Source organism: Mixophyes fleayi, chromosome 4 (genome assembly GCF_038048845.1).
Source record: "Mixophyes fleayi isolate aMixFle1 chromosome 4, aMixFle1.hap1, whole genome shotgun sequence".
Taxonomy (NCBI): Eukaryota; Metazoa; Chordata; class Amphibia; order Anura; family Limnodynastidae; genus Mixophyes; species Mixophyes fleayi.
In genome coordinates this window covers 163,894,483-164,168,788 of record NC_134405.1, presented here as the reverse complement: position 1 = coordinate 164,168,788, position 274,306 = coordinate 163,894,483, and the positions used below count along the sequence as shown (strand labels likewise).

The window sequence follows — 274,306 nt, the reverse complement described above, 5'->3', positions numbered from 1 at the left end:
ATTTAAATGGTTATGTGCAGCATGCCATTTATGTTATGGAAGTGATGTAATAAAATATCTAATTTATCCTTCTGCAGGAAACATACTAAGAACAACTGCTAGTTAAATGTTTGATGTAAAAATAATGTTTTATTGTGGTTTATGATACTAAATCTCACTTTGCTGTGTTACCGTAGGGAAGCACGTATGAAGGGAGTCTTGTTGCGCTGGTGGCAGCCACGCCATAGTGGAACAGGTCATGATCAGTGGGCTTTGGACCATGTAGAAGTTGTACTGTGAGTATCTGCTACACTCATATTTGCTTAATAGAAACATATCGACTCCATCACTAGAATTAAAACCCATTCATCTATCTCTGTGTGGATATGTAAGTATCCACCTTTCACACACCTTCTTTTTACTACTGTATCTTCTAGAGACATATATAAGCATGTTTGATTAAAGGTTGCATTAACTTTTGAATGTTATTGTGCAAATGTTTATAGTTGTCTAACCAGTACCACTGTCGTGTGGAAATGGCTTAAAATGCATTGGATTCCTGTGTTATACCTGCTGTGTCATCTGAAAAATATAACCAAATATAATTTATTAGACTTGATGACTAAAATAATGTTTACTTTAAAAAATGTTTACAGAATACCAATAGTTGCGATCTCCACAGGAATAGTCTTAAAGTACTCATTAAAACAAGATTGCATGGATTAGCCATTCATCGCTGATCAACCCTTTTCCATATTGCTTCTGGGACAGTCGTGTTTTCGGATGTTCTTTTTGATTTTCATAATTTTATTTGGATTTGAGTGATTTTGGACACTTCAAAGCAATGCAATACTGAATTAGAGTGATGTAATTGCCTGTATCTGCATATATGAAAACTGATCAAGGGATAAAAAGATCAATAAAGAACATTGTTAACAAAAGCTTGAGAGGGAAAAAGATGTAGTGTTAAGTATTCAAGTATTGGCAGGGATGTAACTAGACATTTATGGGCCCAATAGCAACATTTTATATGAACAACCCTAAGGGTGAAAAAAAAAAAAAGCCTGCAGAGGGGAATCTGACAGGACAGAATAGCCCCATCTAGCTGCAGCCCAGTTGTAGCTGCACCTCCTGCTACTATGCTAGTTGCACCTTGTAAATGAGATAAACCTCTAGGATGGAATACCGAATACACACACGTCAACTAGATATGTGACATAGTATTGAGAGGCACAGAAGTCAAAATATATTAGTTTTCACACTTTAGTCATCGCTCAATGACAGTATCTTGTATTAGAAGTGTAAAAGGCAGCATCTCGATGTTTGGGAGAATCTCGGACCTAGTGTTGCAGCCCTCTTGCTTGACTATAATTAAGCTAATGAATTCATCTAATGTGTTCGTTTTACAGAAGAGTTTAAATTGGAAAATAGTGATACAATGGTGGCACTATATAAATAAATAGTGGTTATGATGAATCTTCAGATATCTATGATTATATTATGTCTAGGAGAACAACGAGGGCTGGATTTACTGGAGGGCAATTTGATGAAACTGACTGTTTGGTGCATTTTTACCGGCAGTTTTCAAAACCAGCGAATTTACTAAAGGCCAGTCTACTTTAATACCACAGTTTAACAAAGCACCACATTGCATATTGCCATCCTGATTTTTAACATGATGATAAAAATACAAATTGTAATATTTTCTAAGCTACGTCTTGCCAAACTGACAGAAAAAAACAAACTAGCTCTGAGAGGCGAGACTGCTGGTTGATCTGTCTTGCTGTTCAGAACATAAGACCAGGCACCATTGACTTATGACTTACTGGGGGAATCATTATTTATTGATTATGGGAACAAAATTAATGTATAACTAACCTATGGGGGAAAATTAGATTTTTATTTACATTAAGGGGCAGTACTATTGTATTATTATTATTATTATTATTATTATTATTATTATTGGGGCAAGATGAATATTTAATTATAATAAGGGATCAACACTTATTATTTTATATGGGGGACATCATTTATACTGCACACATATGACACTACAAGGGATGCACATGGGTGCAAATGGCCACACATTTTTATATAATAAAAAAAAGCATTTCTCACAGAGATACATCTTGAGAGAATGACATACTTCATAGGAAAATTATTAATACTGACTCACAGTCTGGCTCCTGGATCAAGATGGTTAATAGCCTCAGGTTTACATGCTACTACTCCACCATTGTAATTTACTGCCTGTCACCTTCCTTATGTCTATTCAGCTCTTTCCTACTTACTTTCACCCAAACCTTTATACACGCTATATAGACACTTGTCTATATAGCGCCAACATACTACATAGAGCTTCACAGAGAATGTTAAACCATTCACATGAGACCAGTGGCAGAACTACAGGGGTACGGACGCAGGGGGCCTGACAATGCTGGGCCACTTTGAGAGCAGACCATGTGTCTTGGGGGGGCTAGAGTGGCATGGACCCATACCCAACTTCCTAGTTTGTTTTGGGCTGTGGGTGGAAACAGGAGCACCCAGAAGAAACCCATGCAAACACCTAGAGAACACACAAACTTCACACTTAAATCCTAATGTCTACACATCCCTTTCCTACCTCCTTCACCCAACTCCTTTATATTCTCTTTTCATGAATCCTTCAAATAACTTCCCTCTACTGCACTAGAAATCTTACGAGCTATCATTTTCCCTTTGCCACAATCAAATGACAACTCAGCCGCAATGTGATACTAAATTACTGAAGAAAACAGATAATAAAGTAAGCAAGATGGAAAGTTGCAAGTCAGCACTAATTCACCTGTGAATGATTTCATTCTCTCCAGATGTATACCACTCTATGAGAATTTTCTTCTTTAATAAATAGGCCACTTGCTTCCTTGTTAAGGTAGCAGAAGGTAATGATTTAGAAAAATTAAAAGACAGATAGACAGTCAGAAGTAACACATTGCACACTAATATCTATTATATACTATTCATTTAAAAAAATAGCATCTCAAGGGAAAACATTGCTTATAAAAAGAGAGGAAATGCAGAACAATAACACAATAGCCATCTTTGCGGAAAATGCTGACATACCGATTGGATTTTGACAGCATCATTTGAATGGTAACAAAATTGGGTATGTGAGGTGTAAGAAGCACACCAAATGCACACTCCTAGGCAGGGGCGAAACAGTGCATTATCAGGACCCATAGCAAAATTGGGTAGGGGCCAGAGCATCCCTAGCTCCTGGACTGCCTACGCACCAGGCCAGCACTTGCTCAGAATAGACCTCGGAGAGGGGGAAAGGGGCTTCGGGAGTGAGTTGGCAACTTTGCATTGGGGCACCATAGCGGCCATACTCCATGCACCCACTGCAGTTCTTTCACTACTCATAGGAACACGTACAGGGATATTAGTAGTGTTACTCTTTGAAATGTTTATTTTTGCTGTGTTTAGCTGTCATTTTATTAACATTTAATAAAATAGTAATTTCTTTATGTGAATATTTATACATGCAAAGTTGATGTAAGTGGAAATAAAAGCTAGATGGTATTGCATCTTTGTACAGCATATATACTAATGCTATTTCATTTCAGCATTCAGGAAAACATGATTCACTGATATTCTACTAAATCTTGTAAATTTTATTCTATGTATTCCATTTTTGTCCTGTAAGTATTAGCATACAAACACATATTTCAGTTTCAAAGTAAATATTACATAGCTTGGTATTCAGCATGATTTAGCACCAATAGACACATATAATATTATAGTGACATTTAGTTCACACTACTAGCAGGAGGTCTAGAACAAAAGCTAAGGTTAGTTTTTACAGATGTGCCTATATCATAGTAAGGGTATCTCACACTGTATTCCATGTTCCTGTGGATATATCATATATCACTAGGACGTGTCAGAATCTATTTGCCAATGGAGATTAGAGTAGCAGAATAAAAGGGTTTTTCCCCTTTTTGACATTATCCCCATAATATCCCTCCTGTCCCCCAGTGTGGCTCACATTGCTGGAGAACTTGGTCCTCTTCAATAGATTTCCCTAGAACTCAACTGAGAACTGGATGGATTGCAATACTTGTGAGCTGCAGCATCAATTCATTGCAACATGTTGATGCTCTGATGCTTTCAGCCACACACGTTATCTTTAGTATAGTTCATATGTTAGCAAAACACCTACATATGGTGCTGTTTTCAAAAATGGTTGGATGGAAGACTGGATGATCCCTGTTGATTTACCGCCATATATAACGTAGCTATCATTTTATAAATAGCAGACCCCGCTGATTAGCAGATTCTAATAGTATTAGAATCCTTCCAATGACTGAATCTCATTTGTCAGACGCAAACAATGCTTTGGTGCAACAAAACAATATAATTATAATTACTCCCTCTTTATATTAATTATCATCATGCACAGGGCAAAGACTAGAAATAGGCCAAGTTAGGAATATTTTTGTATTTACAGTTATATTTCGTCCACCCAAGCAAAGCTTTTTTTTTGGGACAGATAGTGCTTTCTTTCATATTGTTTATTGAATATTATTTCATATTGGAATAAATATATTTATACTTCAGTTATATCATATACGGGAAACAGGCACTTAACCAAGATTCTGCCCTTTGTTATTTTCATGCAATTAGTGGTAACCAAAAATATTTATATACATAGAGCAAAAACAATCTTTGTCCCAGGGCGCAAATAAATTACACGTAACAACTAAAATCAAACTTAATGTATGGTATCAACCTTATATAGGTCTGAAAAACTCACTATTTATTGTTTCCAAAGCAAATCCCTTTAATGTAAAGCATTCAGTTGAGCAGTCATATGAAATGATAATCTGTATATCAATGAACGAGGTTATCAAACGTAGATTATTTAGAGCATAATCTCATCAGAATGGTGCCTGTTATTAGGTTAATATAAGTTAATAGTTTGGTACCAATAGATCTGTATCCAATAGTCCAAGTTAGACTTCTAGGATTAATTCACACTCCCACTCGTCAGTGATGTGTGGAAATGTCAAATACAAATTATAGTACAAATATAAATTGTCCAATGCATGCATGCACAAACATCAAAAGTACTCACATAGGTAATGGTGCTCCTAATATAGTCTCTAGTTGTGGTTTCTGTAGCATAGGATCACTCCAAACATCCAGGGACCCCGTGTAATGAGTTCTGTCCCTGGCTGATGTGGTGCACTGCCGGTTCCAAAAGCCGAACTTTCGGTTTTTTAGGCTCCAATGTGTGGAATACATTCTGTCTCTTGCATTCCACAGTAAAAAGATGAAATTGAAAAAATCTATTTCCTTGTTAGTGATTGCAATAAAACCAGCAAATTCAGTGTATAATCGCCTTCACTTCAACGCGTTTCATCCCTCAATGGGAAGTTCCTCAGGATAGAAGGCAAAGAGAAAGTCAATCTGAATTAGGCGGTATTTATGCAAATAGGGAGCGACCCCCTTACTTCATCCTATTGGTTCATAGACCCCGGTATATTCCATGAACCTATCAATGTAGTTTGTCTGCATAACCTATGTAGAAGTATATAAATATGTTAAGTCACAAAAAAAATGGCTTGAATGACTAGTATAATGGAATTGCTGATAATGTAATGAAGTAAATTAATTAATTATACCTATCCATTTTTGCTATTGATGCCTGAATATAATATACTTCTATATCTGTATAAACAATTTATAGATGATGTTAGGGTTGGATATGTGACGTGAAAATATTTAATATTAATTTTCTGAAGTGGAAAACATGAGGAGGCCACTAACGGATGGATAAATACTAAAATAGTCTAGATCTCCAAAAAAGAGCTTAGATCAAAATTGATGTTAATACCCCTAGGTGCTAAAGTATCAAGATTAAAAATCCATTTTGCTTCTTCCTTCGAGATAGATGCTGTAAAATCACCTCCTCTCCACCTTAGTAGGGTTGGGTCATGACTGTGCACTTTGGAAAAGTGAGCGGATACACTCTGTGCCTCAAATTTGTTCTTAATATTGCGCAGATCTTACTCTTAAATTTCTTACAGTCCTGCCCACATACTGCAGGCCACATGGGCACTCCAATAGGTATGCCACACCCAAAGTGTCACAAGATACGCATTCCCTTATTTCATGTTGTGTACCATTCACTCTTCTTGAAGAAAAGGTGGTTGTTAGTTTTGTGGTGTTTGTTTTAGTAATCTAACACGCCTAACACTGGTTACAATGAAAGAAGCTTTTCCTTTGTTCATTTAACCATGTTTCCTTTGGATCCCTTCTATCCATATTTAAATATTTATTATAAGACGTGATGAATATGGACACCTAATATATATATTTTAACAAAAGTTTGGATTATGAAAATAGGAATAATAAAGTGGGTGTTTGTGTTTTTTGTGAGTTTTTTTTTTACTCACCTTAGTTTTCATTAATTTAGTTTTATTTTAAGTTACTTTTTCCTCCTCATTAGGGGAGCAAAGATATAATTTTCATTTTACTTTTTTCCTATAACAGTATGCGTTAACATGTACAAACATAAGCTTAGATGTCAAGTGATACCATGGGGAGAGCTGATCTGGGACCCAGTGGCTCTCTAACTATAAGGAAACACTAGCGATGATGTCACTGGGCATTCCATTTGCTGAGGAAATGTGGCAGCAGCCCCAGGATTCTATTCAGAATTTCGTGTATTTGTGACGTTACAGCTTTTGATGGTTGGCGGCTGATGCATCGGAAGTGAAGGTGTCACTTACAGCCTGGTTCATGTGCACAGCATAGTGAGCAGTGTGAAAGCCGCCAAGAAATAAAGTACTTGTATAGACAATCCAGCTTGCAAATAAGGAGCACAGCAGGATGTATATACTCAGTGAATGGGCAGCAACAAGTTAAAGCATCTATCAGATATGAAAATTCAACAATTATAGTGTTAACATCCTGCTGAATACCAGTTTATCTTTGTTCAAAAAATTAGCCAAATCTATAGAAACATGAAGTTGTTGGGGTCAAACAGGACAGAATATGAAACAAGCTCCAAAATTGTTTCTGAACATAAGCATCCTGGTAAGAAAAATGCAAACAAAATCAGGATTGAGTTCATTTTGTACGAATATTCTCTTAGTATTCAAGATGAGTGATCTTAAGGATGATATTTATAATTATGTCCCAAATAGTATTACTGATATAGGTATGAACATCACTACATAATAAGATATCGATCACTGTCACCTAGAACAGAAACTGACTAATGCCTGTCAATGCATTGTGAGCAAATGGGTCTAAAATTGTGCAGGCATCTGGATAATTGTTTCTGCTGCCTGCACACCTCTGTGGTCCAGACAAGCAGTGGTGTAATCAGCGTTTGCACGATTTTCCAGCAATTAGCCGTGACTTGCAGGTTCTACTCCTGCAGAATGAGCAGGATAGGCATGCAGCTGATCCCAACATATGCTTGATTTTGGTCAGCCATTTGGAATGTGTAGTGACCAAATTATCTGAATATACTCATCTAAATGAGTCCTAACTTTCAGGATTTACAGGTGTGACTCGAGGGTTTTTACACACATCTCAGGGTCTTATTACTTACATATCAGGATCAGCCAGAAAACCTTACTCCATGGTTTTCTTTTGTTTTGTTTTCTTTTGTTATTTGCTATAAATTGTGAAACATAAATAACACTATTAGAACCTTGGTGGTTATCACACTCGGTGGTAAAAAGAAATACCCATTTAATTCACCTGTGTGACAATTTTATAAATCAAATTTTATCAACATTCTGATTTTATAATCATAAATTCAAACTAATATGTGCCAGTATCAGCTAGTTTAGAAAGTTCCCAACTATATAAGTAACTCATTACTATATTTATGTAGGATGCGGCATATTACAATTTAGAACATGATATATTTCATGTGGCTTGAGCTTTTTCAACGGGGCCGCGCATTAAATGTGCTTATAACCATGGAGTACAACATGTCCATATACAGCTACATTACTTACAACATTATGTTGTCAGAATGGCAGAAATGTCAACCTAGGAGGTTCAAAATCAAGGATACTTTTGAATCGCTCTCTGTGCTCCAAGTAGGGGTGTGGCACCAAAACCGTGGGCTTTGTTTATCTGCTTTTACCCAGCCAATGAAATTTACAAAACACTGTTATTTGAGAGAGTTATACATTTTGCAATACACAACCCCATCCCATCCAATGACTAATATTGCACAATCAGGTCATTCTAGTGAATAAAATATAGAGAGCATTCTAGTGATCAATATACAATGCAATACCCATCCTGTTCAACATTATACAATGATGACCCTACTCTGGGGACCTCTCTACAATGCAGAGAAAATTCCAATGACCACTATACAATGCATTTCCCAATCTGGTAGTTACCATTTAATGCAGATCTCAGTGTGATGGTTACTATATAACACAGACCCCAATCTGGGGATTGGCTACAGGCTAACACAGACCCCACTCCCTCACTATGTACTTACCATGATCTCAGTCTGCCCTCTTATTTCTAGGGGAAGAAAAAGTTCCCTAAGTCAAGCTCCTCCCAATCTCCACAATTCACACAGACTGTCTATAAATTCCCCTTTTTCTTCATTTAGAGACCATTGTTATTTTGAACAGTTAACTCTAGTTTGCTCCTCCTTTTATATATTCCTGCACAATCTTCTGGGCAAAGGGCAGACGCTTGATGTGATGCGCATTCCAGGTCCTTTTAGATGCTACCACTATTTATGTATATGCACTTGTAAATTTCTGGAACTGCCTGTATGTATCATTTGCACATCATCTTTTATTTAGCTGCTCCTAGAAACTATCCCTTGACTGCTGCACCAAAAATATAAATCACACAATGTTTGCATGTGCATCTGGAAACCATTGCAATATGTTGGGGTTATAAATAAAGGACAATATTTATGCCTTAAAGTGTAACACTTTCACACTTATATGTACAGTATGGGCCTCATTTAGAGTTGGGTGTCAATTTTTGTGGTGTAAACTCATGCATTATCGCACTGCTCATGAGTATCAAAATATGTCCATATCTAAATTTATGCATATCTTAGACTTGGTGACCATTACATCTGACGAGGTGGAACTGGGCGGGCAAGCGTAAGTTCAGTACAGTAAGGGCATGTTCACTTAAATGTAGCATGCCCCCTGTAGATGTGACCTAATGAGGCTTTGACGCATTTCCAGATCTGCTTCTTTGAATGCACATCTTCTGTGGCTACTGCAGGCCTTGTGCAAAGATACGTTATGATGCGGATAATGATGAAACCTGCAACTCTATCCAGCTGCTTCTGATTGGCTGTTTGCTTATTGACCCCTCCAGCTAATAGTATTACAATTATTAGCGCCAAAGCTATAGTATGTCAAGTTTCTGCTGTCCATTAGGATTTCTTATTTGTCATTTCCATTTGGACTACTGCAGGAAAGAAGATTCTCATTCGATTTTTCTAGTGGTAAATGGCAGATATAGTTTGTATTTCATTACATTTTATATGGAACACATGGCTTTCACATTTACACTATGCACTGTTATGTTATGCCACTACATTACTTTATATGCGTGTATGAATAGAGTAATGCAACGTTTGGATTTATTGCTGACACTATCAAGTCTCTAGCTGTGACTATACACATTTGTACAACTGACACAGAAATATTGTTTTTGAGTAGGATATATCTTGAGTGCGCTTTTTTGTGACTTAATTTTTAAATGTATTTTTAAAGCGCAAAATGCTTCCAAATCTAAATGAGGCCTTATGTGTGTAAATCTTGTTCTCAACTAGAATAGTGAATGGTTTCTCTATGATGTGATATTGCTTAGAATCCAGACAGTTCTAATAATTTACAGCTTCAATCTGTTTGAGAACCTTACGTTTATACCTGGCTGTTTGCATAATGTGCGTTGAAAGTACTTCTTGTGTAAGATGTTACTGTACACAGAATTGCTAGAAATGTAAAATAAACACTCACTGTCACCTCAGACATCTGTCATTACTTCATGAATGTTCAGTACATCTCTGTATTGTGAGCAAATACTGCATGGCATATGTAGCAAGTATTATCAGTGTCTTCAACTATAATAGTAATGTCTCCAATTTCTCTTTTCATAAGAGATGAAAAATCGTTTATTGCCTCTAAACCTCATCCGTCTTTTATGAGTAATCACAGTGCTGCATGCATAGAAAGGCATTTTCTAACATATGTTATATTTCATTATTTGCTTACATTGGGTCTACAATAGAGTAAGGTAAGTGTTCTGTTTTCCAAGTTTTTCTGTCATAAAAAAATGTACATGTAGTAGTGAAAAAAAATTGATGGTTGTCGGGTATACTTAAAACACTCTTGCAGTAATTATGTGAAAGCAAGTCCTACATACTATAAACTATGTAGTGACTGTGAAAGGTTACCAGAGGTTGAAATAGTGTGTGTGTGTGTGTGTGTGTGTGTGTGTGTGTGTTTATATAGATAGATAGATAATGCATTAGTATGATAAGTTCAACCTTTTACCTTCCTAGATGTGTTGGTCCAGGAAAAGGTAAGGTGTCTGCAGATTTAACCTCACATGGGAGATTGCTGGGGATAAAATATTTCACATGGGAAATAAAATATTTCCTGACCCTGGACATAGCAATCAAACTATTATTATTATTATCATCATAGATTTGTAAGGCGCCACGGTGCTCCACAAGAAAGGAGGGACATACAAGGTAGATAAAATAAATGCAGACATGAAAACAAAGGGCATGGAGTGCCCCACTCATTGAAGAGCTTGCATACTAATTGGAAAGGGTCAGAGCTAAAACAAGAGGAGCGAGTGGAGATCAGAGTGGAGATTGGGTCAGTTGTGATGGTGCATTAGTGTGGGTAGTATTGGTAGGAGTAGGGATTTTCAGAGAGCGTTGAATGATTTGATGGCTGTAGTAGAGTCTGATCAGGCGTGGTAGGGAATTCCAAGAGTGGATAGCAGCACGGGAAAAGCCTTTTAGGCAGGATTGAGAGGTGATTACAAAAGATGAGGAGAGGAGCAGGTCAGAGGTAGATCTAAGAAGAGTATTTTGATATGAAATCTGAGATGTATGAATGGGTGGTGAGAGCTTTGTAGGTAAGGGGGAATAATTTGAATTGGATTCTGGTGGACATGGGGAGACAGTGTAGGGATTTTCAAAATGGTGGAGAATGGTGGAGCAGAGAGAGAGGAAGATCAGTCTGGCTGCAGCATTCAGGATGGATTGAAGTGGGGAAAAATGGGTGAGAGGAATGCCAGATAATAGGAGGTTTCAGTAGTCAAGGCAGGGGATGAGGAGAGAATGGATAAGAGTTTTGGTAGCATCTTGGTTAAGAAAATAGCATATCCTGGCAATATTACTAAGGTGGGGGCAATAGGATTGGGAGAGAGACTGAATATGAGGAATAAAGCAGAGTGTGGAGTCAAGTGGGCCAACAAAGCAGCAAGCGTGGGAAACTAAAGAAATTGTGAAATTGTGGTGTTATTGATTATGAGGGAGATTTGAGGGTAAAAGGCAACATAATAAGCTCTGTTTTGGACATTTTAGGCTTTAGGGAGTGTTGGGACATTCGTGTGGAGATAGCAGAGAGACAGTTTGTTACACAAGATAGTACAGAAGGGAGAGATCATGGGAGGAGAGGTAGATTTGGGTTTTGCCGAATGAGCAAATTAGTTCCCCAAGTAAAGAATTGCAGAGTGAGAAAAGCAGAGGACTGAGAACAGAGCCTTGTTGGACCCCAACAGATAGTGGGAGTTGAGGGGAGAAGTGTGCCAGAGATATACTAAAGGAGTGGTTCGATAGATAGGAAGGTAACCAGGAAAGAACTGTTGTAGAAGGATGTGCAGGAGAAGAGGGTGGTCAACAGTGTCGAAAGCAGCAGAGAGATCCAGGAGAATGAGTATGGAGAAATGATCCTTAGACTTTGCTGTAAGTAGTTCATTGATCACCTTTGTGACTGCAGTCTTAGCAGAATGTTTGGGTGCAGAAGCCTCTTTCCAAAATATATATTTTTAAATCCATCCAGAGATACTGCCATTGCTGCCTTGCTCAGTAGTGAATTGCACAGTCTAACTATTCTTACAGTGAAAGTTGCAATCGATGCTCCCGTGTCATCTCCACAGTCCTGAGTGAAATAATTTACCTTGAATATATTTGTAAACTTTAAATAAGTAACCTCTAGGGAGCTTTTCTCTAAAGAAAGCAATACTTGTTTTTAAGTTTCTCATTGTAGTTTAATATATTAATTTTATTAATATGGTTGCCCAGGTTGATTATTAAGTAATATTTCAAAAGCATTTCAATGCCAGCTGACCTGGCTAATGCTTCACAAGCACTTTCTGAGGTGCCAATACTAACAAACACCTGACATGGGTCCAGTAGACTCATACCCCAGTATCATGATGCCAAGCCATTCAAAGTTCAAGGCCAAACAGAGCAGTAACTGCATATTTGTTGATTGCATAATAGGCACACATCACTTGTCATTAAATGATGTCCTCAGGCTTCCCAACTCTGTAAACCCCTTGTTTTGAATGTTATAGTGTCATTTTACCATCTTGCTTTCACTTTAAATGTAAAGTGAATTATATCAAAGGCACCCTGCAGTATCCCTACACTTTATCCATGTGGGGTGTAAGTATACACACTTATTACTCCTGACATAGACCTGGCACATATGCTAGTGAGGTACATCTTGAGATGCGGGTGTCTGAACATATGGACGTAAAAGCTCTTTTTCTTGTGTGAGACTTTTCTTGCTTTGGGGTTCAAACGTGTCCAACTCTATATAAGCTGCAAAATGTGCAGAGGAACTTATGCTAAGTGTTGTGAACAGATTGTAGAGATATGATGTGAATAGAGAGCATGGTTGGCAATATATTAACTTTGTTTTTACTGTAAGACATGATGCTATTTAGTAAAACTGAATTAAATAGGCAAATGAAAATTGTTTTCCCCTAGTCATTTTATTTTAAATGCTGTCAAGAATTGTAAATTGTTACAATTAGATCTGTGAATATTTCAGAATGCCCACTAATGCTTGATCAATGTTTATTTAATGTTGACCTTTCTTAGTTTTCTTTTACTTGAATTACACTGATTCAGAGGATACAACTAGTTAATGCAAATTGTGCATTTATAGAACTAATTGTGTAGTAAAATGTTTGTATCAAGCTTGGTCATATATCCTCCAGGATGATTATATTTTTTTTTTTTCCTCTCCCCAATCCCTTTTGCAGCACTCGCAAACAAAATTACATGATGAATTTTTCACGGCAACATGGGCTCAGGCATTTCTACAACAGGAGACGGAGGGCTCTGAGACACTACCCATGAAGAAGTGAAATACGTGTAATTCCTGCCATCATGTGAAGTGTTGCTTTTCATTGTTTCCAATCAAAACACTACGTCCAGATACAAGACTTTCCTGCAATTGGCTTAAATAACCAAGAACCTCCTTTAAGACTGACCATACTCCACTTTTCACACTGTGAACTAATGAGAAGTAACTTATTTTCTCATCAGTAAATGTTATAATGTTGATGTGCCTGTGAAAGTATGTGATCTGTTGTAATATCAGTTTAATCTGCAGTATTTCTGTTAAGCAATGTATTCTGTTTAACATGAAATCATCATTAAGCACAAGGACTTGTTGGAGCATTTGAAAAGCGCAGTATATACCGTATTTAACAAAATGTTGACACTGATATTTAAGTGCACTGTATTTCATCTATGTATCATATTTTATAAGATTAAATTATCATGTTTTTTTGTCTTTTATGTACTCCTCATAAATGATGTGCCGGCATCTGTCACATTGATACAATACAATTTCCTGCGTGATTTTTGGCCCAATGAATGTACACGCTGATATCAAGTCTGAAAATATAACTATAGCTACATACTGTAACATATCTTTGAGAATACCTTTTTAAGACAACAAATATCTTGAATTCAGTTGACATACTTATTGGAGAATAATGGCAAAAGTGTTGATAACAATGTGTGATCGTGACAGTTTCCCTGATGAACAATTGTGAATCGATTCTTAAAAGATGCCCAGCATTCTGTACACTAACAGTGTTCTAGTTTTAAAAGGCCAATAAACCCAACAGTACCTGTATTGTGGTGTCTGTGGCATTAGAGTGGCTTGTAGCCTGTGGACGTGTGCTTTGTGTTCCATTTGTAGATTGTTTCTTCCTATTTCGGGTCTATATATCTTCTGCTAATATATCTACCACCAGCAACAGTAACATGGCCGCATACCCTGTATATCAGACATTATAACATAACATTTTACAGTTTTTTTAGATCAAAATATAGATGGAGTCATTTCTGAATACACTTCTGATATGTACTGGTATGCCATACTAGTAATAATATATTTATAGCATTTCTAACTGTATGCCATCCTGATTTTATACATTGCCACAATGAGCACTGGATAAACACCCAATTGAAAGGTTACAATAATTTAGCATTTTTTGAATGCAGTTGCAATGTTACGAGTAATATGTGCCCTCCTGTTTCACGGACCATAATTTGTATACTCCATGACCCTCTTAGCATAATGATTGGAACTGTCAGCATTCTCTTTGTTCTGTTCAAGTTAATACAGAAATAAACTGTTCTGAATGTTTGTCCTTTTTATTATCATTTGCTTGTTATTCCAAGTCATCCTGTATATCTCTGGGAGGTAAATATTGTTGCCCGGCAGTTACAGAAATACATGGTTTGTGATGTATCCAGATACTTTACAGGATTTTCCCTGCCACCTCCAGTCTGCACATGTTCCTGGAGTTGACACTGAAATAAAGATGAAGTGCGCACTTATTTTCCAATGAAACCAATTATATCAGTTCCTGATGCACTTCCAGGAAAGTTGCTCTTGTAAATTATTTGGGATGAGTGAAAACATTTCAATCAGAATATTTGACTCTTTCTGTATTAGGCCATACAAATTTTTCACATTTTGGTGGTGGAATTTGGCCTTAAGTGGTCCTAGTCCTCCCAAACACATTGCACAGCATAATTAATTGTCCAGCATCATCCCAGCTCTATTCATAGACAATACATTTTTCACAATGCTAATTTACATATACAGCATGGAATGGCGGACAAAAGTAGAACTCAAAGACTATATATCTGAAACTTCGCATCTCTGTGAAACAGCTAGTTCTACTGTAAAATTCCATTCATGCAACATTTCACAATGAATTAGCGGATCTCTATATAGGAATTACAGGTTACTACTCTCTTGGAGCTTTAAAAAAAATAGCATTTTATTTTGTAAAGTAAATATCAGACACAAATTGTGACCAATAGCTGCAATTTAATTAGTTTTGTAAGATGGTTTAAAAAAAATTGGTTTCTAGCATTAGCAGAACCAGGAATATAAATACTCTCTGTAAATGGAAGGGCACATCACAAGAGAGAAGCTTGGGAATGGGATGGTCCTGAAATGGTAGTAAGTAGGACTTTGTAGTAAAATTTGTACTGATTCCATAATGCGGTTTTTCATGTTCAGCTCCAATCCTGTAAAGTTGGCGCATGTCCATTTTCCAGATGTAAACAATGGGGGTGCACCAATGTATGCGCTAGACCAGGGGTCGGCAACCGTTTTCTGTCAGTGTGCCGATGGCAAAAAAGGGCAGATATTTTGTGTTAAATAGGCTTCCCTGTGCAAAAGCCTCCTGTAGGGGTTATCTCCAACGATAGCAGTATTATACCCAGACGTAGCCCTCTGAAGAAAAAGCCCATACGATTTATTAAAAGAAAGTTTTGCTTACCCACCAGCCTCAGATTCCAGTTTTCAGGTTGTTATGTGGCGCTGGATGCGGTTTTGTCTTTGTGCCTTTACGTCGCTTCAGATCGGCAGCTATCAATGCTGCCTACCACATTCAGGAGAGCAGAAAAAAGGGTGAGAAAAGAGGAGATGTGGAAGACAAGGGGGTAGAAGGTGTGGTGCAATAGGACTATGGGTTGTGGGGGCACATAGGAGAAAAGGGGAAACATGGGATGGGGGGGCAAGGGAGACATGCACACAAAGAGGGAGAGAGAAAGGAACAGGCAGCTACAATGTAAGACAGATACACACAAACAGTTTGGGCACACATGGGCTGGTGAGACAGAGGCACATATGGGCTGGGGAGGCAGAGGCACACATTGCACAGGGAGGGGACAGGCACACATGACACAGGGAGGGGAAAGGCACACATGGCACAGGGAGGGGACAGGCACACATGGGGCAAAGGGGGGACAGGCATACATGGGCAAAGGGGATAGAGGCACATATTGGCAGGAGAGACAGAGACACATATTGGCTGGGGAGACAGAGACACACATGGGTCAGGGGGGACAGAGGCACACATGGGGCAGGGGGGGCAGAGGCACACATTGGGAGGGAAAACTGGAGGCAAGAAAAGGTAGGGTTGTAATGCAGATGGGAGATCTAACTTACTTTAGGTGCCTCTTTACAGTGCACCACGAGAGAGGCACTCAATAATAATGAGTCAGAAGGGAGGCGAAAAGGGGAAAAAGGTAGCAGCAAGCTGTAGGTAGATGATGTAGCGCTCCGGTACCTGTATAAATGACCACATGTGCGCTACAGTTCAAACGGAAACTACCTGTTCCCCCAGAGAGACCAGTGGCGGAAGCTCTGAGCTCCCGAAAACAGCGTTCCCCCGTGATGTCGGGACATGACCTGAGGGCTGGCATGCCAGTGAAAACTGGTCCGCGTGCCATGTCTGGCACGGGTGATGGGGGTTGCCGACCCCTGTGCTAGACAGTCTACTATGTTTCTTTCTGCATAACAAAAAGTATTTTGTTTGCTTTAAAATGATAGAGGGAAAAAGTAATAATTTGGTATAATGGAGACCTTTTCAAGGACCAAGTCTATTACAGGTAAGCAAACCATTCAAGAGAGCAGTATAAAAAGATCATATAAAAATTGTAATGCTTAATGCCTTATAGGTCACAACTGTATATAATGTATGGTGGACATACTGGAAAAGGAGAGGCAACTCTACATTTTTTCGTGTTAAAATACTTTATAAATAATATGTATAAATTGTGACAAAAGGAGGTGTTTGCCACACGCCACAATCTACAGAGAGAGGCTGCAAACAGTTACACATTTGTACAGTAGATCACCTAAGTTAAAGAGATATAGGCGGAGGACATAATTGTGACAATATAATAGTAAAGAGTCTGATTTAACTTACATATTATGAAGTGATTTAAAAAAACATCTTTTCCACAGCAAGGAGCAGCCTGACAGGGTGTGTCTACAATCAAACAGAACACCTGCAACAAACTCCTTTTTAAAGGCAATGTGGGTGTGTTATCTGTCCATCAAGTTACAACTGTGGGAGGAGTGTAACGTATTTAAACCTGTCTGTTTCATAGCTCAGTTGTGACTGATGACAGATAATGGCCAGTGACTAGGGAGTTGTCCTCTGTCTTGAAGTCTGGTCACAAGAAGAGTGTGGAACTCTATGCTCTCAATTTACCTTGCCATCCTGACAATAAAAGCAAAATAAAAAAGCAAGAAGGTGGTTGAATGTGCATCACCTGAAGTGTGCCTGTGTCACAAAATGTTATTTACTGTGTTCTACCGTCACCGGGTACAAGAAAAATACATTGGAAGGGAGCAACTAATATAAATGAGGGATTGCAATGTAAATGATCAGAGTGTGACACCCCTAGAGGTGGATGTTGAGAGAATTGTACCTGGTCCCTGGATGCTTTTCTTTCGGTCATAGCACGACAGTGGGACAGAGAACCCTCGAGTCCCCAATATAAGTTGGACACCAAATGATGAAGTGAAGTCAGATTTATTATGCAGGAACAATAAGTCACTAAAATATTTCTGGACAAAGAATGATTAGCAGCACGTGCAATCTGAATACGGTGTTCACAGGCCTGAGGTAAATAGAGGTGTCAGTTACTATACCTTATAGTGCATTGGGCAACACTATCGGGCCTTACTGTCGGAATAACAAATACAATAACAAAAGTCCTATATATCAATACTTCTATAATGTAAACAGTTTGGTTACAACTATGCTTTACAGTACTCTGAGTATCTTTTGTTAACTGTCACGTGGCCATAGACTCAACAACGTTCTGCGCTGCGGCTGTAATACTCTAACCCTGGAATATATGAGGTCACATAAACTGTCTAAGAATACAGTAAGCCTATAAATTGATTGAGCAACTTCCACTTCTGTATTTGTCTGAGAGGCATGTTGGTGTAAGTAGCTGAGGGGGCGTACTGGCGCTGAATTGTTGTTTGGAGGCTTCTGGGGTACCTCTTTTTTAAGTTAGCTCTCAATTTAAAAACGCATATATGTATGGCCCAAATATATGGGACTCTCACTGTTTAGAGGTAGGCCCACCCTATTAAAAAAAGCGCTGTGGAGTGGCGGGTGGCTTTAACATACATTTGCAAATGTGTGCAACTAAGACTTTTGCATTTTAACTACAGTAGAAATGGCAGGTCTTTTGCGGGCTATAGCAGTGTGCTAGGGGAATTTTCTGTGTGTTTGTTCCTTTTAAGAATACAGTTCTAGTCCGTAATACCATAACGAACATTAATTTCAAACAATACACCGTAATGAAATGATAGCAAAGTCAAAGAATACCTTTTAATGAAGTCCATCCACAGCAGAGCTAATTAACATAAATGTCTTCACCGGCGAGCCTTTATGTAAGTGTAGACATTAGAACAGGAGAGACAGGAGACCCTTGCAATAATGAGGCTTAGTTTTGGCTGAGTGTCTCTGTGAACAATATTAATGACAGTTTTGTTACTTCGGTACAATTATCAAAAACAGCAAATTACTGTCTTAGGTGTCACACAATGCAGTTTATTGCCAAGGTAGTTAATATTGTGCTTTCATATGTTCTTGCAGGAAGAAGTCAACTGTGATGTTGTTCTTTGACTAGTAATTTCATGTTATGATGGGTTATAGGATGCTTCAGATACCACGGGGTATATTTCCTAAATACAGCTTGAAAAAGTTGAGATGTTACCCATACAACCAATCAGATTCTAGCTGTCATTTTGTAGAATGTGCTAAATAAATAATAACTAGAATCTGGTTGCTATAGGTAACATCTCCACTTTTTCAAACCCGCAGTTTAGTAAATCTAGCCCCAGGTTTCTATCAGAGTGGGCACTGGTGATTAAATCTATAATTCAGGAATACCTGCGGGTCATGCTGTGTGTAGTAGTAAGAGGTTGGGTAATGCTTTTCACTTGTTAAGCCAATGCCTTTGTAAATTTAGCTCACAGCTCTTAAAGTGTAGGATATATTGTGAAGTGAGGGAGAATACAAAGCCAGTTTGATTACACCAGATTACACTGGTGATAACTCCTATCTTTAATGACAGTCTCTCTGTAAGCACTATCATTAAGTCTTTGTATATGCAGTATTCTGGCTGGCAACATACCTCTGCCCTCTGCAGCAGTCTGTCTCTCAGCAACAACACTTTCCTCACTTTTCCTCACAACAGCATAGCAGAAAAACGTTTCTTTTCACAAAATGTCTCCTCAGTACTCACTCACTCTCTGAAACTCCTCAACAGTGTCAGAGGAATATTTACTAAACTGCGGGTTTGAAAAAATAGAGATGTTGCCTATAGCAACTAATCAGATTCTAATTATCATTTATTTATTACATTCTAGAAAATGACAGCAAGAATCTGATTGGTTGCTATAGGCAGCATCTCCACTTTTTCAAATCCGCAGTTTAATAAATATACCCCTCAGTCTCAAAAACCCTGGAACTTTACAGCAGCCTTGGTTTTCCCTGGGTCCTAGAGTCTCTCATGTATCACGCTGTGGCACTGTCCTGTTCCACAGGGTCCTAGTGCCCTGCAGTTTCTTGGTATCACAAGTGCAACTTATTTTTATGCATGAGAAATCAGTACCCTGTCCCAAAGGTTTATTAGCATTGAATGGGAGGAAATAAAGGCATGTTTCATCTATTCTTGATCAGGGCTAGTTAGTGACTCAAAAGGAAGCAACACTAAAAGATGCAGGTGGTGATCACTTTTTTTTCTGAAATTCCTCATCTGATCCAGAAATTCCTTTGAAGTAAGAATAGCTATTAACATTTATTTCTATAGCATCAGCATATTTCAGAGCACAGTAATAAAACAAGACAGGATATTAACTGTACCAAGCAGGATTTTATACATTCATCTTCCGGAAGGAATCAATAATCAGTGGTACAAATGGTCATCAGGGAGCCACAACATCTTACACAAGTTTGACAGCTTTTAATGTAGTCTTTGACATTGCACTTCAGTCTACAGATGAGGCTTCCTGAGTGAGATGTAAGGCTCCTATTTAAATAGAAATGTTATATAGACATTACATAATAGACAAATACAACAAGGTTCTTAGTTGTTTATAAAACAAAATCATGAGCATTACACAATAGAACAATAAGGGTTCCTGAAGCCAGAGTAGGGTATAAGGTCTATTATGTTTGCTTAATTGTTTACTAACACACAGTGGTACTGTTCTTAATAAATAGTGTGTTATAAAAAACAAACATTATCTTTGCTCTATGTTCACCACATTTCACCGCCTGGTTCTTATAAAACACTGTACAGTCATGGCCAAACGTTTTGAAAATGACACAAATATTTTTCACAAAGTCAGCTGGCTCAGTGTTCATGATGGCAATTTGCATATTCTCTAGAATGTCATTTAGAATGATCAGATGAACTGCAATTAATTTCCCTCTTTGCCATGCCAATGAACTTTATCCCAAAAACAACATTTCCACTGCATTTCAACCCTGCCACAAAAGGACCAGCTGACATCAGGTCAGTGATTCTCTCATTAACACAGGTGAGAGTGTTGACCAGGACAAGGCTGGAGATCCCTTTGTCATGCTGATTGAGTTAGAATAACAGACTGGAAGCTTTAAAAGGAGGGTGGTGCTTGAAATCATTGTTCTTTCTCTGTTAACCATGGTTATCAGCAAGGAAACACGTGCAGTCATCATTGCTTTGCACAAAAAGGCAATGATATTGTTGCTAGTAACATTGCACCTAAATCAACCAATTATCTATCCACAGATCATCTCAATCACTGTGTCTGCTCCAGTATCCTGTGGTAACGCTCTGCAGATTATTGCTACTTGTTCTCTGAGTTTCCAGCACATCTATCTACAGATCATCTCAGCCACTGTGTCTACTTCAGTATCCTGTGGTAACGCTGTGCATATTATTATTACCTGTTCTCTGTATCTTCAGTGCCTTGCTCTGCAGACCGTCGCACCTTGTGTGCCATCTCCACTACTTCGTGGTAAAGTCGTGCGGCCCACCGCATTCTGCATCTGTTATCCACTGTGTTCTTTAGCTAATTCTGCCATACCCTACCATACTGCAACCTGAAACCTGTGCAACTGGTGTTAATAAAAACCACTTCATTTCACTACGCTCTCTGTGGTTTTTATTGGCAATCCTGACACACTCTTTGCATAAACTTAATGTAATTGTCAATAAAAGCCTTTGACAGTTATGAAATGCTTATAATTTTACTTCAGTATACCGTACCAACATCTGACAAAAGGGTCTATAAACAGCAAACTTTGTGAAAACCAATACTTGTCATTCTCAAAACTTTTGGCCATGACTGTACTATCCTCCCTTGCCCTGGTGTAGCATTACTACAACTATACCCACCTCATCTCCAACACCATAACCACTATGTAACTGTACGTATACTCATTGCCACCAGGGCAGCGATAGCCCAAGATTAGAAATCACCTCTACCTCCATCCCTCTCAAAAATGATTGTTAGAACACAACGTAACTATGAGATGGAAACTATTGGCATCAGATATACCACTGCTGTTTAAACCCCCCTGATCAAGTGGTTCCCATGGTATGAATACTATTCAGAACATCGGCCCCGTCAAGACCTTTAGTAACTATTTTAGCCTTCTAGAGCTTTATTTTTCTGAAATCCACAAATGTGCCTCTTTGATGTGCTGCATGTCTCTAAATATGTATTCTCCCTTCCCCCTTTGCCTCCCCCCCTTCTCTTCGCCCCCCTATCTATTTCTGGATTATGTTTTTATTTTTATATGGTGTCTTTGTTATATGTCAACAATGTTTGTATACAAATCTCGGATATTATTGATTGTAATTAGTATACATTGTTATGTCTGTTTTACTTTACCTTATAAATACAATAAAAAACTTTTCAAGCTGTCCCGATTTTTTCCCACACTAGCTATAAAAATCACTAAATGTATGAAGGTGCGATTTTGCAAACTCGCCCGAGTTTGAATTCAAAATCACCAGATATAACACACTTCTTTCTATAGGTGAGATTGGCATCACTGTTGCACTGCAGGGCAATATTAAAATAACAGGAGGCACAATGGAAGTTTCAATAAACCACATTTTTTGTTGTAGAGGGGCAAAAATGATTATGAATTTTCTTACAGGGGCAAATTTATTTTAAGAATAAATTAGTGGCCCAAATGTAAGTATAGATTAAATGTAAGTGTTTTTTGTTGGTTTGTTTGCAGTGAGGCAATATGTATATTTTTATGATATGTCAACACTTAACATTTCCTGATGGGGACACCATTAAAAGTACAGAATTGTGGCACTACTAGTGTCAGCATGCACATGAGCACTTGTAGTGTCACAAGTCTGTACTCACTACCTAATTCCAAACTGCCTCTGGAAGAAACATCAGATCAAGAACTGTTCAGTGGGAGCTTCATGGATTGGATTTCCATCACCGAGCAGCCGCAAACTTGCCTCAGATCACCATGCAATGCCAAATGTCAACTGGAGTGGTTTTAAAGCAAATGGGAATATGTTCTCTTGAGTGACAAATCAGGCTTCACCATTGTCACAAACAAGGTAATTGGAAGGCCTTGCCTGCTGGTATTAGCGCTGCTACGCAAGGAGGCGCGGAGTCTATCCACGCCCCAGGTTTTCACCAGGGAACCCCGCAAGGAGTTATGGACTTAGCTGCTGAGACGTGTCGGTCGCGGTTCTCCCAGGTAGCCACCAGCGAGGTCACGTGAACAAACGTAGTGAACAGTCCGAGGTCAAATCCGTGCAGGTAACGAGGTACAGAAGGATGAGGCAGAAGGGTAGTCAGGAAGCCGAAAGTCAGAACCAGGATAAAGTAACAGGAACCAGGGAGAATCCAAAGAATCGTCAAACAGGCAAAGGTCAATCCGGAGGAAGCGGGCAGGATATATATATAGATATATGAATAACAGGGGAGCCTAGAGACAGGTTGGGAGACTAGATACTCTGGCACCCTAGTGATGCCAGAGTCTAGTTTAAATAGAGGCGCCACCCCTGTCATTGGTGGAGTGGAGCTCGGCGGTCAGCTGATCTGACCGCCGACAGGAATTGCTGGCAAGCGTCTCCGTTGCCTAGCAACGAGACACGATGTTCGGGCGCATGCGCCTGGGACTCCTGTGGGGCCGGAAGTGACGTCCCGTTGCCTAGCAACGGGACGAGCGGGGATCAAGAAGGCGTCCGTCCCGGCACCAGGTAAGAGTGCGGGACGGCGCCTGACAACCATCTAACAGTCTGATGGACAAATCTGGGTTGTCAGATGCCAGGAGATTGCTTCCTACCCGAATGATTACTATCAGTTGTAAAGATTGGTGGAGGAGGAATAATGGTCTTGGGCTGTTTTTCATGGTTTGGACTGGGCTGCTTAGTTCCAGTAAAGGGAAATCTTAATTGTCAGCATACAATAACATTCATCATCATCAGTTACTTATATAGCGCCACTAATTCCGCATTCAAGAGAATTATATGCTTCCAAATTTATGCAACAGTTTGGGGAAGGTCCTGTAGTGTTTCAGCACGTCAGTGCCACTTGCAAAAAATAGGGTCCATCAAAAATGGTTTTCCTGAGTTTGGTGTGAATGAAATTGACTGACCTGCAGAGAGCCCTGGCATCAGCCCCATCAATCACCTTTGGGATGACTTAGAAAGCAGACTGAAAACCAGGCCTTATTGCCCCCTCCTCACTAATGGTCTTGTGTCTGAATGGAATTCGCCAAAGCCATGTTCCAAAATCTAGTGGAAATCCATCCCAGAAAAGTGAAGGCTGTTATAGCAGCAAATGGGGACTAACTACATATTAATACCCATGGTTTTGAAATTAGATGTTTAAGAAGCACATATGGATATAATGTTTAGGTGTCCACATACTTTTTGCCACGTGGTCAATATCCATGTCCACAATGTTATCTGAAAGAGATGAGTTAAGCACTTCTGCAATTAATTTTTTTTGACACTTTCAATCATTGCAAATTAACTTGTGTTGAGATGTCCCCGAAGCCGGTGCCTGTGAAGAGGGCGAAGATCCCGACTGTCGCTGTGCCCCTGGAGGAGCTAAAGACTCCCCTGATGGCGGTGCCCAGCAAGAGGGTGAAGAAAGAAGAAAGAACTTACTTACCCGTCCGGCGATCCAGCAGCGGTAAGTATTCATTCTTTTATGCAGGTTCTGGCAGCGGAGGACGGATGAGCCAATCAGGGCTCATCTTTCCCCACTGGCCAAACAGCGGCCGGATACGCGAGCCAATCGCGGCTCGCGCCCGGCCGTTTAAAAGATTGGCGCCGACGCGAGCCAATCAGCGCTCGCGCCGGCTAATGACGTCACGCCGGCGACTATTTTGAGAGGAGAGAGTCGGCGGTGGAGAGAGAAGGACGTCGTAGGACGTCCGGAGCGGCGGAAGAAGATAAGCAGCGGAGATCGTCGGCGGGGAGCCCTTGTAAGGGCTGAGAGCGCCCCCGCCAAGCAGCCCTCAACAGCGCCGAACAGGAGAACAGGCGCCGTCGGCTGGAGGGTCTGGAAGACGCGGAGAAAGAAGGCAGAAGACGGCATGGCAAGTTGAGATACCTGCGCAGAGCAGGTAAGTAGCCTTAACGTTAAGTCGGGCACTAGGCCCGTGGCCACGGTCGGGCATAAGGCCCGTGCAGCATGTAATAGGGGCACAAGGCCCAGGGAATTGGGCACTAGGCCCCGATAAAGTAGTGGGCCAGTAGGCCACAAGTCTATAAAGGGCACAAGACCCTGTTAGTTAGTTAGGCAGGGAGGGTGAGGGCCCCAGGTGCAAGGGCACAAGGCCCTTAGTCAGGTAGTGGCCTAGAGAGGCATGTTGGTGACAGTAGCTGAGAGGGAGTGCTGACATTGGATTGCTATTTGGAGGCTTCTGGGGTACCTCTTTGGTAAGTTAGCTCTCAATTTTAAAACATATGTATGGCCCAAATATATGGGACTCTCATTGTTTAGAGTTAGGACCACCTTTTTAGCAAAAGCGCCGTTGAGTGGCGGGTGGCTTTAACACACATTTGCAAATGTGTGCAACTAAGACTTTTGCATTTTTATCTACAGTAGAAATGGCAGATCTGTTGCTGGTTATAGGAGTGTGCTGGGGGATCTCTCTGTGTGTTTGTTCCTTTCAGGATAACCCCACCCTTTCAAGCACCTGCTATAGCCTATAAATTGATTGAGCAACTTCCACTTCTTTATTTGTCTGAGAGGCATGTTGGTGACATTAGCTGAGGGGGAGTGCTGACATTGGATTGCTATTTGGAGGCTTCTGGGGTACCTCTTTGGTAAGTTAGCTCTCAATTTAAAAACATATGTATGGCCCAAATATATGGGACTCTCATTGTTTAGAGTTAGGACCACCCTATTAGCAAAAGCGCCGTGGAGTGGCGGGTGGCTTTAACATACATTTGCAAATGTGTGCAACTAAGACTTTTGCATTTTTATCTACAGTAGAAATGGCAGATCTGTTGCTGGTTATAGCAGTGTGCTGGGGGATCTCTCTGTGTGTTTGTTCCTTTCAGGATAACCCCACCATTTCAAGCACCTGCTATAGCCTATAAATTGATTGAGCAACTTCCACTTCTTTATTTATAATAAATCTAAACGAACCAATTATCAATGGACATCATCAACCTTTAAAGGTTGTTCATATTTGCACATTTCTTGAACCAAGGGGAACCGGGGTCCAACTTTAAACCACTCAGGGGTATTACTTGTCTGACTGTCTTTTTCTTTACCTAAACATTGCCAACTGTTTTTTTAATTAATTTGTAGCAAAACTGCTACCAAAACAACACAATAACAGTTCCAAATACAACAAGACAAATTATAAGAACAAGGGGCCCGATTCATTAAAGATCTTAAATGAAGAGGTATCTTATTTCAGTCTCCTGGACAAAACCATGTTACAATGCAAGGGGTGTAAACTAGTTTTCTGTTATGCACATAAGTTAAATACTGACTGCTTTTTCATGTAGCACACAAATATCAAATTTCATTGTACAAATAAGCTATCAAGTATTTGTGTGCTACATGAAAAAACAGTCAGTATTTAATCTTAATGAATCAGGCCCAATGTCAGTAATACAAATTATAAGATCATTGTCTGTGTCTCACATTAAAGGAATCCTGTTTCACAGCACAAGTGTCCCAAGCAGGACTTAACTGAGTTAAAGAAATTTGAATAATGGAAGGAAGTAATAAACAGAATTGCACACTGCCTAACTAAATATAAGACTGATGTCTAGGGAATTAATATACAGTAGCAGCCAGGATTCAAAAGACCAACCGTAGTCTTAACAATAAGTCAGAAAAACACAGATTCCAGCGCTCACATATACATCTAATTGTATATGTGTATGCTTCCTATCATGGGGATATGGAGTAACTTTGTGTCAAATGTCTAAATGGGTCTGGCCATTCAGTTGTGATGTCTTCACAATTTGTAATGAATTGCCAACCAGGCTATCCTACACATATACACAATAAATATGCAATTGATGATATAATAATATGATAATAGATTTGCAGAGTGAATTCCTTCACTATGGTAAAATAAAGATGTACAACCGGGATTGACTCCCAGGTACTTGCGTGAGAATGCCCAATAAAATGTCCTCCTGGATCCAGTAATAAGAAAACCGAAATCGATGGGTAGGGGAGCAGAGTAGTTCATGATAGAGATGAATATATATGCTCACTTCCAACACTGGCTCCTCTGTGCAGGCCAGTGTCATGTGTACATCCTAGCTACAGTATGTGCACTGTATGTGGAATTTAACAATGCATATACAATAAATATGAATATTTGAATATGAATATTTTGGTGAAAGTGCTGAATAATGCTGGGAACTGCTTGAGTAACTCAGACTTAAGGCAGTGAGAAAATGTTGAATAAAAATGTATTCCTTGCTACCACGTATTAGTAGCATTATCACATAAATGAAATGACTCAGACTGTCATGGGCACTAGGAGTTCTACCCAGGATTCACCAGATGATAATGCTTTCCAGAGGGGCGGGGTTTACACAGCGATCCTCTGGGCAGTAGGGTGAATAGTAGGAACGTTATACAACAGCAGGTGGAGAGAGAATGTCAATGGAGTAGATAGGAGTCAGCGACTCGCAGCTATAATGGTAGGAAAGTCAGCGACTTGCAACTATAGTGCAGAGGCAGGTATCAACCAAGAAGAGCCGGGCGGACGTGAATAGGTGAAGGAAGGTAACGGGAGAGTCAGTGGTCTGCGGATAGCAAGTTGTACCACTGCTGTGATGAGAAGACTTGTCCAGGTGCAGGTAGGTAGCGGGAGAGTCAGTGGTCTGCGGATAGCAATTTGTACCACTGCTGTGATGAGAAGACTTGTCCAGTGGCAGGTAGGTAGCGGGAGAGTCAGTGGTCTGCGGATAGCAAGTTGCACCACTGCTGTGATGGGAAGACTTGTCCAGGTGCAGGTAGGTAGCGGGGAAGTCAGTGGTCTGCGGATAGCAAGTTGTACCACTGCAGTGATGGGAAGACTTGTCCAGGTGCAGGTAGGTAGCGGAGGAGTCAGTGGTCTGCGGATAGCAAGTTGTACCACTGCTGTGATGAGAAGACTTGTCCAGGTGCAGGTAGGTAGCGGAGGAGTCAGTGGTCTGCGGAAAGCAAGTTGTAACACTGCTGTGATGGAAGACTTGTCTAGGTGCAGGTAGGTAGCGGGGAAGTCAGTGGTCTGCGGATAGCAAGTTGTACCACTGCGAGGAGGTGAGGACTTGTCCAGGTGCGGATAAGTAGAGTAATAGTAATAGTCTATGGCTGTATGTATACAGCTGGAGAGCAGAGAAGCTTGTCCAAACAGATATGCAGGGTAACAGCTAATAGTCTATAGCGGGTATGTATACCGCTGCTGAGTAGAGAGGCTTGTCCAAAGCAGATATGCAGGATAACAGCTAATAGTCTATAGCGGGTATGTATACCGCTGCTGAGTAGAGAAACTTGTCCAAGGCAGATATGCAGGATAACAGCTAATAGTCAATAACAAGTATGCATACCGCCGTTGAGTAGAGAGGCTTGTCCCGGTGCAGACACAGCAGGAGAGCTGGGAGGCTGTAATGGGTATGGGAACCGCCGGTGAGTAGAGCAGGTAATCCAGCAGGAAGCAGAAGACACAAGCAGGAGAGCTAGGAGTCTGTAGCGGGTATGGGAACCGCCGATGAGCAGAGTAGATAATCCAGCAGGAAACAAGACACGAGTATGACACAGGGAACACCTTCAGAGACTCACAGGGAGTGAGAATCAAGATCAGGCAACGATACAAAGGCCACAGGTGCCTTAAATAGGGAGAGGTGATTGATCCACCAATTAAGTTAAAAGCAAGGTCATAAGAGTTCAGGGATCCTGCACATGCGCAGTCCTATCAAGATGGTGGACGCCCGCGGCTCAGGACAGGCGCCGGCAGGAAGGAGAGAGAACCATGCACAAGAGCAGAGGCACTCACGGTCCGGTGAGTGACACAGACAAGGTCAGGAATCACATGAGATGCTCATGGAAACAGCATTTGTTAATTTATTGGTCAGCATAAACTAGCAGGAATTAATGATGAAACACACCCTTAAATCCAATCCAAATAGTTAGAGTAGCAAGTAACTTGCACTTGTGAACACTTATGCCTGGAAAGGCGGAATGGGCACAAAAGCCAAGTAAAGGTGTGCACATGGAAGTGTAGCATGCCCCCTTGAGATGCTGCTTAGTTAATCTTGGCCACATGTCCAGACGTGCCTCTTAAGAGGAGTATCTGTGACGGGTCCCAAAGGCCTGCTGCAAAGATACGTGGTGATTATAATGATGATGACACCATCAACACGTAGCTTTGCTGTTAAAATAAGTATATTAATAAATCTACATGTCTACCTCCCCCTAAAAGAAAACCCAACACCAGTGCAATAGCAGGCTGGTTACTGTTAAAACAGCATGACTACCCCTGCAAAAGTGGTAGCCAGCCCCAAGATGGCTTTATTTCCCCATGGATTACTTCTGGATGTAAGAAAAAACGTTCCCATTGGAGTTAGAAGCATAACTAAGAGGTAAAAAAGGGGTTTGAGGGAGTTTTGTGGGTTAAAAAAGTATAACCAATTTTACATTAGGCCTTATATGTTAAAGTGTACAGAATTAGAGCACTGCCCAAACAAATAAAGTTTTGTTACAGTGGAAAAACCATCCAGGCGCTAGAGCTATAAACCTTATAATAAAAGCATTGACTGGGGATCATTGCTTTAGATGCCATCTCATTAGATACAGTGGACCTTAAGACTTTGAAGAGTCGTGACTAAAGAGCAATACATCTGAAGTCAGGTGGACTACTAAACACCTACCTATGTGTATAAGCCCTTAAAAAACAAGTTTCACATAGTACACAAAATAGGTTATGCACCCAAAAAGACCCGGCCCACTATGGCAACCAGAACTATAGGACAAGTCCTGGGAAATTGAAGAGCAAAAACTTATGCATGAACAAAACCAAACACACTTAAATATATTTAAATAACATCGCTAGAAGATAAGTTTTGCATGCTGTTGCTCCTAGTGGTGGATTCAGGGGGAGGGGGAGGCATCAGGGCAACCCCATAGCCCCCCCCCCTCCCCCGTAGCCGGGGCATGCTCACTGCGGCTGCACACTATGTGCAGGTCAGTGTCACTGTCAGAACAGGCAGACAGACAGAGAACCCTGCCCGGCCTCTAGAAGTTAAAAAATGGGGCATGGCCTAGATAGCTTCCCCTAAAAATACAATCTAGATCTGCCCCTGGTTGCACCGGTAATAAAATTATAACAAAATATTAAATTTGTAGAGACGGAGGGCATCGAATTTCTTAAAAAGAAATATGTGGTCAAACTTTTCATCAAGTGAAAACATATTAATTGGAGTAGGAAATGAAAGACTTGTGATTCTTTGTTATCTATGTCACCACCACAATCTACTAGGGGGAAAAGTGGGGAGCTAATACAGTAGGGATTGCAAAAATGAAACCTAAATGATTTACAATATCTTTCGAAAGTACAGACATGCTGTCGTGATCACTCAAAATAGACCACTTTGCCCACTAGCTTTAGAAAGTAATTTAATGCAAGTGTTTGCGGTAATCACAGTTTCTCATTTCTTTTCCACTGAATATGTCATGACGAAACATCTTGTGCTTGAGGAGAATAGTTCTTAAGCTTTACATTTGTGCAGACTCATGTCTTGGAGTAGGCTGTACAAGTTGCAGTACATCCAGAACACCAGGGACTCTTAAGCTTTTTTTGTTCATAGCTCCAGTCATGTCTGTGATTCAATTTAGCAACCCTTTGTTCAGATTTTAATAATATATTTGCTTTTAACTACATTTTTTTAAGAAGCATTTAAGTAACTTGCTCACTCTGTAGCGGAGCAGTATTGTGGTACCATGAGTGCCAGAACGCTAGTGAGCACCAATCTAATGTCTCTAAAAAGATTTAAAACCCAATGTTGAGTTGAAAAAAAGTTAGGAGAGCTGAAAGGACTAAATCAAATACTACCTTCTAATAAAGTACATTACTGAAAATTAGAGATGGTCACTGACCCCCGTGTTTTGGTTTTGGATTCGGTTTTGGATCTGGATTACCGTCGTGTTTTGGTTTTGGTTTTGGTTTTGCAAAACTGCCATTGCGTGTTTTGGTTTTGGTTTTGGTTTTGTTTGGTTTTGTTTTGCTATTTTTTTGGAAAATCCATGTTTTTGGGCCTAAATTAACCCAATTTAGTGCTCCAACTGTTTTAGAGACAAGTAATCTAATTGTTGAGGTAATAAATCATCCAAAAAAACAGTTTAATTCTACGTTGGTAGGCCTATTCTACACACAAAACAGATTGTCTTCCTCTCCATCTATGCATATTGGCAATGCAGCCATCGTCTTTGAATGTATATTACACCCTACACTTATAGTTAAATATGTAAAGAAATGGAAAAAGCCAGTTTGGTTTCTGTCTCTCAAGGCCCCCCTCCACTTGTATAAAATACCAAAAAATTCAGCCATTATAGACTGTACAATATTAATTGACATGGAGAAAGCCAGTTTGGTTTCTGTCTCTCTAGGCCCCCCTCCACTTGTATAAAATACTAAAAAATTCAGCCATTATAGACTGTACAATATTAATTGACATGGAGAAAGACAGTTTGGTTTCTGTCTCTCTAGGCCCCCCTTCAGTTGTATAAAATACTAAAAAATCCAGCCGTTATAGACTGTACAATATTAATTGACATGGAGAAAGCCAGTTTGGTTTCTGTCTCTCTAGGCCCCCCTCCACTTGTATAAAATACTAATAAATTCAGCCGTTATATACTGTACAATATAAATTGAAATGGACAAAGGCAGTTTGGTATCTGTCTGCATCAGATCCTCTCTCCACTAGGAGTAAAATAGAAAACTATTCAGCCGTTATATAATCTAGAATATAAAAAGAAATTGAGAAAGGCAATTTGGTATCTGTCTGCATCATAATCATCAACATCATCATTAGCGCCCTCGTCGCCTACACAAATCTCCCCCTCATCCTCTTCTAATTCCAAAGTGGCATCCTCAATTTGGGTATCACCGGCTACACTCGGGCTATTAAGGCACACATCAGCAGAATGCTCACGATTAGACATCCCACTGTTGGATGGACTCTCCACAGGGATTGTTGTCATTTGTGAATCAGAGCAAATATTCTCCTGTAATGCTTCACTGTTATCTTGCAACTCGGCTTTGACGCGTAACAGTAGTTGTGCACCAATTGTAGGCTGGGTAACTTTTTGGGATCTGCCACTAATAGCCAAAGGTGAAGGCCTCATTCTCTCTTTGCCACTGCGTGTGTAGAATGGCATGCTTGCAATTTTTTTTTTATCGTCACTTAACTTTTGCTCAGTTACACTTCTTTTTCGCTTCAATACAGTAAATTTTTTTTTGTTTTTTGTTTTTTGCACTAATTTGAAAACACTCTGTTGTTTGACATCGCCTTGGCCAGATGACGTACTGGGAACACTAACATCAGGACTGGTGACAGAACCTGGTTGCTCATTCAGATCATATGTGGACTGCTTTGAATCCATTCTGAGCGCAAACCACTGGGGAGTGCTAAAAATTATTTAGTAGATACTGCTGACAGATATGACTTTTGACAGCCAGAAATATTAAAGCACAATTAGGGAGGACACCCCAAAAGCACTGAGGAGTGCTAAAAATTATTTAGTAGATACTGCTGACAGTTATGACTTTTGACAGCCAGAAATATTAATGCACAATTAGGGAGGACACCCCAAAAGCACTGATGAGTGCTAAAAATTATTTAGTAGATACTGCTGACAGATATGACTTTTGACAGCCAGAAATATTAATGCACAATTAGGGAGGACACCCCAAAAGCACTGAGGAGTGCTTAAAATTATTTAGTAGATACTGCTGACAGATATGACTTTTGACAGCCAGAAATATTAATGCACAATTAGGGAGGACACCCCAAAAGCACTGAGGAGTGCTAAAAATTATTTAGTAGATACTGCTGACAGATATGACTTTTGACAGCCAGAAATATTAATGCACAATTAGGGAGGACACCCCAAAAGCACTGAGGAGTGCTAAAAATTATTTAGTAGATACTGCTGACAGATATGACTTTTGACAGCCAGAAATATTAATGCACAATTAGGGAGGACACCCCAAAAGCACTGAGGAGTGCTAAAAATTATTTAGTAGATACTGCTGACAGATATGACATTTGACAGCCAGAAATATTAATGCACAATTAGGGAGGACACCCCAAAAGCACTGAGGAGTGCTAAAAATTATTTAGTAGATACTGCTGACAGATATGACTTTTGACAGCCAGAAATATTTATGCACAATTATGGGGGACACCCCAAAAGCGCTGGGGAGTGCCAAATATGAAGAAAAAATAATAAACCTCTATCCTCCTCTCTGCACTAGCGATTTTGGTTAGAGCAATTGCAAGAACAATATTGTATTCTCTGTCCCTGCTCTAATTAGCCTATGACTACACCCTGCTCTCTCCCTCTGTCAAATGGCGATGGATTGCTGTGGAGGCGTGTATTTATAAAGTTGAAGTATGGCGAGAACCGAGCCCCGAGATCCGACGACGTCACAATGACGTTCGGCCTCGATTTGGATTCGGAATGGGCGGGAGAGTACCGAGCTGCTCAGCTCGGCACTCGGATACCCAAAGTTCGGGTGGGTTCGGTTCTCGGAGAACCGGACCCGCCCATCTCTACTGAAAATGTACCTATGCCTTACGGATGCTAATGGCTGTCAATGTGTCCTTGGATGTTCCATCTGCCCTGGAATGGACCATCACTTGTCTCTGGTGTTTCTTATTATTAAATTTCACTTCTTTGACACAATAAGATCAAGTATGAAAATGGGGGCAAAGAAAAATGTAGATGGCCCACACCAACTTTTCACCAGTTTTACAAAACAGCTCCCAATGCTAAACCCCTGTTGTTAAAAGTTCACATTATATTAGGTAACCAGCTCAGAGATTTCAGAATGCACGGTGTATAACTTTCCTACTTCTACTTCTGCAACAGCATCTCTTTTCTGAAACCATTTAATCAATAACATGTGTAAGTGCTGCCTTTACTCTGAATGTAAGGATTTCCTTAGTATCAAATGAGAACACAGATCTCTAGGAATCCTCATAAGATGACTATAATCAGTCAGTGTGCTGGAAGAATACAACCAATGCCAACCATTTAAATTGAATGAATTTTTTTTCAATTTAGTCATATTTCATTAAACAAACTAGACCACATAAAACATTACATAGACATCACATAAAATCTGATCCAAAGATGGCAAACAGAATTTCTAGTCAATCGATAATTCCACTGGTGTTTCCATCAGATCATCAGCCAACCTAGGTAGATGGAAGAGCACAATAAGATCCAGACACTTGGGTAAAGATCCAGTAATTTAGCTATTTATTGCATGTAGCCAGCATTACAGGTAGATCTTTACTCTTCCCAGCTTGGTTAAATATGGAAGTTCTTGAAATTATACAAGTCTCCCAGAGACTTAACTACAACTAATGATTAAACTACCTGCAGATTTGTTCAGTACAATTTACAATTTATTTGGGCAGCACAGTGACACAGTGGTCAGCATTGCTATCTCACAGTGCTGGTGTCATGAAAAAATTCTGTCCAGGACCCTATCTATGTGGAGTTTGTATGTTCTCCTAGAGAGTACATGGGTTTCCTCTGTGTGCTCGGATTTCCTCCCAAACTCCAAAGACATACTGGTTGGTAAATTGGCTTCTGCTGAAATTAACCCTGGTGTGTTTGTATTTATGGTAAGGAATATACCATGTAAGCTCACTAGACTGATGGACTGACTGTACTGATGTGAATGATTACATTTTGTCTGTAAAGCACTGCGTAATATTTAAGCACTATATGAAAAACTGTTAATATATTACAATTAATACATAAGCAATTATTTAGTAAAATACCTCTGATCTACATCATACTTGCCTACTCTCCTGGAATATCTGGGAGACTCCCAAATTTTGAAGATTCTCCTGGGCTCCTGGAAAGAGCAGTCTTCCTCTTCGGATCCCACGCACTCCTTTTGAGGTGGGCGTAGGTGGGCTTGATAATGCAATTTGCATCACTACGACCACCTCTGCACTTGCTGTCTGGCCTGAGGGGAGGTCTTTAATGTTGGTAAGTAAAGTCTATAACCTATGTATGATGTATGTATGATATACAATTTAATGTATTATACTATCATCTGAGGGAGATTATGTACATTAAGAAATGACATATGTTACAGCACTTATTAGTAACTTAACAATAATTTAAACAGTATCCGTGAATATAAAATTAATAACAAACTGCATTACAAAGTAAAGGATGTCTAAAGAAGGCAGAGTGGGGGGTGAGGGAATAGTCCTAGTGCTATCAGCTTAGTGCAGGGGGCATAATTCTTTTTCCACCCCCTACCATAAGATATGCTTTAAATGTATATTACTGCAATGTACTGCAATGTACACAATTTGCACACTATTCACACACATATATTAAGATACATGATACTCTGCATACTACATAAATTATGTCATTTTTACAAACATAATTTACACCTACGCTTTTGGCGTAAATTACATCTTAATCTACATGCCCCCAAATGTACTAACTGCACCCATCAGCTAAACCTGGCCAATTGACATGGTCATAATAGAATTCCATTCTACTTTCTTTATTCACCTCTATGTCTTCTGACTGGGCACATGTAAAATAACTCTGCATGTCCACCTAATAAACACTACAAGATCAGATAATGCATCTGGCCTCCTTCCTCCATGAAAACATGGATATGAAGAGATAAATCACACAGATGGAAGAACTTACACTTATTTTAATTCATCCTGTTTATTTGTTTAAATTCCAAGTAGATGCAAAATACAAAACTTTCTGCTACAAGCCTCACTCATATGGGCTACATGAGTCAGATTGGGTCCTCTAACCTGTAGCTTTGTATACATGATCCTTTCTCTTTAGTAATGCTTATTGCTTGCCATCTTTGTCAGGTCTTCTGCTCTTCTTCTCCTAAACCTTTCATCAATATTTATTTCCATTCCAACTTCCTTGTCCCTCACACTATTTAATGGCAACCTGGTACACTTCGGGGGCCACATGGTACAGCCCTCTAACCTTGAAAAGGGCCGTACATTACCCTTAAAGTCAGTAATAAGTCAAAGAAAGAGACAGCATTTGTAATAACATATCAGCATACATTTTAAACAAATGTTACAAGCTATAACAAACAAATCTGACAACAAAGCAGGAAGACGCTGGGGGCTGCAGGTAAAAGCTCAGATTTAAAATAACAACTCTTGAGTCTGGTTATGTAAGATTTATGTGTTCATGGAGATCCGTATCTAGCAGGAAAAATATATGTATATCATTTTTGTTTGATAATAAAAAAAGTATATGTACATGTATGATGCATTAGATCAGGCATTGTCATAAATGCAATCCCTCTTAATTAAAGTCATGGAATGAGGTAAAGGAATATGGCTAGTAGGCAATAACACTTCTTTCTCAGGAAATAACTCATTCTGAGCACTTGTGTAATACTTCCTGCTCTTAGTGTATATTAAAGAGTTTTCAACAGTCATTGTAAGCTTGGCATTTCCGCTTTTTGTAGTAGCTTTTCAATGGGGCATATTTAAGAAATAGTGTTAGGAAAGTTACAGACACTTATCGTAACTTCAACGCAAGTTGGAGTGTCCCGCATATTTATGAATGGTGCATCGCAGCAGATATGGTGGATATCTGCTGCTTTGCATTCTGTTTCGTTTTTAGGAGCAGTCACCATTCAATAGTATGGTGACTGCTCCCTATCGCAGTCTAGCAAGTTCCGATTTTTTTTTTTCTCGTAAACTTGTTAGGCTAATGTACGCCAGCTGGCGTACATCATCGTAAGTGAAGACTACACTTCATTTTTCATTTATGTCCAGCTCTGCTCTTTGGAGCAGAGCTGGACAGCAAATGTATGGGAAGGGATCATGTGATTCCTCCCTGTCACATGATCTCATTTCTTCATTCACTGCTGTGCGCAGCCTCAAGATTTTTGAGCTGCACATGCGCAATTGCATTGTGAAGAACGAAAAAGACAAGGAGGAGATCCACCAACAAGCGCATTACAAAGAGGCGGAGTGAGTATTTTTTTTTATCACAGAAACAGCAGTTTATTGGAACTGCTGTTCCTTTGTTGGATTTTAATCAATTTGAGAAATAGTTCAATCCTTATCCATGCGAAAAGTCTTGATAACTATTTTTCATTTTTGACGAATATTGATAAATGTGACCCTAAGGGGCATATTCAATTGTCCACATTTCTCGCGGCGTCAAAAGCATTACCGGTATTCTGTAATTCTAAGCTCCCTGAGGTGCGAGCAGAAAGCCGGCGTTAAAGGTACCGTAATAACGGTAATAGTGCACAAGTCGCGTTACTATTGCAAGTAACGCTGACAATTGAATATGCCCCTATGTGTCTTACCAAATACAGGGGTCTATTTATGACCCCTCCGCGGTATCCCTCAATATATACCGCACATGAAAAAGCACTGCTGCAATTTACTAATTTGCTCCGGGAACCCTGGCGTTGAACTCCTTCCTAAATGAAAACTATTTTCTGTTCATTGACAGTCAAACGCTGTTGGCGAATGGAGAAAGGGCAACGCACATGCCCATAGCGCTTTCTCCCGGGGATTTAGCAAAGCCAGAGAGGCTTCAGCAGGATCCCATTTAAAATGACCTGTAATGCCATCCTGAGACAATTTCATTAATAAGTTATCTAATATGTAATAATATGCATGAATATTTTTTTTAAAAAAACTCTGTATTACAGATTAATAAATGGACATATGCCTACTTTTGTTGAAAGATTGATACATTACACTTTGTTCAAGCGTATATCTAAATAAAGTATATTCCTGTTTATTATTACTGCTATGTTAACAATATGAAGCAGTTGGTGCCGTGTCATTGTGACACAGCCACAGGCATTCCCCTGCAAATATCACACAAGTAACGAAGGAGGGACCACGTATCCTACTCCCTGGCTAACCTTTAACTCGATTGTAATGCATTATGGAGAATGTAGTTCCTCTGCAGGCATCGTCCTGTATGTGTACTAGTGGAGAACTACATTACCCGCCAACCCCCGGGAAATCTCAGTCATTTACACAGGCGTACTGGTGAGCTATCAGCAGCTTCTCACATTTCAAGGAGCTGATAGTTCCCCAAGTCAGAAGTGAGACTGGTGCTGTTAAATTGTAACTACAGTAAGAAATTAAAAGCTACTGTGCGTTCAATAAAAGGAAAGGAGACCGCAGGGAGTGACAAAGGTAAGTGAACTGGGATGAACCTGTTTTAGTTCATGTGCTCGTGTTATATTTCAGCTATCAGCAGCTCAAAGACAGAGATGTAAGATGAACATTAATCACCCTTAGTGCATTATAAATTAGGAATACAAATAATTTACTGTCTATTTTTATCACATTTAAATGTCCCAGGTTCATGTAATCTTTGCTTTTATACAGGCTTTATATATGGGATTAGCAGTATAGTGTTGTAACTGTTTTGGTGACATTCCATCTTGTAAAATTGACTTCCAAGTGTTTGGAATATTAATATTATTTTATTAGTTATATAAAAAGCATATAATGCAATATTGTACAGATAATGTTTAATCACTTACACCACAAATGCACAAAGTTATTGAAACCCATGCAGAGAGGGGGGAAACATACAAACTCCACAGCAATGCTAATCAATGTGCCACCCATAGAAGGTTAATGATATTATTATGTCAAGGGTATAGTGTTTGTAAGCCGCACAAATTCACCTTGAAAAGTATTTGCCATATCTCTTTATAAGTGGACAGCTATGGAGGCTATGCTGGTCTAAATATATTCTTAGATTGATCCTTCTATATATATATGTGTGGAAGGTGGAAGTAGACAGACACTGTCTTATCTTGAATTACATGTTTTTAATTACAGTATTTTATTAATTAATGCATTTTCCTTCCAATATAATGTTTTTAGATTTAGAATTCCTGTCACAAAAATGTATTGCAGCTTTACATAGACAATTACAGAGATTAAAAATCAGTAATCACCTGGTGTGATGTAGGTGACACTAAAAAACAACAATTCCTATACGTGCCACTAAATCAGATATCACACAGAGCTACAAAACACAATAGAACTTAACTAGTAGAGTATGGACACCTTGTAGTTATGATGTATTTTAATTTGCATATTTTTATGTTTAGAGCATACATATATGCTCTCTCACTTTTGTTTATAGAACTGACCTGTAAAATCATTCTTTGCCTGCTATTGTCAATATTTCAAGGCACTGCAGCATCCCATTCTTTGGGCCTTTACCCTCTAGTGTAAAAATACCAGCTTTAACTAGCGTTATTAATGCTACTAAAAACATGTATGGGGTCATTGCTAGCACTCCTCAACCCCCGCCTGTCAAACGTGAGCAACATGCAGTGTCAGTGGCATTCATCATAACGCCAGTGGCTAAGGGCCTGTAAGACGCCACTCTGCCACAAAAACTTATGTGCATTAAATACCATGGCGCAGTAATTGCAAAATGCGTAGTGGAAAGAGTAAAAACATCTCTTCAAATTCCTTCGTAATATAATTTTAGGACCACTCTTTAGTCATTTAAAACCTCCCCTCCAGCACCCGCAAAATACTGCTAAGTAGAACATCATGTGTGTCTTAAACTAATTATAAGAGTGTGTGGATATTAGGACTTGTGAACCTGTATATACAATATATCACTGTGTGTATATATAGAAATTAGCTTTCTAAAGTATAAAGTGCCTAAAAGGTGTTCCATTGAAAGTGTATGTTGCAATGAATGTATTCTTATTATCGTTCATTTATATGACACAACAGATTCCGCAGTGCCTATCATTCTAGTACAGATACATGAAAACAGTAGACATAATAACATGTACATGGGTATGAGGTTTTGGGTAGAAAGCTTGGCATCTTAGATAATTTACCTGCCAAAAATGTAAAATGTTCTTGGCAAAGAGCCAAGTTAAGAAATGTTGGTAATGGTGATAAGGAGATAAGCATGTATTGACTTAAATAGTGTTTATTGTTCCCAGTCAATTGCCTATAGCATTTTCTCTGAATAGACAATAATATTTGAATTGGCTTGGAAAAAACCCAATTTGTTTTTACTTAAAAGCAAAACATTGGTTTTGAAAAAGGAACAGAACCTGTTTTTCTGTGCAGTGTCAATAAGTAAGTACAGTAAATGACCTTTTCCTGATACTTTTGTTTTTGTACCCAGATTTTTCTACAGGTGGCTGAATGTACTGTAGGTCTAGGCTTCTTTTTAAGTCTTTGTTCAGGCCTGCCTAGTGGGGTAAAATATAGATGACTGCCATAAGCAGTGACTGAGCATAAACATTTACAAAACCACCAACAGTTGAATGTAATTGTCCTGGGACATTTTCTTTTTGGTTGGGTGCATTTATGCAAGTTAAGCATCATTCCTTCTAAAGATAAATATATTTATTTTAGAGAAAGAGATCGAGAGATATACACCCTTCAGCAAAACTTGACATGGTCATAATACAATTCTGTTGTACTTTCAAATGATTTGAGGTGTCCGTTCTCCTTATTTTCACCCCTATGTCTTCTAACTGGGCACATGTAAAATAACCTTGCAGACCCACCTAGTGAATGCTACAAGATTAGTAAGTGCATTTGCCCTACTTCATCCTCGAAAACATGGATATGAAGAGTTAAACTACGCAGATGGAAGAACTTACACTTTCATCTTTACCTCTGATCCTGTTTACTGATGCAAGTTCCAAAAATTGCGAAAACATTCTGCTGCCCCCTGCACCCTTCTCTCATATTAGCTACATGAGTCACATTGAACTAGCTCTGTTGGGTCCTTTGGACTTTAGCTTTGTATACTTTATGCTTTCTTTTTAGTAATGCTTATTGTTTGCAATCTTTTCAGGCCTTCTACAACCTTCTCCTGCAGCTATGTACATGTATGTGCATTGCATCAGGCAGTCTCTTTATATGTATTTCCTCTAATTAAAGTCATGCAAGTAGGCAGTCACACTTTTATGACAGGAAATAACTCATTCTGAGCACCCGTGTAACACGTGTCCCAACTTTCTGCTCTTAGTGTACATTAAATGATTAGCAGCACAATGATTGTAAACCTGGAATGTTTGCTCTTCATAGTGTATTTTCAATGTGTATGTCTTACCAAATACAAAGTTAATACCAAACACATTATTCAACCAAGTGTCATCACGTATTTACTTTTTTCAGTTACAACTCACTTTATTGTCATTTATAGTTAGGAGGACGTCCAGATAGAAGGTGCAATTTTGTACCCTATCAAAACCATGTTGCTCAAAAAGGGGGTAGGCAAATGTAAAATATGAGGACATATTTAGAGTTGGGAGGTGGTGCTTTCTAACTTAACTCTAAATCATACTGTTAAAATAAAGCTCCCCAGTATTTGCATGCTACATGTAAAAGCTGCCAGTATATTCCCCTGCGTATGGAAAGATTGCATATGTACACCTTGCATGGAAACATGATTTGTAGCTGGATTTGTTCCTAAGTCTAAATAAGGCACATTCTTTTTTCTCTTGAACAGTTTAAAGCACTTTATCGGCCGAGAATGCTATTGGCATTAGTATGGATGTTGAACCTGACACATCAAGGATGGCTGCCTCTTCCAGAGTCTTGTCTCTGCTAGGAATTAAATCAATCCCCTCATTAATATACCTAAAGTCATCTGCAGAAAAAAGTTTTTCTTGGTTCAGATAGAATTTTGCTTTTCCTAAAATGTTATCTTGAACAAGTGGGAACATCCCATAAATATGTGAACAATGACTCCATTATTTTATCTTAGTTACCATATAATTTATGGGAGAGCTATGTAACTATCCAATAATGGTTAATATAAATATGCATGAGGAGTGTTCGTATTGTTATGTGACTAAATCTGGTTACACTCTGCAGTGACATTCGGTTACTTACCGAAGACCTGAAATGTGCTATGGAACTAGCTTCAGGGGAAGATGAATGTCTTTGCCAGAGACAAAAGTATTGTGTGGAGCGGCCAATATATACCCAGGAATATCTACAAGAACATTTGCATCTGAGGAAGAAAGAGACAACCTCCATTCTCCATAAAATAGCACAATCCTGCCGGTGAGAATATTGTACTTTAGTAACTTTATTTTTCTTTTAAGAGCCCTCCTTTTAGTAGCACTGATAATTATTAATGTATTAACATTCTATGGCCTGTCCAGCGACATAAGGGCGATCTATTCTTATTATTATTGTACATGTAAGTAAAAGTATCAAATAATTTTCCATACCCTATAAACCTGTCTGAACCGAGGTAAGTGTAGCTACACACTACAGTGTTTTCAGCCGATTATTAGGCCAGTCAGACGATAAATGACTGATTGGGCTGATATCACAGTAATGTGTACCCTGGAACAATTATCATTACAAAGCACATGAAATCGTTGATCGATATTTTCAAACTCACTTGAAAATCTCATTCAGCAATGTGTATGCACTCACGATCAGGATCTCCATTGAATTTACAGAGTCATGATCTGTTTAGCCAATGGTTATGACGATAAAAAGCTCAGATCTGAAGGTACATTGTGTAGCTATGTGCGTGTGTACACATGTATCCGCCTGCTCATCGGGACTTTCAGCCGTTGGTTAAATCTTGCAGAAATCGCATCTGAAGTAGATGACATTAGTGTGTACCCAGCTTAACTGTGGTGTGAATCTTTGTGTGTACAACATATTATATTATTGTTTATGGTGTCTGCTTAGGGAATACATGAAATGCAGTCACCACTGTGGGCCGCATGGACCCTCACAATTTGTTCAATTTATACTACTAAGCTCACTTGAAATAAAGTATTATATAGCAATGCACAGTGTTTTACATCCCTATGTTTCCTTTTTTGACTAGTATGTTATTTTCACTTTGTATGTGTTTGTTTATATTTGTACAATCAATTACTGCAGCGAGCAGGGTATTTATAATAACTGGGTAAAAGGGACATTTAGCAAGGATGAGGGGCCACAATGAGACCTATCAATGGAGCCTAAATGTATAAGAAGAGACCCCTTGTTTAAGACACTGGAGCCTTCTCTTTCAAAGAATCACACAATTTGTGTAGCATATTGAAGAACAGTTGTTATGTAATATATCTTGTGCTAGTGGAAGCATAAGAGTTCTTATATGCTGCTATCTTGAGAAACACAAGGGAACTTTATCTTTGGATACAGTTGCATAAAACCCATTGTCTTCTGAAAATTACTCAGTAATATATGAAAACATACAACAGGTGTATTGTGATTCTGCATAAAAACATGTGGTAGAGGGAGTTGGTTTCATCAGCTAATCCCCTGCAGATTAACAGTAATTGCCTGCACATATATACTACAACATACTGATAATCTGCTACAACCATGGAGACTTTATTTAATCAGACACTCCTTTATTAGTCAGAGGCCACAGGATGTAGATCTGACAATATACAGTAGATATGAAGGGGAATGCTTTTTACAAATAAAAATAGCAAAAGTAATTTACAGTTAATACCTTTAATGACAGTGTATAGGAAATCATTAGAAATTTTCAAAGATCTAAAGGTGCTCACACATGCTGCAATTAGAATTGCCAATTAGGCCATTTTAGACTAATTTGAAACAAATCATGTCTGGCTGAGTACACGAGTTGTATAAAATATGTGTGTGTGTATATTGACAGCTTTATACACACACACACAGGCAGGTTTGTATATATTGTAAAATGCTGGGGCTATATAAAGTAAATAATATGTGTGTTTGTATATACCATACAATATTAATGGCCACATGGTTTTGGATCTAAAAATGTGTTGGGTGTATTCCTAGCAGTGCCATGCTGCTGGAGTGTGTGTACAAGTGCTGCAAGATTGTGATCATTATATGGAAGGGTTGGGTGGCAGCTGGCTAACCTAGCTCTCCCTAACCCTACCTCATACTTAACTGGTTTGCACAGGGAAGTGAAGAGGGAGAAGTAGTTCTCAACTGTCCCTAAAGCCAGGGTAAGGTTTTGTTTTGTGAAACATCATGACTGCCCTGCAGTAATTGGAGCAGTTGGGAGAAATGCTATTTACAGACTCTGCCTCTTTCTGCACTCCGCCGTGGTTTAAATCTATACAACACATAGTGATTGCTCTACATAGATATTGTGTGCAAATAATCAAGGCATCTCTGCATTGTTAAAAAGTCTCCATCAGGTCAGCAGTGTGTGCACAGTAGTAATACAGGGGTGTGCCACCTGTAGGGGTGTGGCCATACCATGTAGTGAGTGCAGTCACACACACATAGGGAGCGAACCATGCCCCTCCCCAAGTCAAGGGGTTCTCCAGACCATGATCAAGGCGCACAAGCTTGTTTCGTCCAGGATTTACCACAGGGTTTGGAAGATTTACATATCCAGGTGTGAATTGAAGGGGTTTACTACCTCCTGTTTCAGGTTGAACCAGTTAATCCTGTTCCTGCAGGGCAGTCTGAAAGGGGGATTAAAAATCGGTTTAGTGAAGATTCAGGTCTCAGCCATCTTTGTTTTCTTTCATGGAAAACTGGCTCTTGAAGTGCGGACCTTCTTGCAGGGAGTGATGCATGTGCAGCCTCCATATATCTCCCCAGTGGTTGCGTGGGATCTCAGTCTGGTCCTGACAGCCTTGCAGCACTCTTCTTTTGAAATACTTGTTTTGGTTAAAGTTCCTTACCTGAAAAACTAAGAGTGGTCAGTTAATAGTCATGACTAACATTGGCTCAACTGTTCTCCTTCTTCAGACTTTGCCAACCTATGGCTCTTCAGCCTTTAGCTGACAGGTTTTGATGTAGTCTAACAGATTGGGTGGGGAGACAGAGTAAACTAAATTAAAGGTAGTGCTTTTGTAAATATTGCTTATAGAAAGGTTTTCATATGGTAAAGCATCCATTTAGACAGTAATAGAACGTGGTTCCCGCTGCTCACTGGATTTTGCATAGTAAAGTTGTCATTAAAATGGTAATGCATCTGTTTGTCAGGGTATGTTCCACTGCTAATACATTTATGTTCTGTGTTACAGATGTACTGCTAAAAAGGCAAAATCTCAGCTCTTTAGCTTTTTCCCTATTTTGAAATGGCTGCCACGTTATCCAGTGAAGGAGTACCTCATAGGCGACATCGTTTCTGGACTGAGCACAGGAGTCATGCAGCTGCCTCAAGGTTGGTCTATTATTATATACATACCTGCCCCCCCAAAAAAAAGAAAAACAAATTACCAGGCTTACACACACTTTGGGGACATTTTATTTAAACTGGTACAGCAAACAGGTGATGCCCATATTAACCGGTTAAGACTTTTGCTTTAATATTTAAGACACTGCTAGAAAAGCAGTAGCTAGAACGGCATTGGGTGGTGACTTATTATTAAAGGTGGTCAATATAAATATTTACCAAACTAATTCACTATACGAAACACATATATTCCAGGTGCTTGGCTTCAGGAGAGTTAATTTATATATCTGTATTCATTTGCTGTGCTGCCAAATGCTAAGAAAGATAAAATTATGTACTTGAGTCATGTGAACAAGATCACCATTGTGCTTGTGAAGAGAGAAAAACATACATTTACCTCGTGCACTCCGATTCCTTAGTCTGTGTATTAGTTTCTTGCCTACTACTGTTTACTACAGTGGCTGAGTGTTTTACATGAACAGGGTGTCACTTCTAGTTTTCCATAGACAGGTTTAGTCAGTGATCAGTTTTTAAGACCACAGTTGCCACAATAACAAGGTTCAAGGATTATATGCTAACACAAAATGATATATAATGAAATATGGCAATTTATTGACTCTATAGCTAGACTATTCTTTGTTTTTACATCATTAACATTTGATAGTCAACTCAACGAAAGTATCAAATATATAAAATTTTCCTATGTCTCTATTGTTAGCTACTTCTGTTTTTTGTTTGTCTTTGGTCACTCAATAATAAATGTATAATTATTTAACAATCCGTACATCATTGCTAGACTTTTCTTCTTGAAGTCATCCTCTAGATAATTTTTCAGAAATACGGCAGTGTTCAATGAGTAGCTACTGAATAGTCTGATTAAGCAGAACTGTTCGCTTTCTACTTCAATATGTCAGTTTCTAATGTTTTTTTGTGCTTTAAATGGTAAGTGTTAATTTTAATGACTAAGATGAACTAATTTAGAGGTGACCTTATGCAATAGGTAGTTTGGTTATAAGATATACTGTGAACCTCCCAGTAATATTTTGTTGTTTGCAGAACATGTCCTACTTTCTGTTTATGTTTTCAGGTTTAGCCTATGCTCTGCTGGCAGCTGTCCCTCCAGTGTTTGGATTGTATTCTTCATTTTATCCAGTGTTCCTGTACACTTTCTTTGGTACATCAAGACACATCTCAATAGGTACTACATGCTTGCTTGCAATTGTACGTGTTATTGTCCTAGTATACTAGCCATCACATATAATAAATATTTCAATCCTTGCTGTCAACCTTCTGTGAATTCAGTTCCTCATGAAGATGCACATTCTCCTATCAATCGTTATTTTGTGTATACAAAATATGCATTTGTCCAGGTGTATTAACGGAGGAAATGGCCATTTAAACTGTAGTGAAAATGATCTAGATAGTGTTTAGTGTTATTTTATACACGCCTTTCAGAGCCGCCACAGTCAACAAAACAGCAGGTGGAGTAATGTAGCAGGTACAACAGATTGAAACAAATGTGCTTTTTATAAGGCCAGATAATGCTCACTTGTCAGATAACACTTACACATATTGCCATGTAATGAGCCAGACACTGATAGCTAAAGCTAATTTCACCAGGATAATGACACATGTTGGCTGCTGGGGCAGAAGGTGTTGATAAGAGTGGCTACTTATGGGTTGTAAAATAAGTGATTTCAGTTAACTGTTTTAGTTACTGTAGATTTCTTATCTAATTTCTTTTGTCAATAGAAAACAATGACATATTTGAAAAAATATTTTGTTACTCATATAAGGCTTGATTCATTAAGGCACTCAAATAGATTGTGTTCTGTATTTAAAAAAAAAAACAACAGATGAAAATCGCGCATACGCATGTCTGTATTCAGCTAGAAACAGATCTGAAGAAACATCTCTTGTTGAATACGGCTCTAGGTTTACTCTGGATAATACGGTATTTGCCGTGTGCAGACAGACACAATACTCTGCAGGATACATACAATACATATGTAAAATATAAAGTCCCAGCAGAATACACAGAGAAAAAAAAATTGTTACCTGTTAATAATATAGTCATTAATGACACGACATAAAAAAATCATATTTTTTCCCATGACCTACATTTATTAGGATGTTAATGTCTACTGTACAAACAAATGCATTTTTACAGTTGCTCCTGAATGCAACACATGTTCTAGCATACATACATACACACACTTACACACTTACACTCGACCTGTAACATGTGCAAGTGGTACGACAGGAAAACGAGATGCTCAAAGCTTGAATCGGATGCCGCTGTGTATGGTTGAGCTTTGCAAGCCCTTTTAAAAATGAGAACAACCTAATCTAAAAGGTATAATGCAATGTAAAACAGGCTAGGGAGTAGAAAAGTGTTTAGCATCTACTCCTAAATTGTGAAGTTTGATGAATGGTTGTATGGAGAAAAATACAATTAGCTGAGTGGGTAACCACAAGAGCGGATGTCAAACTAGCTACAGCCAACTTAGTTGTGATGCTTACCCGCCAAAACACGGAGGGGCCATGTACCACTCAACATAGGGTCTAAAGTTAGACAGGCTCGACACTTGTATAATGTTTTATGTTTTGGAGGCATTGCCACACAGAGGTCCTGTCTTCCCACATAAAAAGTACTGGTGTATTTTCCTGATCAGTTAAGGAATCCTCTTGATGAAACCAGTAAGCCACTATCATATTATTGTGGGCAGCACGGTGGCGTAGTGGTTAGCACCTCTGCCTCACAGCACTGGGGTCATGAGTTCAATTCCCGACCAAGCCATGGCGTTATCTGTGAGGAGTTTGTATGTTCTCCCCTTGAATTCTCTGTACAGCGCTGCGGAATTAGTGGCGCTATATAAATGATGATGATGATGATGTCTGTCTCTCCAGAAATTATTTTTTTACACTACTAGAACAGCTTCTGAGATTAGGCAAGAAATGCCAGCAGTAAAGAAGTTCAGAGATTTTTTTAAAAAAAGAGCAGTTATTCAAAGTAACATGATATAGCAAAATATATTATTTATAATACATATAGGTAGTATTTTATACTGTTAAGTCAGAAAGTGTTAATTGATGAACTAGTTTGGCTCATTACTTTGTTACTGCTTTCACTGCAGTGTCCTCCGAAGGCTATTTACAGAATTTATCATTCTAGATAAATGTACGAAGAAATAAGTATTCAATTTTTGCAGAGATGTAATTTAACAAATAGCATACAGACTGTTTTAGTTGTCCATGTCCTACTTTTGTTTTGTTTTTCTTTCTTTTTTAAATGAGATACCAATCAGTTGTTACTTTGAGAAACCTTTCTCTAACATACACACTTTTATTGTAACCACCAGTCAGTGGTAGTGACCCAAAAGACCACTGAAAGAATAATCTGAACAAATGAGAAAATGGAAATTTCGGGTAGAAATAGAAACTTTATGTTTGGCGAAAACAATACACTGCATTTGTCCCATTAGTGTATGTGTACAGTTTGCAGTCCTATAGAGTAAAATAATTCTGGCTTATACCAGCAAAAGCTACAGGAGAATGTCTAAGTATCAACATGATCTAATGCTTAACAAAATGTGGGTCAATCATCACAACAATAATCCTTAATATAGATAGTGAATCACAAAGAGAAAAATGTTCCCTGGGCTCTAGAAAATCTAAATATAGCAGCTGTCAATAGAGAGCATGTGATCTCCCAACAGAAAAATAGAATTGAAAAACGGATTACTGTGCTAAAATTGTGTAACTATCATAGAACCGTAAAGATCAATGTGATTTATTAAAATCTAAAGCATTGTCCAAAAAAATAATCACATCATGTTAAAATAGCTTATTCCAAATATATATATATATATATATATATATATATATATATATATATATCTGAGCATAAGACTGGAAACCATTCTAAATATCACATCTATTGTATTGATATAAACGGATTAAAGAAATGTCAACATTAAAAGTCTTTAGTTGGTTTATTTATAATTGCCCCCCTGCTCCAACAGATCCTTCTCGGGGCGTTTCGGACCTTTTCTTTTAATTATAACCATTAGAGTGATTTAGTTATTGTGTTAAATCATCCTCGTTTTACCACGGGGGCCCTATGTTCATTGTGGGTCCTGTTTCTGGTCTCTGCCAATCCTTTCCCAACCCCCCACTATCTCCCCTTTATTCCCTTCCCTAAAAATACACTCCTGCATGCTTCATGTGAGAGAATTGTATTTGTATTTCGCTCTTGTAGTGGCCAGTTATCGGAACACAAATTCTGTGTATTCTCTAGCACTGTACTGTACTTGTACTCAATTTGTGCTTGTTTATGTATTCAGCCAGACTCTTATGTATGATGTTTATTTTAATGGCCTCTAATGACCACATTCTGTTCTTGTTTCATTGAAAATATAAATACTTAAAGGAAATAAATAAAAATAAAATCATTAGTTAATTCCAGGATCACGAGGAAAAAGGTGACTTCTACAATGATGTGCAATACATACAGAACTGAATATGTACCTCCAGTTGTGTACAATGCAAAATGGAAACGTCTCGCCATAAACGTGTAGCTCTCCAGTTGAAAAGTCCCTCCAGAGAAAAAGACATGATCCTTTCACTGTACAGTGCTGAAGATAAAAAGCTGTTATACAGTCCACGGCCGCTCTGTAGACGTTATCCAGTAGAATGGTGCTCAAAGTTTTAAAGCGGTTTAAATATTTTGGAATAGCTTTTGCAAAAACCTTGATGCATTCCTGTGCTGCTGTCTTTTGTTCAGAAGGTTGAATGTTAGTATCCTGGTCTCTATATTTACAAAGGAACCAACCCATCAGCAGTAATAATTTAATTTTACTAGTGCTGAGTGTAATTAGTCCCAATAACTAACTGGTGCATAGAAACATAATAAAAACAAAAAAAGGTCCTGCAATAAAAATTATAAAAAAGTATAGCAGTGAACCATACTAAAATTAAACTAAAGATCTGGCAAAAAATATTTTCCACATTTTAAACTCTCATTCCTAGCTTGTAGTATTCACAGTATTGCGGCAACTGAGATAAGAAAAATCTAACGGAAGCGTAACATTATAACTCTATTAGATATATTGCCAACTTTGCTCAGAACATGCTGTGTTTTTTATAATTCTTTATATTTTAATACATTGTGCTGATATTTAAAGTCTGCTCTATTTATACAATTAAATGTAAATGCAGGGGTTTTAGTTTTGTTTTTTTTTAAATACAAATATTGTCAATCGAATTGTGCAATGCAACTCCGTTATGAAATAAAATATTACCTGATCAGTTCCTTTATAGATAACTGAAGTCCCTCTGACACTTTTATGGCAGCTCCCTAATGGAATCTAAATCAGATAAAAAAACGGAGTCTGCAGGTATTTGAGTTGCTGTGACATCACTGTTCCTGCCCCTATGTATGAGTCTACCAATTCACCCTGTTCAGGGCAAACCTGTGAGTCACTGCCTTCCTGTTCAGCTAGAGAGGCACCGCCCTCTAAAATGGTAAGGTACAGCAGGGTTGTGAGAGAGCACAATGAATACTTATGGATAAACCATCCAGTTATTTCAGATATAATTTATTCAGCTTTTTAATACACAGCCTTTGTCACATATTAATGTCAATTTGTGCCTTTACTTACTCTTTAAAGAGAAATTGGATTAATAAACCAGATTATTTTTAAAAAAAAAAAGGAAAAAGGGAAAGGGACAAACTATCTCCAATTGAATTGAAAAACAGGTAGAGAGAACAATTGTTTTTGCTTCAATTCTGACTTTAATTCATTATGAGTGAGGGGACATTGGAAGGATCTTTATTACATAAAGCACTTATGTGTGTGAAGCTCGTTGTTGTGCACTGCTGGACAGATTCTCTCTGGTCTTCTATTCTCTTACCCATTTATCTGTTTCTAAACAAGGTCTCATAGAAATGTTTCGCTCCTATATTGTATTTGTTGTAACAGTGATACATTATTATGGGTTGTATTGCAGGTACATTTGCAGTCATCAGCCTAATGATTGGGGGAGTTGCTGTAAGAATAGCCCCAGATGAAATGTTTGATATAGCGGAAACCAATGTTACAAACAGCACAGATCTCCTATTGAAGATTGAAGCAAGAGATGCAATGAGAGTAAAAGTAGCTGTTGCAATTACTTTGCTTTCTGGTCTAATTCAGGTAATCATTTACTATATATAATCTGGTAAATGAGCAGTGTACACAGTCTGATAATTATTCTGCTCTGTTGTTGTGTAGATTATTTTTTTTTAGTTTGCTATAATAGTTGGATGTCCTGCACACTGGTGTAAAGAGCGAATCACAGATATATGATCACAGATATGTGATTAGTTTTGCATTCTCCTATTTTTAACTTTCTTTGCTATTTTGTTTGTCAAATAGGTTAACCATCTACTTACAGTAAATGCATAAGGCAGTGGATATGACATATTTGCATTGAATAGAGCAGCTGGTCCCTTTTTCGGGTCTAAAATATATTGTTTCACATGACTGTTCCCCAAGCCTTCAATCCACGCAGCTCCCAATCTTATCAGAACGTGGAGTAGCCAACTTCCACGCCACCTGACCTCTTCTGCATAGTGCAGGGAAGCATGCAGCATGCCTGGTAGAGGGAGTGCACTGCTGAGTGGCACCTTGGAAGGCTGGAGCCCTACAGCTATTCCATGTTGCCCATCCCTTCTTTATATTCATCCCTTTTATTTTGTGATGGGCAGATTTATTTTCCATGAGTCTGACAGGTTATTTGAAAGAATATACAATAGCAATATTATTAAACTGCCGCATGTTCCGTCACTTTTATGGATACATTTCAGTGTGCATTTACTTATTTCTTATATTACTTACATGTTTCTTTAAATACAATAACGGTTTTGATAACTTTGTAGACCTCTTTAGCAGGGAATTGCCTTGTTGGTATCGGAAACCTTTTAAGAAACTCTTGTATATTGATTATGTCAAATTTTAAAGAATCGAAGATATTTTTTTAACTTACAGTTATGGTGTGCACTTTAGTATGTGTAGCAATTTTGTCATGTTCTATTATTAGCACTAATTGAATTTGTTTGCCATTATACATTATTTTATAATTCATATGCAATTGTCTTTTTTGTCTACTTAGCATTACATTAATTGTTCTTTTTCATTGTAGCTGATCGGTAATTACTATAAAAAAAACCTCATGGCACTAATATGTGCTTCAGATACTTTTTAGTGGTTTTAACATGCTTTAGCAATAATAATTTATTTTCTGCAACCCCCTTCATCCTCAGTGTAATTTGAGTGCTCAAGGAGTTGGGTTTAGTGTGTGCTGCCCTGCAGTATTTTCTTACAGAATTAGAGAATTCATCAGATTAGTGATGCAACGGATTAGAACCACTCGAATTCCTGGCATCCACCCGCATTCGGGATGCCTATCTACACGTACCCATTTAGGAAGGCCACCAATCCCTGCTCATGTTCACGGTGGAGGACTCCCATTATCAGCTTCTGTACAGCTCCATGGGTGTTCTCCAAGATCGTGGCGATAATGAGCGCTCCAAGGGGGTCGGCATAATTTCTTACCTGGACCATCTGGCCATCAAGGCAGATTTGGACCAGCTACTAAGACAACATCTCTCTCTTACGATTCGAGTTCTGGAACAACATGGGTGGATAATAAATCTTCCAAAATCCCAACCGACTCCCTGTCAGCGGATGGTCTTCCTGGGTCTAATCTTGGATACCATGTTGCAAAAGATTATTCTTCCGGAAACCAAAGTGTGCTCTCTTCAGAATTCTGTGCAAAGGGATCTGGCCTTTCCTCGGCCTTCCATCCTAGTATGCATGAAGCTTCTGGGCCAGATGGTCTTCATGTTTGACACTCTACCCTTCGGGAGATTCCATTCACGCACCTTTCAGTGGGACCTGTTGATTAAATGGACATGCTCCACCAATCACTTGGATTCCCAGTTATCTCAGGAATCCCGTCTGTCTCTTCGCTGGTGGCTAATGAAGGATCTTCTGTCCATGGCCGTACCTTTGCCACATGGTCTTGGACCATTGTTACAACAGACACAGGACTTCTAGGGTAGGGTGCCGTGGTGTTATATTTGCACCTTCAGGGAACCTGATCGCCTCAGGAAACCGAGCTTGTGATAAATGTCCTGATATTGAAGGTCATGTTGCTAACTCTTTCCAGGTGCCACAGCAAGTTCTGCAGGGTACAACGGTACAACTCCAGTCCGTCAGTGCCACGGCCGTGGCGTATGTAAATCAACAGAGATGTACCAAAAGTGTTGGAGGCATGCAAGTGGCAGCTTAACGGTGTGGCTATTAAAGTCTTTGGTGGGCAAAAGGTTATGTTGTGAGCTAGGAAGACAGCTTCTGCCCGCATTTATCACTGAATTTGACGTATCTACATCAGGTGGTGCGAGCGCCGCTCTTGCCACACGGGGTCTTTTCGACTTTCTAGTCTCTTGGCCTTTTTCCAAGATGGTTTGTCCTGTGCTCTTAGACTCAGCTTCCTGAGAGTCCATGTATCGGACTTTTCTTCAGGGGGTCTCCTTATGTTTCACCCACAGCTCCCTGGGGGCTAAACTTGATGCTAACTATGCTTCAGAGCGCACCCTTTGAACCATTGAGCTCGGTTGAGTTCAGGTTCCTCACATGGAAGGTGGTTTGTCTCTTGACCATAGCATCTGCACGTAGAGTGTTAAAACTTGGAGCCCTTTCTTGCTGCTCGCACATGATAGGGCTGTTCTGCGGATGGTTCCTTCTTTTCAATTAAGGTGGTTTTGGGTTTCACCTGAATCAGGAGATCGTAGTCCCAGCTATCCAGGTTCCGGATGGATTTTAGGCTTACAATCCAAGGAATGCTTGGATTTTTTTTTGTGCCCTTTACATATGTCGCATAAACAGACATTCGCAAGACAGATTCCCTCTTTGTGCTGTTGCAGGTTTGTAAGAGAAAATGGCTGGCTACTAAGCAAACCATTGCCAGGTGGATAAAATCCACCATTAGGCAGGCCTATGTGACTACAGATCGACCTCTGCCTAGCCATACTGCCGCCCATTCCACCCGCTCAGTGGGTGCTGCTCTGGCGGCCACCTGATCCTCTGTCCATGCCTTTACTGAGTTTAATGTTTTTGCGTCCTTGGACGTTATTTTTGGCTGCAGTGTTTTGCATGCCAGGCTGTTGGAGCGGTCCCTCCCTTAGGGGGCTGCTTTAGGATGTCCTCATGGTAGCAGTGTCCCCCAGAGAGGAGGATTTTTATACTTACGATAAATCCTTTTCTCTGAGGCCATCTGGGGAACACTGCCTTCTGCTCTTTTCTCTGTTGTCTTACCCTTCCTTGGGGCTTTATAAATACACGGAGGATGCAGAAGGGAGCAGTCTGTCTGTAGGTTAAACTAATAATTAACTGTTTGAGTGCCAACTCCCAGCTCCCCATGGTAGCAGTGTCCCCCAGATGGACTCAGAAAAAAGGATTCATTGGAAGTATAAAAATCCTCCTTTTTCCCAGTTCATGTCAGGCCTCTAAATACCCAGAAAACCGCTCAGTATTTACTGATTTTCAGGATAAAAATCCTTCATGAAAATTAAGCCATTTGTCTCTGTGGAAAACTGCAGCTAAAAAACACCCCTGATATGTTTGGATTGGTCACCTCAGCCTTTTAGTATTTTCTTATTGACCGTTTTTTTGTGGGGGGGGGGGGGTGTTTTGTTTTTGTAAAACCGTTGCAAATGAATGTATCATAAATATATATTTACAAATTGTACTTGACACACTTACTAATTGTTGTGTACTTTTGCTAGCTGTGCCTAGGCATTCTTCGATTTGGCTTTGTAGCCATCTACCTGACCGAACCTTTGGTACGAGGATTCACCACAGCAGCAGCAGTACACGTTTTCACATCTCAGCTGAAATACCTTCTCGGAATTAAAACAAAGAGATACAGTGGTCTTCTGGCAGTCATGTATGTAAGTTAATTAATTCTAATAACATTCTGGACTATTCACAGTATGTTTGCTATCACTTTCCTAGTTAATCTAGTTTGTAATAACATTTTTAATGGGATTCATAACACTATATAGAAAATGTACAACTCAACTTGAATGCCCTATTTATGTTTAAGTATAGCTTTAAGGGGGGTAAAATGGGTCAATTGTTAGCGAGATGCGTTAAAAAAACCCCAACCCTCAATTCAATTGTTTTTTTGCATGCACCCCCTCGCGCTCTATTATTGGTCCTAGCGAGTTTGAAATGAGGAGTGGTTAAGGCACTCATTTTACTATAAAAAAATAAAAGTAAATTAATGCAATCAAGAATGGCCCCAGCACTGCAAAGGAGATTGGGCCCCTACACTGCAATCAAGAAGGGCCCCAGCACTGCACAAGAGAATGGGCCCCCACACTGCAATGAAGAAGGGCCCCAGCACTGCAAGCAACAATGCCCCCCCCCCCCTGTACAGCAGAATTAAAGATTTTACAAGGAGTTTAAAAAACAATTTTTTGAAATTTACAAACATTTCTTGAACACTGGCCAAGCATGGACATTTGTAAGGTACAAATATTTGTGGGACAGTGGGCAAGCCGGACCTTTCTTCGAAGGTACAAATATTTGTTGGGACTTTGCGTAAATGAGTGTGTGTAAGTAAAGCATCATAAAACTGAGGATTTCGTCCATGGTGAGTATTTTTATTTTATTTTTTTTCATTAAAAATCTATGGTGTACATGAGGGTGTTTACTGTATTTCTTGGGGTTTTATTATTTTTAATAAAGATTTGTGGTTGGAATGAGGGTGTTGTGCTTTTATTTAACATTTTGCTTTGTGGAACTACAGATCACAGCCAGCCGTGGGTGTAAGAGCATGTTGGCACTTGTGGTTCTACTACAAGTGCAAACATGCCCTGGGTGCTATGGGTACGCTGGTGCTTGTAGTTAGACAAGTAGCAGCATGCCCACACTATTTAGGACAACATGGCTGGCTGGGACATGTAGTTCCACAAAACAATTTTTTTTTTTTATCCAAAATCCCCATTTATTACCCTACTACACATAGCACTAGGGCTCTTCCTACTACCCCTGGGCTATCGCACTGGCCTGGGTGTCCCTAGGGGGGTGGTCCGCTTACATTTTTCAGCGGACCACAATCCCTAGGGAATCCAGGCCAGCGCTGAACAGTCTGTGGTTGTTTAGTCATTATGGCCGTGGGACCCAAACTGCGTTCCCCCCCCCCCCCCCCCCCCTGCTATAGTGCTATCACCCTGGCTGGTTTGCCTAGTGCTGGTTCAAATAAATTAGTGGGAACCCTACGTCAAATTTTTCACACATCAATAGCCTGCCAGCACTAGGGCGAAGACTAAATAGAGTGGGGAGCAAAAGATTTTGCTTTTAAAAAAAACATGATACTTTGGCACAACCACCCCCCCCCCCCCCCCCTTAAAAACAAAAAAATAATATAAAAAAGATTAAATACATGCACCACTATGGTTTTTTCTAAAGGTGGAAATTTCCAAAAATTATTGATTATTATTATACACTTTTTAAAGTACTTTTCTGTTTTTAGGTTACTTTTATGAACTTTTACACCTATTTTTTCAGTTTAATGTATATTTTTCTTAACGTAATACATTTTTTTTTTCTTTGAGCAGACCATGGAGGTGCGAGATAAAACAGCATATTTGCCTTTTTCACACTCAGCGTTAAAAAACAATTGAATAGCTTTTTCCGCTAAGGGTTCGCAGCCAGCCTATACTTTAACATTGACAAACGCTTGGAGCGCGATAACACCGTTTCGGTAAAAAAAAAAAAAAAAGATTAGAATTGCGTGAGAAGTTTTTGCGCTCGAAAATAAGGTAAAATAGCAAAAAAATTACTTTGCACGCTCGAACTTCCAAACTCGCTAACAATTGAATACCCCCCTAAGAGTACATAGTCACAGGCAGGTCAAGAACTGCTTGCTGTACAATGTGCTCACTACTTCTGCCCATACTGGCACCAGATAAAGCAAAATGCAGCTTTCTGAATCCAGGGTGTGTGTGGCATTTGAAGTTGGTATTGTGAGTCCTGACATCGCTTCCCTCCAGAAAAAAAAATAATCAACTTTATATAAGCAGGGAAACCTCAGAGTTAAGAGAGAAACTATGGTCTGGGAAAGAATGAGTGGGGTCTATCTATCCTCTGCCAGACTGCTCAACTAACACACCATCACCTTGATTCCACAAAATGTAGATACTGTACTCCAGATCACCACCTCAACACTTAAATCCTTAAACATTCTCAGAGTGGGAGATCTTACACCAGGAAATAGACTCTTCCCTCCACCCACAAGACATAGGTATTTACCATCTCTCTCAGAACTGTATCGGTTTGCCAAAATAATCTCGCATCACAGAAAAGGCTTTCTATGTGCCATGCCAGTTCTCTCTAATAATCTTAGACAATGAGGCGTAATCTCCATCTTTAATCTTCATTTCTTCACTTATCTAGTTGGGTCTATATCTACCATATGCAAAGTGGGAAGCTTTGTTGGGTGCCGATCTTCCAACAGAAACCTGGGGGTATATTTACTAAACTGCGGGTATGAAAAAGCGGAGATGTTGCATATAGCAACCAATCAGATTCTAGAATGCACTAAATAAATAACTAGACTCTGGTTCCTATAGGCAACATCTCCACTTTTTCAAACTCGCAGTTTTAGTAAATATACATCCTGGTCTCAAATACAGGACAGTATTGCAAGGCCATCTATCTCCAGCAGACAACTCCATCAAATTTCTTCCAGGCTGGTACCTTACTGCAAATAAAGCTCATCTTACTTTTATAAATGCACTAGAGGGTATGGCGAAGTTGTTATCTTCCATGTTTGGTGGACATGTAGATACATCCAGAATATCTGGTGAAACAATGTGGAATCCTTCATAAAAAAGACCCTGGATACTAGATTCTCCTGTGTCTAGCCCTAATGGCTTGACCATCACGGGGCTCCTCCCACTCTATCCTAAGGTCATTATCTCATTAAGCAGCACTGACGCATATTATGGTTAAACATGATTAACACTTTATACACAAATTATGTAACTACTGTCTCAGATTTGCTTGGGTACAAAATGTTGTGTAGCCAAAACATATAATGCAGGAGGGAAGGAACGCACTTACCTATACTTCTCCTCCTTTTTCCTTCTTTCCAAGTCTTAAATTCCCACCCATGACTTTCTGTTGCTCTCTCCTCTTTCTCTCTATTGTTCCCTTTCATCCTTTATCTATCTTTCTCCATCTCTCCATATCTTGATCTGTCCATATTACACCAGATGGATTGCCACATTGCTTCATCTAATTCTTATTTCCCCCAGAACATTTAGGGGATAATCCATTTTTTTCAGATGTTTTGAATGTTCGTTCTAAATAATTGTTCAAATTCTATTTATTTATTTTAGAAAAGGTAGGGTCAAGAAGTTGTATAAAAATTGAAATGATTGAGTATGAGGCAGATAGATATTGACCTGCGTTATCTGTTTTTGATGACGTATGCCTGGCAAAATGAATGTAAGAGTGTGGGTTTGGGGGACTGTTCCTTTTGTTTTTATGTTTGATTTTAGTTATGTTTAGATGAATAATGATGGTTTGATCTTTAGATGTTAAGGTAAATGATAACCAGATCCTACAGCCAGTTATAATAAGAAAGTCAGGTTGTATGTTCATTTTTACTTTTGCTTATTTTTCTAGGTTTTATTTATTTTAACTGTGCAATAAAAAGTCAAATGTTAAATTGTGCTGTATTTGCAGATATTCTCCTCCATCTCCTCACATCCTTGTGTAGTTAATGGAAATGTGAAGTAAATTTAGGGCTTGAAAAAAATCTTTCTTTTTTTTAAAGATATATTTGTCCTATGGACACCCTGAAGTGGACACCCTTGTGGTATCTAATTTGGTGGAACCTCATTATTTCGGTCACAGGTCTAAGAGCCCTTCTGCAGAATAAGGTAGAGGGTGCCAAAATCTAGGAAAAGCTATATTGATGTCCCCTATAGAGAAAGTTAGTGCTGGAGCATAATGACTTCGTAAGTGCTTTTTTTTTTTTTTTTTTTTTTTAAATGGTAATTTAGTGGTTCCCCTTTTTGGGTCCTGGCACAGCACTCTGTGAGTGCAATTTAACTCTCAGCCCTGTGGTGGAACATGGTGTTAAGTAGTTTGTGAAGGTAAGTATGGAAATCCATCATGGACTCCCTTTGAGTCATATTATTTCTGCAGGATCTCTTAGGTCGTCTGTCTGGTAGTATAATTTGTTAATTCTCAATTTTAGTGTTTGTCTCCCCTGTTGCTCCATTTAGGTCTGTTTGTTGGACTAGAGTCATTAGGACTGTAAATTGTTTTGAATAATGACTGAGCTGTTTTATAAAGATCTTTGATGTGTTTCATAATTAGTGATTAAGTCTCTGAGGACTTGTTTTATAGAAAGCTTGTATTCATCCTCCTCTTCCGGCACCATTTTACAAGCAATTGGGTATCTTCTGCATCTGGGGACACAATTCAGATTTTTTTCTTGAAGTTTGAAAGATACTGTTAGGTGCTAATGTTTGATGAACAGGTGAGAGTGATTTTGCAGGAAGGGCTTTTGGAGAAAATCTATGAAATTTCAGCTTAAACTCTGGACAGGAACTCCCATTATTATTATTATTACTCTTAATAAGCTGTATTATCATTTATGTGGAAGTGAAGATGTAGTTGAGTATACACATGTCCCTTATCAATTAAATCCATATATAAACTATGAACTCTAAAATGTATGAAGTATCAATGACCTTAAAAGATTATGGATGAAATGTACATATGTAGACCCAGCAAGGCCTAGTTATTATATTGTCTGTAAACTGTCATTCTTGGTTATTAAAAGATAATCAGAATCTGGATGAGTGCACCACACACTATGTGGTTATAACCGATATGCCTGTGGGACCTGTTTGAAAAGTATTATTACTCACCTTTAAATGTTAAATCCATTTTTTCACCCAATAAATGAAACAGTCTCTGAAAAGGATGCATTGCTTAAAAGTGAAAATTGGTCTGGTCATTGTTTGTATAAAGGTTGCTTTTTGGGTTCGTTACTAAGAAATTTGCACGCAGTTGGTATCATTCATTATTAAATCAAAAGTTCTTAATATTTATATACAGCATAGAACTCCTCTCTACCTAGCTATCAGAAAAGAGGAGGCTCACCCCTAGGCTCTTGTCACTATTGATATTCAGATCCATAGGTCCATGTCAGAGTGTTGAAGGCTCCTGATTGGATAAGTCTAGTCATGTGCTATTGAGATCTTGACACAGACCACTTGGAGAATCCAGGGTTTGTGTTTCAGAAACAAGCAAAGTATGACAATGGGAGCGGTTTTCAATTATGTAGGGTATAGTAAAAAGTGAATTGTAAGCTTTAATGCTGTATTTCTCATCTGGAGTAACCTATATATTTGTGTCTGTTTCAGAGCTTAGTTGCTGTCCTTTCCAATATCACCTTGACCAATGTTGCCTCCTTGATTACTGGACTGATATGTATGGTATTATTGCTGGGTGCCAAGGAAATTAATGATCGGTTCAAAAAGAAATTGCCAGTTCCAATTCCCATGGAGATAATTGTTGTAAGTATTCCGCTTTGCAATAAGCATATTAATTTGCTTGTTTTTTTACCCTCCTGTTTTACTATATTGTAATACATTTCTTATGTTTACAGTTTTTATTTGCAGAAAATACAGGTCCTGAGTGGCTGTACGTTACTAAATTTCCTGCCTTTGCAAGAAAATACTGCCTGTTTTTTTATTTAGCACACAAATACTGGGCAGCTTTATTATACTGCAATTTAGAGTTCAGCTAGAAAATGCCCTCTTCCAACTCTACATCTGTCATCACACTTTTAATGTAACCACCCCCCATTTTAAATGTATCCTTCTAGCTGGATTTACACCCAATTCTAAATGAGTCCCTAAGTGTTTAGCATCTTTATAATGCCAATATAGAAATGTTTTGGCTTTTTTTATTACATGGTGACATTATGTTGTTATAGTATGGATGGACAGAATTCAGGAAATATATACACTAACTCCTGGGAGTTGTACCGCCCTGTGTTACAGTCTGGTTTTACAAGCTGAAACAATTTAAAAAAAAAAAACATAGAGCTGTGTTGTGGATGGCTTGCAGTGCACTTGTGCCCACTGTAGCTCCCTCCTATTTGCTATACATGGGGGCTAGAATTGAGCAACACGGATTATCCCTATTTGCTGTATGGAGTGTTCATGATATTTTGAGATTTTGTCCAAGGGGCAACGCCTTTTAAATCGGCATGTCATTTTTTTGAGGTTTTGTTTTGTTTTGTTTCTTTATTTACTATAGCTTTACAATTTATTTTTTTAAGGTAATTATCTCAACTGGAATTTCAGCAGGACTAACTCTTGAAAAGACCTATGATGTAGATGTGGTTGGAAATATCCCAACTGGGTAAGACATTTTTTCGTTAGGAACTCTTATTTCTCTTTTTATGTAGTTATATTACTTTGTGTGTTTAGGTGTGATCATGTGGCAGAACTGCATACTTATGAACATGATGATTTTCAGAAAGTTATTAAATACTCTTAAATTACCACGTCACATCGATTTATTTCAATTATAGTGCCCTTTCCTGTTCACTTCCTGAGTACTGCTGTCCATCTAGAAATTTGTTTTACACTTGATACTTGTCATTACTGTTTCTAGTATCATAGTCTTTGCCAAGATATAAATAAATGTGGATACATTTAAAGAAATCATATTTTTTGTTTATCCAGGAAAACACCTTAAACTGGTAAATCCTCTAGTGTTTTGGGATAATCTGTATAATATATGTTTTTGAGGCATTGGAATAAATTACTGTACATGAAGTGCATTATTATACACATGATCTATGTAAAAACTCCTGTAAATGGTGAGTTCTTATGTCTTCTCTTATGATCATGGGCTTCATTGTCTCACCTTGGAGATCCTTGACCTGTCTCTATAGTTTAGGGCCATCATATGACCACCAATCTCCTCTATGACTCATAATAACTTTATAATTTACAGAGGGGTGACATTAACCCATATAGAATGTGAGAGTAAGGAGTTATGGAAAAAAAACTGTTTTTAGGTAGAGAAGAAAATTGTACATGTCACATCTCAAAGTAATCTAAAGTGTTAGACTTTATGCAGGAAGAACTAGCTTAATCTTTTTTCTAAGACTACTATATAACTTTACAATAAATCCTAGCTTCTCCATAATGTACAGTCATGGCCAAAAGTTTTGAGAAAGTTGTGAGGGAAGTTATAAGGGTAACTGGTAAAATAGAAATCCAAAAGTAGACTGTTATGGATATTCTGTTAAGGACTTTTCATAGATCTATGAATGCTCGTTTTATTTTTGCATGGTCACATTAGAAGTAGTTTACAACTGACAATGTGTGTATACTATTTTATAAAGCAAGATAAACAAACAGAGTCTACTACCAGCGTAGAGATAGAACTCAACACATTGCTTAAATAGTTTTAGATGTAGAGAAAAAATAACCAAGAGTTTTTCATCCCAGAGGGGAGAGAAGAATTAAAAGGGGAAAGAAAGTATAAGATATAGAGGGAGGGGAGAGAAAAAACAGTGGAAGAGGGGAGAAGTGGCTAGATCCAATGTGAGGGGCGAGGAAGGGGAGATAGATAGTAATAGTTATGTGAAAGGTCAGCAAGCCTGGAAAAAGGAAAGCCACAGGTCCCAAACCTTGGTGAGGGCTCTCGAGGAGTTGCGGATTATACTGGTCATATACTCCATCCGCTGGGTCTGCAAAGGGGAGGAGGGGGGGTTGCTGCAGTCAGTCTGCTGCTATTTGGCAAGTAGCCGCCAAGAGAATGTGCATAATTAGTTTATTCTGATGTCGGGTTGCCGAGGGGACTCCCAGAGGAGGAAGAAAGAATTTGTGCTCCAGGGGAATATCCACCTGAAGAATTGATTGGATAATATGTTTGATCTCAGTCCAGAAACTTGTCAGTTTTGGGCACGACCACCAGATGTGAACACCGATTGGAGGAATCAGGAAAGATTCTACAGAGTCGTGAAGGCACATAGTACCATATAAAAATTCTCCTTAATTCTAACACAGATAGAACCGGAGGCTCTTCTTTTTTTTTTTTTTTTTTTTAAAAAAAAAAATGTTGATCTCTTTTTTTGATCTAAGAGGCATGCCCATTGATATTTTAGCAATGTGTTTATGGGGGGAGGGGGATTTGAACACTGTCCTGAATATATAAGCAATTTTGAGTTATTCATTTAACGTTTTAAATGCTGCAAGGTGGCCCAGCCATGCAGAGTCTGATTAAGGGCACGTGCCCGGGCCCTTTTGACTTAGTGGACCCCGCCTAGCTGGCCCCTCCTCCTTGACCAGCCACTTCATGCGGTCGTGAGTCGTATGATCTGCTCCCCCTCCCTTCCCCTATGTGTGTCTGCCCCCCACCCCCATGTGCATCTGTCACTGATGGTGTCACATGAAGGTCGCGTTGTCCCATATGTGCAGGCTGCATGAGAGGGAGACAGCAATAGGACACCAACAGTCCAGCATCTAGACAAGCAGTTACTGAAGACACCAGCAGCTGCAACTAGTGAAAGCTGCAAGAACAGGTAGGAGAGAGAGCAGTACAGTCTGCTAACTGTCCTGAATCTGGTGGCGCAGGCTCAAATTTGGGTGACTGTCCCACTTAGTCAGGATTTGGTCTTGCTGCAAGGGAAGTTGGGAGTTTTTCCCACATCGCACTGCTCTGCTTGTGAAGAAAGAGCTGCGTACACCTAGCAGTAGGGCACACAGTATTGCTGGTGTATTTGTCTAAAATATTACACCATAGGGCCCCGCTGTCTTAAGTGCCCCAGTGCCTTAATCCAGCTATGCAGTTATGAGACCTTATAGTGTATCTATACCTTACTTAAATTTGTGAGCAGAAAAATTAGTGGTAAATAGTTGAATTCAGAAATATCTCCAATCTCCTCTAGAATTGTTTTTTTCCAGGTAGGATATAGCTTTGTTTGTCGTTTTTGTTTTTTTTTAGCTTTCCCATCACACCCTTTGTGCTCTTACTGTTGATGTTAATAATGAGAGCCTCTATATTGGCTGTATTGAGCTTTATATAGGTTGAGACCCTAGCATAGGTAGTATGGTATGCAAGGCTAGCAATGTTACAAATAGAAAACCATCATCTGCAAAAAACCACAATTTCAGAAGAGTGCCTCCTATTACAGGCACACTAGATTAGTAAATTACTACTAGGGGACAATATATACCCCATGTAACCAGTGCCTAATTTGTTAGTATTTATAAATGTTATGACTGGATCTGGCAAAGGGCTTGAAGTTGTGCAAATAATAGGAGGTTCTTAAATTCAGACAAGTTATTTAGTATAGTGATTCAATTTGCATTCCAGGAAATCAGTTGGCCAATCCCAAAGCAGGCCATTAAAGTAGGTCTTCCATAGGAGTGCAAGATTCTAGAATATTAAGAACACTTCTGGTGTTAGATTGTTGTCTCCCCAAAACAATGCCTACCTGTTCAATGTATGCCTAGGGGAATCAAAGGGCCTAACCTAGTTGCTATGAGTTTGGAATATATGTTTAAATTCAAGTTTAATATGACTGTCCGTCTATAGTTTTTACACAAAGTTGGGTCATTGCCCGATTTTAACAATTGTGATTATTTAAATAGCCTTGGCTATGTTTCTGAAGTTCCTCACAGAGTTCCCTAAAAGAAAAGGATATCTTTCATTTGGTGCATATACAGAAATGATTGTAACCTGTTTGCCTATATTAATAAGGTATGGGCAATGTTTGTCTTTCACCTTGTGGTTTAAAGCAAACATGCTTTTAGTGCTAAATAATATAGCCACTATATTGCTATTAAATGATCAATTTGCAATGTAGCAAAGTGGGAACCGACTGTCTTTAACTTGAAGGGGGAAAGCCTGTGAGGAGATGTACGTCTCCTGATACACATTGTGTGCAGCAAAAACTAAGCTAGAGGGGGAATGACCTTGTGTGCCCTATAATCGGGTACACAAGTTGCTCTACCATTCCAAATTCAGCAAGGTAAGCTCTTGTTTAGATAGTTTAGTAGAAGAGAGGTCAGGGCAATTTTGACCATCACTCCAAAAGATTCTGCTGAATTTCTGGTTCAGCAGAAATTCAGAATTGTTTTCTTTAACTTGGAAGAAATGAACCTTTAGAGGAGTATCTCTAGTAGTAATCATGGTTGTAGGATAGATACTAAGTTCTGACTTCAGCAAATTGTTGCAGGTTATAAGAATACTAGAATCTGAGCTGAACCCTGATGGAAGCCAGTAGGATAAGGAATTCTATCACACTCATTGAAACTCCTGTTGGGTTTAGAAATCCAGATAGTTGGCCTTTTCAGTAGTGTCTCTTTGTGGTATCAGGTCACAGCTTAGATGGCAACACTGTAGACTTTAGTGGAACATAATAACCACAGCCACCAAAGGACAACAATATAACTGGTATAAGCAGTATTAAATGTGCAAGACTCAACGATTGCTATCTTGAAAGGTCAGTTAATTGTTGGTCTGCAGAATATGCTTAGCAAGGTCAGAGGCCGATAATACCGCTGCCACAGTAAGCAGACAGCTCTTTGGAAGCGACCCAAACAGCCTGTCTGCAGTGACACTTGTATGCAGCAGCATTGCTTATCAATCAGAATTTGCAGGTCCCTGAATACATTAGGGCCTAGTATATCTTCGGCTATGTGGCCAAGTGGTACTTATTGTGGTGACTAACGTTGCGACCACAGCTGGGATATCCGTCTCTCTGGTGACTGCTGAAGTCTAGGCAGATTCCCAAGATTGTCGTTCTAAACACTGCGAAAGTGTTATCTCTCTGCAGCCTCCAGTCACATGTGAAAATCTGTGAGTTGTTCAGGGCACATAGTGGAAGATTCAATACAGCGCGATGTCTCCAGAACGTCCACAGGGATGTTTTTTAAGTTTAGCAAATCTATTATATATGGCATAATGCATTCCTTACTGCAAGTTATAATGGATATTAAAAATCACTGGCTACTTTTGTGACCAAATAAAAGCACCAGATTGTAGAGTGCTTTTAATACAGGTCATGGAATTCCAATGTGATTCTTTTTTTTTTTTTAATATTTATAATAATTTACAGTAGGGGTGCATTATTTATTTATAATACATACGTCTTCCTAATGTACACAGAAGTGACGATATTAGAACTCGCGGTTCATACAATATTACCTGCAAAAGTGTGTGTGTGTGTATATGTATGTATATATATATATATATATATATATATATATATATATATATATATATATATATATATATATATATATATATATAAATAATCAATAATTGTTCCTTTACCCATCTTCTACAAGGAAAATTACTTATCCTGCTTGGCATCAGCACTTAACTATTTTTTGGTCCATTTATAGGTTCCGACCCCCAGATCTCCCTGACCTCAGTCTCTTCTCAGCTGTTTTTGTGGATGCAGTAGCAATAGCAGTTGTTGGATTTTCCATGACTATTTCAATGGCCAAAATATTTGCTCTTAAACATGGATATGCAGTCTGTGGTAATCAGGTGAGAATATGATGAAACTGCTACTGGCTGCAAAACTAAACCCTGTCATTAACAATGGTGATCCTTCTGATACAAGAAGCGGTACCTGCATACATGTGAGTGAAAGATCTGTTGTATGTTAAAATGTGTAAAAATGTGTAAAAATGTGTAAAAATGTTATTTATTACATGCTATTACTATTTAATTTTGCATACTAAAAATAAAATAGATACTTGTTATGATTGTGTTGCTGAATGGCTGCCTTTTTAAATAGCTTACATTTAAAAATAATTCTCATAATTATATATTTCCTCCTCTTGTGCTAATGAACTTATATAGCCAACCAATGCTAACTGAGCACAAGTGGGCCAAATTTAAACCTGGTATCCTCATAAGGGGGTAAACATAACATAACATGAGTAGCAATACTTAACTAGATTAAAGATTTAACACAATAACATAACACAACGAGGATAAGTATAACACAGTTTGCATAACGTAACACGAGTGACAAAGTTACAAAGAAGGAAATTTAATACCAGTAATTTATAAATTACAATGAAAGCAGGATATGGTGCACAAGAATGCTGGGGAACAAGAGGGGGAATGGGGGAGGTGTAAGCAAGAGTATGAAGCGTCTTGCTCATGAGAGCTTACATTATATAGGGGATGAGCAGGGCTGGAAACATGTGAATGAACCACAGAGAGCAGTAGTTGGTGAGGGAAGTGGGTAAGGATAGGGACTGGTAGTCTGATCAACAGGTGATTTTTGAGGGAGGGTTTAAAGCATTGGAGACAACAAGGGCTTTGTAGGTGAGAGGGAGGAGTTTGAATCAGACTCTATAGGGTACAGGTAACCAGTGAAGGGTTTGGAGGGGGGAGGCAGAAGCGCATCAGAGAAAGAGAAAGATCAGTCTTACTGTGGGATTGAAGAGGAAAGAGACTGGTGGGGGTGGGGGGCAGATACTAGAAGGTAGCAATAGTCAAGAGTTGGAGTGCAGAAGAGGGACTAAATGGTGGGGAGTGATGGAGGAGATAAGGATAAAGAGCAGGCAATGGACTTGAACAGACGTGTTTAGAAATTTGTTTAAAGCTTAAGAACAGAACATGGCCATTTTATTGTTCTTGTAAACAAAGATTTAATAACTGAATGCTACAGTTCCACTAATTACATTGAGTTAATGAACCTGATACTGAACTGTGTGCAATTTGCAGGAACTTATTGCTCTGGGGCTGTGCAATTCTATTGGCTCTTTCTTTCAAACATTTGCTGTGACTTGCTCAATGTCTCGTAGTCTGGTCCAGGAGAGCACTGGAGGGAATACACAGGTATGTGTTGTCTGCATTTTTTTGAAATATTATTCTTTAGTTGAGATATCCATACAAATACTGAAGTCAGTTTTGAGATCTCTTTGGTTTAATTACTTGGTCAATTTTATTGCCGTCTATTTAAATCCCTTCTAAGGGTATGGTGGTTGTTGTTTAATTAGATGTGTATTCTACTTTACTCTATTTGCTTAACCGCTTGTAGAAACAGACTATTGGGGGAACAGTAAATCTAATGTCTACTTGTTGGCTATTAACATTTTATAGTTTTATTTAATAAAGATCAATTTGTAATTGCTTTCATTATAACTGTACAATTATTGACCTGGTTTATGTAGTACTCTGACCATTTTTATTTACAAAATTGTACAAAAATTGGTGTACATAATTTTAAATTTTTAAATGAATACAAAAACCAATAAACCATAGATGTTTGTCTAGTCTGTATCTTTCCAGATAAATAAGGAAATCGCCTAACCACAATTTGTGTATTTGTTACATCTGTGAATATGTGTTACAGTGTGAGTCAGGGATGTTAGAGAAAAAAATATAAGGAAGATTGGTGGTAGGGGACATGTATGGAGGAGCCACTCTGTTCCTTTGGGAAATGGAAAAGGCGGGGACTGGAATATGTTCATTTGTAAGAGGAAGAAAAATGGAAGTGGAAGGCAGGAAAGGGGTACTAATATTAGAACAAAAAAAGTTGGTGAGGTCACACAGAGCAACCTGGTAAGGACTTTCCATAAAATAAGTACCATTTTATCCACTACTTTATGTACCTTATCAAATGTGCTCTTGAAGTCTAAGCATTGATTATTATTATTATTATTTTTATTTTATTTATATTGCACCTTTATGTTATGTATTATGTTACTCATTTGTGCCAAAATTCAATAAGCATACAGCATTATGTAATATGTTGGAACTTTATAATAATAGTGCCAGCATACTCCACAGTGCTTTAAAGTTGGCATCCAACACAGAAATAAAACAAGACAGGGTATTAATAGATAAAGATAGAAGAGGCCCCAATCGCAAGTTTACAATCTATTGTAAAATAAGAGTGATACATTTGTAAGCTTGCTAGCAAACCTCAGATGATGTATGAATCCAAGAGTCATATATTTCATATTGGTCCAGCTAGATTGCAAAGGAAAAAGTCTTCAGAAACATAGTTTCATAGAGTGGGGCAGCCTGAGAAGTCCTGTATCTGGGAATGGGATCAAGCAAGGAGTGCGGATGAGAGGTGTCGCCCTTGAGCTGAACAGAGGGTTCAAGTTGGAAGATATTTTAAGGCAGGGAAAGAGGTTGAAACAGTTTTGCTCATGCCATGTATGTTAGAAGAATTCTTTTCTATTGGGTTCGGTAAATTACCAGCAACCTATGTAGGAACTGAAAGAGTTTTATGAGGAAAATGAGTTTACCTGTTGCATACTGAATAGATGGTAAGAAAGTTACTTGATCCAAGGGCTGATGCTGCTGTTTACTTCAGATGTGCTCCTGCCAGTTTAGGACAAGAACATTTAGAAACTGGGGAGAAACTGAGATTTTTGTGGATATGAGGAGGCTTGGTAGCGTTCGAATGTAAAGTAGTGTGAAATGGATCTTGCTTGTGATATGGTGATGGTCTGAGAGAGGTAAAGGAGTGTTGAAAATAACAACCCAGTCATATACCAAACAGTCTGGAAAAAACAAGATCAATGCAGTGACCATCCCAAAAACAAGAGGCATATGTTAGAGAGAGTACTGGTATTTACAGCTTCTGAAAGACTGCTATTTTGCTACTCATTTTCTCATTAAACAAGTTGTAGAGGGGACAGAAGGATTGACATTCATGTGTCTGCCTGTTAGGCTTGTTGAATACCTATGTGCATACTTCCCAGTAATTATGATGACAGATTCGGTATTAAGTATGTGCAATACCATGGTGCTCATAAGAAAGGGGCATATTTAAGTTAGATGGGTGTGCATACATTACATTGGGTGCATGACACATCCCCCCCTCCCGGGGGGGGGGGGGGGGGGTAGCGCGGTATTAAACGGGCATAATTCAATGGGTCATATTTACCAACTGTCACTGAATCGGAACAAAAGTATTGAAATGTGAGACAGTCCCCTCTTATACCACCCTTTGGCCAGCCATCATCAACATCGGATATTTATATAGCGCCACTAATTCCGCAGCGCTGTATAGAGAACTGGGTCACATCAGTCCCTGCCCCATTGGAGCTTACAGTCTAAATTCCCTAAGACACACAGAGACTAGGGTCAATTTGGTATCAGCCAATTAACCTACTAGTATGTTTTTGGAGTGTTGAAGGAAACCGGAGCACCCAGAGGAAACCCATGCAAACACGGGGAGAACATACAAACTCTACACAGATTCAAACTCATGACCCCCAGTGCTGTGAGGCAAAAGTGCTAACGACTAAGCCAGCAAGCTGCCCATGCTTAACAAAATCTGACTTTATTCTAAAACAGCTCTGTAGCCTCACACACACACACAAAGTACTCACTTCCAAGTCTTCCCAGTCAATATTGCTGTTGTTTACTTAGATATCAGACCTGCAGGGACTCCCTGGCCCAACCATATTTATATTTTTGGGTTTTGCACTGCATCATACACATATACTGTATATTACAGTCCCTAGAGCTGACAGATTATTTCCCAGGTAGTACAAAAGCAAGTGTTTGTGCACTGTGCTGTGTGTATATGTTGCAAGTAACCCCCCCCCCCCCTCCAGTACTTGAACATTTACATATAGATATATATTGAAGAGATGTCCTGCTTTTGAGCCAGTCACCATATCACAATAGGAAAATGAGAAAGAGGAGTATAGAAATAGTACAGCTTTATATGCAGTTTATTGAGTAGTCTGGTGGAGAATGTCCCTTTGCTAACTGAAATCTGCATCTATTGTAATGCTTAGAAAATTGTCTTTTTATGAAGTTTAACCATCACAGTGCATATTTGGCACACTGTCATGTAAGTTAATTATTTGGCTGTAGAATACTGTTCACAACTGTTTAGTTCAGGAGTACAAGTACCATAAACGGTTTCATTGAACAATTGTTTGTTGGAAACTTGCCAGCATTTAAATTCTCCAGAAAGGAACTCCATATTGATATTCTGTCTCCCACTCTATTTTTATTAGCAAGAATTCAATATTAGATGAGCACTAGAATTGGAACAATTTCTCTAATTTGTGCTATTAGATTGCAGGTCTGCTGTCCTCTTTTATGGTGCTGTTGGTCATATTGGTCATCGGATATCTCTTTGAACCATTGCCACAGGTATGTACATGGGTGTTATATTTACCAGGAGAAAAATATTGTTATTTAATCCATGTACAAGTCTTGTAGTAGATTTAATTGTAGTTGTTGAAATATTTGAACACTTAGGGCTTTTACATTACTGCACACTATGGGGGGGGGGGGGGGGGATTCAATTCTCCGCTTAATTATTATTTATTTTTATATTTTTTTTAATCGTGTGTGTGTGTGTGTATATATATATATATATATATATATATATATATATATATATATATATATATATATATATATATATATCTCAGTGTGTGTTAATTTTTTTGACATGCTTTTTTGCAAAAAGAAATTCACCTTTTCCATGTTATCCATTACTGAGAAATATAATTTTTTCTTTTTTTTTTTTTTTTTTTACATTATTACATGATTTCAATAGTTTGATGTTTAAAACCACGTTAAAAAAAGAATTGAATAGCTTTTAGTGCTTCTCCCTCCCTATACTTTTCAGTGGATAATCTACTTGTCCACGATAGGACCGTTTTCGCTATGAAAAAACAGTACGTTAAAAATAGATTTGAGTAACGGGTAAAGTGAACGCACTCCAGAATGAAACCCGCGTTAAAATCACTTACTGTTGTGTTAAAAAAAAAATTACAGCTGAAAATTGAATTCCCCCCTATGTGTGAGGATTCTAATTTTCCTTAGTATAGTATATGATAATATACAATGATGCTGCAGTGAAGTAAGCTAACTGAAATAGCTAATATTTATATTCTAGACTGTATTAGCCGCCATTGTGATGGTGAACTTGAAAGGAATGTTCAAACAATTTGCAGATATTCCACATTTATGGAGAACGAGCAGACTAGAACTGGTAAGCGTAAAAATAAAATGACATGTTTTTGACCATTGTAACAAAGCTATTTGTTATGTATGTTGCTATAAGGATCCATTATTTAGTTTGCCTTCTATTTTTTGTTATTTGAGGACATAGCAAATTGCTAATAGAAATGAGAATATGGCAACATATGTTATTTAGATTACTTGTCTGTACTTAGTAGGTTAATGTAAATCTGTGAATATTGAGTTGATCTTCTATTTCAGTGGAGGTTTTTGAATACTAACATTTCATTGGTATAATAAATAAATATATTTTATTGTAGTGAGTCATCAGTGTTGGGTATGTTAGCATTGCAGCATAGCTGTGTAGACCTCACATAAACTAACATTTATTTATGCAGATTGTCATAGGGAGGAGGAGTGGCACTACAGCACTGGACTGTGAACCAGGCATCCTGGTTTCAAATCAAGCTCCATGTGACCTTGGGCAAGTCACTTTATCTCCCTTTGCCTCAGGTACTTAGATTGTAAGCTCCTTGGTATTACTTTGGACTGTACTTCATATATGTTTGTACTCTGATGGTAGCATTCATATAGTTGAACAAGGGAATTGACAAACAGCTTGTACCTGTTAGAATAAACTTGCGGACGTGACAGTAGATACAGAAATTCAGTCAGGGATTATACAAAGGGCTGGCAGAAGAGGAGGCTGAAGATGATGATGAAAGGAGGCTGGAGGGTTCAGATCACTTTGCTGCAAATTGTATGTTTTTTATTTCTGTCACTGATAAACTGATGGGTACAAAGGTTTGTCATCTTTGCTGTTGATGCCAAATTACACTGTTTCATTACTGCTTACACCGTCTGAGCAAATGATTATTCATCAATACAAATAAACCCTTTGCCAGCAGTGTTATAAACCTTATATAGTAGTCGATTGGAAAATAGTAAAGCTTTATTTTTTTCACTTCTACCATACATCCCAATGGCTAAGATATAGTATCTGTATGCCAGCTATGATCACTTATAGTAATGTATAGTTTGTCTTAATTGATTATGCTAAAAGTTATTGTAATGTGTAGCAACTACATCAGAAATAATATTGATGTTACTAACTTTTGATATGAACTGTTTTTTGTTTAAGATACAGATGTGTTATGTTTTCTAGTTGAAAATTCATAAAATTGTATAATGGAATGTTTTGTTTTTGTAATCCACTATTTAGGCAATTTGGGTGGTGTCGTTTTTGGCCTCTGTTTGCTTGGGTCTAGACTACGGTTTGCTTGTTGCAGTGACATTTGCTATCATAACTGTCATATACCGCACACAAAGGTTTGGGTTTACCATTTATCTACCTATGTGTCATTTCTTGTTTTGAAGCTGATGAATGTGCTGATATGTTCTTAACTGTCAAACTCACCTGGATTAATCTAAAGCACTATTAAACTTACATTTCCTGTTTTAATAACATAGCCAGCTATATAAGTCACTAAATTTTGCTGGCTTATTTGTGACCGTTGTTTAGGGATACTTTATCTTATCACATAGTTAGATTTGTTTTAAACATATGGTGCTGTTAATGCGGTAGAGCAGTTTGCACCAACATACATCTTGTACACCGCAGACCATATCACCGTAGACCTTCAAAATACCTTGAGTGAGACTTGGTGGAATTAAACCTGACCATTGGAGGATCAGGAGACATGACTCTTAGTGTCAACTGCATTTCTCCATCTCTCTGGCTAAGTCAGCATTGTCTGCAGGACATTTCTGAGAGACTATCCACCATTGCTTCCACCACTTAGAAACCTCTAGCAAACGCCAAGACCCATCAGATCAGCAGACTCTCCAGTTTAAATACACACAAATCTAAAAACTGCCTTTCTAAGTAGAAGGTCCTTTTATCTGGATCTACCTTTCACCTAGGAAGTGGGTTGTTCCTAGCATGAGGCAAGGTGAGAATTTTGTCTGTGGCTTCATTTTTTGCAGGAAACAAATTTGAATAAAAAGAAACATTAGGTTGTCAATTAAGTTGTGAATTTTGTTGCTCTCTCTGTGGTTTAGGTGGTATTGTCTGCGCTGTGTGTTGAGGAAATTTCAGAAATGGGAGGCAGTGGAGATGTCTGGAGAAAGCTTTTTCGTCCTATCTACAGGGTTCAGGAACATTTATAGCTAGAAGCACTTTGTGCTCAGATAAATGAATGATCCTGGTACCATGAAGTAGAGACAGCAGAAGTAAGGGCTAGTGCAGCCATCACCTCTGTTATCACCTGTAGTATACTGGCTCCCAGTCCAGGGATAGACCCGGAAAAGGGATCCACATTTCCCTGGACATCTGGTAAACAATAAGATATGCTTTTGCAGGGCCCTACATACTAGTGAACCCCATAGCAGTCACTTTGACTATAATGGGTATATTTACGCCACTGACATGTTTATATTTTTGTTCAAAAGTGTAATTGTGTGTATGTGATAGTTCCTCTTACATGAATGCTGTGATATTGTATTGTGCATGTAAATTAGTATTATGTTTTTGTCTTCTGTTGACATTGATTGTCGTCATTTTTCAGTTCACAGTACAGAATCCTTGGACAGATTCCAAATACAGACATATATTGTGATGTAGAAGAATATGAAGAGGTATGAGTAATATTGTTTTTTTTTTTACCACGCATAGCAACTAGATCACTCATAAAGATAAACCTAATTATAAACATAATGTTATTAGCACACTACCTTGAATTTGAAACCAGTTGTACTCATTTGTTTATGGTCTGTTTATAAGACTAAGATTATATTTTTATCGTTAATTTATATAGTGCTAATCATATTACGCAGCGCTGTACAGAGAATGTCATTCACATCAGTCCCTGCCCTATTGACCTTTACAATCTAAATTAATTAGCTTTACAATAGCTTTCTAAGTATTCTATTTAATATTATAACTTTGTATTCTTTTAATATTATGCATTATGTATTTGATGCAAGTATAACTAAGTCATTCAATATACTCTATATATTCTGAATTGTTTCCTCATATTTCTATTTACGGTTGTTAGCTTTAAAAATGTTTTACTGTTTCCTAGATAAAAGAATTCCCTGGAATTAAGATCTTTCAGGCTAACACTTCCCTGTACTTTGCCAACAGTGATCTCTATGTTTCCGCTTTGAGAAAAAAGGTACAGTATTAGTGCTGGTTGGTTTCTTTGATTTCTGTGGGACTAGATTCTATTGGTGAACATAATATCAACTGAAGGTTCTTTCAATCACTAGCCAGATTTCTAACCCAAGTTTTCAGAGTTAACTGTCTGCCACATGCAGACAAAAAAGGTGATGGAATAGCAGAGAACTGCAAATGTTTTCATAGTTACCGCTTTTCAGACTACAGATGCTGCACTATTTAATTAAAATTTGGCAGCTTATACCCTTCCCAAATCATCAACCAGCCCCAAGTAGTGGAAACCTGTCCAAGGCTTGCAGGTACAGGGCTGCTTCCGCTGCCTCTTTAGGGGTAAGCAACAAAAGAGAGTGCCCTCCCAGAGTTATCAGCCCTGTACTGTAGAGTGCTGGAGTGCTTGGCTGCACGGTCTGGGTATCTTAGAGAAGTTCCATGGAGCGGCAGCCTTGCTACCAGAGTGCTCCCAATATAAGAACCTTGCCCATTCTACCAAAATAGTAAAAGGGGGGGAAAAAATAGACACCTAACATTTTAAAATAAAGTATACTTTTAAAAACACTCCACAAAACCCTTATTATCCATTAATGTTATATGTAGAACAAAATCTTTTCTTTGCTTTCTTGGTCCATTATAGTCCATATAGGGAGTCCCCATAAAAACTACCCACCTTCTCACTAAAAACAACATCTGTGCAATAATCAAAGCACATCCCTTCACCACCAGCCAGCATGGGAAAATGCTTGTGTTTGGCTGGCAGTGTAGGGGAGTCCCAGTTAATCCTGTCTTTGATAATTTAGCTGCAGTCATGCATAGTGAGCAGGTGCACTGGTCTTAGGGACCTTGTCAATTATATAGCAAACTGTTTTGGGTTTCTTTTTTGTTTGTTTGTTTTTCTTTTAGTTTTGTTTTTTTCGTGGCCCTGTGTTGACCAGCATGGGGCTGGCTTTCACTATAGCAGTGAACACTCATGGTCTACTTGTTATACTGGAAAATAGCCCAAACTGTCAAGTGTTGGGGCTGACTGATACTTTTGAGAGGAAACACACTTGTCTGTTTTTTATTTAGTTATTTTTATTACACAGTGTGTCATCTTTTGTTTGAGCCAAGGTAAATGTCAATCAAATTGAAATTCTCCTCTATTCAGCTGCATATGGTTTTTTTTTCTGCAAGTTACTGACCGTTATCTCCACTCAGATGCTACCAATGTATTAATTTAAGCCAATACGCAAACATAGTTATTTAATTCAAACACCAGAGTATGAATGTGCTGCATAGTTTTCATCTATCTGATGTGTGTAGTATGGTTTTATCAAAGTACCACCTGTACTACAGGGAATTTCAACATGACGTTCTGGGAAATACACTTCAAGTAATGCGTTTCCTTAAAGTGCAACAATGCGGTAAAACAAAATCCTCAAACATTAGCAGACCATTTGATGTGTGTTATACCTGCATTAGTGAAAACATCTTAGAACTGTCTGGGGCCCATACATACTATAATTTTGAAGTCCAGTTAGGCTGTTTTAGACCTCATTGGGTGCAAATCATTGCATGTATGGACACAAAAAGTCTGCCGATTTCAAACACCAGGGATTAGGTGTTGCGGTCAAATGATGACCGTCAGAATAATGCTGTGTTGGCATTAATAATTTATTATGTTTAAATGCTATTATCTTTGTTTTACATAAAGACTGGAATTGATCCTGGTGCTATATTAATTGCAAAGAAAAAAGCCCAGAAGAGACATGCTAAGGAAATGAAGAAATCACATAAAGGTGAAAGAAGAGCAGTCCTGAAGCTTGTAAGTCACCAATTTAGCAAATAATGTTGTATTTTTATTATTTTAAGCTGAGGCAAATTGTGGTTTCAGGCAATTTGAATGAACACTGTTCTTCAGCGTTGTCATGAGAGCTGTGAAAGCATATACAAATGGGACAGTTTTACTATAGTACATTATAATCACATCTCACCAGGTTTATTTGCCTTTTCCTCCAAGATTGATTCAGTAGTCAGAAAGTATGAGCAAAGTGTAACTGCTAATCGTAGGTTCCCAATGAGCTTCAGTTAGCTTCCATTTAGCTCACTGAATCTACTCATCTTGAATATAATGTGCAGAGACAGTTTTCTCTGTCTTAACTTCAAAATGTAATTTTTCTACCGTCTGACTTGGGAAGATTTATTATTGACAAAGGTCACAATATGTCCCTGTTATAGTGTGCACTTAACTAATACACAAGTCTATATTAAACTATGTAAGAGGCACTTCAGTTCGGACAGCAGAATGATTAGGTACACCTTTGATTATGGTTTTGCCCCATTCAGTAACTGCACTGTGATTAATTAGTACGTGCTTGAAATACAATGCATGGTTGCAGCAAGACATCTCTTATAGAAAAGTCCAGGAATCCTCCTAAACATTTGTCACTTATCTTACATGGCATCCATGGAATCAATGTTATACCCCACCCTCCCCATTCAGTCTTCCTGTCTCTTCTGCTTCCCAATCATTTGGTTGTAGGCTATCAAGAGCAAGGCCATTGTATCACTGCAGATCACCATAAGTTAGTGATACTTATACATTGCTGTTGAAATCTGGGGAACTTTAACCAACAGATGCAAAAGATCTTAGCATGTCTAGCAGGTGACTGATGGACATGCAGTCAGATTTCCTGTTTTGTTGCTGAAAAAGCACCTTCATCTGTTACTAATGGCAAAACATTTCTGTTACTACCACCCCAACATCAGTAGTTACCTAGCTCACTACTTTACTTTGTGTTTATTTTTCAGACTAACGATGTAGAGATGGCTGTGAAACATGAATTGATGAACGATGAACCAATTACAGACTTGTCAGGAAATGTGAAAAATGGATCAGCTGATAGAAATGTGCATAATTCACCTTCTGAAGAGCTAGAGTATTTTATGACTCCAGTCATTAACATTCACTCAATAATTCTGGACTTCACACCTGTCAACTTTATAGACTCTGTGGGAGCCAAAACACTAAAATCTGTAAGTGGTTAATTGATCTGTCTGAAGCTGTCCATAAGCAGGCCATCCAGCCCCAAGTGACAGGATCCTTGGCAATTTGGACAATGTTTGGATGTTTTGCCTTTTAAGCAATGCTTCTGGATCAATTCTGGAATGCATTAGGACCTGCTAGTATGATAGTAAAATATCCATACACAAAGGCTAATCTTTGATTGTATTATCCAACATAAATAAGATCTTTATGCGGCATAGTGATTTGTTTTGGACCTCATATGCTGTAATATTGGGCAAAGTGCCTGACAATATTACAGAATGTGTGCCCATTATTATATTGCAATCAATATCTTATACTGTGTGGAGTTCAGGAAAATCAGCCCTTTGCATTTCTGGCATTTGCAAAATAAAGCCTTTAACCTAATACAATTTTTCCACCACACAGGAAAGTTTATCTATAGTTTGTCCCTTCCATAGATAGGGAACCTTAACTTATTACCAAATTTCCAATAAGAAAATATCGTTTTTCATGTGGTGCACTCTTAGGGGTATATTTACTAAACTTCGAGTTTGAAAAAGTGGAAGTATTGCCTATAGTAACCAATCAGATTCTAGCTGTCATTTTGTAGAAGGTACTAAATAAATGATATCTAGAATCTGATTGGTCGTTCTAGGCAACATCTCCACTTTTTCCAACCCGCAGTTTAGTAAATCTAGCCCTTAGACTCTCTTATACACATTAAAAACATCAAGCTTTATTTTATTTTACCAAAAACAATAGATAGTACAGCGCGTAACTCTGAAGAGACACATATGTTCAAATAATGTCCGTATAGACAAGTAGAAATCCTATGTTCAGGCGGCTGCCAAATTCCCAAAAAACCAGATGGTGAGCATGAATAAATCTATAACAAAACAAATTGGAGGGGGCGCCACATAGTATAATACTGTATATAAGAGTAAATACAGAAAGGTGTACCATGAGCCAGAATATTAATCAACCACGTGGATATAGATAAGATGTTCATATAACACACAGATTATAGGGGTGAATCCGTTGGAAAGATGATAAATAGCACTCTGGAACACCAGCACCTCTCTAGTATATAATGTGCGTACCAGATAGAAAATCTTTAAAGCTTATCTGTAAATATAGATGATGTCATCACAGAATCTGATGGATCCTTTCACCAGATATTCCACGCTTATTGGATCACATTTCATTGTGAATTTAAGATTGTAATCATTTTCTCCAATATATTGCATAAAATCATTCAGAGATTGAGTGTCACCTTTCCAGACTATTATAATGTCGTCAATGTATCTTTTAAACAAAATAATATTATCCGAGTACATATTTCGACTATAGATATATTGGTCTTCCCAAATGCCCATAATGGCGCACATTATATAAATCTGTGACCGGGAGAGTCACAGATTAAACTACCTCCTGATGAAGTCTTGTTCTAATAAGACGAAACGCGTTGAGGACTTGTGCTTCCGGTGTGGTTCCTATTGTTGGATTTAACCGCTTTGCCTCACAGAACATTCCAATCATGATGGTGGCAACAAAGATACCCAGATAAGCCTGTTACAATATTACTTATGTAAGTGTAAATCTGTAGTGTATGTGTAATAAATGTGTTACTATACAGTATCACACTCAGGGCTGGATTAACCCTAGGGCTAACTGGGCTACAGCCCAGGGGCCTCAGGCATCCTGGGGGCCCTTGAAAGTAGTAGTAGTCTCCTTACTGAGGAGATCTCGTGAGTCTCACTCTCACGAGATCTCCTCAGTAAAGAGCGTACAATGCGCCGGGGAAGGACTGCAATGCCAGGAGAAGGAGGTACTCCTTGGGGGCGGCTTGGCTCACCGGGGGTTGCGTTGCGGGGTCCCTCACGGGGAAATGGAGGCCCCCTTAGCCCAGGGGCCCCCATTCCCTTAATCCGGCCCTGATCACACTATGTGAATTTTTTCCTTTTATAATCCTGGATATCACTGAGTTATCTCAGTGATAACACTAAAGTTCACAGTTCTATATGAAGTGCCAGTACCAGACCTCATAAGAGCTGCTAGCAACATCTACCTAATATCTGGTGAAAGGATCCCTCAGATTCTGTGATGACATCATCTATATTTACAGATAAGCTTTAAAGATTTTCTATCTGGTACGCACATTATATACTAGAGAGGTGCTGGTGTTCCAGAGTGCTATTTATCATCTTTCCAACGGATTCACCCCTATACTCTGTGTGTTATATGAACATCTTATCTATATCCACGTGGTTGATTAATATTCTGGCTCATGGTACACCTTTCTGTATTTACTCTTATATACAGTATTATACTATGTGGCGCCCCCTCCCATTTGCTTTATTTTATTTTATTTAAAATCAATGAAGAAAATTGAAACCTAGGTCTCACTTATATAGCCAAAGAAATATTTAAAACAAAGGTAGAATAGAGTGAAAGTAAAGATTTAAATTCACATTAAACTGATTTCAGTATTTCATATTTTCATATATTCTGAGAGATCAGCAATCCTTCTTCTCATAATGTTCTAGCAGGAAAAAGTCTATATTGAGAAACTTCTATTGTTGGGTTCATGTAGCCCCTTTAAATTCTAAAATAACCATTCAAATCTTACATTTTGCACTGGAATATTTTGTGCACAAAAATGAACCAAACAAGTTTGGCATACCTTTTTTAAAACAAACTAAAGTTTTAATATTGTGATTTGTCTGCAATAAAAAACCATTCCACCACAATAGTGTTGGTGACTAGTGCACCTACAAATTAAATGATGCCATGATGCATACGTTATAGTAGGTTTTTGTTAACAGAAACTTGATCATCTAATATTGCTAAAACCTACACTTACTTTGTATATTTTCTAGCTATTACGAAAGCAGTTATTCCCCGATTTACGCTTGCCTGGAATTTACTGGGTTCCCATTGCTTAGCCAAATTAATACTGCTCGTCAGCCAATGGGAAGCCAGGGCTCCTCAACTAATGACATGCTTCCCTTTAGCTTGGTCTGTAGCATGTGTTTTGGCCAATAAGTGACATTATTTAAGTGCTGGTTTCCCATTGGGAAGTGAGCACTATTAGAATCAGAAATGAATGTCGCTATTCAGCCAATGCTTTAGACGAGTTCCAGCATATTTTTCACCATCCTGCTGTGAGTTACTGTGTGGCTTGGTTTGTTTCTAAGTGAGGAGTGATGGATACCGCGTTAAGTGTTTGACGGCAGATTCAGAGACTGAAAACAAACCCTTCACGTTGAGATACCACAATGTTATGGGGTTATTGAGAACTAAATTTGGTGTGTTTCTTTCTTGATCTAATTGGATATATTTTTTGACCTTTCCCTCATTTTACATTTGCCAGATTTTACATTATTTTTTTTCATGGCCTCTGCGAAAACATAGTCGTAGTTTGACTGTAATCCAATCCCTAGTGTAATGAAATTACATTTATTAAGGAATGCATAAAAATGTCAAATGTTACATTTCCTACAAAAAATTATGTAGCTATTTTACATATATTCTATTTATATGCACAGTTTTGTAGCTTTGAATTAGCTATCAAATAACAACCAGCAAATTCAATATTCATCAACACAATACATAAGAGGTAATATATTTTTCATTTAAATTCTCTGCTAATCAAACATTGCTGCACCTACAATTGTGCTTCTGAATGGTTTATCAGCTTGCTAAACGTTAATTTCATGATGTCTAATCTTCTCATAATTGCTGTCTTACAGTTAATCAAGGAATACAAAGAAATTGGTATTGACATCCTCTTATCCAGCTGTAATGGTAAGTCCTGAATCTATGTTGTCATTTATAAAGGTAAAGAGTCAGGACACCCTCAGTTCACGTTATCATTTTCTTGTTCACTTTTCCAAGCCAGATGGTCACAGTGTGAACAATTTAACGAGGCAATGCTTGAAAACCTTTACATAGATCACACACATTATTGACTCCTTTGTTTTAACCTCCATATTTGCTCTTGTTTTTGCATCCAAATATTCCCTTTGCCCATTGCACAGTGCCCATGCACAGTGCCCATGCACATTGCAGTATGATGATGTAGGTGCTTAACCTGCACAACTGAGGTTTAATTCTTGTTTGTGTCTTTTGTTTGCATTATGAGATTGAAGTGCAAAGGTCATTAATCCACCTTTTGATTTGATTTTACATAGATTTAGATGGTATGTTAAGATTGACCCACATTCCTCCGCTACAGCAAGAGCCCCATCTCGCATAGTGACTCATTCTCTTTTGAGAAATATATTTGGAATTTTGGAAGGAGCTTTGGCCACAGAAATATGTGCAAAGGGGAATTGTCTTGAAGTCAGTGCCCCTACAGGCATTTCATTTAAATCCAAAATGAAAAGTCCTTAGTCTTATATTTAGGGAGAATCTATTGAAATCTTTGCAAAAGCCACAAAAATAAATAAGCATTAAAAAGGATTAAACATGAACAAAGAAAAAAATTACTGAATAAAGATCATTTAAGTATTAAGCAGTTTGAAAGCCCTTCTTTTGATTTACATTAACATGATTAATGGTTGTCTATGTGGTATAGAATCCTGAATTTGATTTACATTGTATTTTGTGACACAATTAGATCTCCGTATTATACTTGTGTTTATGCTTCTTTCACAGGACTGGTTGTACAAGATTTGACCAGGTTGAATTTCTTTGATAAATCCATACGAAGAGATCTGATATTCCACAGTATCCATGATGCAGTGATCCACTGCAAGTTTAGAGCATCCTCATTAGTTCTCACGTCTTCGGAAGAGCAAGTTCTCAGCTCGGATACACAAAGCCAGATCTGATCTCCTTCCACAAAGAAGGACAATGCAATAACCTCCTTAAACGTTGCCTCAGATTATAATACCTTAACACATTTATAACTGGGATAGAATAAGACATGTTACTGCCTGAAATTCACAGGGACTTCCTGTTTAAGGTACTATGAGCCATTTTGGTTTGTAAGAAGCAGATGGTATTGATTGTTGGCTTAAACACAGCAGCTCATTTTTACATCAAATATACACAAAGTCTGTGTGAAAAATCTTGGGGTCTGTGTGTGGAGGATAAATGATTTCATTGTACTTAGGTATTTAATGCATAAAAGTAAATGTTAGGTGTGAAAATTATCTTGGTCTTATAATTGTACAGATATTCTTTTAAATGTATATGCCCCTATTTTTATAATCCCATGTTGTGCCTCTGGTGGTACAAAATGGGAATTAAGGGCTTTGGGGAAAGGAAAGAGAATTGTTTCTAGTTTATTATGTCTGATTTGTGTGGATGAAGCTGTAATTAATTTATATATTTATCCATAGTAGCTGCCTTTACAGAAAATACACAGCAGCCCTAAAGAGAGCTGGTTCCAGTCTGATGAAATTAGATATTATGTGATTTGCTAACTATCTTCCCATTGTACCTTAATGACTATTTTCTAGCTTGTTGTAACTTGGCAGTAGGACAACTCTGCTATACATTAAATAACAAATCTGTGGAGCGCTTACCATTCACTCAGCTCTTGTTAGTTATGGTTTTCTTAAAGGAAAATGTTATTTTAATGTGATCCTTTGATTAATCAAATAGATAAACCGTACAGATTTATACCTAATAATCTTATCTTGAATGCTAGCAGTTTTTTAGTTCGCCACCAAAGTTATTACTTTTACCTCCTTTTCATATTGTGCTTTTGCCATTTTTATCAGTGGTGTGTTCTGTCTTCGAGTATTTCACCACTTCACCTTTGTGTCACAATGATCTCAGAAGGAACTTGTCCGCTACTGAAAGGTGAAACAATTCACGCTGCATTCAGTTATGTAAACAGCAGCATGCGATGGCTAATATAGAGAAAGTACTTCAGTAAGGTACTTTATTTATGTTGCAAGTCTACATTTGAATAAAATCTTATTTATTCAGTCTAGACAAAGCATTGTAATACCATCACATCTCATGTACATGAAATGCAAGTTGCTTTCTACAATCGAGAAGCAACAAAACGACTTATGGGGTCTATGTAACAATATCCCCAAGAAATTTAAATAAGGGGCATAGCATGTTCAATAGTAACTATCATGTAAAGGGTTACAGAACACAGGTGCAAGATGTAGTACCATTTACACAGGTGTACTATACGCATTAATTCATTGGACAACTGCTATTGCTTTGCCGCTAGAAGCACCTGATTACTAAATGAGTGACGTGCGGACACCACACCACGTGGGACTGGTACAGGCATCAGAATTTAACATACACACGCCCCCAAAGGAGTCGCAGCTCGAGGAACTATCGGCAGTTGCTTATGGATGGATCGGAAGCTTGTACACCCTACATGATCGTTAGGTGGATTGGTCGGAAAATGTAAACAGTACGACCATCCAAATGAGCCGTCAATCGACACTTTGGAACGACTTTCGATCAATGTGTCAATATACCCACTACCCGACTTCAGACCGAATGGTCGTATGTCGCCTGATTTGCCCGATTATTGGATAAAACGCTCCAGTGTGTACTTAGCCTTAGACTGCAATAAGCTTTAGATGTTCTACACACCCTTCACTTCATTGGCCTTTGAGACACAGTTCTTAACTGGTTAACTTCCTATCTATCGAACTGCTCCTTTAGTGTTTATATTTCTGGCTCATCCTCCCCTCCATTCCCACTATCTGCTGGGGTCCCACAAGGCTCTGTTCTTGGCCTTTTACTTTTTTCATTGTACACCTCTTTGGCACTAATTCGCTCATTCGGCTTCCAATACCACCTCTAGGCTGATGACACCCAAATCTATATCTCTTCCCCTGACCCCTCCTCCTCCTATACGATCTCGTGTAACCAACTGTCTTTCTGCTATCTCCACATGGATGTCCCAACGCTACCGAAAGCTCAACATGTCCAAAATAGAGCTTATAACCTTCCCTACTGCCAGTCACCACATGCCTTCAAATTTCCCTCACTGTCAATAACCCCACATTTCATCAGTCTCCCAAGCCCGCTGCCTTGGTGTCACACTTCACTTTGCCCTCTGTTTTATTCCTCACATCCAGACTGTCTCCCAGTCCTGTTGACTTTACCTTAAAAACATTGCCAGAATGCGCCCTTTTCTTGCTCAACATGCTTTCAAAATTCTGATCTCCCATCTTGACTATTGCAACCTCCTGCTATCTGGCATTCCTGACACCCATATATCCACACTTCAGTCCATCCTAAATGCTGCAAGGCTGATCTTTCTCTCACTGCTCCATATCTGCTGCACCACTTTGCAAATCCCTACACTGGCTTCTTGTGTCCTCCAGATTCAAATTACTCACCCTTACCTACAAAGCCCTCTACAACCCTACATGTCAAATCCTGTATTAAAATACTCTCCCTCCTGGCCTCTTAGATCTATCTCTGACCTGCGCCTTGTCTCGTCTCTGGTAACCACCTCTCACTCCTGCCTACAAGACTTCTCCTGTGCTGCTCCCCACTTATGGAATTCCTTACCACGTTTAATCAGACTTTCCCATAGCCGTCAAATCTTTAGATGCTCTTTGAAAACACATCTCTTTTTAGAGGTGACCTTAACCTCGATAACATTATTCACACTAATGCACCCTGACAACTATCTCGCTATCCACTCTGAAACACATTTACTCCTCTTATTTCAGCTATGCACTCTTCCACTTAGATTGTAAGCGCTCTAATGAGCAGGGTCATTCATACCCTTTGTTTTCACGTCTGCATTTATTTTGTCTATGTTGTATGTCCCTGTTTTATGTATGTACTGTTTTCCCTTCTGTACGGCACTGTGGTGCCTTACAAATCCTATGATGATGATAATAATAATAATAATGTACGATCTAGAGGAAGCAAACTTGGGAAAGTGGCATTAAGAGCACACTGTATTAAATACACTCTCCCGTGCAGACATGGTTTTTGCATCTTTTTTAATTTGCTATCTACATAGTGTACTATGTAGTAAAGGAATACATTGTCAGTGGACCCAGTGACAGGTCCTTTTTAAAATCACCACAGCCAAAAGAGAACACTAAGTGCATTCCAGGACTGTACATGTGTGAAAATCTACACAAGACACGTAGGGCCTGATTCATCAAGGAAAGCAAATGCCGATATGTGCTGTATTTTGCGTTAAATTGCTCTGCGCATGCTCGGAAACAAACTGTATGCCAGAGAATGCAAGTGCATGCAATACATCTTCAAGTGCAAAGGACAGTTACGACTACAGTTTCATGGGCAGAACAGGGAGGGGATGGGTCGTATGCATGTAGTCAATGTACAGTAAAGGCGTGCCAAGTTTGAGCGCACACAGCAATGTCTGAATCAAGCTTTGGGCATCGCTAAGGTATGTGTTTTTTAGTCGTATCGCTTGCACCAGCTCAGGTGTAAATGCAGGGTGATATTGATGACAGATGTGTTTGCAATCAGGAGCAACTGTAAAAAAAAATTATGTACAGTAGACATAACATTCTGATTTCATGGGGGGAAATAAACAATTTTTTTTATTAACTAATATATTAACAGGTGACAGTAATTGAATTTATTTTTTTCTATGTATGCTGCTGGGACTTTATATACTACACATGTATTGTAGGTTTCCTCTCTGTTAGAGCAGAGCACACCTGTCCTCAACAAGAGATGTTTCTTCAGATCCTGTTTTAGTTAAACATGGACGTGCGTATGTCCAAATTACAAGCGTTTTGTGTCTTAATGAATCAGGCCCGTAATGTGTATTGTGTTAGTAACAATTATTAGGTATTTGTTTGAAATGAAAATATTTATCTGTCCTGATCCTTATTATTGGTAAAAATATATCTTATGATCAGAACTAGAAAAATGACTAACGGGGACAAAAAAAACAAAACAGAAGCCTTATTACTGCCGTGCAACTGTGACGCTATTCATCAAAATCATTGGGTATTTATTTAGACATTAGCATAGATTTTTTTCATGTAGTTAAAATTAATGTGGGAAATGTGTTGGGCTTTTTAATAAATGAGTGAGCGGTGTGTATGTATTGATGGGCACCTGTTACACTTGGTTGTTACAAATTAGTATTTATATGCTGCTTTGTTGCTAGTCATTGTTTTGTATTTTGTGGAAAACCCAAACAAGATGACCAGGGCTAGGGGAGAATTGCTTTTATTATAGAAATATTGTGCGTTAATGAAGATAATTGAGTAGTGGCACGCTGTGAATATTCATATTTTATATTTATACAACTTGTATAGGTATCTCCCTAATGGGTTCTTTTACACAAAGATATGATGCATCTGCCAGGTCATTGTATTCCTGTGCATTTCTCTAAGCGCACAAAACCTGATCATTTTGCTGCAACCATCGTGTTCATTAATCTCTATAGCATAAGACCTTGACCAGTTACTGCTGGTATCAGTATTGCACCTTGTTGTAGTAGGGCTGGTGGCCCACCTGTGTTTCAGAATTAGCATTGTATGTGTTAGTAGAAAGCAGCAGCTATTTTCTGATAATTCATAAGTCTAAAGCCTATTTGTTCTGCTATCTCATGCTTATAAATACTATAGTACAGGGTTTCCCTAACCCAGTCCTCAGGGCTCCCTAACAGTGCAGGTTTTCTGGATCACATGTGACATAATTAGGACCACCTGTGGATCTGTTACAATGTGTCAGTCAGTAATGAATACACCTGTGCTCCAGCAAGGAGATATGGAAAACCTGCACTGTTGGGGAGCCCTGAGGACTGGGTTTGGGAAACCCTGCTATAGTATATGTTGCTATTTCACCAAGCTCTTACAAAGCTGCCGACAGCCAGGTTCACTGAAACGTGGAAGAAAAAAAGTTTATGAAAATGATATTAAAATGTTTAGTCAGACAGCAATGCCGATTATAAATTGCACGTGTGCTACCAGCCTGAATGACATCTTGTTGGAAATATAAATAGTAGTATAATAATACAATCTGTGGACACTACACGTCTAAACATGCCATAATACAATATACTATTTTAAATACTTTCATATATTCTACATTTGATAAAACTTATTGAGTCATACTGAGCAATATTACTTGAAGACTATAAACGCTGGGTTTCAAAACTCCAACTTCATGAGCACTGGAGTATACAGATTGCACTGGGCCGTAGGTCACATTTTTTAATTTCCTTGCTACAGGTGTATTTTTGTTATCCCTTTCTAAGCTAATAAGTAAGATATATTCTTGAACAGGTATATCAGGGCAAAGGACCAAAAAATAAAGTCTGATATACAAATGTTAACTCATCTCTTTTGCTTACAGCAAAATGCTCTGTGAGTAGTGCACCTTAACACACAGCAGGCCTATCAGAAAATACCACCCTGGTGGATGAACTCTATGGTTATTTAAACTTTTTTTTTTATACATAACTTAATTTTTCCAGCTCCTTTTTATAAAGTACAAAGGGCAGTAAACCTGCATAAAGTGAGTTACAGCTGTAAACATTTGTTCATCACAATGGCTTGGCAGCTACAATGCTGTTGTTTCCAAGTAGGGATTTAAGTCTAATTATTCAGGCACAAGTAAAAAGACTTAAGGAAATGTCAGTACTGAATAATTGAAATTATTCTCTTTACGATTTCAGCTTCTTTGGTGTCTTGTAACTTCATTCAAATGATAAAATCCCCATGAATAAAAGCACAGGAGCTATTCCAATGTAATTTGTAACTTTATGACCAAGTATGGTCACATCTAGAATCTTTTTATGACCTACAGACCTTTCTTTATTATAAAACTTGTGCAGCTTGAGCTAAGAATTTTGCCAATTAAATTTTTAACTACATATAATCAAATGTTTTGTATTTCTTATAATAGAGTAAATTTATGTTTAGATGAGGTCAATTCAAAAAGTTAAGCCAACCTGTAGCCTATATTTTCATTTCACCATTGGGATGTTTACAAATGATCATTTAGGAATTGTTTCTGAATGAGCATTATATACATGTGAACAATGTTACACTTTGCTAAATATGTTGGTCCTTAAGACTTGTGCTTTCCTTCACAGGGAAGCACTGCAAAATCAAATGCATCACCATCATATCTCCTGTACTAGGTCAGTTGGATCCAATGGGGAAAGCAATACAAACTATAGTTATAATAGGGTTAACAAAAATATATACACCCTTACATATTGTGAGCTCTATACTGGCTAGCAAATTAAGGTATGGACCTAGAATATGTATGCAAGTTACCTTTAGCCAAATCATGAACATCTGTTCTTCCTATTTTACTTTATTTTTTCAGATAAAAAACAAACCTTACTAGAGTATTAATTTTTAAGTTTGCTTGAGCAGAATAAAAATGCATTCCAAATACACAAAATGGATTTAGTTGTTAATTTATAACCTTCAATCATTAAGGAGTTAAATAAAATGAGTTTAGGTTCCATTTGGTCCTATGCTACATTGTATGGATTCTGAAAAACCATCTTAAAAAGCCTTTATATTTTAGCCATGTCTGCAGATATCTCATGTTTCATAGGTAATCATGTATCATCTGTTTACTACTACATGAAAAGTGCTAAATGCATAACATATACACTATCTGTATGCTAAAACTGACAGCAGTAAGTTTACGTATTACAGCAAAACTTTGGCTAAAAACCCCACATTTCTATTTACAATGGATTGTAAAATGACTTAGATATTTTCTGTTGGACTTTAATCACCTCACATTAAAAGTGAATTTGTTTACATAATTCCAGATACCCAAATGGAGATATTTTGTCTGTAATTTACAGCAGGCAATCATCTTGTCTGTTATATTTTTAGAATCTGAACATTTAAGAAAATATCTGATTAGTTAAAGTAGCTTTTCTACACTATTACCAATGCACCGGTTTCATACTTCCACCCCACTGTATTATATATTAACACCAACGAAATCAGTGGCCATTTACGTATCCAGTGTTTTAGAGTGTATACTACAATGAGTTGGAAGCTGATCTGGATGTTATACAGAATTCCTATAGACCACTTTACCTAAGCCGAATGTTTGTAAGATGTTATAAAGGTCACTCCTGAATGCACTGAGGCAGCTCAGGAGATAGAGCGGATAGGGAGGTGATCACATCCAAACTTTATCAGTAAAAGACCCTTTTGAGCATCATTCATCTTTGTGTATGTCCTGCTGAAGAAAAAACTTGAGCTTTAACCATATGAAATTCTACTGTAGTATGTGTGGGATTAATACAAATGGCCGCTTCTGACCAGACCAAGTTATACAGAATCATGCTTGTATGGTTTTTGACACTTTTAGTAAGATATATAATGTTCCCCTTTTTCTAGGATATAGTAAAACACCAAGTTCAGAACCCATTTTATGCAGTAACTAATATTATACTTAGATCGGTTTCTTTTTAAAGATAAGAAAAGTCCTAAACTTTACAATTACTTTAACATTATGTTTACCTAAATATTGTTTGAACAAGGCTGGTGTATTTTATTTGCTGATAGTATATTTTTCTAGATATATATTTTTATGTTAAATACTATAAAATTGTCTTTCTAGCAAATATTACTGTTTGCTCTGACAGTCTATGAACAATGTTTTCGCAAATCAAAATAAAGTGGATTTGACAGCATAAGCCTTTGTTTTCCTTTATTGTTGAAGTAGCAATTGACAACAGGGTAAATAAAACCACAAAAAAAAAAAAAATACACTAGATCTATTCAATATTTTATTCATAATCACAAGTGAGATGTGTTTTCTACACAACCCAATATAGCTGAAATGAAAAATGTTACTTGGACCTATATATGGCCCATTCTTCAGCAGCCAGTGCCTGCATAAAACAATGGAAGTTTTGGTCTGGGAACATACTTTCCCCACAACTAGTTGTAGGTCATGTATCTAGGTGTAGCACTGAATTTTGCATAGGACTTAATGACCTTGTTTACAGCCTCCAAGAAGTCTTTCTCTGTTGCAATTTTGCGACGTGCTCGGATAGCAAACATTCCTGCTTCTGTGCACACACTGCGAATTTCAGCACCTAGACAGCAGCAAAGGCAATACAATACATAAATGTGGCATCTTATTTTTACCAGACATCAAGGGGTAAATGTATTAACCTCCGGTTTCTTCAACCCCCGCGAGTTCGGCGTCTTCGGCGCTTAAATTTAAAGCGGCGCTGCCTTGTAAAGGGAAACTGCACTTTACAAGGCAGCGCCGCTTTAAATTTAAGCGCCGAAGACGCTGAACTCGCGGGGGTTGAAGAAACCGGAGGTTAATACATTTACCCCCAAGAGTACATCAATGTACTTGTCATGTTAAGATATGACATTAGGTAAACAGCAACAAACTTATAGTACAAAACTACATTACCTGTGCTGTTTGGACACAGTCGCGCCAGCAGCTCAAATCTTATATCTCTCTCAACACTCATGGAACGAGCGTGAATCTTAAATATGTGTGTACGGCCCTTATAAAAAGAAAAAAAAAAAGATTGGTTGAAAGGATTTATGGATTTTTAGCCAAATAAAAATATTTGACCTGTTATTGAAAGCACAAGAAAGCTATGTGAAATCAGAACTTATTAAAATCAGCCACTTATTTTAGAAGGAAGGTACTGGATTCCATAGCTATTAAATAATTAACAGGTGGTTTTTGTATTATATATTAAATATCACAATAGTGCATTGACTGCGAATAAGGAGCTAATGACTGTCCTAAGAAATGTAAAAAATAATGGCTCCATTACAATGTCCTGTTGCTCGATATGAAGAGGGAGGGGCATTAAATTAGTATTTTCTCACAACATATTAAATTTAATAGATGCCTGGCTTTATATAAATGGTATTGTGTTGCTGTAAAATGTTGTTTGGTCAGATCACACCAGCATCTTGGATTGATACTTATTTTAGGACCAGAAATAAATAGCATTCTAAAGAACGGATACTACTCATAGATAAACTCTAACAGTATGAATATGTGTGACACTTAGTTCCTGTCACACCATAGGGATTCTGCTGTTAAAGCTCTGCATGTGCTAAGTGAGCACATTCTCTTAAGAGCATCAGTTTCCTAGACAGAAAATCATGCATTCCAAAACACCAGTTGTCCTGTCCTTCACACATACTAGTTATACTGTCCTATAACAGAAACATTTCTTTTAACAATGTTCAAGTGTTAAATATATCAGAAGTCCTCTTTACCTCAAGATCAGGTAAACTAAACTCAATTTTTCTGTCTAATCTCCCAGGCCTCATCAGGGCTGGATCCAAGGTGTCAGGTCTGTTTGTGGCCATTAGCACTTTAATGTTTCCTCTGGGATCAAACCCATCCAACTGATTGATTAGTTCCAACATAGTTCTCTGCACTTCGTTATCGCCTCCAGCTCCATCATCAAAACGGGCTCCTTGCAAAACAAAAATTAAAGTACTAGATCATTACGCTGTTTGCTAAAAATTGCATGTTTGTTTACTTACTGCACCCATTTACTTCCTTCTAAATTACTTTTCTCCTTTACGGTTATACTAATTACTAGCACATTAACCCCTTACCATCTCCAACTGGCTATTTATAAGCAGCCATTAAAGATGGAGGCTGCAAACTCCTGAGCTTGTCCCCATCACTGGAATCCAGTATTAGACCCAGGAACAGTTTTATTTGGTTTCTAGCCCCACAATCAAAAAGGAGAATATTTTATTTCACCCTGAAAAAGGATATGTAGGCCTACATACTTTATTTTTCCTTTAAGAACGTACACACTTTGTTATCCTCTTCAGGAAAAGTTTTGAGTAAATAAATGAATTGGGTTAATATTTCTAGTTAACATATCCCTGTATGTTACAATTTAGTTAAAATGGTTTTATATTGGTATTGGAATAAATGTATTTGTCCCCAAAAAATCAATATAACATTTGTTTAGGTACAGTCAAAAATGTAAAAGTGATTCATGTTGGTGAACCTGATGCATATCAAATACATGAAAATGGGTTTGGTCATTGCAATGTAATCAGACCACCTGTCAATAGTGAATAATCTATATGTAGGCTGGTCTTATAAATCACAAAATATAAAAAGGAGTTTATTATTATAAGGTTAGATTTCTATACAAATGTCATGTGCTTTATATTACTAACAAGTCATATTGTGTACTTATTTATATGTGCCTATCTGAGGGTAAAGGATTTGTTAATCAGTTTTATGCCATGGCGTAGGCTATAAACAAACTGAAAGGGGTGGTGTCTGCCACCTATTTGCCGTGTTGTCATACCCCATCCCGAGTTAGGGTTCATCCCTGGTTTCTAGGCCTCTAAACAACTGTACTGTACAGAGGATTGTCACTCAACCCTGACAGGAGAGACGGGGAGGAGGTAACAGGATTATGGAAAAGAGAAGATAAACAATAGCAACTATAATGAATGGTGAGCTCAGCAAGAAAACTTAGTTTAGAGGAAAGGGTAAAATAGGTAAAGTCATATAGCACGAATATATCTGTACATGCATCATTTTACATTAGATAAATGCAAAGAAAAAAATAATGTATACTGTTAAAGTTAATTTGAGGAAGATAAAGGATATATAAAAGTAAATATTTGTTCACCAGTGTATGTCCAGTTAAACATTGCTTACTTAGTGGAAGCTTTTTCCAATCAAAACGTAGGTTACCAATACATACCGCCAATAGCATCAATTTCATCAAAGAAAATAAGACAAGCTTTCTTCGTCCTGGCCATCTCAAACAATTCACGTACCATTCGAGCACCCTGAATAAAACAAAAACTGCTTTGAATAAGGGCGAACGTATAATGGAAAAAAAATTCTTCTAACTTTTCAATCCGAAATGAATGTTGGATACCTATAGTTGCACACCAGAGAAGATTCATTTTATTATAGCATGATTGTAAGAAAATAATAGTATGGTAAATTGAATTCCTTGCCTCTCCAACATATTTCTGGACCAGCTCTGAGCCAATGACTCTAATGAAGCAGGCATCAGTCCTGTTAGCAACTGCACGTGCGCAAAGGGTCTTTCCTGTTCCTGGAGGGCCAAAGAGAAGCACTCCTTTTGGGGGCTCAATACCCAGATTAACAAACCGCTCCGGCTAAGGAAAGTGAGAAAATAAAATAAAAAAACAGTAATATGAATATACATTACTCTCATCCAAAGTACAAGGCTGTGGATTGCATTCAGTAAATGTCTTAACCCAGTAGTCCACTGCAACATAACCAACATTTACTATATAGGTGATGGTGCATTTACTTACGTGAAGCAAAGGAGTTTCAACAACTTCTCTTAACTTTTCTATCTGTTCTTTGCAACCCCCGACATCACTATATGTCACATCAGGTTTCTCTTCCACCTATGCGGGAAGACAGACACTGTGTTGTCATACTGCCATAAGAAGAAATGTTAATGTGTATCTCTTTTTATTTATTGAAAATCATTACCTGCATCATGGTCACTGTGGGATCAATTTTTGGAGGCAAGGGTATGTGGATCTGGTACTTGTTTCTGTCCACACTGCACACAAAGAAATATGTATGATGAAGAAATGAGAAACACTGCACGGAACTCACCTGCTATCTCCTGATTGGGACTTCTAAAAACCACTGTCACAGCTTACCCAAGTATGTATCCATGGCATAAAATACATAGGAAATCATATACTTCACTGGAAGGTTAAAAATACATCTTACCCAACTCTCATTCCTTCCTCTATGTCCGTAGGTGCAACCTGGTCACTTAGGTCTACCACAAACTTTGCAAACTGTTTAACATTAATTATGTATTTTGGGTCCTCCGAGTCAGCATTGATTATTTTTGTACATCTAGAGGAAGAGTAAAAAAAAACAAAAAACCAAGCAATTACTAATCAACACTTAGGTGTATACTTACTAAACTTCAGGTTTGAAAAAGTGGAGATGGTGCCTATAGCAGCCAATCAGATTCTAGCTGTCATTTTGTAGAATGTACTAAATAAATGACAGATATAATCCGATTGGTTGCTATAAGCAACATCTCCACTTTTTCAAACCCGCAGTTTAGTAAATAACCCCTTAAGCTGCTAACATGTAAGCAATTTAGTAACATATTGCATTTTTATAGATGTGCATTGAACATGTTAACAGTTATGCTACAAAGCAGCAAATAATTCATTTCAGACACATTTTTAGTTACCAAATTAGACAAAGATCCCCATCTCCTAAAGCTACATTATAATACTAGTGTGGTACAATAGGTAGCAATGCATTTGCTAGTAGTCCAAATTATTAACATGCAAGTCAAATGAATATTGTGTACTTACTGTACAGTAATATTCAACATATAGACAGAACACACACAAACTGATCAAGACAGATGTGTTCTGTTCACAAGATGACAGATGTCAAAATGGTTACATCAGGCTGTGGTCACAGAAATGCTGCATAAAGTAAAGTGCACTGAACACATGACACAGGGAGCGTCATTGCCTCGTGCCTTTCATGTTTATGTGCATATTGGCTTTAACTTGTAATGCGACCTCCAAAATAATCAGAGAGTGACTAGAAAGTCTTATACACGGTTATTGGGCATCAGTACCTGGCCACCTGAAGTGGTTGTTCACTCTGGAGAGTCTGTTTATCAGCAGCCAAATCCCACAGGGCTGGAGGAGCAAGTCCTGTGTCCGATTCCTTAATACCTAAAATAAATCCAGACAACATGTGTCAACTGGAAACCATCTTCTTCCTCCACCAGGGCACACAGCAATATTATGTATTTGTATTGCGACAATCGTAATACACAGTGCTGTACAGAGGATATGTAGTCATTCACATATGTCCCCATCACAGCGGAGTTTATAATCTAAATTTTCTACCACACACCAGGCGAGGATACATTTTGTCAGGAACCAATTAACCTTTTCAGTATGTTTTTGGACTGCAGTAGGAAACCTACACAGATAGGGCCCTGGTTAGAATCAAACCCATGACCCCAACACTGAGTCAGCAATTCTAACCACTGTGCAGCCCAACTGCTCATTGCACACAAAATAACATCCTTTGGGCAGCATGGTGGCTAAGTGGTTAGCATTTGTGCCTCACAGCACTGGGGTCATGAGTTCAATTCCCAACCATGGGCTTATCTGTGTGTAGTTTGTATGTTCTCCCTGTGTTTGCGTGGGTTTCCTCCCACACTCCAAAAACATATTAATTGGTGTGTGTGTGTTTGCGTGGGTTTCCTCCCACACTCCAAAAACGTGTGTGTGTGTGTGTGTGTGTGTTTGCGTGGGTTTCCTCCCACACTCCAAAAACGTGTGTGTGTGTGTGTGTGTGTGTTTGCGTGGGTTTCCTCCCACACTCCAAAAACGTGTGTGTGTGTGTGTGCGTGCGTGTGTTAGGTAATTTAGACTGTAAGCTCCAATGGGGCAGGGACTGATGTGAGTGAGTTCTCTGTACAGCACTGCAGAATCAGTGGCACTATATAAATAAATGGGGACGATGATCCTTCAGGTTAATGCTGCATTTAACCTTTGCATTTCCCATCCAATAGAGTCTAAATATGTTCTGGTTCCCTCACACACGAACAGCTCCAGATGTAATAATGGAGATAGAAGGACAAGAATTAAAACCTAGCTACCAAACGCTAGTACTTTGTAGCCTGTGTGACAGTACCCTTAAGACAACCAAGCCCTTCTACAAAATATGTTGATATTTGGCAGTCTACTACACGTGAGTAGCTTGTAATCTGATACCTATTGCAGTTAACTGATCACAAAAAGTACCAAGTACAGTCTTGGGGTGTGCAGATAATCATATAGAGACAGGTACAAGTATTTCATAATCAGTATCTTTCACTCCAATTCGGTTACTAAAACGTACGGAATCCATATAAACGTAACTAATAGATATTTGCATTAATTTCATTGAGCTGCACTAGAGAAAAATATGATGCTAGAATCTGTTTATCTGCTATGTTATATGTACTATTATACAGCAATGCGCCATTTTCTTAAAGTTCCTAGCTTAACGATAATAAACATACCTGTGAGCTCATTAATTTTCTTAAGAAGCTGCTGTATATCATCTTCCACTTGTTTAATTTGGCGAGAATATGTGCTTTGTCCCTGCAACAACATCATCAATAGTATTCATATTTGTCTGTTCATGTTCAGCTCAAGATACTTTTGTGATACAGAAGACCATATTCTAGAAAGGTGGAGTAGCGCTATAAATAACTTTAGCATTCGACACCAAAAAAAATCTTTGAAATCAAATTGAATATGTTGAAACAAAACTGTAGGGTCTCATTTAATATGGATAAAACAACCTTTATTAGAAAGGTCAACCTTATAGGTAGAAAACTAAAAATACAGAGTGATGTAAAACCTGCACCCTTTTTTTTTTTTTTATCTTTGTTTTTATCAGGATACAATTAAAAACCATCTAGTACTCACCACGTCATAAAATCCAATCTCATGTTAGAAACAGATTTTACGGTCATTATTTATCCAGCCAAAACAAAAAGCCATCATGAAGGAGGCATATGTGAAAACACAAGAACACCCTTACTGCTTCCGCTACCAATAAATAAGGTGATTTGAGCCAGGTGCACAGCCTTTGACAGCTCAGTGTAGAGCTCTCAGGTTTGTGTTAACACACTGCCAAGGAGAAAAGACATCTCCGCAGAGATCTCAGAGTCTGGAACGGGTTATAATGCCATCCAGAGCAATTGACTTGGTGAGGATTAGAGGACTGTTAATGTCCTGGTATGTGTAAAACAAACTTCAAATTGCATTTCAAAAGGGAATGTACTTTTATTTTCACTTAACAGTACAATAACGCAAGACTGGACAAATATCAATTGCCAGATCACCATGAGCACTAAAAAATGCTACCAAATGAATGCCCTCTGTCCAGTGTGCTTCCACCATCTATAAGCAGTAAATGCCAGGTACAGATTCTAGTGGTCCTAACAAGTTTCCAGTGGGGCATGTGGGCTGATAGAAACAGGGCACAGGCTGCCCATGTACATAGCCCTTTCCGCTAACAATATTTGCATTACTTGCAAGTTTTGAATTATAATATTGCCGACTCCTAATGTCTGGCTAAATTTTGTCAAGTCCTGCAATACGGGATAGTGTTCCCGACTAAAAAAAAAAAAAAAAAAAAAAAAGTGTATACAAACCATAAAAGGAGGGTTTAAGAAAGGATCTGCAATAATGTTCAAAAAAGATAAAATCAACGTATCTGTAGTGCTGCAGTCCAGTCACCATAACATTGAATTGACATATGCCTTTATTCTACGCTGTTAGATTCCAAATATACAGATCATAAACTGATAATCAGATATATACAAACAGATCACAGGAGGATTGAGCAGTCCCCCCCCCCCTACATAGGGTTCTGGATGTATTTTAAAGGAAATCGAAAATTTTAAACACACCACTGAGTCTTTTATATTTGAAGAACATGCAACCATGCACCACGTGTATTCTGTATGCGGCAGACCAACTGCTGCAGAGAACACATTTGAAGTGGGCGAGTTAACATAGTTAACATGTACTTCTGTTACATTTTTTATTTTCTCTGAGCTATCTAATTGTTGAACTAAACATCCTTGCATACCTTCCAGTAAATAATGATTAACAAAAATAAACTTAAACAACCTACTACTAACATGTTGATAAACTCAGTTGTTTATGCTACAATGACTTTCTCTGCAATGTTTATAGTTGGTGGGCCACACCTTAATTATCCTATTGGAGATCGGCACAGTTTACAGACCTGACCTACTTCTTCAAAACATCAAATATAAGAACCAGCAATATTATCACTAGTACTTTTTAAATCACTCCATAGTTTTACTGGTATGGTGATGTATGTTGACAGATAACATAGCACCATCAGCATTAATGACCAACATACAATTACCCAAAATTTTAAACATAAACAGCAATTGCCAGTGTGTGCCTTCATCCCACTTACAGTGACAGTCTCTGCCCCCATTCACATTGCTGTAAGGCTCCTCTCCCTCTGAAGTGCATCTTCCATTCCCAACAAATCCAGCTCACACTGTTGTACCACACTGTCAGTAAGGTTTCCTCAACAGCACTACAGAGAAATCCTTTTTCTGGCATACAGCTTTTGACAGTAACAGTGCAGAGTGTTACAGCACTGTATGAGTTGTATTAGTTGGGAACCAGGCTACCAACATAGAGCAATGGAGAGCCTTTCTAGAAGTACTAGATAAAGGATAGCTAGAACCTGATTGGCTGCTATGGGCAATACCCCTACTTTTCCTTTTTAGAAGGTTTAATAAATATACCCCATAGTCTTTTCCCTGACTAAGAACAAAGTTAGGGCTTGTGGCTGCCTTCCCTTGATCAGTTCTCCATCATTTGGATCTCCAGATCTGTCATTGCCACCAATGACTTCAAACATTCCCCCTGCTAGAAGGCTAGACCCTCAAAATGCTGAATGATGAGAATTAGAACACATGTTTAAGATTGACAGACGGGATTACAAAGGTGAAAGGATCATGGGACAAAAATTAACAAGCCTACAGAGCAATTGTTGTACTCTGAAAGTAGTCATTAAAACATTTATAAAAACCTAGTAAAACACATAGGGGCATATTCAATTGTCCGCGTTATTACGGTAATCCTGCGCGGAAAAACCATTAATACGGTAATTTACTTGCTGGATTTCAGCTCGCAGCTCAGGGAGCTGCAAGCTGAAATCCAGCGAGAGATTACTGTATTAACGATATTAGTTTTTCCACGCTCGAACCCACGGACAATTGAATATCCCCTATAGAACACAAATGTTAGTGTACATTTATCTATCAATATTTACATTTGAAAGTTACAAAAGGAAAATAGAGTGAGTAGAGATGTGCAGACAATAAGACAGCTACAAGGCAAATTAATGAAAGAGGGAAAAAAAAAAATGCAGAAATAACCTTCAATTTCCCAAACTTGACAAATGTTCTCCTGACTTTAAGTACACTTAAAAACTATTGAAACCCAATTTGTATGCCTCATTTCTGTTTTATATAGAAATATTTCTGTTAGATGAATGCCGTTTAAAACTCAGTGACTTTCCCTCCTCCCTGCGTGAGGGTTTCCCCTTATTCCCCTTTGCTTGTTCCCTTCATGTGCATGTGTATTTGGTGCCCTTTTATTTCTGTACCCCATTTAATATTGAAAAACGCAATAAAAATGTATTGAAGTAAAAAAAAAAACCTATTAAAACCCATTGAAAGCAATTTAAGTAAAGTTGTCAGAAGCAGCTATTTTGCTTTGCTGCTACTTTAGAAAACTGATCTGTTATGTTTCTGTTACAATTACCTAGAAGTCTGCAAATGCTGTGCCACACTAAAGAAGTTCCAGATATAGGGGGAGATTCAATGCAAAACAATGTGTTCCTGGAAAGTCCACGAAGACAGACTGCACCGATGTTATGGCAGGAACCACCGCTCATTTTTTATCGCACCCCATAGAGACGCGCAGAAAAATCTGTGAAGATTCCTACCATGATGGCTGGCAATGTGCACTGCCTGCGCCACATCGCCAGCAATTGATTCTCCAGCGAACAGTAACTGAAATATATTTTTCACGGGATACAATAGAGGACAAACTTGACTTTAGATGTATTGAGCTTTTATATTATAAACAGCATCAAAATAGTTAATAGCCCTCCAGTTAAAATGTACAAGACACAGAATACTATATAAATCAATGTTTCAAAGCTGTTCAAGATAGTTAACTTACATAGGTTTTCAACAAAGCAATATCTCCTTCATCCAGAGCTGAAACAGAAAAAAAAAAGAATATTTTTAGAGGCTTTCAAATAACCTCATGTATACCAATAACAGATGCATTAATAAAGCAGTACATAGCATTATTGTACATGTACTGTGCATATATTTAGCTTGCTATGTTTGCAGTATTCAGTAATTGTATTTCATTAACAAAAACAAAATACTCTTAGGACTCACTGCTCAAACACATCCCATTTTCATAACACTAATATACTGGATTTTTCTAAATGCAATTTTTCTATGCCCCCATTCTGTGTTTTCCATAATGTAAATAGACGATTATCTTTGCTGCCCTGGGACATGATAACGACCTGGACACTCTGATGCAATACTGAGTGTAAAGCAGGACTGTGTCATAACCAAGGGCTATAGAAATAACTCATTCGTACTGGCAATATATATGAGGTCTGAAAAGCAAGGTAGTTAGACAGAATAAATCAACGTATTGTACACAAAGTGTATGAGGAGAACACGTATCAACATATAAAGTCATCCAAGGGTGGTCTAGACAACATGTAAGATTCGGGTACGTATTAGGGCGAGTCTCCAGCAATGTTATCGGACTACACGGCCTCATTAGGCAGAGTGTTATTCCCAGAGCACCAGGGACTAGCACAGGGCAGAACAATAACGTGAGCCGGTGATACCAGGCCCGACCTCCCATCCCGCTCACCCCTGATAGGTTTATCCTCCTTCTCCTCCTCCTTGGTCTTCCGCTGATCGGCTCCCAGGTAGTCCGGCATGATGCTGGTGACAGGCGCTAACACTGACCCTGAGAGACCGAGAACTGATCAGACCCCTAACAGCTATTACACAGCACTCTAGATACAACTTCCGAGGGTTACCGGAACCGGAAACTGCGTCACGGTAACTCTGAGTGACACTAGAGTTACTGTGGGTAGTACAGAGTGACATCTGTATGTCGCCATTTGCACAGACATGTTTGTGGATACAGATGTAGCTACTTTGATACACTTTTGCAGGGTAATGTAATGTTGTTAGCAACAAAGCGCTTTTAATCAAACACAATAAATGTAATTTAAAATTTGTCACCGACGTTATTTGCATGATCATGTCAGTCGTCCAGAGGTACTCCCTGTACTTTGAAATTATGAGGCTGAAGTTAGTTTCTTATTCGACCAGCTTTTTATTCACTTCTTATTCATGCTCCAGATTCTTATTCAGAAAAATTTATTTTTAAAGGATTAAATTAATTTGGATCACTAATTTCACATCAGATTAACACTAAAGGGGGTCCCTTATACAAAATGCATTAGTATTTCGCCTGACCCAACAGGGTTTTGGGTAGAGATGGGCGGGCTCGGTCTCCTGAGAACTGAACCCACCCGAGCTTCAGCAATCCGAGTTCGGTACTCTTGCTCCTATTCGGATTCCAAAACGAGGCAAAATGTCATTGTGACGTCGTCAGATCTTGCGAGTTTTAGAATGAATAAATAGCCGCCTCCACAGCGATCTAGCGCCATTTGAGAGAGGGACAGAGAAGGGTTAGGTTGCAGGAATAGAGGAGGCATTTTTCCAAATTTACACTACAAAGTGTTTGGGGTGTTATATTCCCCCCTTCAAAAATAACTATTTGCTGACTGCTGAAATAGTAATATAGCAGCAATCTGAATTTGCACTACAAAGTGTTTGGGATGTCATATCCCCCCTTCTGAAAAAAACTGTTTTCTGACTGCTTAAATAGTAATATATCTGATTACAGTATTTATCTGAATTTGCACTACGAAGTGTTTGGGGCATACTTGCCAACTCTCCCGGATTGTCCGGGAGACTCCCGCATTTTGCGAGAGTCTCCCGGACGAGTGTGGCAATCTCCCTGATAGGAAGGGGGAAAAATTTAGTTTAAACGCCGCGATTCACCCGGAATCGCGGCGTTTAGCCCCGCCCCCACTGTAAAATGACGCGATTTGCGTCATTCCGTCACGGGGGCGGGGCCAAAATGACGCGATTTCGCAGCCCCGCCCCCTGCACGCCCACGTCCCAGCCGGCATCTCCCGGAAAAAGAAAAAAAAATGTTGGCAAGTATGGTTTGGGGTGTCATATTCCCCCCTTCTAAAAAAAACTATTTTCTGACTGCCGAAATTCTAATATACCAGCACATTATATATCTGAATTGGCACTACAAAGTGTTTGGGGTATCATATCCCCCTGTCTAAAAAAACTGCATTTGCTGACTGCTGAAATTCTAATATAGCAGCACTATATTTCTGAATTTGCACTACAACGTGTTTGGGGTGTCATATTCCCCCCATCTTAAAAAGCTGCATTTTCTGGCTGCTTAGATAGTAATATAGCAGCACAGTATATATCTGAATTTGCACTACAAAGTGTTTGGGGTGTCATATTCCCCCCTTCTAAAAAAAACTATTTTCTGACTGTTGAAATTCTAATATAGCAGCACAGTATATATCTGAATTTGCACTACAAAGTGTTTGGGGTGTCATATTCCCCCTCTTCTAAAGAAAACTATTTTCTGACTGCTGAAATTGTAATATACCAGCACAGTATATATCTGAATTTGCACTACAAAGTGTTTGGGGTGTCATATTCCCCCCTTCTAAAAAAAACTATTTTCTGACTGTTGAAATTGTAATATACCAGCACAGTATATATCTGAATTTGCACTACAAAGTGTTTGGGGTGTCATATTCCCCCTCTTCTAAAGAAAACTATTTTCTGACTGCTGAAATTGTAATATACCAGCACAGTATATATCTGAATTTGCACTACAAAGTGTTTGGGGTATCATATCCCCCCGTCTAAAAAAACTGCATTTGCTGACTGCTGAAATTCTAATTTAGCAGCACTATATATTTCTGAATTTGCACTACAAAGTGTTTGGGGTGTCATAATCCCCCCATCTAAAAAAACTATATTTGATGACTTCTGAAATTCTAATATAGCAGCACTATATATTTCTGAATTTGCACTACAAAGTGTTTGGGGTGTCATATTCTCCCCTTCTAAAAAAAACTATTGGCTGACTGCTGAAATTCTAATATAGCAGCACTATATATTTCTGAATTTGCACTACAAAGTGTTTGGGGTGTCATATTCCCCCCTTCTAAAAAAAACTATTTGCTGACTGCTGAAATTCTAATATAGCAGCACTATATATTTCTGAATTTGCACTACAAAGTGTTTGGGGTGTCATATTCCCCCCTTCTAAAAAAAACTATTTGCTGACTGCTGAAATTCTAATATAGCAGCACTATATATTTCTGAATTTGCACTAATAAGTGTAGGGTGTAATATACACCAAAAGAGAAAAGGTGCTTTGGTCATTTTGATTTATCGTACAGTCTTTGCAGGCTGCTGTTTTGTAACTTTCACTATAAGTGTAGGGTGGTCACTTTGATTAATAGTGTCCTTAAAGCAGATCATTGGGGCTGATTTTAAGCTCACTGATGAACTGGCATTTTACTTTGGATTTCAATAGCTCTTTCTAGTGCGTTGTCTGGCATCCTGGATTGGTGTGTATCTGATAAAAGCACCCATCCCCGGGGGGTCAGCGCTCGTTGACATTTATTAGCTGTAGAATTACCTCACTTATCCAAGAAACAGGTGGAGCACTCGTTGCCATATATTATATTAAAGTAATTCTATCGTTTTCAAATAAGCACTGCCCAAGCGATTGTATTGTGTTTCCAACGCACAAAGTAATTTATTTTAGCAGATGTAAAAGTTAACAGTTCAATATTTGATTAGAATATAATACAGCACAGTACAGCCAATACCAAAAGATACATACATACCGCTGCGCTCCCACGGGTACCAGTGCACAGTAGTTCACCCTTGAATACTGTGGTCAGAGAATGACTGAAGCTAGTGGGAGCACAGCTATTATTATATACATTCAGTGTTACAGAGAGAACAATGTAGATGACGTGGCTTGCTTCTATAGGTCCAGACTTCAGGAAGGTCCAGGGGGTTGCAGATCATAGGCTAGTTCAAACTAAAGAATCCAAAGGTGGGGGTCATCTCTCCAGGGGATGTGCTCCTTTCTTCCCTCCAAGACTCCAGTTACAACTAGTCCATTAGCATTTTATGGTCAGCATCATATTAAAGGTTTATTCCCTAACATCAATAACTAGCGTATGCAATGTGCGATCTCTTTGCCGAATGCACCGGACAGCTGCTGATGATTAGGGGATTAAAATGATATCAGACATGACACTTTTCCTATAACCTGAACCTAAAATAACACTGAAGTGTACATATAATCATAATATATAAACTAATAATAAACTAAATACTATCTGCTCATAAATCACTGTATAACGGAACCTATATGAATGTGAATTATATAAATAACTACGTGTTTGAGTGCGTGTGCGTGCGTGCGTAAGTGAGGTAATTCTACAGCTAATTGTCGAAGTCGTATAATTGGATGAACGAAAGTATATTGGTTAATATTGTTTTGCCGTGTGATTGCGATCAGTACGCCACGTAACACGTCGCATGGTGCGATCGCACGGCAAAACAATATTAACCAATATACTTTCGTTCATCCAATTATACGACTTCGACAATTAGCTGTAGAATTACCTCACTTATCCAAGAAACACGTGAAGCGCTTGTTGCAATGTTTCCTAGATGTGGTAGGAACTGCCGTGTGTTTGAGTCATTGCTCTGTCGCTTACCATCCAGCCAGATCGCTGCAGTATTTGGCTGAAAGTGTATGAAAAGCATTTTGTGACCTGTGAGATGGTCAAAATTGAATGGAAATTACTGCAAATGATGGAGAGGTTAATAATAATGTAGGTACAAAATAATACCTAAATTATGTTATTTTAGCCCAAAAAATTGAATTTTGAAAAAAAATAGCAAAACAAAACCAAAACCAAAACACGCAAGGGCGGTTTTGGCAAAACCAAAACACGAAGCTAATCCAGATCCAAAATCAAAACCAAAACACGGGGGTCAGTGAGCATCTCTAGTTTTGGGTATGAAATCAGGGGGCAAAGCCATCATATTTTATCATTTTGAATAAGTAGCTGCAGTTTAGCAAGGGATAAATGCTGTTGGGCCACCAATTTGACAGTGGGAATCAACACAGAGTGGTCAGTTACATATAAAACATCTGTCTTTTGCCTGGCACAACGCTGTTTTGGGCATGAAATCAGTTGACACAGATAGCATTTTTATTATTCTGAATAAGTCATATATTGTAAGCTTGCAAGCAGGGCCTTCTCACCTCTTTGTCTGTTTTACCCAGTTTGTTTATTAGTTTACTATGTCTGTCCCCAATTGTAAAGCGCTACGGAATATGTTGGCGCTATATAAATAAATGATGATGATGATAAGTAGCAAGGATTGAATATTTTAAATTAAAAATTTCAACAAAAATAAATCCCAAATAACTATGTCCAAAATTAAATAGACTATATACAAAATCAAGGGGTAAAATGGACCAAGACAAACGAAACTAAAGATTATCATAACACCCAATTCTACAATCCCTCCACAAAAACTATTGCATCACTTCACAAATGAGAATTATATACATCAAAGAAACATGACATCTTCTAACACAATTCTCTGCATTACACCCCGTCACTAATCTATATTACCACCCACACACCATTTACAGTTAGGAAATGAAAACAAACTTTAAATGTATGTAAACCTTACTAGAAGAAAAACGATTTCCACAAAATCTAATAGTGAAAGAACAGGATAGATAGTGAAGAATCGAGAGACTGCCAGATGTTAGCTACCACTTTAGTGATGTCTCAACCTCCACCAGAGTCTACCCCAGCTTGCAGCATCCATTCGACCCCTCTCCATTTCCCTTATTTTCCAAACCTCGAGCAGAATACTATCCTCCACCTAACTACAGGGAAGGGTTTTGCCCGAATGGACACTAAACATAGTGCATTCCACGTGTAAAATCTAACAACCGTTCTAACTAAAAAACGAGTGCTTAACTCAAAATCCCCACACCGTTTGAGTGCTCCATCCACCCAGTCAGGGTTACTAAGCCCCGAAAAACAGGGAAGGCCTAAGGTGTGGGACACTCCCTTATAAACCTCTATATTAAAAGGACACTGAAGCAAGAAGTCATCCATTCTCCAGCTCCCTATAACATTTCTCCCGTGGGCAACATAGAGCTCTAGTGAAAAGCAAGCAAAGTGAGATCTCTAAACTTTGGAGGAATCCGCTTGGAATTCACCAAAGACAGACCCTTCGAGCACATATCACCTGGGCAATCCTTTAGTAACAGGGGCACATCAAAGTGACCATGCAAAATCCTTCTCTCCAACACCCTCCTAGAGGAGTTGTTTGCCTCACCCACTTTGATCTGCCATTTCCTTGTCACCTTCAACCCTAAACCAAATAGGCCATAAGGTATCCATGCTTTACTCAAAGATATTTTATCGGACCCTCATCCAACCATGCGTTGAGAAAGGAGTGCACCCACTCGAAGGCCAGCTACCCACCGAAGGGGAGACTCCAAAAAGAGACTCCCAAGATGAGATCAGTTCCTTGATCTTTCAGTTGTTATGGATGAACAAGTTGAACTTTATCAAGAGGAGTGTGGCATACAAACCGAAGGATGAACATGGTCTGGGAATGGGAAACCCAGTGCTGTTCCTTAGTACTGCCTTCTTGAAGCTTCATCTCGGGAGTCTCTTTTTGGAGTGTTGTTTTTATTTTGTTTTTTAAGAGCTTTGTTTATAAAACACAAACACATATTTTCCACAACCAAATTAAGGAACGAAACAGGCCATAGAAAATCACAATGTATAAATCCAGAAAGGACTGTGTACTTGCCCGAGCCAATACACAGAAAAACATAAAAAAGAACGAGCAAGTAACATACATTTAGTTGGACTGAAATGTGCAGAAAATAGTAGTACAATACCTCTAACAGTTGTGTGGTTTTGGTTTTTGCTCCAATATATTAGGAGGAGGGGGGGAGTGGAGGTAGAAAGGGGAATTGGAGGGTTATTTGAAAGCTCTCGTTTTTTTAGTTAGCTCAGTTGTTAGATTATACACATGGGGCTAGATTTACTGAAGGGCGGTTTGGTCAAACCCCCAGTTTTTGGCTATTTGAAACCGCCGGATTTACTAAAGCCAAAACCTCCGTTAAAACGGCCAGAATATACATTTTTCAAAACCATCACTTTACAAACCACTATCCCGGTTTTAACAATGAAGAACATACTAAGCTGGGGTTTTCAAAACCTCCGCAAAACAGCCATCCAAACAGCCAAAATGAAAGAGTGGGTTGTGAGTGGTGAGATTGTTCCAACTGCATCCTGTTTGCGCTATTTTGCCATTCAGAACATAAGAGAAAGCACCATTGACATTTAAATTATTTGGGCAATCATTATTTATTAAGTGGCAAAATGATTTTAATATTAACCTATGAGGAAAATTTTTTTATATATTTTTTTTAAGGGAACACTATTATAGCATTATATTTTGGGGGAAATGTGAATATATAATAATATTAACAGATTGTTAAAGGTGGATTTAATTATTTATGTTGCACATTTGGGCATTACATAGTACCCGAATAATATAATAATTAAATAATTTTGTCCCCTTAATATAATGAATTGTTTTTCCCCCCATAAGTTAATATTAAATGAATTTTGCCCCTTAATCAATAAATAATGATTGCCCAAATAATTTAAATGTTAATGGTGCTTTCTCTTATTTTCTGAATGGCCAAAATAGTTCAAACAGCATGTTTTGGCTATCAAGCCATTCAGAGGCAGGTATTAAAACTGCCCTGTCCTGTCTTTTGGATGGCGGTTTTGATGGCGGTTATAACTAAACTGGTTTGGACAAAACCACCACTTTTTCAATTCATTTTGAATCGCAGTCGCAAACCGCCCTATGGTAAATGCAGCGGTTTGGACCACTAAACCACCGGCGATGTGTGGCGGTTTCAAACCGCCACTAAACTCGATTCTTAGTAAATCTAGCCCATGGAGTGCACGGTGTTCAGTGCCCATTAGGGGAAAAATACTTCCCTGTAGTGAGGTGGTGGATAGTATTCTGTATGAGGTTTTGAAAATAAGGGAAATGGAGAGGGGCCGGATGGATGCTGCGGCATGGGGTAGACTCTAGCGGAGGTTGAGACATCCCTAAGTTGTAGCTAACATCTGGCAGTCTCTCGATTCTTCACTATCTATCCTGTTCTTTCACTATTAGATTTTGTGGAAACCGTTTTAGTAAGGTTTACATACATTTAAAGTGATTTCATATCCTGACTGTAAAGGATGTGAGGGTTGTAATATAGATTGGTGACGGGGTGTAATGCAAAGAATTGTGTTAGAAGATGTCATGATTCTTTCATGTATATAATTCTCATTTGTGAAGTGATGCAGTAGTTTTTGTGGAGGGATTGTAGAATTGGTTGTTATGATAATGTGAAGTTTCGTTGGCCAATTTTACCCCTTGATGTTGTATATAGTCTATTTTATTTTGGACAAAGTGATTTGGGATTTATTTTTCTTGAAATTTTTAATAAAAAAAAAATCAATCCTTGCAAAACTACAGCTACTTATTCAAAACAATGAAAATGCTATCTGTGCCCACTTTGCCACATGATTGTGTGAGAGCATTTCTAGGTTCTCAATGATCATGGTAATAATGATATGTGAAGGAGTTAAAAATCTTGGTATTTGCCTTAAAAATACATTCAGTGTAATCACCAGCTCCAGCCTTGAACTATCTCAAAGACCCCGGATGGAGGCCTAGGACATGGGATAATGGGTAATGAGGACATTGGGAGTACTGACTCCAGTGAAAGTTGATAAGAACCCATAAAAGTGACATGAAGAGAACTAACTAGCTTTGTCAGAAGATTTATATTTACTCAGGAAAATATCAATCATGTGTTTCTGTTCTATAACCAGATCAAAAGCTTTTTCATGTATGCCAGAAATAAACGAGCACAGCTCAGTTCTATCTTGACATTGGCATGTCTGTGTCTTGATTACTGATCTCCTGGTTAACAAGCATCTTATCTCACTGATATCTGAAGGGACTTGATAAAGGAGAGGTAAAATTACCCTAACAATTACATGCCCAAAACAGTGTTGGGCCAAACAAAAGAGAGTTGTTTTATATGTAATTGACCACCCTGTGTTGATTCTCACTGTCAAATTAGTGACTCAACAGCATTTAACCCTTGCAAAACTGCAGCTATTTATTCAAAATGCTATCTGTTCCCATTTTGCATGCCCAAAACCTTGTTGGGTCAGGCTAAATACTATTGCAGTTTGTATAAAGGACCCCTTTAGTGTTAATCTGATGTAAAATTAGTGATCCAACTTGATTTAATTCTTTAAAAATAAACTTTTCTGAATAAGAAGCTGGAGCATGAATAAGAAGTGAATAAGAAGCTAACTTCAGCCTCGTCCAAAGGATATGGATTTTTAAAAAAATGTGTACCCCATAAAACAGGAACAATAAACGCAGAATTCCACCAGAAACTAAATACCGAAAACCATCTTAAAATAATTATAATATAATAGAGGCGTATGTAAATGTTTCAGTGTGAATGAGGGGGGGGAAAGGGTGCCGGCCGGACAGGATTGAGTGTGACACCCACTGGTGACCTGGAAGTACTCGTGTTTCCTCCATGCGGCTTTGTGGGTGAGTGCCGGGAGGAGAAGCACAGTCTGCAGTGAGCGGTGTCCTCAGGTCGGCATCATGCTGCTGGAAGCGAGGCCCGAGCACAGTACAGCAGTCACCAGGTCCCTGTGTGCAGGTGAGTCCGATCCTCTGCCCTCATTCCAGGTCTGACCACCGGGGACTGCAGCCTGTGTGTGCGTCATAGAGCGCCCTGCACGGGGGACACTGAGCTAACGTACACTGCCATACATGGAGTACAGTCATGATAATATGTATACTGGGACATCTGGGGCTGTGCACCGTATTTATGTGTCGGCGTGTATTCCACAAGTGAAGGATAATGTGGGATGACTCTGAAAAACGCAATTGGTGGCACTGTAACAAAGGCCAGTGCTTAGGACACCATGTATGTGGCATATATGATTTGTATTCTGTATACTCAGAACATGCCAATAGCAGTTACTATATCATTTGGAAGGGAAATGTCTTGGAAGGAAGTGTAATGCAACCACTGTGCACTTCTATTTATTGATGTTTATTTGGATAGCACCACTATCATGTGCAGCGTTTAGCATCCAATACAGAATTGTTCACATCATTCCTTGTCTCATTGACGCTTACAAGTGTAAATGCCCACAAACATACACATATTAGTGTCCATTTTGTCATAAACTAATTAACCTACTAGTATATTTTTGTATTGTTCAGGGAAGTCCCTTAGATCAGACCTCTATACAAATGTTATGACTCCATGTGTTTGTATACATTAGCTGTTTCCTGCAGAAATGATCAGTTGCCACTTTTTTTTTATCATCACATCCTCTGTCCTGTTCACATTATTGACATAATGCAGCTAGCTGGTATGAATATATGCCAGTCTAATTTAGGGTTGTGAGTTTGATTCCCCACCAGGGCCTTATTTGTGTGGAGTTTGAATGTTCTCCCTGTGTTTGCGTGGGTTTCCTAGTAAAGTGTGGAAGGTCTCCCACTACTGAGGGAGACAATAATTGTTAGTGTTAGGTGATGATTACTAAGCATATTAATACAAAGGTGTCTCCTCCTTTGTAGATTCATACATCTATATATCTATAGGGCACCATCTGTGTGGAGTTTGTATGTTCTCCCCGTGTTTGTGTGGGTTTCCTTTGGGTGCTCTTGTTTATTCCCACATTCCAAAAATATACTGATAGGTTAATTGGCTGCTGACAAACTTATCCCTAGTCTGTAAGCTCCAATGGAGCAGGGACTGATGTGAATGAGAAATATTCTCTGTACAGCACTGTAGAATAGGTGACGCTATATAAATGATGATGATGGTCACCTGCATGACTACTGCATGCTGGGTTTAGGCAGTGACTGACTTTTTATGCATAAGCTGAATTTTTTTCCCCAAAGCATCCTGCAAAGTTGTACAAACCAGTAGCATGAAATCAATGTGTCTTCAAACAAGTGCTTGTTTCAAAATTATCATAACATCTTTTGTGCTTTATAGAACGTTTTTATCGGGAGAAATGTTCTATAGGAAAAACAATTTCAATTTATTTATTCAATTTATTGTTTCTGTGTAAGCATTATATGCATTTAAGAAACCTACTGAGAGTCCTTTTCCAGTGTGTAGCACTGTCCCTGATTTGATTGTGCGTTTTTGTTTTATGATAGCTTCGTTGCTGTGTCAGGTTGAACCGGTGGGACGATGGTTTGAAGCGTTCATTAAGCGCAGGAATAGGAATGTGTCTGCCTCATTCCAGGAGCTGGAGGATGAGAAGGAAACCTCAGAAGAGTCTGAAGATGAAGAGTTTCAGTTGGAAGAATTTAGCTTGTTGAAAACACTTGATCCTAAGGACTGGAAGGTGCATATTTCTTTAATGAGTTTACAGCTCTGTAAGAATGAATGAAAGAAACTGCCACAACCCCAGCCACAGATCAGCTCGTTGTTAAGTGTATTCTCCTGTTCGTCCATATGTACCCTGTTTATTGGTCAATCAGATCATCAGATTGTTCACAGCAGCAGGATGTGAGTGATCTGATCTTGTTGGGGGTGGTTTTCATTTGTGTGATTGTGTAACTGAGGAGAGGGCAGCATCTGACATAGGTAATTTCATGATGTGAAGAATTTAGGTAAACAAGGAGCCAGAAACTGAAAGTTATATTGTGGGAGGAGCAGAAGCCCCAATAGCACAGAGTACTGACATGAGACTCCTCATACTGATGCAGGAAAGTTTTGGTATCAAATGCACCTCTACATGAAAAGTTCATACATGAACTTGTTTTAACATAAGGAATACAGCTGTCTTAAATCTGTACTTCTGGTACTGATAAATCACAACATTGATATTGAGCTCCCTGAAAAAAAATAATTGGGGTTATGGTGTTCACAGTGGGTTATTTCAATTAGCAGCAGCTCATTGGTATGTGCATATATTTAGTAAGAAACAAAGTAACATTGCCATTTTGTACATATCTAAAAGGAGTGGAGAAGTCTTGAAATGTAGCCAATTAAAATGTTATTTTATGGTACAGTAGTGATATAAAGTTCCATGTTAAAATGTCCATGTAATCTACATTTCAAATGATATCCAGATAAAGGGTTAATGTTTGATGCAGCTACATTAGTTTATGAGCTATATAAAAGAATGTGAGTCACAAAGGCACTTTCTGTTCTGCATTTAAAATGCAGCATAAATGCTACATAAGCATTGATCAGATGGCAGTGATTTTTAGGCACATTGTAAATCACACCAGAGCCAATTGGATCGCTGAATCAGCTTTTTTAAACACTGCCTGCAGCATTTTATTGCTGTCCCATAGGAATATATTATGACACTACTAAGACACAGAACTCTTTGAACACAGTAAAAGTGCAGCAATTTTTCAGCGGTGAGTAAAACGCTTGTAAAACTTGACATGAGCTTTTCCATGTGACACTGTCCTAACCCACAAAGCAAATTCTATGAAAACCTACTCTCAAGAGATCAGGTACAGTCGGTGTACCTGTAAGTGCCTTATTACCACTTAAGAGATGCTTGTCCCCTTTAATTGATGGGTTTACTTTTTCAATAAACATCATAAATACACCACTTATTCAGCATTTCCATTGCAAAAGGATATCCCCATCCCACACTTGATGTTCCTTCTGTGAAGAGGGAAATAACTGGGTGAGAGACAGAGTAGTTCTGTGGTTACACTGATTTGTACCCTTGCAAGTCTGTTTTCACACGGTTTTGTCCCTACACCTTTGTGGCATCACATTATGGTTTATACTGCTTTTCCTCTTCACAACTCAGAGCAGGTTAATTATAGCTTTCTCTTTCTTACCATTGAGGGACACTGCGAGGCATTGGGGGTAGTAGGTGGCACTAGGAGTGTAGTCACTTATGAGCTTGTTTGTTCCTCGCGCTCCTCCCCTACTATGCCCCTCCACTCCAGCTCAGACCTCAGTTTTTTTCTAAGTGCCTAGGAAATAGGTCACTTCAGAATAGGCTCCTGCCTATACTGTTAACAGTTATCGGTTTTCACTTTGTTATTTTTATTCCCTCCTTTAGGTGCGGCGCAGGGATCCAACCAAGACCCAGAGGAGTGTAAAGCCTGGGGCTCCCTACACTCTGGTGTCAGTGGAGGAGACGGCAGCTTCTGAGCTGACTCACTCCTCGCACAGCTTGCTGGCAAATCTCCCTAGATAGACAAGCAGCTGCAGGGTCATTATGTAATTAGTCTGCCTGATAGGCAGCCTGACAAAGCAGCTGTATGCAGGTCGGGTGGGGGGAGAGTCTTGGGGGCACTCCGGACTTAGTCCCCAGGATGTCCATACTTATTTCTCAGGTCACCCCTTTACTGCTCATAATCAACAGACCCTTAAGTGGAATTTCTGTTGCCAGGATGTTCCCCGGAGCTTCGGTCTAGTGTACCTGTCACTTCCATGTCCCAGGTTCTCACGGATGCTAAAGAGTTTCTAAAGGAGTGCGGCTTCCAGCTATCCTGGTGACCCTTTATTTACCTCACAGAGCATGGTTCTTTCACATTGGCGACTGGTGGCGACACCTCCCTTCCACCTACCTCTGTGGCCAGATCTGGGGCCTCTTTCTGCCACTCTTTTACATCATTTAGCTTGGCGCCGTGGCGTTGGAGAACCTAACCTTAGGGCCAGAGGTTCTTCACAGGGAACTGCTTGGTATCTTGAATAGAGCCTGTAAGGCATTTTCCTCATCCGTCCCACTTGGTCTGGAAACAGTACAGCGTTCGGTGTGAATCCTAGGGTTTTCATACGTCCCAGTGCTATTTCTCGAAGTCACTTTGTTTCACAAGCTGGCTCTGATATGGGACTCCGCCTAGGTTCCCGCAAGGTGCAGCTCCCAGTGCTCTACATCAATTTCAGCGCCAGTTTACTGGATCACGTAATCTTCAGTCTTTTCTTCGAGGGGTCTCTTCCTGGCTTGGTTATACAAAACTGAGGTCTGAGGTGGATAGGAGGGGCATAGTAGGGGAGGAGTGTGGGGAACAAACAAGTTGATAAGTGCCTAAACTCCTAGTACCACCTACTATACCCCCAATGTCTCGCAGTGTTCCCCAATTGGAGTCGGAGAAATCGATTTCATGGTGAGTAAAAAATCTTCTTATCCCTAAATAAAAACACTATTGTAAAATTCAATTTAAGGGGCATTTATACATAAATGTGTGGTCTTGTCTCAGTTTTTGCTGACTGAGCGTGTATTGTGCTCTATTTATTGAATACAAATAGAATTGTAGAATAAGAAAAAATATTTGTATTGATTGTCGGTCTTTTTAAGTTTTATTTAACAAGTAAAGGGAAGAGGATTATTTATTTATTGTTCACTAGGGATGTTGGAAGAATTTTCATTAAGAAACGGTGGCAACACTAATTCTTTTCTTTTTTATTTATTTTTTTATTTTTTTTTAAGTAATTTTTATTAGGGTTTTTTCAAAACAAAACAATAAGATTGAAACATACCAAGAGAATGTATGAACATACAGTATACAATTCTTCATTTTTTATGTTTTCTCCTATTGGGACACACTAAGCAGTATCTTAACAATGTAAAATAAATCCAAGTGGGGTTCATATTAATAAGAATTGAATGATATGACTGCATGAGAGAATGATAGTAAAGCTCCTTTTAGAGGGTAATATAAAGATTAATTTGTGTATTTTTGTTTGTAGAACCAGGATCATTATGCAGTGCTTGGACTGAAGAGCCTGAGGTACAAGGCCACACAGAAACAGATCAAAGCAGCCCGTAAGTAAAACAGAAACAATAACAAGGACTTATTTATTAGTCTCCTATTTTCATTTTTGAAAGGTAATAAGGAATGAAGCAACTTATATTCTCATATAATCTATTATTGTACGAACATGTTCCTCTACCCTGTCTGTGTGCTTGAATACTGAAGAAACTGTTTTTGCTTTGTCACCAGACAAGGCAATGGTTCTGAAACACCATCCCGACAAGAGAAAAGCAGCAGGAGAGCAGATTGTTGAAGGCGATAATGACTATTTCACGTGTATCACTAAAGGTAAGGTTAGAGGAATGAATGGTCATTGAAACTATATGTAAATAAAGAAGTATAGCAGACGTTATTCCTGTCACAAATAATTGTAAACAGCTGTAACTATAAATATATATGTTGACTTCTCAACTGGATATGAAGTAGAAAACAAAAATGCTTGTATCTCCTTTTTAGGTAAATATTTGGCTAAAGCAATATAATTCTTGAAATATTTGGCAAAAAGTAATAGTACAATGCTTGAAGTATTTGACTAAAACTGTTTTTTAATTGTTTATTTTCATGTATGAAATCTCTACCATTCAGACTCTCACACAAGACCTATTGTTTGATGCTTTGTCATTTTTTAGCTTATGAAATGCTATCTGACCCTGTGAAGAGGAGAGCGTTCAACAGTGTTGATCCCACCTTTGATAACTCTGTACCTTCTAAGAGTGAGGCAAAAGACAACTTCTTTGAAGTATATTCTCCTGTGTTTGATAGAAATAGCAGGTACTGAACTAGACATTATGTCAAGCTTGTCCTTGCTTTTTGTTTTCTCTTTCCTTCAACATAATAAACTACTATTTTTTTTTTAGTCTATATCTAATAATTTTGTTTTGCATGAAGTGATATCACATCAAAGGTGTTTTGCATATAGGTGGTCAAACCAGAAAAATGTTCAGAAGCTTGGTAACATGAACACCCTTATTGAAGACGTAGACGCGTTTTATTCTTTCTGGTAGGTTTGTCGCTCTATTCTGCATATGAACGATGGAACGTGAATGCCCTGCTAGATTCATGTGACAGGCTATATATATATATATATTCATTTTATGTTGTCTGTTTATTTTGTGTCAAAATTTTAGGTATAATTTTGATTCTTGGAGAGAATTTTCTTACTTGGATGAAGAAGAAAAAGAAAAAGCTGAATGGTAAGTAGTGTTAGAAAATATGCACGACACTTACATTTGTGATGATATTACAAGTCTTGCTTAAAGTAACATTACCACCCAAAATGTTGACCATTTCCATTCATCAGAATGGCTGCAGAGGGCAATGTGAACTAGAAAACCAATGAGAAGCTGCGAAATCTGTGATTGGTCCTCTTGCTCACACCTCCCCTTGGTTTACGGCTATGGCTGCTAGACGCATAACAGAGCTGCAGGACAAATGCCTCCATGGAGCAGCCCCTGGAGGTCTGTGGAGGGGGGTAGACTTAGCATGTAGGTGGTAATGGAGCTTTAAAGTCTATTTGAAATCACAATGTACACAGTCAAATTGTCACACCCAAGGCATTTTTTAATTTTTCATACATGTCTTATAAATTGCTGCATTTTATGCAGTGCTATGCCATGTAGAAAAATGTTAATTGGGTATATTGCAAGAGAAGAAATGGGCTTAATTTTCACTAAAAAGATTGAATTGCCCATATAGTAAATAAAAGACTGAACAGTTGTTTTATGAAAATCATTTCATAGATGTTAATTTAATTTGGGACTTCAGCTGTGTTTCTTCAATGCACCTCTTAGGCCCTTCAGAGTAGCCAAATCACTTGGACAGTTCTACCAAAGTGCAGTGTGGGAATTATTTTGCTGTTTACACAATTTTATGTAAAGTCTGTTGTTAATAATTTAACTATAGTTTTCAATTAGTTACTATTGAGTTGCTGGATTGTACATATTATATTCCAAAAATGTCCTTTAGCACCTAGATCCTCATACTGTATTATGTGTGCCCAAGGGGTACCTCAGATTAGATTCAAGGGTAGTTATATCTGTTAAATAGAACTTAAATCAATTTATTAGTGAATAATACAGCATACAGGAAACTAATAAGAATTGTATTGTTTTTACAAATTTAGTGCTATAAATGTACTCTGGTAATGGGGGGGAACTTTGAATACATTAACACAGATCATGGGCTACTTGGTGTAAATTTACATGAGGGTACATGTTTAAAAAACAAAAAAAAACAAAACAAAGTGTTGCGCATTACTGCTTGAGTACATCACAAAGCCTTTACAACTTTTGGCCAGTATTGTTTAACCCCTGCATTATTTTTGGGAATTCTGCATTTGATGTTTAGTTTATCCAGTAAGTTGTGTTACATTTTCCTATTTTTCTGTTAGCCGTGATGAGAGGAGGTGGATTGAAAAACAGAACAGAGCCGCCCGAGCACAAAGGAAAAAAGAAGAAATGAATAGGATAAGAACATTAGTTGGTATATATAAACTATTGACATGCAATACTACTTATTACATACATATCTATCTGTATATGTGCAGATCACCTTCATCCATAAAATAATTTAGTAATTGCAGGAATGACAGTACTTAAAAAAGAAATGCACTTTCCTCTGTTTGTGGTATCTTACATATTTTATGTAGAACTGCTTTTCATATACACATACACCCCCACACCCCGATCAGCCACAGCATTACAACCACTGGCAACTAGAGTGTATAACATTTATTATCTTGTTACAATGGCACCTGTCAAGGGGTGGGATATATTAAGCAGCAAGTGGACAGGCCGTTCTTGAAGCTGATGTGTTGGAAGCAGGAAAAATGTGAAAGCGTAAGGATTTAAGCAAGTTTGACAAGGGCCAAATTGTGGAGACTGGGTCAGAACATCTCCAAAATGGGAGGTTTTGTGGGTTCTTCCTGTATGCAGTGGTGAGTACATACCAAAAGTGATCCAAGAAGAACAACCAGGGAACTGGCGACGGGGTCATGGGTGCCCAATGCTCATTGATGCGCATGGGGAGCGAAGGCTAGCCCACCTGGTCCAAACCCACAGAAGAGCTACTGTAGCACAAATTGCTGAAAAAGTTAATTCTGGCTTTGATAGAAAGGTGTCTTCACAGCTTGCTGTGTAGCCACAGACTGGTGAAATTGCCCAAGCTGACCCCTGTCCACTGCCGAAAGTGGGCACATGAGCTCCAGAGCTGGACCATGGAGCAGTGGGAAAAGATTGCCTGGTCTGAGGAATCTCATTTTCTTTTGCATCATGTAGATGTCGGGTGAGTGTGCATCGCCTACCTGGAGAAGAGATGGCACCAGGATGCAATATGGGAAGAAGGCAAGCCAGTGGAGGCAGTGTGATGCTCCGGGCAATTTTCTGCAGAGAAATCTTAGGTTCTGGCATTCATGTGGATGTAACTTTGACACTTATCACCTACCTGGACATTGTTGCAGACCAAGTACACTCCTTCACGGCAACGTTATTCCCTGATGGCCGTGGCCTCTTTCAGCCAGATAATGCTCCCTGCCACACTGCAAAAATTGTTCAGGAATGAGTTGAGGAACATGACAAAGAGTTCAAGGTGTTGACTTGGCCTCCAAATTACCTATATCTCGCACTGACTGAGCATCTATGGATGTGCTGAAAAAAACAAATACGAGCTATGGCGGCCCAACCTTGCAACTTACAGGACTCAAAGGGTCTGCTTCCAACGTCATGGTGCCAGATACCACAGGACACCTACAGAGGTCTTATGGAGTCCATTCCTCAATGGGTCGGAGCTGTTCTGGGTGCATGAGTGGGACCTACACAATGTTTGGCAGGTGGTTTTAGTGTTGTGGCTGATCAATGTGTATATATACACAAAAAAATTACAAAGGTCTAGAGCACACAATGTATGTCCTTTTCAAGCTTTATACATTATTTATGCATTTTTTTTTTTGTTCTTCTAGACAATGCATATAGCAGTGACCCTAGAATAAAGAAATTCAAGGAGGAGGAGAAAGCGAGGAAAGAAGCAGAAAAGAAAGCCAAGGTGGATGCCAGGAGAAAAGAGCAGGAAGAAAAAGAAAAGGTACGTGTAAGGGGAGATTGTACATGCATCCAGCTCATGAATGTGTTGCAGGTTATTCAGAACAAACACTCGCCACTATATTAAAACTAAATTTGAAAATGCTGGTTGACAATGTAATTACTAAAGTAAGGCTGACAGTATGAGCACTGGGCGAAGCAATACTGATACAGAACAATGCAATGTTGTGAACTCTGTGTAGGGAAGTTATTGGCACGTAAATATGGTATTGGACAATAGCTATCCTGGTTATAGGTGTAACACCCCCTCTGGTGTTGTAGTTGATGCCTCCAGGATGCTGAGTGTGCGGCTCGGCACAGGGACCTAGAGGAGACACAGCAAGAGGGTTGCTTAGCAACAAGGCTGGTATGGGCGGACCAGAACCTGTGTGGCAGTATGGCTGTGTGACCGTTAGTGGAAGACATCCTGCCAGCCAGGACCCAGGAGGGTGGTCCCGGGTAGTTGGCTAGTGAAGGGAGTGTGCAGCTCATGCCTTGAGGACACAATTATTTATGTCCGCCTTTAGGGACATGTCCATAGGTGGATCCCCACCTCCAGGGGGTACTCCATTAAAACCAAGAGAGAGTAAATGTGACAGCTTCCAGGAAGCACAGCATGCTGGAAGAGAGGTAGGACTCCCATGCTGGAGAGAGAAGAGACAAGAGGAGAGTGAGAGGCTGGTTAGATCAGTGAGAGAGACTGGAGACAAGAGGAGGTTGAGCAGGGTCTAATGGAGAAAACAGCAGCCTGGGAGTGAGGGAAGTGACAGCTGGAAGCTGTGAGGAAAGTAATGGTGGTCAGAGGAAGCTGAGAAGATAGACAGGACATGTATATAGGAACTGTATATATTTACTTATCATTGCAACCGTTTAAGAATGTGCTGGAGTGAAGGAGGGTAAATAAAGATGTTATATTTTGCAATATAGAGATGGTCTGGTGCCCAAATTATTGAGACATCTGATAGCAGCACAAAGGTACATGACATGTGACCCAACATCTTCACAGAGTCTTTGTAATAAAATAACCTGCATGTGCGGGGACTCCCTGGTAATTCACACCCATGCCCGTGAGCTAGCCAGGGCTGGAGAAGGAGGTGCACAGTGCAACCTGTGTCCCTTACACTACACACCTGGTCAGGGGGTTACATAGGAATATTCTCATTCATTGGGTTCTGATGTACCCTTAGGTGGCAGAGCCCTGGTAAGCGACACCACCTGCTCCCTATAACCCCCTATTCTGTTTCCAGTTTTCTGCATAGAAGGTGGGCACTGGGCTGGGTTGTATTCTATTATTTACTTGGGTGCACAATATGCCTGCCTGGGGTGTTTTAGTGAGCTTAAGTGATTCCCCTTAAACCCCCCCCCCCAAAAAAAAAAAATGTAAAGATGAAGCAGAGTGCAGTACTCTCCTCTTGTCACCAAACCCTCTGTTTAAACGACAGTTCCTATCTGCAGGTTTAACGCCTGTGTCCTACCTGCACCTTGCTGTGTGGAATCTTGCATAGCGCGATGCAGATAGACTTACACTTTTACAATCCATGTGTAGAGGGAATGGGATGACGAATTGTGGTGCATCCTGCATCTACACAGCAGGATGGAGTGAGAACACTGTCAGAAGACGTTTAACTGTTGGTGTCTGCAAGAGAGATACAGAGGGAGAATGATACAAATAAACATATAATTATTACAGCAAAGGCAAGCGGAGCTGGATGCTGTTCGATTAGCAAAAGAGAAGGAAGAGGAAGAAGCTCGTCAGCAAGCACTGCTTTTGAAGAAGGAAAAGGACATACAGAAGAAAGCCATAAAGAAGGAACGGCAGAGGCTGCGCACTTCATGCAAGGTTTGTGGAAATATTAGCAGTCTTTAGCTGCCATCACTAATTTGTCTACTCTTAACTTTATGGAAATGACTTCCTCACACTTAGGAGACTTCACCATATATCCTATGGTGACACCCTTATGAACTTGTTCTTCTGTGAATTTACAACAGAGATAAATCAGCACCCAGGAACAATATATGCTAGTATCTTCAGTTGAGCTATATTAATATCAAATCATTGTAATTTGAAAACATCAAACAATTTGACATTACAGACAGTCTTTAACTTTACAGTGCTCTCCTAGTGACCCTCCCCCCGTACATAGTGGTAACTGGGTCAGTGGAAAGGTTTCTCTATTATGCAGGAAACGTGAACCTAATCCGCCGGTCCTGTTGTATCTCAAGTTAGAAAGCACACCTCTCGCTTGCAGTAAAGGCAGAGGCTGTCCATATCCTCCCCATGCAATGGGAAATAAAATCATATAAACAGCAAAGACAGCCCTACAGGTGTCTCACTGCTTTCTTCCTCACACTACATTGTGAGCACCAGGTATGCCTGTGCTTATTAAACTTCTTACCAAATATAGATATAGAGAATGTTATATGAGAATGTTATATCGAGCACCAGATGTCGCTCTGCATATTAAATGCGTCCGGTATGGCTATGTAGATCTGATTAGGCACCAGTTATATATACATCTACACATATTTAGATAGAAAATGGACATAAAATCTGTGCTGCCTGAAGAGTGTATTGTACATCTGTGGTGGTGAGAAATGACCTTCAATTTACCTCCGGGTGACTACTGTAATCCAAGTTTAAGAATATATAAACTACTTAATATGGGGCTGGAAAAATATCTGTTGACATGGCAACTAAAATATGCTTTATAGAACCAGAATCGGGCTGCCTCTTATGTGTCCAAATTAGTAAAAACACCATTTACTTTATTTTATTTTTCACCACAGAATTCAAACTACTTTTCTGACAATGAAGCAGAAAGTGTGAAAATGATGGAAGAAATAGAAAAACTATGTGATCGTCTTGAGCTAGCTAGGTAATGGATTTGATATAGTTCTTTTATAACACTTTGTTTCCATTCTGATATTATTTGATGTAATATTAGGGTTTTTTCCCCTGGGATACCACCTGTAAACTGAAGCAGAGAGCCATCTCGTAGGCTTGGAGTGGAGGACTCTGTCCATCCATTGCCACTAAATAGAGCGCTATTGAAGAGCTGTGAAAGGCTTGGCAGTGCCTCTAATGTCGCTTACAAGGAAGATGAGCAAGGTTCATTATGAGCTGGCTCTTGGCTTCAGGTCATGGGGACATGTTTGAGTAAGGAGGAGTACACTAATGAGGGAGATATACATGAAGTTTTCAAACTCCCATGAAGAAAAAAATGGCCTGGTCATGGGATAAATTAAAAAAGTTGTCTTTTATTGACTTACATGCAGCTCATCCAGTGTAACCCTATACTTTCAGTTTACAGTCTCTGAATGAGACCCTTTCAGGAAGCTCTAAAGAAGAAGGTAAAACGGCTGTTGAGAAACAGGTATGTGAAGTAGCTTTCTTTTTATCATTTGTAATGCAAGAGTCAGTATTTTAGTAGTTCATCTTCATGTTTTTTTGTTTTTTTTGAAGAGCTTTTAGAACAAACAAAAAGCACATAAAAAATATAGCTTTCCGTTATTTTCCCTTCATTAAGTTTTCATATTCATAGCATTCCAAATTATTACTTTGATCTGTATTTAGCTAGATCCCGAGTGTAGATGCTAAATATGTGTACTGTTAATCAAGGATATAGGAAACTATTGAGTTACAATAGAGAGAGGTGGGATTTCCTTTGATACTGAAAGCACCACAGTGGTGTGTTTTTGTTTTTTACTAGCACTCTATACATACACATGTACACATTGCGTGGCCAGAATCTGCATGACAAGCAGGCACATGAAATGACGCTTCTAATCTGGATTAAGCTTAACAGAGATACATTTTGTGTGTGTCCATTTCCTTTTATATTCCCAAAGCCTTTTAGTTTTCTTGAGTATTTCAGCTCAGTAAACTACAATTTGGGAGGGGGTAGGGCAACATCTGATCAAACCAGACATCTAAATGTTGGCAGTAGTCTTCCATCACTACTGTGTGGCATTAAAAGCACATATACATGAAATTATGCTCACATGGCCGGTTTTTTTCTTCTTCTTCTTTCAATAGATTAGACTGAAAGGGTCTGTTTTGTACATGCAAGGCTTGTCTTCTTGTTCGTTAGATAAATGCACTCCAGCACAGACTTTACCTGTAACTGAAAACTCTCCTCTTCAGGAGGAGGTATTGCTGGCAGTCTTGTACATACATCTAGTCCTCGCTGCTGTGTCATCTTGCTGTAGCTTTGCATTTGCCAATGCAATAAGCCAGTGGTTCCAAAACTGTGCACTGCGGCTCTTTGGGGTGCCGCGGCAAGGGCCGGTGGTAAGCACAGTGAGGGACTACTTGGTAATTATTTGGGCTTGGGGTGCCAATGAATGCATCAGACTGCATGGAATTGTGCACCCTGAAAAGAACTTACTTTAATTGTAGATGATAAATACAATCAGCTAGTGTATCTAACAATAAAAAAATTCGGCAGGCACTTGCATTTACAAAGTATACTTTTGGGTGTATTTAAGTTAAAATATGGATGTATAAACCTTTTTAATATGGAGGTGTGTTTGGCCCTGCATGACTGACTACTGTGTTCTATGGTTAATGTTTAGAAGCCTTGAACTGGCCACATATTGGTCTTTCCCCTCCCATTTAAATGTGTCTATAGATGGACAAGCAGGCGTTAGCTGAACTGAAATACTCTGCAGCTGTTAACGTCTTAATGCTCTAAGTACCGGTAAGCAAACAAATGTTTGAGGGTAAAGTGCTTTTGAAAGTTGCACATTGTAACTTGTTTAATTTGTCAATTTACATTTTGGGTAAACCTAGTTCCCTGGGTTAGATGTGGCTCTCCTGTGAAGCATTTGTCTGAGAAACAACCATTTAGAGAGTTGAGTAGGATGAGTTCTGTGAGCAAATCTTCTTTAGATTGCAGAAGTGAATGCCCAGCTTAAAAGAGAGAAGGAGCAGGAAGAGGCTCGTATGAGGCAGTCCACAAAAGGTGCAGAGCAGTCTGCTTACGGAGGTGGGAACAGCAGCAAGTCTTGGTCAGAAGATGACTTGCAGCTACTTATTAAAGCTGTGAACTTATTTCCTGCTGGAACTAATGCAAGGTAAGGGGGCAAAATTCACTGAGGACTTTGGGGTATATTTACTAAACTGGGTTTGAAAAAGTGGAGATATTGCCTATAGCAACCTGTGACAGGATGGACCGCCTATGCCACCCTGTCTGTTGTTGCTGGGAACCAGCTGGGCTTACTGTGCCACCGTTCCCTTTCTTTATCCCAAGTGCGCCCTCTAACCACAGTAGCAGGGGCTTAAGCTGATGCCACCACTGGACTCCTTATCGGCATCCAGGACCGGGTTCCTTCTGGGTAACTGTTGCTGCTAGTGTACCCTGTTGCTGGTATAGCCCAGGGCTGGTACTGCTGACCTCTTCCTATGGATCAGGGTTGCTGTGGATGGATCCCCCCTGCCCTATCACACTGGCCAAAGCTGCTGGGTAGAGCGGTGGTACCGGAAAGCTGGGTCCAAACCTCAGAACAGCGGGGATTGGATTAGAGTTGGGTCTAATCTGTAGGCCACAGGAATTTCACCATGGAGAAGTTTTCAAACAGGTCTTTTGAAGCAAAAGATAGTTTATTAGCTCAAGTAGTCCAAACGAGGACAGTTCAAACGCCAGTCTGTGATACTAGCGATCTATCCAGAAGTATAGATGGTACAAGAATGTTACATTTCAGTGTACAAGGGCTCTCTTTTTTTTTATACAGTTTTGAGACTAGCCTTGACAGGGGGTAAACCGGTCCCCTGATCAGATGCCTCCGTACAGACTACAATATTTCATTCAGATCTCAGGAGGTAATCTAATCTTGCATCTAATACAATTTAACTTACAAAAGTCAATCTGTGAGTTCCTAAAGCTTGCTGTGATTTCCTGCATCCTGTTCTAGGGACAGAGGAAAACTAACAGCACGTCTAATTAAACCTTCCTGTGCCTTCAGGTGTGTTGTACACTCACACAGTAAAAGGTCTAATTAACATGGAGTCCTTTCTTCATACAGTTACAGAATACAAATTTGCTACCCTGGCATAGTACATTACAAATCAATACCTCAGGAACGAATGCATTTCCTATACAAAACACATCTCCCGATGTAACACGATAAGTGCATTTGCAATTATATACTTTGAAATAGATTTCTACAATAAATTATTTCTACATGATCCAGCCACAAATAAGTTATTTATAATTGATCCAGTCACACAATCAATCAGATACTAGCTGTCATTTATTTAGTGCATTCTACAAAATGACAGCTCAATTCTGATTGGTTGCTATAGGTAACATCTCCACTTATTTATTTTTAAATCTTTATTTTGGCTGGTTATTCAATAAAAGGTGTGTACAATATGAGGTAAAACTTTGCAGTAGAATCCAGCGCAAACGCCCTACGACAACTTGAAACATAAATGAACTATACTTACATTTTTTTTGCTTTTGTTAAAGTATATGAGCCAATAGTACAAATGGTGGGAGGGGTGAGGGAGAATTAGAAGGGAAAGGGGGGGGGGGGGGGGGAACCACAATCTCCACTTTTTTAAACCTGCAGTTTAGTAAATATACCCCACATTCTCATAAGCTGCGCATCTGGCTTTTATTTAGTCTCTGGGGGCTCTTGTTGGAAATTCAGGCATAAAATGTTGAATGTTAAAATATTTAGTATGCATAATATATATACAGCGATAAACAGGTCTCTCACTTTAGGCTTAATGAGCACTGATAATCTCCAGTTTAGGTTGATGATTGATCACTTACTGACAACTTTTTATGCTTAAATTCACTTTTAAAAGTATATTGAGAAACTGCTATGTCCTAACACCACATTTTATGGAAAGTCTGTCCTTTTTTTTCTGGAAAAAGGACAGACAAAGGTGTTCAGCATATTCAGTTATATGTGGTTGAAAAAAACGAAACCATTTTGTATCTAATACATGAAAGTGTAACTATCATGTATGACTTCTCTGCAGATACATGTATTAGCCATAAGTCACCACAATAGTGATCGGTGACCATCAATGTCATTTTTGACAATGATAATATCAGACCATACTAACCTAGACGCCTGCAATCCAATGGTATTCTGTTACATTGAGGTGTAGAAAATGGGATGAAAGATGTATTTATTTTGTTTTGCCGTCTCATGGGGTAGAATTATGTTTGTAGGCTGACATCTATTATAACCCAATGCTATAAGGTCTTGTGTAGTCTCACAGCTCCACTCCATTGACAATTCAAAGTCCATTGATAAAGGTTGGAAGGATTCTCTAGAAGTCAAGTATTTCTTAAAATTATTTTAATGTGCACAAATCCCTCTTAACAATCCTGAAATATATAAATATTAAATAAAAAAAATGTACGATTTCCTTTTTAGTGACTAAATTGAAACTACCATCCACATTTAGATCACATTGGATAACCGTGACACAGACAAATGTGAAGACCAAATTGCTCCCTATTTTTGCTGCAAAACTGTTTAGATGCATTCCATGGGGAGTAGAATAATCATCAGCCAAGTGTATCCAAACCAACCATATCAATAAATCAATGTGTTTGTTGTATGATAACATTGTATTAATCTGCAGGTGGGAAGTTATTGCCAACTATATGAATTTGCACTCCATTTCTGGAATAAAGAGGACGGCAAAGGATGTAATAAATAAAGCAAAGTCCCTACAGAAGCTAGGTAAGTGAAGAGCCGTGTAGTTACTTTTTATATAGCATAGTCTTGAAATAGACCTGTAAAACAGATTATACAGCAGACAGTGCTAAGATTTACCACAGTGATTTATATATAATTATGGTAACTATCAAACAGCTATTTTGTAAGATGTTTTGAAACTTTGCTTTTAGGTCAAATATAGAATGTTAATATATACACTGCTATAGATGGATTTGTTACTTTTTGTATGTCAATCTGTTTTATAAAAGTTATGTTTCAAAAACTAGACTGAGAGCACTTCCACAGTACCATGTTTGCTACATATCAAATGTGATCTCTTTACTTTGTTCCAAAGCTAAAGGAATTAAATTCTGAGCAGCGCACGTCTACATTTTGCTCATGTGTTAAAATATACTTACCAGCAGTAGTACCAATCCTCTTCACTTTGATAGCATTTAAAATGTTAAGCCACCAAGTTTTCCGGAGTAATTAAGCCAGAAACAAACATGCCTGCCCCCCCCCATCCGTGTGCTGAAGGCCTTGACAGACTTGGGGTAAAGCTATAACATCACTGAAGGAATGCAATGTTTTTCTTTTGAATTACTTCAGCCAGAAAACTGTCATATTGTGGATATTATCAATGTTACAAGGAAGGGTACACTTGAAGTACTTTTGTCCGTGGAACAGTCCAAAATTATTTACTTTTATTTCAGATCCTCAGCAAAAGGATGACATCAACAAGAAAGCTTTTGACAAGTTCAAGAAAGAGCACAAAGTTGTTCCTCCGTCTGTGGATAATGCTATGCCTTCAGAACGCTTTGAAGGTAAATAGAGTAACAATGTATGATGTGTTGCTATGCTGGTCTATTATGAGGATCATTCATACTGTAGAATTGGTTATATTAAATTAACTGATTTGCATTTTGTTTTTTAATGAATCCATGTTGAAGTATTTTCTGTGTAGATTAGTTGATGATGAGCATACTACTGCTAGCCAGACAGTAACATGATATTTCAAGCAATCTTCAAGTGAATTTTATTCCATGTGCTAAGCCTGGAAACTAAACTACCATTGATGTTTAGTGATTTCCTGTTAAATAAAGTTCCTCAAAATATATTAACATATATTAGCTGTTCACAATGTACTCACATCTGCTTCAATCATAAGTGGTCAGTTCTCCTACTGATTAACACCCATGAGAACTTTAAATGACTACAGCAAGCAGTGCAAATGGTTCCAGAATGCATAATCTATATGTGCATCCTTTTGTTTTAGAATGTACAAATAATGCCACCAATAGTTGTTTGTGAAGGACTGGAGCTGTTAAGCAGTAGGAATGATGAGTGGAGAAATGATCATGAGACTAATATCCATTATTATTACACTTTCCCATATGAAAGGCCCTGGAGCAGACTCTACCCCTTGGACCACTGAAGAACAAAAACTTCTAGAGCAAGCGCTAAAAACCTATCCTGTAAATACTCCTGAAAGGTGGGAGAAGATTGCAGAAGCTGTCCCTGGCCGGTCAAAGAAAGACTGCATGAAAAGATATAAGGTGGGCTATACTTTGTTCTAACTTCATCTGCAAGTAGGGTGTTGACTTCATGTAAGACTGTTAAATTGATAATACCACAATGTTTACTTTATCAAAAGTGTTTATTAAACCACAGTAAGACTTGGCTGACATTTTAGCACTTAAGTAACATTGTTTAGAGATGTCTTTGCCGTTTTCAGAGGTAGTTTAGTCCAACACTCATTTTTCAGATATTGAAGTTTAAAAGTGGTTCTAGAAAACATTTCCACTTCTACGTGTAATTCTGCTGTACCGTTTCTCTCTTCACAGGAACTTGTAGAAATGGTAAAGGCCAAAAAAGCAGCTCAAGAACATGTAGTGAATGCAACCAAGGGCAAGAAATGAGACTCCATCTGTTTGTGCTATGTTTTATAATAAAATTAACAAATACTGCTAAGTATTTGGTTGGATAAATTATATTAAACATTTTGTTTTTGTTAATGTACAGTCAAGTGTTGTTACTGAGTTCTGCAATATTTACAACAAAGACTGATACTTAAACAACCAACTAAACCATTAATCTCTGAGTCCTACAAGGCTCATATAAGAGAAATCTAAAAAAATACACAAAAAAAACCAAATGAGAAATGTTTGCAAACGTTTGTTTAAAAATGGATATGTTCACTGTCTCAGCCAGTACATGCCACTTCGAATCTGGTTATATTCAGGGAGTTGTCCAATGGGGCCTGGTGAAGACAAGAGATGAATGTTAAATGCTTTGTATACAAAAGGACAATAGGACACAACTGGGCTACAAAGCATAGTGAAAAACATATTAGTGGTCATTGCTATAGAACAGATTGCTTTATATTCTTTACGTAAGGCCTCAGGTTGACACTTAATTTTGTCATTAATTAAAAAAATTATTTCATCACTCTACTATATATAATTTACCAACCCTACAATAACCATAATCTGTGCAAGAAGTCTACTACACTGTTTTGGGACTTCAGTAAATTTAGCCTGAGTTCTGAAACTTTTAATAAACGCAGATGACTAGCACAAATAACACAGTTAAAATGTAGCACCATTTCTATATAGAATATTTAAAATGTTTCCCTTTGAAGTGTATTTTGTAGGGGACACAGACAGTAGGTCATGGTTTAGGCTGGAAAAAGAATAATCCCCTTTATAAGTTACCTGCTCCTCACTCCGTAAACAAGGAGACCAGAAAAAAAAGTTTAGAAAATAGTCCAACGCCTCAAGGATTTATATTGTTTTACCCGTTACAGCGAAGGATTGAATGGGAAATACAAAGTACTCCCTTTTTCTTTCCTTAAGGAGTAGAGGGGCACAGACGGTAAGATGACCCAATGCCACTCTCCACAGGAGGGGAGTAACTGAAAGCTGCATAGAGAACCTTCCCACACAAGGTGGCCTATGCAGAGACAAAAATGTCCAGAGTAGAATTTGGAAACTGGGAGTGACCAGGTGGCTGCTTTGCAAAGCTGGTCCATTAAAGCCCATTGCAAAGCACCCCGTAGTCTGTTGTGCAGTTAGCGCAGAAAAGACACATTACCCCAACCAAAGACTAGGCCTGCTAGATTTTAAACACATGTCAAATTTTTCCCAGAGGGAGGAACTTTCTCTGAAGGGCACAGGCACAATGAATGCCCAGGAACAGCATGGAGGTCAACTGTGTCAGGCATGATTTGGTCCCATTTAAAAACTTATTGTGCAACAACAGAAGCTGGATAGTAGATGAAGAAGTGCTAGCTTGCTGTACTGAGCCTTCACAAAGAGAACATCCAGGTACGAAACAGATCATGACCTGCTTAAGGATGTAGGGCCGCCATCAACACCATGATCAGGGGCAAGACCTAAGCGAGCATCAGGCTGCAAGGGAGTACCCAAAAATCAAAGTGGAGGAAGTACTTCTAGTCCTCCCATATGGACATAAAAGTAGGTATTCTTATTATTCAAGAATATCAAAAATACCCATATCCCTCATTGCCTTATTTACCAACCTGACTGACGCAGTTTGAATCACACCCCTGAACATTGGAAAAAGAAAAGATCAGACTAAAAATTTAGCTCAATCTGATGGCCAGGAACAGGGCAGATTATTGCAGTATCCAGCAGCCTCTGAACAGTAACAAAAAAATAAATATGAACTGTAGGTCTGTAGAACCCAGACCGATGGGGAAACAAGTTTGGAAGGAGCTTTAAAAAAAATATATAAAATAACCCAGATTGAGGATAGTGATTAGGAGACAAGCCCCAACCACTTCTGGACATTCAGTACAAGCTAAGATGCAGGGGTGTAGAAGGGCTCTTTTTATACATAGTTAGCTAGGTAGGAATAGCACCATCCCTGAATTGACTGAGTATCACAATCAAAGGGCACATCCTCAGAATAGGCACATGCTATTGCTGGTCTCATAAATGTATTTGATGCACATCTCTCTTATTTCTCTTTCATCCTATCTGGGGGACACTGCCATCCCCTTGTGTGAGCGGAGTGGAGTTTAAAACTGAGGCGCTACAGGCTCCACTCCCAGTTGAGTGCCCAAGGGAGTTGGGATTACTTATGCTAGGGGTTATTATAGTTTTAACTATTTTACGTAACGGATTTATTTTTCTTTTGTTTATTTACTCTATACAGGGGTGTGCTCTGTCCTCTACAGAGCACACTAGTTCAGTGAAAGGGGGCAGCTCTCACTGACAGCAAGAAAGACCGTTTATTTCCCCTTTCTCAGTGTGACAGGTGACTTATAAGCTGTTGTCACACTGATCTTTAACCCGTTACCGGTGCTACCACCAGTGGTAGAGCGTGTCGGAGGCTACAATTATGGTCGGTCCTCTTGGTCATGCGCCTACTAGGCAAGATGGTGTCGACCTTTGAGACTCTCCCTTACAGTCAAATTCACTCTCGCTGCATCTAATGGGACCTCTTAAAGAAGTGGTCAGGATCCTATCAGAAGTTGGATCGCCAATTGATCGCTTGTCACCAGAGGCGAGACAATCCCTCAGATGGTGGCTAGCCCAGGAAAATTTGCTAGTCAGTAAGTCCTTTGTCCTATGGTCTAAGATCTTAGTATCCACAGACGCCAGCCTATGGAGATGGGGGGCTGTGGCCCTTCATTTGAGACTTCAGAGGCTTTGCTCCACGCAGGAGACTTCTCCCCATAGACATACTGGAACTGAAAGCCATGTTAAAGGCCTTATAGGGCGCCCAGTCCATCCTGCAGGGCCAACCGGACCGTCTGCAGTCTGACAACGTCACGGCAGTGTCGTTCGTCAACAGAAGGGGGTACCAGATGTGCAAGAGCAATGAAGGTAGTGACTCAAACCTTGACCTGGGCGGAAAACCACGTTCCCTCTATCTCCGCAGTCTTTATTCCAGGCATCCAGAACTGGGAAGCAGACTATCTAAGCCGGCATGCAATTCTGCTGGGAGAATGGAAGATCTCCGGATAGAGAGACCAGTCTCTGGTCCTATGATGGGGGACTCCGGACATAGACCTAATGGCATCTGGTCACACCACTAAGGTCCAATACTTTTGTTCAAGAGCAGGGGACCCTCTGGCGGTTGCAGTCGATGTAATGACAATGCCCTGGGACTTCAGGTTAGGGTACCCGTTCCCTCCCATTTCCATGATTCCCCGCATCCTTCGAAGAGTCAAACAGGACGAACTCCCAGCGATACTGGTGGCTCAAGCTTGGCTGCGGCGAGTCTGGTACGCAGAAATTCTGTAGATGCCGGTAGGTTCAAGTCTTCCGTTACCTCTTCGAAAAGACCTACAGGGACCATTCCATCATCAGGACTTACTTCGGCTGAATTTAATGGCATGGTTGTTGAGGCCAACCTTTGGAGGTCCATAGGGTTCTCTCCACGAGTAGTGGACACACTCCTTCATGCTAGAAAGCCAGTCTCTGCTCGCACTTACCATCGCATCTTGCGTACCTACACTAAATGGTGCGAAGACCAAACCTGCCACACGGCTTCTTTCAGTCTCTCTAGGTTTCTAGCTTTTCTCAAGGATGGCCTGGATGGGGGGCCTTCGCTTGGGGTTCTTAAAAGTGCACATCTCAGCCCTTTCTATGGTTTTTTTTTTCACATTCACCTGGCAGACATACCGGACATCAGAACCTCCCTACAGCATATCCAACCTCCATGTGTTCCGCCCACGGCACCCTGGAATCTTAATCCGGTTCTTAATATGCTTCAAGGACCTCCCTTTGAAACATTACAGACATAGTTACGGTTCTTAACATGGAAAATTGCGTTTCTACTAGCTATTGCTTCAGCTCGTACAGTTTCCGAGCTGGGGGCTCTCATGTTGCAAACCATATCTTGTGTTTCATGATGATAGGGTGGTTCTCAGAACAGTTCCAACCTTCCTGCCAAAAGTGGTTTCTGGTTTTCATGTTAACCAGGAAATCGTGGTTCTGGTGTTCACAGAGGAGTCACAAGCATCTGGAACAGGCTCTATGGAATTTCTGGATGTGGTCAGAGCTCTCCGAATCTATGTCTATAGGACATCTAAGATTCGCCGCACGGATTTTTTATTTTATTTGACTTCTCAAAACGAGGATGGCCAGCATCCAAGCAATCAATTGCTAGATGGCTTACGTCGACTATTAAGCAGGCTTATGTTAATGCTAACCAGCCTGTGACAGATTGTATTGTTGCCCAATCTACCGTTTGGTGGGTGCATCTTGGGCTGCGCAAAATGGGGCCTAAGTGGACCAGTTACGCAGAGCAGCCACTTGGTCCTCGGTCCATACCTTTACAAAATTGTCAAGTCAATGTATTTGCGTAGACAAACGCCAGTTTTGGCCTTAGTGCTCTATGTGCCGGGCTGTCAGAGCAGTCCCTCCCTTAAGGGGGCTACTTTAGAAAAGTCCCCATGTAGCAGTGGCCCCCAGGTAGGATGACAGAGAAAAGAGGATTTTTATACTCATGATAAATCCTCTCTCTGATTCCATCTGGGGACACTGCGTTCCCTCCCTTCTGCTGTATGTTCTTTGGCCTATCTTACTTGGGTCTTTATAATTAAACTGAGGAGCTACAGGGGGTTGCAAAGGGGAGGGGTCTGTCAGCATGATACATTAACTAGTTAAGTGCCAAACTCCACTACCCTCACACAACCCAATGGTATCCGTGTCCCCCAGAAGGAATCAGAGATAAACGGATTTATTGCGAGTATAAAAATCCTTTTTTTTTTGTCCTTCAAAGTAGGTCACAAAAGGGTACTTCCACGGCCTCTTTCAGAAGTTGTTCCAAATAGCTGCAGAAGCACTGAACCACAGATCCTTACCCCAATTCCTGCGTCCAGGGCCATCACTCCCAAATACTCTGACTCGGAATCTGCTCCACCAAGGGAAGCAATTCCATTACTGGCCTGCCAGCTAACAAGCCCTGGGAAAGCTGTTCGGACCATTGTTCCACAGCCTTGTTCATCCAAGCATAGGTGGGCTCCACGAACATGACCGCAACCTTGCGGTTTTGCTCAATCGTTGAGCGCGACTGGAATGGGAGTTGTCAGACAACCACGCAACAGGTACATCCACTTTAAGAAGGTGTTTTCCATTTACTAATATCCTCTGAGGAAAGAGGACAACAGGACTGCAGCAGGGGCTTCCAGTCCAGCAAGTTCAAAATCTCACCCAACAAATCATCCAGCTTTGAGACAGAAGGAAAAGAAAGTTATCTTTGTCTTCCACTTAAACAAAGATGTTGTTGCAGTCTAAGCAACTGCTAATCTTTGTGATGTTCAATATCTTAGTGCTCCACTATGCCCCGACTGTCAGAAGTGACACCCTCCCCAAAGGAGACATCCTCCATATCTGACCCAACAAGTATTCGCCCTTCTCCTGGGATGTACAGTCGGAATCGGACTTATTCCCAGAATAGGGCGCCATCACCCTTCTACTCTTACACAAGGATCACGGAGGAGCAGATTCTACCATCCTCTCTAAAGAGGCTAAAACCGTAACCAGGTACTTCAATGAAGTCGCTAGACTTCCGACCCAAACCAGTTCCCCTGGCACTTCAGGCATCAGATCCGCCAAGCTCCCCGGGGGGAACTAAGGAAAACCCTCCCTCCCAGGAATAGACAGGCGAAGCAATCTCAGTCTTAGAATGGGCAAGCCCAGGCATGCTCTGCCATGTTGAATGCAAAGCCCCCAGAAATATAGGAAAAATCATCCTTAGACGGGCAGGCTGCACACCAAGCATCCACACCTGGTTGTGCAGAATGTAATTTTACAATGGATCTAGCACAGGTACAGTTCATCATAGCAGTTTTGAGGATCTCACCCTATCTAACATGATAGACACAGAGAAAGAGACACAATCACAAAAAGAGAGTGAGCCCAATCAATCTTAGGAACTAACTAACCACTCAGAAAACCAACCCCACTGACCTGGTAACCTTACAGATGGAAGGACAGAGAACGTGAGTGCTCTAGCTCAAAGAGGGCAACTGTTCTAGTGTATGCACACATCAAGTGAGAGACTACCAAGGAGGAAAGTGCAGGGAGGGAGAAGAAGCACCTCTTACCCAAGGCCCAGGACTGGATTGGTAGCAGTACTAAAGGACAGCCTCCACCACCAATACAATGCCTAGTGGGGCTTACCCTAACCCATACCTGACCCACCCCTTAAGGTAACTAAAGGCTGCCCCTACTAACAGAGGCAGCTATCCCTTGGCACTGTACTAAGAATGGATTATACTCAACATCTATCCTGCAGCCTAGGAAACCAAGGCACAGCCTGAGTCCGCAGTGCTTGGCACCTCTGGAGGTCTCCATCACTGGAAGCAAGGGGACAGTGGCAGAGGAACCTGCGATCACCGCTCCTTGCGGCCTTGATCCTGATTCGCCATTGTGGGCTCTGGAGCCAGTAAAATACATAGTTAATAAATCATTTTTTTCACGTTATTGTAGTCTTTATTTCTTTTTTTTTTAAGTGCCCTTACTGAGCACTTAAACGGAGTCCTTACAGGAGAGGGGGAGGAGTTACAGTGAAATAGTAATAATCAGAGTGCCCACTTCCCTGGTCCCTATACTATACAACAATGTTTCCTAGATTCTGCCAAAGGATGCCTGGGGAAAAAAAAAAAAAAAGGAACAGAGTAGGACATTCCTATCCAAGGCAGTCACTGTAGAGGTGGCAATCAGTTTTTTTTTATCCTTTAAATGTAATCTTAACACCTTTTCCTGCCACTGGTGTTCCCTGCATGAAAGTGATTATCTGGGTCTAGTAAGATGCTAACCATCCCCGCTACTGTGCATCAGAATATGAGTTTTCATGCTTTGAGATCCCTATGGCATTCATTGCCTGTTAACACATATTTTATTACTAAAGAGAGATATATGTCCTAAAACAAAAACAAAACAAAAAATAAATAGCTTAGGTAGAGTATAAAATAGAAGTATTTAAAACTGGTGCAATACAACAATGCAAAATACAGTGCTGCATGGCTTAATATTTTCCATATATTTTTGTAAATTTTGTATTTTCAAACGGAAAATCTTTATTTTATGATGCTCATATGTATATGACCCCAAGTGTAAATACAGTACACACTTTAGCAACAGACTCTACAGTAGTCGATTTTTCAGTGCTGCAAGTGTCAGAGCCCTACAGTAGACACAATTGTCTCCAGAATACAGCCTCCAGCAATATAACTATTCATGCATCTATTCACTCATAAATGCGTAACAAAAAGTCAGTGTGACCCAAGTTTCCCGCTCCATGGCAATCACTGCGCACCAGCAAGAAAAACAAAAAACAGAAATAACAAAATATTATGCACACAGGAATAACAAGTGGATAACTGATAAGTGAAGTCATATGAAAATCAGACTTACCAACAGCTGCTATTGCTGGACTCTTATCATAAATATATTTGGTACACACATCTCTTATTGTTTGGGCGTCAATCAACTAAATGGATAGAAATAAACAGTACTTTAGAAAAAAACTGCAGTTATTCCTTTATAAGCAATGTAAAGAAAAATGCATATTTAGTGTATAAAATAAAGGATTACGACAACAGAAATTATTAAGGTAAACTGCATTGCTCAGGGTGTAATAATGATCGATATTTACTTAAAATAACTCTTCCACCTAAACCATTTATCTAGTATTGGGGGAAGCTTACTATATTAACATTAAGTACAGTCTTATTTTCCTATCCACTAGGTCTGTGAAAGTCCCTAGTCGGTGGGGTACGACTTGCTGAAGAGGGGACTTCAGACAAGATATATTTGGATAAGGTACAACTGTTTATAAAAAACATTATTTTTTATGTTTTGTATAAACACTATTAACTTTGGCCGCGCTACAGTTAATAGTGTTTATAAGACAGACCCCTATGCTTTTTATTTTAGGTTTTGTATTAAGTATTTTATCCTGGAACTGGGTGGTCGCATCGCCCCTTAAGACCAGCAATCTAACTGTCAGAAAGTTAAGTGACGTTAATTAAAGTTCTGGCATTCACTCATGTCGCAAAGGTTTCCTCTCACTTTCTCTGTAAGTCCACATTTACTACATATCACCATAACTATCGGCATTTTAGTGTCTAAATATGTCTTGTCGGAATCCTCCTCTTCAGCAAGAGGACTACCACCAAGTCAGTGCCCTATATTTGAGTTTTGCCTGACAGATTCTGTTGTCTGTGCCCCCCCTCCCTTCTCCCCAACCGTGTACTTTGCAAGTCATCTAAACAAACATTTATTTATAGGGAGCCAAACGAGTTCTACAGCACCGTACAAAGTGCAAACAACATGACAGTACATGGTATAACAGTACAATACAGTAAACAACACTACAACTCTCAGCACAGCTACTGGGGTGCAAGTGGTATATTTAGCACAGGCTTTATTTAATTTTATATATATTCATTTCAGGGTAATAACACAGCTCTGCATGTTTGAATCAACAGGACAAGCTGTATTATTATTAGTATCATTGTTGATTTGTAAGGCGCCACAGTGCTTAGGAACGCCAGACAGTAGGGAAGACAAGACATATATAAACAAAGGACATAAAAGGCAGACAAAATACATGGAGACATGAAAACAAAGGGTAGATAGTACCCTGCTTATGAGATAGTTTACATTCTTATTGGAAGAGGCAGTATAACAATATATGAATAGATGCTACAAGCAGTATCTGCAAATAAGGGTGCTCATTTACTTTGAAATGGTCAATGTTCAGGAACCACACTCCTTGTATTAGTTCGTCCTTATTTGTCTCCCATCCATATGTGGGACACTGGAACACTGGGGTATAGAAGCTCAGCTGGAGTGTGAGCACTTTAAATTTCGCTCAAAAATCCAAATTCTTCCCCATTTATACCCCACAGCATGCTGGGATACTTTTTTTTTTTTTTTTTTTAACTACCATTGGCAGCCACCATTTTTAATATCTTTATTCTACAAGAAATCCAACTTTATCCCCAGGAAATCCATCTGCTGAATACCAGTCAGCAGAATGTATTCTTGTCAGAGGACTTTTCCTTACAGGGACTAGTCAATGCCATGTTAGCTCGTAGACTGGAGTCTATTCATTTTTGCATGAAGGGAATATGGTCTTGACATTTGAGGTGGTGCAATTTTCACAGTTCCACAGTTTTTAAGAAGCTTCGACTATCATGTATCAGCTAGTTCAGCAAGCTGTCTCCAAAGGTACCGTAGTCACTCATCTGGAATCAACAAAGGTGACAACAGACGCCAACCTTTGGGACTGAGCAGTCCCACTTCACTGCTGCCTTCAGAGTCTTTTGACTCCAGAGTGCTAGAACTGAGAGCAGTGTTCAAAGCTCTTATCAGCGTATACTACCTTTTGCAAGTAAGGGCCATAAAGATCCAGTCAGACAATGCAACAGCAGTGGCATACCTCAATCATCACAGAGGAACCAAGAGCTCGCTCCCTTGCCATGAAAGAAACCAGCAGGATCATGAAATGGGCAGAGGGAAATGTTTAAGATATTGCCACAGCATTCATTACAGGAGTGGAAAACTAAAAAGTAGATTTTTTTCAGCAGGCAAACCCTACACACCGGGGATGGTCCTTCGCCCCGGAAAACTTTCAACAGATTGTGGTAAAATCAGCCAGATGTCAACATGATGGTATCTCGGTTGAACCACAAGGTGAAGTGCTTCACTCCAGGACAAGGGATCTGAAGGCATTGTTGGTAGAAGCCATATCAGTACCTTGGAACTTTCAACCGATTTTACATACTTTCGCAGGTCCTAAATATGGTAAAATGAAGGGGCGTTCTGGTACAGACAGATTGGCCAAAAAGGTTGTGGTACATGGATGTTTTTAACCTAGCATCACCAGGGTGTAACACCATGGTCATTATAGCTAAGGGTATCTCTGACAATGTGGTTCAGACCTTGCTTAAGGCTAGAAAGTCAGTTTCCATCAGGTATTATCACAGGGTGTAAAAGACTTAGGCCAACTGAAAAGAAGAGATAAGAAACCCTTTCATTTCAGACCAGGAGATCTATCTATTGCTGCTTTTTTCAGAAAGGTCTGGATGGTATTTTGAGATTTGAAGGGGAAGTTCCCTGAAGATGCAGATGTTGGCCGCACAGTTTTCTTTCAAAGGAAACCCACACTTTTACCAGAGGTGCAGACTTTCCTACAGGGCGTGATGCATCTCAACCTGGTGTGGTCACCTTACTTCTGCATACTTCTTTCAAACCTCTGGATTCGGTGGAGTTAAAGTCCTTACTTGGAAGACAACCTTTCTTTTAGCTATCTACACAGTTATGAGTGTTTCAGAGTTGGGTGCTCTGTCTTGTAGTTATCCATATCTCATCTTTCATGAGAAAAGTGTTGTTCTTCAGACTAAATCTTCCATTCAGCTCAAAGTGGTCTTCAAGTTTCCCCTAAATCAGGATTCCAGCCTTCGACCTTGGTAGGTCTCCAGAAGAAGACTCTTTTCACTCTATAGATGTTGTCAAGGCTTTGAGGACCTAAGTTCATAGGACCCAGGAAGTGCACAGGACAATGTTTATTTGGTGCTTTATGATGTCCACAAGAGAGGTTGGTCGGCATCCAGACAGACCATTGCTAGGTAATTTGCCAGGCTTAAATTGCGGCCGGCACTGGGCTTCCACTGAGCAGATGTGCCGGGCAATCACTTAGTCTTCAATCCACCAAGATTTACAAATTCAACATTTTCGCGCCCAAAGATGCCAGTTTTGGATGGAGGGTGCCTCACACAGCTACTGCTAAGGATTTTAATTTAAAATTAAAAACATGTTGCATAAAAGATGTTACATTTGCAGTTTGGTTTGAAAGTTGTGATTATATTGGTTTTTTTATATATGCTCCTCCTCTTCATTAGGCCTTTCTTACTGTATGTCGTTTTAGAAGTGTTGACAAACATTCTCCATAGACAGAATGATATTCAAGCCATAAAAGTACTACACTCAATGTAATACAAGTGTGCATAACTTTGGAATGATACAGCTCCAGGTTGATATTGCAAACATAGTATATGTGACAAGGTACTGTCAGATTTCTACTACATACAATACAGACACAGTAGAAAAGACACGTCAGAATGAGAAAATAGTATGTACAATACATGTAAAAGTTTATAATAAATAGCACCAAAGGCTTACATCAATTCTTGCTTCCAATTCAGGTAATGGTATTCTTCGGTTATAACACAACATCTGCCTGCCAATATCCTCACAGATAGGGGTTGATCCTACATATAACATGATCGGAAAAAAAATACATGTAATATTATAGTGTACAGACAAATTAGGTATTACAGTACTAAAGCAAGTGAATTACCATCCAATTGAAGCAACATATTGGTTTTCAGCAGATTCTTTGCTCTTGCAACTTCATTTTCTGTAACACTAGTGCAGAGTCTTATCCTAAAAAAAGAAAAAACATATGTATTGGAGACCTTATATATGGTACACTGTATCTACTAGATTGTATAAATAAAAATACTAATGGTATAGGGAATATAACAGTCATTTTAAATAAAGGGTTCTGTTAAAAATTAAAAGTCAAAGACTGCAAGAGTTTCAGAAAATGCAACATTAGAGGAATTCTCCACTTGGAACGGTTTATAAAATCCATGCAGGACACTGAAGATTCCATACTATCGGAAAGCTACACATTCACACCTCTTGCACCTGTGTCTGAGGTTTTCTTTAGACATTTTTAAGCGGACATGGACTGACCAACGTAGACAACCCAATTAGCTTCAATCAACAGACTGGTTGAGTTCTGATCATATCTTAGATTCTCCAGATGGTTACGGCTGGTTTTGAGTGGAGTTCATATATAAAGCAAAATGTCATACACTACAGATAATAAGTATTTACCATTTTGATTATGCTTAGTTTATTAAAGAGTTCCCACTTACCACTCTCTTTGCACAAAGTGCATCATATCTTCCACTGTGTTTGGTTCACAAACCATGTACAGGCCCCAAAGGCCAGTGTCCGTGTAACAGGTATTGAAGGACTGGAAGCTATGGCACAGGTTTCCATGACAGGTGATCTGAGCAAGTTTACTGGATAAATTCTGCCCAAAAAAAAAAAAAAAGGTTTAACATCTAGGTGGCTCCTCCACTCATGACAAATTCCATCATTACTAACACTTTCCTAATCACTGATGTCATGCAAATTAGCAGGCCTAAAAAATGTGCACATGCAAACTATTTGGACACATGCAATGGATATTTCTTGCCTTTCACAAACATGCTGCATTTAGGACATTTCTCACTTTCAGCTATTTAGGTGTAAATATACTGCATTCTTAAAATGTGAAAAAGGACTAAACGCTATTTTTACTTTGCAGAATTTTGTATAAAGTAGAATTAACTAAACTACTATCTTTAGGATTATATGCAGGGGTGATATACTAAATTTCAGTTTCAGTGACATTGACTTGCAAGGTGTGATACATTAATCAATCATCATACATTAATGTCAGAAGACATTTAAGGGAAAAAAATAAAAATAAAAAAAAAAGAGTTGGAAAGGCGAATGAGGTGAGAATAATACAAACTGCTACTGAATCAGAGGTTAATATGTCAACTGGTTAAAAGTATAAAGCACATTTTAGGCTTTTCCTATCTAGGTTCAAGATAACAGAATTGTATCTTTTCTATGTCTTCCAATCCCTTGAAGATTCATACCAATGAATAGAAAACAAGTCCCCAATTGATCCAGTTCTGAAACCCTCATACACTGAACGTGAAACAAAAGGTTATTACTTGCTTGCTGTGCATATAAGCCCCCACTAGTGGGTTTAGGCAACCTGAAAAAGCCTATACCATCAATATTCCTTACATCAGAGAGCTTGTTATTAGGGTTTCTAAATAATATTTATGCCTAGATACTTTAACAACCCATTCTGATAGAGTAAATAGGAACGGAATTTTAGTTAATACTAGCGATAAAACATACTCCTGATCTAGCCATTAAATTGGTTAATCATTGTCGGAATATACAAAAGCTGGCTGGATCCAAATCAACATCTTACACACACACACACATATATATATATATATATATCCTGAATACCATTACAAAAAAAAAAAAATAAGGTGGTCAGCAGGCATATACAAATGCAGATTGTAGACCTCTCATTAAAAAAGCTAGACTAACGTGATACAGACTTTATTCCCAAGTGATGAGCGATAAAGGATTTATATAATTTGAGAATACTACTATTATTTCAATATACCCATTTCTTTCTGGCTCTGCAGAAACAGAGGTCCATACGTCAATCTGCTGCACATGGACTTTGAGCTATTGCTTCCATGTTATATGCTGTCCTCCTCTAAGTTCAAGGCAATAGAAGGGGATAATTACCAGATTTTTCCAAACCACATGAAATGTTTCCCAATGGAAAGAAAATAAATTCCTTTCTAATGTGCCAAAATAATGATATGTAGCATTGCACAAGTCGGCTTTACATTCATTTCCCAATATCTGACTGGAGAGAATTGATGTAAAGGAAACCAAGAGATTTGCCTGCAAATGGTCAGGTGCACCACTCAGTGTACCATTTTGACTGCATTTGTTGTGTTTTTCTCTTTTGGTTTAACGTAATGTGACAATATGAGAATGTTCATGTTTACTCACATGTATAAGATTGCACATCTAAGGCGTCATTATGGAAGGTCAGGGGACTGAATAATAAAATTAAGAGATCTGTGGTGGATTTTAAGGAAAAAGTCCTCTGGAAATATGTTTACAGGAGACCCATATTACAAGTAGTAAGGAGCTAAGAGAGGTTGGTTTGGCTGGACTTAACATGCTTCTTATTCTCAATATTCAAGAGTGGTAAAGCACAATGCCTCAGATTGGACCCCAGGGAAAGTATATATCTTTTGAACTGTAACACTGATAAGCACCCACTATTGGTCTTTGTTTTCTATGCCACCCCCCTCCCATCTCATTAATCCCTATTGGTGCAAGTGCTGTATTTATGATCCAATACTCGGGCATTCCCTATACATGGCTAGATGATTTTAATGCTTTTTAAGACTTGGTAGTCGGATTGTACAATGTGTGGCACCATGTATATACCCAGATACCTCAATTTTCCAGTCAGTCATTCTGCCTCTCTAATTCACATTGTTACTAGGCCCTTTGTTTCCAATCTTTTATTCAACAGAATTTCTTCGGAGAGGACCTATTTACAAGATCCGGGGCAGGCTAATATGCAGGTCTGGAAGGTGGTACAGAGGGAATATCACATTTTCCTAATGCAAAAAGCTATAAAAGAAAAGGTTTTGTTTTGTAAACAAACAATTTTGAGTTGAATGGCCCCTATCAAAAGGCTGCAATAATCAGGTATGGTTCTGGGAAAAATCCTTGTTCAGTGGATAGACAGGTTATATGCTTACTCTATATCCCTACATCAAACGTGAGCACTAATGGTTGAGTGTCAAAGTTACTCACACTGGTAAGAGAAATAAACAGAGCTTTCCCACTATCCTCATTCCTACAATCCATTGCTATAATTCATCTACAATGTACTAGTTAAATGATAGAATCCGATTGGTTGCTATGGGCAAAAACTCCAATTTTCAGTTTTAGAACGTTTGATACATTTACCCCTAAGTCTCAAATGGGAAAAGGAGACTGACTGAAGAGTTGGGAGACTTCAGATGAAAAGGACATTTAACGGAGCATGCCTAATCCTGACTGAGGACTTCTCCATTCACATGTTAAGAGCTCTCATCTTCTAGGACATAAATAGCTGGTATAAATGGAATATTAGCGTTGGCTCAAAATGAAGTCCAGGCCTGCCCAATGCTGCTGTCCCTCTGAATGATTTACACTACAGCTGAGGTACCTTGGTGCTCTTGCAGAGGACTGGATAAGTGGAGTAGTAGGGAATTAGAAAATATTCACAATCTTAGGGGGGGTATTCAATTGTTAGCGAGATCCCCGGAAAACGAGCGCTCGAAAAATATTACTGTTAATACTGTAATTACTCGCTGAATTTATCTCGGGAGCTGCGAGATTAAATTCAGCGAGTAAACTACCGTATTAACGGTATTTACGCGCATATTACCGTATTAACGGTAATATTTTTAGAGCGCTCGTTTTTCCGGGGATCTCGCTAACAATTGAATACCTCCCTTAGCATACTGACTGAATGACCAGAATTGATGACAGAATAGAGGCCCTGAAACCTAACCCATAAGATACCATCCCAGCTAGAGAGGCTTCTACAAGTCCAGGAACACTAACTAGAGACATTTGTTAACAGCCATGGAACAACTGAACATGAAGAGACTAAATGACAGCAGTGGCAATAGCAACTCTACTGGTAAAGAAGCTGAACGTTCCCTGGTATGAAACCAGGCACAGGGAATTGGCTGTACTAAAGAGACCAGAGTGTCACAGAACTTAAACTATATGTATGCATGGGCAGTCAATTTTAAGCACGGTTACACCTCCAACTTCATCAATTAGCCTTTCCCTCTCTCTGACCACTATCTCCTCTCCTTTAGTATCTCCCCAGCCCTCTCACCTTTCTCCTCTCATAAAGTTACTTACTAGTGGCAACCTAATGACATTGATCCTACCACTTTCTCCTCCTCCCTGGTCAGGCTCTCACCTTCTGCAATCACACCCATAACGTTACCCATGACTGTCGCCACAGCTGTAACTATTAATCTGTCCCTGCCTCGACCATAGCACTCCAAACATACCCAATATCTTCAAAAATGCTCCCATATCGTGGAGCGGCTCTGGAGAAAGTTGCACTCTCATGCTGATTTTCATTACATTAAGTTCATTCTCTTCTCTTACAGTTCTGCCCTAACACAATTTAACCAGTCCTACTTTATGACTTTCATTCTCTCCCAATACTCCAACCCCCATCACCTCTTTGCATCCTTCAATGCCTCCTTTCCAATTCTCTCCCCACCTTTCCCTCTCTGCTCTCGACTTTGCTACCCACTTTACCTCCTAAATTTAGTGCATATGTCATGACATTGCCTCTCATCAGTACCTTCTCATCCCACCCTTCTCTAGAGATACTTTTTCCACATGCCCTGCTCGCCCTTGCTATCACCCCTGGACTAGCCCCCCTTCGAACTCCCCTACTTTTGCAAATGCTACAATCTATAAGCCTCCATAACAATGTCCTCTACTGGTTTTCCTCTTACCGCTCCCTTTCGGTCTCTACACCCGACTCTACCTACCCACCTCATCCCTCACCGGTCAGAGTTCCCCAAGGTTTTGTTCTTGGCCCCCTGTTCAGTTCCCTCGACACTTTCTCCCTTGGTGACTTCATCAGCTCCTTTAGCCTCCAGTACCACCTGTATGCTGATGAAACCCAAGTCAAATATACTCTCCCCTTCCCTCATCTCGTGTTTCCTGCAGTCTCTCGGAAACCTTATCTTGGATATCCCATAATATTTCGAAGTCTGAAATTACTGTCACATCCCTTTCTGTTAATAACAAAGCCATCTTCTCTATACCTCAAGTCCACTGCCTAGAAGTTATTCTTTACTCCTCCCTCTCCTTCAAGCATTACAATCAGGCCCTCTCCAAAGCCTGCCGCTTCCACCTCAAGAATATATCAAAGATCCATCCCTTTCTCACCATGAAAGCCACCAAAACTCTTATTCAATCTTTTGCCTTGATTACTGTAACCTCCTTCTCTCTGGCCTAGCCAAGTCCCTCCTTGGACCCTCTTCAGTCTTTCCTCAATGCCGCTGCCTGCCTTAATTTTCTCTCCTGCCACTCTCTCTGCCAGTCGCTACACTGGCTCCCCAGAGCCTACAGAATTAAATTTAAACTCCTCATCCTCACCTACAGAGCCCTCAGTCAATACTCCTCCCACCACATGTCCAACTTCATCTTTGCGCACACTTTCCAGATATGGAGACAGAACCTATTGTAGAAGCAACTATACGTGGCGGAACTCGTTTAGAGCTCATCCTTCACCACTTATAGTTTTAATATTTAAAATGTATTTCTCATATATATATATATATATATATATATATATATATATATATATATATATATTTTAGAAAACATGTTAAAATAGTTTTTATCTACCTAGCTTTACCTTTTCATGTTCTTTTCACAGCTACTTACCTATACTTAACCCTAACAAGTATTCAATACAAGCAACTCCAACCTTAACCTAAATACTATATATTTATTTCATTCATCATGCTCAATTTATTTTATTCTAGCTCTCAACTACCCCATATACCCCCACCTAAATATATCGCACTTCTCATACGGTCATCTTAAAAACACCACTGCCTTTCTGTTACTACTCAATTCACATTCCAATTTTCCATCCTAGATGCTATGTACACCTTCCAACACCTATTCCCCATTACTACCGAATACTCACCCTTTCCTACCAGTATATACACACCGACCTCAACTTATCCACCCTTATATAGACCACAGTTTCATTTCCACATACATTATCTACGGACAACTACACCATGGCAAACTAACAGAAGCTAAGATATTAACCATTATAATGATATATAGCATAGGAGAAGTAAGAATTTGTGGCATTAATTGGTAGCATGATTGAAAAGTATACTATGAACAACAAATACAAAAAGCCATGATAGTCATAACCAAATTTCCTATTACACACTGAATAGTCTACATGGACTAGAGAAACAAAACATTAAATTTAAAGTAAAAAAGAAAAAAAAGAAAAGTACAGACAGTAAATGAAAAAAATCCATACCACGCCACCACCGAAAGATCGATCCCAATTTCCAATTAATGTGTTGGCCACCATGAGTGGAATGGTATCTGGGTGAGACCAGCCAACAGCTTCAACAGAAATGGCAATGTGGGCCAGTGGCATTTTATCATCACGGACACGAATCTATAGGAAACAAAAAAGTGAAAATTGAAGCATTAAAATGTGAAAAATTATGATTTCAAGAAAGCACTAGTAAAGTTCAAAGGTTAAAAGAATAACTTTTGCCTTCCACTCTTCCTGGTCATACACCTGACATTACAGAATTCGAAGCCCCAACGCGGTATAGGCAAGTGGTTCCACATGCACAGCTTTCTGAAGGAGGAGGTTTTACCAGCATATAGGTAATGTGAACAACTGACTACATCAGCGGTTCCCAGGGCTGGCGATAAGAGGGGTAGGAAAGGCGGGGGAGGTTGGGGGGCACCAAGCACTCCCCTGCCTGCCACCCTCCATTTGTCCACCGGCCGGGCATGCAAAATAACAAAAACAAAAAAAACTTACATGTATGGCGCTCGGCACTCAGGTGCCTTCCTCCCTCCTCCTCTACCCTCCTCTCCTCCGCTCTCACTGAACGTCGGGCATGACGTCATCATGCCCGACATTTTCAACGAAAAGCGAGGCAGTGAGGAGCCTGACGATAGAAGACCAAGGAGAACCCAGAAGGGCAAGTAAAAGGTGTAATATGAAGAAGGGGCACAGTGTGGTATGTAGAAGGGACGCAGTGTGGACGGGCACATTATGGTGAAGGGGCGCACAGTGATATTGCGATGGGGCATATTATGGTGAAGGGGCGCAGTGAGATATGGTGAAGGGGCGCAGTGAGATATGGTGAAGGGGCGCAGTGAGATATGGTGAAGGGGCGCAGTGAGATATGGTGAAGGGGCGCAGTGAGATATGGTGAAGGGGCGCAGTGAGATATGGTGAAGGGGCGCAGTGAGATATGGTGAAGGGGCGCAGTGAGATATGGTGAAGGGGCGCAGTGAGATATGGTGAAGGGGCGCAGTGAGATATGGTGAAGGGGCGCAGTGAGATATGGTGAAGGGGCCTAAATACTTAAGTTATTTTGACCCAACTACTTAAAAAATCAGACTACCCAATATTTATTTTGGCTTAGGGGTGTCTTGGAAAATTTATGAAAACCCTAAAGGTGCCTTGAACTGAGAAAGTTTGGGAACCACTGAACTAAATGATGAATTATATCTGTGCATTTAACTAGGGTACAACAACACAATTTCTGGTTGGAAAAGGTACATTTTACATTATTTCTCTTTTACATTATTTCTCTTTTGGTAGCTGGTGGTGGAAAGTATATCAAGAAATATATATTTACTCCTGTAAAGTTGTACTCCAGATGACATTTGAGCATGGAACCTATGACTAAGTCTAAATGAGATGCTAAAGACAAATCCGTTGATTATTCCAATTCTAAATCTCAATTTAGAAAACTGCAGAAAGATTGGATTGTGGTGTTTTCTGATGCATATGGCTATTATGCGTTTTGTTTTGATGAAACAAGAAGTATATTTTGATTCTTAAAAGATAAAAAAAAAAAATTTGCTTACCTCACTACCTGCAAAGGTGCATGGAGGAAGGGTCTCCCCATCATATATCGCTGGCAAATTACCAAAGTGATATTTTGCCAACTGATGCAGCTCATCATGTGATACACCTTAAAATACAAATATATTTTAGCAATCCACTTTTACAAACATTCACTTAAACAATGGAGCTTGATTCAGTACACTATATGACCTTTGACCCACAATGATATGCTACATCACAGAGGTGAAATTTACTTTAATGCAAACCAATTTGCTAATGATGACTGCAGTGTTAGCTGCAGATCAAATTAAGGACTAGACCTCCTATAAAAATATTCACACTTCCTCCAGGTCTAGACCCTAGAGCTTGTTCGGACCAAACAATCTCAAAATTTCTCCCCAATAAAGCTCCTTGGGGCTTTTTCCCCCAGAGTTCCCGGAGCTCTGCGATCACCTTTACTTTTCCCATGGCTTCTTTTATTAATATTTTTAAATCTGTCCTCTCTGTATTAGTAAGATAAATACCCGGACTCCCTGTCAACCCTCCACTAGAGGCGTTTTGCTTACGTAGAGACTCATCCAGAGGCCCTATCTCCACCTTTTATTTTTTGCTACGCCAACATGACAGTTGCTAGATGCCTGAACGCTCAGAACTGAAAACAATCTGACTCCTCCTTAATCAATCAACACTGTTTGGCAAATGTTTAAACTCAGACACATTACTAGCCCGATTCATGATCGCACAATCAGTTCTCGTCAGTATGGAATGTTTGGGCAGAAATCTTTGATACTTAAAAGATTTCAGCAGTCAATAGCTCCTTATCCATCCATGTCCAGAGAACTTAGCATCTCACTTGCACCCTTCACATCCCTATACTAATTTCCCGACCTCCCTGGTCTTTTTTTTCTCCCAAATATTACAGGCATATGTTACATTCCTGTTGTATTCAATCATTTATTCTTTGCTTTTTGTTTAACATATGCCAATTTGCTTCTCCTTCCTTTTTTTTCTGTTTAGTATTGTAAACGAAAAATGTATTCTATTTTAAAAAAAATATTCATACTTACCACCAGCAGCAGCAAGAACTATTCTTGGTCCTCTGTAGTGCATTGTGATGTATTCAACCAAGTCATTGCGGTTTATGGATCTACAATTGGAAAATATATGACAGGATTTAATGCACATATAGATACATGTACACAAATAATCCACCTGCTATTGCAAAAAGAAGCTCTTTGGGATCATTACAATGACAGTAATAATGTTTGTGGAGATTTCCATTGTATTGAACCTACTTGATATTTTCAGTAGGGCCCAGGATGGTTCTTCCTAAAGCAGTACTGTGATAGGCAGTAGCATGCAGATAATCAAAGACCACCTCTTGTAGATTAGTCTCCACTTCTTGCATCTCCCGCAGGATGACTCCTCTTTCACGTTCAATCTCAGCTTCTCCCAGGGTGCTCTTCTGAATAATGTCTGCAAGGATCTCTACAGCTGTAAATAAATTTGAAATATATATATATATATATATTTTGTTACAAAAAAATTAGATGTAACATTTTTACAGGTTTAAGAAACTAAAAACATTTTTGAAGGGGTTTTATTTTATTACCATGTCAGGTGGGGTGGGGGAAGACTTACCAGCACCCAAATTCTACAACCAGTAGGATGTGGTGTTGAGCATTTACATTATTTCTTACTGTAGCTTTCCATTAACTTCAAGTGCCCATTCACTGCAATGGAGTTCCTACACTTACCATACATTAGTGAGAACAGTTCTGAGTCGCTTTTTATAAAAACACAATGTGGGTAAGGGCCCTTAATGCTTTATTATTTTTTTTTAATACTACCAGCAAAGGGACAATATTACAAAACTACAGAAACACTTTCTTTGAACCCGACACAAATAGTTATATACAAACATCATGGTGAAAAATTGTGGTTTTACAATAACAGCAGTTTATGATTAGTAAATAGAACTTTACTTGTTTTAGTCACTAAACCATAAGTTAGCAATCTTGCAATGTACCTCTGGGAAGATCTTTGGAGAAGGCCTTTGCGTAATAGACAGTCTGTTCCCGTGATGTATATGCATTTAAGTGTGCACCCATGTTTTCTATTTCAAGCTCCAAATCCAGCTGGGAACGCTTTTTTGTTCCCTATGATGGAGAACATAAGATTGGTATAAAATTCTATATTTTTTTCTATTGGAATATGCATTACAATAAATAGCCCAAAAAAGTAAAATTAGAAATACATTCAAGCCTCATTAGAGATAATATAATACACAATGAAGAAAGAAAATACACCCTCTTTAAAATGAACTGTATGTTTTAAAGAGGGTAAACAATAATCTCATTTACAATCATCTAGTCCTTGCCAAGTCCTAAATTTTGATACAGTTAATCTCATGTGACAAATAACTCATAAATGATTTTATGTTTTCTTTATTCAACTAAAAAAAAGCCAATTTAAACAAGCCATGTCTGAAAGTAAAGCATCTCCTTACTGCTTCCATGTGAATATAGAAGGTAACTTGAGCCAGCTGCTGAAGCACTTCATTATTTGATCATCAGGAAGTACAAACTCCACTACATAAACATCTCAACAGGGTAAATGTTAAAACTCATGACTGTGGCAAAAGCAGAGTGTCTGTCACATTTACCAAAAACTGTTAACCCACTGGATACCCTCTCCTTCACTGTGGATAATGGTACATTGTATCCATGCTTATATAGAAGACTGAACTATCAAGAAGCCCCTGTACCTCCAGCAGTAAACACACATACTGACAACTATGAGACTGAAATCGACCTGGGGAAAGTGGACAGGGTGGAACTTAGACAGGCCCAACGGACTGCTGGAAAAACTGCAGACCCGTTTAAAGAGATTGATGAAGCTGACAAGGTCCCATGTGGGCAGAAAGAGGGATATGACAAAAGCTCAAGAATCAGGGAACTGACCACTTGTCAGATGATAATGGAGTTAATCGTTAGAACAAGCTGCAAGCCATGTGGGCAGGACCATATCCTGTAGTACAGGGACACGGAGAGGCCAATTATACAGTAACCCTGGATCAAGAGGGAAAAATATTGAGAATATATTACCTCAATAGGGTGAAAGCCTACATAGAATGGGAGATAGGGGTGATGGCAGTATGTTGCCCACCCATGGAGGATCCCTCTGCAGACCCCATTCCTGACCTAATAGATGGGTAGCACGGTGGCTTAGTGGTTAGCACTTCTGCCTTACAGCACTGGAGTCATGAGTTCAATTCCCAACCATGACCTTATCTGTGAGGAGTTTGTATGTTCTCCCCGTGTTTGCGTGGGTTTCCTCCAGGTGCTCCGGTTTCCTCGCACACTCCAAAAACATACTGGTAGGTTAATTGGCTGCTATCAAAAAACTTACCCTAGTCTCTCTCTTTGTCTGTGTCTGTGTTAGGGAATTTAGACTGTAAGCTCCAATGGGGCAGGGACTGATGTGAATGAGTTCTCTGTACAGTGCTGCGGAATCAGTGGCGCTATATAAATAAATGGTGATGATGATGATGATCACAAAGAAGGATCTGGGGGTAGAGGCTGTCCAGATAGGGGAGCAGTTGTCCCCGGTCCAACATAGTCAGATGGGAGATCTGGAAGCACAAAGGCCGCAATTCACTTGTAAACCTTAGCGCACCCATGTAGTGTGCCATCATGTAGAAACTGGTGAGGCTATGCCCATAAGGCAGGCTGCCTACTGGATGCCCCCGAAACTCCTGGGGATGGTAAAAAAATGAAGTAGGAGAGATGCTTGCCCTATTGGTAATTGTTCCGATCTGGGCTGCCAGTGTCGTTCTAGTACCCAAGAAGGACCAGACCACCCGGTTTTACAGTACTACAGGAAGCTGAATGAGGTGACAGATGCCTGCCCCATGCCTCGTATTGATGAGCTGTTTGACAGACTCGGTGGGGCTCGCTGTATGTCCACCCTGGATCTTAGCAATTGCTATTCGCAAATACCTCTTACCAGGAAGGCTCAGGAGCGTTCAGCCTTTATCGCCCTTTTTGGCTTGTTTGCCTTTACAACCATGCCATTCGGGATGAAAAATGCCCTGGTAATTTTCTAGAGAACAGTGGATCGTCTTCTGAAGGGGTGCTTGGATTTTGCCCAGGCCTACATAGCCATCTTTAGTGAGACATGGGATGAACATCTGGACCATGTTGCTCAAGTCCTTAGACGCATCCAACAGGTAGGGTATACTACTAGGACTGACAAGTGCTAGATGGGAATGATGGAGGTGCTGTATCTGGGGCACAGGGTTGGAGGGGGCAAGATTCGTCCTGAGCCGGCCAAGGTAGAAGCTATCTTGCAATGGCTTAGGCCCTCCAATCAGAGGCAGGTAAGGGACTTTTTTTTAGGGACGACCATGTATTACCGCAAATTTGTGCCCCAATATAACTCAATATATAGCTCTTTAGCCAAACCCATAATGGACTTAACCCAGCTAAAGGCTGTTTTAGGGTAGAGCCCTGTGTTAAGTTTATGTGAGATAGTATGGACAGACCAATGTGAAAAGGCCTTCGGCCAATTGAAGGAGATATTGTGCCAGTCCCCTGTACTAGTTGCCCCCAACTTCTGACGGAGGTTCAATCTGCAAACTGATGCTTCGGGTTGTGGATCAGGAACCAGGTGAAACTCAGCCAGGTGGGGGAGGATGGCCAGGAACACCCTGTGGCCTATCACTCTAAGAAACTTGTAGATCGGGAGATGGCATATGCTATCATTGAGAAAGAGTGCCTTGCTATAGTATGGGCACTCAAGAAGCTCCAGCCCTACTATATGGCTGGGAGTTCTCTGTAGTCACTGACCATAATCCCCTAAATTGGCCACACAAGACAGAAGGTAACAATGGGCGTCGGCTTAGATGGAGTCTGGCCTTACAAGCTTTTCATTTTACTGTTTCTCATAAAAAGGGCCTGGATCATGGGAACACTGATAGACTCTCAAGACAGGAGGAATCAGACCCTCCATCCCAACACCCACCTGGCCCGCGTATTGTTGCTTGCCCGCCCTCAGGACAAAACATCTCTTCCCGGATTTAAGAAGGGAGAGGAATGTGGAAAAAGCAGGGTGTCGGTCACATTTAACTAAAAGCTTTAACCCACTGGACACCCGTCTCTTTCACTAGGGACAATGGTACATTGTAGCCATGCCTATATAGAGGACGTTTTCATTCTATGTTGTAAAAATGTGTTTTGTTGTTATTGCAGTAATGCTGTTACGCATTGTTTTTAAATTGAAACCAAGTGGGTTAAAGGTTAGAATCGGTTGGAGTCCATGTGAGGGGTCTGTAGCTGCATACATTCTCCCCCTCCTTTCTGTACAGAAAGCCATGATCAGATGCAAACTAGTTCTGACTGAAAAAGCTTATAAGGGGTTAATACTGGGAGTGTCACTTTATCATCTTGGCCATGCCCCTTAAATTAACTGGAGTCTGTCCCCATTGTCTCAGGTTGCATTCAGGAGACACTTTGGAATCAGCCCAGCAGGGGACCAATGGATGTTTTGGGATGAGAAGGGACAGCCCTGCAACAACCCCTTTTAAACAGACAGCCACTCTCAGATGATCCCACTATCTTGGATTCTGCAAGTCAGGAAATCTAGGTGACCAACTCCTTAAGCTAGTGGGGTAAGGGACAGATTGTGTGGTAATCTGGCTGGCATTAATTTACTGTTTGTATACAATGTTCTAGTGATTATATTTATTACAATAAATGTACTGTTGTACCTTTGTATCTGCATTTGCCTGAGTGACTATAAGAACCCTATAAGGTACTGGTTATGCTTCCCTGGCATAGTAAGGCACCCCTGGGTAGCAAACCAGCATGAAGTGGGTATAATTGGGCCAGATAAACCAGGGATCTTCACAATGACTCCATCAGAAAAATGACAAGAAGTAGCTTTTATGTAAGACTAGCCAGGAGATAACACAGCGTATCTCAACAAGAACTTCAAAGACTGTGGTGGAAGGCTGATATTTCTGGTTGTTTTGCAGCTACAGGACCTGGACACCAATCAATTATTGAGCTCACCATTAACTCCTATTTATACCATTGTATTCTAGAGGAAAATGTAAGGATATCTGTCTGATAACCTAAGCTTTGACAAGATTGGCTCATGAAACAGGACAATGATCTTAATTCACACCAGTAATTCTACAACTGAATGTCAAAGTCCAGACCTCAACCCTATTGAGATGTTGCGGCAGGAGATTGAGAAAGAAATACGAACTGTTGTGGAGAAAAAAAAATAATTCTAGACTGAATCCTATTTCACACCAATAAAATGTTCCCAACACCCCTGGTATACTTTCCACCAGTCTCCGTTGCCCGGTTTTCAATAACCCTTGGTTCACTCTGTCTTTCAAATGTATCTTCTTTTCCCTTGACCGCATACAGCATTGGGTGGCTGGAGGATCCCACTGGACCCTTCACCTCTCGCCCCAGGGAGCTTGTATATCCTCCTTTCTCCTTCTACGGAGCAGAGTGGAGGTTGTGCAAGTCACACCCCTTCCCAGATGCTTATCTACTTTCTTATTCCTCCCCTATGTGGGGAATCTCTATCTCCCCCTTCCCCACTCTTCCCGCACCCTGTCTTTGCTACACTCCCCCACAACCCTTTTTACCTTTAACAACATGTAGCTTTCTCGGGATATAACCCCGGATTCTTGATGGCATTTTGGAATATGATCAGATAGTAGATGGGACTAACATACTCTTTAAAAAGCAAAATACTTGGACACTACCCGGCCTTTCTAGCTCTACTTTTGACTATGTCTCATGTCATGTAAGATTCTTGAGGCTGTATAAAATTTTCAATGTAAAGATCAAATGCCTTATTTTTCCTTTCTGTATCCTCACCTTTCATGTTGTTGTTGAAAATAAAAAGGGTTCCTGACAACCATTTTAAGATCATGGATCTCTTTGTGTATTTCAAAACCCAGGTATCAAATTTAAACTTTGGACACATCTCTTATCATAGCAACAAGAATACAATTGTACTGTAGGCAATGCAGACAATATTTATCACTAAATAATTTGTAATTTAATCCACAAGTGGAGGAATAAAGGCAAAATAACTAACTCTCTGTCCTACTTACTTTAAATGCCATGTGTTCCAGAAAATGTGCAGTCCCGTTATTCCTCTGGTTTTCATACCTGCTACCAGCACCGATCCACAGGCCAACCTAATTATAATGAAATAAATTCAGGGAGAAAAATTAAAATGCTTTTTATAGCCAGAAATTGATTACATGCATTCAAATAGTCTTAAATTTAACATACCTATATTAAAAATAAAAACAAAAAATTACACTAACATCAGGTAACTATTTTAAAAACAATGTATATAACATATATAGTACTAGTCTCTTTCTTGATAAATAAGAGGCAGATCGTTGCCTGAGAAGCGTCAATTACTTTTCCAGCCTGTCCAACGCATAGCAGGTCTTCCAAGGTTTGTAGCCAGTGTGGACAGGCAAACTAAATCATCTCTGGGACTAAGATAATGTGCAAATCACTACAAAATAATTGGAATCTGTATAAACAAGGATGCATGGCTTGGCAGGAATATTCCTGGATAGGTTAGGGAATGTGCTTATTACCTGAAGTTAAATAGTTAGACAACAGTGTTGTGTGTATTAGTAACCCTTAAATGCAGTGGTCGAAGTTGGCTGGTATAGTATGAAAGAGTATAGAAAGTCCGTTTTAGAAATGAAGTAGTAACACATCAACAGCACACTCCTAAAAAAGGAATAAATGGATATAAAATACACACTATTCTTACCGTACATGTAGAAATTCCTGAATCCTCAGAAGCAACTCGAAGACCATTTTCTAATGTTGTTACTTTAGTCTCAGGGACATTTAAAACGGCTAATGTTGCTGCTTGTGTAGACCTACATCTGTTTAATCTTAACTGTAGAGGCTGCTGAGAGAGAAAGAGAGAAGACTGAAATATAAAACAAATTTACCAAAACACCAGAGCTAAAGTTCATCATCATCATTTATTTATATAGCACCACTAACTCCGCAGCGCTGTACAGAGAACTCATTCACATCAGTCCCTGCCCCATCGGAGCTTACAGTCTAAATTCCCTAATATAGACACACACTCACACACACACATAGACATATACATACAGACAACTTAAAAGTGCTTTTATTGGACAGAATTGGTATTGAAATGTTTCTTCAGCATGAAGAATATTTAACTGCATAATTTTTTAAATATTTTAGTAATATCTAAATTTTTTATTTTTTTTTTGCTTAAAGAAAAATATCAGCTCACAGAACTATCTTCAACAGTCTCACTGACAGTTCATTCACACACATGCTCTGTGACAATGGATAAAAATACATGAAAACAAAACCGCACTTTAGTGATGCATTTTCTATGCACTGTGCTTTTACCAATACAATAAACTGTACTGATAGCATGCATTAATGCATGAGATATAGGGTTTGCTGCAGTCTAAACTTATAAATGCAGCATTAATATTTTAGAACACAATGGTGGGAATAGCCCCATTATCACTTGTTATATATTAATGCACTTTTTACATATAGCTTAACATGTTAAACGCCAAGGGGTTAATTATCCCAACCTCATTTAAATTCTGGATTGGCACATATCCACATTTTGGCAACTACGAATGCTGTAGTCATAACTTATTCCGACACCATGGACAGTGATTTACATTATTCTTGGAATTTAACCTGTCCATGAATTTGGAATAAATTAAGACGCTAGACTTTATTATGGAGAATTACCCAAAAAGTAATACACCTTTTTTTATTTTTAAATGTTTTAAATATAAATTTGTGTAGTGGTAGCTAAGGCAATACTAACAATGAAGAACATAATATCGGTATTTCCCAACAACACCACCACAGCAAAACAATACTTTTACTAGTAGTGGTATGACAATAAAGATTACAGTTTGTATAAACATTTGTCCTTGTGACTAGAGAACAATTACTACATGTAAGCAACCCCCTATACAATTGTGAACACTGTGTCGAAAAGAACAATGTCATCTACTAAAGCTACTTGAATAAGTATAAAAACACACTAATAGATAATCTAATATATAATTAACGGATCTGAACCCCCTTCCTTCTAATCAACAGAGTATATAAACGAGAGATTAATGAAGGGTATATTATCTCGTACGTGCACTATAATCGAAACCTAATTCTATCCAAACCGTTGCAGGGTGTTTAACATTTAACGTGACGACTTTAAACCGATATACCTGTGATCTGTTCACCAAACCGCTAATAACTTTCCGTCCGACAGACCCGCTAAGTCTCAGCATGGAGGCCGCCATCTTTGCACTGACTTGGGTCATATGATGTAACTTCCGCCTACAGACTTGCCTTGTCATTGCTCATCAGCAAATTCATGGCACTTTCGCAACATAAATTACCCTCATATAATTTATGTTATACGCCATACAATATAACATCAGGTGCTTACGGGTGGTACAGCACGACAGAGATGTTACTTGCAGCGAGTCAGACTTGCATGTTTCATATCTGATCGTGTGGTCGAATACGATTGTTCCCTAGTATTCTAATTAGCATATGAAAAATAAGCATGAGACACATAAATGGTGATTACAGCAAAATATATTTTGAGATGGTTTGTACCCTTGAATGAAACAAAGAGAATAATAATACTGCGTATTGTTTTGTTTGTATAACATCTATGACTCCTCTACTAATGCCCCTTCCCCCCAACTATTACGCCAGCAATGTCTCTCCTTATTTTATTTTCTGTTCTATTTATTATTTGAACAATCTTATTAAAACCCAAACATAGTTAAGGATAACCTTTACGATGTAGTGCTGCTACCATTATATGTAATGATCACATATTGTTGTTAAGGTTAAGCAGAGTTATTATATGGTGTCTCATTATCAGTATGAAAGCTAGTCTCAACTGGAGTGCTTTGAAGTCTCTAGTGGACTTAATTCAAGTGCCTGGTAAACCTCCCTATAAAGGTCTTGTAACATTTTAAGTATATTACCTGGCATTTTCTGCACAGCTTGTACGCCTGGGTAGACACCTATGCAATCATACTTCAGATGCAATGTCTCTAACAATTTCACCAAGGATTGACAGTCATAATGAGCATGCCGATTCATGCGTGCACACCTATACAATTTACCTTCAGATCTGTGATCTTCATCTCTCATAACCATCTGCTGAAAAGGTTGTAACTCTGTATACAGTCTACAGATATCTGCCTATTCCATACTTGCCAACTCTCCCTGAATGTCAGGGAGACTCCCTGAAATAGGGGTGATCTCCCTCACTCCCTGAAGAGTCGGGCATTCTCCCTGATGCTGAGCCAGTACAAGACGTGGTTGGCTTCACCATCTGTGGCAGGATGGCACAGTCCAGAAATTGTGTCCTATGTCCATGTATTGATACCTATGAAGGTGGCCATTTTCCTGGAGACCAAGATTTAATCAAAAACTGATAAGTAAGACAACATGACGTCAGTAACGGAGACAGAAATGTAAAAGACACTTCAGTCTCTAGAGATTCATTAGCTGCTCTTCTTTAACGCATAGTTGCCTACTCTCCCGGAATGTCTGGGAGACTCCCGCATTTCTGGGAGACCTCCCAGGCTCCCGGGACTGCAAGACAACCTCCCGGTTGGCAAGTATGGCCTATTCTGGTCGTGAGTTTGTACACACTTCCATATTTGCATGGTTCCATTGTTGATCGTGATATTTAGGAACGTTAGATTAGAAAACCATCAACAGATGTGATGTGTTTTGGTGCGATAAAGCGCAGTTCCTAGACACCGCACAAGATGAGCTCACAGACTCTCAAAACACAGTTTACTTAACACTGATTATTCCCATTGTATTTAAGCTAATGGTGGAGTGTATTAGGGCGGTAACTTGCTGGTGATTGGTGGTAATATGGCCGGCTAACCCCAGAATGTCCTCCCCCCTGCTGACTGTGACCGTTGCTTCCCTGGGAGAGGGTACCTATGAGTTTCGGCCAGAGAACTGTAATGCCATGTCCTTGTTGACCAGAGGACAAAAGTGGATAATATAGAGTTTGTTTGCTCTCCTTGTTTAGCCCACAACCCTTGTCCTGTATTATCTGTGATTAACTCTTCCACCTGGTGACATTTAAGACAAAACCCTTCTAACGAACACAATAACATAAAATGTGAAGAAAACAATTGCATATTTTAACACACGCATGTGAACTAACACAACCTGATGAAAACAGTTCAGTAGGCAGAACGAGGCAATGGTATGCAAATGTTCTTATATCTTATATGCCCGAGTCCAAGTTCACAGTGTGGGTTTTCACAATTTAACATGAGGTTCCTCACTCAGGCCCATTGTGGCAGCTGCCTGGGTGATCAAAGCGGCGGTAAAATGGGCTTGTACACTCGGTGAGAGCATACATTCTGGGATGCCTTTGGCAGAACACACACAGGAATCATGCGAGTACTTGGATGACAAAATCCTTGATGCGGGTCTGGGTCTGCCCAGAACCTCTGCTTTAGCAGTAGGGCCAGACATACTCTCTGGCTCACATCCTGTGATGCAGATGCAGAGTCTAAGAAGACTTGGAGGCTTTATCTATTGAGGGGTACGTCCTTTTTGGCCCAAAACTGGACAAGATCCTTTCTCAAACTACATGAGAGAAGAGCTCCTTTCTTCCATTAATACCACAAAGAACATGGGCCAGAGATTCCGGCCCTTTAACTACGTTGGTAGAACAAGTGAAACTTCCACGAGGGGCCAGTCCTTTGCTCCATGGGGACACCTCAAAGCGGTAGGCAGGCTTGGATGGGCAGACATCCTGGATCCAAGCTGAATGACAAACAGTCTACATAACTTCCCTTCCCCTCTACACAGAATCTCTGTGGAGAGGGCCCGTCTCCTGCTCTTTCGGGACCAGTGGATCCATTCTTCTCCGGACGCCTAGTGGAAAGAGGTTGCATCCTGCACCTCTTTGGGACGCCTCCATAGCATTTGTTTTCCACTTTCCTTGGCGAGGAGATTGTTCCTTCAGAGGGCCATTTAGTTCCTGTTGTCAGGAGTGTGTCACGCCTGAGGACCTGACTGTATCCAGTCTGGATGATGTCTCTGGGGTTAGGCTGGTGATTTGATACACAAAACTGGGTGGCCTGATTATATTCCTTTGCATATAGATGAAAGGACAGGTACAGGTGGTGATAGACTAGCAGAGGAGTTTAGACAAACTGAATTGCTGGACCAGGATAGAACTAGAATGCTGAAAACGGAACGGAACTGGAATGCTGAAACTGGAATGATGCTAGAACCCAAATGCTGACTGCACTGATTGAGTTGGAACAAATAGGGTAGACTGCTAGGAACATGATTGGCATTTGGAAAAACAACATTGCACTGGCAAAAGGTAAGAGCTCCAGGAAGTCCTTTTATAGTAGTTGTTGATTCCTGATTTTAGGCTGCGGTCAGCTGGGCAGAAGCAGCACTCTGAGTTGCTGAGATGGATCAGATGACTATATCCAAGATGGCAGCTTCCAGGAAGTGGTTTTGGAGGGAAACCTAGAGAAGAGGCTGCTATCCCGATTGGCTTTGAGGAATCATGTGACCAAATCTAAGATGGCCACGCCTATACCCTGATTCTGGAGTGGTGACAGACTGGGCAGCATTTTGCAGAGAGATCTGAAACCAGCAGAGCCTGAGGTCCGCAAGGACAGCTTGGAAAGAAAGCGGAGAGTTAAGTGACAGGACCTGAGAGCCTGGTGTATGACAGAGTGATTGTCCTCGTCCCAAATGAGCAAAAAGGTTTGGGTTATTATGAAAAACAGAACTGTCCTTCTGGCCCATCCTGAACCTGGAGTCCCTAAACTTACACAAGGGTTGCCAAACTCTGGAGTCCGCCCGTTCTGTGATCAATGCCATGGAATAGAACGAATTTCATGCCTCCTTGGATATCAAGGATGCAAATCTTCACATCCCGATATGGAAAGACCACCACAGCCTTCTCAGATTTGCGGTGGATGCATCCCAGTACCAATTCAGAACATCATCCTCATCATTATCATCTATTTATATAGCGCCACTAATTCCGCAGTGCTGTACAGAGAAATCATTCACATCAGTCCCTGCCCCAATGGAGCTTACAATCTAAATCCCCTAACATACACACACATAGACCAAGATAGACTAAGGGCAATTTAATTGCAGCCAATTAACCTACCAGTATGTTTTTGGAGTGTGGGAGGAAACTGGAGAACATGGAGGAAACTCACGCAAACACGGAGAGAACATAAAAACTCCACACAGATAAGGCCATGGTCGGGAATCAAACTCATAACCACAGTACTGTGAGTTAGAAATGCTAACCACTGAGCCATCATGCTGCCCCATAAGAGCACTACCCTTTGGTCCGGTGACAGCATCAAGGGTATTTACAAAGGTTATGGCAGTCATGGAAGAGCTCTTACGGACAAAAGGGGTAGCGGTAATACCTTACCTAAACAACCTTTTAATAAAGGCACTCTCTTTTTTTATCCCACTTGTGCTTGACAGCAGAAAACGCTGGAATTGCATGAATGGGCCATAAATTGGAAAAAGTCCAGCCTTGTCCCTGCTAAGTGCATGATTTTTCTGGGTCTCCTCTTTGACACCTGTTGCCAAAGGGTGTTTTTAGCACAAGAAAATATTCTAACCGTTCAGAAACAGGTGAAGAGCTTGTTGTCTTTCAGGCAAGTTGCCATCCTCCATTGCATGAAACTGATGGGGAGGATGGTGTCTTCTTTTGAAGTGGTGCAGTTTGCTAGCTTCTACTACCGAGCATTCCAAAAAGAGATCCTTGCCAGGTGGTCAAGGTCCAACCCTCAATTGGCAGCACCAGGGAATCTCAATCTGGGGCATCCCTTCTCGGTGTGGGACTGGACTATCATGAACACGGATGCCAGACTCCAAGGATGAGGTGCGGCGTCACTGAACCTTCAACTTCAGGGGCTTTGGTCCCGGGAAGAAGCAAAGTTACCCATAAACATCCGTGAGCTACGAGTAGTTTTCAAAGTTCTGGTGCAGGCTCAGTTGCTCTTGTGGAATAGATCCATCCAAATCCAGTACGACAATGCCACGGCTGTGGCATATTTAAATCATCAAGGGAGGAACAGAAGTCCCCTAGCTATGAAGGAGGCAGCCAAGATCATGCGCTGGATGGAACATCATGTCCTGGTGATCTTGGCTGTTTTTATCCCAGGGGCGAACAATTGGGAGGCCGACTTCTTAAGTCACCATATCATTCATCCTGGGGAATGGTCCTTCCATCCGGATGTGTTCGACCAAACTGTGGAAAGGTGGGGGCCGCCTGAGGTTGATATGATGCCCTCTAGGCTGAACCACAAAGTATCTCAGTATTGTGTCAGAGTCAGGGATCCCTAGTGGGGCATCCCTAGTGAATGCCATGACAGTTTCCTGGCTAGTGTATATTTTCCCTCCGATTCCCATGTTACCTCGGGTTCTGAAGAAGGCCAAGAGGGAGAAGGTGCCAATAATTCTAGTACAGTGGACTGGCTGAGAAGATCATGGTACACCAATCTCCATGGTGGCAGAACCACCATGGAAACTTCCTCTTAGAGACGATCTTCTAAGCCAGGGCCCGTTTTTTCACCAGGACTTAGCACGGCTGGCTTAGACAGCCTGGCGGTTGAGGCCATGAGTCTCCATAAAAAGGGTTTATTTGAGAGGGTCATCCAGATGAGGGCCAAGAAACTAGCCTCTTTCAAAATTTATCACAGAATCTGGAAGATTTACATAGGCTGGGGTGAGAGGTGAGTTGCTCCAACCTCTTCCTTTAGACTGGCTCGTTTCTTGTCCTTACAGGATGGCTTGGACAGGGGACTGAGATTGGCTGCCCTCAAAGCTCATGTATCAGCATTATCCATCTTATTCCAAAGAAGACTGGCTGTTTTGCCTAAGGTCCAGACCTTTCTTCAGGGGGTTCTTCATGTGCAACCGCCCTTTGTTCACCTGTAGCGCTGTAGGTTCTGAACTTGGTCCTTTTGGCACTACAAAAGTCACCATTTGAACATCTGGAATCTGTTGATTTCAATTTTTTTTACCTGGAAGGTGTCTTTTTTGCTCAACATGTCTGCAAGACGAGTGTCTAAATTGGGTGCCCTGTCTCGCAGGTCGCCTTGTATTGTCTTTCACTCTGACAGAGCAGTTCTGTGCACTTGGCTTCTTTTCATCCCAAGGTCTTGTCCGAATTTAATTTCAAGCAGGATATTGTTATCCCTGCATTGGACCAGGATTTTACACCAGGAAGAGAAGACTCGCTTTTCCTGTTGGATGTGGTTAGGATCTTGCGAGACTGTCAGGATTCACTACGATGAGTGGGATCCTTCTGTTCTAACTAGAGATGGGCGGGTCCGGTTCCCTGAGAACCGAACCCACCCGAACTTTGGGTATCTGAGTACCCGCCTGCTCTGAATCCAAATCGAGGCCGAATGTCATTGTGACGTCGTCGGATCTCGGGGCTCGGTTCTCGTGATACTTCAAGATTATAAATACCCGCCTGCACAGCAATCCATTGCCATTTGACAGAGGGAGAGAGCAGTAGTCACAGGCTGATTAGAGCAGGGACAGAGAATCCAATATTCTGATTCCAATTGTTGTAACAAAAATCACTAGAAAAGAGAGGAGGATAGAGGTTTTCTTTTTTCAATATTTGGCACTTCCCAGTGCTTTTGGGGTGTCCCCCATAATTGTGCATAAATATTTCTGGCTGTCAAAATTACTATCTGTCAGCAGTATCTACCAACTAATTTTTAGCACTCCCCAGTGCTTTTGGGGTGTCCCCCATAATTGTGCATAAATATTTCTGGCTGTCAAAATTACTATCTGTCAGCAGTATCTTACCAAATAATTTTTAGCACTGCAAGTGCTTTGGGCTCAGAATGGATTCAAAGCAGTCCACATATGATCAGAATGAGCAGCCAGGTTCTGTCACTAGTCCTGATGTTAGTGTTCCTAGTACGTCATCTGGGCAAGGCGATGTCAAACTACACAGTGTTTCGAAATCAGTCCAAAAAAAAAAATTTTTTTTTACTGTGTTGAAGCGAAAAAGAAGTGTTACTGAGCAAAAGTTGAGTGCCGATAAAAAAAAAATTGCCAACATGCCATTCTACACACTCAGTTGCAAAGAGAGAATGAGGCCTTTACCTTTGGCTATTAGTGGCAGATCCCAAAAAGTTACCGAGTCTACAATTGGTGCACAACTACTGTTACGCGTCAAAGTCGAGCTGCAAGATAACAGTAAGGCATTAGAGGATAATGTTTGCTCTCATTCAGAAATGACACCAATCCCTGTGGAGAGTCCATCCAACAGTGGGATGTCTAATCGTGAGCATTCTGCTGATGTGTGCCTTAATAACCCGAGTATAGTCGGTGATACACAAATTGACGATGCCACTTTGGAATTAGAAGAGGATGAGGGGGAGATTTGTGTAGGCAAGGAGGGCGCTAATGAGGATGTTGATGAGGATGAGGTTGTTTGTGTAAGTCCTGCATGGGCATAAAACAAAAAAATCCACTTCTTATGTGTGGAATTATTTCTACACAAATCCAGACAACAATTGTATAGCCATTTGTAGTAGTATGTCAAGCCACAGTCAGTCGAGGGAGGGACCTTAACCATCTTGGAACCTCGTCTATGTTACGCCATTTAACGAGAGTTCATGGTAAAGTGTTGGGAAAAGCTGAAAGATCTTCCCAAAAAATTACAAGCACTCCATCATCAGCTAAGACCCTCCACTCACCGACATCCCGACGGAGTTAGCCCAGCATCCCACTTATTAAGGTTGGATGACTCCTGCACTATTATATATTCCTCTGAAGAAAGCGTTAGTCCCACTGCTGCTGCTGCTGTTGCTGCTGCTGGGGGTGAATCGTCAGCCCAGAGGCAGGTCAAGAAAATGAGCAGTCCTACATTTCAGCAATTAACTGTGAAACAATCATTTGCTAGGGGAAGCAAATATGACAGCAGTCACCCAGTCGACAAGCGAATCACAGACGCCATGGCTGCAATGTTAGTGTTAGATCTGCGTCCAATCTCCATAAACGCAGCTGGTTTTTCACAGTTAATTGAGGTTTTGTGTCCGCGTTACAGTATTCCATCGCGACACCATTTCTCCCGTAAAGCAGTTCCACAACTATACCAAAAAGTGTGTAAAAATGTAGAGATTGCGCTGAAAAATGCCATTCTGCCCACTGTCCACTTAACCACAGATATGTGGACAAGTGGAAGTGGGCAAACCAAAGACTATATGACTGTGACAGCCCACTGGGTTGGTCATTCACCTTCACCAGCAGGAACAGCAGCAGCATGTACACCACTACGTAACATTTGTCACAGGCAGGCCACTCTTTGTATCACCGGCTTCACTAACAGGCATACAGCTGACAATTTGTTATGCAAACTGAGAGATGTGATTGATACATTGCTTATACCACTTGGACTCTCCCCAGGGTATGTCTTTTCTGATAACGCCAACAATATAGTGCAAGCATTACAGCTGGGTGATTTCCAACACATTCCCTGTTTTGCTCACACCATCAACTTGGTGGTGCAGAGCTTCCTACGAAATAACCCTGAGGTGCAGGAGATGCTTTAAGTGGCCCGTAAAATTTCAGGCCATTTCAGGCATTCAGCCACAGCATGTAGGAGATTACAGCAGCTCCGAGAGCAGTTTAACTTGCCCTGCCACCAACTTAAGCAAGAGGTGGTAACTAGGTGGAATACCACCCTGTACATGCTTCAGAGGATGGAGGAACAGCGCAAAGCCATCCAAGCATATTGCACAAGCCATGACATTGGGAAAGGAGGAGGGATGTATTTCACTCTTGCACAGTGGGGAATCCTTTCAGTGCTGTGCAAGGTGCTGAAACCATTTGAAGTTGTGACGTGTGAGGTGAGTGCAGACTCTGCTAGTTTGAGCCAAGTCATTCCTTTAATTAGACTATTGGAAAAGCAGCTTGAGAAAATGAAGGAAGAGCTGAAAGCAAGCAATTCAGCAAAGTATGTTGGCCTTGTCGATCAAGTACTTCATTCGCTTCACAATGATCCTCGAGTTATTAAGATCTTGAACTCGGATCAGTACGTTTTGGCCACTGTGCTTGATCCAAGGTTTAAGACCTACATTGAGTCTTTACTTGTAAATGAGAGAGATGTGAACTTTTGCAAGGAGCTATTGCTCAGCAAGTTGGCCGCTGAACTGGGCTGCTGCTGCTCGTAAAAAATTAAATTTCCCAAAAAGAAGCAGGGAAGACGCAGGGGTCATGTCACGGGCACTAGGAGTCTTTACCCAGTATCACCCGCTGATGGTCTTATCAGAGCAGTAGAGTTGGTATATGATACTCTGGTGGCAGGATGATAATGGAACTGGAAACAGCAGATGGTTAGAGAATGCTCAGAAAGTCTATGACTAGCAGCACTGGTAAACAATAGGTAACTGAACACGAGGATCCGGATGGGCAAGGACACGTGAGGGTAGTCAGTGGTCTGCGCACGGCAAGTTGTACCACTGCTATAGTGAGAAGGAATGTCCAGGAGTAATAAGGAGGTGGAAGTCAGCGGTCTGCGTATAGCAAGTTGTACCGCTGTCTGTAGTGAAGGAATGGAATCCAGGTGAAGGTAACGGGTGACACAGGGAAACAGGAATCAGTGGTCTGCCTCTAGCAAGTTGTACCACTGAATATATATGTGAGGAAGGACACGAGGAGATAAATGCAATGCAGAGTCTACACGGGTACACTGAACTTGATCCCACGTTGAACTGCACACAGTAATAATAATGAATGAACAGCACCGCACAGATAAACAAAGTCACTAGAATAGTCCAGCAAAAGGAAACACAGTCAATAATAGCAATAGTCTCAGAGGATGGAAACTCCGGAGGAGAACAACTCAGTCCAGATGGATATGCAATACACCAGCACAGTCAATGAGAAGTATGCATACCGTGGTTCAGATGAGCAGGCTGTTAGAGATAGCTGCAGGGATACCTGAGCGGCAGGAAACTGACGAGATGAGAAGTCCTTGCAGAATGGAAGCAGCAGGTAGGTGCAGCGCACTGTAGGTAGGCCAGCAAGGACGAAAAAATACTCAGGAAGCAGTAGTATATCGAATTGAACAGCAGGAGACCACGGGAGAGCTGAAGCGATGTAGCAGAGCTGGAAGCCAAGGAGCGTAGACTCGATGCTAACAGGCAAGTTGACACAAATGGACACACTGTAGAAGCAGTAGGCAGCGGGTCAGCTGACGGCAGGTAGAATGCAGACTGGAGCGCTGAGACGAGTAGGACTCTGTAGACACGCTGAAGTAGCTAACAGGAATCAGCTGGAACAGTAGCGATGTAACACAGGAGAGTTGGAGAGATCTGTAACTTGTTAGACACACGGATGCAGCGGATAGGAATCAGCTGCTGGAGTCACGATGAAACACAGGAGAGTTTGAAGTAATCTGTAACTGTAGATATACGGAGGCAGCGGATAGGAATCAGCTGCTGGAGTCACGATGAAACACAGGAGAGTTTGCAGTAATCTGTAACTGTAGATATACGGAGGCAGCGGATAGGAATCAGCTGCTGGAGTCACAATGAAACACAGGAGAGTTTGCAGTAATCTGTAACTGTAGCTACACGGAGGCAGCGGATAGGAATCAGCTGCTGAAGTCGCTAGGAACACGAGGAGTAGAAGTGGTCTGGAAACCACAAAGGGCAAACAGGAATCAGCATAAGCTGAACACATGAGGAGGCACTGGAACATCTTCAGAGACTCATGAGGAATGAGACTCCAAGATCAGGCAACGTGGTATTGACCACAGGTGCTTAATATAGGGAGTGTTGCCTGATCAGCCAATTAAGTTAAAGGAACAGAACTGAAGGTTAGAAGGGGCTGCACATGCGCAGTACCTCATAATAATGGACGGATACGGTTCCTAGCTACCTTAGAAGTAGCACTCACAGTCCGGTGAGTGACATTACCCCCCCTTTTAAAGGTGGGCACAGAACACCTGGAACCGGGTTTGTCCGGAAATTTGGTATAGAACTTTTTCAAGAGGGCTGGAGCATTGAGATCTTCAGCTTTGATCCATGAACGCTCCTCAGGACCAAAGCCTTTCCAATGCACGAGGAAACGAAGAACTCCTCGCGAAATTTTAGCATCCAAAACCTGAGTAATCTCAAAGTCTTCCTCCTGATGAACTTGAAGTGGCCGAGGTGCTGAAGGAGGGACCGAGAAACGGTTGATGATGAGAGGTTTGAGCAAGGAAACATGGAAGGCGTTGGAAATACGAAGACTCTTGGGAAGTAAAAGTTTGAAGCAAACTGGATTTATAACTTGAATGATCCTATATGGACCAATAAAACGGGGAGCAAATTTCATGGATGGAACCTTCAAACGAATATTCTTAGTAGATAGCCACACCCGGTCTCCGACTTTCAATGGTGGAATAGCCCGTCTCTTTTTGTCCGCAAAAGACTTATATCTGGCAGATGTCTTCTTTAAACAGGTTTTTACCTGAGCCCAAATATTTTTGAAGGTTTGACACAAAGTCTCAACAGCAGGAACTTGGGTGGGCGGGAGGGCAGGAAATTCCGGGAAAGACGGATGGTGACCGTAAACCACAAAGAATGGAGTTTTAGACGATGACTCATGGTACATGTTGTTATGAGCGAATTCAGCCCAAGGAAGTAATTCTACCCAGTTGTCTTGATTGGCTGACGAGAACATCCTTAAGAAAGTCTCAAGATCTTGGTTGACTCTTTCAGTTTGTCCGTTCGATTGAGGATGGTAGGAAGATGAGAGTGCTAATCGTATGCCCAAGGTCTTGCAAAGGGCCCGCCAGAATCTGGAAACGAATTGTACTCCTCTATCTGACACGATCTCGGACGGACATCCATGAATACGGAAAATTTCTCTAATGAAATGTTCAGCCAGGGTAGAAGAAGAAGGTAAACCAGACAAGGGAACGAAATGCGCCATCTTCGAAAATCTATCCACCACTACCCAAATGGTGTTGCAATTCTTACTAGGAGGAAGCTCAGTAACAAAGTCCATACTAATATGGGTCCAAGGCTTAGATGGAATGGGTAGTGGCTGAAGCAACCCCGCTGGAGTTCTGCAGGGGGTCTTGAACTGGGAGCATAAATCGCATGCCGCGATAAACTCTTTGACATCTCTCCTCATAGAAGGCCACCAATAACTTCGAGAGAGGATTTCAAAGGTCTTGCGTTCACCAGAGTGTCCAGAGAAACGAGAAGAGTGAAACCATGAAAGGATTTTTTTCCTAAGAGCAGGAGGCACGAGGGTCTTCCCAAATGGTAGCACTTTAGTGGAAGAAGTAGCCAGAGAAACACATTTGGGGTCTAATATAAAGTGGTTAGGAATCTCTTCAACGTCTGAGGACGCCACAAAGGCTCGAGATAAAGCGTCTGCTTTTTTATTCTTTGCAGCTGGTTTGAAGGTTATGATTAGATCAAAACGGGAAAAGAAAAGAGACCATCTTGCCTGACGAGGATTTAAACATTGAGCAGACTGTAGGTATGACAAATTTTTATGATCCGTAAAAATTGTCACCGGATGACGAGCTCCCTCTAACAAATATCTCCACTCCTCCAATGCTACTTAAATAGCCAGCAACTCCTTGTCCCCGATGGTGTAATTCTTCTCCGCAGGCAGAAGACCCCGAGAGTAAAAGGCACAAGGATGGAATTTTTGTTGCTCCGATTTCTGGGAGAGAATGGCTCCTAAACCAACATTAGAGGCGTCTACTTCTAGGAAGAAGGGAAGCGTCACATCAGGCTGTCGAAGGATGGGAGCAGAGGAGAAGGACTCTTTAAGAAATTGAAAGGCTTGGAGAGCCTCAGATGACCATTGCTTAGTATTGGCCCCTTTGCGAGTTAGAGCCACAATGGGAGATGCAATTGAAGAGAAGTCTTGAATGAAGCGTCTATAGTAGTTGGCAAAGCCTAAAAAACGCTGAATGGCACGAAGAGTAGTTGGCTGAGGCCAAAGTAACACAGCATTCACCTTTGCTGGATCCATTTGTAGACCAACTCCGGAAACAATATAACCCAAAAATGGAATCTGGGGCAACTCAAATGAACATTTTTCTAATTTACAGAATAATGAATTTTTCCGGATTCTGGAAAGAACTTCGGCCACTTGTTGGTGATGTGAAGGCAGGTCTTGGGAAAAGATGAGTATGTCGTCCAGATATACTACGACACATACATATAACAAGTCCCGAAAGATCTCGTTAATGAAGCCCTGGAAAACAGCAGGGGCATTACATAACCCGAAGGGCATTACTAAGTATTCATAATGCCCATCTCTGGTGTTAAAAGCTGTTTTCCATTCGTCACCGGACCTGATTCTAATCAAGTTGTAGGCACCACGAAGATCCAACTTAGTAAAAATCCGGGCTCCCTTGATCCGATCAAACAACTCAGTAATCAGAGGAATGGGATACTGATTTTTGATAGTGATAGTATCAAGTCCACGAAAATCTATGCAAGGGCGTAATGATCCATCTTTCTTCTTCACGAAGAAGAACCCAGCTCCAGCGGGAGAAGTAGAAGGTCGAATAAATCCTCGCTGGAGATTCTCTTGGATGTATTCAGCAGTAGCCTGAGTCTCAGGTAATGAAAGTGGATACACACGACCCCTAGGTGGAGTCTTGCCAGGTAACAGGTCAATCGGACAATCCCATGAACGATGAGGGGGAAGACGTTCAGACTGAGCTTTATCAAAGACGTCGGCAAATGAAGCATACTGAGGAGGAAGTCCCGGTGAGGAAGGTGAAATGGAGGTTTGCTGTATTTTACGAGGAACAACACGAGAAAGACAATGTTGGTGACATTCAGGTCCCCAAGACGTAACTTGAGGAGTGCGCCAGTCAATCTGGGGAGAATGACATTGAAGCCATGGAAGGCCTAAAACAATCGGACTTGTAGTAACAGGAAGGATTAAAAACGAAATTTCTTCTCGGTGTAGAACACCAATCTGAAGGGTCACTGAAGACGTACTTTGGGTGATGAGACCGTTGATAATACGTGATCCATCGATAGCAGTCACCGTAATAGGAGTCTTCAGGGTAATCACTGGTAGGGACCATTGATTTACAAGGGATTCAGAAATGAAATTTCCCGCAGCTCCTGAATCAATCAGAGCTTGGGACTCAAAAGACTTAGTAGCAAATGAAATGGTAACATCAAATGCACAGATTTTTGATTTCGTAGAAGATGAAGAGGACTCCAGGGACCCTAACTTCACCTCTCCAGAACTAGTTAGGGCCTGGCATTTCCCGATTTTTTGGGGCATGACTGGAGCATATGTGTGGCATCAGCACAATAGATACAAAGTCTATTCTTAATTCTTCGATTCCTCTCTGCAGAGGTTAGTTTGGAACGTCCAATCTCCATCGGTATTACCGGAGGTGAAGCAGGACGAATTTGAGAAGTGGAACGAAGAGATGTTTTAGCTGAAGTAGTTCTCTCAGAGTCCCTCTCACGAACTCTGAGATCCACACGATGACAAAGAGAAATCAAATCTTCTAAAGACGTATGGAGTTCTTGAGTAGTCAGTGCATCTTTAATTTTATCCGAGAGCCCCTGCCAGAAGGCGGCAATTAACGCTTCAGTGTTCCACTGAAGCTCAGAGGCTAAGATCCTAAATTGAATGACGTACTGTCCTACTGTACGAGAACCCTGTCGTAAACGAAGAATGCTGGAGGCAGCGGAAATAACACGACCTGGTTCATCGAATACATTACGAAACATGGAAATAAATTTGGCACTATCCTGTAACAACGGATCATTACTTTCCCACAGAGGGGAAGCACATGCGAGAGCTTGTCCGGAAAATAATGAGATGAGATTGGCCACTCTGGAACGATGAGTAGAAAAGTTTTGAGGTTGGAGCTCAAAATGTACTGAGCATTGGTTGAGGAAACCTCTACATGTTTTGGGATCTCCATCATACTTTGACGGAGTTGGCAGGTGAAGCGTGGAAGCCGTAGACACCTGGGATGGCACTGGGGAAATGGAGGAAAGCACAGGAGCATCAACAGAAGCTGTAATATTCTGCCCAGACGTTCTTTGGGAGACTAACGTCTGGTAACATTGTAGTAATAGTTGTTGACGAACATCCTGTTGTTCCACACGGGTGACCAGATGCTGCAGCATCTCTTTAGCTGTGGGTTCCGAATCTGGGTCTGTCATGGCCTGATCTTACTGTCACGGGCACTAGGAGTCTTTACGCAGTATCACCCGCTGATGGTCTTATCAGAGCAGTATTTATTATTATTATTATTATTAATATTTATTTATAAGGCGCCACAAGGCATCCGCAGCGCCGTACAGAGACAAACAAAATTACAATACAATGGGAGACAGCACAGTACAGTAAACACAGCAACTCAGTACGCTCAATGCACAGCTAGAGAGGGCGGGGAAGGGGGAGGGAGGATCCGCAAACGACGGGGCCAAGAAGGAGGGCGCGGAAGACAGAGAGACCCCCAGGGGGGAGGAGGGAGCGAGAGTGGACGTGGGGTGGAGGACCCTCGAGGAGGAGGGCTAAGTAGCTGGAGAGCAGAGTTAGAAGTGGTGGAAACAGGAGGAGAGATGGCCCTGCTCAGAGGAGCGTACAATCTAAGGGGAGGGGTGGACAGACAGAGAGACGCAGGGGAGCGAGGGAGAGTAGGGGGACAGAGGCAGAAGATAAGGTAGGAAGTTAAGTGGGAGACAGAAAGGCTTTAAGAAAAAGGTGGGTTTTTAGGGCCCGTTTGAAACTGGACAGATTAGGGGAAGTTCTGATGGAGGGAGGGAGCTTGTTCCAGTGGAGGGGGGCAGCGCGGGCGAAGTCTTGGATACGTGTGTGGGAGGAGGTTATAAGGGGGGAAGAGAGGCGACGGTCAGAGGCAGAACGGAGAGAGCGGGATGGAGCATGAATAGAGAGGAGGGTGGAGATGTAGGGCGCAGTGGAGTTGGGGAGGGCCTTGTAGGTGAGTGTGAGGAGCTTAAAGAGGATTCTGAAGGGGAATGGGAGCCAATGAAGGGCTAGGTAGAGGGGGGAGACAAAAGAGGAGCGGCGAGAGAGGAAAATAAGTCTAGCTGCAGCGTTAAGGACGGATCGAAGGGGATCAAGATGAGAGTGGGGAAGGCCAGTGAGGAGGAGGTTGCAGTAGTCCAGGCGGGAGATGAACAGAGAGTGGATAAGGCATTTGGTGGCATCTTGGGAGAGGAAGGGCCGGTTGCGAGCGATGTTGCGCAGCTGGAAGCGGCAGGATTTAGCAAGAGAGAGGATGTGGGGGCCAAAGGAGAGAGAGGAGTCGAGGATGACACCAAGGCAGCGAAGTTGGGGGACAGGGGAGATAGAGGTGTTGTCGACAGTGATGGAGAGGTCAGAAGGGGATGGGGTATGAGAGGGAGGAAAAACTATAAGCTCAGTTTTGGCAAGGTTAAGTTTGAGGAATCGAGAGGACATCCAGGAGGAGATGGCAGAGAGGCAGGCGGACACCCTAGAGAGGAGGGAGGGAGAGAGATCAGGAGAGGAGAGGTAAGGTTGAGTGTCATCAGCATAAAGGTGGTAGCTGAAGCCGAAGGAGCTGATGAGTTCACCCAGGGAGGAGGTGTATAGAGAGAAGAGTAAGGGTCCCAGAACAGAGCCTTGAGGGACCCCGACTGGAAGGGTGGGTGGGGGGGAGAGAGACCCAGAGGTGGTGACAGAGAAGGAACGGTGAGTAAGGTAAAAGGTGAACCAGGACAGGACTGGGCCGGAGAGGCCGAAAGACTGGAGGATGTGAAGGAGGAGTGGGTGGTCAACGGTGTCAAAGGCTGCAGAGAGGTCAAGGAGGATGAGAAGGGAGAAGTGGCCCCTGGCTTTTGCAGAGAGGAGGTCATTGGTGACTTTAGCCAGGGCAGTTTCAGTGGAGTGGAGGGGGCGGAAAACAGACTGGAGAGGATCAAGGAGGGAGTATTCAGAAAGGTAGGAGGTGAGACGGCTGCAGACGAACCTCTCGAGAATTTTGGAGGCAAAAGGGAGAAGAGATATGGGGCGATAGTTCGAGAGAGAAGTGGGGTCGAGATTAGGTTTCTTAAGAATGGGGGATACGAGAGCATGTTTGAAGGAGGAGGGGAAGATGCCAGTGGAGAGGGAGAGATTAAAGAGGTGAGCGAGGTGGGAGCAGGTGGTGGGGGAAAGGGAGCGAAGAAGGTGGGATGGGATCCAGGGGGCAGGTAGTGGGGGGGGAGGATGAAATGAGAGAGTGGACTTCCTCGCCGGTGGTGGGACGGAAGGAGTGGAGGGGAAGCTTGTTTGGGGGGGAGGACAGAAGAGTGGGAGGGGTGGAAGAGAGAGTGGAGGAGGAGATTTCAAGTCGAATGGCCTCGATTTTAGAGGAGAAGAAGGAGGCGAAATCAGAGGCAGTCAGGGAGGAGGGGGTGGGGGGAGGGGAGGGGGCCAGGAGAGTGCTGAAGGTGGCAAAGAGGCGGCGGGGGTTAAAGGACTGGGAAGAGATGAGGGATTTAAAGAAAGATTGTTTAGCGAGTGAGAGGGCAGAGCTGTAGGATGAAAGGATGAATTTAAAGTGGAGGAAGTCAGCCAGGGAGCGGGATTTTCACCAGTGACGTTCGGCGGAACGGGAGCATTTTTGGAGGAAGCGGGTAAATTTGGAGTGCCAGGGTTGGGGTTTGGAGCAGCGGGGGTGGACGGAGTGGGCAGGGGCGACCGCAGAGGTGAGGGTGTGATTGTAGAGGGAGACCGCCTGGTTGGGGCAGGCCTGGGAGGAAAGGGGAGAAAGGAGGGTATCGAGAGAGGAGGACAGAGAGGCAGGGTCAAGAGCGTCGAGGATGCGTATGGACAGAGTAGGTTTGGGCAGAGGGAGGGGAGCAGGAGAAGAGGAGAGAGAGAAGGAGAGGAGATGGTGGTCGGATAGAGGAAAGGGAGAGATGGAGAAGTCGGAGAGATTACATAGGTAGGAGAAGACAAGATCAAGGGAGTGACCAAGGCAGTGGGTAGAGGAGGAGGTCCATTGGGTGAGACCAAGGGAGGAAGAGAGGGTGAGCAGTTTGCTGGAAGCAGGGTAGGTGGGGTTGTCGATGGGGATGTTAAAGTCACCGAGAATGATCGAGGGGAGATCGGAGGAGAGGTAGTGAGGAAGCCAGCTAGCAAAGTTGTCAAGGAAGAGGGAGGTGGGGCCAGGGGGGCGGTAGATGACAGTGACGCGGAGATGGATGGGGTAGAAGAGGCGGATGGAATGAGCTTCAAAAGAGGAGAAGGAGAGGGAGGGTTCAGGGGGAATGACACGAAAAGTACAGGTGGAGGAGAGGAGGAGGCCACTCCACCGCCTGGGCGGGCACCAGGCCTGGCGGAGTGGGTGAAGGAGAGGCCACCATAGGAGAGGGCAGCGGGGGAAGTAGTATCAGAATCGGAGAGCCAGGTTTCAGTAACGGCAAGAAGGTTAAAGGAGTTGGATAGAAAGAGGTCGTGGATAGCAGTCAGCTTGTTGCGGACTGATCTGGCATTCCAGAGGGCACAGAAGAAAGGGGGAGAGGAGAGGGGGGAAATGGGGATGAGGTTAGCAAGATGAGCAGCGCGCGGGGGATGGCGGGGAGGAACGGGAGAGGTAGGGCGGGGACGGAGTATGGGTATGGAGTGAGAGCGGGGAGGCATAGTAGGGAGAGAGAGTAACAGAACAGTGAGATAGTGGGGACAGTGAAAAACAGGTAAGAACAAAGGCAGGAAGACAATGAAAAGGTGGAAGATAATAACGAATTAGGGCGTGGAGGGCATGGAACAACAGTACAGTGAGATAATAAGGACAATGAAGACAGGTAAGAATGATAGCAGAACAGTAAGATAATAAGGACAGCGGATAACAGGTAAGAATAAGCAGGGAGACAATAGCAAGATGGAAGACAATAACCAATTAGGGCGTGGAAGGAAAAGAATATTAGAAGGAGAGGTAATAAGGACAATGGAAATAGGCAAGAATAATAACAGGTAAAAGTAGTTGCTGGTAAATATAAAATCAGGAAAAACAAGATAAAGGCATATAAATAGTAGAATAATAACAGGTAAAAAGTAGTTACTTGTAAATGTACAATCAGGAAAAACAAAATAATGGCATATAAAATAATGTTTTATATGCAGTTGATGCAGTTAAGCCAGGGATTCAGCAGGAGAAGGGTTAACTGACAAGCCGGGTCGGTACACAGTAGATCAGTTGCTGCAGATAAGCCAGGGATTCAGCAGGAGAAGGGTTAATTGACAAGCCGGGTCGGTACACAGTAGATCAGTTGGTGCAGATAAGCCAGGGATTCAGCAGGAGAAGGGTTAACTGACAAGCCGGGTCGGTACACAGTAGATCAGTTGATGCAGATAAGCCAGGGATTCAGCAGGAGAAGGTTTAATTGACAAGCCGGGTCGGTACACAGTAGATCAGTTGGTGCAGATAAGCCAGGGATTCAGCAGGAGAAGGGTTAATTGACAAGCCGGGTCGGTACACAGTAGATCAGTTGATACAGATAAGCCAGGGACTCAGCAGGAGAAGGGTTAATTGACAAGCCGGGTCGTTACACAGTAGATCAGTTGATGTAGATAAGCCAGGGATTCAGCAGGAGAAGGGTTAACTGACAAGCCGGGTCGGTACACAGTAGATCAGTTGGTGCAGATAAGCCAGGGATTCAGCAGGAGAAGGGTTAATTGACAAGCCGGGTCGGTACACAGTAGATCAGTTGATACAGATAAGCCAGGGACTCAGCAGGAGAAGGGTTAACTGACAAGCCGGGTCGTTACACAGTAGATCAGTTGATGTAGATAAGCCAGGGATTCAGCAGGAGAAGGGTTAACTGACAAGCCGGGTCGGTACACAGTAGATCAGTTGGTGCAGATAAGCCAGGGATTCAGCAGGAGAAGGGTTAACTGACAATCCGGGTCGGTACACAGTAGATCAGTTGATACAGATAAGCCAGGGATTCAGCAGGAGAAGGGTTAACTGAGAAGCCGGGTCGGTACACAGTAGATCAGTTGATGCAGATAAGCCAGTGATTCAGCAGGAGAAGGGTTAACTGACAAGCCGGGTCGGTACACAGTAGATCAGTTGATGCAGATAAGCCAGGGATTCAGCAGGAGAAGGGTTAACTGACAAGCCGGGTCGGTACACAGTAGATCAGTTGATACAGATAAGCCAGGGACTCAGCAGGAGAAGGGTTAATTGACAAGCCGGGTCGGTACACAGTAGATCAGTTGATGTAGATAAGCCAGGGATTCAGCAGGAGAAGGGTTAACTGACAAGCCGGGTCGGTACACAGTAGATCAGTTGATGCAGATAAGCCAGGGATTCAGCAGGAGAAGGGTTAATTGACAAGCCGGGTCGGTACACAGTAGATCAGTTGATGCAGATAAACCAGGGATTCAGCAGGAGAAGGGTTAATTGACAAGCCGGGTCGGTACACAGTAGATCAGTTGATGCAGATAAACCAGGGATTCAGCAGGAGAAGGGCCAACTGACAAGCCGGGTCGGTACACAGTAGGTCAGTTGATGCAGATAAGCCAGGGATTCAGCAGGAGAAGGGTTAATTGACAAGCCGGGTCGGTACACAGTAGATCAGTTGATGCAGATAAACCAGGGATTCAGCAGGAGAAGGGTTAATTGACAAGCCGGGTCGGTACACAGTAGATCAGTTGATGCAGATAAACCAGGGATTCAGCAGGAGAAGGGCCAACTGACAAGCCGGGTCGGTACACAGTAGGTCAGTTGATGCAGATAAGCATGATGGTATGGCCTTGTCTTTGGAGTGATGATGACACTCCTTTGTACCCCCACAATAATTTCCCACTGACTTCACAAGTTTTTAGATGTTTTATAATTGTGGACAGATAATTGTGTGGGAGGAAAGACACAGAGCTGATCTAACGTGCAGCCTTCTCCAACTGCCGCCCGCATGCAGCAGTAGAGTTGGTATATGATACTCTGGTGGCAGGGTGATAATGGAACTGGAAACAGCAGATGGTTAGAGAATGCTCAGAAAGTCTATGACTAGCAGCACTGGTAAACAATAGGTAACTGAACACGAGGATCCGGATGGGCAAGGACACGTGAGGGTAGTCAGTGGTCTGCGCACAGCAAGTTGTACCACTGCTATAGTGAGAAGGAATGTCCAGGAGTAATAAGGAGGTGGAAGTCAGCGGTCTGCGTATAGCAAGTTGTACCGCTGTCTGTAGTGAAGGAATGGAATCCAGGTGAAGGTAACGGGTGACACAGGGAAACAGGAATCAGTGGTCTGCCTCTAGCAAGTTGTACCACTGAATATATATGTGAGGAAGGACACGAGGAGATAAATGCAATGCAGAGTCTACACGGGTACACTGAACTTGATCCCACGTTGAACTGCACACAATAATAATAATAATGAATGAACAGCACCGCACAGATAAACAAAGTCACTAGAATAGTCCAGCAAAAGGAAACACAGTCAATAATAGCAATAGTCTCAGAGGATGGAAACTCCGGAGGAGAACAACTCAGTCCAGATGGATATGCAATACACCAGCACAGTCAATGAAAAGTATGCATACCGTGGTTCAGATGAGCAGGCTGTTAGAGATAGCTGCAGGGATACCTGAGCGGCAGGGAACTGACGAGATGAGAAGTCCTTGCAGAATGGAAGCAGCAGGTAGGTGAAGCGATGTAGCAGAGCTGGAAGCCAAGGAGCGTAGACTCGATGCTAACAGGCAAGTTGACACAAATGGACACACTATAGAAGCAGTAGGCAGCGGGTCAGCTGACGGCAGGTAGAATGCAGACTGGAGCGCTGAGACGAGCAGGACTCTGTAGACACGCTGAAGTAGCTAACAGGAATCAGCTGGAACAGTAGCGATGTAACACAGGAGAGTTGGAGAGATCTGTAACTTGTTAGACACACGGAGGCAGCGGATAGGAATCAGCTGCTGGAGTCACGATGAAACACAGGAGAGTTTGAAGTAATCTGTAACTGTAGATATACGGAGGCAGCGGATAGGAATCAGCTGCTGGAGTCACGATGAAACACAGGAGAGTTTGCAGTAATCTATAACTGTAGATATACGGAGGCAGCGGATAGGAATCAGCTGCTGGAGTCACGATGAAACACAGGAGAGTTTGCAGTAATCTGTAACTGTAGATACACAGAGGCAGCGGATAGGAATCAGCTGCTGAAGTCACTAGGAACACGAGGAGTAGAAGTGGTCTGGAAACCACAAACGGCAAACAGGAATCAGCATAAGCTGAACACACAAGGAGGCACTGGAACACCTTCGGAGACTTATGAGGAATGAGACTCCAAGATCAGGCAACGTGGTATTGACCACAGGTGCTTAATATAGGGAGTGTTGCCTGATCAGCCAATTAAGTTAAAGGAACAGAACTGAAGGTTAGAAGGGGCTGCACATGCGCAGTACCTCATAATAATGGACGGACACGGTTCCTAGCTACCTTAGAAGTAGCACTCACAGTCCGGTGAGTGACAGGGCAGACCAGAACAATTTAACATCTGGGGGTAAATGTATGAACATGCGGGTTCTTCAACACCCGCGTGTTCAGCGTGTTCGGTGATTAAATTGCAAGCGGCGCTGCATTTTAAAGGGAAACTTCCCTTTACAATGCAGCGCTGCTTGAAATTTAATCGCCGAACACGCTGAACACGCGGGTGTTGAAGAACCCGCATATTCATACATTTACCCCCTGGGCTGGTTTGAAGGATTTTTCAAAAAAATGTGTCACTTTGCCCATAAGTCCATCCAATACGAGTATAAACATGCAAAGGATGGTGGAGGATTACTTTCAAGAGGTAGTTGATATGGAAATGTCAGACAGTCCCTTTCCTTACTGGGAAGAAAAGCAGGCCATTTGGAAACCCATGTACAAACTTGCTTTGCAATACTTAAGCTGCCCACCCTCCAGTGTGTACTCTGAACGAGTGTTCAGCACAGCAGGGAACTTAGTCAGTGATCGCCGTAGAAGGTTACTTCTCAAAAATGTGGAGAAAATGATGTTTATAAAAATGAACTACATCTTCCACGAGGAAGGCCTTCACCATCCAAGACATCCAAGCACTGACTGTTCTCTAATGGCGGATTCAAGCGGCGATGAATTGATAGTCTGTGATGACGACATACACACTGATGAGGGTGAGGATGAAGCTGAAGATGATGACGATAACATCTTTTAAAAACCCCCAAAGAGGAAAGGTACTTGTGGCATTTCCATATCACGTACCGTCTTGAAAGGCTGCTGTTTGGGCAATTTATCCTTAAGGGTAGGGTGTCATAGACAGAGTGACCCCAAACTGACTTTGTCCATTTCTCTTAATATTGTACAGTCTATAACGGCTGAATTTTTTTGTATTTTCGACAAGTGGAGGGGGGCCTAGAGAGCCAGAAACCAAACTGGCTTTGTCCATTTCAATTAATATTGTACAGTCTATAACGGCTGAATTTTTTGGTTTTTTTAACAAGTGGAGGGGGGCCTATAGAGACAGAAAGCAAACTGCCTTTTTCCATTTCTTTACATATTTAACTATAAGTGTAGGGTGTAATATACATCCAAAGACGATGGCTGCATTGCCAATATGCATAGATGGAGAGGAAGACAATCTGTTTTGTGTGTAGAATAAATGAAGGCCTACCTACCAGGAATTAAACTGTTTTTTGGATGATTTATTACCTCTACAAATAGATTACTTATCTATAGTTGAAGCACTAAATTGGGTTATTTTAGGCCCAAAAACATTGATTTTCCAACAAAATTGCAAAACAAAACCAAACAAAACCAAAACCAAAACCAGAACACGTAATGGCGGTTTTGCAAAACCAAAACCAAAACACGACGGTAATCCAGATCCAAAACCGAATCCAAAACCAAAACACGGGGGTCAGTGACCATCTCTAGTTCTAACTGAGATTGGCGGTACTTCATCCAGAGGCGTGGAATCTAACAAAGCGGAAGGTTTTTTACCAGAGGTTCCCGCAGGGGAATTTGGGCATTGCAGCTTCCATGCTGCAGGTTGCGGCCCTCTAGGGGAGTTCCCAGTGAGCAGTGATAGAGAACCGAGTATAGAGAAGAAGGTAGGCACAGTTAGCCACTAATGGGTAGGAGTGCTGAGCGATGCTCAGAGATAGTCCACAGAGAGATAGGAGAGGTGGTCTGCAGAAGTTACCACTAAGTTGAGCCAATAAGCAATAGTCTGCAGTAGCCCACTTAGAGAGAAGACAGCGGAGATCTCCAGTAGTTACCACTAATGAGTGGAGCAGGTAATAGGTGTTTTGCAGCATCACACTTGGAGAGATGATAGCGATGATCTGCAGTAGTTACCACTAATGAGTGGAGCAGGTAATAGGTGATTTGCAGCAGCACACTTGGAGAGATGATCTGCAGTAGTTACCACTAATGAGTGGAGCAGGTAATAGGTGATTTGCAGCAGCACACTTGGAGAGATGATCTGCAGTAGTTACCACTAATGAGTGGAGCAGGTAATAGGTGATTTGCAGCAGCACACTTGGAGAGATGATAGCGATGATCTGCAGCAGTTACCACTAACGAGTCGAGCAGGTAAAAGGTGATTTGCAGCAGCACACTTGGAGAGATGATAGCGATGATCTGCAGTAGTTACCACTAATGAGTGGAGCAGGTAATAGGTGATTTGCAGCAGCACACTTGGAGAGATGATCTGCAGTAGTTACCACTAACGAGTGGAGCAGGTAATAGGTGATTTTCAACAGCACACTTGGAGAGAGGATAACGATGATCTGCGGTAGTTACCACTAACGAGTGCAGCAGGTAATAGGTGTTTGCAGCAGAGTGCATGAGCTGCTTCCAGGCCAGGAGTCTGACAAGAAGAACCAGCACTAAGAGGTGTTGGAAGGAGCCTTATAAATGAGAGGCAACCAATGAATGAGCGGAGCAGTTGAGCACAGGTGAGATGATCACCTACGTGTGCACAGAGCCATTTGCCGACCTGCAAGCCGGTAAGAAAGCGTGGAATGACGAATGAATAGGTGCTCAGGATACCGGGTGGCAGTCGCGGGCGAGCGACGTGTGACAGGGTCTATGTGGACCGCTCGGCCTCCTTACATAAAACTCATAGTCTCCTTGTCCTGTAGGACGCACACAAATGAGGATGGCCAACAATAAATCAGACAGTTGCCAGGTGGATCAATGCTACCATCCGCCAGGATTATCTCTTGGAGGGAATTCCAGTTCCTGATGATATTACAGCTCACTCTACCAGATTGGTGAGCACCTCCTCTGTTAAACAATTGTGTCAGACAGCAACCTGGTTTTACTTCCACACTTTCACCAGATTCAACAGGTTCAACGTCTTTGTTAAAAAAGATTCCAACTTTGGCCAAAAGGTTTTGCATGCAGCAGTTACCAACTATTAAAGTAATTCTATCGTTTTCAAATAAGCATTGTCCAAGCGATTGTATTGTGTTTCTAACGCACAAAGGGATTTATTTTAGCAGATGTAAAAAGTTAAAATTCAATACATGATTGTAATATAATACAGTACAGTATAGCCAATACCAAAAGATACATACATACCGCTGCGCTTTGCATGAGCTTCACTGCGCTTCCACGGGTCCCAGTGAACAGTATATCTGCTTAGAATACTGTGGTCAGAACATGACTGAATACTGAAAGCGCAGCTATGATCATATATACACATTCAGTGTTACAGAGAACAATGCAAATGACGTGGCTTGCTTCCATAGGTCCAGACCTCGGGCGGGTCCAGGGTAATCAGGTCATAGGCTAGTTCAGACTAAGGAATCCAAAGGTGGGGGTCGTCTCTCCAGGGGATGTGCTCCAGTTACAATGAGTTCATTAGCATTTCACATTCTGATATCAATCTGGCTATTTATTCCCTAACATCAATAACTAGAGTATGCAATATGCGATCTCTTCGGCGATGGAACCGGACAGCTGCTGATGAATAGGGGATTAGTATGATATCAGACATGACACATTTCCTATAACCTGAACCTTGAATATCACTGAAGTGCACATATAATCATATTATATAAACTAATAATAAACCAAATACTGTCTGCTCATAAATCCCTTTGGAATGTAATCTATAAATATATATGTGAAACTAAATGTTATAGTGCGTGTGCGTGCACGCGCATTTTACCGTGCGATCGCACCATGCCACGCGTTACGTGGCGTACGGATCGCAATCGCACGGCAAAACAATATTAACCAATATACTTTCGTTCATCCAATTATACGACTTCGACACAACCCTAGGGGCAGCTTTGGAACATCCCCATGGTATGCAGTGTCTCCCAAATAGAATGAAAGAGAAAATAGGATTTTTGCACAAAATCCATTTCTCTGATTCCATTTGGGGGACACTGTATTAAATAGCTGTGGAATGAACCCGACAAGTAGCAGCGAATCCGCTTATTAACAAGTACTGCAGTATTGTTGTTTATTGAGATTAACTTTCCAATTATTGAACCTGCACCTTATATCATTTAGTATACAATACTGTTTATCTGTCTATAGTTTTTATCCATTTGTATTAGAAAGTTTTACTCTAGTTAGGAAACTGTTTACATTTTGTGAGAGATAAACTTTCTGCGCTGAATATTTAAGTTATTTTAAGATATGAATCTACTCTCTTGGCAACGGTAATAGTTTATATTAGTTATATAATAGGATGTGCACTTCGATATTAATGTATTCTGAGATATCCCATAAAGACTTGTTATTTGTTCATAGGTTTCTACTTGTAGATAGCATTTAATTGTTTTCAGTTTTATATGAATTGTTGAATATATTCTTATTAAATGATTGACATTAATCACTATGTAATGTCTGCAGCTCTTTTGACACTGCTGTCTCTGAGTTTTTTTTCTTTCATTGACATGTAATTTTATGAACTTATATTTGTACTATATTAATATTTTAAGTTATGAGATATAATACTATATATTCATTGCTAATTGTTATATACACTATTCAAGTTTTTTTTAGGCTGTTATACCATTATTTAGTTATAATTAGATGAACTTGTTATTGTTATTGTCGAATCTATATCAGATTGTTCACCTGTAAGTGTCAGATTATCAGTTATGAGCTCATCAGCTGGAGAGAATTAAATACACTGCATGGTTTGAGTGTACAAATAAACTCTGCTTTATTAGTTACAAGTTCCTATCTATATAGCAAAAATCACGTATTGCAGAAAACTACGCCCCAAAAGGTTTTAACCACTCATGTTCCCTTCACACAGATGTTAGTATATTCTCTCATTATCCACACTAGAACTCCCCGGGAGGGGGGCTGGCTTATCTCCTGTCTTGTATGGTCAAGGTTATAAGCATAGCCTTGCAAATAATGAATTACTCCTACAAAACAGGTGCATCTAATAGTATTTAAGCTATAACAGAACTAAATGGCCATAAGGCAACAAGATGGCGTCAGCTTAGCAAAATCACATTTCTCATTATTATTTTCTTGCTAATATAATATGAATTGATATATTATTAACTGCTACATTTATTTACTGATTCAATCAAACCACTATAGTTTTAGAAAAATCATTAATATTTTTGATTTGTATGTTAATATTTATAGTATTTATTATTATTTTATGTGTCATATACTATATTTTAATGTGCTTTATTTTAACTGGGCTTCATACACCAATTTGTGGACATTAATTAAGCTACGTATTATGAAAGTAGTTTAGCTAAGAAGGGAATGCCAAACGAAAATGTATAGATCTTGCCTGCCCACTAGCATTCCTACCCAGACAATCCTCCAGCGTTAGGTGGCCATCCACAGTCCATGAGGGAGTGGCAAGACGAAGACTCCCTAAATTCAAGCCAGCGGAGCCACATCGCCGTGTATTCCGTAACTTTCTATTGGCTACAAAGAGCGATGTCATCCATGAGCCTGTAAAGGCCCATCCGTTGGAACCATTCCTGCACACCAGGAGCGGCAGGAGACCGCCAATGGACTGAGATGACCGCCAGGGCTGCGTTGCTCAAATGTCGGAGTTCAATATATGAATTTATTGATTGTTATACTGTGTAATGCAGGTTCATAAAGTTTACAGATTTTGCAGCTTATAGTGTAGTTTTTAATTGTCGGTCTCTACCTGTATTTCGATTATTATTTTTTGTTGATTTTAGTAAGTACTACGTATTTATGATCAATAAATTGTTGGAGTTTACTATAGCGTTTTTTTTTTGTTTATGCCTGAATGTACTTGGTAGTGTAGGTATATGCTCACCTACATGTGCTAGACACTCTGCAGACCTCTCCATTTGTGCTGTTCAGCTTTGTTTTTGGCATTTTCTATTGTCTGGGATCAGGGCCGGACTGGCCATCTGGCACTTCTGGCAAATGCCAGAAGGGCCGATGGTCAGATGGGCCGGTTCGAGCTGTCAGTGCACTGACCGTGCACTGTGCACCGACACTTCCTGGTCATATGTGCCGCACGTGGCACATGTGATCAGTACAGGTCCTGGAAGGCAGCTGACGAAGAGCGGGCAGAACTAGGAGACAGAAGCTGATAAAGTAAGTAAACAGGGGGAGGGGGTGGACAAGAGAAAAGGTGCCAGACAAAAAACGGGGGGGAAGGGGGGGGTAGAAGAGAAAAAGTGCCACACAATAACAGGGAAGGGGGGGGGGTGGAGTGAAAAGGTGCCAAACAAAAAATGGGATAATATGATTTGGGCCACTACTGTGTGGCATAATTTCAACTGGGGGCACTATTGTGGCATAATATGGTTTAGGGGCACTATTGTGGCATGATATCAACTGGGGGCACTGTTGTGGCATAATATCAGCTGGGGGCACTATTGTGGCATAAGATTATTTAGGAGCACTACTGTGTAGTATAATATGATTTTGGGGCACTGCTGTGTGGCATAATATCAATTGGGGGCATGTACTCAGGCATGAGGGAAAAAGGAGAATGTTAATATAATGTGGGAGGTAGGCTATTAATTTAATGGTGGAGTTTAGGTGGGGGCTAATTATTTAATTTGTGCTATTTTATTTGTGGGGTGATGTGGGTTAATTTTATATTAATGCCTAGCAATTTAAGATAGGGTGATTAGACCTTTAATTTAATGCTGGGGTGGTTTGGGGGCTATTAATTGAAAGTGGGGATGTTTGGGAAAAAAATGTGAATATGAATTATTTAATGGCAGAGATGATTGTGGGAAATAGGTTTATTTATTAAACGTAAATGCTATTTCATTTATTGCTGGGGTTGTTTGGAGGGAGGGAAATAGGTTTATTTATCAGCAGCAGCAGCTATTTATATTAAATGTTAATACTAGTATTTTAATGTTGGGGCTGGAGGGAGGCCTAATTATAAAACATGGGTTGTATTGATTAAACACCAGGGCTGGTTGGAGTTTTGTAAATTACATGTACCCATTTTTTTTCCAAATAGGGCCTTTAACATTCCAGTATCCAGACAAGCAGCAACTGAACTAAAGACACCAGGAGCCACAGGTGGTGAAATTAACAAGACAGGTAGGAGAGAGCAGGACAGTCTGTCAACTGTCCTGAATCTGGTGGGGAAGTCCCGAATTTTGGTGACTGTCTCGTTTAGTGAGATTTGGTCCGACTACAAGGACAGTTGGGAGATATGTCCTGCATCACACTACTACTTGTGAAGGCAGAGCTGCGTGCAACTAACAGTATTGCACACAGTATTGCCTGTGTATTTGTCTAACATTTGTCTAAAATGATAGCCATGTTACATAATAGGGGCTCCCTGTCTTAAATACCCCAGGCCCCCCAAGCGTTAATCCAGCTTTGATTAGCAGGAGGGAGCGGATAGCTGCTCCAAGTCTCTGGATAGGACACAGCCTGCAGAGCAAGCCGAGGAGATTTGGTAATCTTGTGAGACTAAGAGCTTCCCTGCTCACTCTACAGGAAGTTCCCACCCTTATGAATGTCAACAGCACTAGAAGCATAGATAAGTACAGTGGGCTGGGGGTGTCATAATGTGCCTCGGGGGATGGCGTGATAAATATAATGTTTTATTTTAATGTATGTATCATTGTCCCATGTTGGCCACACCCACAACACAATGTGGTCGCACCTTTTTCGGTGCCGCCATGCAGGCCCACCACGGTTTCTTTCCTGCTGGAACTAAGGTGGGCCTGTGGACTTTAAATGCCAGGGCTGATTTTTAGTCCCAGTCCGGCCCTGATTACTACTTTATCGTAAGTGCAATTTTGAGGTTTATAAATACACTTTTGCAGAACATTACTATGTTTTTAGGTGTCAGAACACACAGTACATAGCAGCTTGCTCCATATGGGGCTACGTTGCCGCAGACCGGTCAGAGTATTCATGTTGACTCCTGTCCACAGCCGAAAGCTCCTACAATGAGCAGAACTGGACCATGGAGCAACAGAAGAAGGTGACTGGACTGATGAATCATGTTTTCTTTTACATTATGAGGATGGCTGGGTGCGTGTACGTCATTTACCTGGGGAAGAGATGACACCAGAATGCCCTATAGGAAGAAGGCAAGCCAGGAGAGGCAGTGTGATACTCTGGGCAATGTTTTGCTGGGAAACCTTGGGCCCTGAGTTAGGGCCCCATGGGTTCTTAATCTGTCAGGTGTAATTGTGGTGCTTCCCCTGCTTGCATTTTGCAGTGGAATATTCCATTTATATGTACAGTAAGCAGGGCTTAAGTTGCAATGATTGAATGGGCAGAAATATCACCAGGGACTGAGGAGGAAAGTTACAAGTAAACAGATTGGTTTCTGAGCTACATATCATCATCACCATGTATTTATATAGTGCCACTAATTCCGCAGAAATGTACAGAGAACTCACTCGTATCTGTCCCTGTTACGATTATGATGCCTTAGTCAGTATTAGCACAGGCTTACCTAGGGCGCGGAGTCTAACGGCCTTCCGGTCTTCACCAAGAACCACCGCAAGGTAGTGTGGACTTTGCTGCCGAAGAACCGCAGGTCGCGGCCCCCAGATTAGCCTACTGACGTAAGGGAGAAAGTTCTAAGTGATGGCAGGCAGACAAGAAAATAGACAAAGCGGTGCAAGTACAGGCACTAACCGTAATTCCAGGCGTTGTAGGTCTGGAACAGTAACCGGTAGATGCACGGAGCCAATGGGTGCGTGGCAGGATATGGGTCCAGAGACACGACCGGTTCAGTACACTGGTGATATCAGATATACGGTACCAGAGGGAAATCCAGAGAATAGTTGGTAACACAGCCGAGTCGGTACACAGAAGGTATCAGGTATACGGTGCCAGAGGGAGATCCAGAGAATAGTTGGTAACACAGCCGAGTCGGTACACAGAAGGTATCAGGTATACGGTGCCAGAGGGAGATCCAGAGAATAGTCGGTAACACAGCCGAGTCGGTACACAGAAGGTATCAGGTATATGGTGCCAGAGGGAGATCCAGAGAATAGTTGGTAACACAGCCGAGTCGGTACACAGGAGATAGTCCAGTTCGTAGTGCCAGGGATAAGCCAAAGAATAGTCAGGTCACAGCCAGGTAGGTACACAGGAGTAGGAGGAATAGAGGGATACACAGGGAGCAGGTTCACAGGAGTCAGGACACAGGAACTGTAGCCAGGAACAGGAAACACATTGCTCTGACACAGGCAGCGTGTCAGAGCAGGGGAGATATAGGAGTTTGAATTCCCCGCCCAGGAGTCACATGATCGGCAGCAGGGAGAACCCGGAAGTGCGGCAGCGCCAACAGAAGAAGCGCTGCACGGATCGGACACCGCTGTCAGACCAAGCTGACAGCGCAGCGGAACGGGAACAAGGTAAGTTCCTAACAGTCCCTGAACTCCCTAACACACACACACAAACACTGCTCTATACAATATATGATAGTTTATTTTACAGGATTTCAATGATCCATACCTCCCATCTGTCCCGATTTTGAGGGACATCCTGATTTGCAGGTGTGAGGATACCACCCTTAGCTGGGATGGCAGTTACCCTCTGTGGGATTCAACTCACTCGGGTAGACCAGAATATATCCAAAATAAGACTTTATTATGGCAGCACAACACCACAAGACGTTCACAAGTTACAGGGTAATTGGTAGCATGTATCCTCCAGCAGCCTCTTGCAGTCAGCACTCCAAAATAATAATCTCTGTCTCTTTCAGGGTGTTATCCTCCCGCAATATTACCACTACTGATTAGCAAAACAGTTAGGGTGTCCCCCGGCCTGGGATACTGGCTCACACCGCCCCTGTCCTGGTAGGGTTTCCTCCAGCGGCACCACAATGCCTGGCCCAGAGTCCTTTTCACTGATGTCTTGTACACCAGTATCCTCAAAACTAGAATAGCTCCCCTGGCATTCTCCTCTCCCTATATTATTTTCTGTATACACAGGAAGTTGGGTCAAATCTCTCAAACCTTTTTACAGAAGGGGTCTCCCAGTCAACACTTTAGCTGCTAGACATACTGTCCCTGTTATCTTGATTATACAATAGAATGGCTTGACTCAATTAGATGTTTTGGCTGGATACACTACACATGGGGTTACAATAGTACATCAAGGAATGACACTGCACGCTTACAGGAAACAATAAGACTTTTGACACATTATATCAGCAGTGTTACACAATATAAGTCTGTGACAACTTTTGATACAATTACATTTAAAAATTAAAAATTACTATTGTGCCCCAAAAGTCATTCTTTACAGGGTAGCAAGGAAGTTCGTCAGCCGCGCATCATATCATAACACTGCTCTTTGATAGGAAAAGTTCCTTACTTGCATGAATGTTTCCTTGTTAACATAACAGGCCTCCCCGGCGCCCACCCTCTACATTGGCGCACAGCACATTGTAAGCAGTGGTGTGAGATCAGTCTGGCAGTGGATCAGCATGAAGGAGTTTCACTCTGGTTCACTGTAAGACTGTCCCTGTACTACTGTGCAGCTTAGTCTCTTGAGAGAGACTAAGGGGCTATTTATCAATAGAGCCCTGAAAATTGACTGCTTTTTATTGCTACTTATTACAGCCATAGTAAGTCAGTTATCATCGCAACTTAATAAAAAACAGCATACGGTCATAGCCTACGAGAGGCTTGTAAGACCAATACTGGAATGGTGACTGACAATGACGCATTCAGCCAGCCAGTATTGGACACTGTGAAAGGATAAGACTTTGGGGATCCTTGATAACGTCAGTTCCTACTGAAGATTCACTGCTGGCAGAAGAGATGCGCACAGAGTCATTGAGCTGTGTGTGATGCATACATCTTCCTGCAGTCAGTATATGACGAGCATTAGGAAGTAGAGGTGCTGGGGAGTGACTTATACTGGGACTCTTTAACTAAAATGCTTATTTGCCTAGAATTCAGATTCTTGAGAAGCTTCAGTTCGCAGGATTCGTAAAAACAGATTTCTAAAAACCATCTCACAATGCTCTATGAAGAGCCCAATCAGCTTACCATTAGGAAATCCTTTATGCAGCATAAGAGGCTCCAACACTTATATTCTTGGTTGCAGAGGTGAGGCCTGCGGGCATTCACTAGAATGTGTGATAATGAGACAATCTGCCATATACCCTTGCCATCCTGCCCACTGTCTATCCCAGCTGATTTAAAATCCTCTACTGCCTGAAGACTTATTCACTGACTTGAGCCAGACAGTGGGAGATATGAAAACAGCAGTACAAGTGGAAGAAACAGCGCTGGTTAGCTAACGCAGCTACTATATAAGTAACAAGTAACTTTCTTATTTACTTCAATATAAAACCCACCCCTAAGGATGGGCCGCTGCTCATGGGCAAGTGCTATGTGCTTGCCACCACACTAAAATTTACCACCATGCTCCTGCCCACAGGGGAGGTTCAATAGTGGCAAGTATGGTTATGTATAAATGATCAGATTATTACATTTATCAGAGCAGATAATGACATTTACTGATCACTCATTGTAAGTGAATTTCATGTAGAACTGATTTGATTAAGAGCAAATTTGAACTGTTTGCTCATTGTTGTTGAAGGTTTTTTAAACTTTATTTACATTTACTACATCCCCTCCCTTCCCAATAATGGTACCTGGTGGGCCCCTCTTATTGGTCACCTATTAGGTACTCTATGTAGCAGGGTCCTGGTGTCACATACAGCTGGCATCTTTACTGATCCCCTCCAGCTTCATGTCTCCCCACAGCAGGAAATATATAACCTAATGTCATAAACTGAAAGTCTCAGACCCTCTATGTCATATCTCCCCTGCTATGGAGAAGGGAGGGACCATCACCAAAGAAGTATAATTGCAAAAAGAAGATTTATTAAAGTACTTAAGTAATAATAATATTCTTGTATTGCCAATAATGTTGTATTGTGGGATGGGGAGCAGTGTTTTATCTGTACATCATTATTTTCGTCATATTTTACTAATGTCAATTACAGAGATAAATACCATAGGCCTGCCCATTGTGTCTTTGTGAGGTAGAAAACATTTTCTTTTAATAACAGCAATCTTTTAATAGTTATGGACCTAATTAGCAGTACACTTAGATGTCTAGAAATAAATTTAAAAGTGTCAGATAAATAATATATATTAAATGATAGAATGTGATAGGAGTTGAATGAAAATAAATGAGAAGAAAAAAAAAACTTGGAGACAGAGGACTATATGGACAGATGTGTGATAAATAGCCTGTGGTCTTTGCCTCTTTATGGAATGTTGAGCTGAGTGAGGTCATGATGTGACATCATAATGGTAACTGCTGATATCACTGCTTCAAGACTCCACCCTCTGTCATACACAGCCAGGACACTGACGAAGCACCATCAGACATCACCAGCTCTGCTGCACATACAGAATACATCCTTGTAGCCATCTCGCCAAAAGAAGCCAGCATTAGATAAGTATGTCGTCATAAACCTGTGGATGTGCCTGCAGACTTGGAGCTTGATTACCCTAAAATTTCACCTTCACATGATCATGTGAAGTAAAATGTGTGTTGATCACGTGAAGGTGAAATATGTGTTGATCACATGAAGGTGAAATGTGTGTTGATCACATGAAGGTGAAATGTGTGTTGATCACGTAAAGGTGAAATGTGCGTTGATCACGTGAAGGTGAAATGTTCGTTGATCATGTGATGGTGAAATATGTATTGATCATGTGAAGGTGAAATGTGCGTTGATCATGTGATTGGGAAATATGTATTGATCATGTGAAGATGAAATGTGCATTGATCACGTGAAGGTGAAATGTGCGTTGATAATGTGAAGGTGAAATGTGTGTTGATCACGTGAAGGTGAAATGTGCATTGATCATGTGAAGGTTAAAAATGCGTTGATCATGTGAAGGTGAAATGTGTTAATCATTCACCTTCACTTTATCAACACACATTTCACCTTCACATGGCCGACACACATTTCTGCTTCACACGAACAACACACATTTCACCTTCACACAAACAACACACACTTCACCTTCACAGCAGCAACAAGCATTTCACCTTCACTGGAGCAACAAGCATTTCACCTTCACAGGAGCAACAAGCATTTTACCTTCACAGGAGCAACAAGCATTTTACCTTCACTGGAGCAACAAGCAAATGTGTGCAACAAAGACTTTTGCATTTTTATCTACAGTAGAAATGGCAGATCTGTTGCTGGCTATAGCAGTGTGCTGGGGAAAAAAATGTTGTGTGTATGTTCCTTGCAGGATAACCCCACCCTTTCAAGCACCTGTTATGGCCTATAAATTGATTTGAGCAGCTTCCACTTTTGTATTTGTCTGAGAGGCATGTTGGTGTCAGTAGCTGAGAGGGGGTACTGGCACTGAATTGCTGTTTGGAGGCTTCTGGGGTACCTCTTTGGTAAGTTGGCTCTCAATTTAAAAACACATATGTATGGCCCAAATATATGGGACTCTCATTGTTTAGAGTAGGGCCATCCTATTAGCAAAAGCGCCTTGGCGTGGCAGGATGGCTTAAACATACATTTGCAAATGTGTGCAACAAAGACTTTTGCATTTTTATCTACAGTAGAAATGGCAGATCTGTTGCTGGCTATAGCAGTGTGCTGGGGAAAAAAATGTTGTGTGTATGTTCCTTGCAGGATAACCCCACCCTTTCAAGCACCTGTTATGGCCTATAAATTGATTTGAGCAGCTTCCACTTTTGTATTTGTCTGAGAGGCATGTTGGTGTCAGTAGCTGAGAGGGGGTACTGGCACTGAATTGCTGTTTGGAGGCTTCTGGGGTACCTCTTTGGTAAGTTGGCTCTCAATTTAAAAACACATATGTATGGCCCAAATATATGGGACTCTCATTGTTTAGAGTAGGACCATCCTATTAGCAAAAGCGCCTTGGCGTGGCAGGATGGCTTAAACATACATTTGCAAATGTGTGCAACAAAGACTTTTGCATTTTTATCTACAGTAGAAATGGCAGATCTGTTGCTGACTATAGCAGTGTGCTGGGGAAAAAAATGTTGTGTGTATGTTCCTTGCAGGATAACCCCACCCTTTCAAGCACCTGTTATGGCCTATAAATTGATTTGAGCAGCTTCTACTTCTGTATTTGTCTGAGAGGCATGTTGGTGTCAGTAGCTGAGAGGGGGTACTGGCACTGAATTGCTGTTTGGAGGCTTCTGGGGTACCTCTTTGGTAAGTTGGCTCTCAATTTAAAAACACATATGTATGGCCCAAATATATGGGACTCTCATTGTTTAGAGTAGGACCATCCTATTAGCAAAAGCGCCTTGGCGTGGCAGGATGGCTTAAACAAACATTTGCAAATGTGTGCAACAAAGACTTTTGCATTTTTATCTACAGTAGAAATGGCAGATCTGTTGCTGGCTATAGCAGTGTGCTGGGGAAAAAAATGTTGTGTGTATGTTCCTTGCAGGATAACCCCACCCTTTCAAGCACCTGTTATGGCCTATAAATTGGTTTGAGCAGCTTCCACTTTTGTATTTGTCTGAGAGGCATGTTGGTGTCAGTAGCTGAGAGGGGGTACTGGCACTGAATTGCTGTTTGGAGGCTTCTGGGGTACCTCTTTGGTAAGTTGGCTCTCAATTTAAAAACACATATGTATGGCCCAAATATATGGGACTCTCATTGTTTAGAGTAGGGCCATCCTATTAGCAAAAGCGCCTTGGTGTGGCAGGATGGCTTAAACATACATTTGCAAATGTGTGCAACAAAGACTTTTGCATTTTTATCTACAGTAGAAATGGCAGATCTGTTGCTGGCTATAGCAGTGTGCTGGGGAAAAAAATGTTGTGTGTATATTCCTTGCAGGATAACCCCACCCTTTCAAGCACCTGTTATGGCCTATAAATTGGTTTGAGCAGCTTCCACTTTTGTATTTGTCTGAGAGGCATGTTGGTGTCAGTAGCTGAGAGGGGGTACTGGCACTGAATTGCTGTTTGGAGGCTTCTGGGGTACCTCTTTGGTAAGTTGGCTCTCAATTTAAAAACACATATGTATGGCCCAAATATATGGGACTCTCATTGTTTAGAGTAGGGCCATCCTATTAGCAAAAGCGCCTTGGCGTGGCAGGATGGCTTAAACATACATTTGCAAATGTGTGCAACAAAGACTTTTGCATTTTTATCTACAGTAGAAATGGCAGATCTGTTGCTGGCTATAGCAGTGTGCTGGGGAAAAAAATGTTGTGTGTATGTTCCTTGCAGGATAACCCAACCCTTTCAAGCACCTGTTATGGCCTATAAATTGATTTGAGCAGCTTCCACTTTTGTATTTGTCTGAGAGGCATGTTGGTGTCAGTAGCTGAGAGGGGGTACTGGCACTGAATTGCTGTTTGGAGGCTTCTGGGGTACCTCTTTGGTAAGTTGGCTCTCAATTTAAAAACACATATGTATGGCCCAAATATATGGGACTCTCATTGTTTAGAGTAGGGCCATCCTATTAGCAAAAGCGCCTTGGCGTGGCAGGATGGCTTAAACATACATTTGCAAATGTGTGCAACAAAGACTTTTGCATTTTTATCTACAGTAGAAATGGCAGATCTGTTGCTGGCTATAGCAGTGTGCTGGGGAAAAAAATGTTGTGTGTATGTTCCTTGCAGGATAACCCCACCCTTTCAAGCACCTGTTATGGCCTATAAATTGATTTGAGCAGCTTCCACTTTTGTATAAGCAACAAGCATTTTACCTTCACTGGAGCAACAAGCATTTCACCTTCACAGGAGCAACAAGCATTTTACCTTCACTGGAGCAACAAGCATTTCACCTTCACAGGAGCAACAAGCATTTTGCCTTCACTGGAGCAACAAGCATTTTACCTTCACTGGAGCAACAAGCATTTTACCTTCACAGGAGCAACAAGCATTTTACCTTCACTGGAGCAACAAGCATTTTACCTTCACTGGAGCAACAAGCATTTTACCTTCACAGGAGCAACAAGCATTTTACCTTCACATGAGCAACAAGCATTTTACCTTCACTGGAGCAACAAGCATTTTACCTTCACAGGAGCAACAAGCATTTTACCTTCACAGGAGCAACAAGCATTTTACCTTCACAGGAGCAACAAGCATTTTACCTTCACAGGAGCAACAAGCATTTTACCTTCACAGGAGCAACAAGCATTTTACCTTCACAGGAGCAACAAGCATTTTACCTTGACTGGAGCAACAAGCATTTTACCTTGACTGGAGCAACAAGCATTTTACCTTCACAGGAGCAACAAGCATTTTACCTTCACAGGAGCAACAAGCATTTTACCTTCACAGGAGCAACAAGCATTTTACCTTCACAGGAGCAACAAGCATTTCACCTTCACAGGAGCAACAAGCATTTTACCTTCACTGGAGCAACAAGCATTTTACCTTCACTGGAGCAACAAGCATTTTACCTTCACTGGAGCAACAAGCATTTTACCTTCACAGGAGCAACAAGCATTTTACCTTCACAGGAGCAACAAGCATTTTACCTTCACTGGAGCAACAAGCATTTTACCTTCACAGGAGCAACAAGCATTTTACCTTCACAGGAGCAACAAGCATTTTACCTTCACAGGAGCAACAAGCATTTTACCTTCACAGGAGCAACAAGCATTTTTACCTTCACAGGAGCAACAAGCATTTTACCTTCACAGGAGCAACAAGCATTTTACCTTCACTGGAGCAACAAGCATTTTACCTTGACTGGAGCAACAAGCATTTTACCTTCACAGGAGCAACAAGCATTTTACCTTCACAGGAGCAACAAGCATTTTACCTTCACAGGAGCAACAAGCATTTTACCTTCACTGGAGCAACAAGCATTTTATCTTCACTGGAGCAACAAGCATTTTACCTTCACAGAAGCAACAGACATTTCTCCTTCACATGTACATATTTGATTAAGAGTCAGTAATGTAGTTCTGCATAGCCCCTTAATGCCCAGAGGGAAGGGCAGTCCTTGCAGCCATGGTTCCCCAGAGGTTTCCTCCACAGGGGGTTTTTCCTCTCCTGAGCGCTGAAGGATGACTCCTCGTGAGTCCAGGGGTATCCACTATCTTTGTTCTCTTATAGAACAAGTTTGTAAGAGCCATAGGCCAATCTTTAGCCATATTTTCATATTTTATCATGCAGAATAACAAATGTGCATTTTAATTTTTTTAAAAACCTTAATAAATATATTTTTAAATATACTTTGCATGTTTTTTCTTTGTTTTCTTAATAAATGCTCCTGAAATGGGATGAGAAGTGGTGTATGAGATAATGACTGGGGGCAGAGATGGTAATGGAGGGCAGTACAGGGGTTGCTGAAAGAATGAAAACTCTGCTTATTAAAAGTAAACCACAGGTATAGAGAAGATAAAGGTTATCCAGTGATTTAAATGACATCTATTCATAAGAAATAATGATACATCTAAGAGATATGTGGTCAAAAAGAGGTAAACAGATCTGTGTGCAAGTGAAAGATACATTAATGTTATATACAGCTGCTGCTTTTATCCACCTGTTTCCTGTCTGCTTGGAGTAACTTCACCTGAAGAAGGATGGGGGGGTGCAGCCCCCACCTCCAAAACGTTGTGTGTCCTGACACTCACCTGTCTCACAATAAACCAACTATGATCAGCGTTTGAAACATATGCCATATATGAGGTGTGTTGTCTGATATAATGATTATTATTAGATATATAATTGGGAAGTGGAGGAGTCCAGAGAACGTATTTAGGCACCACCGCGTCACATTGGACGTGGAAGAAGGAGACAGACCCAACTGTAAGACTTGGAGTGAGTGGAAAGCTGCACATAGTATCCTGACACATGTTGCAGCCTTTACACAGAAATATAATATCTGACTATAAAAATAAAGACAACAACAGACCATTTAGGAAGCAAATATTTTACTTTTGTTGATTTTATATTTTGCTATTTGTTTTATTTTTTCATTTTTTAAATGACATTGGTTGTGTCAGTGGTCAGTGCTTGAGTAATTTTTTGGCCATTTAACTTGTAGATATAGGGGATCATGGTGAGTTGGACAAATAAGCATCAAAATAGTAAGCTCCAACAAGCTGCATGTAATAATAGCGCATTTACACGCATATACTGAGTTAGAGTCATCTGAAGATACATCCAGCGCTGCACCAGTTACATATGTGCCAGGTTTACGTTAGACGCACTTACACCCAACCAGGTCATAAGCACAAGAAAAGTGTGTTTACATTTGTTTTGCTAATGAAAAATGCATTCACTATTAGGTTTGATTTAATTTTTTTTTTTTTTAAAAAAACTATAAAAGACCAGCAATAATTTTCTTGTGTACAAATGAAATTAAAACAAATTCAATGTGGCCACACATATAATATAGGCACACGCCATGAAGAAAGCTGCAGAGGCATACTTGCCAACTCTCCATTTTGGAGGGCGGGAGGGGGTGGGCGAGGCCAATCACGTCATTTTGGCCCCGCCCCCACAACGTGGTCACATGGGCAAGGCCAAAATGACGCGATTGGCCTCACCCCACCCCCTCCCTCCCTCCAGTCCCACCCCCTCTTTCCGGGAGTTGGCAAATATGTGCAGAGGTCAATCACAATTAGCCAATCAGAAGCGGCTACTGCTGGCGACTGTCATCACCATCATCAGTGTGTATTTTCCCCAGCCCCCAGTCTCCATGCAGGTCTGCCTTAGTTCGTAATAATGTGAACACGTCCTTGCTGTCCTCGGTCTGCATCCTGCCTCTTCAGAGGTAAGGAGGAGCAAGTACCCATTTGTATACGGACGTCGGAGAGCACTTTATTGTGAGCATGTGCAGGTTTGTGTATTTTATGTAAGCAAAAGGGGCGTACGGCCCACTCACAGTGAGCCCCAAATTTGAGAATGTATTAAATTAGTTTTCCGCGACACGTTACTGCTGAGTATTTACACTTATACCGGTTACACAGATTGCAGTATAAGTTCACCTCGCTGCACTACAATCCTGACAGGTCTGCTAAATACTCTTCTCTATTAAATACTAACATTCAACGTTCCTAAATTAAGGATAGGAAAGGATACATTTTATAAAGAAAAATAATACTCCACCTCTGAAGTCACTTTATATTCCATGTAGATCAACCTCCTCCTAACATTACCTGACTGAACAGGTGGGAAAGGGAAGAATTCCTGTCTGTATTAATCCATACTCACCGATAGAGATGCTCTGTGTATTATAGTCTACTCAACTTTAATCACACCGGCTCTGTTTCAGAAACATTGGGTTGAACCAATCTTGAAAAAATGTAAATATATTTTTGGGTTATGTGTGATGGTCATTTTACTGCTAAACTGGAAACTTGAATCTGAAGTTTGTGTTTGCAGGTTGCAGTTTAAAGACATTAAAATAAACTATATAACTTGTCTTCAATCATGAAACTGGAGACAGGATAAACAATGAAGGGGCAGCTCAGCTCTTCCTGGTTTGTCCTCCACACTATAAAAACAGGAGCCTCAGGCACTGGTAAAAAAAGTGGTTAGTTCACTAATACACCACAAGCCACTTACCAAAAAGCGAGTCTCTACGGAAACGGTAGCTAGACTGAATAAAATCACTGCGACACGATAGACGCTTGTAAAATATATTTATATTGAGCAGAAACCAATAATATTAATATATATTTATTTTAATTAATAAATGATCAACAATTAACACATAATAAATCACCTATGAAGCTCATAAATATATCCCCCTACCACAAAAATTCCCAAATTGAAGCTGTTCTTAGGAGATGATCGGTAATTCTTAATGTAACTGTGTTGGAAAGGAAATTTAGGTACTAACAACAGTCCCTCTGGAAAATTAACTTGATGGTAAAGCAGTTTTGAATCCCAGTGTTGTATATCTCACTAGGAATCCTGCTAGGGACTAGGGTCCTGCTGATAAAAACTACACAATTATCATTTCCAATTAAAAGCTGTCCACAGATATCTTGTATAGCTTGCACCGGTAAAAATAATTGCAGATAAATAAAAGCAAAAAACATTGGCGCGTTTCTCCGTCTGATCTGTAGGATAATCCATACTGACCATCTCTAGTCATGTATGGCCCAAATATAGGGACTCTCATTGTTTAGAGTAGGACCATCCTATATGCAAAAGCGCCTTGGCGTGGCAGGATGGCTTAAACATACATTTGCAAATGTGTGCAACAAAGACTTTTGCATTTTTATCTACAGTAGAAATGGCAGATCTGTTGCTGGCTATAGCAGTGTGCTGGGGAAAAAATGTTGTGTGTATCTTCCTTGCTGGATAACCCCACCCTTTCAGCACCTGTTATGGCCTATAAATTGATTTGAGCAGCTTCCACTTTTGTATTTGTCTGAGAGGCATGTTGGTGTCAGTAGCTGAGGGGGAGTGCTGACATTGGATTGCTATTTGGAGGCTTCTGGGGTACCTCTTTGGTAAGTTAGCTCTCAATTTAAAAACACATATGTATGGCCCAAATATAGGGACTCTCATTGTTTAGAGTAGGACCATCCTATATGCAAAAGCGCCTTGGCGTGGCAGGATGGCTTAAACATACATTTGCAAATGTGTGCAACAAAGACTTTTGCATTTTTATCTACAGTAGAAATGGCAGATCTGTTGCTGGCTATAGCAGTGTGCTGGGGAAAAAATGTTGTGTGTATCTTCCTTGCTGGATAACCCCACCCTTTCAGCACCTGTTATGGCCTATAAATTGATTTGAGCAGCTTCCACTTTTGTATTTGTCTGAGAGGCATGTTGGTGTCAGTAGCTGAGGGGGAGTGCTGACATTGGATTGCTATTTGGAGGCTTCTGGGGTACCTCTTTGGTAAGTTAGCTCTCAATTTAAAAACACATATGTATGGCCCAAATATAGGGACTCTCATTGTTTAGAGTAGGACCATCCTATATGCAAAAGCGCCTTGGCGTGGCAGGATGGCTTAAACATACATTTGCAAATGTGTGCAACAAAGACTTTTGCATTTTTATCTACAGTAGAAATGGCAGATCTGTTGCTGGCTATAGCAGTGTGCTGGGGAAAAAATGTTGTGTGTATCTTCCTTGCTGGATAACCCCACCCTTTCAGCACCTGTTATGGCCTATAAATTGATTTGAGCAGCTTCCACTTTTGTATTTGTCTGAGAGGCATGTTGGTGTCAGTAGCTGAGGGGGAGTGCTGACATTGGATTGCTATTTGGAGGCTTCTGGGGTACCTCTTTGGTAAGTTAGCTCTCAATTTAAAAACACATATGTATGGCCCAAATATAGGGACTCTCATTGTTTAGAGTAGGACCATCCTATATGCAAAAGCGCCTTGGCGTGGCAGGATGGCTTAAACATACATTTGCAAATGTGTGCAACAAAGACTTTTGCATTTTTATCTACAGTAGAAATGGCAGATCTGTTGCTGGCTATAGCAGTGTGCTGGGGAAAAAATGTTGTGTGTATCTTCCTTGCTGGATAACCCCACCCTTTCAGCACCTGTTATGGCCTATAAATTGATTTGAGCAGCTTCCACTTTTGTATTTGTCTGAGAGGCATGTTGGTGTCAGTAGCTGAGGGGGAGTGCTGACATTGGATTGCTATTTGGAGGCTTCTGGGGTACCTCTTTGGTAAGTTAGCTCTCAATTTAAAAACACATATGTATGGCCCAAATATAGGGACTCTCATTGTTTAGAGTAGGACCATCCTATATGCAAAAGCGCCTTGGCGTGGCAGGATGGCTTAAACATACATTTGCAAATGTGTGCAACAAAGACTTTTGCATTTTTATCTACAGTAGAAATGGCAGATCTGTTGCTGGCTATAGCAGTGTGCTGGGGAAAAAATGTTGTGTGTATCTTCCTTGCTGGATAACCCCACCCTTTCAGCACCTGTTATGGCCTATAAATTGATTTGAGCAGCTTCCACTTTTGTATTTGTCTGAGAGGCATGTTGGTGTCAGTAGCTGAGGGGGAGTGCTGACATTGGATTGCTATTTGGAGGCTTCTGGGGTACCTCTTTGGTAAGTTAGCTCTCAATTTAAAAACACATATGTATGGCCCAAATATAGGGACTCTCATTGTTTAGAGTAGGACCATCCTATATGCAAAAGCGCCTTGGCGTGGCAGGATGGCTTAAACATACATTTGCAAATGTGTGCAACAAAGACTTTTGCATTTTTATCTACAGTAGAAATGGCAGATCTGTTGCTGGCTATAGCAGTGTGCTGGGGAAAAAATGTTGTGTGTATCTTCCTTGCTGGATAACCCCACCCTTTCAGCACCTGTTATGGCCTATAAATTGATTTGAGCAGCTTCCACTTTTGTATTTGTCTGAGAGGCATGTTGGTGTCAGTAGCTGAGGGGGAGTGCTGACATTGGATTGCTATTTGGAGGCTTCTGGGGTACCTCTTTGGTAAGTTAGCTCTCAATTTAAAAACACATATGTATGGCCCAAATATAGGGACTCTCATTGTTTAGAGTAGGACCATCCTATATGCAAAAGCGCCTTGGCGTGGCAGGATGGCTTAAACATACATTTGCAAATGTGTGCAACAAAGACTTTTGCATTTTTATCTACAGTAGAAATGGCAGATCTGTTGCTGGCTATAGCAGTGTGCTGGGGAAAAAATGTTGTGTGTATCTTCCTTGCTGGATAACCCCACCCTTTCAGCACCTGTTATGGCCTATAAATTGATTTGAGCAGCTTCCACTTTTGTACTTATACCGGTTACACAGATTGCAGTATAAGTTCACCTCGCTGCACTACAATCCTGACAGGTCTGCTAAATACTCTTCTCTATTAAATACTAACATTCAACGTTCCTAAATTAAGGATAGGAAAGGATACATTTTATAAAGAAAAATAATACTCCACCTCTGAAGTCACTTTATATTCCATGTAGATCAACCTCCTCCTAACATTACCTGACTGAACAGGTGGGAAAGGGAAGAATTCCTGTCTGTATTAATCCATACTCACCGATAGAGATGCTCTGTGTATTATAGTCTACTCAACTTTAATCACACCGGCTCTGTTTCAGAAACATTGGGTTGAACCAATCTTGAAAAAATGTAAATATATTTTTGGGTTATGTGTGATGGTCATTTTACTGCTAAACTGGAAACTTGAATCTGAAGTTTGTGTTTGCAGGTTGCAGTTTAAAGACATTAAAATAAACTATATAACTTGTCTTCAATCATGAAACTGGAGACAGGATAAACAATGAAGGGGCAGCTCAGCTCTTCCTGGTTTGTCCTCCACACTATAAAAACAGGAGCCTCAGGCACTGGTAAAAAAAAGTGGTTAATTCACTAATACACCACAAGCCACTTACCAAAAAGCGAGTCTCTACGGAAACGGTAGCTAGACTGAATAAAATCACTGCGACACGATAGACGCTTGTAAAATATATTTATATTGAGCAGAAACCAATAATATTAATATATATTTATTTTAATTAATAAATGATCAACAATTAACACATAATAAATCACCTATGAAGCTCATAAATATATCCCCCTACCACAAAAATTCCCAAATTGAAGCTGTTCTTAGGAGATGATCGGTAATTCTTAATGTAACTGTGTTGGAAAGGAAATTTAGGTACTAACAACAGTCCCTCTGGAAAATTAACTTGATGGTAAAGCAGTTTTGAATCCCAGTGTTGTATATCTCACTAGGAATCCTGCTAGGGACTAGGGTCCTGCTGATAAAAACTACACAATTATCATTTCCAATTAAAAGCTGTCCACAGATATCTTGTATAGCTTGCACAGGTAAAAATAATTGCAGATAAATAAAAGCAAAAAACATTGGCGCGTTTCTCCGTCTGATCTGTAGGATAATCCATACTGACCATCTCTAGTCATGATTTTTAAAACCCAAAGCTCCTGTCAGTGTAATATCCTTGTGACTGGACAGGCTTACTTCACCCCACCTGTTCAGCAGGGGGAAAGGAGGAACGAATGGATGTTCGTCCTGCACAGTTTATCTTGGTTTCCTTCTCACCATCATTAACCGTCCGTTACTGACCACCCCTACTGGTGTCACCTTGCCACCAGACACTCGCCGACTGCGTATGCCAACTGCGCAATAGTTGTAGGAGAATTCGTCTGCCACCACTGGGCTCTTTTGAGGCACCCAGAACCGTATTCTTCTGGGGTAGCTGGTATAGCTGATGTAATGCCTCTTTGCTGTGGGCTGGCTGGTACCTCCTGACCGCTTACTATGGATCAGGACTGCTGGGTAATGGGCAGAGTGTTGACACAGACATGCTGGGTTCAAGACAGGACAGCCGGGAAACGGATTAGAGTGTAAGTCTTATCTGTTGGTCACAGGATACAGCAGATAATAGTCGCGAGCAGAATCTTCAAGCAGTGATGGTTTATTGCTTAAGAGTCCTGACAGGGAATGTTTTTGCACACAAGTTTGTGGTACTGGTGATCATCCAGAAGTTCAGATGAAAAATGATACATTACATGGTCAAACAGTGCTCCTTTTATACACATTCTGACACACATGTTAGCATAGGGTAACACTGCCCTGATTCTAGATGGCTCCTCATAGACTGAGATATTATATCAGGATTTAGCATCAGGATGCAATATGTTCTTCAAACTTGGATTTAAATGCAATGCAAAGTTAACACAATTTACACCAATCTGTTATTTTCTAAACCTGCTGGTTAAATTATTTATGTAATTCATCTATCTTACATTTAACACAATTTATCTTTCAAAATTCACAGCAATCTGTGATATCCTAAATTACTTGTATCCTGAGTCTACATTGTTCAGACAGGTTCTAAGATACAGGAAGAAAACCTACACGGGACCGAAAGGTAACAACCTCCTGCTGTGTTGGTCACTTAACATGAAAAGAATTACTTAGCATTTCCTGTTTTCAGCAAAACAGATGTCCCCTAACCTGGCATAATACATGACAAATCAATATATTACCTGTACCGAAATTCTCACAATGTAAAAAATTATCAGTATGTTTGCAATGATATACAGCGGTGCACTGCACCCTTAATTAAAATAAATATCTACAATAAGTTATTCCTATGTCATCCAGCCACAATACCCATTAGTCTACCTCTCTTTATAAGTGAAACTTGTTTTAATACTTGCAGCAATTTGTGCTTGCAGTGGACATAAATCTTAGTTGAGCTAAAATAAACTAATCTAAAACACTGGTTTCTTCTAAAACACTTAGTAATCTCCTCCACGGGCTGTGCGCTCCTTTCTTCCTGCCTGTATTCAGTTCTCAACAGATCAAGTAAAGTTGTAGGTGTGGCTTTAGAAATTCCTCTGTGCTGTTTCCAGACACATGAAATAATACATGTCCTATAGATTCCTCTAATTTAGAAGAAGAGGAAAGCAGGACTGATAAAAGCCATTTGCTTGCATGAGTTTTTTCTTTACATGCTTTGTTTCATCAGATTATTGTGGTCACTACTTATATACAATCAGTATTAGCTACACTTGGTAGCTACATGAAATAACATAACATAAACACATTTCACACCAGGATACATTCAGTTGCTTCCACCTTCAGATAAATCTCAGGCATTTGGAATACGTATGTGGTGTCTCTGTGCTTGTGGGTGGGAGGTCTGTTGTGGTGGTTGTTGCCGCTCTGAAGGTTTAGGGGGTCCAGTACTGCAAATTGGAGGTTTCCATGGCATAGTGGTTGTCCTGGCATTCATGTGGATGTTACTATGACACGTTACTATTACTATTACATGTTATTACATGTTACTATTGAGAATATAGATCCACTATTCTGTCTCATTCACAGGAGAATATATACATAGGCTAAACTCCCTCTTTTGGTGCCTGTTTGAATGAATCTGATAAAAGCATTATATGCAGGACGGCCAAGAGTAATACCAGGTCCTAGTGTACCCTCTTCTTGATTATAGGTTGTTCACCAATCCTCAATATAATTGCCTCTAAAAATGTTTTGCAGAATTACAGCACTCATTTGGGGAAAAGGGTCGCCAAACCAGAGGTCACCCATCAAATGGAGTGACGAAGCTCTTTCAATTTTCATAAATATTATGTGTCATATTAGCTGAGCCAGTTCTCATCCTCTTCCATTTAACGGGTAGCAAGATCCAAGGCTATTAAGTTTTACTTCCGAGATGGATGCAGAGGATGTGCTATATGAGCTATTTAAGGCTAACAGGGGACTCCCTCCCTTCCCATACACCTTCCTACAGAAGACTTTTAAAATATAGGACCTGACAACATACATGAGGAGGGCTCCCTTTGGAGAGCTCTCAATGTTATGTGCAATTCAAATCAAATAAATATCTTGATCCACTGCTGTTATTGATACCTCTAACTCTGTAATGATTTTCTTGCACAGTTTTCAGAGGGGTTCCCGTAAAACAGAATATCAACTGATGAACCATATCCATATCGGTAGTAATCGTTAAAACGGTTACCACAATTCCGACACCGAGGAGACCTAGAAATAAATGTTGGGTTAAGTGTTTAAACACTTAACCTGCGGGGTCCCGCCATTGCCGCTTTAAATTAACATTATTCCAAGTTGCGATGACGTCAAACATCAGTTGTGTTTTCAGGTAAGTCTATTCATATTGAAATCGGTTTTTGCTAAATTCGTTTTTTATTTGTAGGTCTTCTCATATCCGAATTTTTAATACCGAAAATCTGTACCCAACCCTTCCATATTGGGAATGTTAAACAGATAGGGAACTTATATGTATTACTTTCATTTCATAAGGTAGTGCACCAACTCAACATCCTCATAAAGCTTGATGCAGGGCCGGACTGGCCATCTGGCACTTCTGGCATTTCCCAGAAGGGCCGATGGCTGTATGGGCCGGTTCGGGACCTTGCGCAGTGATTATGTGAGTATTTCTATACTCACATGACCACGGCGCCGGGGCCCCCACCTTCACTTTTGAATTTTTTTTTTTGTTTTTAACTTTTTTTCTTTTAATCCTTCTTTTTTTATGCTCAGCTGGGGGGGGGGGGGCTCCGGCGCCACAATCATGTGTGTATACAAATACTCACATGATAGCGATGCCGACGTCCCTCTTCCTCCCCCCCTCCACTTGCGCTGAATGTCCGGCGCGACGTCACCACTTCACGCCCGAAATTCAGTGAGGAGCAGCACCCAGAAGACAGAAGAAAGAAGACATGAGAAAAAGGGAAGAGAAGAAAAAAATAGAGATGAAAGAGGGCAATACAGAGGTAAGTAAAAGAGTGGAGCAACGCAGAGAGGCACAGGGGGATGAAGAAAGGGGGGGAGAGATAAAAGTTACAGGGGGATGAAGAAAGGGGAGGAGAGAGATACAAGGCACAGGGGGATGAAGAAAGGGGGAGAGAGATATAAGGCACAGGGGGATGAAGAAAGGGGAGGAGAGAGATACAAGGCACAGGGGGATGAAGAAGGGGGAGATGCAAGGCAAAACGGGGATGAAGAAAGGGGAGGAGAGAGATACAAGACACAGGGGAATGAAGAACGGGGGGAGATACAAGGCAAAAGGGGGATGAAGAAAGGGGAGGAGAGAGATACAAGACACAGGGGGATGAAGAAGGGGGGAGAGAGATACAAGGCACAGGGGGATGAAGAAAGGGGGAGAGAGAGATACAAGGCACAGGGGAATGAAGAAAGGGGAGGAGAGAGATACAAGACACGGGGATGAAGAAGGGGGGGAGAGAGATACAAGGCACAGGGGGATGAAGAAAGGGGGGGAGAGAGATACAAGGCACAGGGAAATGCAGAAAGGAGAGGAGAGAGATACAAGGCACAGCGGAATGAAGAAAGGAGAGGAGAGAGATACAAGGCACAGCGTGATGAAGAAAGGGGGGAGAGAGATACAAGGCACAGGGGGATGAAGAAAGGGGGGAGAGAGATACAAGGCACAGGGGAATGAAGAAAGGGGAGGAGAGAGATACAAGACACGGGGATGAAGAAGGGGGGAGAGAGATACAAGGCACAGGGGGATGAAGAAATGGGGGGAGAGAAATACAAGGCACAGGGGAATGAAGAAAGGAGAGGAGAGAGATACAAGGCACAGGGGGATGAAGAAAGGGGGGGGAGATAAAAGGCAAAAGGGGTTGAAGAAAGGGGAGGAGAGAAATACAAGGCACAGGGGGATGAAGAAAGGGGGGGAGAGATACAAGGCACAGGGGGATGAAGAAAGGGGGGGGAGATAAAAGGCAAAAGGGGATGAAGAAAGGGGAGGAGAGAAATACAAGGCACAGGGGGATGAAGAAAGGGGGGGAGAGATACAAGGCACAGGGGGATGACGAAAGGGGAGGAGAGAGATACAAGGCACAGGGGGATGAAGAAGGGGGGAGATAAAAGGCACAGGGGGATGAAGAAAGGGGGGGAGAGAGATACATGGCACAGGGGGGTGAAGAAAGGGGGGGGAGAGAGATACAAGGCACATGGGGATGAATAAAGGGGGGGAGGAGATACAAGGCACATGGGGATGAAGGGGGGAGATACATGGCACAGGGGGGTGAAGAAAGGGGGGGATACAAGGCACAAGGGGGTGAAGCAGTGTGGGAGGAGATAAAAGGCACATGGTGATGAAGGAAGGTGGGGAGAGATAAAAGGCAGAAGGGGGGGTAGAGATAAAAGGCACAGGGGGGTGAGATAAAAGGCACAGGGTGATAAAGAAGGTGGGGAGCAGCATAACAGGGTGATCAAGAGGGGCAAAAACAGCATGGCAGTGTGAAGAGGGGCAAAAGCAGCATGGCAGACTATGAGGAGGGGCAAAAGAAGCATGGCAGGGTGTGATGAAGGGGTGGAAAAGCAGCGTGGAGTTTGCAGTGCGATCATAATGGGGCATAGCGTGGTGATCATAAAGGGGCACAGTAATGTGTGTGATGGCACAGGGAGCTTTTGGCAATGTAGTGTGTGTAAGGTAGATGGTGGCTAATTAATGGGTGCTATTTTATTTGCGGGGTAATAGTGGGGAAATGTAATAGTGGGGACTATTAATTTAAGATGGGGTGGTTTGGGGGCTATTGAATGTGGGAGCTGAATTTGGGGAGAATGAGGTCTCTTTATTTAATGTGACTATGAATTTAATGGCAGTGATGGTTGCAGGAAATAGGTATATTTATGAAATGTAAATACTAATTATTGCTGCGGTTGTATGTAGGGAGGGAAATAGGTTTATTTATTAAATGGTAATACTATTATTTTAATGTTGGGACTGGGGTGAGGCCTAATTTTAAAACGTGGGTGCTATATTGATTTAACAGTGGTGCTGGTTGGAGTTTTCTAATTTTTATGTACCCATTTTTTTTCAAAATGGTCCCCCGAACATTCCAGGATTCAGACAAGCAGCAACTGATCTAAAGACACCAGCAGCCACAAGTAAGGTACAAGAGAGCAGGACAGTCTGCCAACTGTCCTGAATCTGGTGGGGCAGTCCCAAATTTGGGTGACTGTCTCACTTAGTCAGGATTTGGTCTGACTGCAAGGACAGTTGGGAGGTATGTCCTGCTTCACATTGTACTGCTTGTGAAGGCAGAACTGTGTGCCCCTAGCAGTAGTGCTTACAGTATTGCCTGTGTATTTGTTGAAAATGTGTCTAATAACCATATTACATCATAGGAGCCCCCGTCTTAAGCGACTAGGGCCCCCTGAGCCTTAATCCAGCTCTGGTTAGCAGAAGGAATCTGATAGTTGCTCCCAGTCCCCGGGACACAGCCTGCAGAGCAAGCCAAGGAACTCTAAGTCTCATGAGTTTTATTAATCTTGTGAGACTAAGAGCTTCCCTGCTCACTCTACAGGAAGTTCCCACCCTGATGGATGTCAGCAGCACCAGAAGCATAGATAAGTACAGTGGACTGGGGTGTTGTAATGTGTTTCTGGGGTGGGGGTGGTGTGATGTGGATGGGGAGGGCCTGATAAATGTTTTATTATAATGTATGTATGTATCAATGCCCCATGTTGACCATGCTCCCAACACAATGTGGCCACGCCCTTGACAGTGCTGCCGCTGCGCAGTGGCACACAGTTTTTTCCTGCTCATCAACAGAGGTGGGCCTGTCTGCTTCAAATGCCAGGGCTGGTTTTTAGTCCCAGTCCGGCCCTGTCTGGGATTGACACTTCCCTTATTACCGCTACATTTAGTGGCCTACAAGAATGTAAAAGATTTTTTCTGTTTAAGAATAAATTATTTTGTTTTATTTAGCACCTGATATTCATATTTCTATATTAGACCAGACAAGTTGTTAGTTTTTTAATTCCTTACTCCCAGCAATGTGCCCACTATACCCCATGGTAAGCAGTGTCCCCCAAATGGATTCAGAGAAATGGATTTATGGTGAGTAACAAAATCCTCTTATAATATTTTACAATATGTGCATTTGCACTCAGAGCATTTACCTAAATCCATGCTTAAGACAGAAAACATAAATCACAAAAAGCATTGTAAACTCACCTGCTTGTTTATATCTCATTGCGGGTTGAGTTCAACATAGGGAGTTGGCATAGGGAGCAATGTTTCCTGACTGCTCTTTTTGCCCTCTGGTTTAAGTGCAGTTCATTGTCACCAAAAAATACATATGTAACCGTCCAGAAAATTAGAGACAGATGGTAACTTTGCTTTTGAAAATGTCTCGTTGGTTCCAATTTTCACTCATATCTCATCTGTCATTATGAAATGATGCATGTGTATCAACGTATTTCAGTTTCAGCAGGACAGTCCAGATTCCCTAAAGTACAACAGGGTGAGGAATGGGCTGTGGTCATGGCACTGGAAGTATTGGGTGTATTGGCTGAGGTATGTCTGGTCCAATTTAAAATGTATCTCAGTAGTTACATAGTGCATCCAGCATAGTAGACACACTATCTGATTAGATAATTTGCAAATGGCAATCTTATGTGTATCACATTTATAAAACCTGGATGGGCAAGAGAAAGAACTAAAAAGACTTATCACAGATCCTACAGTAAGACTCTGTCAGTAAAAAGGTAATTATTTGTAAACAGACACAACAGAAGCAGGTGACAGGTTTAGGAGAACAAATACAGAGTTATTGGTGTATTTTATATTATTGTTTCATAATATGCAAGTAATGCTAATATATTGTTACAAAGGGAGACAATTAGATGACAATCTGCAGAGAAAGCATGCAAACAGATTTACACATTTGTGCAACAGTGTAGTTTAAAGGTAAACAGGTGGAAGATATATACGCATAAATCACTGTTTGCAGCTTTCCTCTATAATATTAATATCTATACAAAACATATATTAATAAACTGCAGATAATCTAAACAAGCAAAATTGATCTATTTAGCTTCCAATATAATAATATGAAACTGTAACACGCTCATGATTTCAAGTAACTAGCAGTCCGCAGATTTTAGAGCATAAATTGCCACACTAAGCATAAATATAAGTGCGAGCACAGATTAATCACATATAATGTGAGAATATGACAACAATAATACCCAATCCAACATCTATCCCAAAAATGCAAATATAATAGTATACTTGAGTCCACACACATGCATATACATATAGATGTCCATCCATATATACTTACGGATACCTTTAGCCCCAAAACGATAAACTCATTCCAAGGTAAAAGCTCAAATTATAGATAATATATTGTATATAATACATTATATTCCTTCGTTAAATTTTAAGCGTGCATAACATGTAAACATAATAGAGCAATAAATCTATCCCAAGAGCTAAAAAAAAACATATTATAGTATGATAATTTCAGATTAAATCATAAAGCCTCTAAAAGCATAATGATCACCATCTTCATAGGCACACCAAGGGGGGTTCCTAGTGTCTGGAAACCCCCCTCCAAGCCTGGAGCACTTGGAGGGGGCTGGACCCTGCTCCCGATTCACACAGCTCTGCTTGAAAAGGAAGAGCTGCATGCACCTAACAGTAGTGCACGCAGCATTGCCCATGTATATTATGGGGATAGGAAGAGTTGGAGAGCAGCCAAGCTTTGTCTAAACTTATAGCCACATCCCCCTGCATGCTGGTCACACCCACTGGTGGCGTGGTTGGAAATCCCCCTCTACAAATCCTGATTTTGCCCCTGATCTTAATGATCAAGATCACTAAAGTCCAACTTCTCATTGAGACCTTCTTGATGTAAAGTCTGTAACCTAAAGATCCAGAATGTCTTTTTGACAAAGTTTAAAAAAAGAGATTCCCCCCCTCTAATATGTTCTAACCCTATTAGCTTTAACCCTTTAGGGTCACTTCCATGAACCATTGAAAAATGTTTTCCAAACCTATGGGTCTGTAGATGTTTTGTTATATACCTCCTATGCTCCCTAAACTGCTCTTTCAATCTTCTAGTCGTCCTGCCCACATCCTGCAGCGAGCAGGGATATTCTAAAGCATAGATGTCATACGTAGATTAACAGATGATACAATCCTTAATCTGAATAGCCATTTTATGAGCAGAAGAAATCACACAATCTATGTTATTTGCAATGTAATCACATGTCAAACAGATGGACTTGCCACATTTAAAACAGTCCCTAGGCCTTTTTGGAAAGCCAATCTCCCTTATCACAATCCTCTTATTCACTATCATTTTGATTTTACTAGGTGCTAGGAAAGATCCTATATTTACATTTTTTTTAAAAAATAATCTGAGGTTTATACCCCATAACATTAATTAAGATAGGATCTTGTTTTAGAATAAAAAAAAATATTTTAGATTTTTCTAACCTGGTGTATTTCCGATTATATTTACAGAGAAAAGAAGCCCATTTATTCTTACTAGTAATGTTTCCTTCATCTTCCTCAACCTTTTCAGTAATTTTTTCTTTCCCTTCCTTATTAGTAGATAACCTAGAGGCTTCAGGTATCAGCAAATTATCTCTTTTCAATTTGCTTGATACATAAAATCAGAGTCTCTAGAGCAATTTCTCCTCACACGGCTCAGTTGTCCCCTAGGGATACGTAACCATGTGAAGTCCACTTTTATAAGGAAGGTAATTACAACTATCAACAGGTTTATTATAAATCTTAGGTATTATAACATTACCCTGTACTTAGAGAGTGAGATCCAAAAAATTAACAAAACACTCATTAAATTCGTGAGTACATTTCAATATATAATCATTAGTGTTAAGATAAGAAATAAAATCTAGTGCTGTACGTGAATCCCATCCCAAATAATAAAAAGATCACCTATGTACTGGCCGCCCCGAATGGACAGTTTCAAATAAATTCTTCTTCAAAACGGCGCATATGAAGATTTGCCAATGTTGGGGCGAACTTCGTGCCAATGGCCGTTCCAAGAATCTGTAAAAGAAATAGAAGTGTAAAACAAAAAATAATTATGTGTCAACATAAACATAATATAGCCTAAAATAAAATTATGTAGTCCCTGCTTTTTTAAATTGATCGATTGCAAAAAGAAATGTGTTTCTACCTAATATAGACCCAGATATAAAGAAGTCCAGGTGTACATCCTTACAGGTTTTGAAAGTTTACTTGGAAAGAAATGCGTCAGCCATATCAAGTGAAGGAGGAGTAATCGGTCACCGAGAATTCAATGAGGAGATGACTACCAAGTACTTGATTATAGGCTACTGTTACAAAATGTTTGGTACAGTGTCTATGTAACTTTGATTTGGGACTTTTATCTGTTTTTAAGAGGAAATAGCCAAGTCTGATAAAGCCTATTTTGTTATAGGGAATTTATTGTTTTACTACCACTCTTCTTTTTTAGTGTTAATTTTATAAATTTATGCTGTTTATGAATATGCTTCATTTTTACTAATAAACTGATTGTTTCAAAATATGTGTACTGTTTGCAGCCCTCTTGTTTTTCTGCCATTTGTGTTTCCTATTGTTCTAATACTGGCTTTTAGAGTGTTGTTCATAGATTTATATGCATTTTGATGTTTTTTGAAAGACATTTGTCAGTCTTTAGGTAACAGTTGCCTAAACTTTTGTATTTTGTTTTACTATTTTTCTCTTTGTGCGCCTGAAATATTCAGTGTTCATATGGTTTCTATGTCTTAAAGTTCGGACTCAGGATTCCTCCTCCACCTCTCTACCCTATGCCTTGTCCCTCTCTACATCCTCTCCCTCTTTCCTGCCCCCCTTGAAAAATATTTTAAAAAGACACAATATTAATACTTTTTTTCATACATAAAAAACGATTAAACCACCAGCCTTTTGTTCAATGAACTTACTAATTAGCCCTTCTTTTTATAGCCCGCTTGTGTAACTGGTACTATTTATTTATTCTCTATTACAGACACTTCAAGTTTCTATCATTTGTTTTTATCTGTTTATATTATTGTTTAATTATTATTACAATCTGCAGAAAGTACATAAAGGAATAAAAATAACTAGAATATAAAATTAAGTTAGATAAATTAAATGAATATGAATAGTTATGTAGTGTTCCCATGCATTTGTCTAAAATTACAGCCATCTTACACCATAGGGGCCCCCCTGTCTTAGGTGCCCCGGGCCCCACAGAGCCTTAATTCATCTATGTACTATTGTTGTGGGTCCAGCACTAAATAGTCTATAATTTAGCTGGTGTTGCTCCTATTGAGGGAGTGACACTAAGGTATGTCAGTACTTGTTTTCATTATACATAATACAATAGTATGTACAGGAGTTTTTCTTGTTTCCTAAAGATTTGCTAAACTCACATTTTTCTTTATTTTATTTGTGCTCTTATGTTTGGGGCATTTTAGACTCTTCCCTCACTGTATACTTTCCTGCATTTTGTACCATTTTTTGGCGTCATAAAAAACTGTCATAGCAATAGGGGTAGCAATGTCCCTGTTGGCATCAGTGTGACTACAGTGGGCTATGTGAGCTCAGGACTGTAAGGTTCTTTTTTCCTCTCCTGAGACTGTGAAAACACCAGCACAGCCTGTTTAAGCAGTTAGAGTGTCACGATTTGAGTAGTTTTTTAATGATCCCTTGCCTCTGTCTATAATGATCTACCACAAAAGTGACAGAGGATAGTGGTGTCAACACTCAGGCTGAATATCAGTAGCAATAAGACACTGGAGAGATGATAAAGTTGAAGGATATATGGCTTGATAGCACAACAGGTATATATGCTGATGGTATAATGGCAATGGAAGAATATATATAACATGGAAAGCACACACGGCAATGGAATACAAACAGAATGCAATTCACAATATATACTTCAGTTTGTTAGTAACTCTGAGCAACTGTAATGGGATGAAATAGCAAATAGTCCAGACATGAAGATGGTATATTCCACATAGCAGGTGGTCACAGGTATCACGATAATTCTTGGACAATATATATCAATCCCAATATGATCAAATAGAGCAGAGAGCCCTTAAACAGCCCGTTACTTAGAAGTAATTAGAAAAGCAAAGAATCCCAGCCGCGTGCCGTCCCGTAAGGCTAATATCTTCCAGCAACAATCCAACACAGAGATATCTTAAAATATAGCAAAGTTCACGAGAAGAAGTTCAATAGTAGTAAACTTAATAGCAAGCTGGCTATGGAACACAGTCACAGTAGAATAGCGAGCAGAATCACAGGAGAGTCTTTAACAGGAGCCAGCTTGTACATACAGCACAGGTGCATAGAATCAACTTGAATATGCAGCGATCAACTCACAGAAGATGTTTCCAATCTGTAACTTGACAGCGGTAAAGTTCAACGGACAACAGAGGACTACAGGTACCAGGTGCATAGATGTAAAAGCAAAAGTTCAATCAGCAGACATCCATGATAGTAGATTCGGCATAGTAGAACTACAGGTACCAGATGCGAAGATGTCATAAGCGGAACTCCAGCTAGCAGGTAACAGCAGCAGCAAACTCAGCGTAGAACTACAGGTACCAAGTGCAACGATGAATTAAGTAAGTCCAGCCGGCAGGTCACAGCAACAATAGACTCAGGAGGCCCAAACAGAGGAACAGGTAATGGTAACCAGGAGCCAGGCAATCTGAGTAACACGAAGAACAGGCAATGACCTAAAGGTCATGGGTAGTTTAAATAGTACTCAGGACCAATGAGAATCAGGGAGGAGGTCCTGATCACACAACCAGCAGCACCTGTATGAAAGTAGTGTCTCTGAGTGGGAACAAGTCCAAAACATAGTTCATAGGGAAAAAGTCACAATGCCGGCACCTATCTACGGGACCGGCGTGTGACAGTACCCCCCTTTTTAGAAGTGGCCACTGGACACTTAGCGATGATTTTCCGAGGAAACTTAATATGAAACTTCCGCAAAAGTGCCGGGGCATTAATATCAGAAGCATTCACCCAAGAACGCTCTTCAGGGCCAAACCCCTTCCAGTCCACTAAGTACTTAATTGTTCCTCGAACCTTCTTAGAACCCAGAATCTGAGTAACTTCAAAGTCCTTTTGTTGAGAAAATTCTGGCAAAACTGAAGAAGATATAGCAGATGCAAAACGATTAATGACCACTGGCTTCAACAATGATACATGAAATTAATTGGAAATATGCAGTGATATAGGAAGCCTTAATTTGAAAGAAACTGGATTAATAATCTTCAAAATTTTATAAGGACCAATAAATCTAGGAGCAAATTTAATTGAAGGAACTTTCAGACGAATGTTTCGAGTAGACAACCAAACTCTATCCCCCACCTTGAGGGCAGGAACAGCCCTACGTTTCTTGTCTGCTGCAACTTTATAGGGAATAGAAGTTTTCTTGAGCTGAGATGTAATTTGAGTCCAGATAGAAGAAAAGTTCAGAAGAAGTTCCGCAGCAGCAGGAACATTTTTATGAAAACTTAGGCAACACAGGATGTAAACCATACACGACAAAAAATGGAGTAGAGGCCGTAGATTCATGGAATAAATTATTATGAGCAAACTCTGCCCAAGGCAAAAGATCCATCCAATCATCCTGTGTGGCAGAAGAAAACATACGAACAAAAGTCTCAAGATCTTGATTTACTCTCTCTGTCTGTCCATTAGATTGCGGATGATATCCTGAAGAGAAGTTAAGCTGGACTCCCAATGCTTTACATAAGGCTCGCCAAAACTTTGAAGTAAATTGTACTACTCTATCCGAAACGATCTCTTGAGGACAGCCATGTAACCGGAATATTTCCCAAATAAAATGTTGGGCCAAAACTGAAGAAGACGGCAGACCTACAAGTGGAACAAAATGAGCCATTTTTGAAAAACGGTCTACCACGACACAGATGGTATTATGACCCTTGCTAGTAGGAAGATCAGTTATAAAATCCATGCTGATGTGAGTCCATGGTTTAGAAGGATTTAACAATGGCAGTAACGGTCCCATAGGAGCCAACCGGGAAGATTTATGCTGAGCACAAACATCACAAGCAGCCATAAACTCTTTAACATCAGTACGAAGAGTTGGCCACCAATAGGAGCGAGAGATCAGTTCATAAATCTTCAAAAATCCTGCATGACCAGAAAATTTAGAAGCATGATACCAAATCAATAGTCTCTTGCAGGGTGTTTTAGGAACAAAAGACTTGCCAGGAGGAGTAGATGGAGAAACTGTAGACAATTGCAAACACTTGGGATCCAAGATGGAATGACTAGTAAATGAATCCAAATCAGATGAAGTATCTAAAGCTCGAGACAAAGCATCCGCTCTTTTATTTAAATGTCCTAGTTTAAAGGTGACATGAAGGTTAAAACGAGAGAAAAAGAGGGACCATCGAGCCTGACGAGGGTTAAGACACTGTGCCGTCTGTAAATACAAAAGATTCTTATGATCCGTAAAAATGGTCACCACATGTTGAGCTCCCTCCAACAAATATCGCCACTCAGCTAATGCCATGTCACTCACCGGACCGTGAGTGCCTCTGCGCTGGTGCGTGGCTCCCTAGCCTTCCTGCCGGCACCTATCCTGAACCACGGCCGTCTGCCATCCTGATGGTCTGCGCATGCGCAGCTCCCAAGAACTCTTGTGACTGTTGCTTTTAATCCAAATTGGTTGATCAGGCAACTCCCTATTTAAGGCACCTGTGTGCATTACCTCATTGCCTGATCTTGGAGTCTCATTCCCTGTGAGTCTCTGAAGGTGTCCCCTGTGTTCTACTAGTGTCTTCAGTTTCCTGCTGATTCCTGATCTACTCATCGCTGGTTTCCATACCCGCTACTATCTCCTGTGTACTACTAGTGTCTTCAGTTCCTGTGGATTCCCTGTGCTACTCATCGCTGGTTTCCATACCTGCTACAGTCTTCTGTTTCCTGCCTGTGTCCTCAGCTGGACTCTGATTACCGGATCTACTCACCTGTGGTTCCTACACTCGTCTTTGCCGTCCAGCGTCTCTGCAGTTCCTGCATCTCCCTGTGGACAGACTGTTCTACTGAATAGCGGTATGCCTATCTGTTATTGACTTTCTACGTTTACTCTGCATATCTGCTAGGACAAATTTCCACACTCAGCAGCGGTATCCATACCCGCTATAGACTGTTATTGTTATGCTGCATACCTGTTTGGAATTAACCGTACTACTCAGTCGTTATATGCATAATTGTGATTGACTATCCATTATTGGCCTGCATATCTGTGCTGAGCAAGTCTCTACCAAGCAGCGCCACACATATCGTTATATAGACTTTGTTGGATACGCTGCATACCTACTGGGATCAAGTTCCTCTGTGCTCTCAGTGTCTGCATCCTATTATCTTTGTATGCTTCCACTCATCAACACTTGTACACATCCTCACCTATTAAGCAGTGGTACAACTTGCTATACGCAGACCACTGACTTCCCCGCTACCTACCTGCACCTGGACAAGTCTTCTCACCATAAGCAGTGGTACAACTTGCTATACGCAGACCACTGACTTCCCCGCTACCTACCTGCACCTGGACAAGTCTTCTCACCATAAGCAGTGGTACAACTTGCTATACGCAGACCACTGACTTCCCCGCTACCTACCTGCACCTGGACAAGTCTCTTCACCATAAGCAGTGGTACAACTTGCTGTACGCAGACCACTGACTTCCCTGCTACCTCCCTGCATCTACTCACGTCCATCCTGATCTCCGTGTTCAAATCTGCCTTTCCATTATATCAGCTAGTCGCTGATTCATTGACCAAAGATTGCTGCAAGTCACTGACTTTCCTATTATTTATTGGCATTCTCTCTCCATCTGCTGTGATATTTGTTCCGTTAGTCACCCCGCTACCAGAGTACCGTTGTGTGAGCTTCACTACTCTGGTAAGCCCAGTCATCTGGTGAATTCCTGGGCAAGACTCCTAGTGCCCGTGACAGTAAGATCAGGCCATGACAGACCCAGGATCGGAACCAACAGCTAAAGAGATGCTGCAGTATCTGGTCACCCGAATCGAACAACAAGATGTTCGCCAACAACAGTTGTTGCAATTTTGTCAGGCTTTAGCCTCCCAAGGAACCCCTGTGCAAAATGTAGCAGCAACCGTTGAGCTTCCAGTATCTCCATCTCCTTCCCCAGTGCCATCCCAGGTGTCCATCGCTTCCACGCTACACCTGCCTACTTCTAAATATGATGGAGACCACAAAACCTGTAGGGGCTTTCTTAATCAATGCTCCGTTCATTTTGAACTTCAACCTCATAACTTCTCTACTCATCGTTCCAAAGTGGCCTACCTCATCTCTTTGTTTTCCGGACAGGCTCTCGCATGGGCCTCCCCTCTGTGGGAAAGAAATGACCCTTTATTGCAAGATAGTGCCTTGTTTATTTCTACGTTTCGAAGTATTTTTGACGAACCTGGTCATGTTATCTCTGCAGCTTCCAGTATCCTCCGACTACGCCAAGGATCTCGGACTGTGGCTCAGTATGTCATTCAATTTCGGATACTTGCCTCTGAACTTCAGTGGAACACTGAGGTACTGATCGCCGCCTTCTGGCAGGGGCTTTCCGATAAAATTAAAGACGCACTGACCTCTCAAGAGTTACCCTCCTCCTTGGATGATTTCATTTCCCTTTGCCATCGTGTAGACATGAGATTTCGTGAGAGAGATTCCGAGAGAATAACTTCCTGCAAAGCGCCTCTTCGCTCAGTATCTCAAGTTCGTCATTCTCCACCTCCAGTAGAACCTATGAAGCTAGGTCGCTCTAAACTAACATCTGAGGAGAGAGAACGAAGAGTGAAAAATGGACTCTGTATCTATTGCGCTGACTCTACTCACATGCTGAACTCATGTCCTAGGAAGTCGGGAAATGCCAGGCCCTAACCAGTTCTGGAGAGGTAAGGTTAGGGTCCCTGGAGTCCTCTCCATGTTCTACGAATATGAAAGTTTGTGCTTTTGATGTCACCGTTTCCTTTGCTACCAAATCCTTTGTCTCTCAAGCACTTATAGATTCTGGAGCTGCTGGAAATTTTATCTCTAGTTCCCTAGTGAATCAATGGTCTCTACCAGTGATTTCCTTAAAGGTTCCCATTGCCGTTACTGCTATTGATGGATCACGTATAATTAATGGTCTCATTACTCAAAGTACGTCTCCACTGACTCTTCAAATTGGAGCCTTACACCAAGAAAAAATTTCTTTATTGATCCTTCCGGTTACTACCAGTCCCATCGTACTAGGACTTCCATGGCTTCAACTTCATTCCCCTCAGTTTGACTGGAACACTCCTCAAGTCAATTCCTGGGGTCCCGAATGTCGTCATCGTTGTCTCTCTCAAGTTGTTCCACTCAAAATACAGCAGTCGTCCATTTCACCATGTCCACCGGGCCTCCCTCCACAGTATGCTTCCTTTGCGGATGTGTTTGATAAGGTTCAGTGAGAACGCCTTCCTCCTCATCGGGCATGGGATTGTCCGATTGACTTACAACCTGGCAAGAGTCCTCCTAAGGGCCGTGTGTATCCACTTTTATTACCTGAGACTCAAGCAACATCTGAGTATATTAAGGAGAACCTCCAGCGAGGATTTATCCGACCTTCTACCTCTCCCGCTGGGGCGGGGTTCTTTTTTGTAAAGAAGAAAGATGGATCATTACGTCCATGTATAGATTTTCGTGGACTCAATGCCATTACCATCAAAAATCGGTACCCTATTCCGTTAATTACTGAACTTTTCGATCGCATTAAGGGAGCCCGGATCTTTACCAAGTTGGATCTTCAAAGTGCCTATAATTTAATCCGGATCAAGTCCGGAGACGAATGGAAGACAGCTTTTAACACCAGGGATGGCCATTATGAATATCTAGTTATGCCCTTCGGGTTGTGTAACGCCCCCGCTGTCTTCCAGGGTTTCGTGAATGAGATCTTCCGGGACTACCTGTATGTCTGTGTCGTCGTCTATCTGGACGACATATTACTTTTTTCCCAGGATCTGCCCACTCATCATCAACATGTGGCAGAGGTCCTTTCCAGACTCCGAAGAAATTCTTTATTTTGCAAACTAGAGAAATGTTCATTCGAGTTATCCCAGATTCCATTCCTGGGATACATTGTGTCCGGAGTCGGTCTTAAGATGGATCCAGAAAAGGTGAACGCTGTATTACGTTGGCCCCAGTCAACTACTCTCCAAGCAATCCAACGCTTTTTAGGATTCGTGAATTATTACAGACGCTTCATTCAAGGGTTTTCGTCCATTGCCTCTCCTATAGTGGCCCTGACCCGCAAGGGGGCTAACACTAAACAGTGGTCCTCCGAGGCCCTTCAAGCTTTTCAGTCTCTCAAAGAGTCCTTCACTTCTGCTCCTGTTCTTCGACAGCCTGATGTGACGCTTCCCTTCTTCCTAGAGGTAGACGCCTCTAATGTTGGCTTAGGGGCCATATTATCCCAAAGATCGGAGCAACAAAAATTCCATCCTTGTGCTTTTTATTCCCGAGGTCTTCTACCCGCGGAGAGGAATTATACCATCGGGGACAAGGAATTGTTGGCCATAAAAGCAGCACTAGAGGAATGGAGATATCTACTGGAGGGAGCTCGTCATCCTGTAACTATTTTTACGGATCACAAAAAAACTGTCATATTTACAGTCAGCTCAATGTTTGAATCCCCGTCAAGCAAGATGGTCTCGTTTCTTTTCCCGTTTTGAACTTATTATAACCTTCAAACCGGCTGCCAAAAATAAAAAAGCAGACGCCCTGTCTCGGGCATTCGTGACGTCCTCAGACGTTGAAGATGGTCCTAACCATTCTATATTAGATCCCAAGTGTGTGTCTCTGGCCACTTCGTCTACCAAGGTGCTACCATTTGGGAGAACCCTCGTGCCTCCATCTCTTAGGAGGAAAATATTGTCTTGGTTCCATTCTTCACGTTTTTCTGGACATTCTGGTGAATGCAAGACCTTAGAAATCCTTTCTCGAAGCTACTGGTGGCCCTTTATGAGGAAAGATGTCAAAGACTTTGTGGCCGCTTGTGAGCTGTGTTCCCAGTTTAAAACTCCCCGCAGAACACCAGCGGGATTACTACAACCACTACCCATTCCTTCCAAACCTTGGACCCATATTAGTATGGAATTTGTCAACGATCTCCCTCCAAGTAAAAAGTGTAATACCATTTGGGTATTGGTGGATCGATTTTCGAAAATGGCACATTTCCTTCCTTTGACCGGTTTACCTTCTTCATCTACTCTGGCTGATCATTTCATCAAAGAGATTTTCCGAATTCATGGATGTCCTTCTGAGATTGTTTCGGATAGGGGAGTGCAATTCGTTTCCAGATTCTGGCGAGTCCTTTGTAAGACCTTGGGTATTCGGTTATCACTCTCATCTTCCTACCATCCTCAATCAAACGGACAGACCGAGAGAGTCAATCAAGATCTTGAAACTTTCATTAGGATGTTCTCCTCAGCCAACCAAGACAACTGGGTAGATTTACTCCCATGGGCTGAATTCACCCATAACAACATGTATCACGAGTCATCTTCAAGAAGTCCATTCTTTGTGGTTTACGGTCACCATCCGTCTTTCCCGGAATTTCCTGCCCTCCCTCCCTCCCACCCAAGTTCCGGCTGTGGAGACTGTTTGTCAGACCTTAAAAGATATCTGGTCTCAGGTCAAAACCTGTTTAAAAAAGACATCTGCCAGATACAAGTCCTTTGCGGATAAAAAGAGGCGGGCTATTCCACCACTAAAGATTGGAGATCGTGTATGGCTTTCTACTAAAAATATTCGCTTGAAGGTTCCATCTATGAAGTTTGCTCCTCGTTTCATTGGTCCATATAGGATCATTCAAGTGATAAATCCAGTCTGTTTCAAACTTCTACTACCCAAGAACCTTCGTATCTCCAACGCCTTCCATGTGTCATTACTCAAGCCTCTTATCATCAACCGTTTCTCTGTTCCTCCTTCAGCACCTCGGCCAGTTCAAGTTCATCAAGAGGAGGAGTTTGAGATCACTCATATATTAGACGCAAAAATTTTGCGAGGAGTTCTTCGTTTCCTTGTGCACTGGAAGGGCTTTGGCCCAGAGGAGCATTCCTGGATCCGGGCTGATGATCTCAACGCCCCAGCTCTCCTGAAAAAATTCTATTCCCAGAATCCGGGCAAACCCGGCTCCATGTGTTCTGTGCCCACCTTTAAAAGGGGGGGTACTGTCACTCACCGGACCGTGAGTGCCTCTGCGCTGGTGCGTGGCTCCCTAGCCTTCCTGCCGGCACCTATCCTGAACCGCGGCCGTCCGCCATCCTGATGGTCTGCGCATGCGCAGCTCCCAAGAACTCTTGTGACTGTTGCTTTTAATCCAAATTAATCTCATTCCCTGTGAGTCTCTGAAGGTGTCCCCTGTGTTCTACTAGTGTCTTCAGTTTCCTGCTGATTCCTGATCTACTCATCGCTGGTTTCCATACCCGCTACTATCTCCTGTGTACTACTAGTGTCTTCAGTTTCTGTGGATTCCCTGTGCTACTCATCGCTGGTTTCCATACCTGCTACAGTCTTCTGTTTCCTGCCTGTGTCCTCAGCTGGACTCTGATTACCGGATCTACTCACCTGTGGTTCCTACACTCGTCTTTGCCGTCCAGCGTCTCTGCAGTTCCTGCATCTCCCTGTGGACAGACTGTTCTACTGAATAGCGGTATGCCTATCTGTTATTGACTTTCTACGTTTACTCTGCATATCCGCTAGGACAAGTTTCCACGCTTAGCAGCGGTATCCATACCCACTATAGACTGTTATTGTTATGCTGCATACCTGTTTGGAATTAACCGTACTACTCAGTCGTTATATGCATAATTGTGATTGACTATCCATTATTGGCCTGCATATCTGTGCTGAGCAAGTCTCTACCAAGCAGCGCCACACATACCGTTATATAGACTTTGTTGGATACGCTGCATACCTACTGGGATCAAGTTCCTCTGTGCTCTCAGTGTCTGCATCCTATTATCTTTGTATGCTTCCACTCATCAACACTTGTACACATCCTCACCTATTAAGCAGTGGTACAACTTGCTATACGCAGACCACTGACTTCCCCGCTACCTACCTGCACCTGGACAAGTCTTCTCACCATAAGCAGTGGTACAACTTGCTATACGCAGACCACTGACTTCCCCGCTACCTACCTGCACCTGGACAAGTCTTCTCACCATAAGCAGTGGTACAACTTGCTATACGCAGACCACTGACTTCCCCGCTACCTACCTGCACCTGGACAAGTCTCTTCACCATAAGCAGTGGTACAACTTGCTGTACGCAGACCACTGACTTCCCTGCTACCTCCCTGCATCTACTCACGTCCATCCTGATCTCCGTGTTCAAATCTGCCTTTCCATTATATCAGCTAGTCGCTGATTAATTGACCAAAGATTGCTGCAAGTCACTGACTTTCCTATTATTTATTGGCATTCTCTCTCCATCTGCTGTGATATTTGTTCCGCTAGTCACCCCGCTACCAGAGTACCGTTGTGTGAGCTTCACTACTCTGGTAAGCCCAGTCATCTGGTAAATTCCTGGGCAAGACTCCTAGTGCCCGTGACAGTAAGATCAGGCCATGACAGACCCAGGATCGGAACCAACAGCTAAAGAGATGCTGCAGTATCTGGTCACCCGAATCGAACAACAAGATGTTCGCCAACAACAGTTGTTGCAATTTTGTCAGGCTTTAGCCTCCCAAGGAACCCCTGTGCAAAATGTAGCAGCAACCGTTGAGCTTCCAGTATCTCCATCTCCTTCCCCAGTGCCATCCCAGGTGTCCATCGCTTCCACGCTACACCTGCCTACTCCTTCTAAATATGATGGAGACCCCAAAACCTGTAGGGGCTTTCTTAATCAATGCTCCGTTCATTTTGAACTTCAACCTCATAACTTCTCTACTCATCGTTCCAAAGTGGCCTACCTCATCTCTTTGTTTTCCGGACAGGCTCTCGCATGGGCCTCCCCTCTGTGGGAAAGAAATGACCCTTTATTGCAAGATAGTGCCTTGTTTATTTCTACGTTTCGAAGTATTTTTGACGAACCTGGTCATGTTATCTCTGCAGCTTCCAGTATCCTCCGACTACGCTAAGGATCTCGGACTGTGGCTCAGTATGTCATTCAATTTCGGATACTTGCCTCTGAACTTCAGTGGAACACTGAGGCACTGATCGCCGCCTTCTGGCAGGGGCTTTCCCGATAAAATTAAAGATGCACTGACCTCTCAAGAGTTACCCTCCTCCTTGGATGATTTATTTTCCCTTTGCCATCGTGTAGACATTAGATTTCATGAGAGAGATTCCGAGAGAATAACTTCCTGCAAAGCGCCTCTTCGCTCAGTATCTCAAGTTCGTCATTCTCCACCTCCAGTAGAACCTATGGAGCTAGGTCGCTCTAAACTAACATCTGAGGAGAGAGAACGAAGAGTGAAAAATAGACTCTGTATCTATTGCGCTGACTCTACTCACATGCTGAACTCATGTCCTAGGAAGTCGGGAAATGCCAGGCCCTAACCAGTTCTGGAGAGGTAAGGTTAGGGTCCCTGGAGTCCTCTCCATGTTCTACGAATGTGAAAGTTTGTGCTTTTGATGTCACCGTTTCCTTTGCTACCAAATCCTTTGTCTCTCAAGCACTTATAGATTCTGGAGCTGCTGGAAATTTTATCTCTAGTTCCCTAGTGAATCAATGGTCTCTACCAGTGATTTCCTTAAAGGTTCCCATTGCCGTTACTGCTATTGATGGATCACGTATAATTAATGGTCTCATTACTCAAAGTACGTCTCCACTGACTCTTCAAATTGGAGCCTTACACCAAGAAAAAATTTCTTTATTGATCCTTCCGGTTACTACCAGTCCCATCGTACTAGGACTTCCATGGCTTCAACTTCATTCCCCTCAGTTTGACTGGAACACTCAAGTCACTTCCTGGGGTCCCGAATGTCGACATAGTTGTCTCTCTCAAGTTGTTCCACTCAAAATACAGCAGTCGTCCATTTCACCATGTCCACCGGGCCTCCCTCCACAGTATGCTTCCTTTGCGGATGTGTTCGATAAGGTTCAGTGAGAACGCCTTCCTCCTCATCGGGCATGGGATTGTCCGATTGACTTACAACCTGGCAAGAGTCCTACTAGGGGCCGTGTGTATCCACTTTTACTACCTGAGACTCAAGCAACATCTGAGTATATTAAGGAGAACCTCCAGCGAGGATTTATCCGACCTTCTACCTCTCCCGCTGGGGCGGGGTTCTTTTTCGTAAAGAAGAAAGATGGATCATTACGTCCCTGTATAGATTTTCGTGGACTCAATGCCATTACCATCAAAAATCGGTACCCTATTCCGTTAATTACTGAACTTTTCGATCGCATTAAGGGAGCCCGGATCTTTACCAAGTTGGATCTTCAAAGTGCCTATAATTTAATCCGGATCAAGTCCGGAGACGAATGGAAGACAGCTTTTAACACCAGGGATGGCCATTATGAATATCTAGTTATGCCCTTCGGGTTGTGTAACGCCCCCGCTGTCTTCCAGGGTTTCGTGAATGAGATCTTCCGGGACTACCTGTATGTCTGTGTCGTCGTCTATCTGGACGACAATTTTTTCCCAGGATCTGCCCACTCATCATCAACATGTGGCAGAGGTCCTTTCCAGACTCCGAAGAAATTCTTTATTTTGCAAACTAGAGAAATGTTCATTCGAGTTATCCCAGATTCCATTCCTGGGATACATTGTGTCCGGAGTCGGTCTTAAGATGGATCCAGAAAAGGTGAACGCTGTATTACGTTTGCCCCAGCCAACTGCTCTCCAAGCAATCCAACGCTTTTTAGGATTCGTGAATTATTACAGACGCTTCATTCAAGGGTTTTCGTCCATTGCCTCTCCTATAGTGGCCCTGACCCGCAAGGGGGCTAACACTAAACAGTGGTCCTCCGAGGCCCTTCAAGCTTTTCAGTCTCTCAAAGAGTCCTTCACTTCTGCTCCTGTTCTTCGACAGCCTGATGTGACGCTTCCCTTCTTCCTAGAGGTAGACGCCTCTAATGTTGGCTTAGGGGCCATATTATCCCAAAGATCGGAGCAACAAAAATTCCATCCTTGTGCTTTTTATTCCCGAGGTCTTCTACCCGCGGAGAGGAATTATACCATCGGGGACAAGGAATTGTTGGCCATAAAAGCAGCACTAGAGGAATGGAGATATCTACTGGAGGGAGCTCGTCATCCTGTAACTATTTTTACGGATCACAAAAAAACTGTCATATTTACAGTCAGCTCAATGTTTGAATCCCCGTCAAGCAAGATGGTCTCTTTTCTTTTCCCGTTTTGAACTTATTATAACCTTCAAACCGGCTGCCAAAAATAAAAAAGCAGACGCCCTGTCTCGGGCATTCGTGACGTCCTCAGACGTTGAAGATGGTCCTAACCATTCTATATTTGATCCCAAGTGTGTGTCTCTTTCCACTTCGTCTACCAAGGTGCTACCATTTGGGAGAACCCTCGTGCCTCCATCTCTTAGGAGGAAAATATTGTCTTGGTTCCATTCTTCACGTTTTTCTGGACATTCTGGTGAATGCAAGACCTTAGAAATCCTTTCTCGAAGCTACTGGTGGCCCTTTATGAGGAAAGATGTCAAAGACTTTGTGGCCGCTTGTGAGCTGTGTTCCCAGTTTAAAACTCCCCGCAGAACACCAGCGGGATTACTACAACCACTACCCATTCCTTCCAAACCTTGGACCCATATTAGTATGGACTTTGTCACCGATCTCCCTCCAAGTAAAAAGTGTAATACCATCTGGGTAGTGGTGGATCGATTTTCGAAAATGGCACATTTCGTTCCTTTGACCGGTTTACCTTCTTCATCTACTCTGGCTGATCATTTCATCAAAGAGATTTTCCGAATTCATCGATGTCCTTCTGAGATTGTTTCGGATAGGGGAGTGCAATTCGTTTCCAGATTCTGGCGAGCCCTTTGTAAGACCTTGGGTATTCGGTTATCACTCTCATCTTCCTACCATCCTCAATCAAACGGACAGACCGAGAGAGTCAATCAAGATCTTGAAACGTTCATTAGGATGTTCTCCTCAGCCAACCAAGACAACTGGGTAGATTTACTCCCATGGGCTGAATTCGCCCATAACAACATGTATCACGAGTCATCTTCAAGAAGTCCATTCTTTGTGGTTTACGGTCACCATCCGTCTTTCCCGGAATTTCCTGCCCTCCCTCCCACCCAAGTTCCGGCTGTGGAGACTGTTTGTCAGACCTTAAAAGATATCTGGTCTCAGGTCAAAACCTGTTTAAAAAAGACATCTGCCAGATACAAGTCTTTTGCGGATAAAAAGAGGCGGGCTATTCCACCACTAAAGATTGGAGATCGTGTATGGCTTTCTACTAAAAATATTCGCTTGAAGGTTCCATCTATGAAGTTTGCTCCTCGTTTCATTGGTCCATATAGGATCATTTAAGTGATAAATCCAGTCTGTTTCAAACTTCTACTACCCAAGAACCTTCGTATCTCCAACGCCTTCCATGTGTCATTACTCAAGCCTCTTATCATCAACCGTTTCTCTGTTCCTCCTTGTCACTCACCGGACTGTGAGTGCTTCTTCCCGGACTATTAGGAACCGTGGACGTCCTCTATCCTGAGGGACTGCGCATGCGCAGCCCTTTCCAAACCTTCAGTGTATGTTCCTTTAACTTAATTGGCAGATCAGGCAACCTCCCTATATTAAGCACCTGTGGTCAACACCACGTTGCCTGATCTTGGAGTCTCATTCCTCATGAGTCTCTGAAGGTGTTCCTGTATTACTCGTGTATTCAGCGCTGCTGATTCCTGTGGTTTCCAAACCACTTCTTCTACTGTGGTTCCATACCACTCCTACCATCAACTGTATCATCATGACTGTTTGCTGATTCCTATCCGCTGCCTCCGTGCACTACAGTCTTCTACACCACTTCAACGTTATTTCATATCAACGTGACTGTTTGTTCATTGCTATCCGCTGCCTCCGTGCACTCCAGCTTTTACCTCACTCACCTGCTTCTCATCAAGTCTGTTTGCTGATTTCTATCCGCTGCCTCCGTGCACTACAGTCTCCTGCTTGCAACTCGCCTGTGTTCAACATCGTGACTGCCAGCTGGCTACTATCCGCTGCCTCTGTGCACTACAGTCTCCTGCTTGCAACTCGCCTGTGTTCAACATCGTGACTGCCAGCTGGCTACTATCCGCTGCCTCTGTGCACTACAGTCTCCTGCTTGCAACTCGCCTGTGTTCAACATCGTGACTGCCAGCTGATTACTATCCGCTGCCTCCGTGCACTACACTCTCATCTCATCTTTGCTGTGACTTCCTCGAGACTGCCGCCTTTCATTACCATCTGCTACACTTCGTGATCTACAGCTCCTGCCCTGCGCTGCACTCCTGTTTCCCATCGCTGTTGGTTCCTGTGGTTGCTACTGGTTACCTCCGGGAGCCGCTGAGTCCTGCCGCTGTGGTCAGCGCTATCGTCCATCTCCTGCTGATCCACTCTCCACGCCTTCACGTGTTCCACTGGTCTCTACCCTCCTGTCAGCATTGGATTTGTATCTCTTCTACTACCCTCTGCTGGATCATCTCCATTCTCCTGGGTTTCCTATGAGTCCAGTTCCACGTGTTGCTGACTCCTGTGGATTCGTGTCCCTGTCGGTCTACTCACCTGTGCGCTGCACCTGCTAGACCGCTGCTTCTCCTATCCAGGGACTTCCTATCCAGTCGGCCTCCAGCCGCTCAGGTACCGCTGCAATCCCATCTGACTGCTACTGCTGAACCACGGTATGCATACTTCTCATTGACTGTGCTGTGTATTGCATATCTTGCTGGACTGTGTTTGGTTCTCTCTGGAGTCTGCTATCCGCTGAGTCTATTGCCATCATTGACTGTGTTATCATTGTGCTGGACTACTTCAAGAGACTTTCTAGATTGCAGACCTGATCAGTCATTTACATATATATATATCTATATTGTGCATATTACTGTGGATCGTGTATAAGGTGCCTGTGTATATCCTGTGTTGCAGTCTTCCCCCGTGCACCTCCTCACGTATATATTCAGTGGTACAACTTGCTGATGTCAGACCACTGATCCCTGTTTCCGGTATCACCTGTTCCATTATCCTTTCACATAGCAGTGGTACAACTTGCTACCGCAGACCACTGACTACCTGGATACCTCCACTTGGATTCCATTCCTTCACTCAGACAGCGGTACAACTTGCTACCCGCAGACCGCTGACTCTCATCACCTCCTTGTCTCTGTTGGACATTCCTCCTCACTATAGCAGTGGTACAACTTGCTATCGCAGACCACTGACTACCTTCACGTGTCCTTGTCCATACAGTTCCTTGTTATCATTACCTCATTATTACCAGTGTTGCTAGTCATAGACTTTCCTGAGCATCTCATCGGCCATCATTTCATGTTCCGTGATCACCCAGCTACCAGAGTACCCTATTACCATCTACATTGCTCTGGTAAGCCTACCATCTGGTGATCCCTGGGTAAAGACTCCTAGTGCCCGTGACACTCCTTCAGCACCTCGGCCAGTTCAAGTTCATCAAGAGGAGGAGTTTGAGATCACTCATATATGAGACGCAAAAATTTTGCGAGGAGTTCTTCGTTTCCTTGTGCACTGGAAGGGCTTTGGCCCAGAGGAGCGTTCCTGGATCCGGGCTGATGATCTCAACGCCCCAGCTCTCCTGAAAAAATTCTATTCCCAGAATCCGGGCAAACCCGGCTCCATGTGTTCTGTCCCCACCTTTAAAAGGGGGGGTACTGTCACTCACCGGACCGTGAGTGCCTCTGCGCTGGTGCGTGGCTCCCTAGCCTTCCTGCCGGCACCTATCCTGAACCGCGGCCGTCCGCCATCCTGATGGTCTGCGCATGCGCAGCTCCCAAGAACTCTTGTGACTGTTGCTTTTAATCCAAATTAGTCTCATTCCCTGTGAGTCTCTGAAGGTGTCCCCTGTGTTCTACTAGTGTCTTCAGTTTCCTGCTGATTCCTGATCTACTTATCGCTGGTTTCCATACCCGCTACTATCTCCTGTGTACTACTAGTGTCTTCAGTTCCTGTGGATTCCCTGTGCTACTCATCGCTGGTTTCCATACCTGCTACAGTCTTCTGTTTCCTGCCTGTGTCCTCAGCTGGACTCTGATTACCGGATCTACTCACCTGTGGTTCCTACACTCATCTTTGCCGTCCAGCGTCTCTGCAGTTCCTGCATCTCCCTGTGGACAGACTGTTCTACTGAATAGCGGTATGCCTATCTGTTATTGACTTTCTACATTTACTCTGCATATCCGCTAGGACAAGTTTCCACGCTTAGCAGCGGTATCCATACCCGCTATAGACTGTTATTGTTACGCTGCATACCTGTTTGGAATTAACCGTACTACTCAGTCGTTATATGCATAATTGTGATTGACTATCCATTATTGGCCTGCATATCTGTGCTGAGCAAGTCTCTACCAAGCAGCGCCACACATACCGTTATATAGACTTTGTTGGATCTGCTGCATACTTACTGGGATCAAGTTCCTCTGTGCTCTCAGTGTCTGCATCCTATTATCTTTGTATGCTTCCACTCATCAACACTTGTACACATCCTCACCTATTAAGCAGTGGTACAACTTGCTATACGCAGACCACTGACTTCCCCGCTACCTACCTGCACCTGGACAAGTCTTCTCACCATAAGCAGTGGTACAACTTGCTGTACGCAGACCACTGACTTCCCTGCTACCTCCCTGCATCTACTCACGTCCATCCTGATCTCCGTGTTCAAATCTGCCTTTCCATTATATCAGCTAGTCGCTGATTCATTGACCAAAGATTGCTGCAAGTCACTGACTTTCCTATTATTTATTGGCATTCTCTCTCCATCTGCTGTGATATTTGTTCCGTTAGTCACCCCGCTACCAGAAGACCGTTGTGTGAGCTTCACTACTCTGGTAAGCCCAGTCATCTGGTGAATTCCTGGGCAAGACTCCTAGTGCCCGTGACATGCCAACTTCATTGCCAATAACTCTTTATCTCCTATCGCATAATTCTGTTCTGCTGGCAAAAATCTCAGAGGAAAAAAAAGCACAAGGCAACAAACGATTGGTAGATGATCACTGGGAAAGAACTGCTCCAACTCCAACCGCCGATGCATCCACCTCCACGAAAAAAGGCAAAGACAAATTTGGTTGTTGAAGAATAGGTGCTGAGGAGAAGGCTTCCTTGAGATATTAAAAAGCCTTTAAGGCCTCTTCTGGCCATTTTTTCGAATTTGCTCCTTTTCTAGTCAAAGCTGTAATGGGAGCCACAATACTAGAATAGTTCAAAATAAACTGTCTGTAATAATTTGCAAAGCCCAAAAAACGTTGAATAGTTTTGAGAGTAGTTGGAAGTGGCCAATTTAAAATAGATTGAACCTTTTCTGGGTCCATTTGAAGGCCTGAACCGGAGATAATGAATCCTAAAAAGGGCATAGAAGCTGCTTCAAAGGAACATTTCTCCAGCTTACAATAAAGATGATTTCTGCGAAGTCTAGTCAAAACTTCAGCCACATGTCTCCTATGAATGTCCAAGGTTTCAGAAAAAATGAGGATATCGTCCAAATATACAACGAAATAAGAATATAAAAGATCTCAAAATATCTCATTAATAAAAATTTGAAACACTGCAGGAGCATTAGAAAGTCCAAAGGGCATTACCAAATATTCGTAGTGGCCATCACGGGTATTAAAAGCAGTTTTCCACTCATCTCAAGACCGAATACGAATTAAATTATAAGCTCCTCTGAGGTCCAGTTTGGTAAAGATTTTAGCACCTTTAATTCGATCAAATAACTCAGTGATCAATGGAATAGGGTAACGATTCTTAATAGTTATTAAATTAAGTCCACGATAGACAATGCAAGGACGAAGCGAACCGTCCTTCTTCACAAAAAAGAAACCGGCCCCAGCTGGAGAGACCGATGGTCTAATAAAGCCTCTTTGTAGATTTTCTTTAACATAGACAGACATGGCTTCAGTCTCTGGTTGAGAGAGAGGATAAACTCGACCTCTAGGTGGAATTTTATCAGGCAACAATTCTATAGGGCAATCCCATGGACGATGAGGTGGAAGGATCTCTGCACGAACTTTATCAAAGACGTCAGCAAATGATTGATATTGAGGAGGTAGTGCAGAAGATTCCAAAGACATAGCAATTTCAGAAGAACAAAGTGGTTTCACCTTAGTTAAACATCCAGAATGGCAATGAGAACCCCAAGATAGAACCTCAGCAGTCTTCCAATCCAATTGTGGAGAATGTAATTGGAGCCAGGGAAGGCCCAAAATAATTGGAGAAGTAGTACAAGGCAAAATCAAAAAATAAATTTTTTTCAGAATGTAAAACACAACATGCAGAAAAATAGACTTGGTCCGAGTGCGAATTATTCCTTGAGAAAGCAGTGATCCATCAAGGGCTGTAATGGACATTGGGGTCTTCAAGGAAACAAATGGAATTGACCATTTATCAACTAAAGTCTGAGAAATAAAGTTTCCAGCCGCACCAGAGTCTAATAAAGCTTGAGTGGTATAAGTCATTGAATTATCCAACAAGGACACAGGAAGAATACAAGCAGTAGATGAAGAGACTTTCTAAGGCCCCAATCTGACCTCCCCAGAACAAATTAGGGTTTGGTGTTTCCCGATCTCTTACCACAAGAATTCAAAAAGTGACCTGCGTCACCACAATAAATACATAACTTGTCACGACGTCTCCTATCACGTTCCTCTAGAGTCAAACGAGATCTCCCAATTTGCATAGGCTCATCAGATATTGAAGAATGCGATACAGGGTATAAAGTTGGTCTATAACTTTGGCGACGAACCACCTCTTTCTCCACAGTTCTTTCTCTGAAACGTAAGTCCACTTTGTTACATAATGAAATGATGGCCTCCAAGGAGGTAGGAAGTTCATGGGAAGCCAAAACATCTTTAACACGATCAGATAGCCCCTACCAGAATGCAGCCACCAAAGCTTCATCATTCCATGACAATTCAGAAGATAATGTACGAAATTTAATGACATATTGAGCCACAGAATGATTCCCTTGACGTAAACGAAGTATAGCCGTGGAGGCAGAGGAGACCCGCCCAGGTTCATCAAAAATCTGACGAAAAGTCAACAAAAAGGAGGCATAATCAAAAAGGAGTGGATCACCCCTCTCCCACAGTGGGGAAGCCCAGGCTAAGGCTTGGCCATTTAGTAGAGAGACCACAAATGCAACTTTAGACCTATCAGTAGGAAAATTCTGTGGTTGAAGCTCAAACTGAATTGAACACTGATTAAGAAAGCCACGACAAAATTTTGGGTCCCCATCAAACTTGGCCGGAGTGGGTAATCTGAGCGTTGAGGAAGTCACAAGGGAGGCCTGATGTCCTGACGATTGCTCAGGAGGAGGAACTTGTACTGTTGGTTGAATTACTTGAAGTGTATCCAAACGACCAGCAAGTGTCTGAAAACTTTGTAGCAACTGACGCTGTGTGTTGTCCTGTTGCTCAACTCAAGCAATAAGATGTTGTAGCATATCTCTTGCAGAGAACTCCACCGTGGGATCAGACATTGAGACCTGTTCTTACTGTCACGATGTCACGGGCACTAGGAGTCTTTGCCCAGGATATCACCAGATGATGGACTTACCAGAGTAATATAGTTGGTAATATGGTTCTCTGGTAGCAGGGTGACAACGGAACAGGAGAAACAGCAGATGGTGAGAGAATGCTCGAGGAAAGTCTATGACTAGCAGCAACTGGTAATGAGTAGATGAATGTACACGAGGAACCAGATGGACAAGGGAACGTGAGGAAAGTCAGTGGTCTGCGTATAGCAAGTTGTACCACTGCTATAGTGAGGTGGAATGTCCAGGAGTAGCGAGGAGGTAGTGAGAGTCAGCGGTCTGCGTATAGCAAGTTGTACCGCTGTCTAGGTGAAGGAATGGAATCCAGGTGAAGGTAGGTAACAGGGAAGTCAGTGGTCTGCGTATAGCAAGTTGTACCACTGCTTATGTGAGAGGATACTTGAAGCTGGTGTCACAGGGAACAGGAGTCAGTGGTCTGCGTCAGCAAGTTGTACCACTGCTAAATATATGTGAGGATGGGCACGAGGAGATGAATGTAAAGCAGAGTATACACGGGGCACACAGAACTTGATCCCACGATGATATCCACAATACAACGATAACTGACAAGCACTGCTTAAGTATACAAAGTCACAATACTATCCAGGCAATAGGAAACAAAGTCAATGGTAACAATAGCTTCAGTGGATAGGAGACTCCGGAGGAGAACACAACTCAGTCCAGATGGATATGCAATACACAAGCAAAGTCAATGGAAAGTATGCATACCGCGGTTCAGGAGAGCAGGCTGTCAGAGAGACGTGCAGGAATACCTGAACGGCTGAAGGCCGGCAGGAGGAGAGACCACTGGAGGGTGGAAGCGGTAATCAGGTTGGTGCAGCGCACGGCAGGTAATCCAGAATGAACGAAGCAATACTCAGGAAGCAGTAGTAAGTGGAACTGGAAACATGAAGAACACGGGAGAGTTGAGGCTGTCTGGTATCCAGTAGTAGAGGTGAAGGCAGCGGGGCGCTGACACGATAAACCCAGGAGAGTAGAGACGACCAGGAACTCTGTAGTATAAACGGAGGCAGCGGATAGGAATCAGCTGAGTGCAGACACGATGAACACAGGAGAGTTGAAGTGAGCAGGAACTCTGTAGAAGTAACGGAGGCAGCGGATAGGAATCAGCTGAGTGCACACGATGAACACGGAGAGTTGAAGTGAGCAGGAACTCTGTAGAAGTAACGGAGGCAGCGGATAGGAATCAGCTGAGTGCAGACACGGTGAACACAGGAGAGTTGAAGTGGTCTGGAAACCACAATAGCAGTAAACAGGAATCAGCAGGAGCTGAATACACGAGGAACACAGGAACACCTTCAGAGGCTCATGGGGAATGAGACTCCAAGATCAGGCAACCAGGTAATGATCACAGGTGGTTTAAATAGGGAGGGTTGCCTGATCATCCAATCAATTAAAAGCAACAGGACTGAAGGCTTGATAAGGGCTGCACATGCGCAGACCCTCAGGATGGCGGACGGCCACGGTTCCTGAACACACGGGAAATGGCACTCACAGTCCGGTGAGTGACACACGATTTGAGTAGTTTTTTAATGATCCTATCACGCGCCGGGTGCAGGCAGCGCACCCGACAGACTCACCTAGCTCCGGCGCTCCGCTTCCCACTGGGCGCCGCCATCTTGGATCCGGGTCTGCGCATGCGTAGACCCGGCGGTGACACTAATCTCCCTGCCTGCAGCTGATTGGTCCTTCTCCTTGGCGGCAACTTTAAAAGGCACCTCCTCCCTATCTTCAGTGCCTGTTCTTTGAGTCACCTCCTGGTGATAGAAGTGGCTTCCTGTTACCTCCCAGCTATTTACATCCATTCTGGTCTGCAGAGCTGACGCTCACTCTACTGAACTCTCCGCCACATAGTGGTCTGCAGAGCTGACGCTCACTCTATTGTACTCTCCGCCACATAGTGGTCTGCAGAGCTGACGCTCATCCCCGGACATCTCCTCTACATTTGTCTTCAGAGCGGACGCTCATTCTCCTGAACTTTACACCACATAGTGGTCTGCAGAGTTACACCGATCTGCATCATCTTCATTACCATCACTTATTGTATTGACCGCCCTTCCTACGGTACTACTGCCTGTAGTCTTCCCAGGGACTTCCGTACAGTGCTCTAGTAGGGACCGCGACCTGCGAGGTAGACGCGGCTAAGCCCATACCGCTTTGCGGCGGTTCCTGGTGAACACTGTCTCCTCGTTAGACTCCGCGCCCTGTTGGAGTAGTGCCAAACTGTGCAAATCTCTTGGGTTCGCTACATCTGCCGAGTTTCCTCGTATGAACCGTGACAGTAAGAACAGGCCATAAACGTTGTCATTAATATGACGGAACCTAACGTGGAACCCTCTGCTAAGGACATGCTTTAGCACTTGCTCAACCGGGTAGAGCAACAAGATGCGATGCAACAACAGCTATTACAAGGCTTCCAGAGTCTTGCGGCTCGTTTTGACTCACTACAAGCATCACCTCCTGTTCAAGCAGCTAGTCCTCTGGCACCTGTTCCTGCAGCTGCTTCCACTTCAACTCTTTGGATTCCAACTTCTTCCAAATTCGATGGAGATCCTGCAACTTGCCGAGGTTTCTTGAACCAGTGTTCAATACAATTTGAACTTCAACCACAGAATTTCCCAACCCAGCGCTCTAAAGTGGCATACCTGATATCTTTACTTTCCCGTCAAGCCTTAGCCTGGGCCTCACCCCTCTGGGAGCTGGATGACCCAATCCTGGCCGACAGTGCTGCCTTCATTACTGCTTTTCGCAGAACCAGGAAGAGTCACCTCAGCAGCATCTAGCATTCTCCGCCTGCGTCAAGGTTCCCGCTCAGTGGCTCAGTATGTTATTCAGTTTCAAACTTTGTCGTCAGAATTACGTTGGAACAACGAAGCGTTGGTAGCGACTTTCTGGCAGGGCCTATCTGACAAAATCAAGGATGCGTTGGCCTCCCAAGATCTTCCCACTACATTAGATGCCATGATCTCACTATGTAACCGTGTGGATCTACATTTCCGCGAACGATCTTCAGAGAAGGATTCCTCCCGGCGCAGTTCTGCCAGACTCGCGCCTCGCTTTACACATCCGGTGACAATGGAAGAGCCCATGCAAATTGGGCGCTCTCGATTAACTCCAGAGGAACGTGATAGAAGACTAAGGAATAAATTGTGCCTTTATTGTGTGGATCCAGATCATCTATTGAATGCCTGTCCTAAGAGGTCGGGAAATGCCAGACCCTAAGCTGCTCCGGAGAGGTCAGATTAGGGCTTTCTAAAACCTCTCCCTCCTTCGGTATCCATAATGTCTGCTCCTTCCCTATTATCCTTCACGGCCTGTGTGGTCCCGTTCACACTTCTGCTATGTTGGATTCTGGAGCAGCCGGGAATTTTATCTCTTTCTCTTTAATTTCGCAGGTTTCTATACCAACGGTACCGCTGGAAATTCCGGTCTCTATTACGGCTATTGACGGCTTCCGTATAGCCAATGGTACTGTGAAAACTTGGACTGAACCCATCGTCCTCCAAATAGGAGCCTTACATCGTGAAGTCATTACCTTCCACGTGCTACCATCCAATACTACTCCCGTCATCCTGGGCCTACCATGGCTCCAGCAGCACTCCCCTCAACTTGACTGGTCCACCTCGCAGATTCTGTCCTGGGGTTCTACTTGTTTCCGGGAATGTTTGACTCGTGTCCAACCCCTTGGCTCCTATTCCACTACTCCTAATACCACAGTCTCCGTTTTGCCCAAGCAATATCATTCCTTTTTAGATGTATTTGACAAGGTTCGCTCTGAGCATCTGCCGCCTCATCGCCCGTGGGACTGTCCTATCGAACTACAGTCGGGTAAAATACCTCCTCGGGGTCGAGTGTATCCCCTCTCCATACCCGAGACCTCTTCCATGTCAAAATATGTTAAAGAAAACTTATCCCGATGCTTTATCAGACTCTCCTCATCACCGGCAGGAGCGGTGTTTTTCTTTAAAAAAAAGGATGGATCGTTAAGACCTTGCATTGATTATCGTTACCCCATTCCGCTCATCACCGAACTGTTTAATCGCATCAAGGGAGCAAAGATCTTCACCAAATTAGACCTACGGGGCGCATACAATCTCATTAGGATTAGGGCAGGAGACGAATGGAAGACGGCTTTTAATACCCGTGATGGGCATTACGAATATCTTGTAATGCCCTTTGGTCTGTGCAACGCCCCGGCCGTCTTTCAGAGTTTTATCAATGAGATATTTAGATATCTACTTTACCTCTGTGTCGTGGTGTACCTAGACGATATTCTGGTGTTCTCTCCTGACATCACCTCCCACCGTAGGCATGTGAAGGAGGTTCTTTCCAGATTACGACACCATCAACTCTTTTGCAAACTGGAGAAGTGCCTCTTCGAGCCCCCTTAAGATGCCATTCCTGGGCTACATCGTATCCGGATCCGGGCTACAAATGGACCCAGACAAAGTCAAAGCAATTTTAGAATGGCCTCTTCCCATTGGGCTGAAACCTATTCAGTGATTCCTCGGTTTCGCCAACTACTACAGGCGCTTCATCCAGGGTTACTCCACCATTGTGGCACCCATTGTGGCTCTAACTCGAAAAGGTTCCAACCCTAAGTCCTGGTCTTCAAGCTGCTGTCGAGGCCTTTGAGTTTTTGAAAAAAGCTTTTATCTCTGCACCTATCCTCCAACAACCAGATGTCTCATCCCCATTCTTTCTGGAGATTGATGCCTCCAATGTGGGCATCGGGGCCGTCCTTTCACAGAAATCTCCCCTGGCCCAATTCCATCCGTGTGCCTTTTTCTCTAGAAAATTCCTCCCTGCTGAGAAGAACTACACAATAGGGGATAAGGAGTTGTTGGCAATCAAAGCAGCATTAGCGGAATGGCGATATCTCCTCGAGGGAGCACTGCATCCAGTGACTATCTTCACGGATCACAAAAACTTACTTTACCTCCAAATCGCCCAATGCTTGAATCCCAGACAAGCACGCTGGTCATTATTCTTTTCTCGCTTCAAACTTCGCATTACTTTCAAACCTGGCATTAGGAATAAGAGGGACGACGCTCTTTCTCGTGCATTTTCTACTCTTGAAGTCACGGAGGAAGATCCTGTTCATCCCATTCTGGACCCAAAATGTCTAGTTTCAGCAACTCAGCTTAAAGTCTCTAAACCCCCACCGGGGAGAAGCCTGGTCTCCCCTAATCTTCGCCACAAACTGCTGAGACATTATCACTCCCCCATCTTCGCTGGACATACCGGCGTCCGCAAGACCATTGAATTGATCTCCAGGAACTATTGGTGGCCCAGTCTTCATACTGACGTAAGGGACTTCGTCTCCTCCTGTAATGTTTGTTCTCAGAATAAATCCACACATCAGTCGCCTGCGGGCTTACTACTTCCATTGCCCATACCTCATGAACCATGGACCCATATAAGTATGGATTTTATCACCGATCTCCCACCTAGTAAAAATTGCACTATGGGTTGTAGTGGATCGATTTTCTAAAATGGCACATTTCACGGCACTTCCGGGTCTTCCATCCTCTCCAGTCCTGGCATCCCACTTTGTCAGGGAGATATTCCGCCTACATGGCTGTCCGCTCAACATAGTGTCCGATCGAGGTGTCCAATTTGTTTCCAAGTTCTGGAGGTCCCTCTGCAAATTATTGGGTATCAAACTGAGTTTATCGTCTGGATATCATCCTCAATCCAACGGACAGACCGAAAGAGTGAACCAGGATTTGGAGACTTACCTCAGAATGTTCTCTTCTGCCAACCAGGATAACTGGGTTGATCTTCTACCTTGGGCGGAATTTGTCCACAATAATGCCTTCCACGAGTCCTCTTCTAAATCTCCTTTCTTGGTGGTCTATGGACATCATCCGTCCCTTCCTGAATTTTCACCTCACCCACCCACCCAGGTGCCTGCAGCCAATTCTCTATATAACAAATTCCTCACCATTTGGAGACAAGTAAGGTCTTGTCTTAAGAAAACTTCTACATGCTACAAACTGGCCGCAGATAGGAAACGTAGATTTCTTCCCATCTTCAAGGTTGGTGATAGAGTGTGGCTCTCCACCAAGAACATACGTCTCAGCGTTCCCTGTATGAAATTGGCTCCGCGATTTATTGGCCCATACAGCATCTCTGGAGTCATTAACCCAGTCTGCTTTAAATTACGATTACCAGCATCTCTTCGTATTGTTAACTCTTTCCATGTGTCGTTATTAAAACCTCTGAGGATTAATCGGGTTACTTCTGTACTCTTTCCACCACTCCTGGAGTCCATCAAGAGGAGGAGTTCGAACTCAAACAAATCTTGGACTCAAAAAGTTGTAAAGGCGGCCTAAAATACCTAATTGATTGGAAGGGTTTCGGTCCCGAAGAACGCTCTTGGGTTCGTGCCTCCGACATCCACGCCCCCTACCTGCTGGATAGATTCCACAAGAAGTTTCCCTTGAAACCTGGCAGTAGACGTGCGGTGCCCGTCTTTAAAGGGGGGGGTACTATCACACGCCGGGTGCAGGCAGCACACCCGACAGACTCACCTAGCTCCGACGCTCCGCTTCCCGCTGGGCGCCGCCATCATGGATCCGGGTCTGCGCATGCGCAGACCCGGCGGTGACACTAATCTCCCTGCCTGCAGCTGATTGGTCCTTCTCCTTGGCGGCAACTTTAAAAGGCACCTCCTCCCTATCTTCAGTGCCTGTTCTTTGAGTCACCTCCTGGTGATAGAAGTGGCTTCCTGTTACCTCCCAGCTATTTACATCCATTCTGGTCTGCAGAGCTGACGCTCACTCTATTGTACTCTCCGCCACATAGTGGTCTGCAGAGCTGACGCTCATCTCGGGACAACTACTCTACATTTGTCTGCAGAGCTGACGCTCATTCTCCTGAACTTTACACCACATAGTGGTCTGCAGAGCTGACTCTCACTCTACTGAACTCTCCGCCACATAGTGGTCTGCAGAGCTGACGCTCACTCTATTGTACTCTCCGCCACATAGTGGTCTGCAGAGCTGATGCTCATCCCTGGACATCTCCTCTACATTTGTCTTCAGAGCTGACGCTCATTCTCCTGAACTTTACACCACATAGTGGTCTGCAGAGTTACACCGATCTGCATCATCTACATTACCATCACTTATTGTATTGACCGCCCTTCCTACGGTACTACTGCCTGTAGTCTTCCCAGGGACTTCCGTACAGTGCTCTAGTAGGGACCGCGACCTGCGAGGTAGACGCGGCTAAGCCCATACCGCTTTGCGGCGGTTCCTGGTGAACACCGTCTCCTCGTTAGACTCCGCGCCCTGTTGGAGTAGTGTCAAACTGTGCAAATCTCTTGGGTTCGCTACATCTGCCGAGTTTCCTCGTATGAACCGTGACAGATCCCTTGTCTCTGTCTATATTGATCTACCTCAAAAGTGACAGAGGATAGTGGAGGCAACACTCAGGCTGAATATCAGTAGCAATAAGACACTGGAGAGATGATACAATTGAAGGATATATTGCTTGATGGCACAACAGGTATATATGCTGATGGTATAATGGCAATGGAAGAATATATATAACATGGAAAGCACACACGGCAATGGAATACAAACAGAATGCAATTCACAATATATACTTCAGTTTGTTAGAAACTCTGAGCAACTGTAATGGGATGAAATAGCAAATAGTCCAGACATGAAGATGGTATATTCCACATAGCAGGTGGTCACAGGTATCACGATAATTCTTGGACAATATATATCAATACCAATATGATCAAATAGAGCAGAGAGCCCTTAAACAGCCCGTTACTTAGAAGTAATTAGAAAAGCAAAGAATCCCAGCCGCGTGCCGCCCCGTAAGGCTAATATCTTCCAGCAACAATCCAACACAGAGATATCTTAAAATATAGCAAAGTTCACGAGAAGAAGTTCAATAGTAGTAAACTTAATAGCAAGCTCGCTATGGAACACAGTCACAGTAGAATAGCGAGCAGAATCACAGGAGAGTCTTTAACGGGAGCCAGCTTGAACATACAGCACAGGTGCATAGAATCAACGTGAATATGCAGCGAACAACTCACGGAAGATGTTTCCAATCTGTAACTTGACAGCGGTAAAGTTCAATGGACAACAGAGGACTACAGGTACCAGGTGCATAGATGTAAAAGCAGCAGACATCCATGATAGTAGATTCGGCATAGTAGAACTACAGGTACCAGATGCGAAGACGTCATAAGCGGAACTCCAGCTAGCAGGTAACAGCAGCAGCAAACTCTGTGCACAGCGTAGAACTACAGGTACCAAGTGAAACGATGAATTAAGTAAGTCCAGCCGGCAGGTCACAGCAACAACAGACTCAGGAGGCCCAAACAGAGGAACAGGTAATGGTAACCAGGAGCCAGGCAATCTAAGTAACACGAAGAACAGGCAATGACCCAAAGGTCATGGGTAGTTTAAATAGTACTCAGGACCAATGAGAATCAGGCAGGAGGTCCTGATCACACAACCAGCAGCACCTGTATGAAAGTAGTGTTTCTGAGTGGAAACAAGTACAAAACATAGTTCATAGGGAAAAAGTCACAATGCCGGCACCTATCTATGGGACCGGCGCGTGACATAGAGGAAGTTTTTTATATCAGGGGCACTGTGTGATGACATCACTGCACCACACTTCTGCGAGAATACGGATCTATATAATCTTCCAGTATTTACTAAACTCCACTGGGTAAATTTATCAAGCTGCGAGTTTCCAGCTGGTTTGAAAACTGGAGATGTTGCCTATAGCAACTAATCAGATTCTACATATCATTTTGTAGAATGCACTAAATAAATGATAACTAGGGGCCTGATTCATTAAGGATCTTAACTTAATAAACTTCTCATTTCAGTCCATGTTACAATGCAAGGGGTGCAAATTAGTATTCTGTTTTGCACATAAGTTAAATACTGACTGTTTTTTCATGTAGCACACAAATATCAACTTTAAATTTTAGTGTACAAATAAACTATTAAGTATTTGTGTGCTACATGAAAAAACAGTCAGTATTTAACTTATGTGCAAAACAGAATACTAATTTGCACCCCTTGCATTGTAACATGGTTTTGTCCAGGAGACTGAAATAAGAAGTTTCTCAAGTTAAGAACCTTAATGAATCAGGCCCTAGAATCTGATTGGTTGCTATAGGCAACATCTCCACTTTCAACCCCGCTGGAAACTTGCAGCTTGATACATTTACCCCCACGTGTCCACAGGTAATGGCCAGATGCTGCATCAGGGCCATTGGGCCACTGAATGGGGATTTTCCACTTGCATATTAGCCAAAACTATTTTAGTGTGCTTGGCTATATATGATCCTATACTAATTTGTGTGTATGCTTGATCACACATTATTTTTGTATCAAATTAAATTTTGCAAAAAGTGTTTAATGAATTGTATGGAATTTCTTTCACTATTATTTGCTTTCACAAATAACTTGAGTAACAAGCATTAACCTATGATTAGGTTATTAACTATTTATTAAAGGGACAAAAGTCCTAAATCGAAAACTGTAGTTTTTGCTGGGTTTAATGGTTTCTCCATATTTATAAAGCCCCATGGCCGGTGTAGACTATTTATCATATACAGCAAGTACTGCCACTCTACACCTTATCCCAAAATTTAATATTAAAATAATGCATTTTTATTATTTTTATTTTAGTTTTTTTCTCTATTTTTTTTTAAACTATTCATTAATTTATTTTGAATTGAATCTGGAACTGGAAGCCCAGTTACAGTTCAGATGATTGAGCTGGCAAGCCGGCTCAGGCATGCACAGATTGACCACATACTGGCCTGGCGAGCAGTGAGACTGCTCTTTCCACTGCCAGACACTATCACAGGGTCATGATAAATAGACCCCTAAATATCCAAGATGTTATCTGATGAACATTATTTGATGGATTTTATTATTAGAGCATGTTGTCAATTCAAGCTACAATTATAAATGTATATTTATATATAGTGTTCTGTTTACAGGTTTTTTTGTACCATATTTATCAAGCAGCATGCAACATTTTAATTCTCAATCTTCCCATGCAATATCATGGTTTTACAAAAACATAATTATGACATTTCACACCCTTACCCATTGACATCAAAATGCATGCTTTTACAACCATTCTTTAACAATATAGAATAGCTGAAAGTTATGAAGCTAGGAGCACTGCTACCTAATATGTTGCTGCCTATGATGTTTAACAAGATCCTAATTAAAATAAATCTGTAAAAAGCAAAGTAAACATTAGTGGGCGCTACATATGATAATACACCAATAATAGCATATAATGTTATGTCCTGTAATTATCCTTGCAATACCAAAGATTCCAGTTCTTAAATAGCTTCACAGGTGGTCTTCCTTATCAGTAGACAATAACGCGTCAGATCAAAATCCACATGTAAAACAAGCAAGAAAAAATACATATATTGTAGCTTGTCATTACACTTCTCATAAATGTAATTAAAACTTTTTCTTGCATAAACTCTGCATGTATCTATGTAGCCGAAAAAAGCCCTCAGAAAGGTAGTGTGTCTTGCAAAAGTTTTCTTTTTAAACACCACTTGTAAGTAAGGTATGCTGGGGCCAATTCGCACCTTTGTGTATATGCTTACGTCACGATAGGAATTATCTTGTGATTATATATCTGAAGAACTCCTTATCTGGTCCCTCGGAGTGTAAACCCTCATATTCAAGGTATGTCATTGATAAAGACCCAAGCCGGGTCAAATGCATTGGTTTCTTATCCTCCATCTTATCTGCTGGACTGCTTTTTACCATTGAAGAGTATTATCTCAGCATAAAGGCGCCCATTTGTCACGCTGTTGGTGCTGGAATAACCGCCGACTGGTATTAACATTACTAAACAAGGAAGAACAGAGTCTAACACACCTCTGGTATTCACCAGGGACCCCCACAAGGAGGTATTGACTTGGTTGCGTGAGGTGTGCAGGTTGCAGTTCTCCGAGTTAGTCACCAGTGCAGTAGCATGGTGAACAGGAATGGTCAAACGGTCCAGGGGCGGATCTAGACTTTATGTTTAGGGGGGGCGATTTTGCATAATCATGCCCCTCCTTTGCTCTGATTGACTGGCCCGCGTTAAACCCCGCCTTCCGCCCGCGATTGGCCCTGCCCCCTCCCGTTGTGATCTCCGGCTGGGACCACTCTGATTGGCTGGTCCACATTTAGCCCCACCCCCACTCGCACTTAGCCCCGCCCCTTCCGTTTTGATCGGCGGCTGGGACCTAGCTTTTTGCTGCTGGGGGGGGGGGGCAAATGCCCCGATCGCCCCCCCCCCTGGATCCGCCACTGAAACGGTCTGGGTCAAGGCCAAACAGTAGTGAAGTACACGAGGAACATCCGGAGGATGGTCAGAGGGAAGTCAGTGGTCAAACCAGAACGGACAATGCAGTATCAGGGATTAAACAAGAGAGAGTAGTCCAAGAATCAAGCCAAAGGTCAGGAGCCAAAACACAAACACAGGATACAGGAACTGGAACACTGAAGCTGGTGTGAACCAATACTCTGGCACCAGAACACAGAGAGAAGGTGCCTTAAACAAGGGTAAGTTATAGGAGGGGAGAGAATTCGGCGATCAGCTGCAGCAACGAGTGGAAAGCGTCCCGAGAACAGTATTGCGCATGCACACTTAGTGCGGTTGACTAAATCCAGGAAGAACGTTGCGATCCCAAGAGAGGGCAAGTTTCCGTCCCCAGCAGCGGGGAAGTGCGGGGACTGCGCCTGACACCATTGGGAAAGATCTACCTGAAAGCCTAACATTCTTTGAACTCTGACCTTCCATATGAATATGAGGGTTTCCACTCAGTGGGACCAGACAAAGAGTTCTTCATATATAAAATCAAAAGACAATTAGTATTGTGAGGTAAGCATATATACAAAGGGACGAGTTGGCTCCAGAAGATCTTACTCACAAGTGGTGTTTAAAAAGAGGAATTTTACAAGACACACTGGGCCTGATACATTACGGAAAGTAAAGCAAAAAAAATAGTAACATTGCACCATGGCAAAACCATGTTGCATTAGAGGGGGAGTTAAATCTAAAATGTGGGGACAGATTTATAGTTGGGCTAGGACATGTCCTAGATCAACTTTAAATTTCGGTGTAAAAATAAAGCTATTAAGTATTTGTGCGCTAGATGAAAAAAAAGCCAGTATTTAACTTATGTGCAAAATAATAAACTAATATGCACCCCTTGCATTGTAACATGGTTTTGCCAAGGTTCAAAGTTGCATAATGTTTTGCTTTACTTTCCTTAACAAATCAGACCCACTATCTTTTCAAAGGCTTTTTTCAGAACATAGAAACATGCAGAGTTTATACAAGCAAAAGTTTTAATTGCATTTATGAGAAGTGTAAACACAACCTACACTATGGGGGGTATTCAATTGTTAGCGTTAACGGGAAAAAACGAGCGCTCAAAAAATATTACCGTTTATACGGTAATATTGCGCGAGAAAAGCGTTAATACGGTAGTTTACTCGCGGAATTTCAACTCGCCGCTCAGGGAGTGGCGAGCTGAAATTGAGCGAGTAATTACCGTATTAACGCTAAGATTTTTTGAGCGCTCGTTATTACCCGTTAGCGCTAACAATTGAATACCCCCCTATATGTATTTTTTCTTGGTTGTTTTATATGTTGAGTTCGATCTGATGTGATATCCCCTACTGATAAGGAAGACCACCTGTGAAGCTATTTAAGAATTGGAACCCTTGGTGTTACAAGGATAATCACAGGACATAACATTATATGCCACTATTGTGTATTATCATAGGAAGCGTCCATTGATGTTTACTTTGCTTTTTACAGATTTTTTAATGATAGTAGAAGCATTGAAACAAGTATGAGAATGAAACCCATAGGTTCCAATAACCCCCTACACCGTCCCATTAGTATGGACGAGTATGTTGTGCCCCATTTCACCAACTCTCCATTTACGTGCGTTAACAGCAAATGAATCCATCTGGGTTAATGGAGTGTGGCATTTGACATACCTCAGGGGCCATGAGCAATACACTGCAAACACAAAAATGTCACTGCCTTAATACAGAGCAAAAAAATTGTTGCTCTAGTCAATGAAGTAGCAGACAAAACCAGTGGTTAAAGTCCCTAAAGGTAATTGTCCCCTGATATACCAGATGTGTGACTTTACTGCATGTCTGTACCTCAGACCTCGAGCCAATCTGGAAAGATAATTAATTGTGTACTATTTTTACACCTCACAATAAGTAGTCTTCTTTTTTCATTCTATTCTGCTAAATCATTAGGTAATTATCTCAGATTCACTGGTAAAGTGCTGACCTGCTCCCTGGGACTTTGAACCTCAAATAACAGATAAATGACTGAAGCACAGTATGAGCCTATCACCAGTTCCACAACAACATGGTAGTTGGACTCCTCCCCCTGCCCACCCGGCCCTGTAACTGCTGCAGGAATTATCACCGACTGTCTCTGTGCTATCTAATAACCGCTCCCCGCGGTGTAATGAGTGGGCGGGCCGCGATGACATGGTGGTGAGGTGGGGTTGCACGCTGCTCCGGAGCTGCCTGCAGTTACTTGTTGTATCACCGCTTGCAGCCTCCTCGATTACCGGCAGGGATCACATTGACAGCTATCTGCAAGGTAACAGGCCGCACAGTGACCTGTGCTCAGTGCCCCGGAGCAGAGCTGACGGCCAGCCGTGTATGCCCAGCAAGGCGATGGCAGGAGACAGACAGCAGACCGAAGAGGGGCAGGAAGCGGACAGGTGAGCAGTGTGGAGCCCGGTGTTCGCACCAGTGGGTGTGACATTATTGACCCCGCAGCCATTCTTGTGTAATATAGTCCGTATGCGCAATTGTACACTTGTGTATATACGCCAGGTGTAGTCATTAAGACATTAGACATTAAGTAGGGGTGTGCTCAGAGGGTGCATTGACCGCAGGGATGATGGTCTATGAGGGTGTGCAGGCAGGAGGTGGAGATGGTCGCAGAGGTGAAGTTTTGCATGCATGCCAGTCTATTGTTTCTGTGCTGCTTGTGAATTGGGTCAATTTGCACGAAGTCTTTGGGTGAGATCTGTTGGCTAATCATCATCATCATTTATTTATATAGCGCCACTAATTCCGCAGCGCTGTACAGAGAACTCATTCACATCAGTCCCTGCCCCATTGGGGCTTACAGTCTAAATTCCCTAATATAGACACAGACAGACAGATAAGGAGAGACAAGGGTCAATTTTCATTGCAGCTAATTAACCTACCGGCAGGGCCGGACTGGCCATCTGGCACTTCTGGCAAATGCCAGAAGGGCCGATGGCAGTATGGGCCGGTCCGGCTCCCTGTGATACCCCGATTAAATAAAAAAATATTTTTTTTTTCTGTGTGCAGCCGTCATGACGTGTGACGTCATGACGGCTCTGTGCGCCGGCCCGGCTCCCGCGTAGGACGAGCTGCAGTGGAGGCAGCTGTCAGTGTTGAGGTAAGTGTAGAGAATATGTGTGTGTGCAGGGAGGGGGGGGAGACAAACGGAATATGTGTGCAGGGAGGGGGGGGAGACAAACGGAATATGTGTGCAGGGAGGGGGGGGAGACAAACGGAATATGTGTGCAGGGAGGGGGGAGACAAACGGAATATGTGTGGAGGGGGGGGAGACAAACAGAATATGTGTGCGGGGGGGAAAGGGGCAATAAATGTCTGCAGGGGGGGAGGGGGCAATAAATGTCTGCAGGGGGGGAGGGGGCAATAAATGTCTGCAGGGGGGGGCAATAAATGTCTGCAGGGGGATGGGGGGGTGAGTGAAAATGTCTGCAGGGGAGTGTGAGTGAAAATGTCTGCAGGGGGAAGGGGGGTGAGTGAAAATGTCTGAAGGGGAAGAGGGTGTGATTGAAAATGTCTGCAGGGGGAAGAGGGGGTGATTAAAAATGTCTGCAGGGGGAAGAGGGGGTGATTGAAAATGTCTGCAAGGGGGGGCAATGGCTGTAGGAGGGGGGAAATAAAATGGCCAATGTGTGTGGGGACAGTATATGACTAATGTGTGTGGGGACAGTTTATGACTATAATGTGTGCTATTAAGTGAATGTGGGGCTGTTTGGAGAAAATGAGGTCTAATTATTAAATGTGATTATGAATTATTTAATGCCTGGGATGTTTGTGGGAAATGGTTATTTTTATTAAACATAAATGCTATTTAATTTCTTGCTGAGGTTGTTTGGAGGGAGGGAAATAGATTTATTTATTAAATGGGAATACTATTATTTTAATGTTGGGGCTGGAGTGAGGCCTAATTTTATAACGTGGGTGCTATATTGAGTTAACATCGGTGCTGTTTGGAGTTTTCTAATTTTCATGTACCCATTTTTTTTTCCAAAATAGGGCCCCCAACATTCCAGGATCCAGACAAGCAGCAACTGATCTAAAGACACCAGCAGCCACAAGTGGTGACAATGACAACTGTCCTGAATTTGGTGGGTGACTGTCCCGCTTAGTCAGGATTTGGTCTGACTGCAAGGACAGTTGGGAGGTATGTCCTACTTCACATTGTACTGCTTGTGAAGGCAGAACTGTGTGCACCTAATAGTAGTGCTCACAGTATTGCCTATGTATTTGTTGAAAATGTGTCTAATAACCATATTACATCATAGGAGCCCCCTGTCTTAAGTGCCTAGGGCCCCCTGAGACTAAGTCCAGGTCTGGTTAGCAGGAGAGAGCGGATAGCTACTCCCAGTCCCTGGATAGGACACAGCCTGCAGAGCAAGCCGAGGAGCTCTAAGTCTCATGAGATTTATTAATCTTGTGAGACTAAGAGTTTCCCTGCTCACTCTACAGGAAGTTCCCATCCTGATGGATGTCAGCAGCATCAGAAGCATAGATAAGTACAGTGGACTGGGGGTGTTGAAATGTGCTCCTGGGGTGGAGGGGTGGCATGATAGGGAGGGCCTGATAAATGTAATGTTTTATTATAATGTATGTATCAATGCCCCATCTTGACCACGCCCCCAACATAATGTGGCCACGCCCTTAGCGGCACCCAGTTTTTTTCATGCTCATCAACAGAGATGGGCCTGTATGCTTGAAATGCCAGGGCTGATTTTTAGTCCCAGTCCGGCCCTGCCTACCGGTATGTTTTTGGAGTGTGGGAGGAAACCCACGCAAATACAGGGAGAACATACAAACTCCACACAGATAAGGCCATAGTCGGGAATTGAACTCGTGACCCCAGTGGTGTGAGGCAGAAGTGCTAACCACTAGGCCACTGTGCTGCCCATAATCCGTTGAGATCCAGATACCTGTGACACACTCAGACCATCCCTAAGTAAAACTGTATTTAACTGACAGTGTTCCTAGCTTGAGCTCACACAAAAAATGTGAATTGTAGGTAGTTTAACATAAATAAAATGTATCCCTAAATATGTACAAAAATCAATGAATATTTTATATTTTCATTAGAATAGCTTTTATTTGAATATTTAAGATTTAGAGTATGCACAGATCAATTATTGTGATCTATTTTCAAGTACCATACTCAGATTTGTATGACATTTCTGAACTGTCACTTGGGTCATATTGCATTGTTTTTGATAATTTGATTTGCAACTCATGCAGTGGATTTTGTGTGATTTCACCAAATATATTTGTGCAACAGTTTTAAAAGCTGCATTTGTAGGCCGTTTAAGCTGCACATTCACAAGCAATGTGGATGATTACAATTGGCCCAAAATTGATTTTCATGCTATTCTAAAACTGATGTGTATCAAATCTGTTGGTGTGCATTTACTGGCAAAGTGTACTACTTAGGCCTTAGAACTTCCGTTGTTTTTATTGGACCACTGAAAATGTGGACCAGTCCACGATCTGCCATATCTGGAAGTATATGTGTGGATGAATTTGACTCAGATCTGGTTGCTCTGACCTCATAACCTGATTTGTATTGCGTAGCTGTGGTGGCTTTAGAGATTTGATCAGCTGTATACAACATGTTTGGGGCTTGCGTTGTCCAAAGCAATTATATTAACTTGCAATGCACTTTTGGTTATATTGAATGCAATTTAAAAATATGTTATACAGCATTAAGCTCTGTAATTTAATTGTAATAAATTTGAGATCTTCAGGAAGCATAAATTGTGGTGGTGACATATCTAGATTAAATTGCATTGTATCGGACCTTTGCAGCAATCGCATGTATGCAAACTTGTTTGGGCACTTTTCCATCCGGCACAAATTTAACTTTACAAACCTTCCTTAAGCTGGGTAAACACTACAGGGTATTTCAGCTGGTTATTGGACAATCAGCTGACATACGACCGCTCATTCGAATATCGGGTCTGTGTGTAGTGACACGATGGTCGAAAGTCTACCCAAATGGATGATTATCTCCTCATTTGGTTGGTTGTACCGTTCAATATTTTCGTTTCAATCTCCTTTCCGTTGTGTAGTGTGTAAACTTCCGACCGATCCACGACAATCCTTCGATACTTCCTCGACCTGGGGGGGCGTGTGTATGTAAATTTGTGATGCCTGTACCAGTCCCATGTGGTGCGGTATCCGCACATCACTGACTTGTGTATTGCACCTGTCTGGCTGCAGACCATTACACTTGTGTAAAGCATGTGTATTATTACCCTTTGCATCTATATTGGGAACCTGTTCATATTTACCCTTTATAAACTTATACCTTTATAAACTAATAAACTTTATAAAGTCATATCAACCTTAGTAGTGTACAAACAGAGAGAATTCAGCACCATTGTTTGCTGTTCCTTTAATGGTCCTCTAACAAAACTTGCTGCAAAAGGCCTACAATACTCTGGAAGGTCACATAGAAGCCCCACAGTAACAGTTAAGGATCTGTAGGAATGGCTTGTATTGACTAATGTCAGTGTTCATGAGTCCACCACAAGGAAAGCATCATCACCATTTATTTATATAACGCCACTAATTTCGCAGCGCTGTACAGAGAACTCAATCACATCAGTCCCTGCCCCATTGGGGCTCACAATCTAAATTTCTTAACACACACACACACACACACACACACACACACACACAGACTAGGGTCAATTTGTTAGCAGCCAATTAACCTACCAGTATGTTTTTGGAGTAAATCAGGCACTGGGGTGCAAGGGGGGTGTCTGCCCTGAGGCTGGTCCAATAGTGGGCTACCTTGGCCTGGGTCACTGGGCCACCTGCATTTTCTTTATTTTTTACTTTAAAATGTTCCTAATAGGCTGCTGAGCTGTCTCTCCCCAGGCTAAAATTTACCAGCCAGCCTCGGGCTACCAGATATAACATTATGTCCAAAAATATACTGATCGGTTAAATGGCTGCTGAGAAAATGGACCCTTTTTTGTGTGATGGATAATTTTGCATGTAAACTCCAATGAGGGAGAAACTGATGCGAATGCGTAAATATACTATGTAAACTGCTGCGTAATGTGGTGACACTATGTAAATAAATAAACAATAATAATAATTGTCACGCTTGTTAAGTTTACCAAAGACCAGGTCTAGTAGGATACTGGAAAACTGTTCTTTGAACATATGATACAAAAGTGAAAATTTAAGAGAAATATTCTTCCAGGTATGAAGTGTGGTCATGGCAGTATCATGATTTGGGGCTGCTTGTGAAGTTTAGGAAATTTCATGACTTAGTCATTGAAGTAGCAGTATGGACTGCGTGAGCAAATTCATCCATGAGCTGGATATTAAGTGTGTCGAGTATCTTCTTGCAGTGAGTGACTGGGCTTGTTACATCTAAGGTGGTATCTGTATTGAGTTTGTAGGTTTAATTAGGTTTGAAGGGAAACTTGAGTCTTGGTTTGTTTGCCTGTGGATGTGAAAGTTAGATTGTAAGCTCCAGGCATGAAATGATGTGCCTGATTAAAGGTATCTGATTGTACAGTGGTGCAGAATATGTTGGATAATACATTTATAATACTGAAAACATGGCCTTAGTTCAGAAATGAATGGAAGATAGCCCCAACAAAGTAAATTGATATAGTGCATAGTATCGAACAAATATTGGCAAGCTTCAAGATCAGTATCCAATGTTGCCACACAAGTAGGTGGCCAAATTGGACAAGATGCAGGCCTTTTGACATAAAGGAAAATCAACCTGAGCTCTTCTGGCAGTGCTGGGTAAAGATGGTCTTGTAGAAGCCAATAGTGGATCTTCTGACTGCATGTGACCAACATAAAATACCCTTGTCAGTTTTTTTTTTTTCCCCTGTCTCCTGCTGAACAAGGCAAATAGAGGGGGTTTGGTTATTTTATGCTAAGGAAATTACCTTATTTTTCTGGGGAAGGATCCTAGAAGATCTTGCAGTTGCGCTGATTTTGCAGTGCTAACCGAGATGGGGGTGGCTCCCCAGGCAGCAGGACGCTTGCTCTGATGCAGCAAATGTGGGGCATGGTGAATATCTCTTTAAGAAGAGAGTACAGGATGTGACCCAGTGCATCATCAATAGGCTCTAGTCAGTTATATGAACAGCAGCATTGAGCTGCATAGCCAGCTACTATCGAGAGTGTTACAATCACTTTTTGCACAAGTGTTCTACGCAATGGGCCCGGAGCTAGCAGTGGATTTGAAGCCAACCTGTGCAGAAATTGCATTTTGAAGATCAGTGACTACATATACCAGCCTCCTGAGCAATTTAAATGTCTGGATGATGAAAGCATTTGCAACTAAGGAAGATAGATCTCTCTGCTCTCCACATCCCTAAGTACAATCACAGAGTTCTGGTAGTGTTGATGTCAACATTAACAAAACAAGGGATTGCTGTTTGGCCAAACCAATACAACACTTTGATAATTGGGAAATCAAGATGCATTGCTTAGGATCATATAATGAAAGTAAATGCTTTTTTTTGCAAGATCATGGTAGGATCATAAATACAATCAAGGGCCGGTTGGTACCTACACAGCAGCTTCAGTTTTTAGTAGTGTATATGGATACATCAAAGGACATAGTGTCGTTTCCAGAGTGGTTACTCAAGATACAGCATACATGTCAGAAGACAATCACCTAAAAGGGATTGTGTCAAGCTTTCAGGAATAATTTCTTCCACAATAGGAATTCTACCATGGGTAAAATGGCACATGCAAGATATCTAATTTGAATTCATGACAAAGTTGAGTTGCAGTCAACAACATTTGGATCAGAAGATCACTCAACAAGGAGGTAAGAAAATCACGCCAATGGTGGCTGAATACAACACCGATCAGGGAATGACTTTCACAGACCCAGAATTGGTGATAATACTACAGATGTAAACTGTACGAGATAGGTGCACTCACTTGCTCACAAATATTCAAGGTTTATGGCAACCAGTAGGGATATATGCCCTAACAAGACCTTGTGACTTCAATCTGGGGTATGTATTCACTTTTCCCCACCAAGTGATGAGGAAAATTAGGAGAGGAAGTAGAAGTAATATCTTCCTTTCTGGCCTTGCAGACCATGGTTCTCGATATACTGAAAGATGCTCCTAGAGCAGCCCTGACCTCCACCTCTTCAACCAGACCTATTATGTCAGGGTTCACTTTGTCACCCTAATCCAAGCACATTTGCTTTGATGGGAAGGAGATTGTGTGTACAGCTCAAACAGAAATTAATTTCCAGTAAGGTGATTGGAGTGCTTTTACAAGTTAGAAAGAAGAATTCATCCATTATTGCAGAATCAGGAAAAGTTTCTCTGGAATAAGATGAATCTAGCTAATGAAGGCAGCACAGATCTGCTTCATGTACTTGCTTTCCTTCAGGAAGGAATGGAGAAAGGTCTTTCATTTAATACCTCAAAGGTACATATATGTTCTTTTGGACATGAGACCTGTAACAAATGACCTTCTATTAAGCAATCACTTCTGCTAGGACTGGAGAACTGCACGCAGTATGGTGCAAACAGCCTTTCCTGAATATCTACCAGGACAAGGTAGTATCCTGAAGCCATACCTAAAGTAGTTCCATATCGATCATTGAAATACTTTATCCTTCTTTTATCACAAACATCAAAACAAGAAGGTCTTCATACCTCTGACCTTGTGAGAGTTGTCTCTCCAGACCTAAAGTACTTGGGAATACTGATCAGCTATTTATCCTTCCAACAGGTGTTCGGAATGGATATGCTCCATCTAAAAATAACCTTTTATGATCCATCCTGAGATTGTATTGTACAGGCATATAAGGGAAAAAGAGCGTGAGGTGCCAGAAATCATTTAACAAGAGCAGCAGGTTGTCCATCACTGCATACTTTTTCTAGATATTATGTCCTGAATGTGACTTCATTTAAGGATGGTCAATTTGGATGAAGGATTCTTCACACAGTAGATCAATAATGATCTTTCTGCTCTCTACGCACCAGACATGTTGTCCAGAATCCTACTAAAGGACACTGCAGTGAACCTCATTTAGCCACAAAATGGCTGAGATTAGAGAACAATATTTTGTGCTCAGAAGCAGTGAAATAGGGCTGTGTAAAGTGAATGCATATGGTGTTTAAATGTCATCCGTCAAAATATAAAGGAAAAAGTCGCAAACTGCATTGCCATTAATACTCCAGCTATTTAAAAAAAGGAGCACTGAAAAAAACCACAACGTTAATGTAGGTGTTCTCATACCTAAATATAAATGCTAATAATATTCAGCAAAAAATATGCTAAATTGTAGCTCGTGGTGTTAATATCAGAGGGTATAATAGTACAGGTAACATGCTATAGTCAGCCCTTCCCTGTATTTACATGCACAACATTGCTGTCATTGTCTGTAATTGTTGGATGTATGTGTTGTCTCCACCCCCAGATAAATAATTAGGCTCCCGAACATGATTTGGTGAAGAGGAGTAGCAACCTTTTCTGATTCCTCCTTTGCCATTTTTAGGGCAGGGTAATCATTGTGATGCCATTGCACCAGCTGGGTTCTAGTGTTCCAATGGTCAAGTATGTCAAGCATGAGAAGGCACTGTATAGATATGTTATTGTATACACTATGAACCGTATGAGGAGATCAATGTGTGTATAATTTTTGTAGATCTATATATACACATTGATCTCCTCATGCATTGTCTAGAATACAGTATTTATAAGTAATGGAAATGTACAAGGTGAGACTTTTTGAGGATATGTTAAAAAATAAAATCAATGTCAATTATTTGGTCACTGCAAATTCAACAAAACTGCACCACTATATATATCCCTTCCTTGTGCAATTCGACACCTCCATTCTGCATATGATAGAAACATAGAATTTGCCGGCAGATAGAAACCACTTCGCCCATCTAGTCTGACCATTGTTTTATTAACCTATGGTAACCTCAAACCCTATTTGATCCTTTATTCTTTATAAGGATATTCTTATGTCTGTCCCAAGAATGTTTAAACTTCTCTACTGTATTAGATCAGCATCTCTCATCCACACTCATTACCTGCTCCCATTCCCATTTACATAACTTACCCTAGGTTACCCTATTGCCACCATTTACACAAGATGACAACACTGACCCGCTGACCCACATTGCTGTGTGACTGGATCATATAGCCCACTAAGCACTTTTTACATTTGCAATCTTGTTGGAGCATTATGCAATATGTAGCACTTAACATCCTGTATCAAGCTTTAGATTGTAAGCTTACCTCTCTGTCTGTAATACCTAGTATTGTTTCATTACTGCGTTTCTTCCCAATTGCAAAGTGCTACGGAATATGCTGAAGCTATATAAATGTTTGTTAATTTGGTTTTTCGAAATTATGATTTTTTTTTTTTTTTTTTAGAACAATGTCAGAGATTTTTGTTATACACATTGACTATCCCTTTCTCCCTTAACCTCTCCTGCTCGCTCTTCCTATTCCTTCATCCTACTAATATTAAAAAAAACAAAAAACGTCATAAGATACAAAATCTCGGCCACAACCTGTCAGGCTGTTTCCGATTTGAAGTGCCATTCTTTCCTCTCATACCAGTCCATCCTCAGCAGACTCTGGCACATATATCCAATGGAATATATAGTTTATAAATAACTCTGCTTTATGTAATATCTGGGAACCCTAGGCGACATACTTGAGCTCCTTTAATAAATTACAATGACCTTATTAGGTGCCCCCTGGATCATCTCCTCTTTTTTTTTTTTTTCTATGAAATCTAACACAACCACTCAGAGAAGGGTCTGCCGTTGGACAGATATATTTTGTCTTTCTTTCGTATTACCATATAACAGTCTCTCAACCTGTAAACAAAATCTGTTCTTGTATGGTCCAGTCAACCTTTCATTAAACATACATTTTAATTTATTTATTTTTTTCTAAAATATGGATTAAACGGCAGCAAAACATCTCTACATTTTTCTTGATAAGCTGTCAAACATCTCTATTTTCAACCTGTCCATATTCATCCTCTTATGTTTATGCAAGCCACTCTAAATATAATATTTTCTTTAGTTGGTCTCCCTTTGAGGAGCAGTCCACCTTTTTGCTGAGATAAAATTGAATATATTAGTGTGGAGAAATTAAGCATAATTCTGTGGTTAGAACAGACCATGTTGGTTGGCAAAATAGTTTTTGTTCAATGTTAAAACATATTCCCAAATCATTAAAGTTCATTGGTAGATTGTGTTGCTCCGTTCTGTCCAGTCAGAATTTGACTTAAATCATTGTAAATAGGATAAGCTTGCAGACTCCAGAGGACCCAGTGGACATCTTATTTGAATTAAATTGATTATTCCATTAGATATCTATAGTTAAAAAAGTGCAATTTTCCTTTTTTTTTTTTTTTATTTAAAGTTCATTACATTTTAAAAGATCTCATGCCAGTCTCTCTTTGTGATAACATAAATCTGTAATTGAGCAGATCGGTGTTGTCTTTAGTCTGATAATATGGGAAGAGATATGTACACACCTCACCCTGCAGTTAATGCTCTTTGTATGTCTAGATAATCTCTGATAAGAGAGGGATCAGAATAGCAGAACTATGTGGCAAGAATTGCTGTAGTTACAATAAATGTTTGGGTGTTACAATAAGATATAGTTTGCAGCCATGCTGGCACTATAGTTTGGTAAATTATATCTTGTTTGGATGTCAAGTAGTGCTAAATATACATTCTCTAATCTCGTCAAACTGTTTAAAGCTGGGTGGTGATCCCACTTAATGGGCAAGTTTTGAAAGGTCATTTACTAATTGAAAAGTATGTGGCCAAACAATACATTTATAGTAATAATAGCAGAGTGCACACCCAAGCTAGTCTGTATTAGGGATTCTGCCACTGTCGATTTAAAAGCTTTCTGTGCAATCTTTTGTGGGATTTGTGGTCCAGCTGAGATGTGTGTGATAAGAAAACAACTTTAAAGTCCATCCGATCCTAGTAGCACCATCTACATTAATTTTCACTTGTTTTCCTTTCTCCTAAAACACTGCTGGGTTTAGCCATCATCACACCCTAATTTATTCACGAGTAAAAGGGAACCAGGCCTGTCTTTGACACGTTTCACTCTTGTGTGTGGTGTTTTGTTTTGTTTTTTGAAACTTAATCCGGACATGGCAAGGAACACCCCTATTTTCCCAGCTCTTGCTTTTGAAAAACACTTTCCATTTATTGAGACACTGCATTCTTGGCCTGTAAATAAATCCATGTGCTTAACTATAAAAATGGATGCATCCGCATAAAATAAGGCACACGGCATCACAGAATAGCATTTGTGCTGAAGGTTTGTACTTCCATAAATTACTTTTTAGACATTTGACCATTTTATTAAATCTATAGACATTACAATGAAAAATAATGAACCATTTTCTATAAAAAAAATAACTAAAAAATTGTATAAAAATGATCTGAATCCACTGTTCTGGCATATGTGCAGAAATACAAATGCTATGCTACCATGTGACAGGGTAGAGGACTCATTTAACTTTACTTCTATGTCTCATATCCGCCCACATTCTGTCCTCATTGCTTTCCCCGTTTTGTCTTCTGAACTGTGTTTTGTATGTAATGTGATTTGTTCTGTTCTGTTGATTGCATCAATTCATCTGGTTTTCTGTATGTCCTGATGTTATTTTGTAACTTTGTGTGTTCTAGCCACCTATGTATGAAGCTGCGGAAGCCTTGTGGAACCTGATAAATAATAATTCAGCTGTAGATATTAGTAATGCACATTGATCTCATCACTGCAAGACATGCCACAGTAGCAGATGACAGGACAGAGCAGTGATTATATTTATGGCAGCACATTGGCAAGGATTTAGATCTCTACTATGGTGCATGTGGCTTGTCTGAAATCTCTGGGTTTGTGATTAATTTAAGTATCCAAAAAGCCTGGCCTGTGTGCAGCATGTATGGATTTTGTCTACTAAAACATTGGCAGTTGTAGTTCATTTCTCCAAGGTGTTTTTTTTTTTTTTTTTTTTTTTCTGAAACATCAGCATAAACTCTCAAACATAATGCCTATATAGTTTAAAAAAAATAGAACGAACCTATACATTATGTCAAAAATCATTGCAATGCCTGCTCTGGGTGCTTGAATTTAAGCATTCCTAATTTGCTCAGTTACGTATGAAACTGTTAAGGTTAATTTATGCATTTTATTCTCTACACCATAATTTTGTTGGATACTAGTAATTCCCACCTATTTCTACAGCTACATGCTCTCCAAAGATCAGATCTGTGTCCGATTTGGCCACCCAGTCAGTTATTGGATGATGACCATAAATACATATTGTGGTCATCTCTACAGTCCGTTATTTAATGCATGCAGAATCTTTAGAGCTCAAACATTCTTGTGTGACAAGGAGCATGTCCCTAATGTTTCTCCACGGCAGAGATCCAGTAATTTGAACATTGCTCTTTTTCTTATCAGTAATGTGATGCATGATTGCTGATAACAGATATATTTCCATGATGACAATATTCCGTCAAATACAAAATATTTGGGGTCAAAGAAGATTTTAAAGGCTTTTTAAAATTCTTTTATGAAGTGGTTAATCTAATCATCCTGGATTACAGAAGTTCTCTGTAAACATAGAAGACACTGCAGTGTAGATATACTTAATTTCTATATATTCTACTGCTTTACCATTCGCTGCTTTTCTGTTTGAAAGTACTGTTGTGCAACTTCACATTATTTTCTCTCTGGAACAGCCCAGAGTTGTGGAGGTGTAGTTATGCTTGCTGAGCTCAGCTGTCACATTTTCCTGTGTATGTATGTATATGTATATATATATATATATATATATATATATATATATATATATATATATATATATATATATATATATATATATATACACATATACACACATACATACACATATATATATATATATATATATATATATATATATATATATATATATATATATAAAAAATGTAATGAAAATATCTGGTAAATAAAGTAAAATAATATGCTATCCAGGAAGTAGATGATAGAGACCAAATGTTGAGAACCGTTTTGTGCAACACTTTAATCATCTGTAATAACCAGACAATACTGCCCTACAGAAAATAATAAGCAGCTCAAGGATAGGGGAAGAGGGCACGCTTACGAAGCCAAGAATTCTACGCCCGCCCCCCCCCCCCCCCCCCCACCCCCTTGTCTCCAGGCTTCAATAAACCATCGTTTGATGCTATAGGTTGTCAAGTTTTGCCTTGTTGGGCTACCCATATTATTCGTATACATTTTATGAATTTCATCCAAATCAGTGCATACTAGAAGAAAAATTGCATCATTATTTTAAATTGCAGAAAACTATGTGTAGAATTCTGCTTTTGTTGTTTTGGATGGGTAGATTGATGTCCAAGGAAGATCCACAATGTATTTGTGGCTTTCAGTTCACTTTCTTGCAATTGCAATTTAAAAAAAAAATAATGAAACAGAACAGTGTTTTGGCAATTTTAGGTAGATATTCCTTGCTGTATAAGGAGGTATAACTAAACTAATATACTAATGGTATCAACATTCAGAAAAACCCCAAAAACAAGATATAGTTTGTGTGGGTACTCCATAAAGGAATTACTTATGTTGATGGAATGTGACCAGCCCAAAAAGTGCCAAAATAGGCTGAACACAGGGTTGAGAAAAGCATCAGTGGTGAAGGGGCTAAAGATTTTGTTATTTGAAATCTGCCTTTACTAAACTGCTTTCTGTTTTAGATTACTGAAGACATTGGAAGTAGATGAAGAGAATGAAGAATGTTTAACTTCCACCAACCAATACCCAAAAGAGATGGTACGGAAACGCCAGAACTCGACACGCAGCTCTAGGAGTAGTGACTCCTCACGATCTTCAAGGAAGAGCTTCAAGTTGGATGTCAGATTAGAGGAGGATGTGACCAAGTCGGTTCGGGGGAAAAACGGTAGATTCATCAATCCTTGGCCTACATGGAAGTTTCCTGCCTTTTGGGATGCTGTAAAATGGGTGATAACTGAGAAAAATAATAGCAGTGTCCCCAGTTCAAAAGAGGTATTTCAACTACAATTTTTACTGTGAAAAATTACTTTTAGACAATTAGCATTACATGTGCGATGAGATAGTTATTTGTATATTGAGAATATGGAGCAGAAAGGAGTGGTGCACGTTGTCCATTGAGATGCCCCTATGATACATCACAGGGGCTTTGTTACTCAATGTTCTCTTTGCCTTGCAATCCCTAAAGCAAAGTCATGTAACAAGCCACACAGAGAGCCTGGCAGAGGAGAATGAAGCACAAAGCTGCCTTGTATTAAAGCACATCGCAATTAAATGGACATTAATATTAAATTTTCTGTACTTGGTTGTGCCTAGCGCAGGGGAATGTTTTGTTATCCCTCTGTGAAGGGTATGAGCAAACATAGGAAGTTCTCTGCCTCCTCTTTCTTGCTCTGTAAAATTTTCTGTCCTTTCTAGATCTTGCCATGCTACCACTTACATCATACTCCACGCAATGCTATCATACACATTCCTTAGCTGAGGATTATTACATTCCTCATTAAACTATGAGATTTTTTTTTAAAGATTTTATGGGGAAGAAAAAGCAAATAATGGAACTGTACTACATTGTGAACTTTGCTAGCAGACTCACTAGCACAATATTAGAACCTAGGTAAAGTCATGTAACAAGAATAATATAGTTATCTCAATATTTATATACAAAGCAGAAAATGCAAAAATATAAAGCTAGTCCTTTTGAATTGTAAAACGTCTACCTTGAAATATTATGTGCTCTGCCAATTCCTGTTTAGCAAAACATCTAGATCGGGGAAAGGAGGATGTAACGTCACTCTATACCTTTTTTTTCTTTTTTTTCCCGACAAAAGCGTTCAGACTTCTAAGAACATGTTAACTCGTGATAACATTTTTTTCCCTAGGAACTTGATAAAGAACTTCCTGTTGTTGAACCCTATTTCGTGCAGCGCCCAGAGTTTGCTGGCAAGACAGAAAATGGGATACGGGTCACTTGGTTGGGGCATGCATCCGTCATGGTAGAAATGGACGACTTGATATTTCTTACGGATCCCGTCTTCAGTCAGAGAGCCTCCCCAATTAGCTTTGCAGGTCCAAAGCGGTTTCGTGGGCCACCGTGCTCTATAGAGCAGCTTCCCATAATAAATGCTGTTGTGATCAGCCACAACCATTATGATCACCTGGATTACAACACTGTTTTGGGCCTGAATGAACGTTTTGGTAATGAATTGAGGTGGTTTGTTCCCCTGGGTCTCCTGAACTGGATGCAGAGCTGTGGCTGTGAAAATGTAATTGAATTGGACTGGTGGGAGCAGAACTGTGTTCCTGGACATGACGAGGTGACCTTTGTGTTTACTCCTTGTCAGCACTGGTGCAAAAGGACACCTAAGGATGAAAACAAAGTGTTATGGGGTAGCTGGGCTGTACTTGGGCCCTCAAATAGGTTTTATTTTGCAGGAGATACTGGTTATTGTGGTGCTTTTGAACAGATTGGGAAGAGATTTGGACCTTTTGACGTAGCCGCAATTCCTATTGGAGCCTACGAACCAAGGTATGGAATTTTTATGAACTAAATAGGTAACATTTAATCATTGGTTTGTCTTTAAGGCAATGTTCACAGATCTCAAAAATATTCTGCCACTACAGAGAGAGAAGTATACTTCACGAAGCTATTGAATATTTCTTTTCTGTCTTAATTTCCTTTATATAAAATGATGCTGGCATAAAATAGGGACTTGGACATTTTTTTTAAGGGCATTTATTCGTAAGGCAAACAGTCTGCAATAACTCAATTTTTCATTTATAATAAAAACTAATTTGACAGTACTTAAGTCACAAATCATTTCTAATTGGATTGTATGAGATTGGGTGTGGTAGAAATGTTTTGGGGGAAATTTTAGAAAGAAACTAAAAGCTGGCATTTACCTTTTTGTGGCCCCGCCCCCCCTACCTTCCTTTTTTTTTTTTTATTTTTTTTTTTTTTATTTTATACAGTGACATTACTTGCCATGCTCCATTTGAAAAATTGTCCATAGTGTTAGAGGAACAGAGTATTTGTTAGCTAGGTGACAAAGTGTTCAGATGTGGGCCCTGCTCTGCTTCAGAGTGATATAAAGAAGCTAAACCATCCTATGCAGCCATTTAAAGATGGCAACTCTCCACAGGAGAAAACAACCACTATATTTAGTTCAACAACATTGAGGCTTTAAAAGATTTTACACACCTTTATTTGCTTAATAGTTTTACATTCAGTTTAATTTTACATAGACTTGCTTTTAAGTAGCAGTGAATATTTCTAACTTGCTCCTGTCTGGCAACAGTACATTTATGTCTGGCTGGTGGTTTTGTCTCTAACCTGACTTATTTACTTTAGGCTGATGTTGTTGGAACCAAACTGTCAGTGATGGCCAAGGGTCCCCTGTAGTTGCAGAAGCCAAGTGAATTAGTATGCTGGTGATCAAAGGAACAAGAACTGTGTTTAAAGTGAACGTAGTTTGCTGAATGTGAATGTGCGAAAGAATCCCCATATGTGGTGGTGGGCAGGTGGGGCAATAGCAGTGAAGGAGAGGTCCAGATCAGATCTGCCAATGCTGGTAAAACTTGAATTTTTAGTGTTAAATGGATCTAATAACCGCTTACCTATAAGCTGCTATTAAATCTAAATAACACTTGATCTAATAGCATTCGTGTGTAAGGGTTATTAGTCTTCCTCACTATTGGATCTCCAGAAGTGTTGGGGAAAGAAATGAAATATTTATGCTCATTACTTCTCTGTGGCAGTTGTGAATGTCACACAGAATAACTGTAGGCCCCACCAATACTTGTCTATCTGGGCCCCACCCCACTCTTCTCCCAAACTAAACATGTGTCCATTGGTATGTTGTACCCTTGCCCATTATTGGTGACACACATTCATATCTTTCTAATGCTACTACTCTAATAAAGAAATTAAGATCCAGATAGATCGCAATAGACTGATCCCATTTTTTTTTTCCTGTCATCTTATGGGACACACTGGACACTTGGCATACAGTCAGCTAAAGGATATTGGCACATTAACTATTCCTAAAGTCCTGAGCTCCTCGCTTCTATATTCCCATCCTGCAGGACACTGCAGCAGTCTACTGTATGTATAAAATATATATAATATTTTTACTTTTTTCAATTTGACTGATGCAGTGCATCTGCTACCAGAGACCTGAAGTTAGAGGAGTCCCAGAGCTTTCCCTCAGTGCCACTCTGCCGTGGGATGTCTCAGGTGGGATGGCACAGGTAGTGGCCAGCGCCCTGCACTGTTACAGCAAGGCAGATGCAGATGTACCAGACCGCACACTGGGGAAGCAGCAAGCTAAGTGCCTCCTCCCGCCGCCGCAAGTGAAAGGGGTGCTTAAGTTGTAGTCGGGCTTCCATTTGGGGCCTGTTAGGTCTCTAGATACCTGGGCTCCACTGGGGAAGCCAACTCAGGTGGGGGCAGCCTTGGCACAGGAAAGGCTACTTAACAGTTAGGACCAGTCACAACAGAAGGGGATTTTTTTTTTTTTTTTGAGTAATCCTTTTTTATTGAATTGTACCACAGTAGTATCGGCATAAGTGGGTACAAAATGGTCAGTTGAGCCAAACATACATGGAGATGGAAGATTCTGTGTGAGAAAGCATGAGATTGAAGCCTTACATGCATGTATGTATGTAAAATTTCCAAGAAGGCAAATGAATCTATGCTTAATCATATAAATGGAAGAAATGAAAGGGAGAGGAGAAAGAAGATAGGAAAATAGAGGGTAGGGAGGGGAAGTCACTGTTTATTATGGAGTGTACTTGTAGGAATGAGTGGTACAAGCGATGTACCTACTATGTAGAGGGGCTGAGCATCAGAACGCCAAGGGTGGAGGAGAACCGTGATATACAGTCCACGGAATCCAGACCCGAGTGAAGGGGATGGGTACAACGAAGGATACTTGTGATGTATTACATGCCAGATATAGTTAATAATAGAAGGGAGAGGAGGAGGTTCAGGATTTTTCAAAAATAGGGCAAGCTGACATTTCACCACACTGAGTATATGTGTGAGTTTTTGAGTGTGTTTAGGGACCTCAGGCAGGGGACGAGATAGTAGGGAGTAGGAAAGAGAGGCAGGAAGCGAAACTTGAGTGACATTAAAGATAAAGCAATAGATATAAGCCCAAAAGGGGAGTGGTTTCGGGCAGAGCCACCAAATATGGGACAGAGTGCCCACCTGACCACACAGGCGCCAACACAATGGAAAGGTGCTCAGATAAATAGTGTGGAGCCTAGGAGAGACTAGGTACCAGCGATAATAGTTTTTTCGAGCATTTTCACTAATTTTGATACAAATCAATGTTTTAGCTATATTCAGACGGATTTTGTCCCAGTCCTCTGGAGTGAGCGTCTCCCGCATGTTCTCCCATTTGAGTTTATGTGGCTCCTTGCTTGAGGGGGCATTTATGTTGTAAAATGAGACGATACAGAGTGGAAATTAAGCCTCTTGAGGAAGAGCGAAGAGAGAAAAAGGACACTAGAGTAGTAGTCTGGTAGATGTCGGTCACTGTACGTCTAATGGAGTCATAAAAATGGCATAGCTATAAATATTGAAAGATATAAGATAAGGGGAGGCAATATTGGGTTTGTAGGTCAGCAAGTGTGAAAGGGAGCTATTTCTCTGAGAAACTTAATGTATCCAAGATGGAAATTTGATCAGATGAGAGCCTGGGGGGAAGGAAGGGTTATTCCATTGGGGAGTTATGCACAGGTGTTAGGAGCCAAGTCATATGTCCGTGTGGGACCAGATGGTGAGCGAGAACGCCAAGGAAGAAGGCAGTTGCGAGGGGGTTGGGGTGGTGATCAGGCTTCAACCACAGGAGAGAGGCCGGGTCAACCCAGAACCTGAGGCCGGGATGCGAGTGAAGAAGTACACATTGGGTGAGATGAGTGGCTCGATATTTAAGAATATGGGGAACCCTGAGACATGCAGCCAATGAAGGTTTATGAATGTTCGGTTTTCTTGCTCACCAAATAAATTTAGTGGTCAGTTGTTGAAGTTTAAAGGAGCTTGCAGAGTCTTTGAGAGGTAGAGTTTGTAATAGATACAGAAGACGTGGAAGGACATTCATTTTAAGATAGTTTATGCCAGGCCTGTCCAACCTGCGGCCCTCCAGATGTTGTGAAACTACAAGTCCCAGCATGCCCTTCAAGCTATCAACTGGTTGTCTACTGGCAAAGCATGCTGGGGCTTGTAGTTTCACAACATCTGGAGGGCAGCAGGTTGGACAGGCCTGGTTTATGCGACCTATTCAGGAAATTGAGTTTGTCCCATTTGAGGAGGTCAGCTCAGGCCGCAAAGAGAGGTGGAAAGTTTGCGCTATATAATTGCTCATAAGTACCAGTCAAGTAGACCCCAATGTATTTCAACAAGGGGCCATTTTTCAGGAGGGAGGATACTGGTGTGCATACCCTGGGCAGCATGGCACTTCTGTTCTGACTGATATCAGCTACACAGCTGAAATGCAGGCTACACAGGCACTGCCAGCAGCTCCTGCAGGGAAGTATCTCTAGATCGAGTAGACTTGCGTAGGGGGTTGTGTGGTGGTATATTGCGCTTCTTTTGCTGGTTTCTGTGTATGATCGTACTTTGTTCACTTTTCCATGTTGTCCTGCCTTTCCCCTCCCCTACTTTCCAATCATGACTGATAAAGGGAGTAATTCCGAAGACTTGTGAGACTTGATCAGTGATCTATTACAAGTGGATTGAGAGGTGGATGGTCACTTATCGCACATGCCTGCTTGTGTTGCCACTGATCTTCTAGAACCATTCTGGGTTAAATCACGGTCGATTTCTGAGCTTGTTACCTTTTCCATTGATGTAGGCAAAGGGATTCATCACTCTACCTCTTTCGTTGAATCCGCATATAATCCTATGTGTCCCAGTGCTTTCGGCAAGGGGCCAGCTGGTCCCTTAGTGATGCAACAGGAGGAGCACAATGCTAGCACAATTGATACAAACTCTTGTTAAGGATTTCTCCTCAGAGATGATTCTGGTAAACTCCTCCCCAGTCGTGGAAACGTCAGAGTTCTGCCTTGTTTCGGTCCTGGGGAGAGTCTTTTTTCAAATGTGCCTCCCACGAAGACGAGGTAGGGGAACAATAAGACAAGGTAGGGGAACAATAAGACATTGAGTTACTTTCTTTCCCTTACTCTCTGCAATTCTGAAAAATTGCTGCGCGAGGCATGGACCAAACCTAAACAAAGGTTCATTATTTGGAGATTACAGATGAATGGTAAACTCTGCCTAAGGTGAACATCCCTATAGTATGATTGTCGAAGGCCACAATTATTCCATTTCCTAATGCCGCAGCTTTTCAGGGTGGTATGGATAGAAAATTTGAGACCATTCCTTTTGTTTTAAAGAAAAAAAAATGTTTATTAAAGGTCAGATAACACAGCGAGAATCAATACATTTTACATCATGCAGAGTGCATAATACCCCTTTGATACTGCTCCCTCGACCCGGGTTTTTGCCGGGGCTAATTCTCGGGTCGGCCGACCCGGGAATTAGACCCAGGTCTTTTGGTGGGATAATTGTCGGGTCCGACCCAGGTTGCCCCACTATGAACGGTGAGACTAGGTTTTTCAACCCAGGTCTCGCCGACTAGTGTAAAAATAAATAAGTCCTCTTAATACATTAGTATTTCCGCATCGCTGACTGTCTGGCAGGTTACATGAAGAAATTACGCCATTCCTATTGGCCAGGGAGAAAATTATGCATTTAAGGCGGCAATAGCGGACCCTATGTCTGGATTACATTATACAGTCTGCTATTGCCGCCTTAAATGCATAATTTTCTCCCTGGCCAATAGGAATGACGTAATTTCTTCATGTAACCTGCTGGACAGTCAGCAAAGGTATTAAGAGGACTTATTTATTTAATTTTTTCAATTTATCTGTTTTTGTCAGACCTGGGTCTGTCCCGGTTTAGTGTGAACCTTGTCGACCCGGGAATTTGCCTGTCTGAGAACCTGTCCCCTGGCAATATTCTGGGTTCATATACCCGGGATATTGCCGGGGCGGCAGTATGATAGAAGTATTAGATGAAGAGCTCTTTGTAAGCTGGAGAGGACTGACATCAGATTTTTTTTAAAGATATGGAAAAAGGAAGACCTGTAGTTTTCTTGAATTAGGAAAGAAACGGCAAGAAAAGGAAGAGAGAAAGAAGGAGAAAAGGAGGGGAAAAAGGAAAAGGGGAGAGACATCGGGCCAGAGTCCTATGCTAAGAGCAGGATAAAAGAATGCGAAAGAGAGGAGTAAGGAATTAGGAAATAAAAGATGCGTAGGAGGGTGGTGTGACAGGAACCACCCCGGGGATGAGCGGTGTAGGAAGTAGGATTTGAGAAGGGGGGGTGGATGAGAGGAGGGTGTGAGCTGTACTGGGAGTAGGACATCCAGGGATCCCAGACTTTGTTAAAGGTTTTGCGGAGTTGCGCATAGTGCTAGTCATGTACTCCATGTTGTGAGTTTGCCATATCCTGTTAGTCACAGCGGTGAGGGATGTGGGAGAGACCTGCATCCACCCGATGGCGATTTGGAGTGTGACGGCAGAAATAATGTGACGAGTTAGTTTATTTTGATGATTAATGGCCAAGGGGATCCCAAGGGGTAGAAGAAAAAATTTGGATCAAGGGGAAGGGGAAATTAGAATCTCTGATTTAATCAGGGATTTAACCTCGCACCAAAAAGGATCAATTTCGGACAGTCCCAACATATGTGTAGAAATGAGCCTACGCCAGAGCATAAACGCCAACATCTGTCGGAGGAATCGGGTAATATCTTATGGAGGCAGGTAGGGACATAGTCCAGTGAAAGAGAAGTTTATATAAGTTTTCTTTTATTCAAACACAAATTGAGTTAGAGGCAGCTTTCTCCCGTATTTCCGACCAATCCTCGTCGTCAAGGGGATAACCCAGGTCAGGTTCCCATGCCATTTTGTGAGGGTCACGAGGATGAGTAGAGGGGGAGGTCAGTTCAGAGTAGATGGCGGAGATGAGACCTGGCGTTGATGCTCGGCGCAGACACAATGTCTCAATGGTAGTGAGTGGACGAGATGTAAGACTAGACTAGGTAGAGTGGAGATTGAACTAAATGGCAGTTGGTCTTACTATACAACCTCGGAAAATTACAGTGGACTTATATTTTTCTATTTTACAATCCAATAATAACATTGGCTATGATTGAGACATATGATCTTATGACCAACGTGGACAATCCTCATTCCCATGAGGGACTATATTTTTAATTCTACTTGCGGGTAGGACAAAAAGGTAGGATTAAATCTATAAGGTTGTTGTCCTTATACTTTCCTTGTCAGCTGATCATTACCTTTTAAAGAGCATTCACAATATATTTGGATTACTAGTTACCAATGGAATAAGAGCTATGTATAGCAAGTTTTAAATATTTTATTTTTACTTTTCACTGTAATTTTGCTTTCTTTTTAGTTCTTAAATTTTTGTCGAATAAAAGTTTTATATTTTATATCAATTTTTGTGTACACTTATTATACCACCATTTTGGGGATTACCTTAATGCACCTTCATTAGAGCCGGTCCATTCCTCTTGGACTTTCCAAGTTTAATTTGTGTCACGGATTTCAAATTTGAATACTATGAGACTTATTTGTTTTGTGCACCGATACTATATTTACATTATATATACATATTACATATACATTGTTTTTTTTCTTACCTTTGTTCATGTATAGCCTTTTTTGTATTTTGGTAGCAGCTCTTGATATACACTACAATATTTGCAGACTTAGTTACCGATGATAATGATTTCCTAATATAGTTGTCTAGTGCGACAGTTCCTTTTTGTTTATGCTTTAAGCGCCAGGTCTCATGCAAGGAGTGCTGTTGTAGCAAGGTAGACAAGGTGGAGGAGTCCTTAATAAATATTCCCTCTCCCCCTGTGAGCTTCTTTTTCTAAGTTGTGGGTCTAATATAAAATGACTCTGGGCCAATCGCTCAATGTGTCGGAACAGTGTAGAGAAGATCTGACCCTGACCCTGATTTGGGGCATAAATCGAGACCAGTGTGACCGAGGAGGAACGGAGTGTGCCCATGATTAATAGAAAACGACCCTCTGGGTCAAAGTAGGTGGAGGAGTGTTGAAAGGGGACCTAGTTATGTAGAAGTATTGCTACCCCCTGTTTACAGTCTGCTGAAGCAAACAAAGGTCTGGAGGAACTGCTTACCCTGAAGTGGTGTGTGTGTGTGTGTGTGTGTGGTATCTGTAAGATGGGTCTCCTGGAGAAAGACTCTGTCCGCCTTCTGCAGGTTCCCAGGACTATTGTGTGCTTTCGATGGGCGTTGAGGCTTTTAACGTTAATATAGAGGAGTTTCAAGGCCATGGAGTTTGAGGTGGGATGGTTGCTGTTAAAGAGAACGTCTGAGTACTGTAATGATAGAAAGGAATAGTCCAGAGGTGTTTGTACAGAGGGGAGGGGGAGGAGAGAGGAAGCCACAAAAAAATAAAAAGGAGAGAGAAGAAAGAAAAAGAGGCCCAAACTTAACACATGTAAACATTGTAAGGCTAAACAACAGTCTTATAGGGAGCATGGTGGGTGGAAAGGGAGCCTCTATATATGCTACCCGGGCCGGTGGACCCACCAAATAGACTGGATGTAGTAATTGGTAAGTAATTTGCAATGGGAAGACATCCGGATGCGTAGAAGGTTGTGCAGTGGGGGGAGGGAAGGAGAGAACGGGAGGCGGAGAGGGAACGTGTTAAGGGTCAGATTTGGTTAGGAACATCACCGCTGTGCATTTTTACCGTATATACAGTAAATCGTAATGCTCACTTTTGCTCAAGTCTATGAGGCGCAAGCAAAACAGAGTGGATAATTCACAAACAAATTGGCGCGTAGTGTCTCGTGCCCGTTCCGTGACACTATGCAGCATTTTTTTTTTATTTAAACATTTAAATCTGCCTCTGAGTTCTTACCTACTGGTAAATCTGCCAAAAGTGCTGAGGTTTCAGTCTTTACACGTTGCTGGCTGAGGATAGGGATTGAGATGGCAGTTCTCAGTTCCTCGTGGCGGATGGCAGAGAGGTAGACAGACATGGATTGCAAATAGACTGACAACCAAGCACTTGAGACAAACAGTCTGCATGATGAACATTCTGTCTGCCTTGTTGAAACTGTCGTGGGAACCAGTCTGCTCCTCTATCAAGATTATTTCAGTTCCACCTCAGAGTCTTGGATGAGGGGCGAAATGATTCGGGGATAAATAGATGATCGCCCTAGAGCTCCTCCTTGTCTTTTCACTTCCTGCCTTCCTGTGGACCGAGAAAAGCACCAGGCTATGTGAATAGCTATTCAGCTTTTGAAGTCATGATTCTTAAGAAAAAAGGATTCTTCAACAGCGTGGTTGGAACCATGCTCTGTGCCAGGAAACCTGTTTTGGGGAAGAATTAATCCAGTGTCTGAAAGTCTTATAGTTGTTGAGAGAAATACACTTCCAACTTCTTTTTTTCAGTTAGCTATTTGCTCCTATTTTTTGTAGGATGAATTAGATAATGGGCTAAAATTGCATTTCTTAAAAGTTAAGCTTTCTGCCCTCTGTGTATTCTTTAAAAAGAGAGTAAGTCTTATTTCAGAAGTGCAGACTATTTTGCAGGATGTGTCGCAATTGCGACCACTATTCAGACCTCCACCAGTCCCTTGGGATATGAAATTGTTGTTTAAGGTAGTCTATGATCTCTGATTCTGTGCCGCTAGAGTTTCTCATGGCAATTTTTATAGCCTGGGGGGACCAGAGCTGAGATATCTATCTTGCAAAGCTCCATTCTTGTGTTTTCATAAAGATAAGGCTATTATTCGTACTAATCAAGACATTGTAATGCCAGCACTTGGTCAGAGTGCATCTACGGAGGAAGAGGGATCTCTTCACTCATTAGATGTTCAGATGCGCCTATTGCCGGCTATTATGGTAAGAAATTTGTGCTCCTGTTTCTTCGCACCTCTATGGGACATGAGGAAAAATTAGCGCAGATTTTTGTAAAGTCTCCGGCGCGATGTGTGTCCGTG

At 41.0% G+C, this 274,306-nt stretch overlaps 6 protein-coding genes across 11 annotated transcripts in view; 4 read left to right on the top strand and 2 right to left on the bottom strand.

Annotated features, from left to right (window-relative positions):
- Positions 1-14,672, top strand: part of RELN (reelin) — a 447,264-nt gene extending 432,592 nt beyond the window's left edge. For 2 of the 4 annotated variants that reach the window (XM_075208759.1, XM_075208758.1), the window contains exons 63-65: positions 177-275; positions 10,140-10,275; positions 13,273-14,672. In XM_075208759.1, coding sequence (XP_075064860.1) covers positions 177-275; positions 10,140-10,269 — 229 coding nt within the window. In that variant the 3' untranslated portion in view covers positions 10,270-10,275; positions 13,273-14,672. The remainder of the gene's footprint in view (positions 1-176; positions 276-10,139; positions 10,276-13,272) is intronic. The other 2 variants (XM_075208761.1, XM_075208760.1) reach the window with 1 other exon arrangement.
- Positions 14,673-37,949: 23,277 nt separating this feature from the next.
- Positions 37,950-88,047, top strand: SLC26A5 (solute carrier family 26 member 5). Of its 2 annotated transcripts, XM_075208744.1 has the most exons (19): positions 37,950-38,278; positions 41,966-42,157; positions 45,103-45,242; positions 46,342-46,452; positions 51,267-51,451; positions 55,087-55,251; positions 60,754-60,906; positions 61,677-61,759; positions 66,766-66,913; positions 68,108-68,221; positions 71,435-71,512; positions 72,267-72,362; positions 73,554-73,660; positions 74,899-74,968; positions 75,415-75,507; positions 77,197-77,307; positions 78,294-78,518; positions 82,263-82,317; positions 83,170-88,047. In XM_075208744.1, the coding sequence occupies exons 2-19, from the start codon at positions 42,003-42,005 to the stop codon at positions 83,343-83,345; spliced, it is 2,265 nt and encodes a 754-aa protein (XP_075064845.1). In that variant the 5' UTR covers positions 37,950-38,278; positions 41,966-42,002; the 3' UTR covers positions 83,346-88,047. The 2 variants fall into 2 exon arrangements, with proteins under 2 accessions (XP_075064845.1, XP_075064846.1); XM_075208745.1 differs by lacking the exons at positions 77,197-77,307; positions 78,294-78,518; positions 82,263-82,317; positions 83,170-88,047 and adding an exon at positions 72,730-72,844 and having other exon boundaries at positions 75,415-75,505.
- A 3,159-nt stretch (positions 88,048-91,206) lies between these two features.
- Positions 91,207-102,156, bottom strand: PSMC2 (proteasome 26S subunit, ATPase 2). The gene is made up of 12 exons (XM_075208747.1): positions 101,964-102,156; positions 101,241-101,278; positions 97,511-97,592; positions 96,068-96,167; positions 95,185-95,316; positions 94,936-95,008; positions 94,752-94,847; positions 94,425-94,589; positions 94,163-94,250; positions 92,694-92,896; positions 91,864-91,960; positions 91,207-91,531 (listed from the first exon to the last, which is right to left on the bottom strand). The coding sequence occupies exons 1-12, from the start codon at positions 102,031-102,033 to the stop codon at positions 91,374-91,376; spliced, it is 1,302 nt and encodes a 433-aa protein (XP_075064848.1). The 5' UTR covers positions 102,034-102,156; the 3' UTR covers positions 91,207-91,373.
- An 8,730-nt stretch (positions 102,157-110,886) lies between these two features.
- DNAJC2 (DnaJ heat shock protein family (Hsp40) member C2) lies at positions 110,887-129,926 on the top strand. The gene is made up of 17 exons (XM_075208735.1): positions 110,887-111,044; positions 112,568-112,758; positions 116,085-116,160; positions 116,339-116,437; positions 116,779-116,920; positions 117,069-117,149; positions 117,277-117,342; positions 118,539-118,630; positions 120,105-120,226; positions 121,913-122,062; positions 123,010-123,098; positions 123,527-123,596; positions 125,114-125,298; positions 127,829-127,929; positions 128,619-128,729; positions 129,307-129,461; positions 129,750-129,926. Exons 1-17 carry the CDS (start codon positions 110,987-110,989, stop codon positions 129,822-129,824), a joined length of 1,863 nt encoding a protein of 620 aa, XP_075064836.1. The 5' UTR covers positions 110,887-110,986; the 3' UTR covers positions 129,825-129,926.
- PMPCB (peptidase, mitochondrial processing subunit beta) lies at positions 129,544-158,642 on the bottom strand. 2 transcript variants are annotated; one of them, XM_075208737.1, is made up of 13 exons: positions 158,534-158,642; positions 157,063-157,203; positions 156,377-156,463; positions 151,265-151,394; positions 150,531-150,729; positions 150,303-150,382; positions 149,256-149,362; positions 147,673-147,816; positions 141,839-141,999; positions 141,253-141,338; positions 141,075-141,163; positions 137,301-137,376; positions 129,544-130,165 (listed from the first exon to the last, which is right to left on the bottom strand). In XM_075208737.1, exons 1-13 carry the CDS (start codon positions 158,627-158,629, stop codon positions 130,101-130,103), a joined length of 1,461 nt encoding a protein of 486 aa, XP_075064838.1. In that variant the 5' UTR covers positions 158,630-158,642; the 3' UTR covers positions 129,544-130,100. The 2 variants fall into 2 exon arrangements, with proteins under 2 accessions (XP_075064838.1, XP_075064837.1); XM_075208736.1 differs by having other exon boundaries at positions 157,063-157,206; positions 158,534-158,641.
- A 90,561-nt stretch (positions 158,643-249,203) lies between these two features.
- Positions 249,204-274,306, top strand: part of LOC142152272 (N-acyl-phosphatidylethanolamine-hydrolyzing phospholipase D-like) — a 32,158-nt gene continuing 7,055 nt past the window's right edge. The window contains exons 1-3 of the mRNA XM_075208734.1: positions 249,204-249,557; positions 262,920-263,229; positions 264,114-264,760. Of these exons, the coding sequence (XP_075064835.1) occupies positions 249,319-249,557; positions 262,920-263,229; positions 264,114-264,760 (1,196 nt within the window). The 5' untranslated portion in view covers positions 249,204-249,318. The remainder of the gene's footprint in view (positions 249,558-262,919; positions 263,230-264,113; positions 264,761-274,306) is intronic.

Bases quoted from the DNA above. Each gene is read 5' to 3' on its own strand.
- SLC26A5 (XM_075208744.1), top strand. From the start codon at position 42,003: ATGGAACTAGCTTCAGGGGAAGATGAATGTCTTTGCCAGAGACAAAAG. The intron at 45,243-46,341 runs GTTGGTCTATTA...TTATGTTTTCAG, and splicing joins AGTCATGCAGCTGCCTCAAG to GTTTAGCCTATGCTCTGCTG. The intron at 78,519-82,262 runs GTAAGTGGTTAA...GCTGTCTTACAG, and splicing joins GAGCCAAAACACTAAAATCT to TTAATCAAGGAATACAAAGA.
- PSMC2 (XM_075208747.1), bottom strand. From the start codon at position 102,033: ATGCCGGACTACCTGGGAGCCGATCAGCGGAAGACCAAGGAGGAGGAG. The intron at 101,279-101,963 runs GTGAGCGGGATG...TTTCTGTTTCAG, and splicing joins GGAGGATAAACCTATCAGGG to CTCTGGATGAAGGAGATATT. The intron at 94,848-94,935 runs GTAATGATTTTC...CTTCCCGCATAG, and splicing joins CCACAGTGACCATGATGCAG to GTGGAAGAGAAACCTGATGT.
- DNAJC2 (XM_075208735.1), top strand. From the start codon at position 110,987: ATGCTGCTGGAAGCGAGGCCCGAGCACAGTACAGCAGTCACCAGGTCC. The intron at 116,161-116,338 runs GTAAGTAAAACA...CTTTGTCACCAG, and splicing joins GAAACAGATCAAAGCAGCCC to ACAAGGCAATGGTTCTGAAA. The intron at 127,930-128,618 runs GTAAGTGAAGAG...CTTTTATTTCAG, and splicing joins AAAGTCCCTACAGAAGCTAG to ATCCTCAGCAAAAGGATGAC.
- PMPCB (XM_075208736.1), bottom strand. From the start codon at position 158,629: ATGACCCAAGTCAGTGCAAAGATGGCGGCCTCCATGCTGAGACTTAGC. The intron at 151,395-156,376 runs GTAAGTAGGACA...TCTCCATCATAG, and splicing joins TGGAACACATGGCATTTAAA to GGAACAAAAAAGCGTTCCCA. The intron at 142,000-147,672 runs GTATGGATTTTT...TTTTTTGGGCAG, and splicing joins GATCTTTCGGTGGTGGCGTG to AATTTATCCAGTAAACTTGC.